The sequence below is a fragment of the Polypterus senegalus genome, chromosome 7 (genome assembly GCF_016835505.1).
Source record: "Polypterus senegalus isolate Bchr_013 chromosome 7, ASM1683550v1, whole genome shotgun sequence".
Lineage (NCBI taxonomy): Eukaryota > Metazoa > Chordata > Cladistia > Polypteriformes > Polypteridae > Polypterus > Polypterus senegalus.
The window spans coordinates 165,758,632-166,046,989 of NC_053160.1; the positions used below are offsets into that span (position 1 = coordinate 165,758,632).

The 288,358-nt window shown below is 37.6% G+C and overlaps 2 protein-coding genes across 14 annotated transcripts; both read left to right on the top strand.

Moving 5' to 3' along the window:
• The first annotated feature begins 31,915 nt into the window (after positions 1-31,915).
• On the top strand, positions 31,916-164,849 carry ptbp3 (polypyrimidine tract binding protein 3). 5 transcript variants are annotated; one of them, XM_039759514.1, is made up of 15 exons: positions 31,916-32,080; positions 65,616-65,649; positions 103,904-103,979; positions 123,143-123,312; positions 131,545-131,691; positions 131,858-132,025; positions 137,113-137,223; positions 140,724-140,898; positions 142,903-142,977; positions 146,040-146,179; positions 154,067-154,100; positions 154,794-154,886; positions 155,350-155,566; positions 160,671-160,748; positions 161,545-164,849. In XM_039759514.1, exons 1-15 carry the CDS (start codon positions 32,073-32,075, stop codon positions 161,675-161,677), a joined length of 1,659 nt encoding a protein of 552 aa, XP_039615448.1. In that variant the 5' UTR covers positions 31,916-32,072; the 3' UTR covers positions 161,678-164,849. The 5 variants fall into 5 exon arrangements, with proteins under 5 accessions (XP_039615448.1, XP_039615447.1, XP_039615450.1 ...); XM_039759513.1 differs by lacking the exon at positions 65,616-65,649 and adding an exon at positions 89,990-90,035; XM_039759516.1 differs by lacking the exon at positions 65,616-65,649.
• A 16,557-nt stretch (positions 164,850-181,406) lies between these two features.
• Positions 181,407-271,980, top strand: susd1 (sushi domain containing 1). 9 transcript variants are annotated; one of them, XM_039759505.1, is made up of 20 exons: positions 181,419-181,901; positions 193,397-193,531; positions 195,413-195,565; positions 205,261-205,413; positions 209,633-209,812; positions 214,367-214,888; positions 217,199-217,378; positions 217,544-217,720; positions 220,104-220,283; positions 221,092-221,271; positions 226,927-227,112; positions 229,297-229,476; positions 248,756-248,935; positions 252,004-252,107; positions 255,704-255,890; positions 263,517-263,610; positions 264,539-264,794; positions 265,999-266,038; positions 270,234-270,327; positions 271,239-271,980. In XM_039759505.1, the coding sequence occupies exons 1-20, from the start codon at positions 181,811-181,813 to the stop codon at positions 271,267-271,269; spliced, it is 3,303 nt and encodes a 1,100-aa protein (XP_039615439.1). In that variant the 5' UTR covers positions 181,419-181,810; the 3' UTR covers positions 271,270-271,980. The 9 variants fall into 9 exon arrangements, with proteins under 9 accessions (XP_039615442.1, XP_039615437.1, XP_039615439.1 ...); XM_039759506.1 differs by having other exon boundaries at positions 214,367-214,546; positions 214,712-214,888; positions 217,199-217,720; XM_039759503.1 differs by having other exon boundaries at positions 181,417-181,901; positions 217,199-217,720.
• The last annotated feature ends 16,378 nt before the right edge of the window (positions 271,981-288,358 follow it).

Consider the following 288,358-nt stretch of genomic DNA (forward strand, 5'->3'; position numbering starts at 1 on the left):
CTCACAAATCAATTAAAAAAGTCATTCAAAATGAACAAATTTTTCACAAATTGCCCATCACTAGTTTCCAGCTCTTAGCCTGGAATTGACCCAGAGAGTGAGTTGAAAGCCTGCTTCATTTCACAGACAAAATGTGACCAGAGTTAGGTTGTTTTAGGGCAAGGCTTACTGGCAAGAAAAAAATGGCACAGTTGTTACAGAGGGACAGATGGGAGGCAAGCGGGGAAGAGCTTTGGTATTACATGGTTGGTAATTGTAGCAAGAAGACATGAAGGTTGGTCCAGAGGGACCATGAACTGTCTTATTTGATTGTTTCCAATTTCTACTTTATATTTTTTGCCATCTACTGATGTTTAAAAGAGAAATAAAAACATCCCATTGTAGTCACTTCTTCCTTCTGTGACATTACTGTTGGAGTAGTGAGATGCCAGTGCATTGCTCTCTTTCTACACTGAAAAAGTAGAAGTTGCTTCAGTTCTTGAGAAATGAAGGCATGCATCACTTTGATATATTGTAAAACTTTTCATACACATACACACGCAATCATAGCAGGCTAGTTTAAAGTCATCAGATATACTAACATACACACTTAGACATATTGTGGAAACCGCGTATCCCATAGACATGATGAAAAATGCACACACACCCTAACCAGGCCAGGACTGGAGCTCAGGCCTCTGGAGCTCTGGCCAGTAGAGAGGTGAAGCAAGTAGTGCCTCCATTTTGTAGTACCTGGACCAGGTCTGATTCCCAGGTTTCTATATGTTTCCTACATTTATATTTACTTCTCCCCATCCAAAGACATTTTCTTAGGTTAACTGTTGATTTAAAGTGGGTCAAATGTTAATTCAGGTTTATTTGCACAAGTAAACAGTGCAATGAAATTCTTACTTGCATATGTGACCAACATACAATATGCTACCAGGTGAGCATGGGTATCAAATCCAGGTCTGCTGTTTGTTTTGTGCTTCTTGTCACTTGCAGACGTGATGCAGGAAAGGAGACTAAAGACATATGTCATATTATTCCAACATGACATGACTGCATCTCTCTGGGATATCTAAAATATCAGCACCAAATCTCTGCAACACTGACAAAAGTGAGACATTAAAGTCAACAGTTTATAGTCATGGTGCTACTCTGAAATCAGCCAAATAACCTGTAAATGAACATCCTGTACAACCATTTCCAGTTCACTCATCTAGTCCAGGGTTGCCAGGGCCAGAGCTTAACGTGGCAGTACTGGACACAAGGTGAGAGCCCACCCTGGATTAGTTACCAGTTGCATACAAACAGAACAAAGCTAAAAGAAGAATAGCAACCTAATCTAGGACAGGTTCACAAACCTTCACAAACTGATTTCCTGCCAGACTCTATGTATGCAAACATAGCATTTCAACACTGATCTGAAGATTGGCCATAAATGTTGGGACACTGTAGGCTTGGGGGATTGTAATAGCAATTGTGTTTATAAGAACTACTGTAAGATCAGTTCACTCCTGGCTCTCGGGTACGAGTAAACCTACACATATGACGCACTGTTCAATGTGTCTTTATGTGTTTAGTGTTCAGAAGCTGAAGTCTAACAGAATGTCAGGTTATATAGCACCCTGATGTGAAGAGTACTAGTCCAAAGAAGATATGGTCAAGCTTTATAACACACTGGTGAGGCCTCATCTGGAGTTCTGTGTGCAGTTTTGGTCTCCAGGCTACAAAAAAGAACACTGCAGTGCTGAAAAAACTCCAGAGAGGAGCGACAAGCTGATTCCAGGGCTACAGGGGATGAGTTATGACGAAAGAAAAAAGAGCTGAGCCTTTTCAGTTTAAGCAAAAGAAGATTAAGAGGAAGCACGACTGAAGTGTTTAAAATTATGTAGGGAGTTGGTATAGTGGATTGAGACTGTTATTTTAACATGAGTTCATCAAGAACCCGGGGAGACAGTTGGAAACATGTTAAGGGTAAATTTCACACAAAAATGAGGAAATTTTTGGTATAAAATGATAAAATTCTATTACAATCAAGAATATTTATACCTCAAGCATTCAAATTGAAGCAAACAATTGAATATTTTAAATATGAGGCATATGTGTTCTTGTTTATTATGTGCGTCTACCTTATGAAATAAATCATTACGTTTCTTATGAATGCCCTGAATTAATTCAAACTTTTTACCTTCAGATGGCAGTAGTTAGTGCAGCTGTAGATTTGTAACTCCTGTGGAGTGAGCTCCGATCCCAGGCTATATGGATTTCCCTGTGTTTATGCTGAATAATTATTTTTCTTCCTACACCCTGAAAATTGTGCAGGTTAGGTAAAGTGGCACCAATATGAGTTTATCTGTGCCCCGTAATGAAGTTGGGTTGGTTCTAACTTTGCACCTAGTGTTGCTGATTCTGGCCTCTGCAGTTACGAAACTGATTAAGCAGGTCAGATAAATGATTAATGTAATATGTCAAAGATGGGTACCTCTAAGCTGCTTGGTATATCACCTTAAAAACCATCAGTCTCAACTAAACAATACATCAGAACGACTAAGTGAACAGGAAAGGCTGAGCTACAACATAATGGGCTGAATGACACATTCTTGTCATAACTGTTCTTCTGTTCTTATAGAGCTCATTTTAAAAGTTAGTATATAATAGTTAAATAACTGATTGGCTCAAATCAATGCCACAGCTGTAGCAGCATGCCATTCTCAATGCCAGATTCATTAGAAAGTGATTTCCATATGTAATAATGAATCAGAGGCTTAGCTTTCGATCTCGACAGGAATAACTGATAGGCAGATTACGTTTCTTTGGCTTATGGAATGCTACCAAGTCTGTTGGAGAAAATTCAATGAGAAACCAAAGGAAGCCAACAGACTGTCATTCATGTGCACTCCGTCTTCTGTAGTGTCCTTGGCATTGTAGAAAGTTTCCATTTTTAAAGGAAAATATTATTTTCATTTTTGTCTAATCTTTTACAATGATATGGCTGTTATGTTTCTTTGAGAAATGAAAACTGTGAGTCTCTTCTTCAAAGGCTGGAGCCACAGCTTTGTAGTTCTGTGACACGCAGATGGCTGAATAACAGAGCCATGCGTCCTCAGCCATCAAACTGAATTGTAGACTCAGCAAAAACACTGATGTAAATGTCATGAACAAAAAGCATGTGTACCTTTCATTTTGTTAATAATATCTATTACTGTTCTGCAAGATAACACCTAAAATAAACACAAAATAAATAAACTGCATGAGTTGAGCATGGATCTATATAATCTATGGGATTTTCAAATTCATTTCCAATTCTTTTCTTGTGGCCTCTCCTTTGATGAGGAGATTGAGGTTAGTGAAGGTCAGCATTGATCCTGTTCACTTAGCTATGGATGCACAAAAAATAAAAATCCTCATTGAGCTTCCACTAGTTTACTCAAAATGGATCTGCTTAGAGTCACCAATTAGCTTAAAATTCACATCTTTGTCCAGTAGTGTGGGATCCATGTGGATGGAACAGAATAGACAGCGATGAAATTCGGATTAAATCTAAGTATTTGAAACTGGGGACCTCTTTGATTAAAAAGTATTTTTTGTGAATTAAATGAATTGTGTACTAATTAAAACAATATTTGCATAGATGATCCTTTTTAACTCTTTGAGGGCTGAATATTTTTTCCAAAAAAAATGATGGCTTCACACAGAAATCAACATAAAACGTCTGTTGCTGCATGCTGTGGCTGCCAGTTTGCCAAGAATGAGTGGCAGGCTTGCTGCCAGGCTGTCTTTGTGTGGCTGGGACAGCAGCAGCGGCAGTCACGGTTGCAGTGCAGTACAATCTGATTTTTAAGTGGCAGTCCTCCCTGGCAAACATTGTCAGTACCATGACTAGCTGAGGACCGATCATTCATTTTCAATCACATATCAAAATCTGTGATAAGTCATAGTCCAGTTCAGATATAAAAGGCAAGACGTCGTCCGCGGAGTATTTTGCTTTTTGTATTCGTTTTGATCTCTCTCCAAAGATGTCAGTACCATTTTTGCTTTTGTGTGCTTGCTACTCACGTGAGCGCATGGAATCTTTGTCAAACCAATGAATCTAACTTTCCTTCTAGCAATGAGAGTCCAACTAAAACGTAACAGTTGTCAAAGTTTACAGTTGATTACCATTGTCAACTCCTCCTTTTGACAAAAGTCAACATCAGCCCTGAAAGAGTTAAACTTTAACTATTCTGATGTCATTTGTATTTGACTGCAGAAATTGATGATTGCATTTTCAGTCCCTGACTATTTAAAACATCATCCTTCCACATTTTTTACACAGAGAACCATAGACAGATGGAATAAGCTACCAAGTAGTGTAGTAGACAGTAGGATTTTAGGGACTTTCAAAACTCAACTTGATGTTATCCCTCTATTATAAAAAAAATCTTGGCAGGAGACGAGACGTGATTTTCTCGAAGAGACACATACCTGTATGTCCCTCAAGTAGAACGTCGTAAAGAATTCAAAAATGTTGGCGCAGTACACATGCAGAGCAGGTTAGAGATAAGGGAAGTACGTAAATTCAAAGTCTCAGAAAAAGGAGAGGAAAGATCGCATTAGCGCAAACAAATGGAAATTATTACTTGATGAAATAACGGAACAGCGAAAAGAGATTGAATATATTGTTCGGATTTAAACTTTAAGTTGGAGGCTTGTAGATCGTCTAATTCGTGTTGCCAGTGAGAATTAAAAGATTCAAAAACGGCACGAAGTCCAGTGAAACAGGGACTTTTAACATGACATTCTTTCAAACTACACCCTACTTACAACTATTTTCAAACAAGACCACGGTCATCTAACCTCAGTTATGTGAATTCTTTTGTCAGACACAGTTCCTGTGCTCACAGCTCTTAGTCGTCTGAATGCTTTTGGCAGATACATGTCCTGCGCTCTCAGCTCTTATAAATTTTATCAGGACAATAATTTTATACAATTTAGACGACACGTCAATGACAAAGTGAATAAGAAAGAGCATGGACAAACATTCTAAAAAGTCGTTTTATTTATTAGAGAGAAAGAAACGATATTCACTTACATGCAGTTATACATTGCATTGTCATGATGTAAGTCGAAACACGGAATCAAAATTCAATGCGATCTTGAAGAAAAGTTAATTCCAAATATTGTTTTTACTAAAGTTTTAAAGTAAAACTGAAAATAATGCATATGTAACAATTCCTATGAAAATAACAATTTCTTTAAATTGTATATCCAGTAAACCAAACCTGGGGTTGGCCGAGCGAAGTGAGCAGGGGGCGGAGACCCCTAGTTTTAGAAGAATTAAATGCATAGGAATGCTGAGCTTTGTTTGCGCTTTGGTGACCTGTTCTCATCCAGATTGTTCTAAAGTTCTAATTCCCAAGGTGTACATTAACCATTGACTCCGGTGGCCCCGTATACATGACTGTGGTTGTGCACACTCTCCTGCCTTACACCCAATTTTCCTGAAATAGGCATCTGCTCCCGGTGATTCCAAACTGTATAAGACGGGTGAAAATGGAGAAATGGATGCTTTGTAAATCACTTTGGGTAAAATATTTTTTGTTGTGTTTGAACTTCAAATACTCAAACAGAGTGGGAATCATATAGGATAGTTGTGTACCATGCTTTTTTTATTCCTTCCTGATATCTTTGCATATGTTCCTAAATTCAGTAAAAAAGGTTACTAAAAAAAAAGCAGGAAAGTTGGAGAGTTCCGACTGTTTGTATGTCCATTTTGTTTTGTCAGAGATCTAATAATTAACAGAATTCACAACAAACACAAGAAAATGTACCAAGTTCAAGCACAGTCAAGGAGAACCACCAGGAACTGTGGGAAACCCTCCAGATTTATAGGGTGAAGGGCAATTCCTGGTGGTGATTGGAAAGTGGCTCCACTCACAGAACACATGGAACATAACACAAGCAGCTTGTGTATATAAATAAAATTAAAAAAAACAAAATACACATAAACAACATACGTAAATAAAACAAAATACACATAAACAACATACGTAAATAAAAAAAACAAAAATGAACAAAAGAGAAATCAAACATGAATCTGAACCCCAGCTGGGAGAGGAACCCTCTCTGAGCCGTGACACCTACAAAACATTAGCCATGTTTAGTAAACTGAGGACAACACTATTATGTTCCCTATGCATTTTGCAAAACTTTAAATTTATGCGTTCAGTCTGGGCTGATTCTTGCACACTTTATGGATAAGTTGTGTCCATGCATTCTGGTCCCTGGAAGCTTGTTTCATGCACATGTACTGTAAGTGTCACTTTTCATGTTCTTTGCTGTCCTCTTCTCCTGGTCCCACTTACCACTGTCTGGGGTCTCTCTGTCAGGAAGTCTAGGGTCCAGTCACTTAGGGAAATGTTGTAGCTTAGCAAACCCAACTTCCTTATGAGCTTCTGAGGGATGATGGTACTGAAAGCTGAACTGAAGTCAGTGGAAATCATTCTAGCATAAGAATCTATTTTGTCCAGATGGGACAGCACTTGATGAAGAGCAGATTATATGGCATCTTCAGGGGAACAGTTCAGGTGATAGGTTAACTGGATAGGGTCATGTAATGCGGCAAGTCCAGCTTTCAAGTGACCCAAAACTTGCCTTTCAAACCACTACATGATGGCCGGTGTAAACTGTGTAGTGCGATAGTCATTGAAGCAAGAGCTGGCTCTCATAACATAACTAAAGTATGTCAACCTTTGCCTGGCTGTCTTGTCTTTCAGGGATGCACCACTTTTAACTCTATCTAGGACTTCCCTATTTGTGATTTTTTTTCTCTTTGTGGTATTCATCAGAGCTTCCTTCAACCCCATAGTTCGAATGTGTCAATTTTTGTTCTATCTGCTCTTTTCAATAATCCTTTTTTGCATCATTAAGTTGTGCTGGGGAACTCAATTGCTTTGACCAATCTGCACTTGGTGGGTTTGCTGATGTCTTTGCTATTCCATATTTTAATTAAACCAAGAGTTCCCAAACTTTTTTCGGCCACAGACCCCTTTACCAAAAATTTTTAAAACCGTCAATCCCCTAGTCATTTACTTTACTTACTCAAATTAATACATTTGTACAGTACTCAATATTAAATATTTCACTAGATATCAAACTTTTCATTTTAATCACTTGTAATTAATGATTGAAAAAGATAAAAGGACTACGGAATATGGCATTATCTTGTGCAACATTTAATATCGAAACCTGCACTAACGAAAATTAAAGCAAAAAATTTGAGCAGAGCTTTTTTACATTTTTGACATTTATGAAATAAATATGTAAATTCAAAATAAGTACAAATATTGAACCCACTTTATTAAACATAAAAATGAAGAGAAAAAATCAACATATTCAGATAGAATTAAACATCAACAAAATTACAACAATGAAAGATTTTAATCAGAATTATAAAAATAAGAATACCAAATAAATTAGCTTGGAAAACTGAATTTAATGATGGGTGCACCTGGGGCCTCATGTATAACGCCATATGTAGAATTCGCACTATAGCATGACGTAAGCACAAAAGCCGAAATGTGCTTATGCACAGAAAAATCCAGATGCAGGAATCTGTGCGTACTCCAACTTCCATGTTCTTCAGCTACATAAATCCCGATCAGCGTGAAAAGTAACGCTCGTGCACGCGCTTTATGTAACGCCCCAACTCCTCCCAGAATTACGCCTCTTTGAATATGCAAATCAATATAAATCGCCCTTAAGCTTAGCCTTATGTCAAAAGACAATGGGAAAAGCCCGGGGAAAATATAAGAATTTCAGCGAATACCAAGTAAAGGCAAAGGAAAAACATACTATTTGTTTAATTAAATCGTGGTATAATCAACAAAAGGAAGTTGATCGAGTGACATAGCGTGCTGGAGAAACATGAAAGCTCACGTTCACAAAATCGCACAGTGCCGGAAATAAAAAAGAAGTCACGTATCAAAGTGTTGTAGCCCACTGTCTGAGTGTCATATGAAAGCTTATTAAGGTACAGAGAAAAAAAAGGCACACAGTGGGGAAAAAGCACGAAATGTCAACTTCAATCTCGAAATTTCCACTTTAATCACGTAGTTTATTTTTTCATTAAAATAGAACATCATAAACTTCATCTTAAAATCGTTTAATTAACCAGTTTCTCAAATCACATCGTAATTAAAGTATAGCACGTTAAATGCTTTGTTTTGTATGTGATCTTCTATGTGCTCTATGTGTGTGAATCACTACTTTTTATTTTTTATTATTATTACTTGCTTCTTAAACTGGCTCTTTTCCTCCAGCTGGACACAGAATCCATTACATCTGTGATATTACAGATCTCTGAATAACTAAAATACTGAGATGTATATGTGATATCATTTTCATGATGATAGGAGTTAAAGCACGTTATTAAACATGGGTTTCACGGCTCAGTGCTTGTGTGCGACCTTCGATGAAATAATTTATTGCAGCAGTACTCGGGGCGGCTCTAGGCTTGTGGCATCCCTGGGCAGAGGAAGAATCGGTGGCTCCTTTGCCCGCCGATGTCAATATGGTATCTTATGCACGGTGGATGGCCACGTCTGTTGCAGACACTACATAGCCACCTCGTGTTTATGACACAAGCATTTAACTTTTGTCGAAATTTGTCGCTGCGTTTTTAGCTGTGTTGTTATTTTCTCTGTTTTATATTCAATATATATTGGCATAGCCGCCCCTGCAGTCCTTGTTTTTCTTTCTCCAAGTAACCGATCGCCACACAATCAGCTCTGTAACAGACGTTAAGCCATCTGTAAGATTAAAGAGCCGATTCTTCAAAACGTTTAAGAAACATTAAAATATCTTCGTAGTACATGTTTAATTGTTCTATCCTTCACGGCAGTCCCAGTGAAGAATATAGATTATTTAAATGAAGTTAAAGTTTTATCTGTATAATTTAATAAACATATTTTGCTGCCTTTAATCTTAAAAATTATATCGTCATTATTGTGCAATATTATAACTGTAGTGCAAGTTTACAGTGAGGTAATTCTACTTATAAGTACAAACAGTTCTACAAGGAGCAATTGATTAAGTGCGTTTAAAGTTCTTGGGATGAAACTGTTTCTGAACCGCGAGGTCCGTACAGGAAAGGCTTTGAAATGTTTTCTCGTGGCTGAGGGAGCATGTGCTTGATACTGTATAGCTTCTGCTGTGATTCACACTCAGATACAGTGATATACAGTAAATACTCCGAGTGGTGCAGTGAAAGTAATATGGAAAAAGATGATCCGCTGTGGCAACTCCTAATGGGAGGAGCTGAAAGAAGAAGAAGAAGAAGAAGGTGCAGTGAGAGTAACAACGCTAAAGCAGTTATGGTATTTGGAATACTATGGCTATTCCCTGGACCATTATATTGTTACAAGTTAATTACGATCAAATGCGTTACACTAATAAACGATATGCGGTTAGTTTCAGTGTATTTATAAAGCCGCGTCAGGAAAATAAGGTGTAACCACACAGGAACAGTAGCACTGCTTTGATGCTGGGTGCCGCCAGTCTGCAAAACCGAGCGGAAAACTTGCGTACGACAAGGTATGAGGTACCGTGGAAAAGTGCTTGGCTTTACACCAAGTGTAAGTTTTATACATCGTGATTCGAACGTGGAAAAGTTCTTACGCAACATTTCTGTGCGTACGCACCGTTTATACATAAGGCCCCTGGTGAGTTGTCAACAATTTATCTATGTCCGGTTTTAAATTAGGGAGTTGCATTCTCAAATCTCCCCGTCCAGTGATATGCAATCGATGTCTGTTCTGAAGCAGGTTTAAAACTACACTGAAGGCTCTCTCTACCAGATACGACGATGGAAATGCCAGCAAATACTTTTGTACAACAGTCCATACAGCCGGGTATAGAAGTGGAATATCTTGTTGCAGCCAAAACATTTGATAACCCTGTTTGAATTGTACCTTGCGATCCTCATTCGTGCTGAAGGTTATCAGCTCATCTTGCAAAATTATATTTGGTTCTGCACTAGTAGTACATGGTTTTATTATCCAGTCCGGTATTTCCAATGATAGAATATCTTCGAACCTAATTTTGAAATCTAAGTGAAGAGCCTCCAAGTGGTTGATGTACAGCAAGATGTTTTCTTCTTGGATTATGCCTATCTTAAATAAGTTTGGGAACTGGGAAAGCTCAGATCTTGCAATATTTTGCTTAAAGGACATTAATCTGGCAACAAAAGCCAATATAACGGATTTTGCTTTGATGAGATTCAAATTGTCTCCTTGAAGTTATAAATTAACATCATTCAATTTGCTAAATAAGTCAGTTAAATAATCAATATCTGTTTTACTCTTAAGTAAATTTTCTTTCAAACTGGAATCCTTGTCTTCCAAAAACTCTAACACAGATTGAAAAAGTGCAAAAAATCTCACCAAACATAAACCTTTTGAAAGCCAGCGGAACCAATCGATAGAAATCTTCGTCGCTTTCCTCGCATAATCATGCGAACAGTCTAGTGTTCAAAGCGTTACTTCGAATTTTGCTTACAGCTGTTATAAAAAACTGAAGCAATTGATGCAATTTGTCGCTAAGGTTCTTGGCTACTAAATGTTGCCTAAGGATTACACAGTGAACTGCAAGCACTTCAGGTACGTGTTGTTTCAGGTAACTTATGAAACCGCGATAACGAACAACCATAGCTGGTGCTCCAGGTGCAACAGATATTATATTTGTCAATGGAATAGCTTTTTCCCTGAAAAATAGCTCCATTAAATTAAAAATCGATTCACCTCTGGTGTCAGTTTCTAAAGTTCTAGCAAAAAGCAGCTCTTCATGCACTTCCTGATCTTGAATAAAGCGAATGTACACCAGCAACAAAGCTTCATTACCGGGTAATGTTGACTCGTCCAATTGGAGTTTAAAAATGTTTTTTTGCAAATGATTACACAAACAGTTTTCCAAGTCGTGACTCATTTTGTCAATACGTCTTTGAACTGTGTTATTGCTCAAAGGACTCCTTTTTATAACATCTTGTGCAGGTTTGTGGAGTACAGTGTTCAATACCTCCGTGATGGCTGGTAGAATCAGTTTCTCCCCTATGGTGTGCGGCTCGCCAGACTTCGCGATGAGTAGGGATATGTTGTACGATGCCCTTAATCCATCATCATTTTGCTCGATAATGAAACAATCAAATTATCTATCGTAGTTCTATTCAGAATTTTATCTTTAAGTGATTGAAAGTATGACAAATCTTTTTCTTTTTTGTCAGGGTGAATTCTATTCAAGTGATCTGCTAGTTTTGATGGTTTCATAGCATCGTTGCTAAAGGCTTTTTCGCATATGAGGCACATTGGTAAATGTTTGTTTGATAATGACGGGACAAATCCTAGCTTCAAATAGTCCAAGCTGTACTGCCTGCATTTCTTTTTTGGTTCAGTCAAATTATTATCTGAAGAAATAAAAACTTTTATTAACAATTTTGACAGCCCCTGTGATGAAAAACCCCAATAAAGTATGTACTTACTTGAAACAGATTTTTGTTCGAACTCGAATAAATAAACTGTGTCCTCTGATTTTCTTTTTCGTAGTACTGCTCCTCAATAAATAATATTCAAAGTTCAAATCACAAATAAGTACATGTCACATCAGACAAACCAATTTATAGTGTTTTATGAAAGCATGACCGTACAAGACTGATAGATTCTGCTAATATCGAAAATCATCTCGTCCCACCGCGAGCAAATGTGGACATCCAATGGTTTTTCATGTCCGCACTTGCTTTGATACATTCGATAAGACAATGCATAGACATGTTTATGCTACATGTATTTTCATGCATTCTTACGTGAGATTCTTTTAATCACACGGTTTTACCTTTTCATTCGCAAGTTTGGTGTGTAATGTGTTTTTATCAAAAAAGTGTTTTTTTTTTAATTATTTTACTTCTTAATTTGGTACCTATTGTAATCATAGATATTTTGAAGTCACAAACAAATAGCAGTAGTAAGGGGGTTTATTTTTGCTGTTGTCGGCCCCCAAATTGTTTTTATTGAAACTATCGACCCCTAGAAAGTTCAAATCGACCCCAGGGGGTCGATATCAATCACTTTGGGAACTCTTGATTTACACTGAGTAATGTTTAGCAACTAAGTGTGAGCCATCTGTTGATCTTAGGCCCCAACTCTCTATTCCAATCAGTTTGGAAAATGAAATCTTTGACTTATTTGATCACTTCATTGTTGATTGTTATTTTAATGAACACATTCTCAGCTATTGTCATAATTTTCTTCTTCTTGATGTTCAGCTGCAAACTCATCTTTTTGCTTTTTGGTTTCACAATGATATACTGTCTTTGGTCTCAGCAAGCAGGGTTGTGTCATCTGTGTACCTGAGGTTGTTGATGCTCCTGCTACTGACCTTTACGCCAATCCCATACTCTTTCTCATGATTACTGCTGCATGAGTATTGAGCAGGAATGATGAGATGATGCAACCCTTTATGTAGTAGTGTAGTAGAGCCCTCTTCTATGCAGTGGTGTGCTGGGGAGGCAGCATAAAGAAGGATGCCTCACACCTGGACAAACTGGTGAGGAATGCAGGCTATATTATAGGCACGGAGCTGGACAGTTTGACATCAGTGGCAGAGCGATGGGCTCTGAGCAGACTCCTGTCAATCATGGAGAATCCACTGCATCCACTGAACAGGATCATCTCCAGGCAGAGGAGCAGCTTCAGCGACAGACTGATGTCACCGTCCTGCTGCACTGACAGACTGAGGAAATCGTTCCTCCCCCACACTATGCGACTCTTCAATTCCACCCGGGAGGGTAAACGTTAACATTATACAGAATTATTGTGTGTCTGTTATACTTTCATTGTTATCAATCTATAATTTAATATTGTTTTTATCAGTATGCTGCTGCTGGAGTATGTAAATTTCCCCTTGGGATTAATAAAGTATCTATCTATCTAATTGACTCCAGAGACATCCCATCCAAAATTGGCTCCTGATTTGTACACACTGCTGTTGAAATAAGCATTGATTTGGTGTGACTCTCTAATCAAAAAATAGTCTTGTAAAAGGAATGAAAGAATGAAGAGCTTTTCTTATTATATTGGTGTCATAAAATTAATTTTGTTTTCCCTATCTTACAAATTAAGCAGGCAGTTTTGCCTGAGCTCTTACATGAAGCTTGATATATTATAGTGTCTGGGCTCCACTCATGGAAATGTACAAATGGCTCTGCTTTGGTTTGAGAGGGCACTCAGTTTGAAAGATGCATTTGTTCATTCATTTTACAAAGCTGTAAAATCCATCTCAAGGTCATGATGCTGGAACCTATCCTGCAGCATCAGACATAAGGCAATAATCAAAGCTGGATAGGCTACCAGTCCAAATTCCGTGCACACTCACAAACACACACCCACATGGATCCAATTAAGAGAGAACAATTAACTTAACCTTTATGGCTTTACGATGTGGGAGGAATGCCCATGCAGGCACAGTTCTTCTCTTTCTCTTACAGTAGCTGACTTCCCTTTTCCTGAGTTTAATTTTGAATCATGTTGCTCTTACCACACAGACACCTTACATAAGACAGGTTTTACAGAAGTAATGGCCAGGGCTTGTGTTGCACTAAGATTAAGAAATGCATGGAACAAATTAACGTGCAACTCAGTGGAAAGTATCTCAGAAGAAGCTGTTAAATCTTGGCAAGATTTTGAACCACAAAGTGAGCAGGGGGAAAGTGGAGAGCAGCACAGGATGAAATTGTCCTTATTTGTTCCATTTTTAAAAAAAATTTCAGTTTTGTGTCTTTCAGTCAAGTCAAGTGTTACGTGGCTTTATTGTCATACCAATAATACACCGTATCGCAGCATACAGTGGCAGGAGATGATTTTGCGTGATGGTGCTGGAAATGGGGTTTCTGATGAGGACAGTCTGGGGTCTCTCTGTCAGAAAGTTCAGAATCCATTTACAAAGGGATGTGCTGTAGCTTAGCAGACACAAATTCCCAATGAGCTTCTGATGGTGTTGAAAGCTGAACTGAAGTCAATGAAAACCATTTTAGCATAAGTGTCTCTTTTGTTGAAATGGAGCAGGGCCACATGAAGAGTAGATGATATGGTATCTTCAGTGGAACTGTTTGGGCAATAGGCAAACTGGGGAGGGTCATGTGGGAAGTCTAGTTTTCAGGTGCCCTGACACTAGCCACTCGAAACACTTCACGATGAGTGGTGTGGGTGCTATAGGGCATTAGTCATTGAGACTAATAGTCACCTGTATACTAATAGGACTTCTTTGACTTAGATATGATGGTGATGATTTTGAAGCATGTGGTGACATCAGCCTGGCTTAGGTAAATGTTGAGGATGTCTGTTTGCACATTCCATGAACCCTTGGCTGGGTATGTTGTCTGGTCTAGCAGCTTTGCGTGGGCTTACATTCAACAAAGTTCTTCTCATGTCAGCAGTGGACAAGCACAATACCTGAGGAATGATGGACTTCCCTGCAGGTGTGTTGTTCAAGGCATCAAACCACAATAATGTTATTTAGAACATCAGGAATGGAGGCATCTCCACTGATGACTTAATAGTCTGTGTTGGCTTGGATTCCCTGCCACATGCACCATAAGTCTCTGGTGTTTTGAAAGTGGCTGTGAATTGTCTTGCCATGCTTTTTCTTAGCTGATTTGATGCCCTGAGATTGGTTCACCCTCACTGTCCTGAGAGCTAATCTGTCGCCTGATCTAAAGGCAGTATTATGGGCTTTTAACAGTGCACATACCTCCAATGTTACCCACAGTTTTTGATTTACTCATGTTCTGATGGTCTTAGAGGCAGCATCCCTTTTACGTAATTATATGATGTCTCATAAAATGTAGACACATGCATTCTTAACACAAAATTAGCATTCATATACAGCAATATGAAAATTGTGGTAAAATGGCTCTCTGATTAATCACTGCTTTTTCTCTAGGATCCCAGATCAAATTCTGGTTTCTGGCAGTAAAGCAACTTCAGAATGCATCTTCATATTTTGTTTTCTTCTCACTTCACAGCACAGGTTGGGTTAAATGGCGCCTCTAAGTTGTCCAAGTATGAGTGAACATGAGGGTGGCCTGCCATTTGCTGGTGCCTTGCTCAGGATTGGTTCCATCTTTGGCTCTTTCAAACCTGTAATGGAAGAACTCTGTTCAGAAAATGATTTTGAATTCTTGGTAAAGGGTGGCATAGAAGAACTGTGGCCAGTCCTGCTGCCACTAAGCTTGAGGGAGATGGTTTGAAATGTTGGTCTCCATCTGTGTGTGCTCTAATTTCTTCTTAATTCCAATGATGTACACAGCAGGCAGATATGTATCTCAGAACTGGCCTGGTGTGAGTGTGCCCTGACATAAGCTGCCATCCTGGCATAACTGTCCTGAGCCTGAAGCGTCTGGGGTACCTGTAGCACCATGTGACAATGAAATTGAATTAGTGGGTGTGTAAAATAGCTGGCTTTTGAAAACTACGTTTAAATGAATATTTATATTTTTTCAACTGTCCAGAGTATAAAACATTGTGAGATAAATCTAATGTGGCATTAAGAAAAGGTATTAATGTTTCTACAGCTATCAATTTTTCTACAGTTCAGACAAAAATGTTTATCAAACAGGGAAAAATATTGCGCAGCTTTGTCAATCACTTTAGTGGACTGGTGGTGTGTTAGAGGTGACGAAAAATCTGAGATAAACTGAATATTCTACATTTTTTTATGAGTGCATAACCTTCTGTTTTTGTGAAAGCCAACATTGTTGTCTACCTGCATACCATATAACCATTAAATTAATGATCAGCGTTAAGTGCTTTTTGAAGTTAAAAAAAGAGGGGAAAAAATTACTGGTACTTAACTAATGGAGTCAACGCCACAATTAAATGGAATGAAGTACGATTTTTGTCCTATGGCTGATGAGATGCTGTTTTTCAGAATGTGGTAAGATGAGAATAGTGCAGTGCTTTTGAGTGAGTACAAGTAATTAATAACTTTTTTTTTAGTAGACATTTATTTAAATACTCTGTATACTGAGGCAGTACTCGTTTAGGCTTTGACGCTAATGGAGAGCTGAGATTTTTTAACAGTTTTTAGTTTTGAATGAATCAACTTTAAATCACCTTTGTAACCTTACCGAATTCTGCTTTAATATGGCATTCTGCTGCAGTCTCTTTCACACCAACAGCAGCAAGGACTGTATTGTAGCATGTTCAACAGTAAGCAGATCAAAAGAACTAATAACAATAGCCCTTGTTAAAAAATACAAATGTTGTATACAGAAAAGTACTTAGCTAGTGCATAGTAGCTCTGATACAATCGATTAACCACCCAGCCAACTGACCGGGCAAAGCTGAGTAGCACAGCAGCTGCTTTATCATAAGACTCACAAATTATACAGCTCATTTGACCCACATTAGTAATTCACTCTATTGCTGTTGTTTTTATTAATATTGTTTATTCATTTCTTTTTATTTTATAAAAGAGTACTACTAAGCAGGAATGAGGTGACCTGTTAAAGCTTTCAAGACCCTGAAATGTAGATTTGAGAAGGTTATATTTTAAATCCAAAAGATACAAAGTGAGTTACAGGACTTACTGTATTTACTTGTTTGTCACAATCATACATAGTTTTTTCAAGTTGGTGCAGTCCTCCTGGTTAATTCTGAGTTATAATTCTGTCTGTGTGGAGTTTGCTTGTTCTCCCATTTATGGTATGGATAACCTTTGTGATTTTGGCTTCTTCTCATAATAAATTAGTGTTTGTGGACTGCTCAGCTCAATGGTGTGGTTTGAAAATATTCTACTTGGGTCTTACTACATTCATTTTGAGGCTTATCTATACTTTCTTATCACAACAGTTCTTGCAGTTTTCTAGGTATGGTATCCTGTTCATTAGGGCAGTATTAAAGGCCGCCTTCATACCCATTTGTTGTTCAGTTTTCATGTACTCAAGTTCCTATTTTTCCCAGACCTTTTTCGGCTTCCAGTGACTTTGACATTTTTGCATAGTCAGCGATGTGATTTTTGGGCGGCACGGTGGCGCAGTCGTAGCGCTGCTGCCTCGCAGTTAGGAGACCCGGGTTCGCTTCCTGGGTCCTCCCTGCATGGAGTTTGCATGTTCTCCCCGTGTCTGCGTGGGTTTCCCTCGGGTACTCTGGTTTCCTCCCACAGTCCAAAGGAATGCAGGTTAGGTGGTTTGGCGATTCTATATTGTCTCTAGTGTGTGCTTGGTGTGTGGGTGTGTGTGTCCTGTGGTGGGTTGGCACCCTGCCCAGGATTGGTTCCTGCCTTGTGCCCTGTGTTGCCTTGGATTGGCTCCAGCAGACCCCCGTGACCCTGTGTTTGGATTCAATGGGTTGGATAATGGATGGATGTTATTTTCTCTTATAAGGGAATGTTTGCAAGTCTGTACCAGAAGTTTAACATTCCACATGTTTTCATTTTGAGAGACGAAGCTACCACTTTCACAAAGTATTAAAGTATTTTTAAAACTGGCCCGTAACCACCTCACAGGATTCAACTATAAAAAAAAACTTACTAGAAAAACTGCAGTCATCAGGTGTAGGGGCATGTTTCCCATGGAAAGACTTGGCTGCTACTAAAACCCTGATTTCAGTATCTAACCTTCTAATTATTTTACACTTAGTTTAATGTACTGTATTTGATTACCCTGAGATCAATAACTTATCTATTGTCATGCATGTGCATCTGTCTTTTCCTGTTCCCTGCACAGCACTGAGAAGATGCCCAGTGAGGGCACCTGACTCCATCCCTTCCTGTCTCCTGCCTATAAGTCACAACGTCGATGGTAGGAGACGTTATTTGTTAAGCAGGGCATGACGCAGGATGAAGCTCCTGTCTAACTGACCTACTCAAAAAATACACAAAGCCTGATGGCCAAATTTGGCTACTTTTTGTTTTTAATTATTTCATTACCTCTGTGCCATTGAGCACTTGTATTTTCTTATTTATTTTTGTTTGTAGTAAATAGGGATGACCGAGTTGGTACCCCAACATTTACCGAATAAGACATGAATCCTCATTTGACCACACTATCTATCTATCTATCTATCTATCTATCTATCTATCTATCTATCTATCTATCTATCATATAGTGCCTATCTTCATATAGTGCCTATCTATCTATCTATCTATCTATCTATCTATCTATCTATCTATCTATCTATCTATCTATCTATCTATCTATCTATCTATCTGCAAGGGGTACTCAGCTCCAGTCCTGGAGGTCCTCAGTAGCTGCAGGTTTTTATTTTAATTCATTTACTTACTATTAAACGTATATGTTTTTGGGCTTATTTTCAGTTACCTTATTTGTTACGATTCAGAACCCTTACTTGCCTAATTGCTTTTAGGTTTTAATTGTTGCCTGTTTTCTTAACCAGCAATGAGTTAATAATGAAACGTAAATAACAAAGCAACCATCAGTGCTCCATCTAACCATTTAAACCTGAGTATATGCATCATGAAGTTATCTGTGCTAATACAACATTTTCCAATTAACTGAGAGTGAACGGCAAGGTCAAGATTTACAAATCTGTTCTGGACCACAAAACATATGGATAATGTTCTCAGAAAATACAAAAAATCTATAATGTGATAAATATATGACCTGGAAGAACAAAAGCACTAACAATCCATAGAATTAAATGCAAAATTTCATTATCTGCAAGGCCTGGCTTTGAATTATGAAATTGTTCAGACTGAAAACCTGCACCCACTGCAGATCTCCAGGACCAGAGTTGAGTACCCTTGACTTAAAATATGCAGCGTACCAAACTCCTGCTCAATTTGTTCACAGATCTTTGATCTGTTTGTCTGCATTATCAGGCTGATCACACTTAATGGCTCATTCAACTTTCACTTTTCAGAGTGTACAACTGATTTCTGGTAGTCACTCAGGGCCAGAGGCTCAACTGACAATATGCAGCATAAGAAACTCTGTGGGCAGAAAAACCTATTCCAAGAGATGAACAGCAGATTGTGTGACTGTAGGCATGACATCAAATCTAGGCCATGTGGATCCTAAGGAGACCGAATTAATTCAAACCCCTACTACAAACCAAGGTGTCCTTGTAAACTCTCTGCATATTGCCAAGGCTTTGTAGTAGATGTCCTAGACAGGTTAGGCCTCTGGCCAATGAACATTCAATGTGGAAGTTGACTGCTACAGCCTCTAAAATTATTTTTGATTCACTAATGAAAATCTGGTTCACTTCTCTGGAATTGGTACACAGACCTGAGAGGCTAGAACGCCTGCTTGTTCTTCTATATTGCGCCTGTTTTGTTCATTCACCCCAGACATATACAGTAGATTAGTCTGCTTCAAAGAATATGACAGTCATGTTATCAAATTAGTGTCATTAATGGCTACTAGGACAATCTCCCTAGTCTTTGGAGGGCATTCTAGGTGAAGCTAAGTGTTCTGAACCAACCTCCATTATCTTTTTTATTGTGATGGTCTCCTTGATTTTCACTGAACAATGCCACTTTTTATTGAACAGCACATTTTACTTGTTTAGCAGTGTCTCTAATTGAGCAATGCACCTGATCTCTGTTACTCTCCAGATTAGTATTTGGGCAAGCCATTTTTACATTGTCACTCAAAACCAATGCACCATACAATCAAGGTCTTATTGTCTTTTGTGTTCTCTCTTGACTTCTGAGTTATTAACTGTTGCATCTATTTGCCCAAGGATCATGATTTAGTCTTATGACAGAGAATCTAATAACTGCTACATTGACTTTTGTTCCAGACCCCTCAAGACATTCTGTTAATTATGCATCTGCTGCATTTGGTTCCATGTTAGGGTGCATCACAGTTTACTTCAGTTGCCTAGTTGGTACTCATTCAGAATCAGAGGTTCAACTGATAGTAACTGGTGGATGTGATGGTCAGAATCCCACACACCTGGATAAATACTCACTGAGTAAATTACAAGGACCAATTGTACAAATGTTTATCCATGCAATTATCTAATCAGCCAATCATGTGGCAGCAGGGCAATGCACAAAATCCTGCAGAGACAAGTCAGGAGCTTCGGTTCATGTTCACATCAAACATCAGAATTGAGAAAAAAATGTGATCTCAGTGATCTTGGCTGCAGCATGATTGTTGGTACCAGATGTAATGGTCTGAGGATTTCTGTAACTGTTCATTTCATTTCCACACACAACAGAATGGTGTGAAAAACAAAAAAAAAACAACATCCAGTTAGACTCATTTCTGTGGATGGAAATGCCATGTTAACGAGAAAGGTCAGAGAAGAATGGCCGGACTGGTTTGAGCTGACAGAAAGGCTCACATTTTACTCTGTACAACTGTTTTGAGAAGAAAAGTGTCACAGAAAGCACAACACGTCGAACCTTGAGGCAGATGGTATACAGCAGCACAAGACCAAATCAGGTTCCAGTCCTGTCAGCCAAGAACAGAGACCTGAGGCTGCATTGGGCACAAATTAACCAAAACTGGGCAGATGAAGACTGGAAAAATGCAGCCTGGTCTGATGAATCTAGGTTTCTGCTGGGCACATGAATAGTAGGATAATTTGGTGCCAACAGCAGTAATCCATACACCCAACCTGTGTTGTATCAATAGTCTAGGCTGGTGATGGCGGTGTAATGGCGTGGGGAATGATTCTTTGGCACACTTTGGGCTCGTTAATACCAATCATTTATCACTTGAATAACACAGACTGTGAGTATTGTTGCTGACCATGAGTCATCTTCTAATGGATACTTCCAGCATGATAATGCACCCTATCACAAAACACAAGTTGTCACAAACTGGTGTCATGAACATAACAATGACTTCATTGTTCCTCAGTGGCCTTCCCAGTCACCAGATCTGAATCAATTGAAACACCTTTGGGGTGTGGCAGAATGAAAGATCCGTAGTACGTGAAATGTGAAGATGGCAAATCTGCAGAAACTGTGTGATGCAATCATGTCGACATGGACCAAAATGTCAAGGGAATATCTCCAAGATCTTGTGGGTTCCATTTTATTTAGAGGAGAGCAAAAAGAGGCCTTACAAAATATTAGTATAGAGGTCGTAACAATTTACTCAATGAGTGTAGACAACACCTTTCCCAGGTTCTATTAGTACACAGTGCTGTTTAGTTCCTCTTTTGCCAATTGCTTGGTGCTGCTCTGCGATCATGACTCATTGATTGTGGGTCACACCGTCAATATCCACTGACTTAACTGAAAATAAGACAGCCTGTTATCCTTGCTGTCATTCTAATGCTTGTGTAAATGCCTTATTGTGTACTGCCTTGTATGCTCAAATATGACCACACCTATGTGCGGGTGTATCACTAAAAACCTTTGCTGGTGGCTGCTTGAATATCTGGGGTGGCACATTTTTGCTTCTCAGATGAAACAATCTCTTCCTAGGGAAATGCCAGTCATTAATGTAAAAAAGGTCTTATGTTTATTTGGCCTTGCTGTATATATCTCTCTTTTAGAATGCCGGCATTATTACTTTTTGGGATGCACTTCAAACTTAAGTTTGCATTACTACTGGTGTGTCTGCTGGCTATCACCCCAGTCTAATGTCTAGACAAAAATGGAAACAGACTGAATATTATGTTTATTAGCATGATTATATTTTCTGGAGTAACTGAAGTAAACTGCTACCACAGTCAGACCTTTTCAAGTCTTTATAAATATCTTAATAAATATCTCCATAGGCATGTCTTTATACTCTGACGGAAAATACAAAAATACAACAGGCCACAAGGGCAGTGAAAAAGGGGTCCAGGAGATAGAACATGGTCAAAAAGTCAAGCCAAACATCAAAATCAGAATATTAAACACCAAACCCAAACCACTAGACAGAAAATTAAAGTCAAAAGATGGAAGCCAAGGTGAGATGGTCGGGGTCGGCCCCAGCCCCCCTGATTGCTTCCGGGAGCCTCTTGAACCCACAACCACCGATAAATTACCAGAGGATTAGCTGGGCAAATAAGGACACACACACTCAGCAAAGGGTTGATGGAAAGTGTCTAGTGATTTTATTTAAAAGCCATACAGTAAATGTCCAAATGCAGTGCAGAAATCTTCAGATAATAAATAATCCATAAAATGATGTACAAAGTGGAAGGTTAAAATCAATATATAGAGCCAATAAAATTAGAGTTAAAATACATGCAGAATCTTTTTTTAAAACAGTCGCAAGCCTCAGTGCCTTTTCTAAAATCTGGCATTTCCTCTGCATATCCTATCATAGCCTTGCAGCAAGAGGAGATGCCTGCCAACAGATGCAGTCATCCATTAAAGCCAGGTTCGGTTTCTCACCAGTAGTCCCTCGGCATCTGTAGGACTCCACTCTGAACCCCACTCACATCTCCCTCAGCAACTCTTTCAGAGATGCTGTACAACGGGGCTGATCCTACTTCCCTGTATTGTTCAACAGGAGTGTCGCTTCTCCATCCTCGGCCTGCCACTTGCATCCCTGGGGCATACTCCCAACCACCTGCCTCCTTTCTTCCCAGCATGGGCTCTCCTGATCCTGAATCTTTCTCCCTTAACCTTCTTTCCTTCTTTTTCCTTTTTCTTTTTCCCTCTGCCATGCAGGATCCCATTACAGCCCCAACTGGGTGCAGGTGTTCTCCTCCACCTGCCGCCAGGTGTGAATGAAAGACTTGATTGACCTGCTTGCATTTGCATGTGAATGTGTGATCAACCAAACACCCCAATCAACCTTGGAGTGGTGCGTCCATTGCACCTGCTTGGAACCTGCACTCTCTGGGGATCCCAATTATTCATTAAAATTGCATTTCACCATATGCCTCTTATCACACAAGAATCTTTAAACCAGAGGATTATAATGAAAAGCACATGCAAAATATCCACAATTTTGGACAAGTTGGAAGTCAACCTTTATACTGCTGCCAAGATGATTCCATATGTCACACATTATGGTTGTCCTAGCATAGTAACACGGTAGCAAAAGAACAGAATATATCCACTAAACATCCATATGGTACAACTTTAAAAAATATTAACTGAATTATTTAGTTAGTTGTTCTACCTTTTTGTGTATATTTGCTTTAAAACAATGAAGTGAACTTTAAGAAAAGAATCAGATTGTACATAAAACAAAATCCCTAAATAATCCAAAAACATGAAAATAAAAAAAGGAGAACCACAAAATAAAATTTAAACAATGCACTAGTTTGTAACTCTTCCCTTCTTCAGCAAACAACAACAACATTTATTTATATAGCACATTTTCATACAAACAGTAGCTCAAAGTGCTTTACATAATAAAGAATAGAAAAATAAAATACAGTAAGAAAATAAGATAAGTCAACATTAATTAACATAGAATAAGAGTAAGGTCCAATGGTCAGGGTGAACAGAAAAAACAAAAAAAACTCCAGACGGCTGGAGAAAAAAATAAAATCTGTAGGGATTCCAGACCATGAGACCGCCCAGTCCCCTCTGGGCATTCTACCTAACATAAATGAAACAGTCCTCTTTGGATTTAGGGTTCTCATGGAAGGACTTGATGATGATGGTCACGTAGACTTCTGCCTTTTAATCCATCCATAATTGTTGGAACATCATGATGCTTTGAGTAGATGGTGGTGGCGCAGGCCACCACCACAAAGAAACCGGAAAAAGAAACAGAAGAGACAGTAGGGGTCAGTACGGATTTTAGAGCCACCATGAATAGTTATTAGGATGAACTGAACATACAGAGTATCAGGATTAAGTTAAAGTGAAGTTATAAAAAGGCCATGTTAAAGTAATGTGTTTTCAGCAGTGTTTTAAAATGCTCTACTGTACTAGCCTGGCGAATTCCTATTGGCAGGGTATTCCAGATTTTAGGTGCATAACAGCAGAAGGCCGCCTCACCACATCTTTTAAGTTTTGTTCTTGGAATTCTAAGCAGACACTCATTTGAGGATCTAAGGTTACGATTTGGAATATAACGTGTCAGACATTCCGATATTTAAGATGGGGTGAGATTATTTAAGGCTTTATAAACCATAAGCAGAATTTTAAAGTCAATCCTGAATGACACAGGTAACCAGTGTAGTGACATCAAAACTGGAGAGATGTGCTCGGATTTTCTTTTCCTAGTTAGGATTCTAACAGCTGCATTCTGCACTCGTTGCAAACGATTTATGTCCTTTTTGGGTAGTCCTGAGAGGAGTGCGTTACAGTAATCTAGTCGACTGAAAACAAACGCGTGAACTAATTTCTCAGCATCCTTCAGTGATATAAGAGGTCTAACTTTTGCTATGTTTCTTAAGTGAAAAAATGCTGTCCTAGTGGTCTGATGAATATGCGATTTAAAATTCAGGTTACAGTCAACAATTACCCCTAAGCTTTTTACCTCCGTCTTGACTTTTAATCCTAATGTATCTAGTTTGTTTCTAATAGCCTCATTGTATCCATTATTGCCAATTACCTTTATTGTCAGGTTCTTCAGGACCTGAGACTGGACTTGGCTGGTTTAAAACTCATCCTCACCTATGAGGTGAGCTGTTCCAGCACTTGCAGGAGCTAAATGCACCCAGGAACAAATGTTGCTGTCACTATTAGATCATCCATGAATGCTTTTGTGAGGGGCTGCTGATTACAAGATCTAGACACGGGCCCTCTGCACTTTACCTCCACTGACTTGAAAATCATATTCATGGCTAATTAGTAATGAGTGACACCAAGACTGTGCAGCCTTTGTTAAAATCCTTCTCCATTGGATGCCAGGTGGATGTTAGTGACCCTGAGGAGAATATCATAGCAAACCTGAATTTGCTATATTAGTCTAACACAAGGATGAGGTTTTGAATCATCTCTGGAACGCGATATCATGTCAGTGCTGTTTCAACATGTTTTTATGAGATGGAACCTTATGCATTGGTTAGACCAGTTCAGAATCCTTTTAAGTTTCCTCTGATTTCCCTTGCCTCCTGGATCAGCTGCATCACCACTCCTGTGTTCTCTAGGCATCCATGTACTACTGGGATTGCCCCATTCTGCATTGAGGTATCTATATATGCATTCTCTTACAGTAATGTGGTTAGATGTTGTGCCATGATCTTGAAGATCTTCCCTTCAACATTGTGCTGCAAGATGATACAAAACAGCCTGATGTTGCTTGAATCCTCTTTTTTCGGTATCCAAACACCCTCTGCTACTCTCCACTGACATGTGACCTTTCCTCTCTGCCAGATCACTTCAAGATGTTCCATTGTCACATGAGGACATTGCTTATATACCTTTTAAGATATTCCATATAGCCCTGAAGGGGCTTTGACTTCTTTAGAAATGTTTGAATTCAGTAGCAGGTTCTGGAGGTGTCACCAGTGCCTCACACGGGTCAAGATTGTGCTCTCTTAAAGTGTCACTGAAGGTGCTACTGAGATACCAGTTGATGTCCTCTTCAGAACAAGTAAGATTACCATTTTGGTTCTGTCCCTGTAGCATCTATATAACTTGCAGTCTATCATGTATTTTTTAACATATTTTGTTTCAGGTGAAGCACCTGGAAGTTGGCCGGTGGTGCTTGGCCCTGAAGAACATCCTTACATTCCAGAAGTTGAACTACACGTTAGTGTTACACTCTTGAATTCTAATGATCACTTCAATTAAAGGAGTAATTTTTTTAGGTTTTTTTCTGGCTCACGTTTTTACTTCGTAATGGTTTTGTGAATTGCCTTGCTGTCCGAGTAGCATTTAAAAGAGATTTTCCAACTCACTTCCACTTAGTCTTGGTGGTGTGTATACTCAACACCTCTGCATTCCTGGGCCCTTTTTACAATGTAATTTTGACATCTTCGCCTATTTAATACAAATAATTAGGTTTAGTCTTTAAAAGACTTTCTGTACGGTATGTATCAACTTCTTCAAAGTCCTGATTACATTCTAGTATTCTCAGTGCACTGGTGTACTGGACCAGGTATGCTTAGGGCACCAGTCAGCTTCCATTCTTTACTGGGTGAGTTAAGTGGTGACGAGCACTCAGTGACCGAGAGTCAACTGATGGTATACAGTACAGAGTTTTTTCAGTGGAAAACCACATAAAGAGATTCAGATTGTATACCTGCAGGCATTTCAGGTTCTCAGTCTGCTTCTATCACTGCTGAGAAATGTTCACAATTAAAATTAATTAAGTGCTCAAAGATGGATATATGGATGACCCAGGTTTCAAAAAAAAAAAAACAAAACATTTAAACATAGTGATATTAACAAACTTGCCATGCTAAAGTCAGCATTGCCCTTCTTCTTTAGCCTTCCCACTCTTTGAAACTGGAGTTGTTTGGAAGCATGAAAGGCTTGGCAATCCTTGAAGAGATGAGAGCAGCTGACATGTGATTCTGGCAACTGTAGAAAGAGGAACTGTGGTCAAAACAGGAAAAAAAAAACAACAAATCTGTAAAAGAAACAAGTTTAAAGTAGCAGGTGGCAACAAAGTCAAATATCAGGGAGAAGGTCAGTATGCAATGAGTCTTTTAGTACAAGCATAAAGGGAAAAATCTACTATTCCAGCAGTACAGAACAAATGCAGAAGCCAAATGCAAACAGGAAGTGAGGGTACCAGCAGACACGACTGGGCATACAGTACACTCAAGTCTGGGACAGTCCTTATTTACAGTAACTGTGAATTTCCATTTGGATTTGGAGAGGGAAACCGTGTAAATATGGAAAAATATCCATGGGAGTTCTGAGCCGACATGTTCTTTGGAGTGTTGTGAAGAGCACCAGGTGCAAGGCTAAGACCAACCATGGACAGGACACCAGCCGACTGCAGGGTGCCCTTGCATGTACTCAGAATCACCCAGCAAGTTAGTTGGACAATTTAATGCTACTAACTAACATACTATGCATTGAAGCAGACTAGGGGAGCTCAACAAATTTAGTTAGAAAATAAAATAGGACCCGAGGTCTACACTTAGGGCCCGTTAAAGCACATAATTACTAATTTCCTGAATCTGCTTATATCAATATTTGCTTTCAGGGTCCAGACCCTACGCTAGCAACAATTGATGGGATGCTACAGCTTCATGGGCCACCCAAACTCACACTCACAAATAGAGGATTAGTGTAGAGCTACCAGTGTTCCTGACAGATATATTTTTTGTACTATGGGAACAAACAGGAGTAAACTCCACACCCCACATATAAAATGATGGAATACTAAACATAAAACCTTGTAGACTCAAGTTCTTGTCCTTCTAGCCATGAAGTCTCATAGTTGCTGAGGATTCTGGCTTTGCTCCAGTTAGTCAATGTTTGCCTTTATGATGAACTGGGGGACCTCAGCATCTGTCTGAGAGAAGGCCGACCATCAGCTGTTCTGTTAGCAACATGGTATAATAAGATTAACATGTATACCCTTATCAGATATAATGGATTATTTTGTACTTTAAAAAGTTAAATACCTGACATGTTTCCTTTGATAGACTTCACAGAACATTGCCCAGGCACCAATTTAATTAGGATTACATGATGACTAAGAAGTCTAGGATGACTTAAGGTTGCGACATCATGTGCATAATGCATTACAATGGCATACTGGGAGGGGCATGTGAGTCAGCAACTTTTTTCTAAGGATGTTCGCTTTATATATGGGGTTGGCACCGTAATAATATATAGCTGCCAATTACAATGAAAACATGGTTTGGGACTAGTGTTATTTCTAGATTTTTTTTCTACGACTGTGAACTTTAGAATTTCTCATATTTAATTATCTTGTTTGTACCTTTCTAATGACCTATACCTGCATAATTATAACCTATTATGGAATATAATTAGGCTAAAGAATTGCTAAATTGACCCTAGTGAGTGTGTGTGGATGGGCGTGCTGGCACCCATTCCAGGTGTTATTCCTTCTTTGCACCCTATGATTGCTTGGGTAGGCTCCAGCTGCCCCACAACCCTGACCTGGACAAGAGGGTCAGGAAAATAGATGGAGTCTCGCTTCGTTTCAGTGATAACATTTTTCTTAATACTTGTATATAATATTTAACTATGTGGGTTTGTATTAATGGGTGGCAAAGTAGCAAAGTTGTTAGCACTGGCGATTCATTGATCCGGCTTCCTGAGTTTGAATGTCTTGTTGTGTTGTAACAAAGCAGGAGGGAAACAACATCATTAAGCTTGCAGACGACATCACTGTGGTTGGCTTCCTTAAGTAACAATGGTAAGGCTGCATACAGGAGGGAGGGAGGTAAAAGACCTGACTGTATGGTGCCATAACAATAGTCTCTCCCTGAACGTTGACTAAACGAAGGAGGTCATTGTTGACTTCAGAAAGAACAAAAGCAGTTCTGCCCCACTCAGCATCAACAGCTCCCCTGTCAGGACAATTAGTAGCTTTAGGCTCCTGGGTGTCCACATAAACGACTGCCTTTTGTGGTCAGTCAACACCACCAACTCAAAGTAGCCCAGCTCTTTTTCCTGAGGAGACTAAAGAGCTTTAGGGTGGGAAACAAAATATTAGTGAACTTTCACCCCTGCTCTACTGAAAGTATTCTGACAGTGACAGCTTCATCTCACAGGCCACAAGTTCACTGAACTCCCAAAATGTGATGTTACCTGCACTGCAGTCTTTATTGTACTCACCTACTGGTTTATGTGTAATTGTACAGTACACTACATTTTTAAAACTCTTATCCTCTTTGCTGTATTTATTTATTTCTTCATTTATGTATTTGTCTTCTTTTGCTTTTATTTACTGTATTTATTTATGCATTACCACAAATGTGGCACAAGAATTTCACTATGCTCTTACAGTGTATATGACAAAAAAGGTCTCTAGTCTCGCTAATCTGTAATCTGTTTTTGTTGTTTTCTGCGTGAAGTTTGCACATTTTCTCTAGACAGTGATGTGGATTTTTCTCCAGGTGCTTGGACTCTTGTGTCATATTCCTCTCTCTCTCTCTCTGAGTGCCATGTCTGATGCAGATATTGCTGATCGTGGTCTCCAACCTATCTCTTTCCCTCCTCACACTAAAAATCTGATATTGTTTCCACACCATCTCACAGCATTTCCAGTGATGGTGTTTCTCCCCTTGCTCTCTTCTAGTTTATTTCACCCAGCAATGCAACACTTTCAATACCTTCAGCTCTGATGATGTGTCCCAAATATTTTAATTGTGGGGTCTTTATCTCACTTAGTAAATGCCTTTTCACTTGTACCCTTTCTTTAATCCTCTTTCTTTTGTTACTTTATCTGTCATTTAAGTTTTTTGGGTGTATTCTTAAAAACTACACCTTGTAGCTCTCTAGTCTACCTTCCATTGTTTTGCTCAGTCCATGTTTCATAACCGTGCATTACAATGGACCAAATGTAACACCTCAGAATGTTTGTTTTATGTGAATAAAGGTTGTTTTGCCATAACAATCCTTCTCTTGATTTGCTGATCTCTTCTTCCATCTTGTGTAACATGACAGCTTGGTAACAAAAGTGGCCACATTGGGTGTGTGTGTGAGTGGACCCTGTGATGAATTGGCACCCTGACCCTGGTTTTCCTCGTTTGCACCCAGTAGTAACATACAGGACTGACTCGAGGAGTGGGTGGGGCCCAGCTCTTAATGTGAAGACAAGACAACCATTGATCTACAGGCCAACAGTACATACAAACTGAATATGCACTTACACTACTCATTTATTTATCATAAATAAATGAAAAACATTCAACTTACCGACTCTATAAATTTGTTTAGTCTTTCTTGTCTTCCTTGTGGTCCTCCCATTCCACCCATCACTCTCTCTCTCTTCCACAAGTCATCAGACAAAATTTCCCAATTTTTCCAGACTGATCCTTCAACAGGGGTCTTTCTTCATAACCCTCAAATGATCTCCGTCTGTCGACCACCTATCATACACAAACTTCTTTTCCACAGCTCACTTCACTGAGGAGAGCCACATTCTTGATCAGACACTTTGAGCTGAAACTCGAGCCGCTGTGTCACGTACAAGTATGTCACCAACAATACGCTTGTATCTGGTCCCTCTGGTAAATTCAGTGTTATACAACAGGCCCCATGCCAGTCTGTCCAGCCATCTACATATTTGAAACAGGGAGACAGCTAGCAGATTGTTTCAGGGAGCACATTCAAGCTATTAAATTCAAAGACCTTACAAAGTCTATTATAAAACACTTCATGTACATTGATCACAGCCACACTGATCTCTCTATTTGTTTTCTTTCACAGGGCTCTAAAGACACTTACCAAAAAACAGAAGAAGCTGAGCTTATTCTCAGCCTGTGATCACATACTGTATTTTTCCAGGTCTTAATGATTGACTTAACTTTTTATTCTCTTCCTTCATCCTTACCAAGGGCAGCTTTTTCTCACCTAGTCTCGCTTTTTCTCCTTTCACCTACCATGGCTTGGTTTCCTCCATCCCCTCCTATATATTTTAACAAACTGGGGGCGTTTGGGAGATTGATGAATGGAATTACCATCTTTACACCAATTGTTTGTGAGTGACCCTAAAAAGGACCATTGCTTTCTTCAGTACACCTTCTCTGCACAAACCTGAGGTTCGACACCGCCATGTTCTTCCAACTTGCTTGTCCCTTAATGCGGTGACACATGTTGCCAGGCTACACCTCACTCTGCTTACCTGGGGTCAGAGGTAACCCATATAACACACTATCCCCTGGTGGCTTGTTGGCAGCCATCAGCCGCAATCGAAGTGGTCACTAACTGTTGTGTCTGCGTCCCACCTCCTATGCTGCTCAAGCTTTACAGCCCATGGCCACATGAGGAGCTTGCTTCTCAGGTCCACACCCTGGTTTCATCACACTTCTTCCTTTTTTAAACTCATGTCCCAAAGGTTGTAGGAACTACATCCACTGGGACATCCAAGTGGTGCAAGACGGTCGGATCTATCCTGCCTGAAGCAAGCAGTCATGAGAGTGATTGAAGGGTCTACCAGTCCTCTATCTCAGGGTCATTAGTCAGTTCTTATCCCACTTCTAACACCAGTGTAGCGATACAGGGCATATGAGAGACAGATTCATGGAATTAGCCTCTTTACTCTGATTGCTGCTGAATGGTCCCAAAAAGGACCACTGATTGCTTCAGTGTGCCTCCACTGCACCACCATTATGCCCGACAGTGCCATGCAGTCCAAGCAGCTTTGTCCCTTTATCCACTTACAGACTCTGCCTGGCTCCACCTCACTCTGCTCACCCGAGGTCAAAGGCAGCCTGTATGACACACTATCCCCCAGTTCTATGAGCCATCCCAAAGACAGGGTCCCAAATCCGAGACTCCCTGGTGAATGAAAGTGCTCCCTTAAAGTGTGGCGTCTGCGATCTCCTGCAATGTTGCTCAGTAGGCTGCTTTGTAGCCGGCTTCTTCAGGTATTCCCGCCCCCTCGAGCACTCTGTGGCCATCTGAGGAGCGTGTCCTTCTCACATCCGGATCCTGGGGTCGCTAACGTTACCTGCTTCTTCCTCTGCAGTTGCACACCTGCTGAAGGCTTTGTATTGTTTTGCCTTCTTTACTTTTGAGCGTGGAAGTATTTTTTTCTAAATAAAAATACATATATTTTTATTATAATAAAAAAATTCATTTAATACGTAACTAAAATGTTGTATTTAACACCTGTCACTTGACTTTATCCGCACAACTTTGCTTCCCGACTGTCTGGCGCGATTCTTTTGCAAGCAACTGACAGCCCCTTACTTGTTCAAAGTTTCACATTCGAAGCAAGTGACAAAGTTCGCTAACGCGGCTTTCGCCTTCGTCGGCTAAGCCTCGCGACCTCTCCACGGCTCGCCTGAATGAAGGAAGCAACCAACCAAGGAAGGAAGGAAGGAAGGAAGAAAGAAGGGAGGGGGCCGCCATTTTGGGAGTGCTCTCGCTGCGCGTGCACGAGGATTCTGCGTTCACGTCAGCAGCAGGAAGCGTGCATTTAAGTACATTTGTGTGCGTGTGTGTGCGAGAGGCGAGCTGCACACGGTAACAACACCACCACCTCCACCCCTAATCCATCTTCTCGTCTTACTGAAACCTGTACTGCAGCTTCTCTCCAGCTTTTTTTTCCTTCTTTCCCCCGTCGGTTCTGTGCCATGGATGGGTAAGTGTAAACTCAACGCTACTTCTTTCTCACTTCCTTGCCTCTTCATTTTTTTTCGGATCAAAGCATGCTTGCGCGTTTAGAAAGCGAAGACGAAGCAAAGAGCTTTTTTAACAAACACGCAAAAGAAGGAAGCGCTGTGTCGGCGGCCGGCGAGGACCGCGGGGCTGTTTGCACTCCTGTGTGCGCGCGCGAACGAACGAACGATCGATCGATCGCAGCTCTGCTCCGTTCTTCGCGTGCCCCTTTTTTTTTCTTTCGCGTTTTTTTTGGAACCCCTTTTATACAAGTTTGAGAAGGGAAAAGGGGGCGAATGAGAACACACGGGCGAGTTACGGGAGTGGGTGTGTGGGCGCCCCCACCTATATTGTGTCTCCACGACATGTTTTGGTTTTGGACGAGGGAGGATCCAAAGTTAAGAGAAGAGGGGAAGGGAGGGCCGCTGCCGACACCAAGACTCGGCGGAGTTCAGTTTACTTTGCCCCATGTCGGTATCGACTTGGGCAGACTCGATCTCCAGTGGGAGGCGTGAAAAATAAAAAAGTAAGCGTACAGGTTTACTTCGATCAAAAGGGGCGGGGGTTCCGCACGGGTGGGGACAAATAGGGTGAGTTCAGCTGGGGATTTGGCACTTCCTTCTTAAATCAAAACGGCAATCTGATTGTTCTTTTTAGCTCTGCCTTCTTTTTTTCCCGTTTTTCTGAAAAAGAGAACAAATGTGTTGCGGTCATTGTAAACAAGACCTGAGCAGTAATGGGCGTTGCTCAGGTCTTCAGGCAGCCTGCCTGGAATCGATCGTCGCAGTTCTACTCCCCTCTTACATATTAATTTGTTTTTGCACTTCGTCACTTTCAAATTTTAGGCAGCTTTCGATAGTTGCTATTTTTCCTTTGTCCTTTGAACATGTTTTACGCGGAGAAAATTACACCTTAAGGAGATGGATGTAAACGATTGGACTTGTTGAATTTTTGTTGTTTTTTTAACTATGATTTGTCAATCAGTCCATCGATGAATCCCTTCGATCACTTTCCGCAATTTAAAAATGATTTCATGCTTTGTGTTTCTTGGTCGGGCTTGCATAAGGATCGTTTTCCTCGGTATTTATTGTTTTTTAAGTAAACAAAAAAAGAAATGGTTTACATAAAGTAACGCCCCTTAAGGTACAATGAGGCAATTTGCATGAAATGACGCGTGCTCCGATCTGCATGCGAGGGGGTGTCTCGGACAGTATTGGGGCGTGTCCTTTCATTTAGAGGCGGTTCTAATAAGTGGGCAAAATGCTGCCTTGTGAAACGGGTGTACTGAAGAGGGGTTATGCTTTTATTCTCATCTAGACAGGTCGTTAGTCCTGCGTATCTGTTGTAGAGTACGTTTGGTCAGTATGACCATATTGTAAAAGTAACTGTCTGTAAAATACATGTACATGTGATAGTAGTGACCCTGTGAGCCTGTATGAACTAGTCTATTAGATAATGTTTGCTCAGTGTAAGGTAATCTTCGTGTTGTATGACTTAGTGCAGTGATTAGCAGCGCAAACTCGCAGACCCAGAGGCCTTTATTGAAATTATGACCTAGTCACTGCCTGTACATGCATTCTGCAGACAGGTGTAAGTTTTTTCTCTGGACATTCAGTTTTTCTTTAACCTTGGTGCTGCTTGTCAGTTACAGTATTTATAAATATTACATATTATTTATTTATTTGACTGATGCTTTTATCCAAGGCGACTTTCAACATTTGATTATATTTCTTTAGTTTTTCTATTTGGAGTACAGGGAGGTGAAATGACTTGCTTACAGTCATGCAGTATCATTAGTGGGATTTGAACCCAAAGCCTTTACTACTACAGCATACTGCTAAGTTGAATTAATTACCGATTATTATTTAGCCTGAAGTGATATGTATGAAGTTAAGAACATATGATTGAGGAATAGCCAGTAGCCACACCACCTGCAACTTCAGAATTCGTAATCCACCTGAAGCTAAACATGTTTGGGCTTGGGCAGTACTTGGATGGGAGACCATCTAGGAAAAGCTTGTGTTAGAGACTTCAGGAGGTGCTTACACTATGGTCTGTTCATGGATACCAATGACTCAGTGCAGTATGCTGTAAAAACTGGAAGAGACAAACAAGTGAGACTGAAGGGCAGAGGTTATGAAAACAATGAGAATTATAATTGCAGAAGTGTGCAAAACAGTGTATGTGCAAGAATCAATAAATAGTTTCATAAATAGATCCAATGAAATAGTGCCATAAAACAAACTAGTGTCTTTTCGAATACAAATAAAAAAGTTAAAATCCCAAAGCAGAGAGGTAAAACCCTTTGCGTTCTTCCTTTGCACTCGCCTGCCACATCGTAGCCATCAGGTAGACCCAAAGTGCCACTGCCTATGGATGCCATAACTCCAAGGGATCCTATCCCTTCAACAGATGCCGCCATGTCTAATTCCATCTCGCGTTCTCCCAGTTTCTGTGGTCTCGCCCTATCCCATCAGTTCCGTTGTTCAGTGGACAGAATCACAGCCACAAGCTGGAACCTTAAGGCAGAGCCTCTGGCCTGCTCTTGCTTGGTCATCAACACGGCCAATGCTTCCCCTCCCAGTCTCTGTCCAGATACCTCTCCCACATGTGGTCACTCTGTTTTTTTAAAACAAAACTTTCTTTTTGTTACAAAGACTATTTTTCTTCCCTGTGCTATACTGCTTTCTTTTATTTCTTTTGACCCGCAGTTGGTGCCCGCTGATTACTGTGCTGCTTCACAGTAACTGTCCATTAAAAGATGAAATCGGTGCATGCTTAGATGTGCGCATATTAAAACATTTTGCACTAAAACAATTAAAATCATTTCAATGAATTAATCAATTAATTAAGCAATGGATTCCTCTTAACGCGCTGACTCTCTGTGATCACAAAAGATCCCCAGGCATCTTTTTTTGTTACCCGAAGTCCTGGCTGAATTTCCCACAACAGCGAGGTCATCCTGGCTCCCTAGTGACCAAACTTTCTCTCACTCCTTCACCTCCTAATGGCTAATGTGATGTGAGCATCCATGCAGTCAAGAATAGCTGCTGTCGTATCATGCAGGTGGATTCCACACATTGGTAGTGGTTGAATGACTCCCCTCTGTAAGTGTAAAGTACTTTGAGAAGGTTAGAAAATTGCAATACAAATGTAATTTAATTATTACTTATTATTAAATGTGAAGGAAACAATTCAGTCCATCAGCGTAATTTGTTTAATTGGGTAACCTTTGATAAAGTGTTGCGCTTTCTTTTTTGAACTCAGTGCTGCTGGGTAATGCTGAACATCTGCCCGTAGCACACGTAGACAGAGGGGGTTTTGAAATCCAGACAGGGATTTCATGTTCTTGTTAGGCTATCTAAAGTATCATCTTAAACTGACCATGGACCACTAACCCCAATGGTTTATATTCTCAGTGAATGCTTGTAATTGGAGTTTGTTTGCTATTCCCTTGTAGATAGCTGGCCATATGTGAAGTACAGTATAATGTTAACTGATTTGTTTATTAAAGAGTTTATGTTAATTAGATTGCAATTTGCTCAGTTTTACTATGTAATCATGTATGGAAATAATGCATGTTTATTATTCTTTTTTTGTCTGTGCATTATAGCAGGAAACTTGGGCAAACACTATAGGGCTGTACTCGGAGAAGGCAGTGCAATATAAAAAAAAATTAATTGGAGTAGGCTTTGATTCTTCATAACTCAGAATTGGATAAACAGGGCTTGAGAATGTCATGTATTTTTTTTTTTAATTATAAAAGTTTAGTAGTATGTATTGTATGTTCAGTTGATATGAAAATATTGGGAAAATATACATAATTGTGCCTAAAGTCCAAATTATTGTGACTGTAGATCAAAGTAGATACTATAACTACCCCTACATGTAATCAAAAATAGACAAAAAAATGTCATTATATCCACCTGTTTATCCAGTACAAGACTCTGGTGGAAACAAGAAGCTTTTGTGACTGCATTGTTTATCGTTTTATAATCTGGACTTTACCTCTTTAAGCAGTATATGTTCATACTTCCAACACTGCTACTTGGAGGATGTCTTTGAATGGTTCAATTCAGTGGGTGATAGTAAGTTTCAAATAAAGCAACACAGCTCAGAGATTCCAACAACAGATTATCACATCAACAACCATGGACAATATGATCCATGGCAATACCTTTTCTGTTTATTTTTTTCTGAAATATTTAAAGTAAACAAACTTTTCAATTATATTTTACTGATCACTGCATACTGTTTGAAAAGGATGCTGTTTTGTGTTGGATAATTACACATTAACACTACCATCCAACTCTTTTTTTTTTAAATTTTAGTTTATTTGTTAACCATCGATTACAAATGGTGCTGCTTTGATTGTGGAGCGCCAATGAAAATGCAAACTTACATTTTTACCTGCCTTCTCTGTTACGGTCACAAAGCAGGTAAAGTCTTATCTCTACGTGAAATGTGCTCCAGACTTGACAATGCAAAACAGTATGATGCCTTCAGCTGTAATTTCATAATTCTGTATAGCAAGGTCCCTTAGTGGTAGAAATCTCCCTTCTACTTTGCCCACAAAATGAGGATACTTCTTTTTTTTCTCTCAAAACTAAAATTGTACTGGTTGTTCCCAATAATCAACAGTTAAGGAATAAATAAAAATAGTTCAGCATTTTTTTTTGGTCATACAGACCTATCTCTTTAAAGCAGATAAAAGGAAATGTGGAAACAATTAGCATGACAGAGTTAGGGAGGCAGTAGATGATGGTTTAACCTGATTCTGCCGCCTTTAGAGTGTTGAGAGTTTTCTGTCTCCATTTTTAAGGTTTTAGGCTGTTTGAACATTTACGCAGCTCGCAGTGTTACCATGGACAAACCCCAAATCCTTCATAAATTTTCACAGAGAGCTCAGAACGTGCCTGTTTAAGAGATCTTCAGTGTACTTTGTGTTCATTGATATGATGTAGTGTTTGTCTTATAACTTTGCTTTCAAAAAGGATGCTGGATGAAACTGATTCAGAGGTATTTTAGTGTTATGCGTACTCTCATTCTGCTACCTACATGTTAGAGTTGAATATGGGCAGTGCAGTGTAACTGCCACCTTGTAGATCCAAGTTCCTGGGTTTAAAGCCCTAGTCTCATGGTTGTCTGTGTGGTGTTTGCACATTCTTCTGTGTCTGCTAGAGCTTTCCTCCATGTACTTCGATTTTTCCTCCCTCATCCCATCCACAAAGTCCTTTGGTTAAATTAATTGGCAATTGCACATTAGCTATTTGAGTGTGGGTGTCCGTGAGTGGGAGCTGTAATGGACTGGTGCCCTGTTCAGGAATGCTTCTTCTCTTGTGCCCATTGATGCTGGGTTTGACTCTGGCCCACTTGATGATGGAATAAGTGTTTGAAAATGTCATGTTACAGTATGTAGATCTGAATATACCTGTAAGTGCTGCTTTTCAGCAGTGTTACAAGGTAACACTTAACCTGCTTCACTCTGGTTCTTCTCGTCGATGAGCTGATTTTAAAGTAATAACTGGCTTTCTTATACCCAGCATGAATTTAATTGCTCATATCATGTTACATTTTAGTCTTCATTTGCTTAGGTCAAAAGTTCAAAACCTGCAGCATTTCTTTGTATCTCAAACCCTATCTTGTTGTTCTTGGTAATGAATTGATTTTGAAGTAATGGCTGCTATACCTGCACTCTTCATGTTTTTGAATGCCTGTGGCTTGTCTTTCCTTAATCTTTTAGATCAAAAATGCTGTTACCTCTTTTATTTTAGCGCAGTCCCTCAAGTTGTAGAATTCCTGTATTAGCTGCACTATGGACTTCATCTAGTTCTTTTGTGTCCTGATTGTAATCCAGAAAGAAAACAGTGCAAGTAAAAGTGAATCTTTTTTTATACAGTATTGTGTGTATATATATATATATATATATATATATATATATATATATATATATATATATATATATATATATACACACACACACACACGCACGCAGTGGTACCTCGGTATACGTCCTTAATCCGTTCCAGATCCTTTGACTTCTACCAAACGGGACATACACCAAACAAATTGTTTCCGTCAGAAATAAAGGGAATATGATTAATCTGTTCCCATGGAAAAAAAAATCCTATTGTTATTGGCATATTATACATTGATGGCGTTGTATAAAATAATGTAAACACTGCTTAATACTAAAATACATAAATACAAAAGCAATTAGATAAATAAATTAAAATTTAACCTCACTTTTTAATAATGTCTTTGTGTTTCACAATCGTAGAGACCGTTGTTCTCTGCATACGGTATGCAGCAGCCGTGTCCTGGATACGCATGCCACCTTCATACTTTTCAACAATCAATTCAAATTTACACGAAAAAACACAAAATCACGTGAAAATTCACGGAGAGTTATAGAGGTGGTGGCTCACTGAATGCTAGCAACTGCCGTACTGATGCTCGTGAGCAGTCGTGGCTTTGTCTCGAGTGAGGTAAACAAGGGTAGTGTAGTGTTCTCTAGATTGAAGTAGCGACACACTCAGAATAACTTTTCGAATGCTGTTTATTTTGAACCATGTTTAACCAACTCTCCATACCTGCCTTCTAAACCACACCCCTCCCTCCGGCAGTCATACATCTCAAAAGATGCAGACCATAGCAATCAACACTCGAACATAAATCAATGGACAAAAGCATCATTGAACAGTCATATACAGCAGGTAGCACACGGGTTGTTCAGTGAATGCTAGCAACTGCCATACTGACGCTTGTGGGCAGTCGTGGCTTTGTCTCGAGAGAGAGGTGAACAAGGGTAGCACGTGAGTCGTATTCCAAACAAAGGTCGTATACCAAGCAAAATTTTTCATGTCCAAACAGGACTTATTCCAAAGTGGATGTATACCAAGGTATCACTGTATGTGTGTGTGTGTGTATATATGTGTGTGTATATATATATATATATATATATATATATATATATCACACCTACCCTCATAGTAATGAAACAGGACAGACTTTAAAAATCAATAGATGTTGGCACTATATCTGGTCATGTTCAGATGGGATAGCGTTCCCCATGTGGGGAAAAAAGCACATGGCCGTGATATCTCTGGCAATCAACACCTACCCTCTAAAACACATGGAGCTCTGATCTCTCCCTCTCTAACAAAAATGTCAAACGTTACTCCTTAACAGTCTGTAGATGATGATGTCTGTTGAACAAACAGGTATCGCTAGCTAAGCGGAGTCAAGGTGCACTCCAACATGTGGCGAGATGTAGACTAACTCGAACAGAGGCTGGTGGGTGAAAGAGGAAGGCTCCGCCCTTTGCTCTCAGCCCACAGCCACTCTCTTGGATTTGCATAAATACATCGGCACTGCAAGCGAACTATGGTACTTAGCGCAATGAGAGAAGTCGCAAAATGAACCGGAAAGTTCAAGCAAATTGTAGAAAACAACCAGATCTAAATCTGTTAAGTAATTCTCTCGTGAAAAGCGGACAGACATACTGGCAGAACGTGCTTGGACCACAACCGTTAAAACCGTTTCTTAGTGAGTACCTATGGGCCAAGGGTAACCTACATTCTAAATTTCAAGTCTAAAGTCTTCATGGTTCGGGAGATTTTGTGATGAGTGATTAAGCATAACTTCTTTGCTTTGTGCTATGTACAGTGTGATGCACAGCCCAACATCCTATTAGCTTCTGTAGCTGCTTCTATATACCATATGCAACTATCTACCTATTGATGAGTGAAGACTCTAAAGTACTTCATACAAGGTGTACTTTCTATACCTATGCTAATGAATGGACATTTTGCTTTCATTAAATGTCATTTGTTCCATGGTTTCTGAAATCTGAACCTTGCTCTGGTCTGTCTGTCATATGTCATGACTTTAGGGTATCTGCTGATCCGTCTAGTCTAGAAGGAAAAGACATTTTACGAACAACCAGAAACAATTTCGTTTAAATAGTTTTTTTCCAAGAGCTAATAGCAGAATTGCCCATTACCTTATTTATCTAGGGTACATATGAACAGTTGTCAAGAATTCCACTTCAGCTACACAACTCAATGCAGGTCAGCAATCCCTTATCTGAAATCCTTGGTGACATATTTGTTTTGGAATTCTGAATATTATGAATTATGGGACACTCTGAAATAGTGGTGCAATGACAGGATTATTTGTATTTCATAAGTATGGGATCTTTGAGAAGGCACATCCCTTAAGTACATAGGGAGAATTTCTTTATCTTATCTGTCATTTTTTCTCACAAGCAATGTGTTAAAAGATTTACTTAAGCCAGCATGCGTGCACCATAGTAGACTCAAAATTGAAGTGTCTTGAGCACATTATCCAAATGCATATTTCAAACAAAACACCATCTCTAAACAGAAATGCACATGGGCAAACTGTGTCGCAACCTCCTTAGGCATGTGCACTTCATGTCCAGTGATGTATGTGGGAGCCCTTTAGAGTTGATGCACAGTAATGCTGATAGAATTACAGTACTGTTATTAATCATTAAAGAAATATAAAGAAACAACAATTTCCATATTTTACTAATGCACTCTTTTAAAAGTAAACCAAATTTTCACAGAGACCTTTGAGGGTTGCTTTAGCTGTCCAAAAAACTGTCCGGTAGATACTTGCGCCCTGAAATCTCCTCTTAAAAAATGATCAGTTTAAGGTTTTTGAATTTTAGGGTTATGCATAAAGATTTGTGTACTTCTAATTTGTTCTTGATTATTACTGTGGTTGGTGTGAGCTCCATCCTGCATGGCACATATATTTTAACTATTGAGTTTGACATTTTAATACCTCCTAAAAAGAATGGTGGCCTCTAGCACCGAGTGCCCGAGTACCCCAATTTTGACCTTGTACTATTTAACACGCGCACCCTAAATGTGCATCTGTATATTTTTCCTTGAATCTCTATAGCCAAAGATCAAGAATAAGCAATATTTGTTATGTTTTTAGTAATCTGTGAGCCTAACCGTACAATAATACATATTATTTTATTTTAAAAGACAGGCAGAAAAAGCTCAGTTAATAACTCAGTATAATAACTAGTATTAAAATATTAAACGCCAAATAAAAACATGAACCAAATTAAACGGGAATCTCTCTCAATATATTATGTGTATGTGTGTGTGTGTGTATATATATATATATATATATATATATATATATATATATATATATATATATATATATATATATATATATATATATATACTGTATATATAAAATTTAGTCAATGTGTGTGTATGTTCCAGCATCACTTCCGAATGGCTGGAGCAATGTTCATGATCATACTGTAGGGTGGAATCAACCCTAACCCACCCCCTTCTGGGTAGGGTGGGGGGTGATCATGCTCATCCAGTTGACCCTCAGAACAACCACCAGAGGGCGAACTGGAGGCGACGGCCAACATTCTTTGAGCCCCATCTCACCCCTGCTACTTTTGAAATTAAATAGAGTTGGCCAGTTCTGAGCGTCAACAGGATGATAACATACATAAAAGACCGCAAGACGAGCACATTACTGAGTCTTCATTGTTTGTTAATTTATTTTTATTGTTAAAGTTTTTTTTTTTAATTATATTTTTTCAAACAATTTAAAAAAAAAAAACAACACTTTATTTTCCTACCAGGCAGCGCCAGATATTTCAGCTAGTAAAATATAAAATGCTAGACGAGGAGTGTGTGATATGTATTGTCTATAATAATATATTAAGTGTTGTTTTAATGATGTTGGAGCTGAAATTACTTAGTATGTTACTCTTTGCAAAAAAACAATCACAAGCAAGCCTTGAGAGTCTGTGCTTTCACTCTCTCATGTAACCAAACAGGACAGACTACTGCACAAGTGCAAAATGAGCGCATTGGCGTGCACGGCCAGCGTGTAGCTACCTAAAATTGAATAAGTAAACAGTGCCAGGGAATAAGATAGCCTTGTAATCTATGTCATTAGATTTAATTGCAAGACGCAGATCATTATCATTTGCGTGGAGGTGGTTTGGCTTTGAAAAGACTGATGTTGCTCAAAAGACAGCAATTTGCAAACTATATCAGAAACCAGTTGCCGTTAAAGACAGCTTAACAACCAACTTGTTTGACCATCTGTGAACTAACCACCACACAGAGTATGAAGAATATAAAAAGCTTCAGGAGTCCTCTTTCCACAACAGGACTAAATCACCCAAGGTACAAGCATAAAACCACACTCTGGTTAGTGGAATCATTCTGCAAAAAATTTCCGTATGACAAGATAACCAAACATGTGGAATTACATGGCTGTGAGAAACCACATAGTTTGCATGACAATTGACCGCAGAGCTAAAGTTGTCAGTGCACTACGGATTAACAACTGGAAGTGGCTTCCTTGTTTTGGACATTTCATGTTGCCATTGAGGAGTAATTTGGATCCCTCTATAAAATAAAATTTTAAAATTTAACCAAATGTTGTTATACTATATACATTGATATTTTTTCCTGTCCCAATTTAATTAAAATGAAGTCACTTCAATTTTACTCGAAAAGAAGGTATATAATTCTTATATTTAATTATTTGTGTCTAATTGCACAGTAATACCTTTATATGATTTACTTTATAATAGCATAGGTATAAACAAAGCCATATACATTATTGCAAGAAGGCCAATATTCTGACTATGCTTAGGTAGTGTAGGAGTAGATGCTTTAACTACTTTAGTAGATTTCCCATAAAAAAAAAAACTTAAAAAGAGCATATTTGCACCTTTTTATGTATGTTTTGTAAACAAATAAACCTTGGTAAGCACAAGCATTCAAGCAGCCTCACACACAAAACACACGCGCATACACAAATCCCTTACTGATTGCTAGATGCAGCCGGTGACCAAAGCACTGTAATTTCTTCTCTTTGTTCAAATCAGTGGCTTTAATCACATTCGCAACATTGCCTCTGGTAATGCAGACTTGTTGTGCAGTGTGTAATTTCCACGCTTTAAGCACATATCTGATCCCCAGCGCTATCGTTTCTCCAGTATGGTCGTCTGGCAGATTGCCTGTCTGAAGACAGATTCTCTTCATCTCCCAGTTCTCAATGAAAGGACTGTTAGGCTCATGCGTGGTTGCATGGTACGACTAGTCCACAGAATGGACATGGTGGAAAAGTGGCTTACGTTCTAAAGCTGATTAAAAATTTTCTCCTTCACCTCATCATATAGGTTGGGTAGCGCTTCCTTTGGAAATGATTTCTGACAGGAAAGTACATATTCGAGATCAATCGTTCTCAGTAGTTTCTGAAATCCATGTTTTTTGATGGTAGCGATAGGAACCATAGCTTTTGCCATATGTTATGTTACACCAGCTGTTATTTCCTTCCATTTGGGGCTTGTCTTTTCATACGATATTCAGCGAGAGAATGTTGCTGTCAGTGTGGTTTGTTTTGTGTCTGTTCTTTGTTGCATTTTGAACAAAGGCCTCGCAAACACTTGGTGTTTTCAAATGGTTGAATAGGTTTGACGTGTTGCCGGTCTTCATTCCTAATTCTCTCTTCCAACGTTTGCATATTATGGTTTTTTGTTCTGTATTATTCTATCTGAAGCCAAACCATTTCCAAGAAATGGACATCACTTGACTACCTGCTTCTGCCTCTTCTTCAGCCATTGTTGCTATGCAGGAGACAGGCTTTACTTAGAGTATATCTCCGTATACAAAACAGTATTCTGTACTATAAGAAAATCAATAAGAACCGGAAATGAACTGGTAATTGTAATGATGGGATAGAAACTGGGTGCCCTTGAACATGCTTACTCAGAACTCACAAATCCAAATCATAATCTGTAAGAAAAGTCATAATCTAGACAGAAATTCAAAGCCAGTTCACCTGAGGACAGGTAGGGAGGGTAAACAATGGGGCAGAAATGCAGGAGTTTATCTGGAGAAACTAGAGAATTAAACCGCTCAAACTTTTTTACTCAAAAACTTGAGGATTAAACCACAGGGCAACTGCTTACATGAAAACTAGGGAATGAAACCACATTGCATAGGCAGCTAGTTATAAAGCTGTTATATTTGGTTATAAAGCCTGCTGTTTAAGCAGCAGCAGCTTGCGATGGCACTTCTAACTGTGATGCACTTCATGTTATGTATAGCGTTTTGTTTTTAAAGCTGCTTTGTGACAAAACTTGTTTGAAGTGCTACAGTATATAAAATGACCTGTTAGCACTATTTAAAGTGGTGCTTTCCACCAGGTTTCGCTGTCTGAAATTTTCACTAACTCGGCCCACCACTGCTGATGTCACGGGTTCATGTTGCCAGATTTAATTAATATTAAATGAGTATATCACGATAATTTTTAATGCATCCTTTGAAAATTCATATTGTGGCACTCCGTATATTGCTTAGGCCTATATTGGTCAGAACTTGAAATTATTAATTTGTTTAAAAATGCTATAGTTTTTTTTTGTATCCTTGTGCAATATATAGCAACTTGTTTACAAATGCTATGTTTTGTTTTTTCACTGTGCAGTATATGACAGAATCTTGATTTTTACACTATAGTAATATATGTTAGATTTTTGTTCTTGCTTGTATGCTGCACAGTTCACATGCAGAGCAGTTTGTGTTTATCTAGACTGTAATGTTCAAACCCTGTAGTTCAATTATGATTAGTATTTTATTCCCTTTGGATTCATGTATTGTTTACATTAATGCTAAGTGTCTGTTTTTTGTGTAAGTCCTGTAGGCCACTTTGGAATGGTTTACTCCTACTTGCACTGTTTGATCTCAGTAATACTTTTGTGATTTACATTTTTTTGTATTACTTTTTTATAACTTCTGTTTTAAGTAAATAAATAAGATCTGTTTTTTTTTTTTAAACGTTGTTTCCATTAATCTCATTATCAAGCTGCAATTAATGTCCTATTAACAAGATGAAGCTCGACCATTTGGGAGTTCACTTGGGAGAACCTTAATATAAAGTCCCAAAAACTGTAGCAAAAAGCCCCCACAAGAGGATGGATCCATCAGCCTTTGGCTTGTATACATAAAGGACAGACAAAGATTTTGTTATAAATAAAATATTTAATCAAAAATGCTTTTCTCACCGCAGAGCTCCACAGAGTTAAATAGGCCTAGCAGGAGTTGCCTGAAAGGTAATCAAAGCCCCCTACAAGACCCAAAAACACAAAACCAGCAACAATGATAGGCTTGTTGCTCCACCTCTTGGGGAACCACCCACAAGGCAGACCGAACATAGGAGAAAATTCGTAGACACATAGAAACTAAAGGATCAACAATATTAACATAATAACAATAATAATAGTATGCTTTATTTATGTAACAAAAGAACCAAAAATGAACAAAATAAGGCATGTAAAAAGAACCCGATGGGGGTAACCTGGCTGAAACTTAACATTTACCATATTTTTCGCTCCATAAGACACGCTTTATTCCCCCAAAAGGGTGGAAATGTCTCTGCATCTTATGGAGCGAATATTGCGTCACAGACCGTGATGTGTATTACCTGACAAAAGTTGACATCCAGAGGTGTCAATCAGCTGTTAATGGCAATAAAAGTCACCATTACGTTACAGGCATTCCTTCTCTGCTTAGAGGAATGTTAGATTCATTGACTCTGCATCTAATCCTTGCATTTGCATGAGTTACAAAATTTAAACAAAGGCAAGATGGCATCGACATCTCACTAGGGAGTGCAGGGAGTGCAGAAAACAAAATACAGTGATCCCTCGCTATATCGCGCTTTGACTTTCGCAGCTTCACTCCATCGCGGATTTTAAATGTAAGCATATCTAAATATATATCACGGATTTTTCGCTGGTTCGCGGATTTCTGCGGACAATGGGTCTTTTAATTTATGGTACATGCTTCCTCAGTTTGTTTGCCCAGTTGATTTCATACAAGGGATGCTATTGGCGGATGGCTTAGAAGCTACCCAATCAGAGCATGTATTACGCATTAAATAAAACTCCTCAATGATATACGATATGCTTCCCGCGAGGAGCTTGATTGTTAGCTTTTCTCTGTCTCTCTCACTCTCTCTGACATTCTCTGCGCCTGACGGAGGGGGTGTGAGCAGAGGGGCTGTTTGCCTAGAGGATACGGACACTCCTATAAAAAATGCCGCTTTATCGCGGTGCTTCGGCATACTTAAAAGCCCAAAAGCACGTATTGATTTTTTAATTGTTTGCTTTTCTCTCTCTCTGTCTGACATTCTCTGCTCCTGACGCGCACTCCTTTGAAGAGGAAGATATGTTTGCATTCTTTAAATTGTGAGAAAGAACTGTCATCTCTGTCTTGTCATGGAGCACAGTTTAAACTTTTGACTAAAGGGTGTTATTTCATGTCTAGAGGGCTCTAATAATGTTAACAGTGTGGGAGAGTTTATAAGGGATTAAAATATATAAAAATAACCTTACAAACATATGGTTTCTACTTCGTTGATTTTCATCTATCGCGGGGGGTTCTGGAGCACAACACCCGCGATCGAGGAAGGATTACTATACTCCACAGACAATGTTTCGCGCATTATCGCTGAGTCGGACTCTGATTTTTCAGAATCTGATTTTGTTGAACGTGATCAGGAGATCGAACAAGAGAGTGAGGAACTGGCATCCGCTGATCGGACACCAGCCGATGCCGCCCCAACTGAGCGCATTCGCGCAGCCGATGCACCTACGGCAAGATTAGTGTGGGAAGAATACTCAGACATTGGGAGCGAAACTGGATACCGAACTGTACAAGACAACACGGCTTGCTGTTGGACTTCACAGATTACCAGCCAGTGGACTACTTCAGGCTGTTCTTTCCTGACGCTGCCTTTCAGCTACTGTCAGACGAGACAAACAGGTTTGCAGAGCAATTTTTTGAATCACGGGCTGCGCTTGCACAGCATTCTTCTTTTTCAAAGTGGAAAACCACAACAAAAGACGAGATGAAGGGCTTTGTGGCATTTCAAATAGAGATGGGACTAGACTGGCGATATAACGCCACATGCTTTGGACAGGTTGTGCCATGTGATAAGGTACGTGCTCCTGCAAAGTGATTGTGAGTAACTGAGCTTCATAAATTCTGACAGTAGCGATGAGGAGTTCTTGGGGTTTCCAAAAATCTAGACGAGTGCTTGAACCTTAAAGTCTCTCCTCATTTGTTAATGACAGTGATGATGGTTCTTAATACCGATGTTGACTTTACATGGTGGAAATATTATTCTGCTATATTTTATTAAATATATTAGTACATCATTTGGTTCAGAATATTTTTTTTCCTGTTTTCCTTCTCTAAACTTAGGTGCATCAAATGGTCAGGTGAATCTAGGAAAGTCATTCTCTAGTCTGGATGCAGTAACCATTTTAACCATGTTAACCATTTAGCACAGTTTAGTTTAGGTGTGATGAAGCTGCCAGCATCAGTGACTGGAGTTTGTGGGTTAAAAAAGCTGTTGTTGTGATTTCTTATAATTTTTTTCTGCTCTTTAAATTTTTTTCTGTCAGGTTAAATATTTTCTTATTGAGGTGCAGATTAATAGAAATATGGTTAATAGAAGTTAGTGAAGGCAATGAGGTTAAAGACAAATTAAGGTTTCCGAAGGTAATTTGATGATTACCGTTAAACTGTATCACAGTTGTAAAGTAATTTGGCACATTTTAAATTTAAAAGACAATTGTCTTAAAGGTATACATTCTGCTCCCCTGAAGAGAACACAGTCTTTGGTGACTATGCAGTGACACTGTACCATTCCCTTCTGCTGTTTATGTCAGGGGGTATATGTTGACATTACAGTGCTTTATTTCCTGTAGTGCCATACTTTTCTTTTTCTAAATATATCTTTTGTGAGCAGAAGGGGAAGGATTTTAAGTTTCAATAGGACCTTGTTCTTAAAGACCACATACTGAATCTAGGGAGAAAGTTCTTTTGCTGGATAAACCTGTTTGTTATAATTTGATTGTTTCTAATTTAGTTTCATATTAAAGTTTTTTTTTTTTTTTTTTAAAGTTAGGGTTAATGCAAGAGAAAGTACAGTAATATGTCTCTCAAAATAAAATTCTTTTCATTTGTTTTTTGAAAATCCAGCACTGTTGGTGGGGAACATGCTCTTTACAGTCCATTGAAGTTTCTTTTTTTGGTATTTGGCATTTTGAATTTTTATATGAACAAAGAGGAGGTTAAATGCTGAAACTGACTGTGATGTAAGTAGGGCCCAGTATGTTCACTGGCTTCCAGATTATCTGGAACTATCAGTGTTATTAAGGTGCAGGCAACCCAGTGCCATTACCAGATACCCATTTTTGGTCTGCTGATAAGTTTATTTGTAGAGCGATATTCGGGATATGAGTGTAATTGTAAGCTTTAGTTCACATTGCTTAGTTGGAAAATATCTTTCATATAATATTTCCCTTGGTTAGACAGTATTTTTATTAACATTAATAAATGTGGCTTATTTAACCTACAGGGCAGTTTTTGTTTATCTGACAGATGTTGACATAGTTATGCAGTAATTCCCACCATTTTGCCCTTGTGGTCAATAATAAATGTCTTCCTATTTATCTATACATTTTTAGTAAAAATGTCTAGCAAAAATAGGAACATTTGAAAAGAAAAAGCCATTGCATGTTTAATAATCCAGATCTGTCTGTCCTGCAGGTTTATTGGTACTCACCTAAGGACATCTGTAGTTTAAGTGGCTCAGAAGGAAATGAACATGAATATGAAATTAACTGAATAAAAATGTGATTTTGACAGAAATACTGGCCAAAACTAAACAATAGTTGAGGTGCAAAGTGAGAACTATCCTGCTATAGTAAACACAAGTAAGTTAACAGAATGAGCTATGTCTAAATCACATGCTTACTATCTGTTATGTCACATGAAACACTGAATGCTATTTTGTTAATGGAGACTGTAAGCGTTTAGCACATTTCATCATGTACTCCCAACTCAGTAATGGAATAAGTGGGCTTAGTGGATGGATGTCGTTTAAGCAATTGGCCAAGTTTTAAGTGTTAAATTGTTTCACATTTACCTGCATTCATTTATCTATCTATCCAGCTAACCTGAGTTCTTTGTGAACTGTTATTTCATGCTTTCATTCTGTGGCCAGAAGGACACTTCTGCCTAAAGCAAATTTCACATTATGCAACTTCTGGTTGGAGGGGATGTCAGACTGAAATAACTGCAACTGCTGATCCATCTACAGAGCATGTCAATTAGCATAACTAGAAATTAAATTATGTGACTATGTAATGATTTCACATTTCCAAGGGCCCAAATGGAGTAGGATACCTTCTGACAGTAATCGGATTGGAACCAGCAACCTTCTAGTTACCAGTGCCAGCCCTTAGCCACAGAGCCACTACTCTGCCATGACTTGATTTAATAGTGAATTTTGTGTGGCAATTGTTCTGACAGACAAGAACAGGAACAGTAGTGACTGTAGTCTCAATGCCATTATAAAAAAAAAAAAAAGCAGATTTAGCTGGCCTGATATACTCATCACTGAAGTGAAAGCAGGCAAAAATCAAAAAGCCAATTCTACATATTTATTCTCTGCATATAAAAATAAAAACAAACATATTGCAAATTAGGATGGAGGTAGCAGAACCTCCAACTGTTATCTTCTTTATCTCACAATGGAAGATCACATTTGAGGTTGTACTGCTGACAACTTAAAAAAAGGCAAATCAAGTCAGTCCGCAAACCAGTTCTGTTACTCCTCCTGTGCAGGAGAATTAGATTTAGGAAGGTCCTTTTGAGCTAACATCAAGCTGAAGGTTTTTTTGACACATTTTTAATTAAGGGTTCCTTAATCGTAGCAAAAACATTGATATATTTTCAGTCTTCAACTGCAAAGGATCTGCTCAGAAGGCCACCTTGGAGATGTACACATTGACCAGTGAACACAATGTGCCATAAGGCATACTGAAATTGAATGGCTGCACATCTAGTCTAGTCTAGTCTAGGTGACTTTAAATACACTGGATGGTTTTACTGGGTTTGGTGTTTATACTAAGGGGGTAGACTTGCTTAACACTTTCACCCTGCTGTGGACCCTAACAAAAAGAAAATGCGATTTGAGTTATTTTAAAATTAGCTTAATTATTCAAATGGGGATTCCTTCATTTTGAAAATGCGGGCAGAGATTGGTTAACTGTGATGTGAATGGTAAAAATATTTGTATTATACATAAGCATAAAAGGTGATCTAGTATTTTAGTTTAAAGTAGCTGCTTAGGGAACCTTTACATCTCATCTTCCATGTTATTTTGAAAAAAACTTGTATGAGCCCTCTTGCTGAAGTGTATGATGGTCTTTAATTTAGGATGTTGTGCTACTCATTAATCTCCTAACCTTATCATGAAGTATGCCATTTCATATATATGGTAGTGATTTATACAGTATTGTGCATCTATAAAAAAGCAGAGTGGTGTGTGTGTATTTTTACTTAGTACAGTTTTTTGTTTGGTAATATCTTGAGAAGTGTAGTGGTAGTATGTGTTTGCTTACTTGAGCTTTTTACAAATGTTTTACTGCTATTCTTTGTGACGGCACATGAAACATTTGACAGTCACTTCTTACACAGATCATTTCCTGCTGTGATGAATGGCAGGATGCTGCTGATTGTTTGTGATCCTTCTTCACATTATTTTTGGGAAGGAATGGATTACTTTTGTGATTGTATTCAAGTACACATTCATTTTTGGTTTTTCCTTTTCCATTTTGACTAAAAATGCCACAGAACTCCGATATTTGGAAACTTGCACAGCATTTTGATTCTGCCTTATAGCTCATCTTTCATGCTTAGCTTAACACAGACGAAAAAAAACAAATTTTCAATGTTCCAGCGAAGAAGTGCATTTTTACTTTGATCAATTTTTAAGAACATCTTGAAATGTTAATTTAATTACACATTCATAAGGTGGAGCTTTTTCGCAATAATATCTATGGAAGTAATGTTCTTAACATGAAAGTGAACTTGTCCAATTTTCACTGAGCTTTCACATTAGTGGTTTTATTGGCTTTTGCTAAATGATTATTAGAGTAGAAACCAAATTATTTAGTGTCCTTTATCTGATCTAATTGTGATGTCTGTTCATGAAGTACCTTATTTTTCAATTAACTTATCATTGGTGTTCTGCTTAAAAGCAGAACTATCAATTACCTGATGTTCTGTCTATTTTAGTCATTTCCCTTGATGTCTGTTTACGGGTTTCTTTCTTCTTTTGCCTTAGAATATTTGTTGTTCTTTTTATTTCTGACCTTTTCATGAGGAATTTTGTGAATAACCCCTCTCCTCTTATGAAACATCTGAAATACATATTAAGGACTATAGTTGTGTTGAAAAGCTTTCTATCTTTTCATGCTGTTGTGAAAACTATTTTCTGTAATTCTCTCAATTTTCAGTGATGTTCATGTTTCACATACATCAAACTTGCTCACTTTTTGTTTTCAGAACATCCTTCTTAATATAATTAAGACACAATTTCTCATTATGAATTTTCTTGAGGTCTTTGTACTTTGCAAATATATTTCTTTTTCTCCCTACATTTTCTCTGTTATTGTTATTATTGTCATTTGTACACTGATTTAACTGTCATTCTTCTTTTCTTCAGTGGTAATATTTTAGTTTTTCTCACTATGTAACTCTTAAGTGCATATACAGCATTAGGCTACTACAGTTACTGTAATTTATTTAAAATAAACCTGACACCTAAGAAAATCTTGCGTATTAAATTCTCTGAAGCCTGAATCCCATTTGTGCATCTTCCTAACATGACAAATCTCAGAAATATTTAGTATAGCCTACAATCTTTTGGCTCATCAGCTAATAATTATAGTAATGTGCTAATTACTGCAATCATTTTTGTTTTAACCTTTTTTCAGTATAATGGTGCCTCACAGCTTTAGGAACCTGGGTTTAAACCCCAAGTTGCTTGCTTAAATAAAAGTCTCTAATGAAAAGAAAAAATCACTGGAAACATTTCCTGTCAAATGTTGACATTACTTTGAGCTATATGACGTCTGTTGTGGTTGTTCTAGTAGTATGATGCTCTCTTTGCCCATAAGGGTGCCAGTCATGGTGACAGGGCTATTAAAGATATATCGGACATAGTGACAATATTAGTTTCATTCCACCACAGCACTTGAAGGGTGTGTGTGCTAAGCATCTTCTGCAGGAAGCAGGTAAGAGGAGTTGATAGGCACCAATAAGGTTCAAGCATCCTGCATTGAATGTTTTCTGACAGGTAGGAGAAGTCACAATGCTGCATTTTTGTGTATTTAAGTGCAGCTCTGCAGAATGGCCTCAAGACTCATGAAGACATTAGAAAGCAATTTATAACTTGTCGATCGTGCGGAGAGCAGCATAGTGATGCATGTTAGACAGATATGCAAGTCAGAATTTACATAACCTATACACGAGTATTTATAGTTTATGCATGTTCATAAAAAAAGAACAAAACAGAAAATATATTAATCTGTTCTTAATATTCGGTAGGTTTGTGGCGAGGCTGGTACTACTTGTTTAGTTTTTACATATGATATTTAGATATTTGTATGATCCCTTTCTGTTAAATTTAACCTTTGCTTTTTTGACTCTCTTGCTGTGCAGTTGATGTTTTAGGAGAGACATATTTTATTAACTTTCAGCCTGACTTGTTACCTGAATTTCAGTTTCAGCATTAGAAAATCCGGCTTCTGATTTTGTAAAACAAGTTTAATCAGAACATGTGAGTGAATGTAAAGTGACTGTCTTTCCTTCTTTACTGTACCTCTGCTTGCACTTTAATTGAATTTCAATTTACAGAATTCAGGTCAATACAAAGAAATGGAAGTGATTAAATTCGCCCTATCTTCTTGTGATTATCAATTCTGTTACTGTCTGATAAATTATGTATGGTATGCTTATAACTTTCATGTTTACAAGTATGGTTCATTTAAGAAAAGATCATCAAATACACTATTCTTCTGTTGTATTTAGGGATTAGTGTTGACATAAAATTTGCAATTTACAGAGACAAGATTTTGAGTAACGTGTGATTGTACTTCAGTTACTAGGGATTGTATTGGCCATGTTTGAAAATGGGTCGAATGAATGGATGTAGATACTGCAAGAGGCTGTTGTGAACCATCTAAACCCTTTCATGCATACAGCTTATATTCAGCAATTTACAAGTTCCGGGATCAAGTGCATATCTGTACAAACCTGGGTTAAGAATCCCAGGATGGCTGAACTGTCTGTTTCACAAGTTGAGAACTTAGTATAATTCCCAGGAATTTCCTAAGTTGGCATTTGTGTGTACAAAGCCAGAAAGACATTTTGAGGGTAAAGGATGAAGAATATTGCTTAATCCGTATTGAATTAAGTAAACTGACATTTATGCTAGTGAACCATTCATAAAAAAACTTGCATTATTATAATTTGACTAGTGACTGAGAGCCCAATCGAATCCGGCTATAAATTCTACGTTTGTGAAATCCATACTTTCTCTGCAAAGAATTATTATTATTTTTTTAGTCCTTGAAATGATTTTGTTATCATGGCACTGATTTGTGCTTAAAATAGACCTTTTCGGCCAATGTAATGAAGAGCTTCCTATTTAAATGGGGCTGTAAGAAGTGAACTCAGCTCTTCGGCACACCTCATTTGATTTTTTCCGGCAAATTTTCAAAACAAACCGTATTTTATGACTCTAATCAGAGTCTGAGTAATAATTATGTTGGCTTGGTCATTTTAGATTTGAAATCGGGTAAAATTTAAACGATGACCGTTGTTAATATCTAGCCGTCATTACTGAGTTTGCCAATAGATGTCAGAAGGATGGAGGCCAAAACCGAACTGCCTAAAGATAGATTACGACACACAAAGAAAATGGCGATACATTCTAAATTACTTACGGTTCTGGAGCTGTCGAAGGGTTTAAGTCAGTCGACGATGTTAGTCCTGGAAAGTACGCCCCACCAAACCAACGTTCCAAAAACCAACCGAACTTACTGTTATCTGCTCGAACCAACACCGACTTACTATACTCGGCTGTCCAGCGGCATCACTGAAGCATTCGAACATTCTTAGCCAATCATGCAATACTGTGTCTGTGTTTGCCACGTTATGTTCTAACTACAGAGGCAGAGTCCCCATTGCATGGTTCTAACTTGTATTGAGTCGAGGTAATGACACAAACACCATACATATGGATAGTATCAAATTTTATATATAAGGATCATTTTGCAGAAGTCAATTAATTTTGTAAAATTAACAGTTTGCACAGTCTTGTTAAATTGGATGAATTTTACAACAAGGGAGCTATTCTCAGTCCAAGCAAAGAACGAAATTGTCAAGCCAAGTCATCATCAAATGCAGCCATGTGCAATTGGCACCAAAGCCACTATTTTCTATCATTGAAGGGAATGATGTCATCTGGCAGTGATGAAGCTATGAAGTAGGGCACATACAGTGTCTCATGGAAGTTCAGCTGTCTGCACCTTTTCTAAACAATAAAATGCAGTAGCATACATTTTTTTTTTCATTCCCATCCATGATGTTTTTTGCATATGTGTCTTTGTGATTCAAATACTCTTGGTAAAAAAAAAAATCAAAAATGCATAAAACGCTTTGACCATTGCTTGTCCTCAGCACATTTGAGACATAAAAAACCCTGTGCAATCAGTAATTATAGAACATTTGTGTGCCTTTAATGCTCTCTGTTTGCAAACACATTTGACCTGAGAAATTGCCATATTCTGTGGTATGCGTGAAGACTGAGTGCTATCAAATTCCCATGGTGGTTAATCTGGGAATTGTGCACTTAGTGTGTGTGAAACTGGTATACTGAAAATGCTTTATACTTAAGTAGCCAAAGTTTATCATGCAGATACGTGGAAAAGAAACCAAAAAAGTGTCAATGTTGAGAGGCAAAAATTAATTTAAATAACTTTAGCATAAGACTGAAACATAACAAAATCTGAAAATAGTGAAGCAGTCTGAATTCTTTTTGAATGCACTGCATGCACGTGTGTACTGTGGTAGACTAGGATTTCCTTTAAACAATTTTCTGTGTGGTACAAATTGCTACCTAGATAGACCCAGTCCTCTATAACCATATACGATAAAATGGATTGCCAAATAAAATTATTTTCTTCATTTTCTAATATTCTAAATGTTTTTTTGTATGACACAATGCTTAAATGGCTCATAGTTTCATTTAGCACAATATCACTGGTATTTTAAATTGTCAATTCAGATCCTTCCTGTTTTGCCCAGCCAGCGCTTAATTTATCATTTTTATTCTTTTCTTTTGTATTTATTCAGGAGAATCAATTAGCAGGCTATTGTGTGATACATCAATGAAGATTAGACAAAAAAGGGACTATCTAAGATGCTGTTTTATGTGAATTTGTGGTAAAAAATGGGAGTAGCTACACAGCTGTTATCAAGCTTGGTTGTCAGATTTAAAAGGAGTTAATTTTGCTAACTCAAAAAATCAGATATCCAAACTATTGACCCATACTTGTAAGTTGTGAGTATACAAATTAACTCCTTATTTTAAATGGTTATCTAGTATAGTTACTGCAGAAGGCAGTAAAATATTTAACAGTATCTATCTATCTATCTATCTATCTATCTATCTATCTATCTATCTATCTATCTATCTATCTATCTATCTATCTATCTATCTATCTATCTATCTATCTATCTATCTATCTATCTATCTATCTATCTATCTATCTATCTATCTATCTATCTATCTATCTATCTATCTATCTATCTATCTATCTATCAAATTGTTGGTACCCTTCAGTCAATGTAAGAAAAACTCAAAATGGTCACAGAAATAACTTTAATCTGACAAAAGTAATAATAAATAAAAATTCTATGACATTGATTTTCAACCATGCTTCAACAGAATTATTTAAAAAAATAAACTCATGAAACAGGCCTGGACAAAAATGATGGTACCCCTAACTTAATATTTTGTTGCACAACCTTTTGAGGCAATCACTGCAATCAAACGATTCCTGTAACTGTCAATGAGACTTCTGCACTTCTCAGCAGGTATTTTGGCCCACTCCTCATGAGCAAACTGCTCCAGTTGTCTCAGGTTTGAAGGGTGCCTTTTCCAGACGGCATGTTTCAGCTCTTTCCAAAGATGCTCAATAGGATTGAGGTCAGGGCTCATAGAAGGCCACTTTAGAATAGTCCAATGTTTTCCTCTTAGCCATTCTTGGGTGTTTTAGCTGTGTGTTTTGGGTCATTGTCCTGTTGCAAGACCCATGACCTGCGACTGAGACCAAGCTTTCTGACACTGGCCAGCACATTTCTCTCTAGAATCCCTTGATAGTCTTGAGATTTCATTGTACCCTGCACAGATTCAAGACACCCTGTGCCAGATGCAGCAAAGCAGCCCCAGAACATAACAGAGCCTCCTCCATGTTTCACAGAAGGGACAGTGTTCTTTTCTTGATATGCTTCATTTTTCCGTCTGTGAACATAGAGCTGATGTGCCTTGGCAAAAAGTTCAATTTTTGTCTCATCTGTCCATAGAACATTCTCCCAGAATCTTTGTGGCTTGTCCACATTTAGTTTGGCAAATTCCAGTCTGGCTTTTTTATGATTTGTTTTCAACAATGGTGTCCTCCTTGGTCGTCTCCCATGAAGTCCACTTTGGCTCAAACAACGACGGATGGTGCGATCTGACACTGATGTTCCTTGAGCTTGAAGTTCACCTTGGATCTCTTTAGAAGTTTTTCTGGGCTCTTTTGTTACCATTCGTATTATCCGTCTCTTTGATTTGTCATCAATTTTCCTCCTGCGGCCACGTCCAGGAGGTTGGCTACAGTCCCATGGATCTTAAATTTCTGAATAATATGTGCAACTGTAGTCACAGGAACATCAAGCTGCTTCGAGATGGTCTTATAGCCTTTACCTTTGACATGCTTGTCTATAATTTTCTTTCTAATCTCCTGAGACAACTCTTTCCTTCGCTTCCTCTGGTCCATGTTGAGTGTGGTACACACCATGTCACCAAACAACACAGTGACTACCTGGAGCCCTATATATAGGTCCACTGACTGATTACAAGATTGTAGACACCTGTGATGCTAATTAGTGGACACACCTTGGATTAACATGTCCCTTTGGTCACATTATTTTCAGTCTTTTCTAGGGGTACCATCATTTTTGTCCAGGCCTGTTTCATGAGTTTATTTTTTTAAATAATTCTGTTGAAGCATGGTTGAAAATCAATGTCTGACTTTTATTGGTTAAATTTCATAGAATTTTTATTTATTATTACTTTTGTCAGATTAAAGTTATTTCTGTGACCATTTTGAATTTTTCTTTCATTGACTGAAGGGTACCAACAATTTTGTCCATTTTGTTTCCTTTTGTGATCATTTAAAATTTTTATTGATAATTTAAGGACATTTTACCACATTTGGATTATATACTTGCATTAGTATCCTCATCATGGCAGAACCTGGAGTTCAAAATTCAGGAAAAGGCTTCCTTAATCATATTGTCAAAATGTTGTCTTTGACCAGTTTTCTTGTAATCCAAGAAGTTGCTTTCCACTCCTGTTGATCTGCCTTTTCCTTTTTCTATCCATAATGTTCATGTAGCCTCTGCCTTATTTATTTAGCTTAAACTAAACTACTTGGATGCAAGTTCTGGATTAACCTGTGCATATTTCATGAGTGAACCATAACAGTTTGAGATTTCTCTGTGCTTATATACAATACATCAGGGGTTTATAGGGCAGAAGAGGCATTGCATTGACCATAGGCACTGAACAAAAATAAGGGCTACTGTTACAGGAGGATACCTGTGGAGCCAGCAGGGGGAATAAAACAGAAATAAAAATGCTCCATTTTTAAAGTCTGTGTAATGATACTGGCATTGCTGCTGTTTTAGTAGTAAATAAAACATCATTACAACTTTAGTAAATCATTTACACAACCGTTAATTTTAAAAGTTACTAAGATTTGTCAAGGTGTTTTTTTATATACTCTCATGTGAAGTATGTTCTGAGATTTGTCAGTTAAAGAAGAGTGTAGTTTTGAGGTAAGAGAGTTCTACTCATTGATCATGACACCAGAGAGCAGCAGTATGCTGCATGCTGTTTAGCACATATATGTGTAGGACTGTACATATGGCAATAATGGTCTCATGAACCTATACTTGCATTGCATAGATATTTTGTTTAATGATTGATGTATTTATTCCTATATTAAACACATAAATTAAACATATTTAATGAATATGATGAAGATGTGCTCTGTTTAATGTGGGTTGCACACAGGGAGAATGGGTGGTGGGGCTGCCTCAGGAATGCTGTGTTCTGTGTCCAGTTCAATATCCATGTCCAGAGTAGTATACATGCCTTTAATACTTACATTTACATAAAAGTAAGGGGGTCTTTTTGCAGCATTTAATAGTGATGAGTGAACTCCACAGTGTTCTTTTTGCCTCGATTTTAGAGAAATCACAGAAGTGTTCACAAATATTGCCAAATTATATACATCAAAGCAAAATGCATTGAAGTCAAAGGGGATGGACTAGATTATAATGGTACAATCGTCTTTAAACTGTCCCTGAGGGAAATGTCTACCAACTATATTGGACTGAATATTGTGGCCAAAAAGGCAACCTGAGCTGTGTGGCACCAGTGCCAACCACTGTGCTTCTGTGAGATCAAAGAAGAAAGAACACAGAGATGCACAAATGTATATTTCATCAAAACAAAGCAGAAATGCCAAAATTGTAGTCAACAGTCAGAAAAAATATGTAGGTTGTTTTATGTTAATATATGTGAGAAATTATTGCATTGTGTATTTTTCCGACAAAGAGCCTGGCACCAGCTCGTCCCCCGCTGCCGTGGTAGTGCATAGGACAATGCACGCAGCAGCAGACATTTTATATTGATTTATGTGAGAAGCTATTGTTTTATGTACTTTTCAGAATACTGCGTTTTTTGGACACATTTCAGCTTTGGGAGGATCAAAAAATCGGCCCTAAAAGATTTAAAGGCAAAATATTCAAACTTGCGAGTGATGATGGAAGCCATGCACTCGTTCTAATTTTTGAAGTCGCACTGCAGGCTCTCCAAACTGTTTGTGCTGATGCTTTGCAGTTTTATTTTAATACATAGATAATACATCTTTCATTAATATTATTATTTCATAGAGTTTCCTGTGTTTTCTAGGTGATATGAAACACTTTCAAGGTTTGTTTATATTCTCCACGTGGCTAATTACACATGCATAGGGCACAAGCCTCCCTCTCTTATATTGATGTGGAGCTTGAAGGTCGACCTGTACATTTGGCGACAAGCAGAGATAACTCGTTATTTATGCTGTATATGCTTCATAAAAATAAAATTTCAGAACCTGCTTTATTTACTTATCTTGTTAAACTCCTTAAATTGAGTTCACTTACTATACACAGTATTAATGTACCTTTACGGCTTTACGTTTTATAGCATTTGTTTTTATGGAAAATGTAAAAAACTAGAATGAATACTGATGCTGTAGTAGTTCACCAGCTGCCTTAGCGCCTTTAGTTTCCTTGAAATCTGCATGTTCTGTTTTTATCTGCATGAGTTTTCTTTGTTAACCTTGAGTTTCTCCTGGTGTTCAAATCTACAGTGTGTCAGCCAGTAGACTAGCAATACTGACTGTGAAGGGCAATTATGTGCTCTTCATTATGTCAACCACTACTCGATCATGCCTCCGTCAGATCAGGGAAGAAAGAATGTAGTGAGAGATGCACAAGCTGCGTAACCAGTCTGTAATTCAAATGATCAGCATTATATACCCAGCGGGGCGTGTCCCATCCACTGTTGGCTGTTACAGCTCCAGGAGATGTCGCACTGGCATCGCAAAGAATTATGTGATCCTGAAAAAGAAAAGTTCCCCTAAACCGGCCAAATTAATTCGACAAACAAGGGCAAGCACAGCTAATTCATTGCAAATAGTGCTTTGGCGAAATTCACTGATCAACACTACTTGTTCTTGATTAATAAGCTGTACAAGCTCAGGTTGGGTCACTGTTTTTAAAATGGGAGGTGAGATTTGGTTTACAGGTGTGGCATTCTTGTTAGAGTTGGAAGGGTCGTGATCTTAAAAATGAAGCCCATGCAGAATTTTAACCAAGGCGTATATTAATGTGCTGCTTAGGCCAGTCGAACAATTTAAAATTGTGATCCCAAATATCTACATTAAATGAACAGCACTTGCTCAGTTTCTAAAAGGTATACTAAATATAAACAACATTTTTACTAGAAACATTTGATAAACTTATGTGGTGTTTATGACTGTTTGGTTAGAAATATTATTCTTTCAATTGCAAAGCAAGTTGTCTTGAGTCCTGTCTCCACCCGTATTTTAACCTTTAATTTCCTGTCATTTTTTCAGTGTCTTCAGTGTTTTTATTTTAATAAAACTGCTTTATGCTTAAATAAATGTCTTTCTTTTTTTATTTTGTCAACATAACATTTTTACTTGCTAGTGTTTCTTCTTACTAAAGCACTCAAAACCAAGGCTGCATTTTTCTCTAATTTTAAAGATTTTCTAAGAATTAGTAAATTGAACCTGTCAGTAGTCAGTCTTAAATGTACCCATTTACTTTCACTGGAAGTGACAGTATGAAGAAAAGAATAATGAATGGTGATCAGGGTCCTTAAATGTTCATGGTGCATGTATATCAGTGGCCAAAGAGCAATGTTTGTTCAAAACACAATTACAGAAAATGATTTTTTTTTTATTATTATTATAACAGTGGCAAGAATTCAGAAGTTGTGGGAGCCAATTTCTTGGAAAAATCTTCATTTATCTGCTCGGTATTGTAAAAACACTTTCACTGTTGGTCAGATTTCTCTTCTTTTCCTTAGTTTTTATTGATTTGGCTTTATCGTAAATGCCCCTCTGCAGTTATTCTAATTTGACAAATGCATAATGTACATAGAAATATAAATGCATTTATGCTGTATTCTAAGTGTGATTACCGACAAAAGTAAATCTGCATTGACTTTATCTCATGTGGACAGGCAGTCCAGGCATATATGGGTACCTTTGTTTGAATTACCTTGTTCTTGGTCAGGTTGACAAACTCTTATCATGAGAGGCAGCTCCATCTCTAGTTGTAAATCATGAGTCCACGCAAAGTCTAAAATGCCTTTGTTTAAATGTACAATAGGAAATAAATCCAACACCCAAAGTAATATCACCAAGCCACGGATGGTTTTGTTTTTTTTGGTTTTTTTTTTCTCCCCCAGAGTGTCACATTTTGTTTGTAGTATTGCTGAATGTGTTATTGTGAGGAAAATGTTAATTTAAACTACACATTTAATAATAACAAATTGAGAAGAAACAGGAATAAGAAATAAGCAAGATCTTTTTTTTAATTTACTGTTTTCTTAAAATGAAAAAGGTACAAATTAATTTTTTGGATTAATTTCTTTATTTCTTGCACTATTAAACTGTCAGAACTCGGCCAAAATATTTTTTTATGTGGAAAAATCAATAAATAAATAACAAGTAATCTCTAACCCTAAGCCCAACCCTCAGTTACACTTGACACCAGTAACTGACAGAAAAAAAACATTAGTACTTGGACAATGGACTCTGTTTTTGTTTGAATGCATAAAATATTAACATATCTTCTTGCATAACAAACGCTTATTTTAAGACATCCATTATATACAATTGCCCCTTGAGCTATTAACTTCAGGTAAGGCTATAATTGAATGCTGACCCTCATTTAAAAGCTGATTGAAATTATCCACTATAAGCATGAATGTTTATAAAAGTAGGAGCATTTTGTCATGAAGGGCCACTTAAGTTTGCTCACGACTGCTCCCACTCCAGTCTAGTCCATGAAAAACTAGTTCTCTTAGCTCAGTGATGTTGCAACTGGAACAAGATGTTTCTGAACATTTCAGCCGTTGCACTGTATTTATTTTCTGTACTACTTGATGTCTCCTCTGAACACTGCCTTTATTATTTATATATATATATATATAAAAATTCTACTTTTAATTTTAAAATTTAGGAAAACTCTGCCTTTTACTGAGCTTATAAAAAATCTTATTGAATCATAGTGTACAAACCCTTCAGGAAATAAGTAAAATTATAAAGGCTTAATTTTGTTTTTCACAGCGGGGGTTTTATCATGTAACTACAACCGGGGGATTTGTAGGTTGTTTTTTTTTTGTACACCAAGGTTTTTATACAGAATAATGTGATCATCATAGACTTGGTGATTTGTGTGACTATATGCATATACCAGGTTTATTTAATTGATGTGATATGCTTTGGTAGTCCAGAGGGGAAATTGTCTTTTCTATGACCTCTGGGGGTCGGAGCACTGAGTCAGCCATGTACAGCACCCATGCAGCAATTTTAAGGTTAAGGGCCGTGCTCAAGGGCCCAATGGAGTTGGATCATTTCTGGCAGTAACAGGATTTGAACTGGCAACCAAGGTTTTGGAGTCGGTAGATAAATCCTTCGACTCCAACTCCTTAGTTTACGGTACTTCTGACTCTTACTCCTCTGTATGTAATATGCTAATGTATTTTCCATGTTGATTGAAGGAATGTAACATACACGTCATTTACCCACAGAACTATTGGCTAGGACAGGGGTCCTCAATCCCAGTCCTGGAGAGCCGCAGTGGCTGCAGGTTTTTGTTCTGACCTGGTTGCTTAATTAGAAAGCAATTCTTGCCAATAAAGCACTAACAAGCTATGAAATTAAATTAACTCTGCTATGTCAGGTCATTCTCATATCCTAGATTTTCTTTCCCTTTCTATCATGCAAATGATTTGAAGGCTAAAATGGACGAGTAATTCTCAGTCCTTCACTTTTTTCTCTTCATTTTTCTTCCAGGTATTTAATTAAACCCAATAGTGCAGATAAATACACACAGGTGTAAATGTAAATAAGCTAAATGGAGAAATGCTGCTCTCTCTTGTCATTTGCATGTTATTGATAATAAGGAGCAATTAAAATAGCTGTTTAAGACAAAATTAAGCAATAAGGGCTCAAAATCACTAAAGTGAAGCAGAAGTGTTACTTTAGCAATAAGTGCTTTTTATTAAGCAACTGGGTTGGAGCAAAAACCTGCAGCCACTGCGGCTCTCCAGGACCGTGATTGAGGACCCCTGGGCTAGGAAGCTAACTCTTTACCATATTGACCAGTTTAAACAAAAGACAAGAACCCCTGAACACACATCAGGCCATAGCACACCTCCACCTACATCATTACACTTATTTACACTCAAATTAGCTTGTTAAACACATTATATCTGAAATAAAATGAAAACACTTTTTGTAATGTACCATAATCCAGATTACAACATGTGAACATCAGGTTGTATAATAGCTCAGCTGAACTTCACACTAGTAGTACCACAACCATGCACTGGGCTTTATTCTTACATCAGAGAAGTACTTAATTATGACTATTGTTTGTGAAATGGGACATTTGAACTTGCTGTATTTTTTTTTTCATGACAATTTAAATTATTAGGAGTCGGAGTCAGTACATTTTTGCCGACTCTGACTCCAGGTACCCAAAATTGTCTCTGACTCCTCGACTCCGACTCCACAGCCCTGCTGGCAACCTTCCAGATACCAGCACGGATTTTTATCCTCAGAGCCACCACTCCACTGTTTACTAGCACTTTCTGTTTCTGCTGATTAAAACCTAAAATTTACGGACATTTATTTATTCAGACTGTTTGGTACCAAGGTTGGTTTGCTTATTTAAATGGTGTGGAAAATCAAGCATGCATGAAAATACTGAGTTTAAACAATACAAAGTGAAATAAGATGTACAATTAAGTTACTGTAGGCAAGGTAATCAGTACTGTATCTATCTCAAACTTTAATCTATATATTTCAAATTATTTTACTTGTTTTCAACACAAAATCACACTTTTTGCATAAATAGAAAAATAAATAAGCAAAAGTAATTGTACACAGATCAGAGTATAATGAATCTTGAAAAATTATTATTTTTTTTTAATACTGTGTATAATGTTCATCCATCCATCCATTATCCAACCCGCTATATCCTAACTACAGGGTCACGGGGGTCTGCTGTAGCCAATCCCAGCCAACACAGAGTGCAAGGCAGGAAACAAACCCCGGGCAGGGGGCCAGCCCAGTGCAGTATATAATGTTCAATTTTTCTTAAACATATGTGGGTCTTTTTCCCACAACAAGGTCTCACATCCTTTTTAATAGCAGTATCTCTGTAGAACTGCCTTCAGACCATGCACGACGTTATGTCAGTGCAGTTTCTACCCATTTATCACATTTTTCCTGTGTTCAAAAGCATGGAGAAATTTATTCTGATACAGAGCATCAAAAGGGGAGTGCAGGTAGAGGGATTAACAAAATTTAAACATTATAGTACAATTTCCACATTAATTAGTATATATCATTATTCAGAATATTCAAAAACATCTCATTTATAAAAATTCTTTAAAACTATAATAGCATACTTTATTTGTTAATCATTTTGAGACTTTTAAGAAGTTTCAGCTGTTGTACAGTACTTTTCCATATCTACAGGACCAAAACATGGTTTTTCTGAATTAACTCATTTTTAACCCCGCTTAACACCACACCAGCAGTTTAGAAGGCTCAAGAAGGAGATCAGATGATAGACCAAAGTAAAACCTAAAAGTTGTAACTTTGGTTAGACATTTGTAAATTAAATCTAGGACGATGGGAACATTATACTTGTCTGATGGGAAAAATCATAATATGTATACTATATTTGTGATCTTACACGCGGGTTCATAAATGGTTTAAGGGATTTGAAAGAATCTGTTTCTTTCAGAGCAGCATCAAAATTCAGGCAGTTCATAAATGACCTAATAGATTTTGTCTGGTTCTGAAAATGGAGAAATTTAATGTTGAGCAATATGAATTTCTAAGGCTGGCAACTGACAACCTGTGGCCTTAGGCCCTTTGGTATTGTCTTGGATTTTGAAAATATATATTTTTTTGTCTTTAAAGACAGCGTATTGGAAGCTGAATGTATTGAGAGAGCTTTCAGAGATCACAGTACTGGTGATGAAAAATAGAAGTAGGGCAGTAGCGTGTATTCTTTGTATTAATTTTTTGTATTTATTTTCTTCTACCTTGTGTGGAAATGCAACATATAAATTGAAAAAATATCAGTATTCTTTTATCTTTGTATCCATTTTATTTAAATATATTCCTGTCACAGCTAATACTTGCTTCTGTAGCCTGTTCTGATTGTTTGTGGCTGCAAACATATACTTAACTGTACCATATTTAAGTTACTTTTATTTATTTTCTTGTCTGTTGCTTTTACTTTTACAGCTGTCAGCCTTCCATGTTCATCTAAGCTAGATTTCCATTTTGGACTTTTTTTGAGTTGACTGTTTCATTTGATTTCTTTGACCTTTCATTTACTTCTGGCTCAAAAACAATAACCAGCTTTCTAACTTTGCCTCTTCATTTTTCTCTTTTCCTTTATTCCATACAGTGTCGTTTCAGATCTTATAGCAGTCAGTTTAAAGGTAGGACTCTGGTTTCTGTCTTTCATATTCAATATTGTATGGGTCTTCTATTCCCCCTCCTCTTCTGCTTATGTGTGCGGTTGTGGTAACGCTGCTGGACAAAATGGGGAGCAGAAGATAGATGCATTGTGGTTTGTGGTAGTACGATTGTTTAATTACTGTACTTTTTTGCACTGTGTTTAGATTTTATTAGGAAAGTCTTGGGATATCTGTCTTATTTGTCACTAATGTAATCTTTTCTTTTGGTAACCAAAATGTGTTATGGATTATGTAAATATCAAATTGTATTCCTTTTGAGGCAAACAGAATATGTGTTTTTTGAGAAAGCCATAGTGTCAGAGTGTTTGGTGAGATTGGAAGTGGGTAGGGATTTCTTCCTGTTTACTCTGGGAGCAGACGTAGGCTGTTTGGAGGAGTTGAAGTAAAACAGTGCATTGTACCACTTGCCACTCCCAGTGGATTGACTAGCTCACTTCTTTGTTCACCTGGTGCAGCTGGACTTTCATTTGGTCATTTTTAAATTAGTATGTACAGTATATATGACACACCAGGACAGGATTTTATTAGCTTGTGTTTTTGTTCATACTTATGTTTAAAATTTTCTTCTTCATAATTATTTGTATTTGTAAACATATTTCTTCATCATGTCTTATGGACCTTCTGAGGTGGATGGTAGCATATGGACCAGTTGGACATATACCTTCATGTAAGATACATTATTAGTATCATTTTGCTGTATTGATTGCCCAGGTTAACACAGCCATTGTTCTTTCTTATAACTCACAAACCATCTAAAGGCACAGTGTTTATATAAAGAAACCTACATTAATAGTGTATTGCTCTATTAGTGAGAACTCTTATACACAGGTCACAACTATTTTGCGTGGTGCAGGTTAGCACTCTGATTGATGATTTTAGAATTTATTTCAACATTGTCAGCTTTTGTTAACTAATTAAGAAACATATGCATGGTTAAAACTGTTTTAGCACAACAAATGCACTTTGAATCATCATGGTAACAAAATACGCCATAAGTGAGAAAATAAATTATGCAAGAAACCTAAAGAAAGTTCTTAAATCTAGTTTGCACTAGTATGTTATTTGTTAAAAAGTTACTAACAGTAGTAAGGAACAATATTTAGTAGTGGACATATATTTCCTGAAACTTTAGTGGATTCGCTCTTCCTTTGAATGGGACAGTTGTAATTCTGATATGTAGCTTGATTCTGGTGGTCACCTAGATGTCATTTGTTACAGTGCAATATTAGTTGGTCTCTAGTTTACAAATTACAATTGTAATTTCTGATTATTGTGCTTGTTTCATGCAGATGGAAGAAATCCTGAATTCTTAGAAAATGTATTAGGTCATTTTCTAAGGATTTCTTCCATCTGTATGAAACAAGCACAATATTGTGCTAATATTGCACTCTGATCAAGCTGCTGCCTCCGCGACCTGACCTCGGATAAGCGGAAGAGGATGGATGGATGTATTAGGTCGTTCCGTTATAACTAGTACCCAGTCCAGTACATAGTATTCCCTTATTTTGTACCTAATGCTGCACCAGCCACGATCTGAATTTCCCCATAGGATTAATAAAGTTTATTTTATGTGAGACTGAATTTTTTGGGTTCAGTGATGGGTAGGTAGATCATTTGATTATGTTTTGCTGTATATATTTTTTCCACTACCAATAAAAACTGGTAGGTAGAGCATAATTAAGTTTGAGCATAATTTAAAATTAATTAAGCACCATGAGGCAAGAAAAAATCAGTTTGTGGAGTAATAGCCAGTAGCATGTTTACTCATCGACAGGTAGTTGCATGCTCATTTTATACTAAAGATATAAACTAAACTTGTTGGTTAAGAGAAGTTGTTTAAGGTAAATATTTTGTGCTTAAAAGCCAAGCTGAGCCAGTTTTAACTCAAAAATTATAAGCATGTTTGAGTTGAAGTTTACAGTCAAACATTAATCTCTGTTAATCTCAGCGTTTTGACCTCATGGCCACAGGACACTTGGTTTAAATCTCATTGTGACAGTCTCACTGTTTTTGAATCCCCTTTCTCTGTCTATGTGAAGTGTCAATGTTTTCTTCTTGTTCTTAAGTGGTATCTCTAAGATGTCTTTGTATGAGTGAGACTTGGTGTGTATACTTAAATGTGCCCTGAGATTGTCAATTCCTCAGTGGTATATGCTCCTGTATGAGCTTATGGTTACCGATGACACTGAAATGAATAAGTTTATTCAATTTATATATGGATAATTATATTTAATTATGGTTCAAACCAAAGAGCAATTAAAGTTTTCTGAATATTGTTCTATGTAACTCTTACTTTTAATAACAATGGAAATCCCCAGGACACACACACAAGAAAATTAAGATACGAGGTGAGACACAAAAATAACCGGACAGGGCTTGGGGCTTTCTTGGAAAACTGTCTGGAGGTTGGCCGGACGTGAATCCTAGAACTATATCCCCTCCTACACGCCCAGTTGGTATTTGCACAACAATCGCTACACGAGTTGCTGTGATAATATCCGGTGAAAAAATGGAACAATGGATCAACATCAAATTTCTCCCGAAATTGAGCAAAATGGCCAAAGAAACATATGAAATGATAAAAACAGTGTACGGTGATAACAGTTTGGCTTGCACACAAGTTTTTGAGTGGCACAAACGTTTCAAGGAAGGACAAGAAAATGTGGAACACGTTCAACGCCCAGGTCGCCCATGCTCGTCTGGGACGGTTGAAAACATCAAAATGGTGAATCAGATTGTTTGAAATGATTGTCGCCTAGGTGTTCCAGCTATCTCAGAGTTGGCTGGTATTGACAGGGAATCGGTGAGACACATTTTGCAAGAAGAACTTCACATGACAAAAATTCGTATAGAAGGTGACAATGTTTAGAATGCTGTAATTCATCAATAAATATGTTTTTTTTTTTTTTAACCAATCCGGTTATTTTTGTGCATATACTATGTTTATAACACTTCAGTCATCCTGTCCATTTGATGTCCCAAAGGGTGGCATGCATTCCCACAGTATTCCACTTGTGTAATGACTATACAGTAAAACCTTGCATTGCGAGTAACTTAGTCTGCGAGTGTTTATGCAAGACGATCTAAAAATTGTAATAAATTTTAACTTAATAAACGAGCGAGGTCTTGCATTATGAGTAGTACGTATATGCTTTGTTGGCTGAGTGTCATGTGATCACAGCTGAGCTGATAGTTCTTCTCTCTCCGCAGGATTGTGGGTAATCGTCTCCCATGCTCGGTCTCAGTCAGAGTGTCTCACTCGTATAGTCAACATCCATACAAGCGTATACTGTTTACTATAGCATTGCGACCACTTGTGTGTTGTAATGTGCAAGTCCCTTGTACCCCAAAACACAAAGCCGAGTCTCAGTACTTTAGCAAAACCAGCTTTTATTCAGCTTGAAACAGGAACTGCAAGGTAATTTATTGTAGCGGGATCTGTCACGCTCCTATAATAACAACAACAACAATGTTCATTTATATAGCACATTTTCATACAAATAATGTAGCTCAAAGTGCTTTATACACAGACACAGCAATTGGGCAGGGTCGGGGCCAGGTTAATGGCCAAGTAATCCTGTTCACTTGCATTTATAATGTTCCTTGCATCACCCATTGACTGCAGGGCGCTTACAGCATGACCGCAATCTTTTCTGATTTGCTTTTGCAGCGAACTGCTACAGTGCTGGGAGCCTGTGGTTGCTTCAAGATGCTTTTTTTTCTGCATGTTGTCCTGTTGGGGGGAATCCCAAAAGAGTTTAGAAACCTTACAATGCATAAAGCTTTTTTTTTTTTTTTTAGTTTGTGTCAAAGTGTAGTGACTCTACAGGCAAAAGCAACTGTCATTACATAGTTTCCTTGTTAAAGTCACAAAAAATGAAGAAGAATCCAATGAGATAACAGATAGCAGTGATTTAGTTAGTTAGAGTGAAAGTTGTCCTGCACAATAATTCCTCCTCCTCTCCTTTCTCTCAGATCCCTCACACCAGACACGATTCTTTTCAAAGGTAAAGTGCAAGTTAATTTGTTTTATGTATTTTTACTTTATATTTTGTATTAATCTTTTTTATATGAATATTTTTGGGTTGTAGAACGAATCAAACTGAGTTTACATTATTTCTTATGGGGAAATTCGCTTTGATATACGAGTCCTTTGGATTACAAGCACATTTCCGAAACGAATTACACTCACAAATCAAGGCACCACTGTACCATTAAAAAAAAAAAAAATCATCTTTTGGATATTAATACCATTTAAGTGTTTATCTTGGTCAATATGTGTGATGTTGTAAAAAAAAAATCCTATTCACCTTAAATTAGGTATATTTTTAACTAGCCTTGGAAATCCCCTAAGACAGTAGGCTTCAGTTATAATGAAGTCTGTTATTCAGATAAATAAGAAGTACTGTGTAACTAGCCTAGTATGGTACTCTTTTGTTATCGAGTATTTGTTTGCGTTTTGCCTTACCAGAGCCAATATTGTTAGGTCATTAGCTGTGCCAGCACTACCATTAAGGTAATTAGGCATTCGCCTAGGCTGCAGATCATAAGGTGGGGGAAACCCAGCCTCACGGGTTAGCTACCAAACAGGCTGTTAGCGATATAATACGCTTGTCCTAGGGTTCAAAATAACAACAACAACAACAACATTTATTTATATAGCACATTTTCATACAAACAGTAGCTCAAAGTGCTTTACATATTAAAGAATAGAAAAATGAAAGACACAATTATAAAACAAAATAAATCAACATTAATTAACATCGAGTAAGAGTAAGGTTCAATGGCCAGGGGGGACAGAAAAAACAAAAACTCCAGACGGCTGGAGAAAAAATAAAATCTGTAGGGATTCCAGACCATGAGACCGCCCAGTCCCCTCTGGGCATTCTACCTAACATGAATGAAACAGTCCTCTTTGGATTTAGGATTCTCACGGAAGGGCTTGATGATGATGATGGTCACGTAGACTTCTTCCTTTTAATCCGTCCATCATTGTTGGAGCATCATGAAGCTTTGAGTAGGTGGAGGTGGCGCAGGCCACCACCACAAAGAAACCGGAAAAAGAAACAGAAAAGAGAGTAGGGGTCAGTACCGATTTTAGAGCCACCATGAATAGTTATTTTGAGGAAATTGAACATACAGAGTATCAGGATTAAGTTAAATTAAGATTAAAATGAAGTTATAAAAAGGCCATGTTAAAGTAATGCGTTTTCAGCAGTGTTTTAAAGTGCTCTACTGTATCAGCCTGGCGAATTCCTATTGGCAGGCTATTCCAGATTTTAGGTGCATAGCAGCAGAAGGCCGCCTCACCACTTCTTTTAAGTTTTGTTCTTGGAATTCTAAGGAGACACTCATTTGAGGATCTGAGGTTACGATTTGGAATATAAGATGTCAGACATTCCGATATATAAGATGGAGCGAGATTATTTAAGGCTTTATAAACCATAAGCAGAATTGTAAAGTCAATCCTGAATGACACAGGTAACCAGTGTAGTGACATCAAGACTGGAGAAATGTGTTCGGATTTTCTTTTCCTAGTTAGGATTCTAGCAGCTGCATTCTGCACTCGTTGCAAACGATTTATGTCTTTCTTGGGTAGTCCTGAGAGGAGTGCGTTACAGTAATCTAGTCGACTGAAAACAAACGCGTGAACTAATTTCTCAGCATCTTTCAGTGATATAAGAGGTCTAACTTTAGCTATGTTTCTTAAGTGAAAAAATGCTGTCCTAATGACCTGATTAATATGCGATTTAAAATTCAGATTACAGTCAACAATTACCCCTAAGCTTTTTACCTCCGTCTTGACTTTTAATCCTAATGTATCCAGTTTATTTCTAATAGCCTCATTGTATCCATTATTGCTGATCACTAAGATTTCAGTTTTCTCTTTATTTAACTTGAGAAAATTACTATTCATTCAAAATAACCTAACACTGGCACTGGTTATTAGAGCTGCTTACTTTTGAACATGGTATGTACAATTGCCCATGAATAAAACATTTCAATTTTTCTTAATGACCAACCTTGATTTTTATTCATAGTCATGTGAAAAGAAAATCTGCCATCAATATGAATAATGGGAATTTTGGGTATGAATACGACAGGCATAGATGACAACTGTGAAGTGGTTTTGTAGTGGAATAGAATCTACAGTACAAGTTGCTTTAAAACATCTGACATAATTGTTAAAACTGTGTAACAATATTAGCAGTTTATTTGATGTTGGGCAGCTGACTTTAAAAGTAAGGCATTAAATGTCAACAGCTCTTTCATGATTACTGGCAAAATAAATCTGGAAAAAAATTGGTACTTTATTATTATTCCCATAAGGTGATTCACCTGTCCTTGTACTTTAAAATTTGTCATGAAATTGTGTTTGATTATTCTGTTTGTACCAAATGATATAATCTGAAACAAAATTTCAGATTTTCTTATACCACTGTGAAAATATTTTGATGTTAACCAAATAGTAATTTTTAAAGGCTTGGGTAAATCTCCAGAATGTGATATTTAGATTTTTTTCAACCTTTGCAACCCATTCAGGATGCTTCATCAGTCCAGTTAAATGCACAACAATATAGAATGTAACATTCATAGACCCTAGAAGTATTTCTTTATTAGATTAATATTCATTGTGTGAATTATGATCAAACTCGTTGCTGCCATTTTTTTACCCAAGGCAATTATCATTTTTGATTTGCATGTTGAACAGAACTTTCAATGTTCATATTAATATGTTTTGAGGTATATATAATGTTTTCACCTTGTTGGTTGGGAACTTATAATCTAATACCGACTGAACTTCGCTATGCAGGTAGGGTGAACAATAAAGAAAAGCTGTTTGACTTTGACATTATTTGATTGTGATATAGAAATGTATTCCCAATCATGCATCATATAATGTTCAGAAGAAAATTCTGAATGTAATCTTTGAAATATTTGATTATTTTTAACTTTACATGCTGACCTCTTGTAATATTGTGTTAGCTTTTGTTGAACTGTTGGTTCTAGCCTTGTACGATTAGCTGTATTTTTGAGAGAAAATGAATTTGCCCTAAGGACTGCACACCTGGCATGATTTGGTCCCAGCCTCCCATTAATTGTGTTGGGATTGAACTCCTCACCACCCAAATTGCAATTAAGGATTTGATGATGGATTGATACCACATTGTTTTGGTGTGTTCAGGTGTCGACCTAGTAGGTTTCATCCTGGATTGTGCCAAGATAAAATGGGAAACTACTGCCTGAAATGTTTGGAGTCTCCCTGCGTTGTTTGAGCAAAGCATTTTTTGAGAGATATTGGAATCAGAAGATTGCACAGGGGAGACAGAATACATGTAGTGGTCATAATAGGATAGACAAAAATTATATAACAGAGCATATAATGTGCAGCCAAAATCGTAATTGAAGAACAGTGTGGTAAGTTGCATGGGGCAGCAAATTGTTTTAACCAGTAAATTCAAAACCTACAATATAAAATGATACAAAGGAGGTTTCTTTTGTGAATGAAATCTTGGATGACCAGGAACATTTTGGTCCCTGCTTTTTAAACATTGAACATCATAAATAACCCAGGAATTCCTAATAAAATGTTGAACCTGTTGATCGAGGTCAAAGTATCACAAGGAAAGAGAGGTTCTTATTTTTCTGTTTTTATTTGCGTCACCCTGTGATTGAATCATGCAGTACTTCTGCGTCAGTTTTCTTGTTTTCTTTCAGGTTTGGTTTGCTTCTGCTGTTTATGTCTGTATACTTTTAATTTGTTTATCCATCCATCCATTATCCAACCCGCTATATCCTAACTTCAGGGTCACGGGGGTCTGCTGGGGCCAATCCTAGCCAACACAGGGCGCAAGGCAGGAAACAAACCTTGGGCAGGGCGCCAGCCCACCACAGGGCTAATTTGTTTATGCAGTCCTTATTTTGTTGGTGTACTGCTATTTTACTTTATTTTGTTGTTCGCAGTTTGTTTTTGCGGTTTTCAGTTTTGATGTTTTCTGGTTTATTTACGTGTTTTCCCAATTGTTTTTGCTCTTTTGTTTGTCTTCATGTTTGTTCATTTCTTCTTGCATTTTCAGATGTTTTTATTTTGTATGTTTACACTTTTTGTTTGTTTTTTTTATTTGGTTTTTAAGATTTTTCAGTTTGTTTTACTGTTCTGAACTTCAGGGCCGCTGTAGTTCCCACTTTGTGCTCTGTACTTCAGAAGTAGGCCCAGCTTGCGTGATCCTGAATCAGACTAAGGAGGTTGGAGTGTGTTTAAGTTTTATGTTGACTTGTCAGCTTGTAATGGTTTCACATTTTTCTTTACTTTCAGTAACTTAAGAGGTTGTGCTTTTAGATTCCATAATCTCAACAAAACAGGGCTGTACAGTATATTTTCCTCTGAGGCCAATGGTCCTTTTAGGTCATCCTTACTTGTTTATTTTCACAGGCATTTTATCAATTTTATTTAATGTGTTGAAAATATAGTGCTGAAAAACCTATGAGACTGTTTGGAGTGCTTTTTAAATGGCAGCCTATTGTAAATAATCTCTCTGTTTACTGTAGTCTCTGTGTAATTTACCTTTATTCCTACTTCTGTTCTAATTGGCACTGTTTTGCATAGATACTAAAATGCATTTGACTCTATACATGAGATAATATATCACTTATGATCACTTTAATATAAATTGGCAACATTTTTCCTTCTGGTAAAGTAGGAATCGTTTGATATTGGCAAGGGTGGAACCTTACAATTGGGTCTATTAATGTTTATTTTTTGTTGCGCAAACCTGTATTACAGATGGCTAATTTACCTATTAGGTAGATTTGCTTTATTTCCATCATCATCTCTGAACTGAGTTAAGCCTTTAAAGAATGCATTAATTGGAAGAAAGCTTTTTAAGGATTAAAAGGACTTTCTGAATGTAAAGTCAAGTTTCAAAAGTGAAAAGAAAAAAATATATCATTTAACAAAGATTACACCTTTTTTCTTTGACGTTTTATATAGCCATCTTGAAGATTTGGTATAAAAGGTGGTTCTTTGTTTTTGGCAGAAGGGACTAAATATTTGAAATGTAATTTTATACTGGAGGGGTGAATTATAATATGCATCCTTATTGGTGAAATATCAGCAGAATCTATTGCGGCATTGAAGCAGAACTGATATCTGCAATCGGTGGCCTACCTGTAACTATAGACACCTGTTTCCTGTGGAAAAAAGCAGGCCATCCCTTCATTGCCTTGAGGACTGCTATAAAAAAAAAAAGTCAAAGCAGTAAAACGTCTCAAATAGAAACATGAAACCCTTTAAATTAGGTATGTACACAAGGCTTAAGTTTCATGAGTTCATTACTCTCTATTCATGTTAGTTGTTTTGTTTTTGTCTGTAGTGGTGTACTTAAAGGTATGGCCAGTATACCAATATGAGTGAATGTATAATTTAAGGAAGCAACTGAAGACAAAACTATATCTGTGGAGTGGTTTAGAAAAATGTTTAAGATCTTTTTCAGAAAAATTAGGTAGACCAGTTTGTGTTAATTGCCAAAATCATTTTCCCTTGGGGACAAATAAAATACAGTATAAGCTTACCTAAACACCGGATTTTTTTTGTTGACATGATTGCAGCTTCTCATAGTAGCTTCACATGCTTACCTTCCACCCAGAGACCATTTCATTTAGTTCTCAGTAAGTTAAATATTTTTTCATTAGAATTGTTTACATTTTAAATTATGGCACACATTCAATTAAGAATATTTAGTCCTTCAACAGTAAGGTATTAGAAATGCGCATGATGCACTAGCCTTATTTATCTTTGCCATTGATTGATGATGATGATGTAAAAATGTAGTGCCAGACACAGGCTGATTTTTATTTTAAGACAAACAACCAAGATGTTTTTAATTCAGTAACTGGACATTTTTGACATGTATGAATAAGCTACAGTTTGTCTGCAATAGTGATTTTTTTCCTTTGCGGATGCGTGTTAATCACCTGCTAATTTAAATTTGGTCGTTTGGAAGGCAAATGTTAAGGCACATTAGAACAATCTAGATAAGAACAGGCCATTCAGCCCAACAAATCTTGCCAGTCCAATCCAGTTAATTCTTCTAAAATAACATTAAGTCTAGTTTTGAAAGTCCTACTTTCTACTACACTACTTGGTAACTTATTGCAAGTGTCTGTTGTTTTCTGTGTCTAGAGAAACTTATAACATTTGCGTGAAATCTACCCATAACAAGGTTCCAACTGTGTCCCTGTGTTCTTGAAGTGACAGTCTCGATCCAGAAGACTAATTCCCTTCATAATTTAAACACTTCAGTCTTGTCTTCTTTTAATCCTCTTTAGCTTAAACTGAAAAGGCTCCGCTTTTTAAATCTTCCCTCATAATTCATCCCCTGTAGCAGTTGAATCAGCCTAGTCAATCTTCTCTGGAGGATAGAAGGAGAATTTCCATTTTGCTGCTTCCGAATGTCTGCTGCCACTAATCTTTTTGAATCATGTGGAAATGTACTAATATGTAACCTTTGTGTTTATTTTTTAATTTGTATTTAGTCAGTTGCAAAAAATATTTCAGAGAGCAAGTCCACTAAATCTTTCACTTAAGTTTGTAAGTAAGATTTAGATGTTTGATTTAGAAAAATATAAATTTATTTGTGTATATTCGAATATGGGTTACAGATTCTGCAATCTATATTTACATGCAAATATGAAGTGCATACAACTTGCCAGTAGACTGCTAACATATCATTTTTGCAGTGCATTGTTAAATGAACGTATTTATTTATTCTTCACATTTTGTTTCTCATTATGGACAAATTTTCATGTTAACTAACAATCTGAAAATGAACTTTGGGGATTCTAGATCTCTGTTCCTTTTTTATAGGCTTTGTTTTTATTCTTTTTTTGTCTTTATATCTGAATGTTTTTGGCAACTCAGACTGGATTTAATTTTTATGTGGGATGAACTCAGCATATTCTAATAATAAATGCTTTTAGTTTGCACGCTTTGGCTTTAAGGATGTGTTTGAAGTGATGAACATTGTAGGTATGGGTTGATTGCAATTGGTGCCTCTCAAAAAACTGGCCCTTCACAAATCGTTTTTTGAATTCTCACCACTGTAGTACTAAATTTCTTCAGCTGTACTGTAAAATCAATTTCACATTTGTATGTTAATTGTGTGTGTTCTTAATTGCTCAGCTTTCCAGTATTTTGACTTTTTTAGCCACTTTGGACGAGTGTGTCAGCTACGTAAATAATAATACTACCTACCTGCTACCTGATCATTGTAATGTGACAATTTAGTACATGGACTTGTTTAACTTGTGAAAACCCCAAAGACTCACAGTGCCCCTGTTTATAAGAGCCACTAAGATTAATATTATGTGTTGTAGGCTCCAGCAGCACCCAGAAAAGACCTGATACAGACAACAAAAACAAACCGTTGGAGTTTAACCAACAATTTGACCAACCGTGAATAATTCCACTAGTGTTCTTAGTCCTGTGGTGCACGACAGGTCCACTTTCCCCACTTAATTTTTGACTTGTTTTTTTTTTTTTTTTTTAGTTAATATTTATAATGGCACCCGGGTTTGCTTCCAGAGTCCTCCCTGTTTACATGTTCTCCCCGTGTCTGAGTCGGTTTCCTCCCACAGTCCAAAGACATGCAGGTTATGTGCATTACATTGGCGATCCTAAATTGTCGCTAGTGTGTGCTTGGTGCGCGCACCCTATGATTGGCTGGTGCCCTGCCCAGGGTTTGTTTCCTGCCTTGCGCCCTGTGTTGGCTGGGATTGGCTCCAGCAGACCCCCCGTGGCCCTGTAGTTAGGATATAGTGGGTTGGGTAATGGTTGAATGGATTTATAATGGCATAAAATGCATAAGTCATCCTTAAGCACCCACAATTTTAGAATTATTCATGCTGGCCTGCTCCTGTGTTTGAAGAAAAGAATGGACCTTAACACTAACAGTGATCTGCAGAGCAGCTCACATTGGAAAAGGAAAAGTTTGGTCCTTCTAACTGAAGAGAAGGTTGTCAGTTTCATTAATGGAGACTAGGGATGTTGACAATAAACCATTATTTCACTTACTTTCAGATTATTATGAATTTTGATTGAACTGCACTGTGTTAAGAATGATATGATTAATGTATCTTTTTGTTAGGGGAATATAATTTCTTTTCTGCATTGCAGTGCCTGATACAGATCTACATTTGAAACATGTTATCTTTTAAACAACAAGTCTCAAACACATGCTGGTCATGTTTGTTACATGAAAGTGTAATGTGCTGAAAGTACCTTAGATTACAAAAAATTTCAGTGAAAGAGTAGTAAGGTTGACTGCAAACTGTGTAATACTCTCTTTTGAAATATAAAAATGGCACATGTACTGTATTAAACCAAAAACAAGTACAGGCAGTTTATGAAAGTAATAATGATCAGAATAGTTTTGCAGTTTTTCATAGTTGGGCAGCATTGATTAGAGTTTAAGATTTCAGTTGCAATTTTGGATATTCATATTGAAGTATACATTCAAATGTGTTCAAAATATAGAGATCGTTGTGACAGACCCCATGCAGACTGAACATTTCCTAAGACAACCTCTCATGTGCTGAGCTAGAAAAAGAAATGACTTACAAACTGTAAAGCTGATATGCCTCTGATGGTTAAAAGTAACTGTTTTCTTAGGCAGTTAAATATTAACTATTCCATGGACACAGTTAAACTCCTCAGATATTTTAGGTTGCAATTTGCTGCTTAAGTGTTTTGAATATATCTTATGACAAATGAGAAGTAGTTTAATTTGTTAATGTCATCATTTACAACATTTATTATAATAACTAGGCTGACCCGCCTTTAAAGGCGACCGACTTTTAAGTTGACCACTTCTTAAGGCAATTCAATATGTAGATCAATTTCATATTTTATACAAACTCATTAATTTGGTTATATTGCATTTGAGCGGTATTACTTTAATACTCGTAGTTTCTGTCATTTTGTGATGAAATGTAAACTTTTTTTCTATATTGAGGTCGCCCTTTTGAACCCCCCTGATATTTACTACGTGGTGAGGCATTTGTACTCCATCAACATTAATTATTTCCAGAGACATAATTTTGTCTATTTTTCCAGCGCATCGCGCACAAAAGCAAGGGAACAATAGGAGCACCAGAACTCTGCTCACATCATGTCGCTTCATACCGCAAGCTGCAAGTAGTAAGTCTGTGATAAGCGGAATACCGCTACGCTTTCCACTCACGGGACGGAAGGACAATCCCGACCGCTTTTATATAGTAAGAAAGAAGAAGAAGATATCGCACAGTCTGGAGTAGAAAATCATCTTTTACCTGGAAAAACAAAACTACAAATCCCATCGTGCATTGCAAAATGGACAGGGCGTGTGTGAAACTCCGTGCCTGCGTAGCACTCACGGGACGGAAGGACAATCCCAACCGCTTTTATATAGAAGGATTTGACTTAGTGACATGTTAATTTTTTCATGTTATTCATAATTAAGAATTAAATGTTTCTTACTGGGTTGGTGCTTTTTCAAAGAGTTAAATATATTTGTCATTGCACGTAGTACAGTTTTTGGAAAGTGTTGAATAAATGTTGGATTTATTTTGGATAAAATTACTTGTATACAGTATAGGGGTGAGGATCGACTTGTAAAAACTTGATTGATTTGTATGGAATGCAATAAAATTCATAAAAAGAAAAACAAAATTGTATATAATTAAGATACTGCTTTTACATTGGTGTATATTATGTAGTTATCAAATGTATAAATTAATTTTTACTTTAAAATCAGCATCAGCCATGTTGTCTGATAATGTAAGAAAACAATTTGCAGTTAGTATCATGGTAACCTGCATCAGTGCATATTTATAATAAGAGCAGCCCTTCACAAATGACCTGCAAGTTGCTGCTGTGATTTCAGGTGTGGATGCTTTCTTACTCAAAACACAATCCCATGTCCTAGCAATCTGACAGTGGTGGAGAGAATACAAAGGAACAGTGTGATAATATATGCTTATTGTATATTCGATAACTGTAATGCATAGCTGTTCAATTTACAGTGTAAATGCATGAAAGAAATGGCATTACTTTGTCATTTCATATATTTATATGCAGTATATGTAAGGTATAAAATAAACAAACTCCCACTAGATACAGATTAAAAAACACAAATTAGAGGAACCTAGTGTGCTGCAGAGCAGGTGTGACAACACAAATGACCATGGGGTATAGGTAAATGCAAATTGTTCATTAAACAGTAATTTAGTGTATCTTGCATAAATATAAAACAATTTAAAAGACTAGTGACTGTGTCTGCCAGCAGATGGCACAGTTGCTTGAAAGACACAGGTTCTTCGTTTTAAATATTTGTCTCAGTTGTGTTTCTTTCCATTACTTATGGTTTTTCTTGCATCCTATTAGCATGGTAAAAAATATTGTTTTTACACACACACACACACACACACACACACACATATATATATATATATATATATATATATATATATATATATATATATATAAATTAAAGAAAAATACACAGCTGTGGTAGTTTGCAGGGCATGCTTGTGCAAAATCTGTGATATTTAACTCCTATTTCAGATGTTAAGAATGATCCAGACACAGAATTTGATTCCTGTTAGTCTATGGATTTGCAGTGGTCTTGCTTTTTCTCTATTTTCTCTAAGGAGAAATTGTAGGAAAAGCTCCTGAGCCCTTGAAATGGTTGTATAACTTGTTTTCTCATAGACTTTCCATTTTCAGAGAAATCCTTAGAAATTTCACAGGAATCTGTACATATTTAGTTCTGCAAAATTCCTCATACATTAAATTCTGTAGTGCTAAAAACATTTTTTGTTGTTTTTTTTTAGGCAGAAATGTTCTTCTTGAACTTTTGGTATTCCATGATAAATAAGAGAGTATAACAATACACAGGGTACCCATACAAATATACCAGTTAAGAAAAAAAAGTTGTTGTGAATCATTTATGGTAAAATTAGTCATTTGTCGATTTATCAGGAATGTATGGAAATTTATACAGTATGAAGTTGCATTTTGGGGTTGTTTAATTAGATGCATCATTAGTTCTTTAAAGTGAGTGTATATATATATATATATACTGTATATATATATATATATATATATATATATAATGTGTGTGTGTGTGTGTGTGTGTCTCTCTCTCTCTCTCTCTATCTCTCTTTTGTGGGCAATCGTCTCCTATTCTCCGTCTGAGTCGGTGTGCCTCACTCATATAGTCAACATCCGTACAAGCATATACTGTTTACTACATGCGCGTGCATGTCTGCTGTGACGTGTGAGTCCTCGTCTTGCGCCCCAAAACACGAAGCTGAGTCTCAGTACTTTAACAACATCAGCTTTATTCAGCTTGAAACAGCAACAGCGCAGTTGTTTATTGTAGCTGGATCTGCCATTCTCCTATACACAGACGCAGCAGTCAGGCAGGGACGTGGCCAAGCAGTACTATGCCCTCTGCATTTATAATGTTCCTTGTTCCTTGTATCACCCATCAATGGCAGGCGCTTATAGCATGTCAGCGATCTTTTCAGATTCGCTTTTATGACGAACAGCTACAGCGCTGGGAGACTGCGATTGCTTTGGGACGCTCTTCCGCGTGTTGTCCAGTTGGATGGAATCCCACAAGAGTTTAGAAACTCACTCACACCAGCCATGATTCTTTTCAAAGGTAAAGCGCAGGTTAATTTGTTTTATATATTTTTACTTTATATTTTGTATTAATCATTTTTATATGAATAGTTTTGGGTTGTGGATATACGAGTGCTTTGGACTGCGAGCATGTTTCCGGAACGAATTATGCTCACAAACCAAGGTTCCACTGTGTGTGTGTGTGTGTGTGTATATGTGTGTATATATATATATATATATATATATATATATATACTATATATATATTAGTGCTGGGCGGTATGACCAGAATTCTATATCATGGTATTTTTCAAAATTATACTGGTTTCACTGTATTGGATGGTATTTTTTTTCCCCATGCATGAGTGGATGTTAACCAAATTTCCACTGCAATTTCTGGCTAAGAATAACCTATTCCGCTGTCATGAGAATTGTACATTGTATAAAAAAACATTTTAATGTGCACACAAGTATTAATACAGGTTTGCATGGCCCCATAAAGTGAAAGTTTTCAAGGGGGTGGCACTAATTAAGAGAAGGAATCGCATTGCATGACAGTTGCAGTCAAAATATAGAACCTTTTTATTGAACAAATTTTGCGAATAAGATAAAATTTTGACAACATATTTTCAACCATCCAAAGAGGCATTTAGATTTAGGAAAATATCCAGAGGTGCTTGTCAAAAGTTGTATTGCACTGAACAATGTCTTAGAAAATGAATAAATAGTAAATATTTTTTGTAAACCATCTACCCTTTCTGTTAATGTAAGCAATCTCTGTCCACTGACATGTTAAAGTGACTTTTTAAACAACTTTACCATCATTTAACTGCATAATATTTAAACTAATTAATAATAATAATATAAATAATAGTGCAAATTCCAGGAATAATACTATTACTTCCAAGACTTCAAGCCCAGGTGCATTACACAGTATTCACCAAATAAAAATAAAATAAAACAAGTGCAACTTGGTGATAACATCTTTACCAATTGAACCATCATTTAGGCAAACTGCATTAATATGGACCTTGCTTCAAGCTAAGCTATATACAAAATAATAAAACTGCAACTTGCATTTATAATGCTATTTGTGGTATAGCCTTATGGAATCGTATTAGGGCCACAGTGGAAAAAAAAAATACTATATGTCGAGATTAAAGTTGAAATTTCCACTTTATTCTTGTAGTTTATTTTGTCATTAAAGTAGAATGTTGTAAACTAAACTGAACTTGGGACTTTCATTAGTTGTGAGTTATAATCATCAAAATTAAAAGACATAAACATTTGTTTTGGTATACACATGTTTATTTCCTTTATGTGCATTGGAACAACACAATCAAAACAGAGAAAAAAAGCCAAATCTGACATCATTTCACGCAAAACTCAAAAACCGGGCTGGACAAAATTATTGGCACCCTCCACTTAATATTTGGTTGCACGCCCTTTAGAAAAAATAACTGAAATCAAGCACTTCCTATAACCATCACCAAGCTTGTTACACCCCTCAACTGGAATTTCCAACCACTCTTCTTTTGCAAACTGCTCAAGGTCTCTCAGATTTGAAGGGCGCCTTCTCCCAACAGCAATTTTGAGATCTCTCCATAAGTGTTCAATCGGATTTAGATCTGGACTCATTGCTGGCCACTTCAGGACTCTCCAGCGCTTTGCCTTCAACCATTTCTGGGTGCTTTTAGAGGTATGTTTGGGGTCATTGTCCTGCTGGAACACCCATGACCTCTGACGCAGACCCAGCTTTCTGACACTGGGCACTACATTGCACCCCAATATCTTTTGGTAGTCTTCAGATTTCATGATGCCTTGCACACAGTCAAGGCATCCAGTGCCAGAGGCAGCAAAACATCTTAGAACCTCCACCATGTTAGACTGTAGGTACTGTGTTTTTCTTTTCTTCGTAGGCCTCATTCCGTTTTCTGTAAACAGTAGAATGATGAGCTTTACCAAAAAGCTCTACCTTGGTCTCATCTGTCCACAAGACGTTCGCCCAGAAGGATTTTGGCTTCCTCAAGTACATTTTGGCAAACTCCAGTCTGGCTTTTTTATGTTTCTGTGTCAGCAGTGGGGTCCTCCTGGCTCTCCTGCCATAGCGTTTAATTTTGTTCAGTTGTCGACGGATAGTTCGAGCTGACACTGTTGCACCCTGAGTCTGCAGAACAGCTTGAATATGTTTTGAAGTTGATTGGGGCTGTTTATTCACCATTCAGACTATCCTTCATTGCAGTCTTTTATCAATTTTTCTCTTCAGTCCACGTCCAGGGAGATTAGCTACAGTGCCATGTGTTGTGAACTTCTTGATTATGTTGCGCACAGTGGACAAAGGAACATGAAGATCTCTGGAGATGGACTTGTAGCCTTGAGATTGTTGATATTGTTCCACAATTTTTGTTCTCAAATCCTCAGACAATTCTCTGCTCTTCTTTCTGTTCTCCGTGCTTAGTGTGAACAAAAGAACAAAAATCGTACAATGCGACTGAGGAGGTTTAGAAAATACCTAGATGGATGGATATCAGACTTGAGCTAGAAGTGCATTGGGGATTTGATATAGTTGGGATGGCTAGAAGGAAGTATGAGGGGCATGCATTTTAAGAGCAAAATTTATTATTGTTACCATCAGTGGACAGTTTGCCAAATCATATTGTAGATAGGTGATTTACGTGATTCATGATAATGAAGATGATTACTTTAAAAAAGCAAGATGAGCAAGTTCACTTATATTATATTATATATTAATTGAATCAAAAAACATTTTTATATTTATCAGTCCGCAAACAGACCTAAAAATGAAATAATGTCATTGCTTTTACTTCATAGTGCATTAGCTAATGTTGGTTTCTTACAGCATCTGGGGCCAGGTTTTGGTTATTGTTTTTTAGGAGTTTCCACATCATTCCATTACCTAAGATTTCACCCTATCACATTCAGAGATTACGTTTGTTGGGTGAATTACATTTCTGAATTTTTAAAGTTTTTTTGAATGTGTGTGTACAAATGAGTGTACCTTATGAAGAACAGAAATCCTAGTCTGGGTTGTTTCTTGATTTGTAGCCACTGCTTCCTTGATAAGACTTCACATCCAACAGCCATCTACTGGACATTTAGTTCTGGGCACCACACTATAAAAAGGACATATCAGCATTAGAAACTGTAAAGAGAGAGGCACAGAAAATAGCATCTGTTGACTAAATGGTATGTCTTACAAGTTAAGGGACTAATCTGTTTTATCAGAGGAGATTGCTTGAACACAATCTAGATATTCAAAATCCTTATAGACTTAAAGTTCTTTCACTGTTTAATCAAAGGAATTCTGCTATATGACATACTTGGACACCAATAGAAATAAGGGACAATGTTGTGATGGCAAAATCCAAGAAGCCCTTCTTCAAGCAAAGTGTTGTGTGACAGTGGAACAAACTACAAGGTATGTAGATGAAACAGAAATCTTGACAGCTTTACATAATTACATACTTTCCAAGTTTTAAGTTAAATTTTATTTACTAGTTACAAACAGTTTAGGTATTAAACTCAGATCCTTATTGGTCTAAGCTTCAGCTGTATTCAGTACATTGGCAGTCCGGATCTGTAATTATTTTACTGTTAATTTGATTTAAATCTTTTAAAGATACCACTGAATGTTGAGTTTGCAATGTCTTATTTTTAGTGAATTTTTAAAAAGAACTCCAACTTATTAAGCAGCCTTAATAGGTCACCACTGGGTGGCTCATGCTTTAAAAGTGCAAAGGCAGCAAATTTTTCAGGCATGGCCAGTTTTGGTCCACAAAACAATATGGCAAAATAGCCAACCACGTAGTTTAATATTGTGCTCCATGCCTTTGTATTCTGGCTAATGTATTTGTAAACTGGAAAAGAACAGTAACCGTCATGCCGATGTCACAGAGAAAATGTGCTCCCATCCACCTTTCAGAATAGTTTAAAGCCCTGTGAAACTCAAAACTTTTATCAAAATATTAATACTTTTATATAGTGCTGTTAACAGCATGAACCATCACAAGACATTTATAAAACAAGCAATATGAATAAAAACATCGGAAATAAGACAGAATGCAGTGTAATTTGGACATTTCTATATTGGAAAAATAATTATTATATTTTCTTGCTGTGCTAAAAGTGAGTACAGCTTCTTGAATGCATGGCAAAGGGTATTTAGCTTGTATTTACCATTCAGAACATTAGGACCCCACCAAGTAATGGTGATCTGAAACATTTACCATCTTGTGTTTGAAAAGGTGTTTTTCCTACTGCAGTGACTTTATTATTAGTTTATGTCATTGGGTTTTTCTACTGCTGCCTGTTTGACATGGATCAGTGAAAAAGAGGAATGATAGAATCTCAGAGAACAGGAGCGTGCCTCCTCAGAATTGATCTTAATGTGTTCCTAACACTTACTATGTGTATGTTTTGTGCTATATTCCAGATGTACTAAAAATTCCTCTGAAGCTAGCAGTAACTCTTTTGATTTAATACTATTACGATATACCAGCTTTTGATTTATCTGGTCTTTGCACATCCTGTAGTACTGTTTGTACAGAGTTTAGCAAATAACCAATGACAAACACTCACAGACAGCTTCTCGGGAGTTAAGGAAACATTCCTGCTGTTCTGCTTTCACAGACGCTTTCATTTAGTGCTGGATAAAACTTTTTTAGACCATAAAAAGTTCTGGCTAGTCAAGTCACTCCCCTGGTGTGACCTGTCAGTTTGATATCTCTCACTCTCCCTCAAAAACTTAAAGTATAGATGGGGTGTGCAACAGTGCGATGGTGTATGCTGTGAATAGTTCAGTTTTTACTCCACATTATTAAGGACACTTTTGTAAATACATTTTTGATACCTCTTTACAGGTATGTTGCTGGGAATTTTGTTTGATTCTAAGGATGGGAGACCACTTGATAAGACACTTAAATTAATTTCTGCCTGTATGTGTTCAGAGAGTTGCCATTTTATTTTTCAAATAGATTGATTTCAGATTTAATTAACCCTGTCCAAGCTAGTTACTTTAACAATATCTAGAGCTTCAACCTGGGATTAAGTGGCAGTATAAAAGACGTTTAAGAGACTTCTTAATTAAGGCAATGGTGCATCAGTCATTGTGTCCTGAATGAACAACTGCAATTTTTTTATACTGTAGTTCTCCTCCAGTAATGTATTTGCTTGGCAGACACTTTAGTCCAAAGCGATTTACAGAAGAGGTAAACATAATCCAGTAACATTAAGCTAGGGCCTGTTTGTTCAGCAAGTGTATTAGGACAGGTAACAAACGTTTATTGCCACAAGTGAAAAGATGAAATAACTAATACATTTATAATCCTAGATTAACAATTGATAAAGCAGTTAAACTTAATGTAACAACAAATCAGTGAACAGTATGAAAGATCACAGGTGGGTTTTCAATTGCTTTTTAAATACATTGTGGGAGTCAGCAGTTTGACTGGAGGTGGGCAGCTTGTTTCACCAACTTGGAACTACACAGGAAAACAGTTTAAATTGAGACTTAATACCATCAAGGATTTGAAGTTAATGCGTGCCGCTAAAGAGAGCCTGTGTATCAACCTGGTTAAATACAAAATGAGACACTGCATTCCGGACCATCCACAGCGCCTTGATAGCACATGCCGGTATTCCTGCAAGAAGTGAGTTGTTGTAGTCCAAAATGTCAGTTAGTTGTAGGTAGGGATGCAGATGGTGATCTTATTTCATAACTTGTTGATCCCAAGTTGTCCATTAATAACTGTTAATGGTTAATAAAAGACAAACTGTCTAATATCACAGAGAGTAGTTCAAGGATAAATTTTAATTGATTATTTTTGAATGAATTTCAAAATGTTTTATGAGCGACTTCTTTACAGTTTTGCTTAAGTTCAAATTTAATTTCATAATTTCAGTGATACTGTTATAATGCAGACAGACAATGAGAACAACACCATATACTAAATAAGACATTAGACAGCTTGTATACTGAAGGCTTTACCAATTGCCTTAAGTGTCATGGCTGCTGTCTTCTCTACTACATGTTCAGAATTGAGTTTATTATGCTTTAGATTATCCTCATTGTATTTTTTCTTGCCACATTTTTAATTTCTCTGCTACTCTAGGGTTTGCTTTTATACACAAAAACTGATTTATGGTAAATTTCATACTCTCAGGAGTACTATCAATATAAGAAGTAGGCATGGTATAAAAATTTACAAGACTGTGTTTTGAGCTTTAGATGGCCATGCATATGTACAGGACTGATTCCTACCTTGCACCCAGTGCTCCTGGTAGAGGCTGCAGTCCTGCAGGATCCTGGGCTGACTTAAGTGGGTGAGAGAATGTTAATTTTAGATTCTGCAAATCAGCGTTATGTTAGTAACCGAAACACATCCTGAACAATAGCTTGTATAATGTGAAAGTATGGTCCTTATTACACCCACCACACAGGTTTAGACATTCAAACACTGTGACAGTTTAACAGACACCATTACTCTGTGGAATGCTTTGAAAGTATGTTTAGTAGATGCTGAAAATGACAAATGTATGCCATTGTAAACAAGTAGCTTTCTGGTCCAGTGAACCACACATGCACTCACCTGGGTTCACCTATAAGGACGGGGTTTATACTTCACGCGACACATACTGCAGCGGATACTCCTGCTACGCACGTGTTTTACTGTTTATACTTGCGTGTGTACTTTGCGTAAATCTGGAGGAATCCAGCAGGTGGCATTGTGAGATATTATCACGGTGAGAACATGTTCGGCTTCTCTGTGTTGTGAATTGCCTGGAACACCAATTAAATTCCGATGACACCTTACCACAATATCTCTGAAAAGGATGTTTAATGATTAAATCCATCAGTCCAGGGATGTGTCCATTCCAGCAAGCATTGGGCACGAGGCAGAAACAATCCCTGGACGGGACCTCAGCTCATTGCAAGGTGAATACAAGCACTTCAATACACTGAAGTCATTTTAGCGGCACCAAATCTGCATATCTTTGGAAGGAAACCGGAGCACAGTGTGGAAACTCAGCAGGAATACATGTAAACTTCAAGCAGGGAATAGCAGCGACGTGACACCCCCATGTGTGTAATTATTAACAGTATTCATTATTTAAACGAAATTAATGATTTATCTGTAAAATGTAACATACATACTTTAATGCATTTCATCATGAAAGTGATTTCAAGTATAAATCTAAAAATTCTAAATTTGCAGAGAGCTGGAATATCATTCATTTAATTTGTTCTGTGTGGTGAGATATTGCGACTTGCCCTGCTATCAGGTCCAAGAAGCTCGTAGCAATTAAAAACTGGGATGACGTTTACGACGGTCTGCTTTAATGATAAAGTAAACTATGAAGTTAAAGTGGACATTTCGAGATTAAAGCCAAAATTTCCACTTTAATCACAAAATACACGTTTTCACCATGTCCTTATTTTTTCCCCCGTGGCTCAAATACAGCGCTGTACATTATGTTGCTGTTGTGAAGTTGCAAAAGAAAAAAGACGGCACAAAAGATGGTATGTGAGACGTTTAAAATGTATCGTGTCATTACGATTGGGAATATGCGACGCTTGAATATAAAAGCACCACGAATGCATTTGTATGTCAGCATTTTGCTTCACCACATCAAACCATTCATCAAACATTGAAGCGCGCAGACCGATCTCGTAGGATCCGCAAAGAGGCTTTCTATCACATGTAGATAGTAACCAGAGACCCTGACTTGACATTCCAACTTTTACCACACTGCGGCCCCCGGCTTTTTGCTGGTACTGCAATTCGTGCACACGTCATGTTAATTTCTGAGGACCTGCTCAGAGGACGCGTCAAATGAACGATGGGAATACGTGTCAGCCATGATGCAAGTGTGTACGCATTCTGAGCGTGAAGTATAAACGAGCCCCAAGACCTTCTTGAGCAAAAGGTGTAATAAATATAGTGAGCAGCAAGTACATGTAAAAGTACACTGAGAATTTGACCTTACCTTGAAAATGAAAACTCCTCGGGTAGAGAGTGTCGGGGTATGCAAGTTATGATGGAAGGTTCACCCAAGCTGAGAACATTTCTTTATGGGTTGATTTTAAGTTTTTAATTAAACTGGTGCTCAAGTAGGCACATTATTTGGACCTAAAAAAGTCCCTCTGTTAAATTTTAAACTTTATTTTCAAAATCTTTTGTCAACATGATAGTGGAAAGAAAAGGGATAGAGTGATTCAACTATGTCATCTTGAAAGGTGATGTTGTACTCTTATTGCTATTAAGTAGTTACTGAAAGAAATGCATTTTTACCAGCTACAGTGAGTGATAAAGTGTTCGCCTGTTGCAAAATTTCCCTTTCAATTTACAGACAAGTCTAAAGTTCTGTGTATTGGATTGCAGCACCTCAACTTGGGGGTGCAGACAGTGTCAGTTTTCAGGTCTTCAGGTTTTATTGCCATCATTTAATATTAAAGGGAACATATACCTGACTGCTATAGACTTACCCCAACCATTTGTGTTTATTTTTTTTTCTCGAAAAAATTCATTCTTTTTAATTTGATGCTCTCTTAAAGCATTTGAGTAAGTTCTTCTTCCGTGCCCCTTAAACTGTTATTTATTTATTTTTCCTCAGAGCAAAAAAGACTACAACCTTCGAGCTCAAGTGGTCGGCAGACCTGGTTAGTAGGAATACACTACATGCTGAGTGATGAATGAGTGATGGGTGTAGATGGCAGTGAATGGATGAAAAGTTTTTGTTTATTTATTTATTTTTTTGGAACTTCCATGGGTATGGGGAGTTTCTGACAAATGATCCGTTTTGGTCCTGAAATTAACATAAAGCTCTATATTCGAGCATGACCAACCTGTTGAAGCATATCAGATCTCAGCCTCACTGATTATCACATTTCATGTACATAGGTTGTGTATGACACCAGTGAAGACAGAGGAAAATAAACATTGGTCTGGTTATTTGACCGTTTAAGAACTTAAAAATAGGAAAGTGATTGTCTGCCACATGAATGATAGATAACATAGATAGCAGTTTACCTTTCATTTAAAACTTGTATTTTTGGTGCTGATAATTGAGTTATGTCATTTTTTTATACAAATAGACAAGAAATTAATATACAAACTGTTTTCCTATTATGTTGTTGTACTTTTTACCTTTTTACAAGTTAAGAAGATGTTGAAGGTAATATAAGTTAGTTACGTTTAGGCAGGTTGTAAGTAAATTTCTTGCATACTCCCCCAAAGTTGTCAAAATATATCCATGAATCTAATCTACTCTAATGTCATTTTTTACAGATAAAGTACTGCTATGTTCACTGAAACTTCAAAACTGTACAAATTAATTGCTTAGTAAAGGTTCTCCCCAAACATATTTATCATTTGTCAGTGATTCATTTTGCTGCTTGCCTTCTAATTTCTGTTATTATAATGACTAAGAGCAAAGCTTGTCTAATTTTTTTTTTTTCATTTAACAGTTTACGGTTCTTACTGTGACTTTTAATTTTAATTATTTCTTTCTATGTGCATTGCTCAATATCACTATTACAAATAAAATGCAAAATTACATATGATAAAAACCACAATATTGAGCACAAAACAACATTCACATTTAGAGGGGAATATAAGCAGTTAGTGTACCCTTAACAGTATTCCCTGCATTTTTTTTATTTTTTTTATTATATAAATAAAACATATTTTTGATTGACTTGTAAAAATCAAAATGCACTCTGTGTGGAATATCAGATTTGGAATAGTAAAGAAATCAAAGGGTGAACTGGTTTCTTTAAATATGGAGTAACAGTATTGCTGTCATGCAACCTCTCCACTCCCAAGTAATGATAGGAAAATGGTGCAGTTGTTGTAACAAATTAAGACCCATCCATCCATTATCCAACCCACTATATCCTAACTACAGGGTCACGGGGGTCTGCTGGAGCCAATCCCAGCCAACACAGGGCGCAAGGCAGGGAGCCAGCCCACCGCAGCAAATTAACTCCCATCTCCCCCTCTCAAATTGCTCTGATTACTTTTTTTCTTGCCTGTAACCCTTCATGAACTTGCTTCACCTATCTGTAGAGTTGATATATCTCTGACAGCTTTGAATTCACTCATGGAGATCACTCCTAGCAAAGCCTGATAGTCTATCTTGTGGCCACAGCTAGAACTCTGCCTGAACATACTGCTGTAACTTCTAAAGAGCAGAGTATCCAAAGCGGGTCTGCACCTCACCAGTCTTTTAAAGTGGCATCAGTATGCAACCTTCTACCCTCAAGCATTGGGGTGGAAGAGTACAGGCATTGACTGACTTGAAATTTTCAACTTGGCCACAGCTAGGTTTCTTTAGTTTCATCTTGTTGGAGAGTCAAAGTAAAGTATCTTCTGAATTGTTTACTCAGTGTACAGAGAGTAATAGTATCCATTTACACAGAGGACATCGCATCTCTTTCCTGCTTTGGTGTCTGTGAATATTCTAGTTCTAGGATACTGTGCCAGTGTGGGCCTTTTTCTCTGAGATTTTATTGGGAAGTTTTATTTTTCCTTTACCCAAAGTCTAAGTGCTGCTCTTCTCCCTAGCGTTCACTTACCAGCAAGACACATCTTCACAAAGCATCTCATTAAACACAAAATTGGTCTTTTGTTGTGAAATTGGCAAATCTGAAATCCTGCAGGATTACTGTGCCCTAATGGTCAAGATGAGGGGATGCTGCTAATAGAAAATAGTGCAAACAAGGGGTGTTGTTTAGCATTTAATTATGTCATTAATTGTAGTATTTCTGTAATGCAGCCTCCATGGTAAGACGAAATTACTTATAATTGTACTTGGTACATCATTTGATCAGTGTTTAAGTACATGGGCTAAGTAAAGGAACTGTCAAGTAATAAAAAGTAAAAAATAACATAATATTGCAATGATTTCTGTGGTGATAAATTGGTAATACTCTTTTTTTATATATAGTCTGTTGCAATTATCAGAATTTCACAGGAATGCATTTAGTTTTGCTTTAATTACAGATTGCATTTATTTAGATAATGTGTTGCTATAAAAATGCATTTGTTCTTTATTCTCAAAGGTGGCGATCAATGTGTTTTGATAAAAGGTGTGTGGTACTATAAAGATTCTGATACAAAATGATCTATGCACATCGCATCTACCCATCATGGGTTTCAGTTTATTTATGTTTTTATAGGGATAGGGAAGATGTAGCTTGATTCGAAACATAAATTTTGCAGACATTGTCAAATGAAAATTAAATGCTGCAATGCTAAATAACTGAGGACTGTCTTCACCACTGGCAGGGGTACTTGAAGTCTGCAGTTCTCTACTTTGCACTATTTGTGTCTTTCTTTATGTTGTCTACAATGAAATTGGAGAATTTTTTTTCCCAGTTGGTTTTGGTGTTCACGTGTGTCCTGATAGACCAAAGTTGGTCTGTGAAATATTTAAATTTGTTCTGAATTAATATAACTCCACAAACAAAAGTACAAAAGAGTTAAAGTTTCTTATGAAAAAAGAAAGTGGATGGTGACCTGATGTGTGTCCAAACATCCTCCCCCACCCGTAAAGTCCTGTTTATTATGTCTCCTTTATGCCTGAATCTTATCATAATTTAGTGTGAAAACATCCCCTTAATATCAACATCCATCATTGCAATCCAGAGATTTTTAAAGACATTCATATATATGCCAAATATACTTGACATCTCTCAAAGGGAGCCTCCCATTTTACTAGCCAGTGGAGACTGTTGCAATACTTGAAATGCATTTTCACGGTTAAAAAAGATTAGTATTAGTCAAGTCAAGGATTTTGCTTATTAGGTGTAGTATGTTGACACTGTTGAAGAATCACAATACTGTATAAACATTTTGTAAGCTAAATATCATGATTATATCCTATCACTGGGTTCATAGAAATTGCAATGCCTACCTATAGGACCTTCATATTCATAAGAAATAGCAAATGTGTCCTAAACTTCCACTTTTACCCATTATATCATTATCAGTTTTAATTTCCTTAAGGGTGGAATAATTAATATTATTTTATTACCCAGCCTCATGTTTACGTGTAGCAGAACAACACAGTATAATACTTTAGAAAGTTACTGTTTTATTTATTTGTTTGTAATTGTTATGTAATATTTAAATTATACAAAGTTCCTTTATTGTTCCTTCCTTTATTGTCACTGTATGGTACAATGAGCTTCAATATACAAATCCTCCATAAACTTTTTTCCCCTATAAAATGATGATGATATAATAATACGATTAAAAAAAAAACTATAAAAAAATATACAATATGAAAGCATAAGCACTATATACATCTACATATAGTGTAGATAGTGCAAATGGTTCATAAAGTGGCTCAGGTTGCGCAGTAGTACAGTTGTAGTACAAGTTTGCAGTGAGTAATTGTAATTATAAGTACAAACAGTTCTATTGGGAACACGTGATCGACTGATTGAGTGCATTTATATGGAAGGAGACTCTTTCTGATCCTTGAGGATCATGCAAGAAAGGCTCTGAAGCATCTATGAGATAAAATTACAGGTTAAAATAATCTCTTTGGTGCACTTTGAGTAACAACGAAAAGTAGCTGTGGTATTTGGAATAGTTTGGCCATTTCGTGTACTATTATATTATTACAGAATAATTTCAATCAAGTGACTTAAATTTGTAAACAATATGCATTTAATATCAGTATATTTGATAAAGCCTGTGTCATGGATGCGAGTCTAAAAAAGAAAGGGAAACGACGCAGACATTAATTATTTTTGTAACACAACAGTTTTGAGAAATCATTTATCTAGACGTCACCCATAAATATAATCTTGTTGACATCCAAACAAGTACAGCCTAAACAATCTACACTGGGGAGAGCCTTTAGCACCAAGCATCCATTTACTTCACCTCATGCCCAAAAAATAACATAGTCTATAGTAGTTTTTATCTGTAAGGACAAGAGACCCTACACTGTTGTTGAAAACGAGGGCTTTCGACAAATGATACAGGTTTTTGAAGTGCATTATGCTATACCAATCAGAAAGCAACTGAGTGAAGTTATTGTGCCACTGCCTAGGCTTTATGAAGATCTTAAGCAAAGCATCACCATGTGTTTCAGGCCAGTGGAGTGAATAGCTACATCCATGGCAGCAGGTTCGTACGTGACAATCACACATTAAAAACGACTGGGCACCTGTGGAGCCTGGAGCAACCACACTGTCTATTTACAGAGCAACTGAGATGACTCGCTGTTGTTCCAAAAATATTTCTCATTTCAAATGCGCTGTTCCATTACGTGGCCATATAAATCACAGGTTTGTCTTTTGCCAAGTCCAATGAACATTGCTTCTCTGTAAGAATTTGGTTAGCTGTGAAATACGGTGGAAAAAGTTTGCAATACACCTCACTTGGCTAAGCAAGCAGGCAATTGTTGGAATTTTCATAACAGCCTGGAACACAAAAATGAGCGTGTGCTTAAAGCAGCGACTTTAGGTAGCTCCATAATAGTGATGTTAACAGTCACGACAGCCAGTTCTTTTTGTTTTATGTTCAATTCATTCAGTGCTACTGTCAACAAGCATCAGCTGTGAATCATCGTTTTAAAATGCTTCCTTTTTGTCTGAGGACTGCCAGGACGTATTTTTAAAATATGTATAACTTGTAGAATTTTAGAAATTCACAAGTCTTCTTGCTGTATGTTTAATTTTGACTAATTCAAGATTATTTTAAATGTCCGATAGGGAAATAAATTTGACTAACAGATTAGAAGGCTATCTACATGGAGATTCATAACACACAAATACTGTAAGGTATTGAATAACATTTATTATTTAAGAAGCAATATTTAATTATTTTATAATACTATTCACAAGATGATATAGATGTTTTATAAAGTTGATGCCAATACATTGTATTAAAACAAGGAGCTCCCCCATAATATCAGTGGACTCTGAGGTGGCGATATATGAAGTCACTGTGTTGACCCCCTTCAAATAAAGTGTTATTGAAATCTGTCACATTATATTCATGTTCTGTATGCATGGTTAATTTATTTCTAAAAAAAGTCCACCACTTCAAATATATCAGTGCATGCTAATTCAATCAAGACAAAATCAATACTGAATTGAATCTGGGCATTGTCAGTTGGAATTGAATCGAATCAGGATATCACTCCTGATACACAACTCTAATTAAGATACAATTTAAACAATACTTCATCATAAAATGACATTTGTTTATTTGTTACTTATTCTGTGTAATTTATAGTGATGGCTGAGAAAAAAAATTAATCTCATGTTTTCATTCAGAGCGGAGATATCAAAGTTTATGCTAGAATAGTGGTCAAATGCTTGTTAGTGTCAGAGCACATTCTATTTACGTTCACAAGAGCGTTTGCCGGAAGTGACTTGTTTAACATTTTTAGTAAAAATACAGTACCTGTGTTTGGAACACTGCTAATGTACAACTGGATGACTTGACATGTGGATTATGAAACATGAGTAACACAAGATTTTTTCCTTTCTGCATAAAACTATGAGATCCCATTTTTTTTTTCTCAGCCATCACTAAAAATTAAATACACTAAATAGCATATACAAAATATATCATTATTGGGTAGAAAATTCTTACAGGGAGCAAACACCATGAGGAAAATGGTTTAATCTATTAGGAAAATAACAAAAAAAGTGGTAAAGGGTAAAAAAAAATTGTTGCTTTATAGATGTAACACAACTGCACTTTTCTCAGTACAGAATAAGAGAATGAAAAAAGAACCTAATTACACAGTGAGCTCACCTATAGATAAAATAACTTTCTTATTGTGAAGTTGGTTGGAAGCCTCAGCGGTTCCTTTAGGACTGAAAAATACTGGTAGTGGGTAACACTGTAAACTGTGCAGTAAGCTTTGCTGTTATAAGGTAAATGTAAAATGTAATCCCAACATACAAAAAAACTACATAGTCCAGGTACTGATACTTTTAAATCAGAAAACTCTGTCAACTGGATGAATTAACTGTATGTACAGTGCATCCGGGAAGTATTCACAGCGCATCACTTTTTCCACATTTTGTTATGTTACAGCCTTATTCCAAAATGGATTAAATTTATTTTTTTCCTCAGAATTCTACACACAACACCCCATAATGACAACATGAAAAAAGTTTACTTGAGATTTTTGCAAATTTATTAAAAATAAAAAAAACTGACAAATCACATGTACAGAAGTATTCACGGCCTTTGCTCAATACATTGTCGATGCACCTTTGGCAGCAATTACAGCCTCAAGTCTTTTTGAATATGATGCCACAAGCTTGGCACACCTATCCTTGGCCAGTTTTGCCCATTCCTCTTTGCAACACCTCTCAAGCTCCATCAGGCTTGATGGGAAGCGTTGGTGCACAGCCATTTTAAGATCTCTCCAGAGATGTTCAATCAGATTCAAGTCTGGTCTCTGGCTGGGCCACTCAAGGACATTCGCAGAGTTGTCCTGAAGGCACTCCTTTGATATCTTGGCTGTGTGCTTAGGGTCGTTGTCCTGCTGAAAGATGAACCGTCACCCCAGTCTGAGGTCAAGAGCGCTATGGAGCAGGTTTTCATCCAGGATGTCTCTGTACATTGCTGCAGTCATCTTTCCCTTTATCCTGACTAGTCTCCCAGTTCCTGCCACTGAAAAATATCCCCACAGCATGATGCTGCCACCACCATGCTTCACTGTAGGGATGGTATTGGCCTGGTGATGAGCGGTGCCTGGTTTCCTCGAAACGTGACGCCTGGCATTCACACCAAATAGTTCAATCTTTGTCTCATCAGACCAGAGAATTTTGTTTCTCATGGTCTGAGAGTCCTTCAGGTGCCTTTTGGCAAACTCCAGGCCGGCTGCCATGTGCCTATTACTAAGGAGTGGTTTCCATCTGGCCACTCCTACCATACAGGCCTGATTGGTGGATTGCTGCAGAGATGGTTGTCCTTCTGGAAGGTTCTCCTCTCTCCACAGAGGACCTCTGAAGCTCTGACAGAGTGACCATAAGGTTCTTGATCACCTCCCTGACTAAGGCCCTTCTCCCCTGATCGCTTAGTTTAGATGGCCGGCCAGCTCTAGGAAGAGTCCTGGTGGTTTCGAACTTCTTCCACTTACGGATGATGGAGGCCACTGTGCTCATTGGGACCTTCAAAGCAGCAGAAATTTTTCTGTAACCTTCCTCAGATTTGTGCCTCGAGACAATCCTGTCTTGGAGGTCTACAAACAATTCCTTTGACTTCATGCTTGGTTTGTCCTCTGACATGAACTGTCAACTGTGGGACCTTCTATAGACAGGTGTGTGCCTTTCCAAATCATGTCCAATCAACTGAATTTACCACAGGTGGACTCCAATTAAACATCTCAAGGATGATCAGGGGAAACAGGATGCACCTGAGCTCAATTTTGAGCTTCATGGCAAAGGCTGTGAATACTTATGTACATGTGATTTCTCAATTTTTTTATTTTTAATAAATTTGCAAAAATCTCAAGTAAACTTTTTTCACGTTGTCATTATGGGGTGTTGTGTGTAGAATTCTGAGGAAAAAAATGAATTTAATCCATTTTGGAATAAGGCTGTAACATAACAAAATGTGGAAAAGTGATGCGTTGTGAATACTTTCCGGATGCACTGTATGTCTAAAGGAAGCAAGTTGATAGATTTTAGGTAGACTTTTACTAGGAAAAGACATTTTTCAACCACTAAATACAGGGTAAATCAAAATTGTTAACATTAATGGTACTGCTATGTATATACGTATATACAACTTTTATGGACAGTTTATGTGCCACATATGGTATTCATGTATTGAACGTGATGGAGAAGAGGTTGAGACATTCCTGTAAATCATCTTGCACATATGAAGTATGTTTTGTGAATAAATTGTTTCTGCCATTCAAATGTTAACATAATTTTGACTCATCCTGTATTATAATGCTGAGTCAAGTATACTTTAGAACAAAAAGATTACCCGTTATTTGACTAAATCTACTGTGCAAACATTCTTTGGAAGTCTTAAGTAGCATCATCTTTGCAGGAACTATATTTGAACCCTTGGTTTTGTGGGTACATGTGTTTCCCACTTTTTAAAATAATTGTTTCATTCTTATACTATTTATAATACTATATTTGTTTAAAAGATGCTGTTTTTAGACACAGAGTGTGCATGTTTGTACATTAGGGAGTTTTTCAGTTTAACTGAGAGCAATGTCTAGTAAAGTGTCTTTCTCTTTTTAAGCATGCCCCCTGCTAGCCCTCCCTTTACAGGCCCTCTAATTAGAGTGTAGTGTCTCTTTTGTTTTGTCGGCGCTATCTGGTTACCAGTGGAGGGGTGAGCTTCAATAATTGATACAGTAGACAAAGGAGCAGGCAAATGCAATCCTAGCGAGTAAGCCTGCATGCATACAGGACAGCTGTTCCCAACATAACCAAAGAACAGGCGTTTCTAGGGTGATTGCTAATCAACTTGCGAAAGCAGCAGCTCATTTTATTTATTTATTTTTATCATCTTAACTGTGATGCTGGTGGTATAGCTTGGGCTCTATCAGGCAGGGTATTGGGTTTCATGCTCCAGTGACAGCTTTGCTGGCTAAGGTTAATTTGTTTATCCACAACAGAAAAGGGTTTTTATAGCTTCCTCTGCAGTTGCCAAGCTCTGCCCCCCTTCTCTCTCTCTGCTGAAATCTTCCTCTTGCTGCCTTGTCTGTCTTCACTGTCACATCCACCCTTTCCTCGAGTTCCTTTCTTTTACTTCATCTTGGCCCTACATGGCCTCTATCTTATTTTCCTTACCTTATAATCTGGATTATTGTATTGCTGTGCTCCTCTCTGATAGTCTTCAAGTCTGAAAAAGGCAACTCTAGCTTGATATGCTATTCAAGAGCAAAAGGTATTTGATGTCTGCTAATTTTGTAGAGGCAGAGTTTATGAGTAAGTGTGCGTGTATGCATGTATGTGTGTGTGTGTGTGTGTGTGTGTATATATATATATATATATATATATATATATATATATATATATATATATATATATATATATCTCCCTATTTATTTATTTTTTTTGTTTAAAGTTTCTGAAAACTGCACCTGGAATTATTTATTTAGTTATTAATGATATACAATTTTGATTTCATATTACTTTGTGAAGTGAAGTAAAAGGTTTTTGGCCACCTTGCCTCCCTATAATCTGTGATGTAGTTTCAGCCATTAGTTACACTTGGTTCATTGATTGGCATTATATATATATATATATATATATATATATATATATATATATATATATATATATATATATATATATATATAAAAATGTATATAAATCTATAAATATATATAGACATTTTTAGAGAAGACAGTGTCAAGTTCTGGTAACATTAATGCTACTGTTCTGATGATAGTTAACTTGTTGAATGTTGTGTGTTTCAGCCAGAGGGACTGTGGACCACAACTGTTTCAAACCAATTTTGATTGCTCCCTTAGGATAAATGTGGGATAAAAAATTTACTGCGTAATAATTTAAATTGCAACCTGCAGCCCAATTAAGTTTATGGAAGTGAAGCAAAATACATTTTAGCATATGTTGATTGTCATTGTGCTAGTGTCATTTTTCTTCTTTAAGAATAAGAGCAGATGTACTCTGGTTTTCCTTCTAGAATAGTGTTAGTTGGTTGATGAGTCTAAATTGGCTCACTATGTGTGTGAGTGATATACTAACACTTTATTCAGGGTCTGTTCATGACTTGGGTCTATTGCTGTATAGTGCTCTTAGTTTATTAGATGATGTATTCCTGAAGATGTGACCATTTCATCATAGCTTTTATACCTGAGAGACCTAAAGAACAGAATTAGGTTGTCTTATTAAAATGTGGCATATGTGTAAATTGTGTGTCCAGCATTTGAAATCTTACTTAGCTATAGCTGCAACTGTTGGGTTAGCAGCTTATGCATTTTACAAATGTATTTTATATACTGTTTAAGATGCAGATTTTTGTCTTCAAGGCTTAAAAGACTCAGAAGGTACATCTAATAAAGTTTCTCCCAAAAGTTTTATTTGCACTTTAAACTCACAGCTGTAGCTGAGCTAATTGTATATTTTTCTATAATGCATAATCTCTTCCTGGTCAGTCATGCAATTTAAAACTAAAATGGAAACCGGTGACATTTTTATTTAATAGCTGTTTTTACTCAAGGTAACTTTACATTATCGTGGTATATTAACATTTGTTACACTTTTTATGTAACTGCTTCACAGGTAGTTTGTTTAAGGGATTAGCATTTCAGCTCCTTTAAGTCTTTATCCACTTATTTAGTATTTTAATCTTTTTATCAAATGTTCCTTCTGTATGTGGTAATGAAAATGGTTATTTGTTTCTTTTGCAAAATTTTGATTAACCTGAAGTGTATAGATAGTTAGGAAAATGATTTTTTTATATATATATTTATTTGGCATTTTTAACTAATTTTATTTTGACTTGAGATCTTTGCTGTCATTGTTCTGTTTTGGAATAATTGAATCTTGAATTGCCTACAGCAACATAACAGACTGCACTTTAAGTACCTACTGCATGGAGAAACCTTTGTACCTACTTTGTTTGTGGACAACTGTGTCTGTCATTTGCACAGAGATCCTGGCAACCATATTTCAAAGGTCACAAAGTGGCACATCCCCATCAATGAATATGTGTGTTTGTGTGTAGGTGTGGTTCACAGTTAAAACTACTGAGAATGAACATGAATTCGTAATGTGTTTAATCTGTGTGTAAGTTAGACAAGTCCACTCCTCTCAGTTTAGGATATGTCTATGTTTACCATCAAGTTATTCACTGGTACACACTAATGGTGTTTAATAGATAATTCATTTGAGTTTTTTTTTTTTTTTTAATTTCAGAAATGTTATTTTTAGTGTTCAGACCATACACTGTTTGTGTGAACAGAGCAACTAATTCCATCCAAATATAGTCTAATTGAGAAAATATTTTCAGAGTGCGATCATGTTCTTGCCCCTTGAATATGAAACATGATAAAACCCTGGCTTTGAACTGCTCTTCATTTAGCATTTTTCTAATTATGCAGCTGCTTCCCTTTTTTATATTAACTTTGGCCTGTCTTTCTTTGAATTATGGAGTAGTTTGTGCATAATACAACTCTATTTTAAAATATTAATTTCAATGTTCCCCAGTATTCATGCACAAAAGAATAATTTCATTGCTAATTCATATAGGTTGACATAGAAACAAAAGTACACAGATGTTTCACATTTCCTCCAGTTCTGCAGGTTTTTAACGAATACAGAGATTGTGCCACTGAAGATATGAAATTCTTATTATAAATAAAGCACAGGAATTGATAATACATTTTAATACAATATTTTTTCATAATGACCAGCAAGAAGAAGCATATTTATACAGATTTGGGGTACCCAGCAGCTACTGACTGTTACTGTAAGATGATGTGATTTTTCTAGAACTACTGCCAAACAGGACATATTTTCTAATTCTGGTTGGACATGCAAGTATGTATTTCACTATACAGTACTCTGCATGTGGAACTACAGTTATTACTATACTTGCAGTATTAGTGTGCACATCTATGTCTTTTACTTCAATATCTATGTTAACAATCCTCACCCATATGTTAACTTCATGTAACCAGAAAAATTCCTGCAGAGCTACTTCAGTATCATCTTACCTGTCATTCATGTCTCTGGTGACTGTACTGAATTCAGTAGACTGATTGGGAGAGCATGGGCGGTCATGAGGTCGCTGGAAAGGGGTGTGTGGCACTCCCAATATCTATGCAAAACAACGAGTCCTAGCACTTCCTGTCTTGCTATATGGCTGCGAGACATGGACGCTGCCCACTGACCTGAGACAAAGACTGGACCTCTTTGGTACTGTGTCTCTTTGGAGAATCCTTGGGTACTGCTGGTTTGATTTTGTGTTGAATGAGCAGTTCCTCATGAAGCACTGAATGAGGCACATTACCTGCATTGTGAGGGAGCGTCCGTTACGGCACTATGGCCATGTGTTTTGCGATTCCCAGAGGGTGATCTGGCTTGCAGGATCCTCATTGTTGAGGACCCAAGTGGCTGGAACAGGCCAAGGGGATGCCCATGCATTCACTTTTTTGTTAATATACCCAATGCCATGTTTTGTAATGATGTGCTTAAGTTACCCGGGATGTGTATGTTAAGCAGATTTTTGTACGTGACCTGGAGTATCTTTTCTATAGGTAAAAATACTGTCAAATGTCCTGTAAGAAAAAATAATCAACACTTTGAATCAGGAAAGTTTATAAACAGATATCCAAAGATTTGACAATATTATTAGTCACTATTTAATTGCTGATTTAAAAAAAAAAAAGGAAAATAGTTGTTCTTTGAATACCAAACCATGATGGAGTTAACTAATAAGAATTTAAAAGGTAACCTCCAGGAAAAATGGTACAAGATACAAAAAAATACTTGTACTCAAATACAAAGAATGTTGAGTGGCAGCCCATATAATAAGGAAATACATAAAAAAGAAATGGGTGGTTTGGTAGAGCAATAAAAGGCCTCATTTTCATCGGCAGCACAGAGTAGCCCATTTGGAATATATCAAATGCCAGCCACAGAAATGTTAGTACTTCTGGGATAAAATATGAAAAAATGAACTTCTCCAGTGGCAACCATAAACTATACATTTGAATAGGAATCAAAAAAGTTTTATAAAGAGAAACACACCATCCTTATTGTGGAGCTTGGGAAGTTGATCTCTGCTCTTACCATGGTGACCTACAGCAGAACAGGAAGTTTGGTCTAAATTGACAGCATGATGAATGCATGCATCAGCCTGAAAGCTATGCACAGAGATGAAGTTGTGCTTTGGATTCTTACCATGTTTGAAAGTCTAAGTCCAAATTCACCCTTCATTGGCTGCAGTGGAAGAAATTGAAAGTCCTGAAATGGCCCTCACAGCTCCTGGACCTCCGCATTATTAAGCCACTGTAGACAGCTGTGCAGTATGTGCAGGAATTAACGTGACATGGAGGCTTTTTGTCAAGAAGAGGTGGCAGTTTTACTACCTGAGAAGGTAAAGGGCCTCATTGACAACTATATAAAAGGCAGCAAGCAGCCATTGTGGCTCAAGGAGGCAACCTATGATAATAAGGACCATGGGTGTGTAAACTTTTGTGAAGGGTCATCTGTGCTATTTTAGTTAGAAATGTATAATAAATGCAAAATTCTTTGATGACAAATAAATTCATTTGAGTACACTGGCTGAATTTTCAAATGTTACTTGCAGATGTTAACACTTCCTTATCTGTGCCCTGATGCTTGAATCTCGTTGTTGCTTATTGTCAACATCAGTTCTCTGAAGAAAGTTTAAGAATAATACATTTGCAACACAACACCTAAATAAGTGATGTTACAGGTAAACTGTAAGGATACCAGAAATATTTTATTAACCAAGAGTAACTAATTTTCATGTATTCTATTTGTAATCGCAGGTATCAGTAAAATAGTCTCTCTTTGTTTTACAGCGCGGATCTGACGAGCTTCTTTCTTCTGGATTTGCTAACGGTCCTTCTACCATGAACAGTTCTACTCCTTCTGCAGGTACTATATTTGTTTTTGAACTAGTGAGAATGTACAATTCTGTTTGCAATATGTTTTATAGTGAATAACAAATTATTTGTTTGGTACAGAGGTTAATCTGGTGTACATGAAAGAAACAAAAAAGTGTTGTCCTAGGGTTAGGTATTTAGTGCTTTACACGATGTTTTAATCTGGCATTGATTTTTGTGACTTTCTGTCATTTATAGTTGTTGTCTTATTCCATCATCAGGTAAAGTTAAGTTATTTTGCTGAAATGTATACATGAATGAAAAAAGGAAATGGCTACGTGCATTTTCTAAATATAGTATGCTATTAATACAACAAAACAAGAATAGATGAAAAACTAGTGAAAACCATTTGAAATTTTAGAATTCAAACTAAATCTGTGTATACTGTAGTTAAAAGTCTCCCTTGGGAAAAAATTCTGTGCTTCCACTATGCATAAACAGAGACATTTCAGCTGATTTCCAGGAGGATTCGGTGTCACACAATTTATTAGGCCTTAAGCTTCATTTTGAAGAAGATTCCAAAATCGAGAAGATTCTTGTGTTACTTATTTTTCCTTGATAATATGTGGTTATTGTATCTAACTACATTATAGTAATTTTAAAAATACTAGCAGAAATGTTTTGTAACAGTTGCATTATTAGGTTCATTCAGTTTTGTTCCATTTTTGGTGTAAGAATGTGTAACTTTAATATATAGATTTTCAGATTTTTAACTACACTGTCAAAACAGTTCTGAGCACAGTCAAAATCTGATTTTACATGCCCCCTTTTTTGTGTACTGAAAGTGAGTCTTGGTATTGAAGTAAAGTGTGTGTTAGTACATCAAATGTCTACTGATAATCTCTTAAAGTGAACTCAGCATAGATATAGCAGAATCTTGGACTAAATTCTTTTTCATTGATACTTTTAATTTTTTAGCAAAAATAGAAAAAAGTGAAATTCCCATCATCATCACAACAAACAGAATGATTTGACTTAACAGCAAGGCCACAACATATCTACATGTACTTTCCTGTCCGTTGAAAGAAATAAAAAGAAACCTTGGGATGAATATCCAGTCGGATTGTGCTTCTAAGACATGTGCTGCCAAACAGTACTTACAATTGTCTGCCTTTCAGACGATTGCGCTATGAGTTCTTGCTTAGCATATTTAGCTGTATTTCCTGGTACATAATTGCCATTACGCTGGGCCAGAAATGCAAACTGATTGAAAGTGGTTGGGCCTGAAACAAGCTGAAAAAAAAAAAATGAATTGGAGAGAGAATGTGTTGTTCAGTGCATTGCCACTATTTCCTATTTATTTTAAATCACATCTACAAGTTTGTAGTATGTTGAACCATTCACAGTTTGTCTATAATATTAGGTGTACAGGATACCATTTAGAAAACAGCAGTTATATTAAAAAAAATTAAGGCTATTCATATCTATATATATTGGAAATACAGTAATCCTTGGCAGCTACCATTTACCCTCTCTGCTATTAGATGAAGCCAGAAAGCCAGCATTAACCCTCTTACGTTACTGGTCATTGCAGAGAATAAATGAAAACTCATATTTGCCAAATTTGGACAGTACCCATGAGAATCTGGCAGCTGGAAGGAACATGAGAAATTCTTTAATAAGTAATTAAAATTACAGAACCAGATACTTTATTTTTTAAAGCTGAAGATAAATTAAGCAGAATGCAGGGGTATTCAAACAGGCAGCAGAGCAGTAATGTATGGCCTTTCTACGAGGGGCATTTAATAATTTATTTACCTCAGTAGGAAAGAAGAGATTTCAAAACTGTTTTATTTTTCAATATAGTCCCCTGATAGCTCCTTACATTTCATACACTGTTCCTGCAATGACTTTAACCCTTTTAAAAAACAAAAAATCTTCTGCTTGATCTTAAAACCAGGACGTCATAGCTTCCTCAATGTCTTTACTTCAAAACTCGGTACATGAAATAATCTGAGGGAGCCAGGTCAGAACTGTAGGGTGGATGGTTCAGCTGCTGGAACCCACATTCTCAGATGTGATTGACATGACATGTGAACTAGCACATTGTCATAAAGAAACAGCATGCCTGCTGTCAGTTTTCCTCGTCTTTTCTCCTTGATTGACTCCTACTCATTGTGTTGGTGTAACTCTCCCCGGTTATGGTTGACTTGTGTGGCGTGAACAGCAGAAGCAAAAGTCATTCAATTTACCAGAAGACTGTTGCCATGACTTGGGCTGCAGATGTTTCTGTCTTTTTTTTTTTTTTTTGGGAGTGGGGAATGACTTGTGCTTCCACTGCATTGACTCCATTTTCGATTCAGGATCTCTGTGAAATACCCAAGTCTCATCTCCAATCACCAAATGACGAACAAATTCACAGAACGTCTCCAAGTTCTTCTGACTGCCTTATGGCTGCCTGACATGGCATCAGCATTCTTGGGACATATCTTGCACTGACCTTTGACATGCCAAACTTTTTATTAATTATCTTCCAGACTTTACCTGCCAAGATGCCCATTTCTTCAGCTGTTCGGGAAACCTTAATTCGTCTGTCTGACAAAATGAAATCCTCAGATTTCTTGTACATTTCTGTGGAAGTTGCCTCCACAGGCCGTTCAGTGTGAGGGTCATCTTCAATGGACTCTCTACCCCACTTAAACTGCTTGCTCCAAACTTTTACTTTGTTGGATGATGGGGCAGACTCACCATAAACTGTAATCATGCATTCATGGAACTCCTTGGCTTTTACCCTCACTGAGTGTTGCTCCAAATCTAGCATTTTCTTACTTGATTTGCATGAGGACCCTCCTAAAACCTGTCTCTTGGAGTGTTCGTCTCACACTGAGCCACAACTGTGCATGAGTAACCTGGAGACGAGTCACAACATACCCAGACCTGTTTCAACAGGCCAGCTACTTCCATTCTTACTGGGGTAGATAAATTATTGAACACCCCTCGTATGATGTTAGTGTATGACCAATTTCACTCCATTCTATCCTTTTTTGTTTTTTAGTCTTCCTGTGTGAATTGTGAGACTGGCATACTCGATATTTGCATTGTAAAGATGTAAACTGTTTAGTTTTTTGCAGTATGTCTGTTGGTTTGGTTCAAATTACTAGTGGCACAAGAATCAGTTCAAAAACAAAAGGCAGCTTGAAAGATGAAATCATGCTGATTGTATGCGCTTTGCGACACTACACACTCCATAGGTGCAAGTGAAAGCACCCTAAATTTGAACTGGTAGGCCCGGAAAGGCGCATAAGACACACATTTTAGAGAAAGTGTGGAATAGCCAACTTAAATTAAAAAAAACAAAAAAAAAAAACACACAGAATTTGCGGTACAAAGTTCACATGTCATATAATATGTTCAGCACAAATTCAAATAACACTAATCAACATATTTATCTTCAGCTTGATCAATTTTTTTTTCAAAATTACACAGCTCTTGTTGTCAATGTCAGTCCTTGGAACCTGATGAGTCTGCATCAATATCATTGTAATATATAATTTTCATAAGAGCATGAAGCCCCTACTGTACATGACATGTTTGATTACTTCAAAACAAATGAACTATGCTCTAATGTACATGACATTTCAATATGTTTGCAAGTATGTGTTCTGTGAACAGCATTGCCCTCCCTTAAAACAAGATCAGTTATCATGTCTATGAATGGAACTGCTTGTGTGACTTGCCACCCTGCAAACACAGCTGTAACTGATTAATGTGACAAGGCATGGTCTTTGTCCAAGTCGTCCAGTTTGAAAACTGCATAATATTTGACAAGGTGCACACTGGAAAATCAGTAATCCAAGGTTTCTGTCAGCATTTTTGTTGCTTGTACACAATAAAATATCACAAAGTTATTAATTAAAATGCAAAACAATTTCAATCAATTGTGCTGAACTTCACCCTCCCCAGAGAGTAAACTGAATTACATACTGCAATTTCAAAATACTTTATATTTTTCTTTTCAGCTCAAACTCGGCTACAATAATACTAAACCAGTAAGTGGTTCAGGATTATAAGCAGCTTGTAAATTCTTCTAAAAATGCACAACAATAGTTTTAAATCCAGGCAGTCCCCGGGTTACGTACGAGATAGGGACTGTTGGTTTTGTACTTAAGTTGAATCTGTATGTAAGTCAGAACAGGTACATTAGTTTAATAAATGATATTATTGACCGACTGTAACCAAGTGCTCTGCCAATGAATGATGGAGTTTCACCTCTCTCTGGCCTTTTTATTATTTCTTCTTTATTTTTCAATGGTGATGGTTTTCCTCTTCTTTACTGTATCACCAGCATTTGCATCAGATTTGTGTTTCAGAGACATTCTTGAAGGGTGAAGACAAAACGTTAAGATGAGCTCTTCTGCACAGCACTGTACACGCTATCACAGCCGGAAGGCACCTTACATCAATACGTCTGATGTATAGTGTGGTCCAGATCTAATCATGCAATTTTCATTACGCTATAACTTGTTCAGTTTATTACATAGAAAATCACCCGAAAAATCCTGGACCATCGAGAAGTAATCGAACTGATGACATGAAGAATCGTCTTCGTGCCGAACTGGAATCGTCCCCTGCATAAATCAAAGTCATCCAGACAATCTGGATCTGCATAATTAGATCTGGGCCACCCTGTACTGACAAGAGGCAACTTCCTACTATGTGTGTAACAGTACAAGCAGGCTTGCCATTGAGAATGAATGGGGGCAGCGAGGGGCGGTTCATCACCAGCCGACCTCACAGTCACCTCCACTACAGCATGCTGCCTGCAGTGTCCGCCGCACCACCGCCCCCATTCAACACGCAGCCATCCGAGGCACACTACAATGCTACCCCCCGCCCCCCCGTTCAGCCACAACTGGGTCACCGCTTGCAGCATTGCCAGCCCACCACCGAGAATGAGCGGGCAGCCGTGTCTGGTGGACGGACAGTGAAACTGCTTGCCGCTGGGATCTGCCCGAGGGACGCTACACTGCGCGAGCAGCGAAATCACCCTCCAGCCTCCGTCCAGCCACCGCTTGCAGCGTCCCCAGGCTGAAGATGATGGAGCAGCAGTTACTGAGGTGCATGCGTCACAGCTGCGGCCCCGTTCGTATGTCGTAGGTCAGACGTACATAACCTGGGGACAACCTCTATTTGTAGGAAATTGTATTTAAAACACAAAAAACACACTGGGCAGTTGTGAAACTATGCTAGCCATAGGTCAGATAATCCATTCACAATGTTAACTGTATAGCTAAAACCTTTTTATTGTTGCTTATTTTTTCAAGGAAATAGGCAATGGGCAGAGTCAAAGGTCTTTATTTGCTGAATGTGTAGAAGGGTGGGTTTGTTCTCACATCAGTGAATTACATCTGAGCTCAGGTAATAGTCTTGTGCCACTCTAGTACAAAGCTTTGAAATATTTATTGTAGAGCACACAAACTATATAAATAGAAGGTGCATTTTACATAAACAGATGCATGTATTGTAAAAAAAGTTTGACTATATATCGAGGTATGCTTTGTGAGAACACCTTTGGAGTATTGTGTGCAGTTTTGGTCTCTACACGACAAGAAGGACAAAGCAGCACTTGAAGCTGTGCAGAAGACAGCAACAAAGTGCATCCCAGGTCTTGAGGACATGTCCCAAAGATGCAAAGAATGGTGTGTATCAGAAGAAAAATACCAAGACCTGTTGTTGAAGTAGAAACATTGACAACCTTTAAGAAGTTTTAGAATGAGACATTGTGACAACTTAGCTCTTTTTTACGTCAAGTGTGTTATTCCTTGACTGGCTGCTTATGCCAGCAGTACTTACCTGTTGTCCACCAGCTGCTGTTTTCATTTATTTTAAGGCAAACAATAACCAATGCTTCATGTACATTTTTTAATATTTTATTCTGTATTATTTAACATAGTAGTTTCCAGATTACTACACACTCATTTTGCAGATTTATCCTAAATTACCTTAAAAAAAGGTGTCTGCTAAATATTTACAATGAGGGTGAAATACTTGAAGACCATCACAATGCAGTATTTAATGCATTAGGTTGCTTCATTTCAAAAATATTTAAAGCCTCACCAGTGCCTCTATTTTTATATTGTTAAAGAGAGAACATTACGTCTTTTTGCCTCTAGAAGCTAAAAGAAGCATAGCGGTTGAGAAAAATTGATTGAGTGCATTTATAATGTCTGTGGGACCACAAGTGATTTTTTTTCTGGGTTTACTATGTGCATTACAGAATAAAGGTGCAGTGCAAAGTGTGTCTTGTTCCATTTTCTCATTGATTACATTCTTTTGCTTACATTTAATGACGTTTCTGTGGAGTGGCGAGTGTTACTGTCATTTCACACCTACAGTTTTCACTTTGCACACTGCATTCACAAAAGTAACATTAATTACAAACTTATTTAGTATAAAAATAGCACAGCTGAAACATAAATGTAGTCCTCAGAATTTTTAACTCATGTTCGAATGTATTCTGATACGTGGTATATTTATTTTTAATACAAATATTCCAGTCTGACTTTTTGGCTGACTAGACAGATGTAGTGTTTTCATTGCCATTTTAAAATAATTAATCTACTCCCTAGTGATGAAGCACTCAGAATGTGTGTCTTGATATTAGTTAAGTACTTGGGTCATTTCCAGATTATACACATATGTCAGTATTTTAGCTCACTTTGTTTTCCAAGTTGTCACAAGTGGCTGTTTTGTTTTGTTCTGTTGTTGAGAAGACCTGCCTGTTTTGGTTGCTCCCAGTGCTAGCTGGCATGGTCTCCAGTTTCACCGCTGCCTTGGGTGGGATGATTTAGGTTTGGATTGTGAATGGATGGGTAGTTACAATAGCTTGCTTTTTTGCTCTTATTTGAAAACTATAGCTCTATCAAATTGGAGCCAGGATATCTTTATTGTGCTCAAGAAGTATTTTTTCTGTGTAATTGCTTAGGCATTCTAGTATGATTCTTTAAACTATGCCAGTAGATTATAGAAAAAGTGTGCTTTGTCAATAAACAGTCTGGTGCATACAGCTTTTGTAACCCTATTTGCACAGGTTTGTTTGTGCAGCTTAACTTTGACTGAATATGGTCAGCCCTTTCTGAATGAGTTCAAGAGATGACACAGTAATTCATATTTACATCACTGTACAATTCTAAAAGGAACTGTTTACTTAAAACTTTTTTTTTTTACTTTCTTCTCTTGCCATCACTTTAGCATTCTACAGTACACTGTTTTAGTATTATACCCATATTAGTATTGCAAAATGGGTAACGCACACATTTTTGTTGCCATATTGAGAGTAGAAAATTAAAGCCAAGAGGAGATGTATGTAGCTGAGCTTATCTGTATTTCGAGTACTGTATAATAATGATTAGATACATATAGTGTGTTGAATTTATGAGGTGTCCCCGCCAGGATTTTATATTCAGTGATTATAACTACACTGAAGGCTACTTCAGCTCAACAATATTTGGATCATTTTCTAAGACAAACGTTTTTTCTTGCAGTGCCTCAACACTTTTAGTTACTTTGTTTACTTGACCATTCCAGAACTTCTTCAACTGTTGATGTAGACATATGACTTGTGATCGTTGTCTGTCTCTTTGACCCAATTACATTTCAGCTTCAGGTAATAAACAGATGGTCTGATATTCTTCAGTAGAAAAGCCTAGTAGAAACATAATTTATGTTCAGTGATCACAAGATGTCTAAGACTTGAAGGAACAAAATATCTTCAAAACAAAAACGCAGCCAATACTAGGTGTTGTGTTTGGTTTTCACCAAGTACAGCAGGAGGGATACAGTCTAAAATGCATCAGAACTTTTGTCCCTTTATGATGATAGTTTTCTGCATTATTACATTTGTACATATTTTTGAATTTTGGAGTCACAGACTCTTAAATTACAGTCAGTGAGAGAGGCTTGCAGATAAACATGTCATAATCTTGAAGAATGAGTTTCTCACTTGTTGGATTCTGTGTTTATTGAAGGCCATTTTTATTCATATTTTAGAAGTATGTTAAGTTTGATATGACTTTGTTAGGATTTTTTTGTATTAGGCAGAGCTGTTGGCCAAGCTATTTTTTTGCTATTGTTACTTATTCTTCTGCCAAGGGGATGCCCTACAATAAGCCATGCTATGGATGTTAATACTTTTTGTGTACCAGTGGGTCTGAACTTTTATGGCCTTAGTACCCACCTTTACCTATTAACGTTCATTGATGACTTCATCAGGCTTCCCACATGCAAATAGAAGAGTGGATGGAGGTTTTTTGTTGTTCCTCTTGGGAGAAGAAATATGATCACAATCATAATGAAATAAATTATAAAATGAAACAAGCATGATTAAGTAAGAGAAATTACATCAAAGAATGCTGTCGATTTGAGCTTGTCAGTTTTTTGCTTGTGACCCAACACTGGTGACCTATGACGCACCTTTTCTTTAAGAAACACTAGTGTAATGAATGTAGGGTGTATGCAGATGCACAAAGTCACTGGTTAGTATCCTTCATCAAGATCACATTTTTATTAAGTATGCTCGCCCTGTAGAAATTCAGTCTTTTGATCAAACAGTCAGAATGTACGGTGGAATTTTCCATATTTCTGCAAAAATATGACTTAAAACGTCACCCGATTTTCTAATGAGATAAAAATATCATACTCGATAATTTATTTATTGAGGAAATTCACTCAGTATTTCATATCTGGGAGTGGCAAAATTATGTGATCCTAGCAGGTAGTTTAACGGTAAGATTAGAGTCGGGTGTTGTCAATCAGTGTGATGACAATCACGTGTGAATGGGCACCCTGTTTATACTAAAGAATAGGGTTCTGTCTAGGGTTTCATCTTCAGACACGTTTGTGCAGTATCAGTGTATCATGCCACAGACAAAGGACATTTAACTGGACCTCAGAAAAAGAATTGTTGATGTTCATTGTGCTTTGAAAGGCTACAAAACCAAAGTTTGGACTGCACCAATCCACAGTTACAGATTGTGTACAAATGGAGGAAGCTTAAGACTATCGTTACTCTCCCCAGGAGTGGTCGAGCAACAAAGATCGCTCCAAGGGCAAGGTGTGTGATTGTCCGCAAGGTCACAAAAAAAACATGGGTAACTTCTAAGCAACTAAAAGCCTCTTTCTCATTGGTTAATGTTCATGAGTTCACCATCAGGAGAACACTGAAAAACAGTGATGGGTTGGAAGGAGAAAACCACTTCTTTCCAGAAAAGAAAAAAACATTGCTTCCGGTCTACAGTTTGTTAAAGAGCATGTGAACAAGCCTGAAATATTTTGGAGTAATGTTTTATGGACAGATGAGACCAAAATAGAACTTTTTGGTTCAAATAAGAAGAGTTATGTTTGGAGGAAGAAAAACGTTGCATTCCAGCATGAGAACCTCATTCCCTCTGTGAAACATGGTGGCGGTACTATCATGCTTTGGGCCTGTTTTGCTGCATCTGGGCCAGGGCAGCTTGCCATTGTAAATGGGAAAATGAATTGTGAATTATACCAGCAAATTCTAAAAGAAAATGTCAGGACCTCTGTCTGTAGACTACATCTCAAGAGAAACTGGATCATGCAAAGACAGTGACCCTAAACACAAAAGTCATTCAATGAAAGAGTGACTGAAGGAAATTAAAATAAAGGTTTTGAAATGGTCAAGTCAAAGTCCTGAACTTAACCCAATGCAAATGTTGCGGGTGGACCTGAAGCATGCAGTTTATTTGAAATAACCCAGCAACATCCCTAAGTTGAGGCAATTCTATATGGAGGAATGGGCTATAATTCCTCCAAGCCGATGTACAGGACTGATCAAGACCTACTGGAAATGTTTAGTTGCAGTTGTTGCTGCAAAAGGGAATCACACCATGTACTAAAAGCAAAGGTTCAACATACATTTGCCACTCACAGATTTGTGACATTGGATCATTTTCCTCAGTAAATAAATGGTTAAGTATGATATTTTTGTCTCATTTATTCAATTGTGTTCTCTTCACCTACTTTTAGGACAAGTGTGTAAATCTGACAACATTCTAAGTCTCATTTATGAAGGAATATGGATCACCACTGTATTTGTTTGGCTATGGAGTCGGAAAGGAGCATGACATTGTCGGGCAGTGTTTACATTAGTGTATTCAAAAGTTCTTGCACAGTAGCTGGTGTCAGATCATCAACTTATAACAGCTTTTTACCATTCACAAAGATGTTTGATATGATTTGTTTTTTTCAGGAGAGGCCACTGTTTTGGGGTGAATTTACTATTACAAACATGATTGATCATATACAGTAGCTTGTTGTTATGTTTGTGTTGTTCGTCTGCTCCTTGAACACTTCAGGACCTTCTAGCATTCTGTCATGGTTCATTGTATGATAAAGGTCCATTTGCAGACACACTGTCCACGAAGTTTACATATCTCATTGCATTCAGATTACCTCTAGTCATACCAAAGACTCAACAAACGCTATTAAGCATGCCCGGCACCTCTGCATCTGCACCATCAGTCTACATTTTTATTCTCCAAACTCTTCAGAGCTTCCTTATATTATGATTCACTCATCAGTGTCATTTAGCAGGAAGTATAATTTATTAGACCAGGCATCAATTTTTCCACTGTCAGAAGTGTTAACGATTGTTGTTCCTTTCCATACTCTACTGCCTGATCTTATTTTTTGCTGGCAGGAGCTGAACTTGTTTGGGTGATTACCTGCTGCATGCCAGCGCTGATACGATGTAGTGTTGTATGCATTCAGTTATGCCTCTGTTAACACTATTTTACATGACTCTGTACAAGTTTTTGAGCCTTCTTAACGATGTTCTATTTTCAACCACATAATGTTCATCAATTGGATATTTTTTGGCTTGTTCCCCACTCTCAGTATACACGTTAGCATTATGCATGAAAACCCCACCAGGACTGCTGTTCCTGATACACTCATGCAAATGCGTTTAATATCTACAATGTTCGTTTTAGATAGTAATGGTACTGTCACTGACTGAGCAGTAAATTGCATGGGAACGACACCTAACATTGTGGCGACTCTGTTTAACAGTGTACAAAAAATTAATTTGTGCTAACTTGCCCAAAGGCAATTTTAGCCTGACCAGCCATTTACAGTTAAGTGAAATTGTTGGAGAATTTGGTCCTAGAGCAGTGTTTGTCAACCTTTTTGCCCACTTTTTCCCCATGAAAGTATCGTCGCCAAACAGAGCAGTTAGAGCTCAAGGGGTTATGGATTGACCACGATGGTTGGACACACTAATTTTTTAAAGAATACCAACTCTGCGACCCAAAAGTGGCTGCCTGAGACCCAAAAGTTGGTCATGACCCAGTGCTTTAGAAACACTGTCAGAGGATTTAGGCTAGTGGTAACAAAAGTGTCCTGGTTGGTAATCATTAGTGAGGCAGAGGCAGTACAGAAAACTCATAATTTCTAGATTGGGTTATTTATATTTTTGAGTGGTCAGCTTGTACCATATCTTCATTAGTGACGAATAGCAACTGTTGTAAATATTTTATTTTTTACCCCTGAAGTCAATTGTGTTGTTATTTTCTGATGTTTGTCTCTTTATAATTAGAATTTATTGCATTATTTTATGACATTAAACCACCATTTTGTGTTTATGCAATCTTGCAGGACTTTGTTACCGAGAATGTCCGCACAAATTGTCTTCATTACCAGGACTATCTAAGGGGGGGGCACATGTACCAGTATCTGAGTATCTGGATATAATTCTAAAATCAAAGTAGTGATTCATGGTAGAAAATTAGGAAAAGTTTCTAAAGGCTTTGCTTTAGTAATCTCTGATTTTTGGTGAATGTTTCATGCTTTAACAAAAGTGCCTGATTTTTTTTCACAACCCTTTGTTTTCCCATTTTCTCCATTTCCTGCTCCAAATTCATTTTCTCCTGAGCTAGTTAATCTTGTTCATAACAATGATAAGGAGGAAATCCTTAAAGACTATCACAGTGGAACCTCTAGTACATTCAGTTATTTCATTTGTAAAACATGTAAAGGCTCAGGGAGCCTCAGTTTATATATAAGAGCCTACTTAGTGAAGCATACACAGGGTAAATCGGTGTAAATCTCAGTTTTTGACAGCAAGATAAAATGTCAGAGAGTGTTTTCTTTTAAATGATACATTTTGTTTGTACAGAAATTCCCATATTTGTGAAGGCCTACATTTTCAAATGTCATCTTCATTAAATTGTCTCATTAAGCAGCAGTTTATAAGTCATATGTTTTTCATGCTTTACAGATGCACTGTTAGCAAAAAGTAAGCTTAATGCAGAAAAAAGGACATACATGACAAATGTATTTATGTGTCTTTTATTGTTATTACTATCTGTTACTGTTATTACTGTCACTATTCTCAGGAGACAAGCAGGTAAAAAGTTCCTTCTACTGTGTACCTGTTGAATTTGAAGTGCAGACATACTTATTGTATATGAACCTGATACACTTACTAAGATTAGATATGTCTCGGTCAGCACTCTGTGGTACCCGAAGGGCTTTTTAGTGCAGCTTCGAGAGTTCGAGCTGTCAGAAGAAATGGAGTGATCTGTGGCAGAGCCAAGATATTATTGTTTAAAAAAAAAAAAAAATACTTGCTTCTTACATTTCAAAAGCTTATTTAGCTGATTTTTTCAGTTGCCAAGAATAAGTGACACTTTTTTTAAATTACAATTTGTTAAATGAGTTTGTATCTGTTATTCAGTTAATATTCTAAACATTGACAGTAATTATTAATTTAATACATTTATTTATTTCCCCAATGACATACAACATTTGAGATACAACTGGTTACATTTTTTTTTCTTTTTCTAATTGGAGTATAGGCAGGTTAAGTTACTTGCTCAGGGTCACACAGTGTCAGTGGAAAGCTTTAACCACTGTGCCACACTGCATAAATACAAGAAAAATAGTATTTTTTTTTTTTCAAAAACGCTGTATACTTTATTCACTATGGTGTTATTAAATAAACTTGTATTGTTCTTTTGTATTTGCCGTAGAAAACAGCATCATTCTTCTCATCCTAAAACAAGTCCTCGCATCAGTACTCGATATTGGCAGGCAGTATTCATTAAGTACTTTTTACCAATGCACCCTGAGTGGGTAGGTTAATTCTCACCTATAAACTAGCCCATTATGAGCTAGTGGTGGTATGTACGTGAGTGTGCCCAAATGAGCCGATGTCCTGCAGAGAGAGAACTAGTTGTTGCAAAAATAGATGGCAGTTATCTGTATTATTGAACTACATAAGCAGATTAGAACATGGATGGATAAATGGTCTTTACTTGGTGTAATAATATACTGTACAGTGGAACCTTGAGATACGAGTTTAATTCATTCCAGCAATGAGCTTGTATAGCGAATTTCTCGTATCTAGAACAAACTTCCCCATTGAAAATAATGGAAATCCAGTTATTCCGTTCCGCACCCCCAAAAATATCAACATAAAAATCAATTTTCCTAACAAATAACACTGATAAATAATATATACAAGTGGAACCTCGGTTTGCAACTAACTTGGTTTACAAGTGTTTTGCAAGATGAGCTAAATTTTTTAATTAATTTTGACTTGATAAAACGAGCGATGTCTTGCAATACAAGTAGTATGGATACTCTTTGTTTACTCAGCGTCATGTGAACATAACTGATACTCTCTCGCTCGCGCACGCGTCTCTCTCTCTCTCTCCTTATCTCTCTCGCTTGCTCGCGGGCGCCTCTCTCTCCTTATCTCTCTTGCTCGCTCGCGCACGTCTCTCTCTCTCTCTGCTTATCTCTCGCATGTGCACGCATCTCTCTCTCTCTCCCTCCTTCTCTCTCTCTCTCTCTCTCTCTCCTTGAGGGCAATCGTCTCCTATTCTCCGTCTGCATGTCCACGATATTTTTGGATACGCTTATACAGCGAACTGCTACAGCGAAACAATGAAATCACAAGCGCACAAATGCGTAGATCCTCACGCTACGGGAGAACAAGGAACACTAAGTGAGCTGACGGGCTGGCAGTGTCAGCTTGGGTGAATCCCCGAGTCGAGGCGGATCGGGAAACGCATCACGCATAACCACAGCCTGGCTCGTGGCTCGTTACGCGAGCCAATGCTCGTATTTAGATCCAAATTTTTCGCTCATACTTTCCTCTTATCTTGAATTTCTCGTATACAGAGGTGATCGTATCTAGAGGTTCCACTGTACTATATAAGATGGATGGGCATTGTTTTATTCATAAAGTAGGAAAAAGGAGCATTGATTTCCCTCTCTGGAAGTGTTCATAGGCTGATGAAGTTTATTCACGGTTGACCAGCCTGCAGGATTTGACTGACTATAGAACATTACTGGGGGTTAAAGGTAATAACCGTTTTACAGCTGGAATATGGACCTTGCCTTTTAGTAGTAACAAGGTTAATAAAGTGAATGCAGCAAACTGTAATGAGATTGTGCAATGCATTCTTGGCACATAACCTGTAATGTATGTAATTATTTGATACACCTCTTTATTATTACTTATTCAGTGTATTTTTTCCTCATATCTTACAAATACTGGCTGCCTTACTAAAACTTCAAAACATTCCTGATTTGAAAATAGTAGGAACCACACATTTTACATTCAGATTTTAAACTGGAGGTAATGAGGGTTGTTTGGAAAACACTGTGGGTTGAATCACACTTTAAAATGCTTGTAAGTTGTTTTTAAAATGGCTTTTGTAGTTGAATGTTATTATTTGGAAGTGTCAGTGAGGAGCTGCCATTTACTTAAACTGAAATGGTTTAATAGAAAGGAATTGGATAAACCGCCGGCACTATCAGAATTATTAGATGCTATAAAGTCACTTCAGAGTGGGAAAGCAGCAGGCCCCGGTGGTTACTCTGCCAAATTTTATAAGAAGTTCTCCACTCACCCAGCTCCCCTCCTATTAGCAACATTCAAAGAAGCTAGAGACAATACAATTCTACCTCAGACTTTTCCCCTAGCACAGTCTTTCCTAAACAAAATAAGGATGCATTACAATGTGCATCATATAGACCAATTTTACTTCTAAATAATGATGTTAATATACTCTCCAAAGTCCTAGCTAGAAGGATGGAGAAAGTGCTGCCTTCGGTAATATAACAAGATCAAACTAGATTTATGAAAGGCCGACACTTAGCGTCCAATCTTCGATGCCTGTTTTAATGTAATATATTCACCCGCAAAGTCAAACATCCCAGAGATTTTATTATCCTTGGATGCAGAAAAAACATTTGATATGATTGAATGGAACTACCTTTTCACTACATTGGAGAAATTTGGGTTTGGCCCGAACATTTGTACATGGATCAAACTACTGTATACCAATACAGAAGCTTCAGTCTGTATTAACAACATTAATTCAGACTACTTAAGGATGCCCCTTGTCACCACTACGTTTTGCAATCGAGCATTGAGCCGCTGGCAGTTCACTGTAGAAATGCTAATCTGATAAAGGGGATTATCAGAGAAGGACTTGAAGAGAAAATTTCTCTATATACAGATGATATAGTACTGTATATATCAGACCCTCAAAATACTGTGCCTGCAGTCCTAACAGCACTAACAAAATTTAAAAAGATTTCTGGTCTCAGAATTAATTTGACTAAAAGTGTGCTCTTTCCAGTGAATTCTCTAGCACACAGTATTAGAATGGCCGCCTTCCTTTTTATCATTGCAGTTCAGTTTAAATACCATGGGGTAAGCATCACAAGTAAACATAAAGCTCTTTATCAACAAAATTTCACTGTCTGTATGGAAAAAATTAAGCAAGACTTGCATAGATGGTCAACCCTTCACCTCACTTTAGCTGGAAGAATTAACATTATTAAGATGAATATCCTCCCTAAGCTTCTCTTTTTATTTCAAAACATCCCAAGATACAGCAGTAAATTGTTTTTTAAGAAATTAGATTCAACCATAACCACATTTATTTGGAATTCAAAACATTCACGTATCCAAAGAGCGACCCTACAAAGGCCAACGGCAGAAGGTGGCATGGCTCTACCTAACTTTTAATTTTACTACTGTGCAGGAAACATACAAACTATAAAAACCTGGACACAAACAGATGAACATATACAGGTTTGGTCTGCAATAGAAATAAAATCCTGCAGTACTTCTTTATATTCCTTGCTTTGCGCCCCATTAAATGCAAGTTATCGCCAATATACTAACAACCCAATTGTGCTTCACTCACTCAGAATATGGAACCAATGTAGGAAGCATCTTTTAGATAGAGAATCTTTTGTCGGTGGCACCTCTGCATGAGAACCACCTTTTTCAGCCCTCGCAAACATATGCAGTTTTTAGTGTCTGGAAAACATTTGGGATTAATTCACTTAGTGATCTGTACATAGACAGCGTCTTTGCATTGTATGAAAAATTACATTCTAAATTTAACTTTCCAGCAACACATTTCTTTCACTATCTTCAAGTTAGAAACGTTGTTAAACAGAACCTACCCAATTCTCCTCACCTCCCACCTCCCTCTATTCTGGAAAAAATATTGATCAGTTTCAAGGACTTAGACAGCATCTCTGCAGTTTATTAAACCATTTTACAGTCCCTCCCTTTCAAAGATCCAAGAGGACAGTGGGAAAAGGATCTCTCACTCAACATCTCAGAAAAGGAGTGGAAGGTAACCATGCAGAGAATTCACTCAAGCTCCATATGCGCAAAGCATACAATTATTCATCCATCCATCCATCCATTTTCTAACCCGCTGAATCCGAATACAGGGTCACGGGGGTCTGCTGGAGCCAATCCCAGCCAACACAGGGCACAAGGCAGGAACCAATCCTGGGCAGGGTGCCAACCCACCGCAGGACACACACAAACACACCCACACACCAAGCACACACTAGGGCCAATTTAGAATCGCCAATCCACCTAACCTGCATGTCTTTGGATTGTGGGAGGAAACCGGAGCACCCGGAGGAAACCCACGAGACACGGGAGAACATGCAAACTCCACGCAGGGAGGACCCGGGAAGCGAACCCGGGTCTCCTAACTGCGAGGCAGCAGCACTACCACTGCGCCACCGTGCCGCCCATTACAATTATTCAACTCACCATTATATATCAAGCGCATCTGTCTTGCTTAAAATTGTCCAATATGTTTCCAGGGCAAGATCCAACCTGTGAACGCTGCAGTCAAGTTCCAGCCTCACTGGGTCACATGTTTTAGGCCTGAACCAAATTAACATCATTCTGGACCAAAATTTTTAAATGCCTTTCAGACAGCCTTGGTGTCACAATCCCTCCTAACCCACTAACAGCTGTGTTTGGTGGTCTCCCAGATGGGCTTAAAGTGGAGAAGGACAAACAAACTGTGATCACCTTTACTACACTATTGGGACATAGACTTATCTTGCTAAACTAGAAGAATCCTAACTCTCCTCTTTTAAGTCAGTGGGTAACTGATGTTATATATTATTTGAAATTGGAAAAAATAAAGTTCTCACTTAGAGGATCTGTGCAGAAATTTTTGAAAACCTGGCAGGATCTAATCAATAACATTCTAGAATAAGCTTTTAAAGCCCCGAGGAAGCAGATTCTCTCGCCATTTTCTTTTTCTTCTCCATTTATCTATATTAACTTATTAATTTATCTATTTACTTATTTTTACTAGGTTTAAGTTTTATTCTGCTACCCATGCTCTCATTCTCAGGGGTTGGGGCTGATTTGTTTTCAATCCTATTCTTGTAAAATTGATCTATTTGTATGGAATGTTGTGTGATTTCAATAAAATTATTATTAAAAAAAAGGAAATTAAAAACGCCAAGATATCCCTACCCTTCTGGTATGCAATTAAATGTATTTGTTTGGAATAATTTTAAGTCAATTATCTTATACATCCAAGTTAAATTATCTAGAGGATCCTCAAACCTGAACCCAAGATGCAACTATACTACCCCGTTTGAAGGGTATCTTTGTAGGATGTAACACAGAATATGTGTATGTGTAGTGCAGAATGGCAAGCAGGCAATACCCGGACATGAAATGGGAGAAAAAAGTCAAGAACAGGCTGCTGCACATGGATCATAGAGGATTTTTATTATTTCATTAACAATTGCAAAATTTCCTGTCTAATTATGTAATTTTCCATTATTTTTTGTTTTTAAGAACTTAACATAGAGAAGAATAAAAAATCATGTTTGCAATTAAAGTTGAAAGGAGGATAATTTCTTGAAAATAATGAGGAAGAATGCTAGTTTTTGAGGTACTTCTCAAATTCCACTTGTTCAAGGATGCTTTGTAAAATAATTTATTATCTTGAAACCATCTAATTTTGAATTGAAAACTGCTAAGTGGAACTAACTAATTTAAACCCAAAGTCCATGCAGTAGAGGATATGCGTTCACCTCATAATGCCACCATATCAAAGTGCCAACCTTGTTATGGTGGACTTGCAAAGCTTTACTTCAATCAGAGCAAAAAACAAAATTGAAGTAAATTGCCAAAATCACACAATCTTTTTGTTTTCATTATCATCTACAAAGAAATGTCACTGGAAAAAGTGACAGTTAAAGTTTGGAAGCATCTGCATTGTATGATTTAGTAAGGAGCTTAAAGTGTTTTCAGGAATAATAGTTCAACTTGTCATCCATGAATAGACACAAATGAGAAACTTTTGAAGAACAAACAGTTAACCAAAAGGTAGAAAGACAGTTGTTCTTATAGAATGAAAATTCAGCAACAAAGAACTCTTACAAATATTATTTATGTATTTTTTTAAAAGCACTAGAAGTGCAGTAGAGAATTATTCTTTGATTTTTGTTTTTGCTTCAGTAGAAAAATAAAGTGACTTTAGTTCTGTGTAATGTCATCTTGTATTTTCCCCTGCCCATTTTCCCAATTAGCTTTCTGAGTTTCTTAGGCATTTTGCATCCTCTGTCTGCACTTGGGCCAGGCCTTTTCAGGTTCTGATGCAAATCCTGGACAAGAAGCTATGCTTTTGTCACTTGTAGCTGCTGATCTGTCTTGCTGTAGAGATGACACTCTGTCTGACGCATGCTACCTTGTAGTCTGTTAGTTTGAAGACTGGTTACAATTATATATCTCTTATCTTTCTTACTGTCTCTCTCTCTCTCTTTCTCTCATGCTTTCTCTCTCTCTCTCTCTCTCTCTCTCTCTCTCTTTCTTTCTCGCTCCTTCCCCAGCTAATGGCAATGACAGCAAGAAATTTAAAGGAGACCGATCTCCCTGCATTCCCTCTCGCGTTCTTCACATCCGCAAGATTCCTATTGAAGTCTCAGAAGCAGAAGTCATTTCACTAGGCCTCCCTTTTGGAAAAGTCACCAACCTCTTGATGCTAAAAGGGAAAAATCAAGTACGTAACCATTTGTGGCTCCTTTTCATTCATTATCCAGTTTACCCTTACAGTAATGAAACATTTCATTATTTTTTCTTATTGATTTAATCATTGCTTTTTGTACAATTGGCTTCATGAATGATGATGTTCAAATTATTAATGGTTCAAATGGCTAACTAAACAAAGCCAGAAAGATGATTATGCTGTAAAGAGGGCTGTTACTTGATGGCAATTTACAAGCAAGGGCTGAGTACATTAATTTTTTAATTATTTGTTAGGTACTTATTGTCATAGATTGATAGCTGATTTAAATTGGAGGACTTGTCCTTTTTATCATGTAGAAGGGCCTTTCTATATGACAGAGGTGGAATTTTTTTATTATCTGTTATGTAACCTTAAGTTCCAGAGCAGAATTGACAGATAGACTTAGGCTAGTGTAGTTCAGGAGTGAAAGGCAGAAGTGACAGTGCACACTAATCATAATTCTTTCAGCATTTTAAAGAAAAGCAAAACTTCACCCTGCTTTGCTGGTGGTAATAAACTGTAAGTCAGATAACATCTTAACTTGGATTTAGATGCCTGCCAGAAATTTTGAAGTTTACGACCGTGAACAAGACACCACCTCAGAAAAGAGGGAAGAATTGAAAAAGGAAAGCATTAAGGATCAACATCAGTAGAGCAATGCAAATCCCCATCCAGCCATCTCCCAATTAAATGCTCAGCAGTTTGTCATTTCTCAGATGATCCATTTGATCCATGCTTTTGAAAGCTCGTGTAAAATAAAATTAAAGAAAGATGATTTCCAGACATTTACGGAAAGCAGGTCAGGAGATTTGAAGAGAGAGGATAAGATTAGTTTTGCAGACGTGGTACCCACACAGAATAACCTCTGCTGGATAGAAGTTGGAGCAAGAGAAGAGAGCTCCAGCAAAAAACTAATGAGGAAAATAAATAGAGAGAGAGAAGAAGAACAGGAAGCTCAGGATGGAAAATAATGAGGGTAACAATTATATACAGTATAATCTTGTGATTATTATTATTGTAATAAAATTAGTTAATATCCATTTGAACATTATTTTTATCCAGGTGTTGCTCCTATCTTGTGCTCTATGATTGCTGGGATAACTGCCCAGCGACCCTGCTTTGGATAAGCCAGTTAGGAAGATGGACAGATGGATTATTATTCTAATTATTTTGCCTATAGAGGAAAAAAGTATACAAATAAATTCATGGAAGAATGATATTGAGAACATTATTATTATTAGGTGGCACAGTGGTAGCGCTGATGTCTCACTGTGAAGGAAAATTAGAGTCATGTCCTGTGCGTTTCTTGCCTGTAGTTTTCATGTGCTTCCTGGTTTCCTCCTGCAGTTTGAAAACCTGCAGATTAGTTGGATTGACGTTGCTAATGTGGTCCACGTGTGTCCGCTTGTGTTTGCCCTGTGACTGACTGGTGCCCTCTCAGAGGATTGTTTCTGCCTTGCATCTGATGCTTACTGGGATAGGCTTTAGCATTACCACGGCCCTGCTGTAGATAAGCACATTAGGAAGATGGATGGATGGAGGAATGCAATGCATATGACATCTGTTCGGTTCTTGTCACATGATTACATGCTACCTGCAATGCTTGAACTGGAAAAATAACTCCCTTTGGAGTTTGCACGCTAATATAAATATATTATTTTGAGGATTGGGGTGGGGATTTTGATCACCCGTGGGGGTGAGGTGGTGAAAAGGAACCATTTACAGTACCAGCTCACTTAATTCCTGCTCAATTTTTCCCTCTCACTGAAGCACACATGCAAATTATCAATCCAGCAGCAGCTGCCAGTATCTTTGTGAAGAAATCACTTGTGATTGCTTTTTTCAGTTATTCTTGTCTAGTTATCTACAGGATTGAAACAGCAATTCACGTCTGGGCATCATCATTCAATGTCAATAATGAAGCTAGCTAGTGACTTTTTGTGGCCACTTCCTGCCCCTGGATCTGAAAGACTTGCTGAGGAAGAAGATGAACTTTGTGAAGGGAGGCACATAGCAAGTCCTACTCTTACAGCTGTTTGCTTTTTTTCCTTCCTAAAATGGCATGGACATGCTGATTTGCCAAATGTGTATAATCTCAAAACACAGATCAGTGCTTGATAACATATTTGGCTTGAAAGTTTTAAGGCTTTTCTATATAATAGGACACCGGTACCATTCACCACATTTATAAAAACACAGAAGTGGGCTACTTATTATTGTTATTATTTTTTTTCATTTGTAAAAGATGTTTGACTTTTGAAAGCAACTTCATGTGATAAATTAATATATACCTTAATCATGAAGAATAGCTTTGTCTTGAAAAATACCAAATTTATTCTTATAAAATAAAGACTAAATAGAAAAAGCAAAATACAGATGTAGTTTATATTATAACATTTTAAGATATGAACAAGGTTTAATGAATTGTTTGCATATATGTTGGTACCCTTTTAATTAATTGATAAAAAATTATCTTGCTTTCCTTGTAAATGTTTTTCAGCCTGTCATGTAAAATCATCATATTTTTTTTTATCAAATCTTAAATATCTAGTTAAACAATGAGAACATCCATCCAACCCGCTGAATCCGAATAGGGTCACGGGGGTCTGCTGGAGCCAATCCCAGCCAACACAGGGCACAAGGCAGGAACCAATCCTGGGCAGGGTGCCAACCCACCGAAGGACACACACAAACACACCAAGCACACACTAGGGTCAATTCAGAATCACCAATCCACCTAACCTGCATGTCTTTGGATTGTGGGAGGAAACCGGAGCGCCCGGAGGAAACCCACGCAGACACAGGAGAACATGCAAACTCCACGCAGGGAGGACCCGGGAAGCGAACCCGGGTCTCCTAACTGCGAGGCAGCAGCACTACCACTGCGCCACCGTGCCGCCCGACAATGAGAACATGGTAAATAATTTACTTCCTAAAGACTTACTTTGAACTTTTACGCAAATGTGTTCATGTTACAGAATTAAAGTGGCAAGCTTTAATTGCCGCTTTAAATATGAAAGTAAAAAACAAGGGTTCAGTACTTGGTAATTATCTAAAAGAGCCCGAATGGTAGGAGAGAGGAAGTCACACTGCACTAATCAATAGAAACAACATCTAAGAAATCTGTCGACTTTTGTTTCCCACACCAGACAATATCTGGCCTGTGTATGTCTGCTGGAGTGCAATATAACATGTCCACATAGAAGCTATCAACCGTTAAAATTGAAATAGGCCTCATAAATGTTGACATAAACTGTGGTGTGCATACATCTCCTTGACAGTCTAAATGTTTGTTGTGACATCTGCTTGACAGTCTAAGTCTTCAAGTCCTCTAGAGCTATGTTGTCTGTAATCAGAAATGAAACTTTTTGGCTGACATGTGCTGTTATGTCTGAGGATAAGTTAACAGGGCGTGCCACATAACAGCTGCGTACTGCCAGCAAAACGTAGTGCTGTTAATATCAAGGGCTACGTCAGAACCTGAATGGCTTCTCATCACCAAAGAACTGTCCGTCTATCCAGGACCAGGTCTGAACACACAAACAAGTCAACATCAGAGCAGTTGACATTTGGAGTGGCCCAGTTAAAATCCTAATGTAAGCTTACATTGTAGTGTTTTGGCAGAAGTTGAAATGAGCAGTTCTTACCCAAAAAACACATTTTCATAAATGGAACAATAACAGTAAGAATGAGTGGATAGTAGTAATTACTGTTGAAGGAGGAGTCGCCAAACACTAAATCAAGATCCCTGAGTGTTTTATAACTTTCTTTAGTAAATTTCCTTTTTTGTTTTGTATACTTACACTAGTTCACTCAGGGCATCTTTTATGCAATTATAAGTTTTGCATGAGAGTATGCTAACATTCACTGTGAAAAATGAATAAAAAATATCCAGAAACCTAATTTGGAGTGTACTTTTCCAAAGCATTTTACACCTGTGTGATTCTGTGTAACATTCACTCATTCATTCATTCATTCATTTTCCAGATGCACTTGTTCCAGTACAGGGAAATGGAACCTTTTTAACAGCAATGGCTGCAAGGCAAAAAGCAACTCTGCACTGGGAACATGTCCATGTCAACACTGTTCCTTACTTTGGGTCATTTTACTGTCAGCAGTCAAGCTAACTGATCACGTGCAAGAGAAAACGAAGTGCTCAAAACATTCACTGGCATATTTGAGAGTATGGCACTCCACAATGCCCTATTCAGAATTTGAACCCTAAATTATCCACTGTGCCGCAAATTCAAATTACAAAAATCTTTCTTATATTTCACATATAATTCCATCTGTTTCCACCAGTATTGGACTTTAGTCGCTGTGCTTTTTTGTTATATATTCAGTATCATATCAAAGCCTGCAAGACACACTACAAAAAAGGTGTCAGTGCAGTGAACATGCTTTATATTGCACACTATTTTCTGATCATTCAAAGGAGTACTCCATTATGTAATTTGGGTAAATGCCAGCCTGTCATGAGGTTGGGTTTCTTTTCCCAAATAAGCCTTTACCTGTTCTCCATGTAGAAGCCTTTCATGATGGTGTTTGAGCAAAAGGATGGATAGGTGGCTGTCCATCTGCAGCTTTGGAGGTTTCTGTCCAGACTGATCATTTGAAATGTAAAAAGAAATTATGAAACGCATTTTCCCTGATAATATTTATTATAGCTGTAGGTTTCACATTTCTATTTACTTGTTGTTTTTAATCCTTGTTTCCAGAACACATGAATGGTGTCTTGATTAATGGTTGTCCCGTGCACAAGTAACTGTTTTATAGCTTGGGATATATCGCAGCACAACAGGTCCTCTTTTTCATAGCTAACGTCTTCTTCAACTGAGAGCTGTGAACGGAGTATTACCTGTGCTTACTTCATTGTGAGTGTCAACACTGATGAGTTGTAAGCAAGTTCACTGTGGATGCAGTTGCAGCTGGTGGGTGGTCTGCTCTACCCAGGCATGATGTTCTGTCATCTGAAACCACTTTTTCTGTCACACCTTGAGCCGATTGATGTTTCAGTAATTCTTAACCTGTTGTTTTATTTTTGTACATTATGTCTGGGGGAAAAAAAGTTTTGTTCACAGTTTTATACCATTTAGAAAAATCAAACGACTGCCCCTTGAATGAGGTTTTTGTCCTTATTATTTACTTGCAGCTAAAATAAAAACATAGTGCAATGGCAACTTCATTTCTGTCTCTCCACAGTCACTGAAACCAAGATTAATGGCCATCAGAGAGAGATGTTACTATAGATGATTGAGTTGTTTAGTCCTTAAGCCCAAGATCTTGAGGTAGTGGGGATGGGAGTTTCCATTTTTGTAGATGTTGTTAATAAGTTTAGTTTCTCCTCCCTCTACTTTGGTAAAGATGTTTTGATGGCGTCTTCACAGAGTCAGTCAGTCATGAAATGGTGTATTGAATTTTGTTACTTCATAATAGATATTCGATCTAGTGAAGATGACCCCGTTTTTTCAAGATAGGCTTTCCAGTTGTCTTTTGAGTTGTTTTTTTTAAATCCCCAACCAGCCCAGGTATTCTGACCTCTGCTCAGCTGCAAACAGAGGACTTGTCCATTTGTCTAGAAAAATGAGAGAGACCTGTGTTTAGATGCAGTGCTGTAGTCCAGCAAAGTTAGTTTAGTCGTCAATGAGGACACTGAAATTGGCACAGAGATCCTCTCAGTACAGATGATCTTTTGGATACAGTGCTTTTGGAATTTCTCCAGTGTTTTTAAGTGACAATGTAAAATAACCCAGAACAGGAAAATAGTGACACAGACTGCCTCTTAGGCCACAAACGTTTTGTTTCTAATTGATCAGCACAGTTTAAAGAGATGCTGGTCCAGCTGATGCTGTCCTGAACCTCAACCTTGGTGGTTGCCTTTTGAGGGAGTTTTCTGCCAAATTATGGTATATGGTTTGCAAGTTCTCAGATTTTCTCCAAAGTTGACAATGGCACCTTAACATGGAATTTAGATGATAAAAACAGGTCTTTGTGGTGACACACTCTTTTTTTGATCATGTTCTTGAGTGCAAGTCCTCCACCATCAGCATTGAATTTGTCTACAGGGATGCCATTCAGGTCTTAATATTCTTTATGTATTTAATGAGTTTCTTCTCAGGTTGGAGGATCGCCCTGAAATTTGTTTTCTGGATGCTGAGGATTCACTTGGATGGTGTAGGTTTATGTAGCATGTGATCACTTAAGACACATTTTCAGTTTTTGAAAAGAATGTGACTGATCTGGTTTGATTTTTGTCTGTGGACACCTTTAAACACCAAAGAAGTACGTAGACAAATGTTTTCTGCAGACATTTATTAGCTTTTATCTTGCCTTTGGTTTATAATAAACAATATAAATTTACTTGAATTACTTTTAAAGTTTGCTTTTTGTACCTTCAAAATCAAAATGTGAAACACATTAGGGGCTTTATATGAATAAAGATGACATAGTGGGTGAATAATCATTTATCTCTAAAGGGCCTTTTCCGTTAAACGCTTTTCCCGTGTCTGACAGTGAGAATTCCTCAACTTTTCAATCACACTTGAAGCTTTGCCTGGAATTTTAGACGGCCTTCCTCTCTGCTTATTTGACTCCACAAGAGAAGTTTTTTTGCTGTTCCCATAACAGCACTGTGATCGTCCTGTGTTGTCAGTGTATTCCTGTTGTCTCTCATTCTCTGTGCATGCCATGTGTTTACTGAACCTTTTGTAATGTTATTCCCCGTGTGACATAACAACTTTAGCAATAACAGTATGTTCCTTATTCTGTTGCTTTGAATTTTATTCTTGTGTGCAATATAAAGAACTGATAAGCTTGTACGCTATTAATCATCCATGGACAAAATTCCACTTGATTGCAGGGAATTCCCAAACACTCATCTACTTTAGTGTATTGGCATCTTATTTGTGCAAATGCACTCTAATATTCTTTACCTGGCTCCAGGTCCATGCTGGATGCCCTGCACCCTGTTTCGGAGTCTGTTCCTACTTTTGGTTTTTTAACTACATTTGTCACCCATAACTTTCATGAGGTCTTCCTGTCATTACTGCTTTTCTTTTTAAATTGAGCAAGTGTGAGGATGCCGAGGGGCCTAGACAGCTTATCATATAAGCTTAATTTACACTTCTGTTTTTGTTTCTTTTTTTATTTAAAGTGACTGGTTAAACAAGTGGAGTAAGTAAAGAATATATTTATTGGCTTATTAAGTTAGTTCCTTGCTAGGAGCTTTGATGGGTCAAATGACCTTGTACTTTAAAAATGATATTTAGGGTAAGCTGATAAACTGCTGCTATATAATTGAAATTTTTGATGGTATATTGGGATTGGTGGAGGTTGAGTCTTATTTTGCTTTTTTGTTTTTTTTATATTTTTTGTTTGCTTGTTTTATTTATTCAAAGTAAATGATTGTGTCTTTGTTTGATTAGTAGAAAGCTATTGTATTGTTGTACATTTTAGCGATGTATATAGTAAGTATTTGGGCTAGTTTGACTCTCTTGCTGAAGCAGCAGTTACAGAATAACAGTTCAGCTTTTGAGCACTTGAATGAGTTCATATTGCAACAAACAGCTGCCATGTCACACTAATGGTCCCCAAATGTAGACTTGTTCAGGGCAAGTACATAAAATTGTTCTTTTGTTCTTATTTTAGGACTTTTTTTTTATATGCTTGACCGTTACATCTGGATGCCACTGTTGAAATCTTATAGGATTAATACAGGCAGTTTAAGAGATCAATAAAAGACAAGTTAAATAACTAAGTGATTCGTTTTTGGCAGTTATGGGTCTGAAATCTGAAGAATCGTAAGAAAATAGTCTAATTGTCAATATTTCTGTTTCAAGTCACATTCCTTAGCTTTATTTTATATCAAATAAGAAATTCAGTGACTAACAAGCTGATGAGGCATTATCTCATAAGCTAATGAATTTAATTTCTTAAACGAGACTAATGGCAGAGCACTGGGCTATGCATGGTTGAACTACCCATAAGCCACTGCGAACATGTTGTATTGCATCAGCTTCTTCCCATTACAGTTACTGTGTAATTCTGCCTTTACTTTTGGATTTACCATTGTACATTTAAGGAAATGTGGATTAGAAACCTTTGCACAAAATATTTGGTACCTCTAGAGTAACTTTATTTTACATATGCCATTTCATCCTTTGTATTTTTGAATAGAAGTGTGTGTATGCTTTAAGTTATTAAAATGATTTATTCTCTTTTGTTAAGGCTTTTATTGAAATGGCATCCGAAGAAGCTGCAATTACCATGGTAAATTACTACACCACTGCAGCTCCTCACCTTCGTAATCAGCCTGTCTTCATCCAGTACTCAAACCATAGAGAGCTCAAGACGGACAACCTTCCTAATCAGGCTGTAAGTCCAACTAAATGGGCATTTCAGAGCCAAAGTAGCATTCACTGCACTGTAATGTCTTAAAAAAGTCAGCAAAACTCTGTTTACTTCTGTTCTGAAACACACACAAGCAGTGCCTGGCAGAAAAGCTGCGTGTATTGCTCACTTACTTTTTATTTGTTTTCAGCGAGCCCAAGCTGCCCTTCATGCAGTGAATGCTATGCATTCAGGAAACATGAGCTTAACTGGGTCTGCCTCTGGCAGCGAATCCTCCTTGTTACAAGGGCAGAGCCCTGTCTTGCGGATCATTGTGGAGAACCTTTTCTATCCTGTCTCTCTTGAAGTTCTTCATCAGGTAAGATGTTTTAAAAACTGACTCCATATTGTTCAAATTCAAACTTGGAATAAGTTAAATGTCAGTGTAAAGTTGTACAGTAGTTTGATTTGGAAACTTTCCCTAATTAAAATTAGAATGCATACTTCAGCACTTCTTTAGGAGTCCAGGATAAACGTGGCTGACTTTTGTATCAGCATTCTGAGTAAGAAGAGCACACAATGGACAACTTGTTTTGGACATGTATGATGTTGCTATTACAACAAGATGAGTGCAAATAAAATAAGTTAGCCAAACATTTTCTAGTAATTCATAGTGTGGGTATTGTTTATGAGTTTCAATTATAATCTCCCTTGTTTGTTTTTAACACGTAATAAATATATCTTTATATCCGTAGCTCACTTGTGTAATTCGAAATCCTCAGAGATGCCTGGGAGGTGCTGTCTTGTTGCGCCATGATTTTATCCACTGCCTGATTCTGTGGGGTTGTGAAGTTACAAATTATGTTAATCTGCACTGTGGACGTCCCCAAACCTACATGAGAGCTAAACCTTGAAATTATGTACTGCATATTTATTATACCTTTTATATGATTCAGTTTTTATGGTTACGAATTCGAGGCAATAAACAAACTTAACAACCAGTAAAGTTTTAAAAAAAATAGCTGTTACAATAGCAGTTGTTATTGTTTTGAGAATTACTTGATATTACGCAACTAAAATCATTTCTAGTGCAACCCTAGCACTTCGCTTATTTAAAAGTGTGTTGTATGCAATTTTTCATTCAGTGGAAATGATATTACTTTGCAACATCTTTTCTAATTAGTTGTACCAGTGCTCGGAGAGCTAAGAGCAGCTTCTGCCTGCTGTCTTCTTTGGACATAAATAGGAAAAACAAATAATAGTTTCTGTTGATGGTAAAAGACTGCCTGAAAGGTATGGTACCATAAGCTGCATTTGTCTGATTATTAGTTTTTAAGAAGTCAAACAATTTTGTGTTTTCTGCCACCAGAGGATTCCTTCTTCATGAACCTGTATATTGTTTTGCAGCTTGTAGCAGTTGATGGGGTTGCTTTAAACAGAGCGTAATGTGTCGCACATCTGCTGTTTGTTTTCACTATTGCAGAATAATATTAGTGTTAGGCTAAATGACATTGTTTGAGCCATAAATGCAACAATCGCTAGTATTCATTATGTGATTTACAAAACCTTGTCAGCAAAGGATTGATCGCAGATTGCACATTAAATGATCGGATACCCAAAACTATAAGATTCTCTGTGCTCACTGTCAATTAATGTTGGCTTTGCCTTTTCATTTCAGTTAATTGTGAAATATTCATCGAGTTTGCTACAGTCTTGTGAATATTTATGAACCTGCTGCTGAATGTAGTGAAGTATTTCTGTTTTGCTCTTGGCTCTTTTTATTTATCTGTGTGATACACACGTTCCTAATAAAGAATGCTGCACTAATGCATCAGCACCAGAAAAGTAAAGGCATGGTGTAAAAGATAGAATTTGTTAAAATAGTAAAACAGATGGAAGCACCCCTGATGGAAACGTGCAAATTAGGTAGAAATAACCCTGTTATTCATATTCTGTGATAGAGAGCTGTAAGTGAAATAAAGGGGGGTGACTTCAAGAGAATTGGATTGGCTAGCTGATCATAATAAAATAAGGAGTCTGTCTCAGTAGCGTAAGTCGAGTGTACTGATCAGTCCCTGCCCACCACTACTAATGATTGGATAGTTTAATCAGGTTCTCGGATTGGCCTAGAACTGCACAATCACACTTTACTGTGGAGGAAGTAAAAGCTGTACCCAGGTTTCCATAGGCAAACCTGTGGGTGCCTCTATCATAGTTCTGTCCAGGAAAACAGTAGTGTTTTCTCTTCATGTAAGGAGTGAGAAGCTTCTCCAGATGGAGGAGTTCAAATACCCCCGAGTCTTGGTCATGATTGACAGAAAAGACATTCTTAGGGTTTGACCAATGAATCTGTGTGGCAGCATTAGTCTTGCAGGTATTGTACTAGGCTATCTATGTCCAAAATTTTTCAGTTCACCTGTAAGTCTGAATTCGCAGACTTGCTTGTATTTGCATGCTCAATGGAGTCACTGAAAGAATTAGATCACAGGTATAAGTGGCCACAATCCACTTCCTATGCATGTTTAATGGCCTCACGCTCACTGATAGGGTGAGACACCTGGTAGTACTGTCAAGTCATCAGAGTAGAAACATAGCTTATCTGGATCAAGAGGAGGCTCTGGCTGAGCATGTAAGTTGGAAGGCATTCTTAACATCTAACACTGAAGGCGTACAAGGCACACTCCACTAAGAGAAGTCACTGGAATAGACCAGGGATATCCAGAAGAGATCAAATTTGTCAAGAAAATGGGGTGAAAATGATGGTAATGATAATTAAGTTAAGAGAATTTAAAGTTTTTTGAACAAAATGTATTTATTTCTTCTTTTACCAAATAACGTACTGTAGACAACCACACTCTTCTTTTGGAAAAAGCTATAAAAGGTAAACTGTAATCAAACACTTAGACATTTATGCAATCTCTACGAAGTGTGCAATATTTTGGCCCAAACAAACAAAAACATTAATATTCACCTGAAAGAAAGGGTCTCTTTCATAAATCATTATGTGCAAATGCCCCATTAAGTGGTTTCGAACCTCAATTTAATGACTTGCAGGGTCTTGCGCTGTGTGCTCTGTGTACCCAGATAAAAGCTGGCTGTTTTTTTTTTTTCCTTTTTAATTTAAGCCTTGTGGATATTTTTTTTCACATTTCCAAAGAATAATGAAACATGGGAATTCATCATAAAAATCCTAAATTAAAATTGCCCTCCATAGTTCATGAAATTGACTTGGGGAATTTGTTTAGTGCAGTGAGAAAAATCAGTTTGAATCGGGGGAAAAAAAAAAACTGACTGACTGAAAAAATATACCATGTAGACATACAGTGCATCTGGAAAGTATTCACATTGTTATGTTACAGCCTTATTCCAAAATGGATTAAATTAATTTTTTTCCTCAGAATTCTGCACACAACACCCCATAATGACAACGTGAAAAATGTTTACTTGAGATTTTTGCAAATTTATAAAAAATAATAAAATTGAGAAATCACATGTACATAAGTTGACAGCCTTTGCCATGAAGCTCAAAATTGAGCTCAGGTGCATCCTGTTTCCCCTGATCATCCTTGAGATGTTTAATTGGAGTCCACCTGTGGTAAATTCAGTTGATTGGACATAATTTGGAAAGGCACACACCTGTCTATAGAAGGTCCCACAGTTGACAGTTCATGTCAGAGCACAAACCAAGCATGAAGTCAAAGGAATTGTCTGTAGACCTCTGAGACAGGATTGTCTCGAGGCACAAATCTGGGGACGGTTACAGAAAAACTGCTGCTGCTTTGAAGGTCTAAATGAGCACAGTGGCCTCCATCATCCATAAGTGGAAGAAGTTCAAAACCACCAGGACTCTTCCTAGAGCTGGCCAACCATCTAAACTGAGCGATCGGGGAAGAAGGGCCTTAGTCAGGGAGGTGACCAAGAACCCGATGGTCACTCTGTCAGAGCTCCAGAGGTCCTCTGTGGAGAGAGGAGAACCTTCCAGAAGGACAACCATCTCTGCAGAAATCCACCAATCAGGCCTGTATGGTCAAGTGGCCAGACTGAAGCCACTCCTTAGTAAAAGGCATATGGCAGCCCATCTGGAGTTTTCCAAAAGGCACCTGAAGGACTCTCAGACCATGAGAAACAAAATTCTCTGGTCTGATGAGACAAAGATTGAACTCTTTGGTGTGAATGTCAGGCGTCACCTTTGGAGGAAACCAGGCACCGCTCATCACCAGGCCAATACCATCCCTACAGTGAAGCATGGTGGTGGCAGCATCATGCTGTGGGGATGTTTTTCAGCGGCAGGAACTGGGAGACTAGTCAGGATAAAGGGAAAGATAACTGCAGCAATGTACAGAGACATCCTGGATAAAAACCTGCTCCAGCGCGATCTTGACCTCAGACTGGGGCGACGGTTCATCTTTCAGCAGGACAACGACCCTAAGCACACAGCCAAGATATCAAAGGAGTGGCTTCAGGACAACTCTGTGAATGTCCTTGAGTGGCCCAGCCAGAGCCCAGACTTGAATTTGATTGAACATCTCTGGAGAGACCTTAAAATGGCTGTGCACTGACGCTTCCCATCCAACCTGATGGAGCTTGAGAGGTTCTGCAAAGAGGAATGGGCGAAACTGGCCAAGGATAGGTGTGCCAAGCTTGTGGCATCATATTCAAAAAGACTTGAGGCTGTAATTGCTGCCAAAGATGCATCGACAAAGTATTGAGCAAAGGCTGTGAATACTTATGTACATGTGATTTGTCAGTTTTTTTAAATTTTTTAATAAATTTGCAAAAACCTCAAGTAAAATTTTTTCATGTTGTCATTATGGGGTGTTGTGTGTAGAATTCTGAGGAAAAAAATGAATTTAATCCATTTTGGAATAAGGCTGTAACATAACAAAATGTGGAAAAAGTGATGCGCTGTGAATACTTCCCGGATGCACTGTACATGTGTCATTTTCAGTCTATTGAGTGTTGCCGAGTACATAAATGCACACTTTTGTGATTTTATACCTTAACTGCAGTGCATTCAGACAACAAAGAAGAATTTAAAAGATCTTTAATAAAGTCAAGGCTGAATGTCTTGTACCCTTTCCCTCATACTCCTACCAGCTCACAAAGAAAACTTAACATTTTGGGAATTGCACCTTCTGGAATCAAGAATGTGATCAGTTTTTCTGTGTTTTCTCCAAAGAATATGAACAATTTTATTTTTTTAAGAAATGTTTTATCCATTTTTGCATTTTGGATATGGACTGGCAAATTAAACTCTTCCCAGTTATCTCTGCATGTTTTTTAATAGACTACACATTAGTAACCTTGTGCAGCCCTCCTTATAAGTGTAGACAAAGGCGAATGGAGTGTGCACATAACATGAGCAGTCACATTTTGTACTAAGTTACATTAGCAAGATGAAGTATTAACAAGGGAAAGCATTTTACATGTGCTAATTGAATGTTTCTCTATGGTTTGGCCTGTTAGATCTTCTCTAAGTTTGGCACCGTGCTGAAAATCATTACATTCACAAAGAATAACCAGTTTCAGGCTCTCCTGCAATATGCTGATCCTGTGAATGCACATCATGCCAAGATGGTGAGTACTATCCACAGAAATGGTCAAATCCTGAAATTAATATAGCATATTATGGAATGTTGTCTAATGATATTAATTAGTTCAAATGATGATTGTTAATTTACGGAAGCCCACAAGACGTGTGAATATCATTCTTTTTAATTGTTTTCTTGAGATAACGAAGTAATTTTTTCAGAGATCTCAAGAAAACAAGTTAACCCTTAAACTGCCACATGCTTTAGGGTTAATGCACCACTGGGCGCCAAATATTTTTTTGCTGCACTTTTTAAGTAAACGTCACAATTCACAAAGAAAATGTGAAATTTTAATGAGCGCATTTTTTTACATGCAAAGAGCATCACACTGCAACACATTTTACACACTGCAATGAACTGTAAAAACTATAAAAAGAAACTACTGCAACAATCAATTATTATATGTGCAAGGTACAACTGACGCCATCGATGAAGTTTAGTAAATCACAGAGCCAACTGCGCTTGAACTGGCTGCACGCAAGCACACAGAGGCCAACGCAGGCTCGTCTAGTGCAGCGGCTGAATCCCAGGGACAGTGAGGCAGCAGGGCTGCAGTGGTCATGAGCTGGCTGCCCAATGAATATACAGCACTGACTGATCAGCCCCGGCATACTGGCAAATTGCTCTGGGAAGAAACTATAGCCGGTTGCGGAGTTCAGTGAATGTACGTCGCCGAATATACTCGGCTCTGGCATGCTGGCAAATTGCACTGAGACATGTCTATAGCCAGTTGCAGCATTCAATGAATTTTTGTCGCCAAATGTATGTCGCCGAATATACTCGGCTCCGGCGTGCTTCCAGATTGCATTGGGAACCGACTATAGCAGTTTCTGGCGGTTTAAGGGTTAACATTTCCTTCTTGCAGTCTTGCTAACACATGACAACACCTGATAACAACAATGCTAGCAACTGATAAAACCTTTTACATTACAAATACTCTAAAAAGATTTTGCCCTTCAATATCATTTAACAACATATAAACACCTCTCCTTAGTCTTTTCATGGTTTTTTATTGCTGTTATCACACTTATTTTTACATTTTTTTTGTTAGAATGTTTTATGATCATTAATTGGGAAATACACTTTTTTCCTTTTGAGTTGAAAATATTCATATTAGCCTTCTGTCTTAGTCATGCTATATGTTAAGGTGCTACTATTTTTGGGGGAGATAAAGCCACCGAAATACTTTACTTTTTTTCCAGTTGAACTATGCCAGCAATTTTATAAAAATACATTGCCTTTTAATCTTAGAAAAGGTCATTGAACTCGGATTTCCAGCTAATGAGTGAAAGTGGATGATCTATAAATTCATGAGCAGTTTATAAGAGGAGTCTACTTGGCCAAATGCTCTCCTCTATGCTGAAACCTTTTTTTTACAACAGTTGGACAGTTTTACCATATTTTCTAGCACTCGTTTTAAAATTAAAGTAATCCACATCGTCCGCCATGTATCCTTATGTTAGTAACAAATGTCAGTTATTATTTTGAACATGCCTGGCTTATAAAAGAAATGCAAACAATATGAAAATATTCGCAGTTAATGTTATTGTAGGGTTGTTGAATTTTGTTTCTAAGAAGTGGATAAATGAATAATCCGTAAACAGAAGGTATGCTGGATTTCTCTAGAATTTATCTGTCAGGATTTATAAAAGTTTCTTTGCTTCATAACCATCAAAGTGATGAGATAATGAGCGGTGAATAAAAGATGTGTCTTAGTCCTGGCTCAATAACCAGTATGTCTAAAAATTTTTATCAGTAAAGAGCCACCTATTAATGGAGAAGACGTGAAACACCTACAGAAGAAAGGCTCTGCAAAGTTGACATGATTACCCACCATTCAATCTTTGGCGGCTGTGACATTGTTTGACCACCAGGAAACAGCAGAGAGAGGCGCCCTGATTTTTCTATTTGACTCTGTTAATGCACATCTTATAGCTAATATTCTCCAGATTCACAAGAAAAAATTAACAAGTTTAAAATTGCCTTTTTTTTTCTTTCAAACGTGCCGACATTTATGTGTCCGATATTGTGAGCCTTACCTATAAAGCAACTTTTGATTTAACGCATATCTGAATATTCTCAAACATGCCTACTTTGATTGAGGCTGTTTGGGGGACTACGTTCTACACAAGAAATAAAGGGGCAAGGTAGCAACAAGCCCTGGAAGCCATGCCAGTGCGTCACAGGAGCCACTGACCTGCACGCTCCCATTTAGAAGGGAACCATGTCTTTGAGATGTGGGAGAAAATGAGAATAGCCTCTGAGAAACAGTATGTGCAGGTGGCCATACGCCAAATTCAAACCTAAAACTCATAACGACTACGTGACTGAAATTGACTCAGTTTATTATATTGTGCAGTTTCATTTATTGTTCATATTACAAAAATGAAACACAAAATAATACACAACAAACAAAATGTTGAGCAGAAATCACCGTGAAATATGTCCTGATTGATGGATATCATACTGACTTTAGTAACATGTGAGGAGCAGGTTCATTTTTACTTGCTAAATCTTTCCATTAATTTAGGGTTGGTTTGAGTTTTTTGTGTTTTGTGTGTGTTTTTTTTTTTGCTTACCATATATACTCACGGCTTTAAACCCAAAAAATCGATCATAAAATCAGACCCCAACTTAAACGCCTGTTCAAAAATGCTTAATTATTTTTTTTTTAATCTTCTTGCTTCCTTGCTTCTTTCAATTTCGCAACAGTTTCTCAGACACATTGAATTTTGTTGCAGCAGCGCAGTTACCAATTTCTTTCGCCATTTCCACCACTTTTAATTTCAAACCAGCTTCATATTTTCTTCTTATCAAACGCTCCATTGTAGATAAGGGAAGCTCTTACGATAAAGGTGTATGACAGTGTAAGATACGAAAAACACTAAACCGTGCAAACTTCACTTCGGAATAGTTTGGGTATTACCGGTCACGTAGGCACAATACATGGAAGAAAAGGCTGTGTGCTCCGCAGTTACTCTCTCTGGTGGGCGGTAGCATATTGTAATCTCTTGGACCAATAGCGTGAGTTTTCCGCATTCGGCTTATATAACAGACATTATAAAATCCCAGAAATTATACGGTCCTGACTTATCCCCGGGAGAACTTAAATGCGAGTATATACGGTAATTATATTTTGTGTATAGTATGAGGAATAACAAATGAAAACAAAATGTGATGGGACATTTAAATTAATTAATCTTATCCCAAATCACTTCCTATCAGACACATTTTTGATCGTTTATTTAAACTTTCTTCCTACTCTGTGAATTGAATCTTTGTTTCTTTTATTTAGCTAAATATATTTCCTAGACTTAATGTATCTATCTATCTATCTATCTATCTATCTATCTATCTATCTATCTATCTATCTATCTATCTATCTATCTATCTATCTATCTATAATGTTTTATATTAAAAATCCACCTTTCATGTTTAACTAACAATATGGCAGGAGCTGATTTATGTTCTGTTGCTGTTTTTTAGACACTGGATGGGCAGAACATTTATAATGCCTGCTGTACTCTACGTGTGGAATTCTCAAAACTTACCAGCCTTAATGTAAAATATAACAATGATAAAAGCAGAGATTTCACTCGACTAGATCTTCCATCTGGTGATGGCCAGCCCAGCCTCGACCCTTCGATGGCTGCTGCTTTTGGTAAGAAAAAATAATCAATTTGAATACAATTAGCCGATATCTAACGGAGAGCCGTTCTAAGATACATAATGTATGGTATTTATATGGACTCCTGAAAGTTGCTTAAGACCGAGTTTTGAGTTTTACTGCTCTGTTATGATTATGTACAAATAAACTATAATTTAGAGGATAGTGATAGTTTGATAGTAATTTTAGCTAATTAATGTTTTTTAGGATTTATATTTTTGTCAATAATATAAACATTTTGTAAAGTAGAAGTGTTAATGGTTTCAAGGCATTGGAACATTCCAGTCAAATTCTTTACAAAATATTTGCAGTTGTGTAGATCTCAGGACCAGCATTCTGCAGGCTAACTGTGTCAGGTGATGCAGTTTTCCAGTGATGTTAAAATTGCGCTTCTGTGGAGAATTCCGTAACGTGCATGCACTAGGCCATGACTCACACCAAAGGCCAGATAATGCCTTACGCACAGTACCTTTTCAAAGTGACACTCGCTGTACTCCCTTTTCTCTTGACTGCTTAACACATTTCAACATGCTTGTTTGCAGTAAGTTGCTGACATACAACACTGACTCCTTATCCAGTCCATAATCAAAAGAAACAGGTACTCGGTAAACATTTGTGTTTGCTGTTCCATATAATTTGTCATTTATAAATTGCTAGCCCAATTACTCCACAGTGTTCCTTTAAATTTGATTGTTGACTTTGACTAAATTTGAATAAATTCACATTATTAATGAAATTCATTCCATCAGACCTCATTGTGCTCTCACTGCTATTTTACAGAATTTAAAATCTGTAATTTTATTTTATCTATGTTTGCATTTTTTTTTTTAATTGTTACATTTTAACTGGGATGTTGCAATGGTTAGTGCTGGGGCCCAACAGATCCAGTGCCTTAGGTTTGACTCCCACATCAATTTATCATTCTGTTTCCAGTTAATCTTAAATTGACACTTAGCTGCTTAGCAGATGCTTTTATCCAAAGCAACTTACAAAAGTGGTCAACATAATCGAGCGTTACAGAACAAAGTTGCAAGATTGATCGTCACAAGTGTAGAGCTCAGGACCAAACGGAATGCACAACCAGTTAATCTTTACTGTGTTATAAGATCCTGTGAAAGCCATTACCATTTAGACAGATAACACACAGGAAAAAGAGTCATCTTCAATGATTTTGTAAAAACAGTGATGAAGTTGACAATTTGGAGGTGTGCAGTTCGTTCCATCATCTCAAAGTGCCACATTAAAATGGTATCACCTGGTGCCATTCACTTGCCTGAGGGGTGAGAGGGTCCTTATGAGCGCCTCCATGTATATACTGTATAGATGCTGCCCCATTGACTACTGTGTTGGCCACCCTTAAGGATTTAAACTCCATGTGTGCTGCTGTAGGGAGCCAGCGGAGTGACCAGTAAAAGAGTGACATGCTCTCTTGGCTTGTTGAGCACAAGATGTGCCCTCGCATTATGAATCATCTGTGGTGGCTTTAGTCTAACAGCATGTCTTTGAATTATCAAAGAAAGCTTGACTTGAATGAGCACATTGAAACAAGATGGCTGCAAGGCTGCACCACTACAACTGTAAGTGCACTAACGTAACGTACGGCCCATTAATGTGTCAATCCAGCAGCACCCTGTTGATTTCTTATAGATGACTGTTTGGATTTGCAGTTGTTTATGTGAAGTTGAAAAACATCTTTATTAGATTTGGGAAATGCATCAGAATTTTGGGATTATAATGTATTCCTGTGTGTCTTATTTTAATAGTTCTTATAATATATTTAATATGTAAGATATTTAATAAGAATAATACATAAATTGCCATCAATTGGATAAGCAGGTTTAAATAATCAGATTATTCAAAATGTTACAAATTAGCTTTACAGTGAAGAAAGTGTATCACAGGTATTAAAAAGTTACAATCCTTGACACGTTTGACATGGTATGTTACATTTTTTTAGTTCAATTATTTTGTAAGTACTGTGTTTTTAACTGCCAACAGGTGCTCCAGGAATTATATCTTCACCCTTTGCAGGGGCAGCTGGGTTTGCTCCAACTATCAGCTTTCCACAAGCAGGTATGGAACCAGTTATGGTAGAACTCCAGGGTGGTGTTTGTGAACTTGCATTATACCGTAAATCATCATTGCATCTGAGGAATCATTGGGTGCTCACAAGAAGCATTTTGGCTGACTGTCGACTTAAGGAGAATTAGAGAGGGACATTTTCCTACTGATATTAATAAGACTGCTGTGGTAAAAGTGAGAAGTTTTAGGTTCATATGGGTCCATGTCACTAATAGCCCCCCAACATGTTAAATTTTTAGGTGACTGGGGAGTTGAATTTGCTTACTTGATAACCCCACTGATGTACAGTTGAACACTGGAGAGCAGAGCACTTGCATCACAGTCCAACATGGCAACTGCTCTTCAGCAGACTACAGGGCCATGCATCAGGTTGTTCAAGTGGCGTGGGGCATTGCTGGGACTACTCTCCTATTGCCACAGGTCATTTTTGAGCAGAGACCCTAAAGTAAGCACTTTCCACCATGTCAGACCCTGCGGTCCATGCCAAAAAAATATATATATATTTCCATGACTTCAGCAGGAGATATTGTAGAATTCAATTCCATACCGCCAGCTGTGAGAAAAATCCTGCATCATCAATCTATTTGTTCTACCTATGAGATAGCAGTGGGAATTTTATATTATTATACTTGAAATTTATTATTATATTATTTATTTATTATACTGTTTGTTGTTTGTCAATGTTACATTTATTGACCTGTACCTGTTACATTAAGTTGTTGTAATTTCTGCAACAAATGCATCAAAAAGTATGCTGAGAACAGGTAATATCAAGGAACAAAACAATCATTTAAATGCAAAAATACTCTATACTCTACTATTCTTAGTTATAGGAAAATATTATTTGTAAAAAGTATTCACAGTGGCTAGAAAAAGTATATAATCACTTGGTTTTTGAGTTAATTGGTCATAAAATGTGATCTGATCTTCATTAAGTTACAAGTACAGACAAGCACATTATCCATCCATCCATCATCCAACCTGCTACATCCTAACTACAGGGTCACGGGGGGTCTGCTGGAGCCAATCCCAGCCAACATAGGGAGCAAGGCAGGAAACAAATCCCAGGCAGGGCGCCAGCCGACCGCAGGGCACACACACACACACACACACCAAGCACACACTAGGGACAATTTAGATTTGCCAATGCATCTAACCTGCATGTCTTTGGACTGTGGGAGGAAACCGGAGCACCCAGAGGAGAACATGCAAACTCCACACAGGGAGGACCCGGGAAGTGAACCCGGGTCTCCTAACTGCGAGGCAGCAGTGCTACCCACTGCGCCACCGTGCTGCCCCAAGCACAATGTGCTTACGCTAATAACACACAAACCTTTATAAGCTGTCATGTCTTTATTGAACACACCCAATCAATAGTCACATTGTGTTGTGAAAAAGTAAGAGAACCCTTGAATTTAATAACTGGTCCAACCTCCTTTTGTAGCAGTAATCTCAAACAAGGTCTTCAGTACTTGTGGGTCAGACCTGCACAACGTTCAAGAGGACTTTTGGACCATAGTTCATTACAGACCTGTTTCTGCTCAGCCATATTCTTAGGAAATCTGCCATGAATGGGTCTCTTGAAGTCACACTCTCGGTTGAGTTAAGGTTTGGGATCTGACTGGGCCATTCCAAAATGCATCTTTTGTCTTTTTAAAATAATTGTTTAGTAGATTTGCTTCTTTGTTTAGAAATAGTGTGCTGCAGCATCACCCAATTTGTACTGAGCTTCATTTGGTGGGATGCCACTCTGACATTATTACCCTGTGGGATACTTCGATAAACTTACAAATGTATTTAACTTGGGGATGGCAAGCTTTGCAGGCCCCATGGCAGCAAACCAGCACCAAATCATGATGTTTCATCCACTGGGATGATGTTATTTTATGTTGGTTTGCAGTGCCCTTTATATGCCATAAGTACAGCTTCTTATGTTTCCTGAACAACTGAACCTTTGTTTCCTCAATCCATCATATTTTTCCAGTTGTATTGTAAACTTTCAAGACGATGTTAGGCAAACTTCAAGCATGCAGAAGTGTTTTTTGTAGAGCAGCTGCTTCCTTCTTGTTTTTATGTCATGGACGCCGTGTCTGTTCAGTATTTTTTGTATGGTAGACTCATGAACAGAAATGTTAACCTGTTCCATTGATTCCTTCAGGTCTTTAGCTGTTACTGTAGGTTTATTTTTTTACTTCATTGACCATTCTGTGTTGTGTCTTTCAAGTCATCTTGACTGTATGTCCACTTCTGGTGAGTGCAGCCACACAAATAAATTGTCTCCATTTATGCACGATTTCTCTAACTGCGGTAACACTGTAGCAGTGCATGCTCCTCATCCTGACCTGTCAACCTGCAGACTGACAGATATCTGTACACCCTTTACACCATTATGCAGATGAGCAGTTCTTGATCATAGATCTTCTGACATCTCTATTTTGTATTTTTATAGGTCAAAGTGTCTCTAAGCCACACCTCTGATCTCATATCATTGGCAGGACTCCAGTTTTGCCAACTCCTGCCTCCAATTAGCTTTTATCAAAGTCATCAGCCTAGGGGTTCATTTACTTTTTCCAACCTACACTGTGAATTTCTGAATAGTATACACAATATGTACAATAACAATGCAATTTTTATGTTACTAGTTAAACCAGACTGCTTTTTCATTATTGTAGCATAGATGAAGATCAGAATATATTTTAAGACAAATTTATATATAAATGTGGTTATTTCCAAAGGGTTCACAGTAAAGGAGGTGTTTTGATGCAGGTTAACATTTTATGTTGCAAACATAAGTAGAAAATATTGAAAACAAATTTGTTGTTATCCATCTTTATAAAACAAAATAACTGATTATCAAATTAGCTTTGAGTTTTTTTTTTTGTTCAAAGAATCTCTAAGTTTTATAATCTATTATCTTTTATTTTAAAATCCAGTTTTTGCAAGTAGCAGATCTCATACACATTTATTTTATGGCACATTATTCAAGTGTTTCATTAAAGTGTGGATGGATAACCTATGCAGATTTGATTTGATTTATTGATTTATTTCTTCAGGTCTTTCAATGCCGACTGTTCCTGGACACTTAAGCCATTTGGCTATTCCAACCTCTGCAGTTGCTGGGCGTGTAGCAATTCATGGCATTGCCCCTTCTGCAGTGCATTCAGTGCTGCTAGTCTCCAACCTCAATCCAGATGTAAGAAATCATGTTATTTACAGCCTTCTTTTTCAGTTCCTGCAACATTTGTGTTCTGTCTGTAACTGGGATTCCACCCTTTAACAAGAGATAAAGCAGCCAGGAATATTTGTAATCAGCAGTTTGATATGGATGACAAATATATTCATCCCTCCATTCATTATGAAACCCTCCTGATTACAGATTCAGCATTAAAGAGGTTAGTTAGAGCACATCTTGATATTATCAGGTGCAACGAAGGGCAGAATGGCAGTACTTTACAAAGTAATACTTACACACACACCCACAGTCATTCACACAGGCGAATGTACTTTTACCAACAAACTTTAAAGTGCGAGGGATTTGTAATGGATTGTTTCTTTTAATACATATCTGTTTCAAAAACAACCTTTGTGGTGTAATCCTGGGCAACAAATTACTGTGTAACCCTGACCAGACTGCACTGCCTGTGCTTCAAGTCATTAAAAAGGCAATTTTGCCCTGGTCTTAAACTTGGCTTGGGCAAAGATGTTTAATGTATGAAATAACTAGGGATGTTCCAATCAGATGTTTTTAGGACCAAAACCAAGTACAGTGACCTCTCCTTGGTCGCGGGGGTTGCGTTCCAGAACCCTCCCACGAAAGGTGAAAATCTGTGAAGTAAAAACCATATGTTCATATGGTTATTTTTATATATTTTAAGCCCTTATAAATTCTCCCACACTCTTGTAAACATTTCCCGCACAGTTATACGGCATAAACCCTTTGTATTGTCTTAGATATTAGGTAAGATTTGTTGAAATTATGTATGTAAACACACTGTTTATATACAGTAAAACCTAACTATTATTTTAAAGATATCAAGCGTCTCCGATATCATATATGTTACAGCCATTATGATAGACAGGCCACCAGCAATAAATACATACAATGCAAGAAAAATTGTATACAGTAAAATGTGTGTACAAAGTACTGTATGTAGAAAATTAATTATGGTTACTCACCAACAATGACACTACGACTTGTCTGATAACAATGAGTTTAATATTACTGCACAACAAAGGAGAGCGTTACAGCTTTTCTAAAGGAGCCTCTTCAGGCGACTGTGTAGCACCGCCGTTGTTCTTCTTCCGGCAGTCTTCAATCCAAATCCCTAAAGCAGATTTCATTCAGACTACCACCTTATTACGTCCACTTACAACTTGTTTTACGCCCTGGTTAAAGGACACTGCGGCCGTCGATCTTGTATTCTTTTCCTCCCTTATAAATAAAAAGAATCGTGGACTCATTGATGCAGTAATGGCGTCCTACAGCAGTGTAGCTGTTCCCTTTCTTCAACATATCCAAAACTTTTACCTTTTCGGCAATCGTTAGCATCTTCCATTGGCGCTTGGGCACGGCCCCTGAAGCAGTAGCAGGAGCAGATCGTTTTGGAGCCACAATGAAGGGCTTGACTACACACAAAGATAAACAGAAAAGAGCACAAAAGTTAACTCTTTACACAGCGAAACACATTGATGCTGAATGAGCGAGACGAGACTTCGTGGTTAACGCAGTGGAATCAAATTCGGCGCTCTGTCGCTGAGCCAGTCAGCACACAGGAACTTGACTGCGTGCTCTGATTGGGTAGCTTCTCAGCCATCCGCCAGTAGCATCCAAGTAGAAACCTGCGAAGCAGCGAAAAATCTGTGTTTATATATTTAGATATGCTTACATATAAAATCCGCAATAGAGTGAAGCCGCGAAAGTCAAAGCGCGATTACTGTAATCAAGTTCATGTTACTAGAATTGACTAATTCTGGTTTGATTTCTTTATCTATCTTTATCTATCTATCTATTTATTTATTTATTTATTTTTTTATACACTAAGCTCTTGTATAACTGGACATATAGAATACTTTATGCTCTTTATTACAGTGGTATTTTTATAATTGCACTGCAGATAACCGGTGTTACCTGTTCATTTTTTCTTAACAAAATGAAATTCTGTATGCTTATTGTTTAATGACCATAATAAATATTACAAAAATATATAATCTCCTTAAAACACTTTTTTAAACTAATAAAACATGTACAAAAGTATTTATTTATAATATTCATGCCATAAAACAAAAGAAAATTTCTTTTCATAATTACAATCCATAATTCTAATAAAATGAAAATACAAAGGCCAAAATGCTTAACAAGTTTACATGTAAAAAAAGCTAACAGAGTCTGTGTGTGTGTGTATGTTTGTTTGTCCACCATACAAATCTGCACTGGGCGTCTGATCGGCGCCAAACTGGGCATGGGGCTCCTATGTGACCAGGAGAAGGTCATGGGGTATGTTTGGTTCGGAAAGATGTTCATAGTGAACCGAGGGCACCTTTTCACCGACACATCCTTCGGCACACGTCCCTGTACTTAAGATGGCCGCACGTTGCAACAGAACTTCACCGCAGCGCCATCTAGCGGCAGCTTTAGTCCCCGTGCGTCTGCCGTATCGATGTAAAACGTGAACAACCCAGTGTGCGTGACTCGCTGTAGTGCTGTATTTCATTTGCCAACATCCATTATGTGGCAGCAGATTTGAACAGAGACTTGCCTGAAAAAGACAACATCCTTCCCCCACCATTTTCCCCAAACGCAACAGTGGTTGTATGTCACTTCTCTCTGTAGTTAGCATCACCAGAGTCCTTTACATAGCAGCATGGTTCAACATAGACACTCCTTACTGTGTAAAGCCACTCACCTTTGGGTCAAGACTCTCTATCCAGATATTATTGAAGCAACTATCATGACATGTTGCGCAAGACATACAGATGTTTTCATACTTCTCACCACAAAGGAAAACAAAAAATATAGTGTATCCAAAGGCTCTGGAATGAGCACTTATATTACCTATTACAATAAAATGTGCATCAGAAAACTGTTTGTTCTATTTCTGTATTCTGTTTCTTTTGTTTCGGAAAGTCACCGGTTAAAGATTCCCGGGCAATGCAGGGTACTCCTGCTAGTAGTTAAATAATGTCTAGGCACAAATGAATAAGAAATGCAGTTTCTAAATAATCAAAAGAAATATTTTTGTACTTTTAAATAATACAATAATAAAGTGATTTATGCATCTTATTAAGTACTAGCTTCGCAGCGATGTCGTGTGTTAAAGAAGTTATGAAAAAGAAAAGGAAACATTTTAAAAATAACGTAACATGATTGTCAAAGTAATTGTTTAGTGTATTTGGCGGCAGCGTCACGAAGTTGTTTTCATCTAGCTGCCTCAGAAAATGTACCACGACGTCTGACACGCCTCCTTTTTACTGTTTTCTCACAGCTTGGATTGCTGCTGTCATAATGGGTTTGAGTCTATATATATATATATATTTTTATATATATATATATATATATATATATATATATATTCATATCTATATACATATACATATCTACATATACACATATATATGCATACCTATCTACATCATATATACACATACATACATACACACACACAAATTATATGTGTATGTGTGTATAAATACAATTTAGATAGGTGTGTGTATGTATATATATGTATATATATATATTTATGTATATATATTTATGTATATGTATATATGTATGTATATGTACATATATATGTGTATATATATATATATATATAAATATATATATACAAACATACACACAGATATATGTATGTGTATATATATGTATGTGTCTATATGTGTGTGTATAGCTTTGGTCACTGAGTACAAGGGAAAAAAAGTTATTAAACAGTAAAACATTAACGTTTTAAGAAGTACAGGTACATTGAGCACTACTGGAGTGGTTGCGGGTAAACTACATTTTAAAGACGGTGTAACAGAACAGGTAAGTAACTAACAGCAGCTAAAATGTATATGGATCATCTCGGTAGTTGATCCCTTTTGAAAGGCGCTACACGACGGCTGTGGTATAGAAATTACATTTTCTATGTGAACGTCCAAATTTCTGCGCATTTAAAGAAAATTAGTTTTGTGTCCTCTGCAGTGTTAAGAGAGAAAGGCTTTGGTTTGGGATAAAAGGAAAAAAGGTGTAAAGAAAGAAAACTTGCCTTTTTCTTTTATATAGTATAGAGAGATGAGTTCGCTGACGATATGAGCGCCTTTTGGGGACAGTCGCAATGGGTCTTCTGTAGACTGGTGAGACATCCCTGCCATTAATCGGCTGTGATGGCACTGTCAGTCCTCCACTCCTGTGCGTGTCTTCATAATCCGAGCTGACGACCTCATAATCGTATACGTGCAAAAGAAAGTGCGAATCGCCTTAATATTAATTTGCCGCAGTGTAGAAAAGGGGTCCCGTGTTTGCACTTCTCTGGGCTATAGCTCAGGGGGAGGATGAAAAAGATTAAATATAGAGATTATATATAGCAAAATACCCGCGCCTCGCAGCGGAGAAGTAGTGTGTTAAAGAAGTAATGAAAGGAAACATTTTAATAATAACGTAACATGATTGACATTGTCATGAGTGTTGCTGTCATAATATGCCTGCCTGAATAAGTCACCCACCTTACTTTTTTACCGTTCATTTAATCATGGCTAGTGGCAGAAAATTATAAAATGGAAGGAGGATTACACTGAGTATGGCTTTACCAAAACAATTATTGATGGCGAATCGATTATTCATAAAGCTTGAATTGGTGATCTGTTTTTCTGTGTTAACCTCATATTTTTTCATACTTCTTCTCAAACCAAGGGGGTGCGAGGGTAAAATGAATCGAGAAGAAAAGGAAACATTTTAAAAATAACGTAACACGATTGTCAGTGTAACCTTTTGTAAGTAATGCCTGGAGGATTCAGTGTGGAAAAACTCTAGAGACAGCGTGTGTATTAACTTGTGGATTTTTCTGTGAGTATTTGGTGGCAGTGTGACGAAGTTGCTTCGGAAGACGGCGTTAGCCGTGGAGCTCAGCTCAGAGCGAAATGAGGTGAATGGGAGGGGAGATGATGATGTGACTCCCCCACCCGCCTTAACTGTCAATCCCCCACAAACACAGTCTCTCAGAATTTGTATAAGCACAGCCTTTGACCTGCAATTTGAACTTAGTTAGAAAGTGATCAAAACTGTCGTTTATACCCTGCGTCCTCTCATTAAACTTGTATCCCGCATTAGCCGTGGGTATGACAAACGCCAGCGGCAGCCTGTCTGTGAACTTAATTTAAACTTTAGTTTTACACTGTGCTTTGTTTCTGAAGTAGCTGCAGGCATGAATATGCTTGTACAGTATGTGTCACTCGCTCGCTTCTTATTGTTTCGCTGCCTTCTCAATTGTATAATGCATGTTTTCTTCAGCGCTTTTTGGAGCTCTTCCTGGTGTTCTTCGTAATGCGTTGACAGTCCGTTCACGTGATTACGTGGGAGGCGTGATGATGTCACACGAAACTCCTCCCCCCACAGCCATCAAGCTCAACTCCATTACATCATATGGAGAAAAATAGCTTCCATTTATGACCATTACGCGTAGAATTTCGAAATGAAACCTGCTTAACTTTTGTAAGTAAGCTGTAAGGAATGAGCCTGCCAAATTTCAGCCTTCTACCTACACGGGAAGTTGGAGAATTAGTGATTAGGGAGTCAGTCAGTGAGGGCTTTGCCTTTTATTAGTATAGATAAAAAAAACTACAAGTATTTGTCATTGCCAAAATTGAGATCCAAAGGACATATATATTAAAAAAGTACAAAAATTATGTGGTTGCATTTACAGTATGATTGCACAGTGGGTAGCTGGCTTTCAACATTAAATGAGATTCTGGGGACTGTAACTGCATTTGTTAAGGTAATTACAATGACGTGCATATTATTAAAAAAATAAAACACACAGTTTGCATTGAACCACTAACTAATGTAAAAGCACAATCAGAATGCATAATAAGTATTAAGTCTGTCCACCCCCTCAGAACAGGGTCCTGAAATGTACTGTTAGTGTCAGTGATGTAGTTGTATAATGTCCAAATATAAATTACATGCAGTGAGGAGTCTGCTTATTTGAATTTTAGAATTTGTAGATTGCTTGGGATAAAAGCATCTTCCAGGCAAATAAATATAAATGTAAAATTTGTATTGCACTCTATTTACTCAAAAGCTGTGTCATTGCATGGGAAAGTTTAATGCTCGTCTCTTTGTTTATTTTGGATATAAACTGTAAATGATGGATCTCATACAGTTGATTTATATAACAGCAAGTGTTCATTTTTTAAAATACAGGTAAAATTCTGTTACAACGAACTCCCAGAGACCTAAAAAATATTTTGTTGTAACGAACTTGTTGTTACTGTACGGCTTTCTTTAACTTGTGTCCAGGCATTTGTAATCATTTCAATAGCTTATTTTGCGTTAATTTTAATCTCCTCCTGCCTACAAGTTATGCTGAGGAGAATTTTTCTTAGCATTTCCTTGCAATAATACATTTTCAGGGTGCGAATGATGCCCAAATCCAGTGGCTGAAGCGCTGCCGTGCAGTTGGGTGGGAGGAATTCAACACGAACATTATCTAAAAGTGGAAGCATGTTGTGGGCAGCACAGTTATCAATCAGGAGCTGAATCATTATTTCTTCTTCATATTGTGAGGTTTCTAAACTCTTTTGAGACCCCAAATTGGGAATGACACGCTGAAGCGCGATTGTAGCATCTGTGGAAGATTGTTTGTCTGTTTCTGGGGCAGGGCAATAGGAGGCTCACAGCGGTGCAGTGAAGCGCCACAGAAGCAAATCATAAACGAGGGAAGTCCCTGTCTTGCACCTCAAAACACAAGGCTTAGACACAGCAGTCAGGCAGGGTCATGGCCAGGTCAGTGACCAAGTAATCTTGTTATATGCACTTACAATTTACGTGCTCCTAATCTTGCATCACCCATCGAGATCTTTTCTGTTTACTTTGGTGGAGAGACGCAGCATATCTGTGAGCCTGCTATTAACCCGTACAGACGCAGCGATCGCACTTCGGGACACTCTTCAGCATGTAGTCCAGTTGGGTGAGGTCCCAAGAGAGTTTACAAACCTCACATTTTCCTGAATGAGTACCATATTAATAGGAATGTTTCTTGAATGAGCATCACTGAACCACATCGAAACTGCTTTTTCAATGTCTTCAAATGCAGCAGTTCACATACGTTTGCAACCCGAGATTTTTTTTACTTTTTTTGCTCGGTCTTTCAAGAAAGTTGACAGTGTCGATGGCGAAATTCCGAATTCATTGGCAACGTCTTTTTTCTTTTTGCCGCAATCGAGAGCTGCAAAAAATTACAGTTTTTTTCTTTTCTAATGTGAAATGTTATTGTTTTTTCGTATCTGCCATTTCTGTAGGAGGGTGACAATGAGTTAAATTCTAATGGATGTTTTTCAAATCTTGACGAGCAATAAGCAAAAGGTATCTCTGTAAACCACCAAAAACAAAAAAGGCAAAAAAAAAAAACAGTACAAGGAAAGTTCGAAGAATGAAAAAAAAAAAAATGACTGTGTTTCTGTTTGGGGATCGTTGTGCACAACTGAACTGCGGCCACCGGACTAACTGCTCTGTGGATGATTCATTCAGGCATTTCAAGGTCTTTTGGGCACTTCGTTGGAATAAAAGTATCTGTTGAATGTACTTCGTAGTAATGAGATTTCCATAGACTCGTGTCACATGGGGAAGCTGTCGGGACCATAAAAATACTTCGTTGTGATGAAAATTACGTTGTAAAGATGTTCGCTGTAATGGAATTTTACCTGTATTCAGTTCTTTACAGTGTGATGCTTTTGTTCAGGTAACCGTTTACTATCCAAAGCAACAATAGTTTCCGGAAATGCCACTGTATCTGTAGATGATGTACAGTATATTGTACTTGTTGGAAAATAGTATTTGTGAATTTATATCTAGCTTTTTATTATTAATTTATTTTTTGTTTTTCAGAGTATATCACCTCATGGACTATTCATCTTATTTGGTACGATTCGTTTTATTTACTGTTTTTTTGCTGTAAATATTTGCTTGTTGAATCATTTTAAACAAATCGTATGACCTATCTATATATAGATGTACATAGTATGTGTATGCACGTACAGTAGGTACATAAACATTGTATATGTGTGGGTGTGTAATTGCAGTTTTATACATTTTTTACTTTTTTTTCCCAATTTAGAAATTTCTTTCCTGTTTCTTTTACAAAAGTGTTTCAATGTGTTCACCAGCTTGTTCTTCTCAATCAGGTGTATCCTGTTGGTGGTGTTGTCATGTAGGCCCAGCCAGCATGCAGACTGTTCAGTTACTCATGGACTCCTTCATTAGAGTGAACTGCTTAAATGCTGGAATAAAGGAAGCATTCAGTCAGTACAGCATACATGCTGATAACAAAATAATAAACTGGGAGTGTGTATGAAAAGAAGGGAAACCACTAATGTTCTTTGCAATCAGCAAGGACCAGAGGGTCTAATTACTGAGCAGCACCAAAGATAAAGAGGGCCTTTAGAATGTCATGAAAAAGTATATAAATAAGGCAGTAGAGTTTTACAAGAAAGTGCTATGGTTTATTGCAGAATGAACATGCATAACAATTCACTTACAGTACATTAATAATAATCTTATTTCTTCTAATTCAGCTTTGGCTGTAACACATATCTGCATATTTTTCTGCCTACAGGTGTTTATGGCGATGTGCACAGAGTGAAAATCCTTTTTAATAAAAAGGAAAATGCCTTAATACAAATGGCCGATGCAACTCAAGCTCAGCTGGGTGGGTTGTTTTTTTGAGTATAACAATGATAACATTACTGAACTATTAAAAATATTATCTCTCTAACATGCATGTGTTTTTTATTGTTGCATGAGTGGTATGCAGCCATTGTTCCCCATGCTCAGTACAATATTAACATTTGGTTTTAGCCAAAAAAATGAAATTGTAACTGTAGTGTCCATTACCCTAAAATTTTATGACCCCATAGCATCCATTTTATTGAGAGACTGAAGTCAAAAACGTGCTAATGTACTGTGGGACTAGTGATTAAAGTAAATACGTATGTAAGCAAATCCATTGTGTCCTTAATAAATGTTTTTCTTTTAATTAGCAGTTAATTATTTGCTGAAATGCCATGTTAAGAGAACTGGACAGTTCAAAAGTGAAATTTCAAATATTTTATATTAGTCATTTTAAAACATGCAGATGTTCTTTAAATTAATATTGTCTATTGTCTTTGCAGCAATGAGCCATCTAAATGGGCAGCGTCTACATGGCAAAGTAATTCGTGTGACTCTTTCCAAACACCAGACTGTTCAGCTTCCACGTGAAGGACAGGAGGACCAAGGGCTAACTAAGGATTTCAGCAACAGCCCTCTGCATCGCTTCAAGAAGCCAGGCTCAAAGAACTTCCAGAACATTTTTCCTCCTTCGGCAACTCTGCATCTCTCCAACATTCCGTGAGTTGCAAACAGTAATTTAGGTTGTTTTTTTTAAGAAAATATAGTACTTAGAATCTTGTGAAAAAGTAAGTACACCCCATTAAATATATTTTTTAATATTTGTGGACATATCAAGATTTGATCTTCATTTACAGGAAGGAAAAAAAACACACAATCTGCAAGGGTTCCATGGCCAAAAGACCACCTAACCCCAACTGGGCATTTAACCTAACGTAAATGTGGTTAAGTTATGTCTCATTGTATGCAGGCTTTGTCCCAGAGGACTTGATACAGTGGGTCTCATGGACACAATGGCTGCATAGTGCCTTGATCAGGTAGTGTTGGCGTTTTAGAAAGTGGAATACAATAATACTATTCATGTATGGTCTTGTTTTTTGTAGCTACTAAAAAGTCAAAATTAAAAAGTGTTTTTTTAGCAGTTTTTTAATATGATCCACAGTGTTAGCCAGGTGTATCTCTATTAGTAAAGTTTTAGTACATAACTGCAGAAGGCAGCCTCGCCACTTTTATGCTTAGGTCATAGAATAATAAGCAGACCACCATTAGAAGATCTAAGGGTATGACTTGGATTGTTGGGGGGCATGTATTGTAAATCTAGGTAGGTGCAAGATTATTAAAGGTTTTATACACCATTGGTAGTTTTAAAGTCTATTCTGAAGGTCACAGGTAAGCAGTTTCATGAAGCTAAAACTGGTGAGATGTGCTCAGATTTGCTCTCTCTCTCTCATTAAGACTGTTGCTCCTGCATTCTGGACTTACTGCAGCATATTAATGTGCTTTTGACCAGTTAAGAATGTATTTCAGTAATCTAGTCGACTAAAATAAAAGTGTGAATTAATTTTTCAGCGTCTTATAATGTTATAAAAGGTCTGACTTTTGCAAAGTTCCTTAAGTGAAAAAATACAGTCATAACAATTTGGTCAATGTGTGATTTTAAAGTTTTGGTCAGAGTCCATGAATACACCTGAATTTTTTAACTTGGTCTTGACTTTTAATGTTAAGGGATCAAGTTTACTTCTACTACCCTCACTATTTCCATGTTTGCCCACCACTAAGATTTCTGAGTTTTCCTTATTTAGGTTGAGAAAGTTACTACTCATCCATTCAGAAATACTAAGACATTGGATCAGAGTGTCAGGGTCATCAGGCGCTATGGATAAATAAAGATGTGTATCATATACATAACTGTGTAGTTCAGTACAATACAATTTATTTTTGTATAGCCCAAAATCACACCTGTTTTTTGACAGCCCACTCAGCCTTGACTCTCTAAGAGACTCCCCCATAAAAAAAAGTTGTAAGGTAAAAAAATGAAAGAAATCTCGGGAAATGCAATTCAGAGAGAGACCCTTTTCCAGGTAGGTTGGGCATATTGTGGGTGCCAAAAATGGGGTAAATACAGTACAGTACACAGAACAGAATGCAAATAATCCCCAGTACAGTGCATTAGCACAATAGCAATAGTACAAGAACAGAGCAAAATGCAAGAGTAGATGATAGCACATAATAGGATTCAGGTTTGTTCAGAGTCCTGGACACCTCAGCCATCAAGCTGCCTCTCTCCTACTGGCCATTCCACAGCTGAGTCAGTGCTGGACCGGCCAATCTGATGACAGGACCCTTCTACCCACTAATTCCAATGAATCTCTCTCAGAGATGACTTTTCCATAGGGAGGCAAATAACTTGGCATTAGGGCAGTGGCACCAAATGCCACATGTGTACCGAGAAGTGAATAGAAAAGGTGAGGGTTAGTAACACCTTAAAACTATTGCATTACTTGTGTTTTAGTGTTAATGACTAACAACAGAGATGCAGTATGCACAGCTAATCAGCAGCTCTAGTCAGGGTATACTAATCTGAACTAGAGAGTCTTCAGCTGGGCTTTGAAAGCTGAGACTGAAAGGGCATCTCTTATAGTAGTAGGCAGACCATTGCACAGCTTTGGGGGCCTGTAACTAAAAGCTCTACTTCCCATTGTTAATTTTATTAATCCTTGGAATCATACGCAGACTGGCATCTTGAGATTTTAATGTATGCTCTGTTTTGTAGGTAATAACTAGTTCAGTTAAGTAAGCCGGACATTAGCTTTATATTTTAAGAGTAGGATTTTGAAAATTGCTCTAAACTTTACCAGGAGCCAGTGTAAGGATTTAGGAACCGGTGCTGTGTGTTCGTATTTTCTTGTTCTTGTAACGATTCTTGCAGCAGCATGTTGGATTAGCTGGAAACTGTATAAAGTACAATTTGAACATCCCGTGAACACCGCAATGCAGTAGTCGGTCCTACTAGAAATAATTGCATGCATTAATTTCACAGTATCCAGCATATTTATAAAACAATTTAATTTCCCAACATTTTTAAGATGGAAGAAACCTGATTTAGACAATTTTATCATATGTGCTTTAAATGACATGCTAGTATCAAAGATAACACCTAGATTGTTGGCTGATTCAGTAAAACTAATGGCTAAATGATGACAAAATATTGTTGTGATCAGCAACATTCCCTCCAATAATTAACATCTCCGTCTTATCTGTGTGTAAAGACAAGTAGTTCTCATCCATCCACTCCTTTAATTCACTAATGCACCTACTCAGGTTTTTTTATTTTTAATAAATTTGCAAAAATCTCAAGTAAACTTTTTTCACGTTGTCATTATGGGGTGTTGTGTGTAGAATTCTGAGGAAAAAAATGAATTTAATCCATTCTGGAATAAGGCTGCAACATAACAAAATATGGAAAAAGTGATTCGCTGTGAATACTTTCCGGATGCACCTAATTAAAGACAACATCCGAGAAACTTCATTTGGTCTAACAGAAAGGTATAACTGGGTGTCCTCTGTGTACGAGTGAAAATGAACATTTTGTTTTCTAATGATAGATCCCAGTGGAAATTTGTAAAGCTTAAACAATAAAGGTCCCAGTACTGTGCCTTGCAGGACACCAAATCTCACTTCTGTGTATAATGGTGGAGCACTATCGGCACATTTCTGTACGTACTGGAATCAATTTGATGAATAAGAACTAAACCAGGCAAGGACATTGCCTCTGAGCTCAATTTAATTTTCCATCCTGTGTAGTAAAATAGAAGGTCAGTGGTGTCAAACGCTGCACTTAAGCCTAACAGTATAAATACAGTGGCGTTTCCTTCATCGGAGGATATCAGAACGTGTTAGTGCCGTTTCTGTACTATGACCAGTGCAGGAACGAAGTTGGAATTTCTCAAATAGATTGTGATGTGTAAGGTGTGACTGAAGTGAATTGTACTTTGATCACTTTTGATTTAAGGGGAGCCACTGCGTCCAGAGCATCTCTCAAGGTCATATTATAATTTGATACTAGCTGATCTATACTGTTTTCCACGGTTACATTTCATACTAACTGATCTGAAAGGTTTTCCACAATTACAAAGTATCTATAAATTTTGAAGCAGAATTGCAATCTAGATGATGTACTGTCTTGGTAAGGGCAGAACCAAATCAAATGTAATTAAGTAGTTGTTGGAAATAACTTCATTTTTATACTTTATATTTCAGCTCTGTAAGTTATGATTAAATCTAATGTGTGGTTATGAGTTGGACCTTTGACAATCTGATAAAATCCTACTGAATTTAACAAATACGTAAAACATTTGCTGAAAGTGTCATTTTTCACATCATTGTGTACATTAAAATCCCCAAACAACACTATATGATCATAATTTATAGCCAAACCAGATAAAGGTTGCCAAATTAAGTCATGAACAATGAATATGAACCTAGTGGTCTCTAGACTAGCACTACAGTTGTGCTGGAATCTGTTTTAATTTTTAAAATGCGTGCCTCAAAGGATGTCAACTCGACTGAATTTTTAGAAGCAGTTTGAGTTTTGTTACAATTAATTATTCTAAGGCCTCCTTCCTTGTGTTTTGATATGATCTGACCAAATGAAATCATGTAGATTTAAAAAAAGCAGCAGAACCAGAAAAGATCATTGTGGTACAGTGTATATAATGTCATGGACCTCCAAATAACAAACACCACAACTAACAAAGAATTTTTCAACCTTTTAAATAGGATTGAAACCAGTTAAAGACACTGCTGGAGAGGCCCACCCATTATCTAAGGCGATTTATAAGAATGCTGTGGTCTATGGTGTCTATTGCAGCACTTAAGTGTAAGACACAAGAACAGATGTGTGGCCTCTGTCTGCATTAACCCTCAAGTCATTTACTGGTTTAAACTTTACAGTTTCTGTATTGTGATTTGAAGTAAAACCTGACTGAAGCCCAAGGCTTGAATATTTGTTCAATTAAAACAGCTTTTTTTCTAGAATTTTATTTAAGAAAGGCGGTTAGAAATAAGCCTAAATATGATATGTGTTAATTCCACACATATTAAAAAAGAAAAAACACATTTAATGGGGTGTACTTTGTTTTTCACATGACTGATCTGGTGTGATATGAAATGTGATATGAAATGTGATAAAAATGCAACAGTGAAGAAATCATTTTCTTTGCCCTTTAGAATAATGCTTAATATTTGGCTCAGCATAAATGACAATCTTTTCAAGAAAATGGAACTTTAACACAGCCATTCCTGTCACTAGGTCAACTTTTCTACTTACGAGATTTATATTCATTTATACATCTTGTATTTCTATTAACTAAATTAAATAGGTAAAAATAATACAAATAACAACAAATATGGGTTGCTTTAACAATAAACATCCAACAGAGATATCCATACAGTATATCCATCCACTTTGCTAACCTGCTTATCCAAGACAGAATTTTTTACTTTGGCTGTAAAAATAAATCATTAGAACACGTAGTCTACTAATAAAAGTACTTGTCGGAAGAAAATCTGTGAATCTTTTCAAATCTAGATAATAGTGATAATTTACAGCAGGGCTGAATACTTTTGTAAGGCACTATATGTCTGTGGAATGTGGGTGGAAACTGAAGAGCTCCAGGAAAAGCCACACAGGCAGAGTGAAACCTTGTAAACGCTACACTGGCAGTGACTTGGCACCACTCATGGCCAAACTGTTTTGTATTATTTTTGTCATTTTTTTTTCATTGTTTATAAATTGCTTGTTTACTTTTGCAATTGTAAACAGACCCTCTATAACCGATGATGACCTCAAAAACCTCTTTGCAAGGACTGGATGTACAGTGAAAGCCTTTAAATTTTTCCAGTAAGTATCCTTAAATGATTACATTCTCATATTTCTACATAAGGTATCTTGTATCAGAAATGCATATTGTTCGTTTGTATAGTATGTCCTGAATTGTTTGTCATGCGGTTTTTCCATCAATTAATACAACTAATGAGATACACCCCAATTTTTTTTATGTTACTTACCCCATGTACAATGTAGTGGTGACCAAGAAAAAATTTGAATCTCATGTTTTCATGCAAAATGGAAAGAGAAAATTTTGACAAGTCAATGCTGACCAATACTGTACAACAGCAAACAGCATGAAAAAGGAAAACAAAATCGGACTTTACTCAAGTCACATAATCCATGAGTCAGTTATCCAGCAAAAAAGAGAGACTGAGATGTGGATAATGTGACACAAGTAACATGAGGTTTGGTTTGTTTTCCTTTGGGTGTTTTGTTCACATGTTGTTTGCTATTGTGCAGCACTAGTCACGACTGGCTTCTGTTAGATCATACATTTTGTCTCTCCATTTTGGATAAACACATGAGCTTAAAAATTTCTTGGCCACCACCACGAAGTCCACAAGGTAAATAACATGTAAAAATCAAATTTTTTGGGTGGGGTATTCCTTTAATTAAATTAAATTCAGTCTTATTTCATTCCTTAAATTATAAATGAGATTACAGCACAGTACATAAATCCAAAGCAAGCTTTTCATGTCCATTAGAGTTTATTTTAGTTAATATATTTTTAGTAGCTCTAGAAGCATGCTGGTAATGGTGAAACACACTCAAAAATGATTGATATTTATTGTCCGTACTTTTTCAGGAAAGATCGGAAGATGGCTTTAATCCAGCTGGGTTCAGTTGAAGAAGCCATCCAGGCCTTAATTGACCTTCACAATCATGACCTTGGAGAGAACCATCACCTAAGAGTCTCTTTTTCAAAATCTACCATCTGATCATTTTTGTGTCTTTCACATCAAGACTTGACTCTTTTCTGATAAGAATGTAAAAAAGTTTTACAGGCCTTCAAACTCCCCTGAAGCATTGATTAAGCGGCTCTGCCTCTTCAGTGACATTTGGACATGTGATTTTTATCAAGGTGGCCAGAGTGCAGGCCCTTGGGATGTTTTTTTGCCAGTATGCAGTCAAAGAAATTGTAACCCAGTTTGTCCTTACCATCTACCACCTTGATACTGTTCAGGGTATGGGTCAGCCCTTATAGCCCATACATCTTTGTACTGTGTAGAGAGACAGCATCCTTTTTGAATCTTGAATCTTGTCAGTTACTTTACTTAAATAATGGGGATGATTTGGGTCTACATGGCAGTTAGCAGATACAAGTTTAATGAATCAAATCTGCACAGCATGCATTACAACATTTAATGATTCTTTTTTAATATTTAGTTACCCATTAATGGCAAGAATTTAGAAATGACATAGCTTTTATTATTATTAATATTGAATACTAGAAGATAAAACACTAGTGATCTGAGTGTGACCACCACAAGAAGTCTACACAAAATTGGTCTGTTTAATGTAGGCATTATTTTTACTGGAATATGCAGAAAGATTGCTTGGAGTTTATAATCATTTGCTGTGATATTTTAAAATGACAGATCTTACTAGGAAGATAAAAACAAGTGGTATTGTGGTATTTTTGGAGTTGCCGTAACATTACAGTTTGTGTCATTCACTTATAGTTTTGAAACAAATGTCCATTATAAATTAGTTAAGGAATTGGTAAGTACAAGATTGTTGTGTGATCACTTGTCCTAGATAAAGACGCATAATTATTCTGATTATTAAAATTACCAAAGATGTGTCGGCCCCTTCAGTTACCCCAGCTTGAGGCTTAACGTTTTAAGTTTGTCACCCTTTTACTCTTTTGTTCATAGTTTGATTTTTGTAGCACATTCTATGCAGTGCTGTGCTGATTTGGTTTCATAAACAAAGCTTAAACCCATGAAAGTGACCAGCAGGCAATGGACGCTGTCTCGTAACAAATGAAATATTTCTCAAGCAGAAAAACATTTATTTAAAAGAAAGTTAAAATGAAAGAAGCGCAAATAAACCAAGTTTACAGTTTTAAGTCAAAAAGTCTATTCAGGTCTATATATCTTACAGATTATCAGATTTTTAAGAAAAGTTACTTATTTTTGGTAATTTTGTTTCTTATTTTTAAAAAAAAAAAGTAAAAAAATAACAAACCTGAAACCTGAAGGGTTTTTTTTACCACTATAATCACTTAAGAAACCATAAACTTCATTTACTGTGTATTTAGCTTATTTCTTATTATGTGCCTTATAATGTGCTTATAATCAAACGTTAGGTTTAGAAATTTTACCTAAGATATTTTAAGTACTATATTGTGGGTTTGGTGAGAGGTTTGTCATACTTTACCTCTGTTTGTCTTTTAGATTCTTTTAGAGGTGTTTCTAGGGGGGGAGTTGAAATTAATTGTCTTAAGTAAAAATGTATTTCTTATTATTTTTGGTGCTTCAAGTGCACAGATAAGAAAGCTACGGATGTAAAAATGTATCGTGTATGCTACAAGCTTCATCTAAAAATACTCTTAAGCAGAACAAAATGCAGCTCTCTTTATTTTAAAGTCATAAAACAATTGCAAATCAAAGAAAAATCAAAATGTAGCATTTAATCTACTGTTTGTCTTCACATCTTGACAGTCTTCATTTGTGTTATTAGTTATATTGAACAGCCTATGTGGCATACAATCGATTTGCAAAGAAGGGCAAGTGAATATAAAAACATTGAATACACGTGTTCTTTGTTAAAATGTTCAGGTATTACTGTAATACTTATTGTAATATAACATGGATCTTAATCAGTAGTGATCTCATTGGAAGTTGTAATATTTTATTTTAGGTGTCAATCAATAATATCACTGAATGACTGAGAATAAAATCAATTATGAGCACTTCATAGGATAGTCGAGCCTGAAATGCGCTATTTGAGATCGTCAAAAGCTGAGCAGGTCATGTGGTGTTCTCAGAAGTAAGAAACCTCATGGCGCTTTGCTGTGGGCTTAGATAGAAAAAGTCTGGTTTGTGTTTCTGTTACCTTCCAAATCCAGCCTTTAGCTCACCCATTAATTTATGATGGAGCATCTTAATCAAGTGTCTTCATAGACTTCACCTGAGATGCCCTGTTTTCAGTACAGTCATGGCTACCGGCAGTTACGTTACAGCCGCATTGACATGTATACTGTGTATACCCACTTGCCATTGCAAGTATGACCAACAAAAGAAATTATAATCATTTTAACTACTGACAAGTCACACCAGTCTTATATGTAGAAAGAACCTGTAGTGCTTTTGAGGTCAAATTACTCTGATAAAATAAAAGTGTGAAGGTTGGACTTTTTTGTTATTTATTAACAGAAACATAATTTTACATTCCCTGTCAAAGATTTGTTGAACTGCATAAGAAAAGCTACAAAAATGTCTTGGAGTAGAATTGAGACTGGCAATGCTATTTGCTACATGACACAGTCTGCATTTCACTTGTCAAGCCTTTTACGATGCTCTGACACAGAACACTTCGAGCACATTTTTGAGTGTGTACTTGTGGAATTTATACAGGGAAGCCGTGCTGTGAATCTCTTTGTTTTCTTATTGGCTGTTATTTATTGTGCCCTTCCATTTACAGGTAGTCTTAGAGTTTTGCAAATCTTTCTGACTTTGTAACTTCTAACCTATAATGAGGAGTTTTTGCTCTAAAACTGTTGTTCGTCAAACAGCTGATGCAATTTTCTTTTTAACAATTTCAAGCACTGTTCTGCTTTATACTGTTTGAAGAAGCTTAAGATGTATACACTTTTCAGAAGCCATGTCACGTGGTCTTATGATTGACTTTTGTTGGCTGCAGTTTCCCATCTGTGTGCTTTGAGTTTGTAATGTCATTTACTGTATTTTGTATGTTAATTCCTTAAGGGTTTTGCCTGTTTGTAGTGTGAAGAATTTCCTATGTTATTATTTTGAAGGGGTTGTGTTATTTGTTTTAGCATTGCTGATTTAATTGTTAAAGTGCAGGTTTTTAATACACATTTGCCTTCAAGGTTATCTAACATCAGATTCCTTAGTTTTATCACAGCTGTTACTTATACTGTATGGGAATCCTGTGTGTGTTCATTTGTGCACACGCACAGAGTATATGTTTGTGTGTCTGTATATATATACATATATATATATATATATATATATATATATATATATATATATAAATATATGTAAACCTGATAAAATCAATTATTGAGGTTCTGTTTGTAATTTTACTTTAACATTACAATTCATACAAACATGATCTCTTACCTTGAGGGTACTGTGGCTTAATCTCCTACATTTTACTTTAAGATAATTGAAATCTGTTTGCCTTTGTCTTGTTCTGACTTTTACCAACTTAAACTGCCAGACTTCAAACAAAAAGAGAGCTAACTAACATCAAACCAAGAGAATGCCATGTATGTTTTTGCAGTCTTATTACACTGAATGTCTTTCAATTTAGAAATCATTTGTACCAACGTTATTCTGTTCAGTCTTTTACTGAGTTGTCCCCATCCCCTATGTAATCATCAACATGTTTTAAACGAAGCCCTGGTCAATGCTGACTTTTTTTTTTTTTTATTTATTTAGTGTAAACAAATGATGTCATAAGAATGAATGTTTTTTTCAGGGTTTTATAAAGAAAACTAAATTGTTAAATGGGACCAAAGTCTATGTGCCTTTCAGCTATCTTATTTGTGTCTTATATCTTACTTTATTTTGGATCAACTATAAGGAAAAAAAATCTGTTTTAACCTTTTACAGATATAAAGTTTATGCTATTTTTGTTTTCTGAAGTAAATTTTATTTCATTGTGGTTAAGTGGTTCAAACACCCTCTGCCTCTGTCATAAATAATGGTGATGGTTTCTTAAGTAGCATTTACTCATTTTGCTTTGGTTTTTTTAAAAAAAAAAAAGTTTACGACCCCCATTTGTGTGTGTGTGTGTGTGTGTGTAATTATATACACACACATATATACACACTTGGGTTTTCTTTCCACATCCCAAAGTGAAGCATGCTAAGTGAATTTGTCTGATGCAAGTGAAAAATTGGCAAATTCAGGGTTGTTTCCTGCCCTGTGCCCGATACACCCGATTGACTCCACAGCGTCTTCATGATCTTAAACTTGCATTAAGACGCTTTCTTAAATGGATGTATGTCTCAGTAACACCTACAGATATTAGCAGGACTTTTGACATATCGTAGAACAGATTTGTTACCTGTGCAACAAGTGCCTTTGTTTGATTCATTGAGGTCATTTGTGAAAATTTTGCAGTTGTGTTTTATAATTTTGAAACTAAGTATAAGAGCAAAACTACCTCCTTTGGCAGCATTAGTTACACTGGGTGGTGTCTTGAGTTTGGAAAAGAATCTTCTTGGAGATCAAGAGAGAGTCCTGTTGAGTCAGGCTTTTGTTTCACTGCCAGGTGCAGAGGACTAACCTAATTTTGTATTTTAAATAAAATCAGTTTGTTCTTTTGTCACATCTCTTTTCATTTGCTACTCTTTTTGGAAATGTTAGAGACACTTTAAGTAAGGACAGTTCAGGGCTTATTTGATCAATCTATAATGTATTAACAATCACATGTCCATTTCTGACAATACTTTATTAGTTTATTTTTTGAAGTAATGAAAACCTTGTAAAATCCTTTCCATATAAGCACTTTGTGTTGTGCACAACAATGATGTCTTCGCTGATGGCCCGGTCAGAGACACTGTTTAAGTGTGGTGCATTATGAGCCTTTAGTTGGTTTAGCTGCAGAAACCTCCTTGATCAGCCAATTAAATATTTGTTGTTCTTTGTATATTTTTCTAAAGTTATTTTAATTTTGCATAATTTTCATAATATACATTTTAGCAGCTTTCTATGTTTTTAAATATTATGTGTGAGATTTCCATTTTATGGTAAAGCATAAATGTTAAGGCATTCAAAGGCATACTCTCAGTTTATAGTTGAAAGAGGTCTGTGGCATCTCAGTTTTATCTCGTAACCAAGAATGTTTTAAAGTGTAGTATCTGATTCTAGCAGGCATTAATCTGAGAGAAGATCTAGCAGGCGTGAATGGGTGGTGATGGTCTTGTGCTTGGAGGACTGTGTGTCGACTAGCATGAGAGACAGTAAAGAAGAGACCACTGTCACCGTGTCTTTAGAGTTGGACCGTGCGTGTCAGTGGATTGGTCTGTTGGTGGAGCACATCACCCCACCCGTCTTCATCGTCGCCTCTGTCTTTTTATATATGTAATCTACATTGTAACACCTTTTAGGTTGGGGATTTGGAGGAGAAAAGTGGGGTCTCAAAGTCTGGTGACCACTCCTTTAGCGAGTATTTAAGGCACTCTCATTTTTATGATAAAGGCAAAAGGTGAGTAAGAAAGGCATTCATGACAAAGTAAAGTTAAGTTTGCTTACTTGGTCTTATTCCCGGAATTCCTTTTTTTTTTCTATTCAGTTTGTAAGCATCCTCTGCTAATAAGAGAAAAAATGTTGTAAATATTTGTACCTTTTTTCTTTACCACCTGGCGTTAAAGGTTTTTTGGGAACAAGATTAGAAAAAAAAAAATGTTAACTATGTAAACTGGTTTTTATACTTTAAAAATGAGGAAAAATACATCAATTATCTTGTATATTTTGATAAAGCAAGAGTACCAGCTTTCATTTGTAAAGTATTTTATGTGACATGCAGAGGGAATGGATTCCATTTCTGTTGAGTTATGTTATTAAGTAATGCAAATAGAAGAAATATTAAAGAAACATATTTTTTAATTGCGCAGTGCATGGTTGCGTGACATTTCTGTATTTTGTAAGGTCCATTTCTTTCAGTTTTTGTATTGCTTACAGTTGCTTCTTCATAAGTAAACCTTCTATTCCTTTTTTCCTTTTTATTTCCTTAACCAACTTTACTTGTAGCATGCTTTAAATAAATGTCATAACATCTTTAATCTCTTATGTTTTCCTGTGTCTTCGTCTTTTGCCTTGGGTCTCCTGTCTCTTATTTGTGAGCCCTCTGTCTGCTGCTGTTTCTTAGCTGTTGCTCTTTTCTGTACTTCATTTTAAATTCTTATCCTTCTCAAATTGCTTTTTCTGCTGCTTGAATTCTAATGAAGTTCATCTGGGATTGTTGAATTCCAACTCTTTTGTATGTCTGCATTCTTAGGAGCAGGTGTCGTTTTCCAGCAGCTGTTCTGATTCTCCTAAGTATTTAGTGCTTCTATTCACAATAAAGAAATATAAAATGTTGTTGTATTCCAGTTAAGGGATTAATCACATAAGTAAAGCTTTTCAATTAAGTAATAATTTCCTTAAACAGAACACCAACTTTGAATTATTTTAGCAGTTGGCTCCCCTCCTTTAAGGCCCTTGACACATCACACAACTATTCCAGCTATTTTCAGTCTCACACAATATCAAGCCCTGATTTTGTTTTAAGTGTTGGAGGGGTAGACTTGTGTGTGTGTATGTGAGCTGACATATACAATGCATATAATGCAGCTATGGACTGCAAAATAAGGGACATGGGTATTTTGGCCCTTGCAAACAGAAGAGTGGCTTGTCCGTCTTCTGTTCATTTTTTTTAAGTATGAAGTCATGAAGGATCTCTTTGCATGGGCACTGGCTCCATCAGGCAGCCTGTGATATTTTACAAATGTGAAACTGATGGATAGTTGTCTAATTTAAAGTATCTTGCGACCGCTAGTTGTGTAAATTGACATCTTCAGGCAATGAGATCAACAACTGCAATCGTCAAGTTTAACATCCAGCTGGAAGTCATGTGATGTGTCCCCTGCTTTAATCCGCTGTATAACAGCTTGTGGCATCGGCAGTGCAGAAGCTCACTCAGCTGACTTTTTGTAAATGAGCAAATTTGTTTGAGTTGACATGGATTTCTTAAAAGCTGCAACAGTTATTACTTCGTTTTTTTCAATTCTTCTAATGATACAGAAGACGAGATGGTGTGGCCTTGTTTTCATTCACTCGGAAGAAAAAAAAAAATGATGTCAAATGATTTTTTTCAAGGGTGAAGGTAAAGCTCCCCTGTAGGAGCTGTTGAACCTACAAGGGCCATCGATTGTGAGTATCACGAGAAACTGACTGTATGAAATCGGTAAGTACACCCTTTCTGGTTCTACAGAAATTAAGTGGGTAATTTGAGCAAGTGCAGTTAGTCAAGCTGAAGCTCTACTACCTTGATAAAAAAGTAGAACAAGTTTAGTATTGAGCACTAAATGTTGTGGTAATGCTATGCAAGGAAGTAAGGCTTTAAAGCCATTTCCTAACAATTTCAAATACATCACTCTAGAGTCGCTAAGATTTATTAGAAATGGGGAACATTTTTGACAGGTCTTGGTTTTTCCATTGGTGTGTGTCCCAACAAATCCATTCAAAGAGCAGACTGCAGAATGTGCTGAGAAATTACAAAGTGCCAAAAAGCTAGTGTTGGTGGTGTCCATACCTCTGTCATCATAGTAAATATCACATGTCACCAGAGACTGAATGAGAGTGGATTTCATAGAAAGGTAGCCAGGAATTGCATCTCTGAGGTTTCTAGCACAATTCCTTCTGGATAGAAGAAGCCAAGTACAGTTGGTGATCATTATAATAATAATAATGAGCACAAGACCCACAAGACCCTAATAACAACTGCCCAGACAACAATGAAGAGATGATGATGATATGGGTTTGGTTTGCAGTCACAGGGCCTAGACAGGCTCTGATCTTTGAATCCATGTTGAACATCTCTTTATATCCTGCAGGAAAAGGTGAGGCCAACAGTCATGACAATTAAAGCTTGGCCAAAACTTGATTGAGCAACATGACAATGATTTGGTGCCCATTGTAGTAAGGCTGGCACAATAACTGAATTGTTAAATTATTTTCTAATACTGATATTTAATATCAACCAAATATACAGTTTCCCTCTATTAAGATTTTTTATTAAAAGCATGCCATACAATCAAGTCAAGCTTAACAAAAATAAAATAAAATCAACCCCCACTAATGAGAAAGAGAAGGCCAACAACCAGAGCAAAATTGTTGAGTATCAACCCCCTATAAATGCTTATTCTTTTTTTTTTTTTTTTATTGTAATTAATTTATTGTATTGATAGGCATTTAAAAAAATTTTCGTCCAAAATGATGTTAATTTGGTGCAGGCCCAAAGCATGCAGTCCAGTGAAGCTGGGGCTCAATTGCATTGTTCGCAGGTTGGATCTTGCCCTGGAAACAACTTGGACAGTTTGAAATGAGATAAATGAGCTCGATAAAAGATTTTAAGTTGAATAATTGAATGTTTTGCACATATGGAGCTCGAGTGAATTCTGTGTGTGGCTGCCTTCCACTGCGTTTCTGAAATGTTGAGCAACAGATCCTTTTCCCACTGAACTCTCTGTACAGATCTCTTCCTCGAAAAGGATCTTTTTCTTAAGATTTTGATTGGTTCCTATGAGCATTACTTAATTTTGTGATTTACAGAAAATATTGCCCCTGCAAAATATTCTGCAGATGCTCATGGGTATAGGGCTTATAAAGAATGATATCATGGACTACCTGATTTTTCTTATCATATGCTCATTCTAATTTTATTCTCAGCATTTTCTAACCTGTAACCGAAAAAAAATACTAAAATCAATACTGAAAATGCAAAATGAAACATTTTTGTGTCTGTAATACTGAATTTGTGACTTGCAGAATATATACATACAATTTTTATTCACACCTACTCTTTAAGGTTATTTTTGTAACAACATACTTTTGAAATCTGGTCTGTTAGGAAATCCCTCTATTAGGTTTCTAGTATTTGCTATAAGATTTCTATTTGCATCATTAGCTGGTTTAAAATTTACTAAAGAACTATATTTATGAGTCAAATTGATTCAGATTGCAAATGTCTCAAGTTCCTGCTGCATTAATGGACAAATCTCTTCCTTTTTTTACATTTGTCCTAGCTTCCTTTGTAAAATTAGACTTGCCTGTTTTACATTAATCAAAATCAAATGATTTTAGTATTGCTTAGCCTGTATACAAATCCAGAATTAGAAAATTAATTTGACTGGCATTACTTGTAGTCAACCGTAACTGAGAGACTGAATCACATTCACCAATGTTATTCAGTCATTTTCTAACTCGCTTAATCCTGAACAGGGTTGTTGGGGGGTGTTGGAGCCCATCCCACACAGCACAGGGTGCAAGGCAGGAGCAAATCCGGGACATCTGTCCATTGAAGGGTGAAGACACTAGGGCCAGTTTAGGATTGTCAAGTCACCTAACCTGCATGTCTTTGGACTGTGGGAGGAAACCCAGGCAGACACAGAGAGAACATGCAAACTCCACGCAGGAAGAACTGGCACATGAACCCCAGTCTTCTTACTGTGTGCCACCCACACTCACCAATCTACCATTCACATACACAGTGCATCCGGAAAGTATTCACAGCGCATCACTTTTTCCACATTTTGTTATGTTACAGCCTTATTTCAAAATGGCTTAAATAAATTTTTTTCCTCAGAATTCTACACAGAACACCCCATAATGATGTGACAAAAGTTTACTTGAGGTTTTTGCAAATTTATTAAAAATAAAAAAACTGAGAAATCACATGTACAGAAGTATTCACAGCCTTTGCCATGAAGCTCAAAACTGAGCTCAGGTGCATCCTGTTTCCCCTGATCATCCTTGAGATGTTTAATTGGAGTCCACCTGTGGTAAATTCAGTTGATTGGACATGATTTGGAAAGGCACACACCTGTCTATTTAAGGTCCCACAATTGACAGTTCATGTCAGAGGACAAACCAAGCATGACGTCAAAGGAATTGTCTGTAGACCTCCGAGACAGGATTGTCTCGAGGCACAAATCTGGGGAAGGTTACAGAAAAATTTCTGCTGCTTTGAAGGTCCCAATGAGCACAGTGGCCTCCATCATCCGTAAGTGGAAGAAGTTCAAACCACCAGGACTCTTCCTAGAGCTGGCCGCCATCTAAACTGAGCGATCGGGGAGAAGGGCCTTAGTCAGGGAGGTGACCAAGAACCCGATGGTCACTCTGTCAGAGCTTCAGAGGTCCTCTGTGGAGAGAGGAGAACCTTCCAGAAGGACAACCATCTCTGCAGCAATCCACCAATCAGGCCTGTATGGTAGAGTGGCCAGACGGAAGCCACTCCTTAGTAAAAGGCACATGGCAGCCCGCCTGGAGTTTGCCAAAAGGCACCTGAAGGACTCTCAGACCATGAGAAACAAAATTCTCTGGTCTGATGAGACAAAGATTGAACTCTTTGGTGTGAATGCCAGGCGTCACGTTTGGAGGAAACCAGGCACCGCTCATCACCAGGCCAATACCATCCCTACAGTGAAGCATGGTGGTGGCAGCATCATGCTGTGGGGATGTTTTTCAGTGGAAGGAACTGGGAGACTAGTCAGGATAAAGGGAAAGATGACTGCAGCAATGTACAGAGACATCCTGGATGAAAACCTGCTCCAGAGCGCTCTTGACCTCAGACTGGGGCGACGGTTCATCTTTCAGCAGGACAACGACCCTAAGCACACAGCCAAGATATCAAAGGAGTGGCTTCAGGACAACTCTGTGAATGTCCTTGAGTGGCCCAGCCAGAGCCCAGACTTGAATCCGATTGAACATCTCTGGAGAGATCTTAAAATGGCTGTGCACCGACGCTTCCCATCCAACCTGATGGAGCTTGAGAGGTGCTGCAAAGAGGAATGGGCGAAACTGGCCAAGGATAGGTGTGCCAAGCTTGTGGCATCATATTCAAAAAGACTTGAGGCTGTAACTGCTGCCAAAGGTGCATCGACAAAGTATTGAGCAAAGGCTGTGAATACTTATGTACATGTGGTTTCTCAGTTTTTTTATTTTTAATAAATTTGCAAAAACCTCAAGTAAACTTTTTTCATGTTGTCATTATGGGGTGTTGTGTGTAGAATTCTGAGGAAAAAATTAATCCATTTTGGAATAAGGCTGCAACATAACAAAATGTGGAAAAAGTGATGCGCTGTGAATACTTTCCAGATACACTGTATGATAGTGTATACTGTATGAGCTTTCACTGTGTTTGACACATGCTAGGAGTTGATCTCATGAACTAATATTACTTTGTCTTCAAAAACCAAACGACTTGATACAAATTTAGTGTTTATAGATTTGTTTTCTGTTTTGCTATAACTGCATGTCTCTGCATTGTTTTTGTTAATACACTACATGTCATACTACTAGACAGGTGTGCTCTGTGACTTTGAAACACAAAATAAATTTCATTTTGGTATTAACAATTGGCACAGCTCATTTCATTGCTGGCACAGGAAAGCCAAATAGCTGCTTTATTTAAAACGTGCTTCAATTTTTACTTACTGCGACTGTTGTTGGCACTGCTACTGTGCAGCTTCTTCCCACATTCCCACATGTGTGATTCTGGATGCACACAAGATTTTCCTCCACAACCGTGACACCAACTTAAAAAAAAAAATGGATGGATATTCAGAGAGATATCTGTAGACAAACGCTCAGAATAAATGCAAGCCTCTGTTCCTTTATCAGAACAGTTTATGATGTGGTATTATAAGGTTACTATTAATCATGCCATCTGCTAGTTAGACAATTGCAACTCACACCTAACTGGTGACATCATGAGCTCTCAAAGCACACATTAATCTATGTCTGAGATAGCTTTAAAAAAAAATGATAATGATTCCAGCAATCACACACTAAAAGTTTTCAAACATGACTTATGCTGTTTTTCTTTGCGAGGTGCGGTGCTGTAGCACTGTGAGCTATTTTTATATGTCGTTTTTTTACTGACTCACACTTTAATCATGTATTCTCGTGCATTCCAAAGTAATCTGTTTACTTGCAATTACACATGAGTGCAGTGCAGTACAGACCTTCACTTGGTACTAATAAGACTATAAAAAAGCTGGAACGCTTTTAGCATTTTGGTATTGACGTGATATCGAAGTATCAGTTCTTGCAACATCCCTACATTGTAGGACTTCCTCCTCCTTTTAGCAAAATGCATTCCTGCCTCTGGCAAAACTGCATCCTTTCTCCTAACATCTGCCAAAACTACATCTATCTGCAGTAATGGAGGAATCTATTTGACTTTTACTCATTTGACATTCTCTTGTACAAATTTTTAATTATTGCACATGCTACATAAAACAGATCTTCTTACAGTATTTATTTATTTATTTATTTATTTGAAAACTTGAACAGAATGCACTTTCGTATTTGAAATATGGACGGAGTTTTCTAAATTACTAAAATAGAACTATGTGCTGTTATCCTGAAATGTGTAACGTACTACACAGATTTTAAATGATAAAACAATGCTTTGAACATCAAGTAAGTCATTACTGTAATTTCAATCATTTATGATTTGCAAAAAGCACATTATGAAAATGCAGATTTTTTTAATAACATATTAGCAAAATGCCAATAAATATAATGACGCTGAAGTGTGTAGGAGTTTAAGAGGAGTCTACAATGTATTCCACCCGTGTAAATGCAAAGAGAAGTAGGTTGAAATAAAAGTTGTTGGATGTGCGTCTCCTTTCTAATGAGTGGCCAGTATTTAAAAAGTCAGGCAAGCTAACTGGCATCATTGTGAAAATGATTGATGGCTACCACACCTTCTTCCAAAGCATTCAGTTTGACCTTCCTCATGTTTCTGTCTGAAGGAGGAGAGACATTTTGCCAGAGGTTGGAAGATAAATGGAGTTTTGCCAGAGGAAGTGATTTTGTCATAGAGAAGAGAATGTCAAAAAATGAATATCATATAATGATCATAAGAAAAACAGCAAAGCTACAAAATAAAGGCAAAAACGGAAGAAAAAAAAAATCAAGATTTCAGAACAGCCAAGTCCAAGCCCCTGCCTTAACGTCCCACTGAGAGGCTGATGTAAGGACATTTAAAGAGCTGTGTGTAACCAAATAGCCTCAAACATCAATGAGCTCAAGTGGTGAGGAATGGAGGAAAATGACTAATTCTCCCACAGTGATATTAGAGAGTGGTAAACAGTTACTTCAGGGTGGTTCTACAATCTTGTGAATCTTATGTTTTCAGAGGATGGTTGCCTGGCCTCAGTAGTCATTGGCCTACGGCCCAAAAAGTAGATGAACATGGCCGTCAAGGATCTTTAGTTCATGTTATAGAAATGGATGGATTGACAGGATTTAAAGCAAAGGTGCTACTCAGTTTAGTTTAATGAATTCTTGTTATGTGTTATGCAAGTTTAGGAACAAATGTTTAAAACTGTGGCTCATATATTAAAGCATAAATCTCTGCTTAAATTTAACAGCAGCATCGCTGTACTCTTTAGTCTGTACATCATGCCAACTGAAATTCTCCCCACCATGTGCTAGCAGCTGCCCTTCTGTCAAGGAGCCAGTGGCAGTGGAACTCGTCTTGCTTGTGACAAGTCTATCAGTGTCCCTCATCTGTACTGCTGTCACTTTCATTCATTGCTCTCTGCACGTTTCTTGCTTTAGGACAAAGCCAGCATTGTCTCTGCCAAATGATGCCCATTGCTGTGGCCTGGCACAAGCCTGCTTCACTATCACATCTGCTGGATTTATAGCGGCAATTTCCCATTTTGACAGCATGTCTGTTAATCTCTTTTTTGCAGCCCTCTCTTTTATATTTAAAATTAAAGCCTGTATCTTTGAAATCATGTGATGTGTAAGGGTGTGGCATCCAGAGGCATACAGACATTAAGATAAACACTCACTGTTAACTATCTCTTCCTTACACATGGAACTAAAAAAATCCAGAGTGCAGAGGCTCCTGTGATGAATTTCAAGCTGTCACTGTGCTGTGATGACCTTTATTCATATACCCAATCACCCCTTTAGAAAAGAAAATAAGAACCACATCCACTAATTTGTTACTTTGTGCATTTGGGTCAGTTTTTTTTAAACAAAAGGTGCGCACCACTTTAGATCAATGATCAAAAACAAAAGCAAGCATGTCAAGTTAAACAGAAACACCTTGAAGGTGTTAGTTGCACAGTAGGTACCCTTACCTCCCCTCATTACTTAGTTGCACAGTAGGTATCCCCCTTCCCCTCCAAAGCATTTCAGTCTTGAAACATATTCGTACATGTCCATGTCCTGTCTGGAGACTTGGGTTTCTTCCCACTGTCCAAAAAACATCCCTGCCATCTTAAAACGGATAAGTAGGGCAAAAAACATTACGGTCAAAGAAATGCAAAATGGACTACAGAATGTACCTGTACACAGTTTGGCTTTCCCAAGGATCTTCTCAGTTCAAGTGAACTTGTCACTGTAATTTTTCTAATTGCTTGTGGAGAAGGAAAGAGCCAAATGATCTTATTTCCCGGTTTTTGTTATCATAGAGTTTTGCTGTATTTGTGTTTTATTATTGACTGTAAAGAATGTATAGGCTATTATGTTTTACCACAATTGCCAGCTATTCATGTAAACAACATGTAGAGTTTTATAAATGATGTAGTACAGTATGTACTGTCTGCTCAGCTAGTATCATGAAGTTATGATTGCAGATGATGGCCTATAAATACAAATACACATTGCCATTTGGTTGAATAACATGTCTGTTGGCTGGTTCCAGCTAGACACAGGGGTTGAGAGGGAGCCCAGCTACATAGATGTCTTGTCAGGTCCAGGTGCACATGAACTTTGGATCCATCCCTGAGCAGGATGCAGCAGCTAATAGTGCCGTGTCACCATGAAAATGGCAGTTCGGCTCCATAATTTGGCTGTCTAAAATGTTACTCTCTTGTTGTTTTTCTTTTGACCCAGCAAATTATTAACGGGGTTCACTGCAAGGCACCCCAAACTTTCATACTGTTTTAGTTTCATATTTTGTACAGTGAGCTGGGAGTCGACAAGGCTTTTTTTTGAGCTAGAAGAGTTCTCCAAAACATGTGATTCAATCAATCATACAATTACCGCACATTAAAGTTGACAGTTGAACTACAGTATGTGTCTGTCTGTGTGTGTGTGTTAAAACTGGTGGGACTCGGGACCTGGGGCTGTGAGAGGAATCGACTTAGCACACGCTTGGCATATTTGGTGGTAGCTATCCCTTAAAAAGGCCATTGGAGCTTTCGTAGTCACAGGTGCCGTTTCCCTCTTCGGCCAGTCTGCAATGCCACTCTGATGTGGTGCGGCTCTGTATGCTCCTGGCTGCCTTATTCCGAGTTTGCACAGATAACACCACTGGCCCTACCCACGCCACTCACCTGGAAGCAGTGGCAACTCTATCTGCCACACTTTCCACAGCTCCATGAGCCAATCCAAAGCCAGGGTCCTACCTGTGGTTTGGCAACAGCCACCCAACCAAGGTGATGGACATTAGCAACTTAAAATAAGTATTCTACCTGCCCATCATTCTCCCTTAATATTGTCACAGGAGGTGCTTTTATGGACGTCTACTAATGGTTGTGGCACCTTTTCTGACAGTTCTTGGCCACCTAAGAAATGTACCCTTAGATCTGGACCAGGGATGTTTCAATACACCTACTGAATATGGCATTTTCGTTGTTCATTTTTGTTTTCTTTTTGCTCCATCTATTGTGGTCAAAAGAGAAAATACGTCATTTATTGGACTGGTTTTAAAGCCCATTGGGCAAGTTTTGGGACGTCTTCAGGCTGGAAATTTTTTAAAGGACTTGGCAAACCCTGTCGAGCGGTTTGAGGCAAGAGTGTACATAAGACATACTGATTTATTGGTTATTTCATGGTTGATAAATAAAGTTCTCTGTTGTTTTCATCACATTATGCGACAAGTTACACCTACAAAAAAGGACAACAGAAAAAAAACCAAAATAAAACAAACACAATATTGCCATGAAACAGAACCAAATTTAAGCAGTGGGAACTGCTTTATACATACAGACATACATACAAAGTATCGCCTCCACTCCATCTAATAATAATACCTGACATTACTGAAGTTCCAAAAAAAGTAAACATTATGCACAGGGAAGAATCCAAATTCAGTGGATCTAACATTGTCATAAGTGGTCATATCATGATGGTTTGAATGTACTATTTCCTAATAAGAGCAGATTAATAGCAAAACAACCGCTAGCATCAGTTAAGATCACCAAGAATCAAACCAAAATCACATCAAGCCAAGGGAAGTGTATTATCGTGTATACAGTACACTGAGGAGCTACAGTATGCAAGTAAGGGCAGAATAGACCGTGCTCATTTAATGTGAATTTCCCCTTGGGATTAATAAAGTATCTATCTATCTATCTATCTATCTAATGCAAAAAGTAAAATACTTCACGTGTTCTGTAACTCTTTGATGGCCAGTGTTTTGGGCTCAGATTGGTAACATCTCTTCAAGAGAGGCCCATTGAGTCAACAAGCTGATTACGAAGGCAGGCTCAGTTATGGATATACTCCTGTCCCCCTGGAGGTAGTGAAGGAGAATGAAAAGAAAACTAATGGCCATTAAGAACAATGCTGCACATCCTCTCTCTGGCACATTAGCACTGAAAACTTTCAGTCAACTAATCATTTTGTTTTGTTTTGTTACTGGGACTCCTTCACACACCACCAGCACTACACCTTTCCAGTGCCTCACTGTGACTGCTCTCTGATCTTTAGCTAAGTCATAAGTTTTTTCTTTTTTTTTGTAATTCTTTTGTATGTTTGAGGGACATTGTTGTGGTTCTTCATTATAATATTTCTTGAATGACTGGCTCTTTCATAAACATCACTGCAAAAACTAATTGCAACGCCTTAATGATTTTGGTTAACCTACTAAAACACTACGGTCTGACTGAACTCTGTTGCTGTGTGTGTACGCGAGGGCTTTGAGAATTGAGAACAGACGGCAGGAAGCCAAGGCAAGGAGAACAGGTGTGGTGAAAAGAAGGAGGCCGGGGTGCTGGTTTTGGTTTTAGTTCTTGTGTTTTATCCCTCACTATTGTCTTTTGAGCTTTTTTTTTTAAATAAGAAGCCCCCATTTTGCTAATTTGGCAGAATTGCAGGACCTTATTCTGAATCCACTGTGTTTTTCCAAGATGGTGTCAGAGTCTCGCCCAGAAGCACTTACCATCCCTGGACAGAATACCAGTTTAATACTGGGCACATTCACTCATTCCAACCAAATTCTGAGTTGGCAAATACAGTATTTTTTGTATGTTTGTGTGTGTGTGTGTTTTTTTGTCATCGGCTGTTTTTATGAGACTTGCAAGTAAGAATTTCATTATACTGATTATGCAAAACGATAAACTTGAACGATTAAGCACTGACTTTGTTCAAACTCTAAATATCCAGCTCTGTGCTGGCACTGAAGTGTGTTTCAATAACTATGCAGTGCTACAGCCAAGGAGGTCAGATCCTAACTGAACCAACTAATACAGGCCAATACCTTAAAGAAAGCAGTAAACGTGACTAGGGAGGACTACATGTGTAGAATAATAATGAATCAGTCAAATATCCTACTGTACAGAGGAAAGCCCCATATGGTACAGGATGCCCAGGGTGCACAAGGATCCTAAGAGACTCCTGGGATGCCAAATGCTACACAAAGACTAGCCTTTGGAGGAGGACAAAATCCTTACCACTGCACCTGGATTCTTTTTTCTCAGTCTCCGTTGGTTTAGGTTTCATAGGACACAGTGACTTTTGGACCCATGCCCCTGGCTCTGACAGGCCTGTCTGGACATTCATGTATAATCCTGCTCACCTACTTAAGTCACTTTTGAAAACAGAAATTCATTGAAACTTGCATGTGAACATTATACATCCATCCATGCGTCCACCTTTGACACCTGCTTCTTTAGAGTGGGGGGGAGCCTTTCACCTATCCCAGCAAGCATTGGGCACAAGGCAGGAACAATCTCTGGGTGGGCCAGCAGTCCATTGCTGGGTGAAACACACTCAAGGGCTAATTTTGCATCACAAATCCACCTAAACTGCATGTCTTTGGACTGTGGGAGGAAACCTATGTGAACACACCGGGAACATGTAAACTGTCACGCAGGGAGCACCCAGGACGTGAACCCTGCTATTATGGTATACTTGTTAGGGAATTCTGGGTATTCTGTCAGCAGGTGGAATGGAAGTTGGATGCCTGAAAGCGTATAGTATCTCATTCCTTATTGAGGTACTTGATAACTGTTCTGAAGGTGATTGAGGATATGATAACTCAAAAATGACCATATGCAATGTGGGTAGGCCGCTCTCCACTACAACCTGTCTTAAGATTACAGTGCTTACGGTTTGCCTAAAGCATTTATCACTTTCTGCGTGTTAAACATGAACTATGTAAATTGCTTGTTTATGATGAGATCATCTCAATATTCAACGGCAAGCCATGTCATCTCAATTTAAACTGTGGGTCACCATTCAATGGTAAAGCTAGACATTTTCTAATCTTCAGCTGTTGTTGCTGCCAGTGTATTACAGGACTAATTCTGAGTTTTCTGATACAGTAGACCTGGCTCTGGGTTTATCTTGGACTATTGATAAGTTTTACAAATGTTGTTTGTGTGTATGTGTTCTCTGTTTTGATGAAAGAAGCTTGGCTTTAAAGATGACATCAAGTCAGTGATTGCCACAGTTCTACAAAACACATGTCTGCTTCTGTTCTGAAAATGAATGATGCACACTCAAGTTTTTAGAAGCTGTTTCAATTCAATTCCATTCCATTTCTATTATCCCAAGGGAGAAATTTGAATTGTCATTAAATTTTACAGAAGAGACCACAACATAACAATAGAAACATATCACAAAGAACACAGCCATTAAATATACACTTAGTACAAATAAATATAATAAGGCAGTGAGCAAAATACGTATGGTGAAAAATTAGATCAAGCATATTAGACATAACAACCCACCCTGCACCCAGCCCGGGATTTGTTCCTGCCTTGCATCCTGTGCTGGCTGAAATTGGCTCCAGCAGACCCCCGCGACCCTGTGTTAGGATATAGCCGGTTGGAAAATGATTGACTGACCCACCATATACTCTTGACTGATGATGACTGATGCAAATGATAACTTTTCATCCTATGATTTAAGCCTAGAAGGTTTATGCAGGTGATGGGTGTAACAGAACAAGGTGCAGAGGACAGAAAAATATGGAAGAAGATGATCTGCTGTGGCGACCCCTAACGGGAGCAGCCGAGAGAAGAAGAAGATGTTTATTCAAATTAAACTTACTGTATATAGAACGGTAATAGCAGTTGGAATGAAAGGCTATTTGAACTTGTCGCTTTTTACCCTTTGACCTTTTACCTGATGATAGCTGAGTTACTTCATCCAAGTTGCTTTAGCTGGATGGTTGTGGCTACGCCTCTCTTTAATATCTGCATATCGTCCTACTATCTGTTTTAAATCCACTTTGTCATGAGTAAGTTGGGAGCCACACTTAATATAAAAATCTTGCTGCTCTCAATTTGCCTAGTTATAAAATGGTATCGAAGAATTCTTAAAGCTAATCTAAATCATTCTGTCTTAAAAGTTTTTGTCATTATAACTAATGAGCAACAATTCATCATATTTAGTATGTGTTTGTAATATTACTTCTAACTTCTCTTCAGTCTAGAATTGTGGCTTGCCCACCCTGATATTTCCAGCGCCAGCGCCCACTTTGCAAGTCCTAGCTTCACCTCTGACCTAAACTGTTTTTGTACTGGAGTTGTGGTCGCTTCGTAACAGTGGGCACTGCAAAGGCGCTATATAACAAAACAGAAAACCACCCAAGTCGTTTCCGCTACACCCGCCTGCTTTATTATTGGGACGACGCGCCGGACAGAGCGCAGGGTGGGCACCCGCGTACCCAAAAATAGCGCAGTTGGCGTCGACTCGCGTGACTCGGCACTTTCCGAGCTGCAGGCGCCGCGCAGCACTTTTATCTGACCGCAGAGCTAACGGCCGTTCATAAAAGTGAGCCGCTGGCATCGTCCGCACAGACCCCTCTGACCCACTGGCACCTTGAGCAAAGCTGATGAAGAAGCGAGGACACTTGGCAGCCGACAGTGGGGTGAGGATACAGCGGGAAGGAGATGCGCACGGAAAGCTGACATGAACGGCGTGCCGGAGCTGCCGCGGAGTGCTGGAGCGGCGACTGCCGTACTGCTGCTTCTGGCGTCGCTGCAAGTGCAGAAAGTTCAAAGTGAGTAGCTGTCGCCAGGGTGACGAATTAATCGAATTATTATTATTATTATTATTATTGCTCAGTAGACTCTGAAAATATATTTTGCATTGACTGCATTTCAGTTCACTTTACTTACAAGTGTAAAGAACAGACTTGATGTCATGTGTAGAAATTCTTTGTCCGGGTGATAAAACGCCTTTGCCTTTGTCTTGTCATTCACTAGTCGAGGAGCAGACAGACAGCAGGTTGTGGACAAATGGACAGGACAAGTCACAGATGGAAATGCGGAGTCGACTCATGGCGGTCACGGGGTCAGCCGGCCATTGCGATGCCGCCAGCAGCGTTCCCGCCAATTAAAAGCAATGCGGCCGCGCGCCTGTAGGGAAGCCCCTCGGACCACTAATTTAGGAAACTCCGCAGGTCCAAGAGTCGTAGGAAGTCTGGCCCATAAGAGATGTTTGGAGGCAATCATGTTTTCCTGATTTGATTTTTAAGAGTTAAAAGTGCTCTGTTTGTATTACACGCAAATAACCTTTGTGTTGATTAGACGGTGACGATGACGGGGTCTAGAGTGGGCTCTACATTAATGGCGTGTGTCATTTTACTCCGGTGTTTTGAATATTCTCTTTAACGTTTAGTTCAATTGCTTGTTTTGTGTGTTGTACACAATGCACCTTTACCTGCACAGCTGTTGTGGCTGCCAGGGTTCCTATGTAATATGGTCAAAATCCCAATATCTGTAAAGACACCCCCAATTTTGAAAAACTAAATCTAATAATTACTGAAAGCTAATGTATATGCTTAATAAACTCTATTTTAAATAAAAGGATGGAACACTGATCCAATGTAAAGAAAGGTCTTGTCACAAATACAAGTAAATGATGTAGCCCACTATACTGGAATATTTAAACTTATTCTGATGAAAATCCTTTTGTTGTCCAAAACAGGTTAAGATATTTAACTTTTTTGAAAATCATGCTAATTAAAGAATTAAGTAAGTGTTTTCTTTACTGATTTAAAGAACACTCTCCAACCTCCAGGCCGCCACTACCTGCTACCCTCTGTGCGGTTCTGCCACTCGCATATGGGATGTACAATTTAAACTAATTGTTATTTTCATGGGAATTGTTACATATGCATAACAGAACTAACTATGTTACATTACAGCGAGTAATTAATCATATTAAAAAAAAAAAGTATAACATAATAATTTGAATATGGTTGAGAGGAGGGCGTGACTTCAGAAAAATCTCATGGCCAAAATCTCGTCTCGCGGGACTTGAAATGACCTCTTTGAAAAAGTCTTGTCTCAGGATTTCCTTTTATAATAGAGAAATATAAATCCATCATAAGAAACAAATTGGTTAACATGTCGATGCAACATCTTGTGCTCAGATATGAACAGTTTTATTTAAGTCAAAACAGAATGGAGTAGAACAGCCCAGCTCGATGGACTGCATGGTCTCCTCTCGTTTTGTCAGATTTCTTATGTTTCTATGAATATGTAGTCACAGGTTCATCACGAGCCAAAACATGAGTAAAGCAAAATGAATTATTTAAATAATAATGACACTACCTTTAAATCCTCGCTTCTGCACTCCATTCACTGTTGAATTTCTGTCTGTGGTTTGATGCTTTGGGAGTTGATGTTACAGTTGGTGATTGCTATGCTGTACTCAAAGGACTCAATTGTGATTTTTTGAAGTTGAGTAGACTACTTCACAGAACTCTTCAAACTAATACCCGCCCTGGATTTTCTTTTGTGTTTAGCTGGAACTGTACATCTTGATAATAAAGTAAAAATATATACTATATTCTAGTATATGCAGGAGCAATTCGGCAAACCCAAATTTTGTCATAATAATATTGTAATTAAGTAGCACATTAATTACTTCAGAACTATAGTTATCAGTGGTCTTCGGATTTTGTGTATCAGTTTCACTGTGACGCTCGCAGTACGGAGGTGAAAAGATTGGAAATAAAGAGACTTAAAAACAGTCGAAGTGAGAAGTATTCTGTCGATCAAAGTGGCTACAGTTATTATGAAGGACTTGAAGAATTGTGGGAAATTGATCTGCGCTCTTTAAAATATATTTGCATGTTAAGAACTTGAAAATGAAAATTCAATGAGTAGCAGGTGGCATTTTACTTTTCATTTTTTTGCAGCTTCATTGCTGTTTAGGCTAAAAGTAAACTTGCGAATGGTGTTATTTCATTTTAATCATAATTACTGTAGCTTTCTTGCATGTAGAATTTGACAAATAAATGGCAAAAGAGAGATTGCATTTTCATTTTATAATTAAAATTTTCATTTCCTTTTTTTGCAGAAAATGCCTCCCTTAATGTATAAAGGCAAGAGAATGTGACATTAAATCACTTACTCACCTTTCACCTCAATGAAACACAACTAAAATGAGTTCTTTCATCTCACAGTGTGTCCTCTGTATTGTAAGAAGGGGTAGATGTGAATTTTGCATGTGTACTCAAGAGAGCCTGATTTGAGGCGAAGGTGTTAATGAGGCAACAGTGTAAACTGGCACTTTATTTGTGGGCGCTTTGTGATTTTTTGCAACCTTTTTGTGGTGGCATCACTTCATAAATGAAGTGGCTTTCACGGAATGTGGAAACGTTTACTTGGATGTAAGAATTTTTTCTGGTTCCCCCCACCTGTATAATACAGTGTATATGCCTATATAGTTCGGTTTTAGACTATGTACATTTGGGCATTCCTCTCATTTATTGGAAGTGCTCATTTATACATCAATATATTGTCTTATTGCTTGTATTTACATTCCTGCCGCCCCAACATAAACAATGGCACACGAATGTCACTATGCATGCACTATGTATGTGACAATTAAGATCTCTAATCTAATCTAAGAGCTACCTGAACATTTATGAGTTTATTTAGGATGTTTCCGAACGTAACATATTTGCATTATTCCTTATTGTTGACTTTGATATGCGGAATCTGAGGTGGGTTTCCTGATATTAATATAAAACAAGGGGCTCCGCCCCCTGCTCGCTTCGCTCGCCCACCCCGGGTTTGGTTTACTGGATATTCAATATAAAGAGATTGTTATTTTCATGGGAATTGTTACATATGCATTATTTTCAATTTTACTTTAAAACTTTTATGAAAACGATACTTGTCCTTTATTTTCGGCCCCGAGTGTGGTTAAATCTTTCTCGCAGGATGCATAACGCTGCTCACGTTGTGAAGGGGGGCGGCTGAACACACTCTAAGGAGATGCCGTCAGATTATCTGCTATCTTTCTGTTGCTGCTGCATGCGAGCTGCATCTTCTGTTTGTCGCACAGCACATCGATCATTTAAAAGCCTGTACAGCAGCTGTCTTTTTGCCACTTTGCGTCTCCGCCGTTCACGTTGTGCGGGTGGGGCAGGGGGGCTTAACGCACACTAAGGAGAAGCGGCTCATCTGCTGGTGCTGGCGAGATACTTGTTCTGCTTGTTGCGCTGCAAGTCGATCATTTAAAAGCCTGTACAGCAGCTGTCCTTTTGCCACTTCGTGTCTCTGCCTCTCGCGTTGTGAAGGAGGAGGGGGACTTAACACACACTAAGGAGAAGCAGTTGGATCATCTGCTAGCTTGCTGCTGCTGGCGATCTGTGTCTTCTGCTTGTCGCTTGTCGTTGTTTTAAGAGCTGGGAGCACATGAAGTGAGTCTGCCAAAAGCATTTCCAACAACTGCTAGGTTAGATGTCCGTGAACTTGTTTTAAATGTTGTCTCACTGCCTTGTCTTGCATGACGTTAAAGTGTCTCCCACGGGAAATCAAATTGTCTTCAGAGAAGATCACGGATCATTTTCCTAGTCTCCCTCCCAAGTTTTGTTTTATAATAGAGAGAAAAGATCAAAGTGGGGAGGCACTGAACACATAAAATGAAATTCTTTCCATTCACACTAGAAGTAAGGAGTTTGTTTCCGGTCCAGAAGCCTTTACATTCATTATCTCCACATGCATCTGTCTGCTATTTAGCATTCAAGACAAGGTCTCCAGTGGAAAAAGAAAACCAGCATACCCCGTGCTCTCACTAGCAGACATTTTGTCAAGCCATCAGACACGTTGTGGTTCTTCTGGTGGGATGATGCACACTTTGTCAAATAAAGACAATCTTGGCAACTACAATTCTAAGGGTGCACCGGAGACAGAAATGAAACTTGAAACAGGATCTTCAAGTTAAGCTCTTGGGGAGACATGTGCAGTTATTAAAACGCATGACAATACAGCTGGAAGATATCAGCGTTTGGGGAGCGGCTTTCAGTGGTGTGAAAATACAATAATATGCACACAGCTCCACAGTGATGTGAATGTAAGGCAAAAATACAATTGGATTTATTGGTCTGCTATGGATTACATCCATTATACATGGCAAAAAGAATTCAGGTAAAGAGTGAACGAGGCTTTAGGAACAACAACATTTATTTATTTATTTATTTATATAGCACATTTTCATACAGATAATGAAGCTCAAAGTGCTTTACATAATGAAGAAAAGAGAAATAAAAGACAAAGTAAGAATTAGAATAAGACAACACTATTTGTTTGTTAAGAATAAGAGTAAGGTCCGATGGCCTGGCAGGACAGAAAAAACAAAAAAAACTCCAGTTGGCTGGGGAGAAAAAATAAAATCTGCAGGGGTTCCAGGCCACGAGACCACCCAGCCCCCTCTGGGCATTCTACCTAACATAAATGAAACAGTCCTCTTTGTGTTTAGGGTCCTCATGGGACTGCGGTGGGTTGGCACCCTGCCCAGGGTTGGTTCCTGCCTTGTGCCCTGTGTTGGCTGGGATTGGCTCCAGCAGACCCCCGTGACCCTGTGTTTGGATTCAGCGGGTTAGAAAATGGATGGATGGATGGTCCTCATGGGAAGGACTGGATGTTGATGGTCATGTAGACTTCTGGCTTTTAATCCATCAATGAAGGAACATCACGGTGGTTTGATTAGGTGGTAGTGGTACAGATCGCCACCACATAAAACTGGGAAAAAAATACAGAAGAGAGAGTAGGGGTTGGTACAGATTTTAGAGCCACCATGAATAGTTATTGTAATGAATTAAATATACAGAGTTTCAGGATTAAATTAAGGTAAAGTTATAAGAAAGCCACGTTAAAGTAAAGTGTTTTCAGCAGTTTTTTAAAGTGCTCCTCTGTATTAGCTTGGTGAATTTCTATCAGTAAGCTATTCCAGATTTTAGGTGCATAACAGCAGAAGGCCGTCTCACCACTTCTTTTAAGTTTTGTTCTTGGAATTCTAAGCAGACACTCATTTGAGGATCTGAGGTTACGATTTGGAATATAAGGTGTCAGACATTCCGATATATAAGATGGGGCGAGATTATTTAAGGCTTTATAAACCATAAGCAGAATTTTAAAGTAAGTTCTGAATGACACAGGTAACCAGTGTAGTGACATTAAAACTGGAGAAATGTGTTCGGATTTTCTTCTCCTAGTTAGGATTCTAGCAGCTGCATTCTGCACCCGTTGCAAATGATTTATGTCTTTTTTGGGTAGTTCTGAGAGGAGTGCGTTACAGTAATCTAGTCAACTGAAAACAAAAGTGTGAACTAATTTCTCAGCATCTTTCAGTGATATAAGAGGTCTAACTTTTGCTATGTTTCTTTAGTGAAAAAATGCTATCCTGGTGGTCTGATGAATATGCGATTTAAAATTCAGGTTACAGTCAACAGTTACCACTAAGTTCTTTACCTCCATCTTGACTTTTAATCCTAATGCATCAAGTTTATTTCTAATAATCTCATTGTCTCCATTATTGCCAATCACTAAAATTTCTGTTTTCTCTTTATTTAGCTTGAGGAAATTACTATTCATCCAATTAGAAACACAAGTAAGACATTGTGTAAGTGAAACAACAGAGTCGGGGACATCAGGTGCTATTGATAAATACAGCTGTGTGTCATCACATTGTACCCCAAGATAATCTGACCTAACGGAAGCATGTAGATTGAGAAGAGCCGCGGACCCAGGATAGAGCCATGTGGAACATCATATAGAATATTATGTGTCTTTGAGGTATAATTACCACAACTGACAAAGAATTGTCTACCTGCCAGGTAGGATTCAAAGCAATTTAAGACACTGGAAGCAATATTCCTTGCGTTTAACAATTGTTAGCTACTTTTGTTTTGCAATTGTGAAGTTGCCTGCAAGCTGAATTTTAGGATTAGTTTCACAAAACTATAGGTGAATTAAACTTGCCTGTTTCATTGTTACCACATGAACCTTATTTAAGATGGACATGCGCAGGATTCTGTATCCAAGCATTGGATCAATTTCCCTCTCTCTGCATAATTTTATTTTTAGTGTAGTGGTGGATCTGGTGGCTACACCACCAATTTCTGCACCCTCTGTTTCCAGTTACTCAGCCACTGTCTGAGACCCATTTCAGCTTAATTTGTCTCAGTATTTAAACAGATCTGTATCACTTTATAGCTTTCTTTGACATTGCTTCTTTTATCATAGCTAACACAATATTAGAATCAAACTTTTAGACACTGGCTTGCATGGTGATTCTTGTTGATATCAAAAGACAGACTCTGTACATGACATTCACCAATCTCAACAGCTCTTACCTCACAGACAGCAGGTATTTGGTTGTTCAGCCAGTTTCCCTGTGTTGCTCATCTTTCTTTTGTTGGTTGACTTAGACATTCCATTCTTAAAGACACAAGAGAAGTGCAGAATTTCTGTATCAGTGCTACTGGATTGTCAGACCTTTGACTTTATTATTTATGTTGTATCTTTAATTAAAACCTCATCCTTTAAATAGTTAAGTGATTGTGTCTTATATAACGATGCCGGTCCCCTGCAGACTTCCTCTTCCAACATGGCAGTCTGTGGAACCAACACTGTCGATAGTTATGAGCCGACATGAGGGTACTTCACTGATGATGTCAGAGGACGGTGGAAAAAGTGTTCAAGTGCCTTTATTAAAAGCAAAGTCAAAACACAAGTAAAACCAACAAAGTGCCAATGGTGCAGTGTTCAAAAACAAAGTACATATATAAATCCATAAAATCCATTGAAAAGTGAGAATAAAAAATAATCAATCAATAATCAATAAATAAATCCATTAATATCCAAGGTTAAAATGCAGTCTAACTTGTTCCGATCTCAGTCCACCTCCTTCTCATGCTCCCCGGCTCACCTGTTGCTCAAGTAGCCGGTGGAGACTCGGCAGCCACAAGCTCGAGTTCTGTTCTCCTCCCTTCTTCCTTCGTGTTCACGTAGTCGCACCTCGGAAGCCTAGGGAGTGCTCCTGCCTTGCTCTCCACACTCCACCTGGATGTTCAGTATGGCGAACTAGCCACTAGAGCGCCACAGCTAACGCTCCTTCACGGGGCCCCAGCTTGTGCTGTCTCCTCCTTCCAGGTGGCCAGACCCTCCTGCTAAGACTGCCCTTTTCCATCTTTTAACCTATTTCCTTCTTTTTTTTTTATTTTTCTGCCCCATCTTTCATTGTCCTCCCTTTACTTGTGCCTACCCATATATATATATATATATATATATATATATATATATATTTATTTATATACACCTGCATCTCCATGGGCGCAGCGCCTTAATCACATGCCGCAGGAAGCCAATGAAGCAATTCAGAATGACTGCACCCGCAGGTGCGACTCACTCCAACTACCTTATTAACTCCTGTGGTCGTGCAATCGCGCCCACGGAGTGCAACACGGCTGTATGGATTTAAAATTTTAAAGCTGCGGACCCGCTATACCACATCTGATATTACTTTTATTTCATTTTCATTTTTTTTTATTTTGCTTTGTGCTTTAATAAATAAGATAAAATATTAATTTGCACTATAATTTGAACATTTTCTATTCCTGGAGGTTCAGTTTTCAGTGAAGGATTTAGCAGGGTTAAAGATGTGAATGGTAGGACAACATGGCCATCAGGCCTACAAGAGGTACAGTAACTAAACTTATTAAATCTCCTTCATCAGATGGAGATTTGGAACTAGAGGTCTGGAACTAAAGGGGAATCTTAAAGGCCCCAAGGTCACTCTCTCCAAATCTCTCACTCCTATTCCTGGAGAAGGGAGACAGATGAGGTGGGTGTCCTCCAGGCACACCACTAGACAGTGGACTTTTATTTTGCATAGATAAATCAATTATAGTTCCTAAAACTGTCTCTTAAAGCCCACCTATAATGTTTGTGGCGAGCGGCTGGGGGCGGTACCCAGCCGGAAGGACCAGAAGAGGGATTACACCTCCTCCGGACCACGAGGGGGCAGCCACCCTGGTTGGTATGGGGACCATGGGAATACAGCATGGAAGCTCAACCCTATAGGGGCCTGTAGTCACCACCAGGGGGTGCCCGGATGCCTGAGAAGCCCTAGACATCAGTACTTCTGCCACACCCGGAGATGCTGGGGAAAGGAATACCAGGGACACCCGGAGTGCATCCGGGTGCTCATCCGGCAGTTCCGCCACACCAGGAAGTGCCGGTGGAAGTTCATCAGGAGGCACCTGGAGCACATCCGGGTGAACATAAAAGGGGCCGCCTCCTTCCATTTGATCGCTGGAGTCGAGTGTAAGAGGACGAAGCCTGGAGGAGAGGAATGGAGGCGGTGAAGGAAAGGCATTGAGGAAGGCCTAGACTTGAGGGTGATTGGTGCTGGGGCACTGGGTTGTGTTTGTCATTGTCTATAGTGTATATAATTATGAATATATGTGTGTTGGTTGGTGAACCATCAGTGTCTGCCTGTCTGTGTCCGGCCAGCTTCCACATGTTTTAGTTAAATATGCATTTTGTTAAATAGCCATGAAAAATAATTAAAATAACTTACAAATACAAACATGTCTGTGAATTTATTTTTTGCTCTTAGAAATTCAGTTACCTTTGTGTTCTCTGTAGCCCGATGCTTGCCATGTCTGGTGCTGTTTATGCATCTTTTTGCAGTCTGGACTCTTCAGAACAGGAACAATAGACTGGGCTTACTAGATGAACCCTTAAGATCGAGACACCCTTTAAGACTGCTGTCAACATGCCAAAGCATCCTATGTAGGGTGGGCGGTAGTGAATTGAGAGACACTCTTTATAATACAAAGGAACGTGATGTGCAAGAGTGATGAAGACATCAAGTGTCTGAAAATACAGATGGACCAGGATAGAATACAGACGTAGGTAGATCTGTGGCAGATGAAACTTATATTTAAATAAATTTGAAGCATTACATTTCAAAACAAATTTCCGACAAGTCTACAGCCGGTCATCATGAAAGTAATCCATGTGAGAAGGACGTGGGACTTGAAGTGGACTCTTTAGAACATTAGAAGAATTTTGACAATTGTTCAATCCAACCAGCTTATCCATTCTTTCACATAGACTCCTCAAACATTTTCAACCAGACAGTGCACAGAAGTGATTAGGATGGCTAATAGGATGTTAAGTTACATAGCACCCCATGTATGGATTACAAGTCAAGGGAGGTTATGCTTATGTTATACTAGCAAAATACCCACGCTTCGCAGTGGAGAAGTAGTGTGTTAAAGAAGAAAAGGAAACATTTTAAAAATAACGTAACATGATTGTCATTGTAATTGTTTTGTCACTGTTATGAGTGTTGCTGTCATCAAGGATTTGATTTATCATTTTTTCTTTCAATCAGATTCATATTTGGGGGATGTGTTGTGTTCAAGTTACATTCCGTGTTTGTAAACCGTTGTAAAGAGAACAAGTTTCATTCATCGAAGTGTTCACTACCGAAATCGCTACTCGTGAATCTAAGATGTTTAACAGGTATTCCCGGTATTAACTTGTGGATTTGCCTGCGAATATTTAGCGGCGGCGTCTCTATGAACTTGTGGAATTGCCTGCGAGTATTTAGCGACAGAGTGTCTATTAACTTGTGGATTTTTCTGCGAGTATTTAGCGAAAGCGTCACTATGAACTTGTGGATTTGCCTGCGAGTATTTAGCAACAGCGTCTGTATGAACTTGTGGATTTGCCTGCGAGTATTTAGCGGCAGCATCACAAAGTTGTTTCCATCTAGCTGCATCAGAAAATGTACCACGACGTCTGACACACCTCCTTTTTACTGTTTTTTTCACAACTTGGATTGCTGCTCTCATAATCGGTTTGAGTTTCATGGTTTGTTTCAATTACGTTAGTATTTTCAGGACTTGTGTTGAAGTGACATTCGGCATCTGTCAAGCGTTGTAAGCATACAACCGCCTTCATCGCTAACTAGGCATCCAGCTTTTGAGAGTTGAAACATTCATAAACATCAAAGTGTCCACTACTCAAATTGTCACCTGTGAATCTAAGATGTTTAAGAGGCATTGGCGGTTGTCCAAAGGTGTAAAATATTTGGCCATTTCGGTACACTTGAAAGCAACAACCGAACAATTCAGAGGCAGCCATCAACTCACATGCAGAACCATAGGTGAAGGGCTTAAGCATTTCACTCTTATAGTGCTCCTGTGTAGTATAATTATCTCCTGCACCGTCATCAGTCCACACCTTGAACCTGTCCCAGTCATTCAATACATAAGACACAATGTTCCTCTGGATATCAAGAGTGAACCTGATATGGCCATGCAATATGTAACACAGAGAATGAAAAAGGCAGGCACCATCTCCGGGCATGGTAACCACTTGGTAAGTGACAGTTCTTTGATCGATGGTGATCACCTCGATAGACATGTCAATGGGGGTACAGTTGGAACGATAAAGGAAATGGGTACCTGAACAATGTAAAGTAAGTCTAAAATACCTACACAATAACTATAAGCGTAATAAACGAACAATAAAACATCGGAGAAGCCGTGGATTAAAAAAAAAGGCTGCATTTATCAGCACAATAAAACAGGGGAGAATCCGTGGGTTAAATAAAAAGGCTGCAGTTATCAGCAGGGAGACATGAATACCGTGGCGAAGCAAGGAAGGGAATGAAGAGACCGGAGCAACGGACAGCCTTATATGGGCAGGCAGCCAATTTTTAGGAGGTTTGGGGATGGGGGACGCAACGCCGCCTCACACAGCGACCGAGCTGCAGGCTATGGACGTATATATGTACGTAAGTAGGATTCAGTTATGACCGTTATGCATAGAATTTCGAAATGAAACCTGCTTCACTTTTGTAAGTAAGCTATAAGGAATGAGCCTGCCAAATTTCAGCCTTCTACCTACACGGGAAGTTGGAGAATTAGTGATGAGTGAGTCAGTGAGGGCTTTGCCTTTTATTAGTATAGATAACACACTTGTGAGGTGTAATCTGCACTTCTATGTGTATTTTTGGTCTTTGTTTTTATAAACTGCTGCCACATTTAGTCTAAGTATGTCTAAGACTCCTCTTATGGTGCCTGTCTTGGATAACTCTACTTAAGTACTGTATGTCTGCACTGAACACCATAGAGCACAAATAGCATCTTCACAAGCACTGCTACCTAATGAGGTACTGTATTTCCTGTTTTTACTTTGTAGGTTTGACCATATCTGTCATTGTCTTCTTTTTCAGTGATGATAACCACCCCACCAGATATCTGTGCCACCTGCCATGAAAATGCCACATGCAGTGAGAAAGAAGATGGCAGCGGCAAGATCTGCATTTGTATGTATGGGCTGATAGGGAATGGCCGAACTTATTGCCAAGGTAACTGTGTTTTGGTTGTCATTCCTAAATATCAGAATTCTGGTATTTTATAGAACAGTTAGGCCAGTATTCTCACTGGAGTATCCAGCCAGATGTTGCATATTAATGATTTTGTTTGAAGCACATTATAAATAACTATGGCATGTTTTTTTCTGTGTTAACACAATGTGCGAGCTAGCAAGAGAAGCTTACTCCCTAACTTAGTGCTAGTAATTAAACCATGGGCTTTAACTATCCATCCATCCATTATCCAACCCGCTATATCCTAACTACAGGGTCACAGGGGTCTGCTGGAGCCAATCCCAGCCAACACAGGGTGCAAGGGAGGAAACAAACCCCAGGCAGGACGCCAGCCCACCACAGGGCACACAAACACGGGACAGTTTAGGATTGCCATTGCACCTAACCTGCATGTCTTTGGACTGTGGGAGGAAATCCATGCAGACACGGGGAGAACATGCAAACTTGACGCAGGGAGGACCCGGGGAGCAAACCCAGGTCGCCTAATTGCGAGGCAGCAGAGCTATGCACTGCGCCACTGTGCCGCCTTTGGCTTTTTTTTACTGTGACCTTTTAGAGCCCTGTTCACATCGGTGTAGCCAGTTTCTTTCGGATCATCTTAAGATGAACTCCCTGAGGGGAGAAAGACTAATTCATTCAGAAGCTTCTGAAGTTCTAAATCCTGGTGTTTTCAGAGGTTCTGGCAGGAAAATGTGAAGTGAGCTGTGACAATATACAGTGTCTTTCTTAAAGGCGAACCATCACAGACAGGAAGGTGGCTGGTTATGCATGTCTTTGTCCACACTACAGCCAACATTGAGATCAGCAGAATCTCCTGAACTGTTCAAATGTCACCTTAAGATGCATCTGTTCAGACAGGCATTTAGGTAGTGCTGTCATCTGTGCGTGTTTTTTTTTATATTGCCATTGTTCTGTATTTTGTTGAATTATTTCATTTTTTTCTATGTATTATTGTTCAGCGCTTTTTGACTTTTGTCTGTGATAGGCGCTTTATAAATACATTTTTACTTACTTACTTATTCCCATTATACAATAAATCGGTTCCTTTACAAGCTCATGCTTATTTATATCATTTTCACAGATTAACTAATATTAATAGTTAGATAAGGAAGTTATTTCAATACATTTTTCTCCTTTTATGGGTTAATATTGATACTGATTTTATTCGTCATTTTGTAATGTTAGATATTTTACAATTGCTAATTATTGTATACTCCTCTATTGGATATACTTTCAAAAATGTTTTGTTTAAGAAAATCGAAAATTTGTCACGGACCCTCCACCATTAACACACATCAATCAATGCCATTTTCACTTGAATTGCAGTCTTCTGTTTATGAAAGTCATTGAGCAACCACAAGCCTCTTTGTGCTCCATTTTTAACTCCAATATAAAGTGCTATTAGAAAGTATGATGTATTTAATGGAGTCTACTAACGCATGTAATTGCATTCTATTATTGCTATTACTTTTGAATATGACTCATTGTTACAAAACTATTTAATAAACAAAAATTTAAGAACTGACTCTTGGATGAAGTAAATAAAATATGAGAAATGCTTTAAATTTTCATATCACTTGAACTTTTATGTCGCGCCCTGCATACATTTTCTAGCATGTTTATTTTAGATGGTTGCTTATTACACAAGAACTGGGCTGTTTTCTTTATGTTAATCAAAACTGAATCAAAGAGTCAGAAGCACCCTGCCACACACTGGTTACCCCAGCAGACGTGTCATTGTGGCAATGTGCCACAGTGTCTTCCTAAAAATGTTATCCATACTCATGACTCTTATAAATGTTTTACTGTGTACTGCTGATTCCATGGTGTAGCCCTCTTGTTCCTTTCTGTCCTTTTTAGACAAAGACGAGTGCAAGATTTCATCTCTAATCTGTGGTGAACACACTGTTTGCCATAACACCTATGGCAGCTTCTACTGCACCTGTCTCGATGGATACAGACCCTCAAGCAACACAGAGCTATTTATACCAAATGACGGCACACACTGTGAGGGTGAGTAACCCCTTCAGATCTTCTGGCATGAGTTGTAGTGACACATCATTCTATGTTTGGGACTACTGAAGTGCGGCAGGGGAAGCAAGCAGTTGCAGACAATTAGACAAACATTACCTTCTTTTCCAAAAGTTGTATGCCATCTACTAATCTAATTTTATTTGTTAAGTTTAACACTCTGCTTCTCTTCAGGCACTGGACATTCATTCATTTTCAAAGAGCATATCATTCTTTGAGACTACATTTATACTGAAACTCAACTTGTTTATGACACAGAACTGATTTTTTAGAAAAGTGTGAACAGAAAAAAGCATGCAGAATCAGAACTTTCAAAATCATATTTAAAGCACTTTCATATGAATTACTACTCTAATCGGACACAGACATATGTGACTTGAATGAGGACTGTGTTTGAACACTAAAATGTCAGTAAATTTATACTCACTGTTAATTTATCATCAATATTTATGAATTACAGTACTGACTCAGTGTGCCAATTGACAGAAAGTGAGCAGACAGACTTAATAAGCATTAAGAGCAACAGTTGCCATCGATAAAAGCCCAAATGCTATGTGCCATCTGATTGGAAATGCTGCACCTCATGCATATTTTTGAGGAAGAGTCTTGCAGACAAATATTTATAGAAATAATTGAATGTCCCCTCAACATCCAAAAATTGTAAAACAACAATTCTTCATCAAATTCCCCCTCATTTCTACAATTCCTGACTCATTTCTCATTTTCACACATTTGTGCATACAGATACAACAGTGATACCTGCGCCAAAGCAACAGCTACAATCTTTTTCTATTTCTTTTTCTTGCTGCCATGGTACAACAAATCTGCAGATGACCACACTAAAAAACACCATGAAGTAATGCAGTAGCCAACAGGCTGTTGGCATTCATTGTGGTCTATTAGGTTGCATCTGTGTGACCAATTTGTTTTTATTGATTTTGTGTACATGAGGCACATTCAGGATTGATATCAGTAAACACTTATATCAGATTTGGATTACGTACTAAATTAGCTTGAACAGTAGGTGGAGTGCTGGCTCTCTTGCTAAAGATCCTGTGTAGGTAACTGGATAGTTGCCAATTCGAATCTTGGCAGTGCCAAATGGAGTGCTACTGCAATGGGCCCTTGAGCAAGGTCCTTAACTTGTAGTTGCTCCAGAGGTGCAGTACAATTAGTGGACTCTTCACTCTGACCCCAAGTCTCTCTCTCCCTCTCTGGAAGGTAAGTTGGTGTACATGAAAAAGTAAATATTCCTAATGTGAGAAATTGAATATGGCAAATAAAGTGAATTATTAACAAAAAAAATGGGATATGACACATACATCATAATTGAGTCATTAAGACTGCTGGCAACAGTTTATGTCATAGATTTCCTTGTTTAGTTACCAGCAGTCTGCATATAGACAGGGTATGCAGTTGTTATGCTCCCAAGGGTAGCATCCACTAAAACATTTCAGTGTGAAGGACGATGAGACACTCCAAAAAAATGACACTGCTATTTATTTTATCTTCTTCTATCCACCAATACTGACTCATTCCTAACTCATGAAAAAAGTGGTATTATAGGAGTATCATATTAAAATAATGGTTTTTAAACTTGGAATTCTCAATAAGGATGTTGCAGTCATTGTTGTTTAAATTCATAATTTGGCGGTTTAGAGGCTTGTGTCTGAGAATCTCTTGTTCAAAACTGAACCATTCTCTTTTTGTTAATTTTCTAGCCTTAGCTTCATTTTAATGCTTTGATTTTCATATAATCCTTACTAAATCTTGATATTCTCTTCTCAAAGTAGTCGCAAGCTCTGCCTAAAATTCCTTAATACTGTTGAATATATCTGTGTAATAGCTTGTAATAATTTACCTCTGTGCTGCAGTCTTCATCAAAGGTGCAATTTATTGTTACCATCAGACACATCTAGAGATAACTGGATCAATTATTCTTCAAAAGCATAGCATAAGTCTTTTTTATTTAGTTTTAAAATATATACATTACAAAAAATAATAGTATTCATTAAGTCAGACATACAATGCTATAAGAATAACATTACAATATATAAAAATACAATCAACGCAATATTTCAAAGACAGTGTTGCAGTACATTTGATCATGATCAATGTTTAAAACAACCTCTTACTCAGTTTCCAAGAGCTATCGTAAAAAGACCCATTATTAAATAGTTCCTCATTTAAATTGAGACACCAGAAGTTAAACATAAACAATTCAGGAACCCATCCATCCATTATCCAACCCGCTGAATCTGAACACAACCCACCGCAGATTCAGGAACCTGTCAGACTTTTTTTAGAGTAACATTAACAAATTCTTGATAAATTCTAAAAAATACTTTAGACTCATTTAAGCAAAGAAAATGTGATTTTTTTTTTAAATATAGGTTATATGCTGTAAAATGCTGTTTTCCTATTGAGCTTTTTTCCATCCAATGTTACTCTAAACAATTCTGTTAGAGGATTAGGAATATTCAAAATCTGACACCATCTGATAGCTGATAGATAAACACATATCTCCCTTTAATATAGTATTAATTTAGTAAAGGCCTAAAACATATGACCTGGTGAGGCTCGTGCCAGATGGTCCGGTGCCAGATATATTTTGTGTAATAATGCATAGAAATCATAATTCTATAATAAAGTACAGCGTGTTATGCACAGATTGATTAAGGATAGATTATATATCATGAATAACTGAGTTATATTCCCTCCCTGAAATATTAATAGAGAGGTCACTTTCCCAGTGTTGTGTAGGATCACCTAGTGGCACACCATGACATTAAATCAAGAAATGCTATTCTTTCCATTATTAGCTAAATATATATCCATGTATGGGTAGTGATGAAAGATTTAGTAAGTTTGGTGGGTTTCTTTTTTTTTTTTTTTTAATTTTATTACAATCCATACATAGTAATCAAGTTTTTACAAAAAAAAGAATTATGTTAAGAACAGATCGATCCCCACCCCTGAGAGAGAGCAAGCCAAACGGCGTTAAATTTAAGGCTTGTAAACATACCTAAATTAATAAATTCTCTGTGCTTTATGAACTTATTTTAAAATATTACTGATTAGATCCTGCCATGTTTTGAAAAAAGTCTGTATGGATCCTCTAACTGAGTATTTGATTTTTTCCAATTTCAAATAATATAACACATCGGTTTCCCACTGACTTAAAAGAGGAGAGTTTGGGTTCTTCCAGTTTATCAGAATGAGTCTACGTGCCAAGAGTGTAGTGAATGCAATCACAATTTGTTTGTCCTTCTCCACTGTGGGTTTCTTTTAACAAAATTTAAGACTTGTTAATTGAAACAAGTAATGTGTTGGAGGAATTCCCTATTAAAGAGCTATGCAGACTGTGTAAATATCATGTCAATAGAGGCAAGAGACAAAGATCTCGGAAGGCTCATTTATTTCTCTATTTCACTGATCACTCCTACGACTTTCTTTCATGTGGGCTCGTTCCCTAGACACTTTTTACTATCACTCTTTAATTTAATATTGTATTTTTTATCAGTTTGCTGCTGCTGGAGTATGTGAATTTCCCCTTTGGATTAATAAATTATCTATCTATCTATCTATCTATCTATCTATCTATCTATCTATCTATCTATCTATCTATCTATCTATCTATCTATCTATCTATCTATCTATCTAATGACATCCATGAATTAAATACTCTATAAGTTAAGGAGGGCATAGATATATGATTATCATGTAATTAAACTGCAGACAACAGAATTTCTGCATTCAGTTTTTGTTACATTGGTCCCATATTTTTAGTGAGTTATGCACATGCAGATTGCTAATGACATAAGTCAAAGGCGTTAAAGAAGCAACCCTCAGAAACTGAAGGATTACAAACAGGAAAGGTAAGCGCCATTATCATCTTATTAATTTTAGATGTTGTAAGCTTCAGTTTATGATCAGCCTTCTAGTGTTATGTTCAAATTGGACCCAGTCAATTGTAGTCAGATGTTTTTAGAAAGTGAGAGATAAGAAAACATTACCTTTTCATGATTTATCAAAGGAATTGTCAGAATTAACATCTGTCCCACAAAAACCACATCACAAATCAAAGTCATTGTTACAGGCAAGTAACAAGTGGGAAGAGCCTTGAGATATTGACTAGAAGATGAAATTCATGTTAAAGGGCCTAGAAAAAGTTTCAATATCACATATAGTTTAAAATGAGAAAAATCCAAGGAGAAAAGTATTCATCAAAAATATCAAATGGGCAAAACAACATATGTGGCTAGAAGGCAAAAGAAGAGTCCAAAAACAAAACAAGCTGGCACTGACTAAGAAACTGCTTTTTATGTGAAACTGAAGTCACTTTTCCACATATTTTTTTCTGTTCAATGAGAAATAGGTCAACAGCTGTGAGTTAAAACAAAAGAGAAATACAAACCAATGCATTTTTATTAGTGCATTAGTTTGCTTGGGCACTTTTGTTTAACAGGTCTTCTCAATAAGGATTACAGTATTTAAAATTGGGATGCTTGCATAATAAGTTATATTTCATGGCACATGCATCATGTGCCTGGCAAATGGTCAGTATCATTGCCACCATACACTTATAATGGTAGCGCCCATAAAAAAATACACAAAATGTTAACATGATGAAGTCACCAAAACATTAGTAAAAAGTAAACTAAAATTCAAAGATCAAAATCAATAAAAGTATATCAAAATAAAAAAATAATAATGTATGGAAAAAAAGTAATAAACAAGCTAATGACACATCCCTGACAGCTAGACTATCAGATGAAAGCTCTCTGTGACACAAACCACTGCTGTTGCTTTAACCCAGAAATCTGTCATAAATGGTCTTCACACAGTCATTTTGAAATTCAGTGTTCTGTTATTTTTAAATAAATACTGCTTTTTTGAACACTACCTCATTAAACAAAATTAATTTTTGCCTAATTTTAAATGAAATAAGATATCATTTAACCATCATGGCATGACAGGTTATTAATTAAGCAGTAACACTTCAACTGACTATTACTTCAAATTAAACAAATGTGATGTTCCAGATCTATCTTGAATAGTATGACTTGAAGGAAATGTGTACAATACATTTTGAGTTGACGGAGGCCAATAAAATTTATTTTTGTTAATACTCCAAAACTTTGTAAAACACTGTTTTCACATTGTCATGTTGAGGCATTAAGTGTTGCCTGATGTGGCAAAAATGAATTTAAATGATTTTGCATGAGGCTGAAATATAGAAAAATGTGAAAAAAGTGACAAACTCTGAATATTTTCTGAATCCACTGCAGTTCATTATGACATTTCCTTTTACTCCCTCATTTAAAAAAGAACCTAAAAGGTTATTTGGTACCTGTTGTTCTTAAGAGAAAGACATAGGTGATGTGGATAACGCAAAAAAAATGGAGTTTTCTTTAAGGTTGCTACCCATTGATATCATGGAACTTCCAGAAGTCTGAAACATTTCATGCCATTGTGACCATATTACAAAAATCAGTGCCATGCACATCCAGTCTTTTCAGGAGTGTGAATAAAAAGCACTATTATGTTGTTTATATTACAATAGTTTTCTAGATAAGAGCACTGCATTTTTCCAATGTTCTTTCTTGATAATGATTTGGTTTAGCAATTTTGATTTCTGCACTTTGTAGATTTGATCTCAAGGCTTTTTATTTAGCTTCAAACTTTGACTACAAATAAATGTACAAAGATTGGGAATTTGGTGCATAATCAATACAGTGATCCCTCTCTATATCACGCTTCGACTTTCGCGGCTTCACTCCATCGCGGATTTTAAATGTAAGCATATCTAAATATATATCTCGAATTTTTCGCTGGTTCGCGGATTTCTGCAGACAATGGATCTTTTAATTTATGGTACATGCTTCCTCAGTTTGTTTGCCCAGTTGATTTCATACAAGGGACGCTATTGGCGGATGGCTTAGAAGCTACCCAATCAGAGCATGTATTACATATTGAATAAAACTCCTCAATGATATACGATGTGTTTCCCGCGCGGTGCTTGATTGTTTGCTTTTCTCTGTCTCTCTCACTCTCTCTGCCTGACGGAGGAGGTGTGAGCAGAGGGACTGTTTGCACAGAGGCTGTTTGCTTAGGGGATACGGACGCTCCTCTACAAAATGCCGCTTTATCGCGGTGCTTCTGCATACTTAAAAGCACTTATTGATTTTTTGATTGTTTGCTTCTCTCTCTCTCTCTCTCTCTCTCTGACATTCTCTGCTCCTGACACACATTCTTTGAAGAGGAATATATGTTTGCATTCTTTTAATTGTGAAAAAGAACTGTCATCTCTGTCTTGTCATGGAGCACAGTTTAAACTTTTGATTGAAGGGTGTTATTTCATGTCTAGAGGGCTCTAATAATGTTAACAGTGTAGTGAGTTTATAAGGGCTTAAAATATATAAAAATAACCATACAAACATATGGTTTCTACTTTGCGGATTTTCATCTATCACGGGGGTTCTGGAACGCAACCCCCGCGATCGAGGAGGGATTACTGTAGTTGATTTTAGTTTGGGCTCCATGTATGTCTTTTGACAAAAATTTCAGCTTGTGGTCCAAAAAAATCTAGCTTTTTGATACAGTGATCCCTCGCTATATCGCGCTTCGACTTTCGCGGCTTCACTCCAGCGCGGATTTTAAATGTAAGCATATCTAAATATATATCTCGAATTTTTCGCTGGTTCGCGGATTTCTGCAGACAATGGGTCTTTTAATTTATGGTATATGCTTCCTCAGTTTGTTTGCCCAGTTGATTTCATACAAGGGACGCTATTGGCGGATGGTTTAGAAGCTACCCAATCAGAGCATGTATTACATATTGAATAAAACTCCTCAATGATATACGATGTGCTTACCAAGCGGTGCTTGATTGTTTGCTTTTCTCGTTCTCTCTCACTCACTCTGACTTTCTCTGCGCCTGACGGAGGTGGTGTGAGCAAAGGGGCTGTTTGCACAGAGGCTGTTTTCCTAGGATACGGACGCTACTCTAAAAAATGCTGAAAGACTACCTTCACATTGCTCCCTTCTTTGCAGCTGCTTTATCGCGGTGCACATACTTAAAAGCTCAACAGCACGTATTGATTTTTTGATTGTTTGCTTTTCTGTCACTCTCTCTCTCTCTGACATTCTCTGCTCCTGATGGCACTCCTTTGAAGAGAAGATATGTTTGCATTCTTTTAATTGTGAGAAAGAACTGTCATCTCTGTCTTGTCATGGAGCACAGTTTAAACTTTTGACTAAAGGGTGTTATTTCATGTCCAGAGGGCTCTAATAATGTTAACAGTGTGGGAGAGTTTATAAGGGCTTAAAATATATAAAAATAACCATACTACCAATCTAACCAATCTACTTCACGGATTTTCACCTATCGCGGGGGGTTCTGGAACGCAACCCCTGTAATCGAGGAGGGATTACTGTACGTTCTCTCTGTCTATTCCTTATTAGACAAAAAACTTTGAAAGTCTAACTGTATCTGTGTTGTAAGTAAAATTTCTACAGTAGATAGTAAAGGAAAATTAGAAAGGCTAATCAAACATCTTTTGATGATGAGTATGATTTGCATGTAATATAAGAAAGGTTTAACATTAGGGTTGTGAAAAATTACATTTGAGGCAGAGTTGTTCAGAAATGTCAGTATTTTTGTCCATATACTGTTCAGCAAATGTCATAACTGAATATTCCATATATTAAATATTTTATACTTTAGGAATAGTGGAAATCTATTATAGACAAAAAGATAGTCAAGCTGAAAGGTAATGAGAAACTTAACAGGGTTAGGTAAATTAAATCCAAACCCTCATACACACATCTAAGCTGCTTCTTAATTAAATCAAAAAGTTAACCTTATTTTAAAAATTATAACTCTTTAAATTAGCAATTATAAGAGATAATTAAAAAAAAAATAACAAATTCTATCCATGAGAAAATTACAAGCTAAATACAATTCCAGGAATACTTGAATCAATAATTAACAAAATAATAACAGTAATACCAAAGCTAGAAACAGAATTAAATCAGTAACAACAATAAGAAGAAACACAAATACAGGAATTGAGACTAACTAGATCAGAGAGGTATTTTAACAATACTTGGCAGATCCTTATAAACTAAATCTCTCAGTACAAAAAAAAACAATGTACTGTATCCTAAGCTAAAGCCGTAGCACCACTACCAAAGCACTAACCCTAGGAAAATGTCAATATTGTATGTAAACATGGGGTCACAAGACTAAAAGCTTGAGAACAGTTCCCTTAGTAAATAAAATTAATTGTTGTTTAACTCGGCTGAGAAGGAACCAGGAAAGGTGACCTAAGCACTCTTAAAAGGTCTGAGCTTTAATTTCGTCAGAAAGACAATCTTTCTCAAACTACAATGAGTAGGGCCACATCCCAACTTTAAATCCGAGTAGGTGGGTCTTACTGTAAATGCCCAAAAAGAAAGATGAATTAGTTGGAATTAGATATAATAGCCAAACAGAAGTAGTAATTATAGATATCAAACATGAACATTCCTATTGTTTCTTTAATTTAATTACATTAAATTGTAAGTTCAAGTAGTGACATGTTATGAGGAGCTATTATCATCTTTCTTTAACATGAAGCAGTGATCAGTATTCACTAAATTAGTCTTGTGTAGTGGCTTATTGTGGAAATTAAATTTGTGTAAAATTGTGCTTAATGTGCCAATGGTCAAGAAAGATGCCTAGTATTCCCCTATAAATCATTTGGCAATATTTCAGGCCTTCTCAGATTACAATTTATTGTAAAGTTAGTCCATGTGGATTATATGTATTTTATGGAGGAAATGAGAAAGATTAATTTTGAATGTTCAAGGAGTTCTAACATGATAAATAAAACAGTGATAATTCCATGTGACCTCAGTTAATTTTCTTGGTTCAAAATCTCACAATTGGCAACGACTATGGAGAAATGTCTGGCATAGTAATACACAGTCCTATAGCCTCTTCTCCAAAGCATGTTTATCCTTTGCTGATTTCATTAAATATTGCACTGTCTCACATTTCACACAACTTAGTAAGAAATCAACTGACCCTTTTCAGTTCTCAGAGTTTATATCTATTCCTTAGATAAGTCACCAAAACTACTGTCTTTTTTTTTTTGCTTCTTCAGATATAAAAATGGGTTGTCTCTGTGATCTTTACAAGCACAAAAATTATACCTTTGTCAGTCTTTTTGTGCATTCATGTTTTGATATATTCCTGTTGTTCGTAACACCGTAGAGTGGTAGCATGTTGCATGTTGGTTGGACATGCAAGCGTGGATGTAACTGTACAAGGTACATGTAGCAATACTACAGCTATCACTAATAGCAAGTATGTTGCACTTTAACCATATCAACTTTAGTTTAGAATTTAGCTGCTCTGAAAAAAATGTTTTGATGATGGCTGTTAATGTTCAACATAAATTCATTACAAAAGAAAAATCTAGTAGTTTGGACACACAAAGCAAACCACTTACCTAATGTGCCACTGTACCACCTGCAGTTTGTTATTAAATAAGACTAGCATGTGCTCTTTGTTATCTTGCAGAGCCGAATACTAAAAATGTAATGAGAACATGTGATATACCAGATACTATTGGTATTTTTAATGGAATGTGATATGCTGCTCACAAACTTTTTTAATTGCATTTAAGACATCAATGAGTGTGACAATCAAGAGATTTGCGGAGATGGTGGATTTTGCCACAATTTCAATGGATCCTATAACTGCACATGCCAAGAAGGGTACAGTGTACAAAATGGAAGCGAGCCATTCATCCGGCATGTTGGTGGACCTTATTGTAGAGGTAAGTTCAGTGTAATAATAAACACAGTATGATTAGGTTCAGATCACTCTCTTATTTAGGGTGATTTTGATTTACTGACGTTCCTCAGTATTAAGTGCCACCTATGTGCTGAAACATTATTTGTGAAAGTAAATGTATTTGCTGAAAACTTACTAAAAGAAATGCCATCAATAATAAGCTGAAACAAAAGAGTCTTTCTTATATCCAGCAGCCATCACTAGTACCATGTGAATTTAGTCCTTTTAGATAATGATAAATTAAAAATCATTTTTAAAAATCAATGTAAAACACACAATAAAAACATATGTATTAATTGTTGATTGTCAATATGTGCAACTGAAGGAGGCCCATTAAGAAAATTTGCCTTGGAGCAACAAAATATGCCTTGGCTTTATGTATTTTTTAGTCCATCTGTAGGTGTTTACTTTCTTTATCAATTTCCTCTGTTAATATAATACCTTTAGTAGTGTCCTATATATATATATATATATACACACACACAGTATATACAGTAATACCTTTTTCTAGTGTCAGGTAAAGATCCACACCTGGATTGTTCTCTATTGATAAGAGTTTTCATTTTCTCTTCACATGTAACTAAAGCATCTCCAGCCAGTAAGAATTCATCAGGAGTTGCTGGAAGCATTTGCCCTACACCAGCCTTTTTAGAATTTAATTGCATGTATGTAGTAACATCAGCAGAAAAAATGAAGTGCATTTATACAAGTTTTTGTGTTTACAATCGTAAAACTCTAAACTGATACTGCTGTAAGACTCTTTAGCCAATTTGTATCACTTGCCTCATTACACACTGTATTAGATGAATATTACATTTTAGTAATAATAAGAATAATAACAATAAGAATTTAAAAATATGTAATTATTAAATACAGGAACAACAATAATACACTTATATATAACACTGCTCTACCTCTATGAATGATTGATAATGTATACAGAAAAACTAAGTAGAAGTTAACATGATCAATAAATATAAAAGACAGAGTAACCTAGTGATGTGATGGTTAGCTTTGTTGCTTCATAGCTCTAAAGATTTGGGTTTAGATTTGGGACTGGAAAATATTTCTGTGTTACTTGTTTGTTGTCTGTATGTTAATGTGGGTTTTTTCCAGTGTCACAGGCAAGGTGGTGCCAGCCTTAAAAGGAACTGGATACAGTAAAACAGCAGAAGACAGATCCAACACCATGCATATTTAAGAAAGCAAAGGTTTCTGTATTATAGATGTTGCAGATAAGCAACTACTAGGTTAATGGTACGGTGTTTACCAGATGGACCCACAGATTTGGTAAAACAGGTCAATGGCTACTAAAATTCTGTTCTTCTCCTGAGAGAGTAATTAGAGACAGTTGAGCCTCATCAGTTATTCATATTCCAGGTCTAGTGATATATCAAGGTGCATTTATGGGACTGGCAGGACACCAGGAGAGTCCCCCAAAATGTTGGATAGCTGCAGGTTTTAGAAGTCAGGCATTATTTGTAGCACCAAGGCAAGGATCTCACCATTATAAAAATAATCTGGGAGGACCGTGGAGAGTGGCATAGGCACTGTTGCAAAAATGGCTGACAGATGGAATATTAGGCCACCTCATCTGCACTGGCCCTGCAATTTTAGTGTGAGGATGTAAGTGGGAGGGTTGTGTAGTCAGTATACTTGTGAAGACAAATGGAGATCCAAAGATAAAGCAAATACACAAGTAACCCGACTGGATTTTTTTACTTTCTCATATAATAAGTGTAGAGAAAGTATAGGAATCGTGAAAAAATTTAACCTCAAGATTTTGTTGAATCTTGACATTTTAGACCTTCCTCAGTCCGAAAATACCATTTTTGTAATTATGTCTGTCTGTGTGTAAACATGATAACTCAAAGAAATCGCTTTAACCTAGGTCAATGAGATTTTGCACTCCTGCTTTATACCAAAAATAAGAAATCCTATCAATTGTTGGGCTGCTTCCAGCAACCAGAAGTGATATTTTAACTGAATACTTTCACAAATTTTCAAGTAAACTATGGCTATAATTACAGATAGATGATTCTAATTTGTATAGATATTTATAATAATAAACAGCAAACAGATAGGAAATTTGAGAAAAATTTGTAAGTTTGGAGACTGGCTCAGTATCAAAATCCTAAACTGTCTGATGAAATGACCAAAGACTGGAGTCAGTATCATGAGTCTACAGAAGCAGATATAGTCTAATTTGACAACGATCAATAAATATTCAGTAAATATTAATATATTGAAGGCCAGGGTCTTCATGTATGAACAGTGCGTGTACACACAAATGTTGCATATGCCCGTTTCCACGTATACTTTAAGTTGTATAAAAACTAAACTTGGTGTAAAGCTATGCACATTTTCACAGCAACCTCACACCATGCGTATGCAAGTTTCTCCTCAGTTTTGCAAACGGGCAGCACCCAGTGTCAAAGCAGTGCTGCTGTTTCTGTGTGGTCTCCCTTTCTTTTTTATACTAATATCCATGACACAGGCTTTATCAAATGCACTAAAATCAATTGCATATCATTTACAAATTTAATTCACTTGATTGTAATAATTCTGTAACAATATATTGGTGCACAGAATGGCCAAAATTGTTCCACCTACCATAGCTGCTTTAGCGTTGTTAGAAGACATTACAAATAGAAGAATTAGAAGAGAGCATGCATTTATTGATGCTGATGATTGGCTTCTAAGTCGATTTCAATTTCCAAGAGGTATCCTCTTGGAGTATGTGCTAATCCAGCATCAGTTTTACAAATGAAAATTTTGAGGAATTGTGCTCTACCTGCTCCTTTGCAGGTTCTGTCCACCTTTGGGTTTTTAGCCAAAGGTGCTTTTCAATGTGAACTTTCTGACTGATCAGGTATATCACAATCAAGCAATTGTGCAAGCATGTAGCGTGGTGCATAATGTTGCACACTATCGTGGCTTGCCCATACCTGAAGAGGTGCGGTATGATGAACCTAACCCTGACCCACCAAATGATCAACCAAACTGGGCCGCATTACAACTTAATTAGCAGAATGTAATAACAGGTAATCAGATGCAGCATTTATTTCTTAACCAAATCATTTAATTTGTGGTCAATATCATAAAGCACAGCCCCAGCATTCCTTAGTTCATTGGCCACATCTCTTACAGCATCCACTATTGCATTTTGTCACACTAGAACAACGGCCATCAGCACATAGCCAAATGGTCGCCCAGCAATTTCCAAGGCAGAGGTGTGTGCACAGCCAGCATCTGAAGATGGGCTTGGCATAGCAGCACAATCACTACCTGTAGTTGCGTCCTTGGCATAGGGGTTAGCTTTTGTAATATCACCTGAAACAGAATAAACAGATGGCAGGCTGTGACTCGCTTTTCATTTCGACTTTGATATCTGACCACTTTCTGTTTTATTTTGGTCACGGTGCAACTTTCTGAACTTGAACTTTTGATTGTCTCAGCCACACTGTATTACTCCATCAATTTCCTTTTGTTGCTGATGCCACTGCTTAAGCCAACAAAAAGCTCAGTTTCCTTGCTTCCACTTCGCATTTGGTGAAATTCTTCTCTTTTCCATGAGCTTTTTCCATTGTCTTTTAACAAAATGCTGAACAGAAGGGGCTATTTATATTAATTTGCTTATTCAAATATGTGAAATTTGGGAAGGAGTTGTAGTGGGGCTGTAGGCGCTGCATGTGCATTAAAATTCATATTGATTGGAAAACATAAAGGGGAAGTGCGTGGAACTTTGTTTACACAGTTTTATGCATCTGTGCTAACATTTCCAGTTTTGTCCATACACCATGTTTTAGTGTGAATTGTACCCACGGCATTATACATGAGGCTGGTTAGGATTAGGATATAATCAAAAGTACAAGTATTTGAGTTAGTTAAATGCATCATTCATAACTTGGGTAAAAAAGTATTTAAGCAACATACCAAAGATAAAATGGAAATACAGAAACTGAAGAGGCCCTGCATACTAAGGTCACAGTTGACAGTGTTACTAAATGCTGATCGCTGATTAACAAGAATTTTAAATAATACAGCAGACCAGCATAGAAGTGCAATCAAGAGTAGACAGAAACAATCAATACTTAGAAGATGTTGTCAAGATCTTGAAAATTAACTTGTCAGAGGTCAGTGTCAGAGTGAAAACCTAAATGATGAATTTTAAATGGCAAAGCATATTTATTGTTTTATAGCTGTTGACTGTGGGATGCTGCCTATTGTTAAGGATGCTGTTGCTCCAGTTGCCTCCACCACAACCTACAAAAGTGCTGTGCGGTACACTTGCCAGAAGGGAACTGTGTGGAAAAGTGGAAACGACACTGCCATATGCATGGCCACAGGGATGTGGGATGGCCCTACTTTGGTGTGTAAAGGTAATTTTTTTTTTCAACAAATGCAAACAGTTTGTCACAGGAGAATCACTTTTTAATGCACTGAGTGCTAACTGCTGCTCCACATTTGGATAATTAAGGCATGACCAGCAACAGAGAGATGACCATAAACAATGTGACTGCAGCCATGCAAAGGAAGGTATAAGATGGCCGCAATAAAAACATAAAATAGTGTCACCATACTAAGAAAATATTAATTAATATAACAAATAACAGTCACATTGGAAAAGTCCTGAATTATTGTGAGGAAACCAGAAAGTGAAAAAGGAATGGTTAAATGGCCAGAAAAGGTCTGTTCTAATGGCAGGCACAAGTTAAAACAGGAAAAATCAAAAGTGAAAATTGATTGCCAAAAAGCAAAGCAAACATCAATGACAAAAGGCAAAAAAATAAAGTCAAATGCCAAAAGGAACTATTACTAACTTAGGATTTTACTCCAAAGTACTAAGGTGGTGTTCTGGCATTTTGTCAATCCACTGAGTGATACTGAAGAACCCAGGTGCCACTATTTTAAAGTAAAACCCAATGATGTCACAATGGAACTTGAATGCTTAAATGATATGGTGTCCTCTAGGAACCAAAAGAAATGCAAAAAGGCCTGCAAAACTTAATGAGAAAACACTTTAATACAAAATTAATATTAATTGCAAAAATTCCCTAAAATAATAGAAAAATTTTGCAAACTGAAAAAATATGCAATAGTTCAGAATTTAAATTAAATGCTACTAAGGGCACCAAAATTCATTGATCACACTGACAGATATTAAATGCAAATTTGCACTAAGAAAGGAGCTTGGCTGTTTGTTTAAGGTCCTAAACATATGAAATACTGTACCAGCAAGTTGAACTGCTCTCAATTCCATGAAGCTCCAGGCAAGAACACCACACAACCCACCCCTTTTACAGTGTCATAGATATCACACATCCACACAACTGAAGCCTTAACTATAAATGACAAGACCATTTTCATTAAAAAGCTGCAGCATTTTAGGATAATTCATTAGCTCAGGAACCACACCTGTTCATTTTATGTTCCTTTTTCATCAGGGTGCTGACGGCATTTTTGATGTCCCCTTCAGATTAATAATTTACATAAAAAGTGTACATAGGGTTTATGTGTACACACACAGCTGTTAACAGGGTTCTTATTCATTTTATTATTCTTCTGTTTCAAAGTTATAAGAAGTACTCCTGTTTCTTTAGATTAGATTAGATAAACTTTATTAATCCCAAGAGGAAATTTGCACGCATAAACCTAAAAACAAGGATATGGACTCACAGGACAAATAATACAGCCAATCAATCAATGGATATGTAAATAAAATAAATAAATGAATAAAATATAAATAAATAAATGTACAGTGTTCAGATGTTTCAAAATGGTATTTCAAAATATACTTAACAAGTGTCCCGGGAGGAAGCATTGAAATGCCTGACAACAGTGGGCAGAAAAGACCCCAAGAGGTGCTTCTTAGCACACCGTGGTTAAACCTGTGGCTAAAATTTGTTCCTAGCGAGGACCTCCTGAAGGGGATGGAGGGGATTTTTCATGATAGCATCCCATTATGCCACTATCCTCTTTTCTACAACAGCTTCTGGTGTGTCCAGGATTCACCCTGTGATGGCACAGGCTTTCCTGATAAGTTTGTTCAGGCATTGTGCTTCTTTTGAGCTCAAGTTGCTTCCCACAGTGTAGAACACCACACTGGCAACTATGGACTGATAGAACATTTCCAGTAGCTGCTGCACACATCAAAAGGCCCTCAATTTCCTTAGAAATAGAAATGCTAATTATTATTATTAATTATATTATTATTAATTTTCATTATTATTATTAATTCTAATTTTAATTGAGAACACATCTGTTCCAGCTGCATTTCAGATTGCTTTTCCTTTGCTACTGAGTTGGTCAGCTTCCTTGTGCTTCCAGAGTCAGTAGTGTTGCTTTCTTCTGACAGTACAAAAAAAAGTCCACTGATTTCTTTCTTGAAGTTTATTCATTTAATATCTGTTGTTTCTTCACATGACAGTGTTCAGCCCATTCTTTAAATAGATGATAAAATGTATCCATCAGTTCTCATGATGCAAAGAGCCTCTGGGAGATTGTGAGTCCATTTTTTGTATAAAATACAGTGGTACCCTGGTATACATCCTTAATTAATTCCAGATCCTTTGACTTATACCAAAAAGGACATATACCAAACGATTTTTTTCCATAAGAAATAAAGGGAAAATGATTAATCTGTTCACATGAAAAAAATCCTATTGTTATTGGCATATTATACATTGATGGGGTTGTATAAAATAATTTAAACACTGCTTAATACTAAAATAACTGAATACAAAAGCAATTAGATGAAATAAACGAAAATTTAACCTCACTTTACTTTTTAATAACATCTTTGTGTTTCACAATCATAGAGACGTCGTTCTCGGCATACAGTATGCAGCAGCCATGTCCTGTATACGCATGCCACCTTCATACTTTTCAACATTCAATTCAAATTTACGAGAAAAAACACAAAATCACGTGAAAATTCACAGAGAGTTATAGCGCTGGTTGTTCACTGAATGCTAGCAACTGACGTACTGACGCTCGCAGGCAGTCGTGGCTTTGTCTCAAGAGAGGTAAACAAGGGTAGCGTGCGGGTTGTTCACTGAATGCTAGCAACTGCTGTACTGATGCTTGTGGGCAGTCGTGGCTTTGTCTCGAGTGAGGTAAACAAGGGTAGTGTAGTGTTCTCTAGATTGAAGTAGCGGCACACTCAGAATAACGTTTCGAATGCTGTTTATTTTGAACCATGTTTAACCAACTCTTCATACCTGCCTTCTAAACCACACCCCTCCCTCCGGCAGTCATACATCTCAAAAGACACAGACCATAGCAATCAACACCCGAACATAAAGCAATGGACAAAAGCATCATTGAACAATCATATATAACAGGTAACACGCGGGTTGTTCAGTGAATGCTAGCAACTGCCGTACTGACGCTTGTGGGCAGTTGTGGCTTTGTCTCGAGAGAGAGAGAGGTGAACAAGGGTAGCACATGAGTCGTATTCCAAACAAAGGTCGTATACTAAGCAAAATTCTGTCCAAACAGGATGTATACCAAGTTGGACTTATTCCAAAGTTATACCAAGGTATCACTGTAGTTTCAGAGGCCAGTAATTCTGTGCTTGAGAGGTCAGAGGTCACCACCTGCTTAAGAACCAGACTTAATTAGAAGCCATACACTTGTGATGCCCAGTGAAACTCTTGTGACTCAATGGTCGTCTAACACAACGTGCAAAGTGTTTATATTCTCACTGAAAGCTGATTTTGATAGAAGGTAAGGATAATAGCGATGACCAGGTTACTGTAAATTGTATGAAAGGATACAAGTATTTCAAGAAATATCCAAGAGCATAAATGCCAGAATGCTTCAGAATAGCTGAAGTACTGTAGGAAACATCCAGAAGAAAGAGAGAAAACGTCACCAACAGTAGATGATGTCTTGTACATGACTGTGTAGGAAAGCAGGGGCCAGTAAAATGTGTTAAGCACCTGGTGTGCTGGGTAGCCCGAGGGCCAGCAGACTAGAGCAGTGTTCTCCATGACACTGGAATGGATACTGAGGATGCTTGACCACATGCTCAGAGAGTGACTCCAGGGATAGCAGATCAAAGACCAGAGCTCCCTGATTGACAGGTGACAGCACATGGCCACTGGTATAGGGACCTGTGGACAGGTTTCCAAATATAGGAGTGGTTCGCCCACACATCTGCCACTGGCAGTATATGGTTTCCTTTTTAGAGAACAAACAGATTATAGACTGCCTTGAAAGCTTGGACAACTGTAAGCACAGTATTACAAGGACATCAGAGACAAGTATAATAATGTAGCCTTGTTCCTCTGAAGCCAATGTGGGACAATCCTTGGCCCCAGAAGTAATTTTGGGGTTTGACTGGAGGTAGGAGCTTCAGCAGGTGTTTAAAACCACTTAACAGTTGAGAGGCCCTTCAGTCATGAAGGCTGGAGAAGTTGGGAGCAGAGTTTGGCGTAAAGACTCTACAGGGCTGAGAGAAAAAGAGGAGAAGAAAGAAAACTAGTGCTTGGTTGTACTTTATAGGTGGACAAGTGAGTGAACCTCCTACCGGGCACCTGATTAGGCAGACCCAGAAAGACTATAGGTTCTCTTTCTGTATTGTTTACTTTATACTTCTGCGTTCATTATTTGTTCATTGCTCCCTTGTGTGTTTACTTCAATTAATGTAATGTTCTTGTATTCTTTTGCCCTATTTGACATCATTTAACATGCAGAGCTTTGACAGGAGGGTCACTTTTTTTTACAGTGCATTTTAAGTTGTACAGTGCAGAGCAGGAAGAGAGCACATACAGTAATGTGTAATATTATACCATGGGTAGTGCCAGTGTGGTCAAGTGGCAGGTTGTTTTTGTGGATGAAAGTGTGCCTCCTGTGCAGAGGACAAGACTCTCTGTCAGTGAATATAAACAAGACTTTACCAATTCTGGTGTGTTCTGTTGCTTTTATAGAAATAGACTGTGGTCGTCCTCCAGCAGTGGCACATGCCACAATAGCTTGGACCAATGGGAGTAGGCTGGGCAGTGTGGCGCATTACCAGTGCAACTCTGGATATCACAGCGTTGGAGGAAGGAACTATTCCATGTGTGGGTTACACGGCTTATGGGATGAGGCTTCTTTATCTTGTAATGGTGAGAGTAACATTTCTTTAACCAAGTGGCAATATCAGTATGGGTACCTCCCAGTTTGGTCTCTGGCCTTAACCTGTCTGAACCCCAGAAGACCACCCAAACAGGAACCAGAAATCACCTGTGTTAAAGCCTCTCTTTTTACCCAGACTGCAACTTGCTTTGTAGAAATGGACTGCGGGCCTCCAGCTGTACATCCAGGAGTCACTGCTTGGTGGAACAGCACAAGGCCTGGCAGCTTGGCCATCTATCAATGCATGAGAGGCCATTATGAAGCTGGAGGAAAGAATTTCTCTACATGCTTGACAAACGGTTCCTGGGACAATGCATCTTTACTGTGTAAAGGTAAAAACATTTTACTTTGTAATGGTATTCAGCCATTTGAGTACAACAAAACGGAAATTCAATGGGAGCATTCTGAACATTGTGACTAGCAGAGAAGGAGTCATGCAATGACTGGTGGCATGTGACAGAGGAAGATTACTTATCAGCCATTGTTGGAGGCTGAGCAGTCTAGTGAGCAAAGGATTGCCACCCACAGGGGCTGTTATTATGAAGATATATAGAAGACCTGAATTTAAGGCTGGGCTGTCTCGTCAGTTCATTGCACCACATTGATTTGTGCTGGTAAAAGCACTACTTGAAGTAGTACTTAAAGTTAATCAAGTCTGAAAGTGGTACACTTCAGTTCATGCTAACAGTCTGCAGTTAATTATTTGGATGAGTTGCACTTGAATGTCAATGTAAACATCAAACATATAAAGTGGATTCCAGCTGTTTAAGTCGACTATTGCTGATTCCAGTGTTCATTGAAGGCTTTGCCATGATCTGAGTAAGGACTCTCAATTCTTTTACTTTGTAAATTACTCTCTGAGGTGTTCATTCAGGGTTGCTCAGACATTGCACTACTGATTTCCATAGCAGCATCTCCGCTTGAAAATGTGCTTATTACTTAATTTTGCATCTTCATCACCTGTAATCTTTATTATTTATTGTAACATCCCTCCTTTTACAAAGTCATATATGTCTCATCTTCTGAGAATTTCGGTCATAGCTGTAAATGACAACGCCATCCCAGCATTTTTATACATAACCTATAGCATTTTAGGATAGAATTTGCTTTATTAGCACAGGAAGTATATGTTTCATTTTCGTAGGGTGCTACTAGCTTTTTGGCAGTGTCCTGTGGATTAATAATCTGAATATAAAGTTCGCATAGGGATGACATGCATATACAGCTGTAGTTCTTATTCATATTTTTTATTCTTCTCGTTAATGTTCTGTTTCACAATTCACAGTTTTTCAGATTTTGATTGGCTTGCAAAATATGGGGCTGCTATTTCCATTGTCCATGCTGGATGCTTTTTATGTTTATTGAATTTTTGAAAGTGTTTCTGTCTCTTTCAATGTGTGCACGTCCATTCCTTCTGCTCTTCCGGGGGTTTTCCTTTGCTACTGACTTGGTCAAAAGCTAAACTTCCATGTGCTTCCAGAGTCAGTAGAGCTCCTTTCTAATGTCAGTCCAACAAGGGTGTCCATGGATTTTTTTCTTTAAGCTTTATTTTTTAATGATTGTTGTTTCCTCACATTACAGTTTAAGGCAATTCCTTATACTAATGATAAAATATATCTGCCAGGTCACAGGATGCAAAGGGCATCTTGGAGATCGTGAATTCAGGACCTCTGAAGGCACAAGATTGCAGAGACACCAGGAACAGCTGGAACTGATGTCCCTATACAATATGTAGGGTTGCCCTTGACTTTAGAAGTAGTTTAGGGGCCTAGCTGACAGAAGTGACCATTTAAATATACTTTTCACCTGCTTCAGGAATGTGTTGGGGTTCCTCCCTTAGTAATTCTTTCTGTATATCATCTTCTCCTGGCCCTCCTATTGCCATATAATACTTATTGTTTGGCAGTCACTTGATGAAGGCACAGGGGACATAAATTGGGGAGTTCAAATGGTGTTTTTGTGAAGCAGTGTGTGTGTCACATGTTTATGAAAGCCCTTATTGAGACTTTTTGGTCTGTAGTTTCTTCTTTTAGTCTGTTGTTTGTTGTTTGACCTCCTGCTGCACTGTTGTATTTTGATTTTTATCTAGTGTTTTGGACCTTCTTTATTTCTTGTTAGAACCTCCTGCCTGTTTTTGACCACTGTTTTTTGTTTCCTCCTTCTTGTTTGTTTTTCTGTGTTTTGACTACCTGTCAGTTTCTTGAATTGTTCCTCTGGGATTGGTGACTTTTTTAGGGAAACTTTGATATTTTTCCCAATATGTGTGCTTTTTTTTGGCTCTCCCTGGGCTATATTATTATGGTGTTAGTGGTCAGCTGTGTTTTACTGAGTGACAAAGGCTTGTTCTTCTTTACCAGTGAGATCTTGTTGTGCATTTTGTTAACTCTGCTAGTCCAGTGTGTCATGAGTTCACTATAAAGCCACCCTGCTAACAGAGTACATATTAGGATGTAATATGCAGGGCGGGTGAGGCGTACATAATGTGTAGTATTTCACCATGGGTGGCAGCAGTGTGTGGTCAAGGTTCCTTTTTTGCGGTGCATGTTCCTTTTGTTAGTGAAAGAGTGCATTCTATGGAGACGACATGACTGTCTGTTGATGTTTAGAAACAAGACTCCCAGTTTTTTCTTTTGCTTTTATAGAAATAGACTGCGGTCCTCCCCCATCAGTGCTGCATGCTTCAGTAGTGTGGACCAATGGGAGTAGGCTGGACAGTGTGGCACATTACCAGTGCAGCTTTGGATATCACAACATTGGAGGAAGGACCTACTCCAAGTGTGGGATGCGCGGCATCTGGGATGAGGTTTCTTTATCTTGTAATGGTGAGAGTAACATTTCTTTAACTGAATGGAAATATCAATATGAGTTCCCTTCCTGTGTGGTTTCTGACCTTACCTGTCTGAACCTCAGAAGACCACCCAAATACGAACCAGAGATCACGTCTGTTAAAGTCCCTGTTTTCACCCAGACTTCAACTTGCTTTGTAGAAACTAATTGCGGTCCCCCAGCTGTGCATCCAGGAGCCACCACTTGGTGGAACAATACAAGGCCTGGCAGCGTGGCAATCTATCAATGCATCAAAGGCCATTCTGTAGTGGGAGGAAAGAATTTTTCTACATGCTTGACAAATGGTTCCTGGGACAATGCATCTTTACTGTGTAAAGGTAAACACGTTTTTAATTAACGTTAAACCATTTCAGTAGTTAACAAGTTGTTCCTGGGACAGTGTGTGTTTACTGTGCAAAGATTTCATTTGTGTTCGATAATCTTAGTGTAACAAAACAGAAAGGAAATGGCATGCAGTCTGAACATTATGTCTTTGTAGACAGAGACATTGACTGAATGAGCTGCTGGGTAAAGCACATTGAAGTTTGACTCCTGAGATAAATTAATAATCAGTGGTCTGCTCTCCTTGCGTTATGATGGGCCCCAAAATTAGTATATAAAGGTAGCTCAGCAGGTCTGACTGACGTCAAATGACAGTGATGGTTAGGTGTTGATGTGTAGCATTGGTCTAAATGTGAGGCACGCAACAACTGGAGGCATATTGTTTGACAACAGATGGAAAGGAACTAAAAGAGAGATTATTTTGCAGCTATTTGGGGATGAATAGTCTAGATAGCAAAGAATTGCCATCCTATTAGAGATCACTAATTTAACTGAGGAGGTTAGTACATAGCCATGTAGGAGCCTTGAATTTAAAGCCGGACTGCTGCCTTGGCTCAGTGCACGTTGTGCCATTAAAACCATTTCTTTGATTGGAGATAACACATACTGACAGTCTGCCTCTTCCTCATGAGTACAGTCAATTATCTGGCCATGAAGGAGCTGAATATCAATAAAAATACCACATTTGGTTCTTCACAGTTGGTTATTACTGACTCCAACATTCATGGAAGGTTTTGAAATCTTTTTCTTTGAAAAGCTCTCTGGGAGCGTGTTCACTGTTGTCATCTTATATTAACCCAAACCACAAAAAGAAAGAAAGAAAGAAAGAAAGAAAGAAAGAAAGATACAGCCGATAGACAAATTAGGTAAGGTATATACATGGACAGTGCTAATGGCAGCTGTCAACTGAATAGTGACTTAAGGAGGAGAGGGGATAGTGAGTGAGTCATTTTCTAAAGATGCAAAATGGCATCTCCCTCCACATCCCAGACAATGAGCTAGGGCACAGCACCACATTTGCTCTTGTCCAGTACAGGGGCAGTTACCGCTTAGTACACAGAGACTGGTTATAGTCTCCTTATCCCATGCTCTTTTCTTTATAATGACGTTGTTAATTTAAACTTAATGGAAAATCCAAACCAGCTTAACCAAAAGTCTATTAACAGGCTACTAATGTAATTAAATACAATAAGTAACCCTAAGATAAAATAATGAAATAAGTCATAAGAACAAGCATGTACTTTGTATTTAAAAAATAGTCTTTTTGATGTGGTATTAATTTGAAGGAATTAGTAGAAAAGACATTAGAATTCAAAAGGTAGTGACACAATTTATTATTGAGCAAGGTTTTATGTTAAAAAAGAACAAAATTGTACATTATAGGATGACGTTACGTAAGGTTTTTCATATTACAATGTTGGTACACACCACTCACTCTGTCATTATCTTACTGACTTTTGTGTAAATTAGGTATTTCACCATTCACTTCCAGTGTAAGTCAAGTGTAGAACACACAATCAGGTATGAAATACAGTGAGTACAATGTGTACTCACCTCTCTAGTCACATTTGTTACACAGCAAGTACCTGGTAAAAACAATTGGTATCACTGTAGAAGATATTGTGCATTAAAATAAAATACACATAAAGTGTCACCATTACAGAAATTATTGTGATAGCTGATATTTTATTAAAGTTTCCTGGGCTTTGCAATTTGTTTTCTGTAACATCTCATAATTTTTTACTCAGATTTTTAAGTGCAAAGTTTTTAGTTTTTTCTAATTATGTTTTTGTTTAAGCCTTGTTAATTTTATATATCATTATGTTTTCAGTTCTGTCTCAAACCCAGCTTATTTTTAGCTGGCACTACCATTTTGAGGCGCTATTGCTGTAATGCAGTGACCCATTGCTAAGGGGAAATGGACCCAGCGGTTGCATCATGTGTCATCATAGTGATGATTTTGAAGCCAAGTACCACATGTTACTCATTCCAAGTTTGTGAATATTCTCAAAAAATTTTGACAGTGTGTGGTTTAAATCCTTGTTTTTGAACTTCAGGTTTATAACTTTTAAACTCTGATTTTTTTTTTTTTGACTCAGCTGGTTTTACACCCATGTGGTGAGTTGTCATTTGTTCTTGATAAGTGATCACTTTAGCTTTTGTCCACCAAACACTATTTATTAAATTTATTTGAACTTGTGCATTTAAATGATAGGAATCTGCCTGACCATATACCAACGTGAATACAGTAGATCACAATAAATTTCATAGCCTCTTTCATCCTTAGTGAGTTGTCTGTCAACACAAGTGCGCCATATGGACAGAGCTGTTATCTTCTTCTTTAAATTAAAAAACTCATTTTTTTTTTTTTTGTTTTAGAAATGGACTGCGGTCCTCCTCCAGTCGTGTCACATGCCTCCGCCATTTGGGATGGCAGTACAAGGCTTGGCAGTGTGGTTCTTTATGAGTGCAAAGAAGGATTTCGTCATGTGGGAGAGCACAATTTCACTGTGTGCACTATGGATGGTGACTGGGAAAATATCTCCTTAGTATGTGAAGGTAATCTGCCATTTTATTTCTGCAGTGTGGGCAGTTCTTTTAATTAATGTCAGAAGCAAGTCTTTTTTGTTTTTTTCAATCGAGTTATCATAATTAGAGTGTATCAGTCCTCCATGTGTTTTTTGTCCTGGCTTTGTAAGGCTACTTGGCTGGAGTTACCAAAGTTAAGGTATTTCACTCAAGTTATGTTTTAGGTGTACATAGTGAATTTCTTACTTGCATGTGTCTTTAGAACAGTGACAATAATGCATACTCACTGTACCCATCTAGAGCCAGTGCTCAAGTAGCGAGAAGGCACATTTATGACAGCTTCAGAGCATCCCGGCATAAAGCGCATATCTCTTTTTTATATAAGAGTGGTCCTTCTATCAAGTCAGCTACTGTAGGGAATTAGATAGACAGTAATGCAGACAGCCAATCGATGTTTTGAGTATCTCTTCTAGGAAAGACTATCTGACCATTAGCGATATGTGAAGACTGATTTAGTACAGGAAAATTAGCAAATTGACAAAAATCAAGGAAATGACACGGTGGTTTGTGTGAGGATGCTAATCGTATTGGGCTCACAATGACGGCACTATACAAACAATGAATGGTTGATTAATACACAGTGAAAGTCTGGCACAAGCAATTTTGCCTCTTAATACAAATCTGCTTTCTAAATCCAAGCTTGCAAAGTGTGCAAGAAATTTGAAGTGACCCAGAAAGACCTCACTCTGGGATTTAAGCTACAGGACCGAATTTGTTTCTTGTTATTTATTCATTTATTTATTTATTTTTGTTTTACTTTTTCATCTTTGATTCTTAGAAATTTATTGCAAAGTGCCACAACTCATCCAGAATGCTAATCTGTTGTGGGATGGCAGCAGACATCCTGGAAGTCTGGCCACATACCAGTGCAAAGAAGGCTTCTATTTCAAAGGCAGCAAAAATTCCTCAATCTGCAGTCTAAGAGGAATCTGGGATAGCATTTCTGGGGAATGTAAAGGTATAGTGCATCTTTTTATGTTTTTGTTTTTTTATGAATGTAAATTATAGTTTGAATTTGGCAGAACAGATGGCTCCTTAAACTGTATGAGGCGAAGAGTTTGTGAAGCTGTCATCTAATTTGTCACTAACCTCCAATCTATACTAATAAAAGGCAAAGCCCTCACTGACTGACTGACTCACTGACTGACTCACTGACTCATCACTAATTCTCCAACTTCCCATGAAGGTAGAAGGCTGAAATTTGGCAGGCTTATTCCTTACAGCTTACTTACAAAAGAGGCAGGTTTCATTTCGAAATTCTACGCATAACGGTCATAACTGGAACATACTTATGTACATATATACAACCATAGCCTGCAGCTCGGTCACCGTGTGAGGCGGAGTTGCGTCCCTCATCGTCACGCCTCCCACGTAATTGAGTGCCTGCCCATGTAAGGCCGTCTGTTAGCAGCAATCCAATAGACACGCTGCCGCTAAATATTTGCGGGTGAAGGACTGTGCTTATGCAAACGAAGATGAGATGGTCAGGGATAGATTAGTGTTTGGCACAAACTCAGCGAAAGTGCAAGAGAAACTTTTAAGTGTCGGGTCTTAGCTAACATTAAATAAAGCCATGGACATGGCAAGATCGTACGAGATAGCACAAGCACAGCTGAGAACCTTCGATGTACGTACTCTGAGTGGCTCACGTGAACTGACTGTGAACGCAGTACGCAGAGAACAAGCAAGAACTCCAAAGAGCGCTGAACAAAAAACGCATTACACAATTGAGAAGGCAGCAAACGAATATGAAGCAAGTGACACATATACAAGCATATTCATAAGTGCAGCTACTGCGGAAACAAAGCACGGTGTAAACCTTAAGTTTAAAATAAGTTCATAGACAGGCTGCCACTGGCGTTTGTCATGCCTACGACGAATACGATATTCGTGAGATACAAGTTTAATGAGAGGACGCAGGATATAAACGAGACTTTTGATCACTTTGTAACGGAGTTAAAATTGCTGGTGAAGGACTGTGCTTATGCAAACGAAGATAAGATGGTCAGGGATAGAATAGTGTTTGGCACAAACTCAGCAAAAGTGCGAGAGAAACTTTTAAGTGCCGGGTCTGAGCTATCATTAAATAATTGCTGGTGAAAGACTGTGCTTACGCAAACGAATAGAAAAGCAAGGTGAAAAGCTTAACTTTAATTTAAGTTCATAGACACGCTGCTGCTGGCATTTGTCATCCCTAAGACGAATACGATATTCGCAAGATACAAGTTTAATGAGAGGACGCAGGGTATAAATGAGACCATTGATCACTTTGTAACGGAGTTAAAATTTCTGGTGAAGGACTGTGCTTATGCAAACGAAGATGAGATGGTCAGGGATAGAATAGTGTTTGGCACAAACTCAGCAAAAGTGCGAGAGAAACTTTTTTACGTTCATAGACACGCTGCCAGTAAATATTCGCAGGCAGATCTACAACTTAATACCGGGAATGCCTGTTAAACATCTTAGATTCATGAGTACCGATTTGGGTAGTGATCACTTCGATGAATGATACCTGTTATCTTTACAACGGTTGACAACGAAGATGAGATGGTCAGGGATAGACTAGACAAACACGGAATGTAACTTGAACACAACACATCCTCCAAATACGAACCTGATTGAAAGAAATAATGATAATCAAATCCTTGATGACAGCAACACTCATAACACAAAACAATTACATTGACAATCATGTTACGTTATTTTTAAAATGTTTCCTTTTCTTTTTCATAACTTCTTTAACACACTACTTCTCCGCTGCAAAGCGTGGGTATTTTGCTAGGTACAAATATAACACTAGGTCATGTCACTTGCAGACAGAGTATAGGAGTCAAGTGGAAAAGTAAAAAAAAAGTTAGACATTAAACTGCATATTTCAGGAACCTCTGCTGCATTCTTTAAGATTAAGACTGATATACTTTGGTAGTAGTATAATGCTGCAGGACCCTGTCACCCTCCCAACTGTGACATGGACAAAGAAAGAGATTTATCCATCCATCCATTATCCAACCCGCTATATACTAACCACAGGGTCACGGGGGTCTGCTGGAGCCAAACCCAGCCAAAACAGGGCACAAGGGTGGAAACAAACCCCATGTGACATATTATATCAATGGATACCTCCTATTTAAGATGGCAGCTTACATGAGCTTGTATTTGAGTATTTTCTACTTTCTTAAAACAAACTTTATGGTAGTGATATTTAGGGGAAGGAAAACAGAGTAAGGACTTCAAGCATGAATATTCTTTCTTGTTTGTCTTTCATTCTGGCTTATTTGATATTAATTGTTTTGTTTGTTTTTTTAACTGCTGGCTTATATACCTTATGGATTTTTTCCTTGTTCTTTACAATGCCTTCTAACTTTTGCCTTTTTATGTCTGTCAATAGTAAATCTTAGAATAATAGTTTCTCCCTAGCATTGACTACACTATTAGAAAGGGTAGCAGGTGTTCCGAACTCTCTGTTCTCCCACCAAACATCCTGCCTTCTCTCTCATGTTTCTAAAATGGCCCCATTACCATTTTTTACTGATTTCCAAAGTTCATCCCTAATTAGAGGTTGAGAGTGGGTGCTTAAAAACCTAGTGTGAGGAGCACTGTTTGGATTAGAAGTCAAACAGAACATATTGTGGTCTTTGGACATAAATGTAATGTTGTGTTTGCAAGACTTTCCAGCCATGATACCCAAGGATTAGCCATTTAGACCTGCTCAGAGACTCTTTTCCTGGGCACCATTGCTACCACTGTGTGGCCAGGGTGTAGAAAAGTTGAGCTAACCTTTAAATCAATGGATGACCTCTACTTTTCCCCTAGTCAGAGTACTTTGGAGGCTGCCTGTTCCGCACCTGATTTAAGTATAACTCATTTTCAGTCTTTCTTTAATTATGTTGTCCTTGTCCCATGACAGATACAGTTGTTATATTTGTATTTTTTAGTTTAATTATTTGTGTTTTTTAATTTTTTAAGCACTGCCTGGGACCCTAGGGCTAATAGATTTGTATCAGGAATGCATGACTATGAGATGGAGAAGCTAGCATTCTGAATGAAAAGGGAGCACAGTAAGAATGACACACACATAAACATACAGAGGTGAGAAAATTCTACAAGTGACAGTAAATTCTATACACACATTCTCCCGTACACTTTATTTAACTTGCCTCCCAAGGTATGACACCCAAAAAATAAAACATTAAGATCAAAGAAATTTGGTAAATGTTTTGTAGAAAGAATTGGGAATGTGTAAACATGTAAATGAAAATATGAAGTCAATGTACAATTACAGTGGGCCTAAATTGACAGATTTGATTATTGTCTTATTTTAGGGTATTTGGCTGAGGACTGGAAATTGATATGGGTCACACTGTGCCTCTAGAAACCTGCTAACATGACAAAAACGCTTTGCTAGTTATTCCATGTTTTATTTTTATGAAGTTACTTGATACCAAAATGTTAGGAGATGAACAGTACGATTTCCCTCTTTTACTGTACTTTGTTGCATTTTTGTTTTTCCCATTTTTGCCACCTTTCTGTGGTCTACCTCTCTCTCTCTCTCTCTCACTGTCTCTGTCTCTCTCATCTTTGTGTCTTTCTCCCTAGTCTACTTGTTCCATACTGAAAAAAACAAAGTGAGTTATAAAGCAGTTTGTCATATGCCTGCTTCTGTCTTTTTTTATGCCTTCAATCTCATTTCAACATGTGTAAAAAGAAATATATTAAAAAGGAATTTGAATGGTGGAGAGGAGAACTTTATTCAACCTATTAGTTAAGGTCAGACAGTTTTTAGTTTAGGTGTATGGGCACTAACCTCCTATTACAGCAAACACCCAGAAGGATGCAATCCATACTAAGAGTGGCTACAATTACAAATATGTATAATTTCAGTGCTAATCCACAAGGAGAAAAAAGTCACTGTCCGAAAATGTGAGGATTGTTTATTTATGATGAGAATGAAAACATCCAGTCTCATAAAAAGTAAATACACAAGCGTTAAGTTACACATAAAAGTAAACCATATTCTAAATACTCTGAAATGGACACTTCAGCATGTCACGTATATAATATGACAGTGAGCTGGAAAAGAATGTACATTATGTGCCTAACATAGGAAAAGGCAGATTCAAATTACTTTATTAAAAAAGCTAAAGTACAAAAAGAACACGACAAGCATTCATGTGCTCTTGCATACTTAGTGTCAGAAACGACATAACACTCTGCATACCACCAGCCTACAAACACACCAGTAAGCTGAAAAAGCAACACCATCAATATTTACAATAGTTAAATCAACAAGAGCTAACTGATATCAACAGCTATTACATATGATAGCAAATATTACACACTCCAGTATCTCTGTCTCACAGTTTTAGTTATTTCCTAATTTTTTTTAATTTCAAATTGTGTAAACATTTAAATAGTTTTTATATAGATCCCTAACCTTAACACAATCTCCCTATTCTAAAGCTAGCTATATATTATTGGAGGTCATGTGGGGTGGGAATTTATTACTAAGCAAGGTATAAAGGGCAAACAGGTAAAAACGAATGACTTTCAGGAATCAGAGGGCAGTGGAGGTGTTGGAAATACTACGAGGGGTAGTAAATCTGTATTATTGTGTTGTTACATATTCTCATTTTAGATTCTCTTTGCTGTTCATTTGGTTTGAGGAGATGTCTCACAAGCATCTTTTTTTCATCCACATTGAGCAATCGTGCCTAAGAGGATCTCAATGTCTACAGGATTCCATGTACATACATGTGCTGGGACACTTTAGCATCTTAGGTTAACATTTTATACATAACTAGGCACTAGTTTATTAACTGTGAGAATTGAGGCCACAAAGATCATGCCTTAGGAGAACCCATACTGGTCATAGAACATTTTTTCTGAGTTCTGTGTCCTTCTGTTGATTTAAGAAAATAAACAATATATTTTGAAGAGCCACTGGTAGGTCTTTTTTGCTCTGCCACGTGTGAATGTTACTTTAGGTCTTGTAGAGACAATTGACACCAAAACCATAGAATTATGTCAACCTCCTCTGCCATCTGAAAGTCTTAAATAGGACCAGTAGGGAAGAGGATAAACCCTGTCTTCTCTTAAGTTCAAATCCTGGATCAGATACTGATTGCTGTAAAGTAGGGGGTTGATTTTCAAGCGTCTCGCTTGGTATTTTTCATGCGGCTGGTGGATTTAGTTGTTGTGTCTGGAAAAAATATGACAACACTGTCTGCATTGTCAGTTGTTGTCAGGTGACAGTAAGTAGTCTAAACCATTTCCCTGGTGCTTTTTAAGCCATCCCATGTCAGTCAGTCCGGTTCAGAGCAAAGCACCCATACAACATAAAGAGTCTTTGAGTTATTATTCATCTTATACACAATGTTCATTATTGTTGAGATGCTCCTACTTCCTGTAAATATCTTCTTCTATCTGAGATCCTCAGAAAAGATACAGCGTACTCTCAAATCTGTAGTCTGCACTGGCTTTAGCTTGCATACTACAACTTCAGGATTTGAAACTCTAGCAGATTTAACAGCCAGACTGTAATTTGTTTTGTGCCATTATGTTCATAAAACTTATTTTCACATAATCCACCTGACAATCCCAATTGTTTTTGCAGAGATTGATTGTGGTCCTCCTCCATCCCTGCCAAACATAACTCCACTGTGGAATAACACCTTGAATTCGAGATATGGGGCTGTGGTTTATTATCGCTGCACAGAGGGCTTCTACCGTGCAGGTGGGGACAATTTCTCTATGTGTGCAGGAAATGGCTTATGGCAGATGACTTCCTTGCTCTGCAAAGGTAAGGCTTTGTGCTACACACCACTACCCCCGGTACAGCAGAAAATGAAAGGAGACACTTGTGAGCGCAATTTCTTAGCATTGTTTTAACCACCTAATCCAGTTAAGGCTTGTTGGGGCTGAAGTCTGTCTTTAATCTGGAAACAGTCCTCGAATATGGTGCCAGTTCATTGCAAGGCCCACTCTTACACACACCCACTCATGGCCAATTTAGAATAACCAATTGACCTAAGTGGAAAATTAGAGTACCCAGAGGAAAACCAACATTGACACTCTGAGAACATGCAAACCCCACATGTACAATGATGAGGCACCAAATTTGAACCCAACATTATGGATCCGTGAGGTATCAGGGTTAACCACAACACTTCTGTAATGCCCATTTTATCAACATAACTAGGGGAATTTATTTTATTAGTTTGGTTTTGACATCCAAAATTCATGTGGTCTTTATTTCATGAGCGTGGATGCAGAGATTAGGACCAGAAAGTAGGAAAAGATTGTAGATGATGGAGGATAAGGAAGAGGAAAGAAACAATTATAAATTTGGAAGTGGTAATGTCTAAAAGTGAGCATAATGCCCACTCAAAAATCTGTTCTGCCCAGTCAATGAAAAATCTATAAAAATAAAGTTTTAACTTCTTTTTGTAATCATTTGCCTTCCCAACTTATCCAAATGCCCACCCCTAGTAACACTTCTGTCATTTGGGAAAAACTTATGAATTGCTCATATCAAAGCTCATACTTCTTATATATTCAGATTGAACTTCCTCTAATAATTATACACTTATTGATATCTAGATGGATGCACAAAGAAAAGGATCAGTGTAATCCCTTTAAGTGTAAGTGTGACACCAGTTTAGTTCTTAGTTTTATTATTTTAATTATTAATTTATCATTAATATGACCAGTGACAAAACCATAGCTGCTTTGTTTTCAGCTATCTTTAGAGCAAATGCTTAAAGGTGGCAAAATTGTATTAATGTTATGTTGCAGTTTTTTTTGAAGTTCTCTGTAAAGCTCATTGTGATGTGCCTCCCTATGAAAAGCACACATTTTTTAATCCTTACATTACAATGGAAATGAAGAAGAAATTAGCGTTTTTTTGCTGGTATCTGTGTTCATGGGTATTTCTTCTATTGCCAAAAACAATGAGCAGTCTGCTTTATCAGGATATGCTAGAACTTGTTTTTCTAGTGTCAACACATCTGGAACAAAGATAAAGAAGACCAGCCAAGTCTTTGTTTATTTTCTTTATCATGCACATAAACCAAGTGTGCATATTGCCAGGCTGAGATCCTTGTTGTCAGACTAGTGTTGAATAATGTCTGGCGGGCAGACATGTAAGTGGAGCAATGGAGGAGATTAGGGATCCAGGTCTCATATCAGAGTCATTTTCTTTTCTCCAGGAGAGATAACACACTGACTGGTTAGAGGTTTTGAAAGACACTTAAAGTTGCTATTAATTTGCTGCTCAATTTGCACAAAAGGTATTTTAAAATTTATTCAGTATTTTTTGCAACTAGAAATAAAAAGCAACAAAAATGCATTAAGCTGATACCACATTACTGCAAATATGATGGAACTGTCAAATTACATTTCTTTTGGCTGCTTGTGCTGATTATTATTGATTATTAATTATTATTGTTATTATTATTACTTTGTAATGTTGATATGAGTCGAGGGATCAGTGTTGCCTTATATCGCACCAAATTTGGGTAATAAAGTTATCTCTGAATTGCCTTATGGGTTTCTACTATGTTAAAAGGCTTCCACATAAAATTTCCCACAGGGGAACTCATATTTTCCACAACATGTGAATGCATCGTATGTGTGATTCCCTCAGTAAGTCACTTTAACCATGAATGTGTAATTAATTTCACGGTATTTCTAAATTATTTTGGAAAGGCACTATATAGAGTAAAGTTTGTTTTCTTTCTGCGCCTCCTATATATTGTTGACACTGGAGGCATTGCAGCACTGACAATACACTCTTAATAAGTTAAGTGATAGACTAGCATGGGTAGGCAGCAGGCCAGTCTGGAGTGAGGAGTTTGGTGCATTTCTGTATGACTACATTTATATTAGGCCAGACTCTTGACACCTGCTTGACTGATACACCTCAGTTTCAACTACCATTAATCTTTCATTGCATTCATTACTTCTTGTTCTTTCATATGAACAGAAATCAACTGTGGAAAGCCTGCCTCCATTCCTCATGCCACTGTGTTGTGGAATCAAGCATCTCAACTGGGCAGCAAGGTTTATTACAAATGCCAAGATGGATTCTTTACACATAACAAAAATAATTACTCAATGTGTGCAGCTGATGGAAAGTGGGGAAAATTAAACTTTACATGCATAGGTGAGTATATATTTTAAAAGAATTCTCTATGTTTATTAAACATATAACACAAATTACCACAGACACAGCTTATGTAAACCTTTAATGCTTTTCCTAACAATGTTTAAGCTTTCTTGGAAAGAATGTGATCATTCAGCATATCACCCATTCCAAAAAATGGTGGGTGAAAAGGTCTTTCTAATTTTTCAAATTTTTTGTGAATGATATAGCTTGGGCTGTTGTTATTTATACTTGTGATGTCAACAAAATTTCATGCAATCAAAGATTGTTTTAGGAGAGAAATACAAGTAAAAATCCTCTGGCTGTTGAAGTCCCAATCAACCTTTTCTTTGTCCCTTTCCAGAACACATTTACTCCAGTGATAGATAATCAGAAACTGGAGCATATTCTAGCAGCAGTGAGTATTAGACAAAAGTTGACCCAAAATTAATTACCAAAGGATTCAGGATACAGATCACATCATTTTGGATACCCAAATGTGATCAGCAAACTAACGGAGAGCAATGTATTTGGTTGATGTGATGAAACCAGAGTCCACAGTGGAAAGCCACATAGACAAGAAGAAAAGAGGCAGTCTAAACAAAAAGATCGCCTTGGCTGAAATCTCACAGAGGCCCATAGACCATGAGGTGACATTAGCTGCTCTGCTGACATTGCAACAAAAATCATCTTGCTGTGCAAGAGCATTGCTACTTAATAAGCAATTTGTACAGATATGTTGATTTTCTAATATTAGGTGCATTTGCAGCTTGAGTTACTATAGGACTGACACATCAGACAGGTCTATCTAAAAAATTGCTTCTTATGTACCAACTGTCATTCTACTGAAGCTGCCAACAGACCCTATGGTTATATGAGTGACAGGAAAGTCAGGGACAGGATCCATGCTGCTGGCTCTAGATCTAGGCAGCTGGTCACAGGCCTTCTGCTCAGGCCTTCTTGACATCTGACCCTACAGGAAAGCAATGCCAGGCCACACACACTAATATAGTCCACAGATGTCTTAAGGGATGCTAGTATGCAGATGCTACTTTGGTCTGCCTTCTCTCCTGATTTTAAACTTAGAGAAAGGACCCTCTGTCTGCCAGTGAACAGTGAATGACATCACACAAGTTCACATTATTGATGCGTTTCAAGCATCAGGTAGTCACTGAAGATACTGAAGGCCTGCAAGGTGACTATTGTTAATGTTTGTAGTTATTTTTTTCCAGTTATTTTTTTTTTTTTGGTTTGTTGTAATGTTTTGTTCTCCTATTGTTCTCATTTATTTATTTTTAAAGTTTGCAATGAAGGTTGAAATTTCACTCTTAACAATGGGTGTTGTGTTTTTTTCCCATTAGTACACTATGTGTCATAAAGCCAGACTTGGCTGTCAAACCTAGATTAATGTGCTCATCTTTAACAGCTACATATGTTGCACTGGTAGAAGATAAAAAGAGTAAATAATTCATGTTTATATGTCTGGTTTTGGTCTCTAATTCAGTCATCAATTGAGATTTGGTTGTGCCTTTGTAAACTAAATAAGGTGCTTCACTTTGAAATGGAAACAAGCCCTTTGCTTTCATGATTGCTTCTGATTGTCTATTTCCCTATAAATTGATCTATGGCTAGTAAAATACATGTATGAGGTTTTCCAGGGGATACAGGATAAATATTAATAGTCATTATGGGTGCTGCTCTTAATCTGTCAGAGATGAGCTCAGAAAAAATAAGGATTTTTTCTTGATTATTCAAAGCTCTCATTTTGAATAATATCAGTCTTTCTCTTGTATCTCTTTTCAAGAGTTCAAATATTTTTATAAATAAAGTTTTATGAATCCTGTCGTCTTTCCAAATTCATATTCACATCTTCGTCGCCTCTCATTAAATACGCTAACATTCTAGCTTTGAAATTGTCATAATAAAAATTATAATAATAAAAATAAAGAGCAGCAAGCACAGTGATACAAATATCCCAAATCTGGTGTAGCATCTCATTGAATTGTGCATTTTTATACCAGGTTATTCAGCTGCTTGACCAAAATGTCAATTTTAGGATGAGACATTTCCATCTCAGAAGACATTACATTATAGTTCTGTACATGAAGAAAGCCATCCCAAAGCATACTAAATTTTCAGTTAGTCTGTTTTTATAGTACATTGTTTCAAAATACTCTTAAGTGTCATCCCTAAGATTTTTACATATGTAGTATAATGTTTGTATATGTTTTAAGTTGTAAGCACAGGTTAAGACACTGCAGGATATTATTGTCATAAGGGTAGTCATTTAAACATTTAATTTAAATTTGATGTTGACTTGTAAAATCGCAAATTCTTACAGTTGTCCTCGGTTTTGCTTTTAGGTTTGCATATTCCACTTAGTAGTTGAAATATTTTGACTTTGGTTAAAAACTTTGGTAGAACTCACAACTCTGATTTTTGTCTCATCCATCTCCTGATCGAGTTTACTATTCTTCCTGCCAAATTTCCAGCTAGGCAGAACAGTGTCATAGTAGAAGAACAGAGTGCTTTGTGACCATATCTGGTGTAAGCAAAGCACAAAAAGTTGTGAGTACAGTTTGAAGTTCAAGACTGACATGCCCCATTGATGCAATTTAGACAATGTTAATAATTATAAAAGTATAAGTAAAATTAATGAGGCCATTCTTTAGCTAAACTTCAGCTCAGTCACTCACTGGTCAGTAGTGATGTTATGTTGGCAGTTCTTGTAACACTGAAGAATTCAATGTTGGAAGAGTTGACTTGGAGAGGCAAAGTTAATGGGTACATGAGGAGGGTTCAAGGTAATTCTTCTGGGTCATCACAGATTGGAGGAGGGTAAAGAGAGACAGCTAGTAACTGGTGTTCCCCTTTTGTCTTTTCCTGATATTCCTGCAAAATTGATCCTTGAAGGCTATCAACATGCTCCTGGCAACTGACACTGAAAAAGACTCCAGTAGTAAACAAATTGGTGGACTGCTTGGCAAACCATTATTTAATATACTTTCAGTGCATTTTGTGGTGAATGGCATTATGAATGCTTTGCAGGTAGATCTCCCCTAATCTGAATTTCCAAAATCTGAATCTGGAAATGCTCATGTTCAGTTATGACAATACTGTGGAAGTCAACATACAATTGAAAGAACTGGTAGATATGTTTGTGAAAACATTAATTGCAAAATATGCATTCAAAGTAAATTATGTGACACAACCCCTTTAAAGGACTGACATTAAGAGATTTGATAATTAACAGCAACAGGAGATGCAGATTTCAATAATCAAAACATTTGAGTTAGTAAATGTGATTAATGACACCAGTCAATGCATGAGACTACACACAATCCACCTTCTGACTTCACATCTAAACCAACAAAATGAAGTTAATATTTATATATAAACTGTTCAAAAAAATTAAAGGAACACTTTGAAAACACATCAGATCTCAAAGGGAAAAAAATCCCACTGGATATCTATACTGACATGGACTTGGTAATGTGTTAGGATGCCACATCGTTTGATGGAAATGAAAATTATCAAACTACAGAGGGCTGAATTCAAAAACACCCCGAAAATCAAAGTGATTGTTCTAATTTTCTAATATACGGTAGCTACATCTTTAACACACAGTATATACAAAGACCACAATGCTTATCTAAACTCTGTTTGCTGTTGTGTCATGTAGTGATGCAATACACAATATGACAGAAAGATATCGTAGCAGACATAAGCACTTCTCAAACGCATTTGTGTCTGTCTCTTTTGCTGCCGACCTCATTACAATGTACAGACTGATCATTAAGCGTCAGTTATCTTGTGCTCCTAAGATTCTCAAAGGATACAAGCTATTTAAACTTTTTATTTTCTCACAGGATCAAGTCTTTTGCTCAGTTTCTTTTCTTCTCTCCCTGAAACCTTGCTGGTTTAATGTGCAAGGACTGAAGAAATGGTGGTGGGTGTTTTAGGAACATGTACATATGCAAATACTCCAAAATCCGAAAATATTTGAAATCTGAAATTCTTCTGGTCCCAGGCATTTCAGCTTAAGGATGTTCAATCTTTAAAGCTAATGCTATTTTTGTAGGTCAAATTCAAATTACTATATGTAAGTGTTTTAGGACTTTTTGGATTTAGTTTGTTTAACACATGCAATGTTTTTCAAGTCATGTTTGCTGTGTTACTTAATGGGTTCAAATCCCATGCCTGGTGAGTGGGTGTAGATGGCACACTATCTTTGTGTCTGTGTGGATTTTCCTCTAAATACTCTACAGATTTCCAGAGTTTGCAGTTAATTTGTGCAGGTACGGTTTATTGGTGAGTCTTAATTGTCTCTGTGTGTCCTGTGATGAAATGGTGCTATTTCCAAGGTTGACTCTTCCATGTCTTGCACCTAGTGCTACCAGTATAGGCTCTGGACATCAATTGACATTAACATCAAATCTCATTACTAAAAAAGGAATTCAGCCTTATTACAATTTTATGATGTCACAAGTTTTAATCTTATTCTCATCAGGTGTACTTTTGGTTGGAGTATTGGGAGAATACCCAATATGTATGGTCACTCTTGATTTGCTACTTCATTCATAAGAAATTTAAAGATTTGCTCAAAATTGTAATGTAAATATCAATGGTAAAGGACTTTACATTAAGGAAGTATTTCACTGCTAAAAATATAATGTGCCCAAAAATGACAATTTTTTTTTTTACTTTGTATGATGTAATGAGGTGAGAACTCCAAATCTTCTATTGATAATCATCATTTGGAAGAATGTTCATGTGACATTTCCTCTTGGGAAGTTAGTTTACTTTCAGGACAAAAACTGCAGAAACTCTCCAGCACTATTCAGCTCACCAAAGAGTTGAACATAAAACTGCTGCTATCTGCAGGGGCAGAATCCACCATTTTCTTACTATTTGACAAGTAAATAATTTCAGCCAGAACTCAGCTCAGCTCATAAGAATAGTCACATTTGGGTGGTACATTGAACTGGCAATAAACACAGGGCAAAGAAGTAGAAGCCTTTTGGTGTGAGAAGGTCGATCGATGTTTAATTTATGCAGTGACCTTCACTGAGCACATCATCACAAGACACTTTGCAATGCAAGGATTGTGTCAGACTTTTAAATCTTTTATAATGAAGTAAACTGGTATCAGAAGTGTTTTTAAGCAATAGCCAGAAGGAGTTAACACTGTTGGGTTGGTCTGTGGATGTCTGGAGTCAATTCTGACCCAGGCACAGTGACCGGAAGGATGAAGTATAAATGGCTGCCTCCTTCCAGGGGCAGCGGACAACAGGTTTATGATGCAAATAACAATGTCAATGAAAGAAGGAGGTTGTAGACAAGAGAAAGAAAGAGAGGTAGCTGAAATATTTGAAGTGAGAAAAAGCTGTCCTTATGATAGCTGGGTAATCCTGCATGTATTCCTGTCAGCCTTGTAAGCACTGACCAGTATTTTATTGGATAAGCTGTGTTACTCCTGCTGTCTCACCTCTTTTTTTTATGTTAGACAAAATAGTTCTCATTTTTGTAATGATTGTTGGGTTTTGGAGTGCATTTATCATATTTTAGGATTTGTGATAAGTACTTGGAAATAATTTTCCACCACAAAAGGTACTGCATATTATACATATTGGTCACCTCAGTTTTGTTTTTAATTTTAAACCTTAATTTATTTTGTTTTTGACTCTTTCATTGTATTAGAACAAGAATTTCCCATGATAAAGGTACATACATTAAAAGGCCAACAGCAGATGGCAGTCTTACTCAAGTGAATATTTTCTATCTATAGATGTCGAACTGTAAGGTAACATTGGCCAGTGTATTTGCTTATTCATTTTGCCTTATAGGAAGTGCGTAGTCCTAAGGAGCAAAGTCTAACAAACAAACAAATGCATTTCTCAGCATGCACGCAGACTTGTACATTTTCCACCTGTTTGCATTGTAATTGTAGGTGCATGATAAATTGTGAGCATTTGTTGATTTTAAAAATGCTTTGAAAATTTTCTTTTTTTATTGTTAGTTCATTTTAAGAAAAACAGATCCCTGTTAGCCAATATCCTCCAGATACAAATGTGTGCGCGATTGATTGAGCTAACAAACAAGCAAACCAAAAGACAAGCTAAGACAAACCAACAGAGTATAGTAATTAAAAAAAAGAATAAGAAATCTGAAAAAGGTACACAGAAGGAAAATATATATACTATACTGTATAATAAAACACTATTGTCTGTGTATGCATGTGTGTGTATGTGTATCTGATCCCTCTGAGCAATCTGAGTTTGGCTTTGGACCGATTGGTCAGTTTTGCTTTGGTGGCTTAGTGGTAGGGATGCTGATCCAATACGCTAGGGTGAATTTTATTTCCTGATTGTGATTTTTTTTTTATTTTTACAAAAAATAAGTTAAAATAGAGCAGTTCAATGATAGCAAAGTGAATAACATACAGAGCAACGTTAGGTCACTAAATACTAAGGAAGCACAACCCAAGTAACTTTCAAGATGGGAAGTATTTGCAAGAATATGCATGATGTTTTCACAGTAGGACCCCATCTACCATTAATGGATAATCAAAAAGTGGACAGGAGCTAAGCAAGGTGCCTTGAAATGACAGTCTGAGATTCACATTTTACAGTAATGGGATCAAGAGAGGAAGCGCCGGTTAAAACAGATTGAGATGCACAAAGATACCGAGGAATGGCATAGGACGAAAGCTGATGGTACATGTATTATTCTGTTACTTACCTTCAACAGGTAATGTAGCTACTATATACATAATTGCACATAACATAAACATAATAGAACAACAACAACAGCATATATGTACATAAGAAATGACTTCAAGGAAGTAGGGATAATATTCAGAATTTAGAGAACAGAGAGTGAGTGAGAGAAGGTTGGGAGCATACACTGAAACAGTACATAAGATAGAGTAGAATAAAAATTAAAATAGTCAAAAATAAATATAAAGGAAAAGATTGTACAGCACATAATATTTAGAGAAGGGATATGGTGACAACTGATGAGTGTTTACAATCTCTTTCATTGATAGCTACAAAAAATATAATAATAAGTGGATTCCAATTTTTTTGAATTGTGTAGTTTTGGTTCAGTATAAATTAGAACAAGATTTATCAATTGTCTGATACTAATGCTATTTTTGGATTTTCAGTTTAAAAATATAACCTACTTGGTGACAGTTCAGGTGATGATAATTGTTTGAGTAGTTTGAATTGGTGGATTAAATTCTGAAATATTCCCTAGTAAACAAACACAAGATAAAAGAATGCTATGATTAATAAGGAGAGACAATTTGTGAATGACTGTCTGCCAGACTATACTGTTACTATGCAGCTGTATTTACCATGCATATGGACAGATATATGAGGTTGTTCCGCTAATTTATACTGAATGATCTGGATGCTTACATGTTGAGTTATTGAGAATTTTTTTTTATTTCCAGAATTCAAGGCTACGGCTAATTGATAAATCCTTTTCCCACTTTCTCACTGAATCCATAGTGGAATGCATTATAGTATACACAATTTTCAGAGAGTTTTCTCTGTTTTTAATACTTTATTTACTTGATCATTTAATAAGAGAGTTTTCTGATTATTTTGTTTGATTACTAATTTTAATTGAAGATATTCTAAGTAGTGTACTTCTGGGCCAGATTTTCAAGAATTATCACCCTGTTGTTTTGAACGATTTGATCAAGATATATAACTCCTTTTTGTTTTCAAGTTCTAACAATAATTACTTTTTTGTTAACCTGGGAACGAATTATTTCAAATTGAGGTGTGTCAGTGATTTTGCAATTTTTCCTCCAACCTCTCAATGTTTCTGCAATAGTAACAGTATTCTTAAAGCAACTATGTTGTTTAATAATAGTAATAAGGAAAGGCAGGTCCAAAAGCGTTATTTCATTGTTCTGTTTCCACCCATTGTTATTTTCTGGTTTAGCCGTTGAGTCACATCTAATAGTTGATTTCCCAGGTGATAATTGCAAACATTAGGTGCCCCCAATCCTTCCTTTATTACTATAACATGGTTAACTTGATTTTTTTCATGTAAAAACTATTTATTGTTGAATTAAATTATACCTGCTAGTAAAAGTATGTGTAGAAGTCATCCTGAAAAGCATGTAAATTTGAGGTAGAATGATCATTGTAACACTCACTAATCTACGAAACAGGGAAAGGTGAAGGTTAATACAACAGTATGAAACAACTTTTATTGTTTGGAGCAATAGATAAAAATTTAACTGATAGAAAGTCAGACTGCTTGGAAGAAATATTAATACCTAGATATTTAGTATTGACAGTTCATGAAGTGAGTTGTGGGAAATGGCATTTCAGTTATCACCACTTAATGATTATATTGTGGATTTGGATTAATTATTGCAGATGATAGGAACTCATAAGCTTGAGGACTTTCTGCAGGGATTTAGATGGGTTTTGTAATTATAACATTATTAGCTAAGTTACCCTGCATTCCCTGGGTGAGAAAGTACAATGGTGGAAAGACAAAAAGTAAAACAAATTGTATATTTTTATCCTTAAAGTTGATGTATTTAGTATATAACTTATAACTTTATAATATATTTGCTTGTTCCCCCTAGTGGAAAAAAATCACACATTACAATAAATAGCTCACATGACAATATGGAGAGAAAATTGGCAGCTTGGGGCCATGATAAAAAGTGTGGTAAATGCTTGATTAAATAGCAGAAGTTAAATTGAACCATCACACCACCATAACAACATACATTGCCCTTCTTATGACCCCAATCTACCCCCAGAGAGCAAGGCAGAACGCTAAATCTTAATTTCAATAGACAAATTTCAAGTCTATTGCTTGAAAAACAAAGCAGTGCATAAAGAACAAAACTTTGCGGCTACAGAGTTATCATCTTCACACATGCTGATTTTGTGCTTTGGATTGGCACTCTGGATTCCCTTTATAATATATATACAGTATATATATATATATATATATATATATATATATATATATATATACTGCTCAAAAGAATTAAAGGAACACTTTTTATTCAGAGTATAGCATAAAGTCAATGAAACTTATGGGATATTAATCTGGTCAGTTAAGTAGCAGAGGGGGTTGTTAATCAGTTTCAGCTGCTGTGGTGTTAATGAAATTAACAACAGATGCACTAGAGGGCAACAATGAGATGACCCCCAAAACAGGAATGGTTTAACAGGTGGAGGCCACTGACATTTTTCCCTCCTCATCTTTTCTGACTGTTTCTTCACTAGTTTTGCATTTGGCTACAGTCAGTGTCACTACTGGTAGCATGAGGCGATACCTGGACCCTACAGAGTTTGCACAGGTAGTCCAACTTCTCCAGGATGGCACATCAATACGTGTCATTGCCAGAAGGTTTGCTGTGTCTCCCTGCACAGTCTCAAGGGCATGGAGGAGATTTTAGGAGACAAGCAGTTACTCTAGGAGAGCTGGAGAGGGCCATAGAAGGTCCATAACCCATCAGCAGGACCAGTATCTGCTCCTTTGGGCAAGGAGGAACAGGATGAGCACTGCCAGAGCCCTACAAAATGACCTCCAGCAGGCCACTGGTGTGAATGTCTCTGACCAAACAACCAGAAAGACTTCATGAGGGTGACCCAAGGGCCCCATGTCCTCTAATGGGCCCTGAGCTCACTGCCCAGCAGCATGCAGGTCGATTGGCATTCGCCATAGAATACCAGAATTGGCAGATGCACCACTGGTGCCCTGTGCTTTTTACAGATGAGAGCAGGTTCACCCTGAGCACGTGACAGAAGTGAAAGGGTCTGGAGAAGCCATGGAGAACATTATGCTGCCTGTAACATCATTCAGCATGAGCAGTTTGGTGGTGGGTTAATGATTGTCTGGGGAGGCATATCCATGGAGGGTCACACAGACCGCTACAGGTTTGACAAAGGCACCTTGGCTGCCATTAGGTATCAGGATGAAATCCTTGGACCCATTGTCACACCCTATGCTGGTACAGTGGCTCCTGGTGCACGACAATTCCTGGCCTCATGTGATGAGAGTATGCAGGCAGTTCCTGGAGGATGAAGGAATTGATACCATTGACCGGCCACCACACTTTCCTGAACTAAATCCAATAGAACACCTCTGGGACATTATGTTTTGGTCCATCCAACGCTACCAGGTTGCACCTCATACTGTCCAGGAGCTCAGTGATGCCCTGGTCCAGATCTGGGAGGAGATCCCCCACAACAGCATATGTCATCTTATTAGAAGCATGCACCGATGTTGTCAGGCATGTATACAAGAACACAGGGGCCATACAAAGTGCTGCGTACAATTTTGAGTTGCTGCAATAAAATTTTGGCAAAATGGACTAGCCTGCCACATAATTTTTTCACTCTGATTTTTGGGGCGTCTTTGAATTCAGGGCTCTGTAGGCTGATCATTTTCATTTCCATCAAGCAATGTGGCATCCTTTCGTTCCTAACACATTACCCAGTCTATATCAGTATAGATATCCAGGAGGATTTCTTTTTCCCATTGAGATCTGATGTGTTTTCAAAGTGTTCCTTTAATTTTTTTGAGCAGTTTATATATATATACATATATACATATATATATTCAGTATCTATACTAATAAAAGGCAAAGCCCTCACTCACTCACTCACTCACTCACTCACTCACTGACTCACTCACTCACTGACTCATCACTAATTCTCCAACTTCCCGTGTAGGTAGAAGGCTGAAATTTGGCAGGCTTATTCCTTACAGCTTACTTACAAAAGTTGGGCAGGTTTCATTTCGAAATTCTACGCGTAAGGGTCATAACTGGAACCTATTTTTCTACATATAATGTAATGGAGTTGAGTTGGAGATGGCCGTGGGGGGGCGGAGTTTCGTATGACATCATCACGCCTCCTACGTAAGTACGTAGAGAACAAGGAAGAACTCCAAACAGCGATGAGCACAAAACGCCATTTCACAATTGAGAAGGCAGAAAAACATTATGAAGCAAATGATGCATACAAGCATATTCATAAGTACAGCTACTGCGGAAACAAAGCACGGCGTGAACCGTAAGTTTATATTAAATTAAGTTCATAGACAGGCTGCCACTAGCGTTTGTAATTTAGTGCCTGCCCATATAAGGCCGCCCATCAGCGGCAATCCAATACAAACACTGCCGGTAAATATTCACGTGTGAAGGACTGTGCTTATGCAGAGGAAGATGAGATGGTCAGGGTGGTGTTTGGCACAAACTCATTGAAACTGCGAGAGAAACTTTTAAGTGCCGGGTCTTAGCTGACATTACACGAGATGGCACCAGCACATGCACCTTCGATGCAAGAACACCAAGCGGCTCACGTGAACTGACGCAGTGCACAGACAAAAAGCAACAGTTCCAAAGAGTGCTGAACAAAAACCGAATTACACAATTGAGAAGGCAGCAAAAAATATGAAGCGCCTGATACATAGAATCATATTCATAAGTGCAGCTACTGCGAAACAAAGCACACGGTGGAAAAAGTGAATGTCCCGCTAAAGGAAGACAGTGTAAAAAAACCCGTGCATGCAGTTTGTCACATCTCAGATAAAGAGGAAGACGAGCTGTTTATTGATGCAGTAAGAAACTAATCGATGAATGAAACCTCTTATCTTTACAACGATTGACAAACACGGAATGTAACTTGAACACAACACATCCTACAAATACGAACCTGATTGAAACAAATAATGATAATCAAATCCTTGATGACAGCAACATTCAATAACACTCACAAAACAATTACTGTATATTGACAATCATGTTACGTTATTTTTAAAATGTTCCCTTTTCTTTTCATAACTTCTACTTCTCCACTGCGATACGGGTATATATATATAAATGTATATATATACCCCGATCTACAATACATACTTTAGCATAGATAGTCTTCGCCTCTAACGCCGACATTCGAGGTTCGATTCGAGAGGGATGCATTGAGTATGTACGCGCTACCGATTCATTTTACCTTCGCATCTCCTTGGTTTGGGACGTATGAAAAATATTAGGTTAACGAGAATCATGTTACGCTATTTTTAAAATGTTTCCCTTTATTAGCACAAGCACAGCTGAGAAGCTTCGATGCATGTACTCCATAACGCGTTAAAAATAACGCATTTAATCACACTTTCAATTCCAAGCAAACGGGAACTTTTGTCAATGCATGATTTCCTGGTACATCCATTACACTGATGCACACATCACAGCTACAAAAATGTTAGAGTCGGAATAAAGCGCGTTCTACGACTGATCATTTCGACTTCCCGAAGCCTTGATAAAAGCATGGTTTTGTGCACACTGAAAAGCAAGCAAAATTAGATGCATTACAGAAAGCGGACTTTGTGGCTCTTACTGGGGATCATTGGACTTCCGTGACCGTTAGTAATTCTAATTACATCTAATTACAAAATGTTCAATGATCACACTGTTTTAGCCTAATGTACAAAATAATTTTGGCTAATGTTACTCAGAGTTTAAAGATTAAGTTGGTCAAATTACCTTTTATGTTTCTGACTTATTTTTTTAAGAAGAAAAACTGCACTTTATGTTGAAATTTTGGTTATTATTATTTAAAGACAATACTATTCTGAAAATGTACTTAAAGTACTTAAACTACCACTTTATTTTTAAGTCTGCCCAATTTTAACCAGGGATGATATTTTTGTTTCTGTTTTGAATTCAAATGCAGTTTAAAGGCTTTTTTTCAGAAATTAAAACAGCTTCAGTTTACAATATTCATGTCCATGTCTATTATTTGATTCTGTCACCCACTAAAACCCTTTTAAATTAAAAAAAAACATTTGCGATTTGGGGCAAATTTACGTGCGATTACATACGATTAATCAAGATTAATTCTTACACAGCCTCTAATTAATTGGATTAATTTTTTTAATCGAGTCCCACCCCTAATATATATATATATGTGAGATATATATGTAGATTTGTATATATATATATATATATGTGTATATACAGTATATATGTAGATATGTATATGTGTATATACAGTATGTATATATATATGTGTGTGTGTATACAGTATGTGTATATATGTATATATGTATGTGTGTATATGTATATATATATATATAACTGTATATATATATGTGTATAGATGTGTCTGTGTGTGTATATATATATACATATATATATATATATATATGTATATATATATATATATGCCAGCAACACTCATGACAATGACAAAACAATTACATTGTCAATCATGTTACGTTATTATTAAAATGTTTCCTTTTCTTTTTACTTCTCTGCCAATCGCAGGTATTTTGCTATATATATATATATATATATATATATATATATATATATATATGACAACAACACTCATATCAATAACAAAACAATTACATTAACAATCATCTTACGTTATTTTTAAAATGTTTGCTTTTCTTTTTACTTCTCCGCTGCGAAGCGTGGGTATTCTGCTAGTATATATATATATATAATGTCTTTTAGAGCTAAATCAGGAGGCTTAATGTAAAGTTCTTAACAGAAAATGATAATGAGCATTCTTGGCTGCTCCTTTTGTGTAGTATGAAACTTCAACAACAACAACAACAACATTTATTTATATAGCACATTTTCATACAAACAGTAGCTCAAAGTGCTTTACATATTAAAGAATAGAAAAATGAAAGACACAATTATAAAACAAAATAAATCAACATTAATTAACATCGAATAAGAGTAAGGTTCAATGGCCAGGGGACAGAAAAAAAAAAACTCCAGACGGCTGGAGAAAAATAAAATCTGTAGGGATTCCAGACCATGAGACCGCCCAGTCCCCTCTGGGCATTCTACCTAACATAAATGAAACAGTCCTCTTTGGATTTAGGGTTCTCACGGAAGAGCTTGATGATGATGGTCATGTAGACTTCTGCCTTTTAATCCATCCATCATTGTTGGAGCATCATGAAGCTTTGAGTAGGTGGAGGTGGCAGGCCACCACCACAAAGAAACCGGAAAAGAAACAGAAAAAGAGTAGGGGTCAGTACGGATTTTAGAGCCACCATGAATAGTTATTATGAGGAAATTGAACATATAGAGTATCAGGATTAAGTTAAATTAAGTTAAATTGAAGTTATAGAAAGGCCATGTTAAAGTAATATGTTTTCAGCAGTGTTTTAAAGTGCTCTACTGTATCAGCCTGGCAAATTCCTATTGGCAGGCTATTCCAGATTTTAGGTGCATAGCAGCAGAAGGCCGCCTCACCACTTCTTTTAAGTTTTGTTCTTGGAATTCTAAGGAGACACTCATTTGAGGATCTGAGGTTACGATTTGGAATATAAGGTGTCAGACATTCCGATATATAAGATGGGGCAAGATTATTTAAGGCTTTATAAACCATAAGCAGAATTTTAAAGTCAATCCTGAATGACACAGGTAACCAGTGTAGTGACATTAAAACTGGAGAAATGTGTTCGGATTTTCTTTTCCTAGTTAGGATTCTAGCAGCTGCATTCTGCACTCGTTGCAAACGATTTATGTCTTTTTTGGGTAGTCCTGAGAGGAGTGCGTTACAGTAATCTAGTTAACTGAAAACAAACGCGTGAACTAATTTCTCAGCATCTTTCAGTGATATAAGAGGTCTAACTTTACTTATGTTTCTTAAGTGAAAAAATGCTGTCCTAATGATCTGATTAATATGCGATTTAAAATTCAGATTACAGTCAACAATTACCCCTAAGCTTTTTACCTCCGTCTTGACTTTTAATCCTAATGTATCCAGTTTATTTCTAATAGCCTCATTGTATCCATTATTGCTAATCACTAAGATTTCAGTTTTCTCTTTATTTAACTTGAGAAAGTTACTATTCATCCATTCTGAGATACAAGTCAGACATTGTGTTAGTGAATCAAGAGAATCGGGGTCATCAGGTGCTATTGATAAGTACAGCTGTGTGTCATCAGCATAGCTGTGGTAGCTCACGTTGTGCCCTGAGATAATCTGACCTAACGGAAGCATGTAGATTGAGAATAACAGCGGACCCAGGATAGAGCCTTGTGGAACACCATATAGGATATCATGTGTCTTCGAGTTGTAATTCCCACAACTAACAAAAATTTTTCTCCCTGTCAGGTAGGATTCAAACCAATTTAAGACCTGCCAGAGAGGCCCACCCATTGACTAAGGCGATTTCTAAGAATATTATGATCAATGGTGTCAAATGCAGCACTCAGATCTAAGAGGATGAGAACAGATAAATGGCCTCTGTCTGCATTCACCCGCAAATCATTTACTACTTTAACGAGTGCAGTTTCTGTGCTGTGATTTGTTCTAAAACCTGACTGAAATTTATCAAGAATAGCATGTTTATTTAGGTGGTCATTTAACTGCATAATGACTGCCTTCTCCAGAACTTTACTTAAGAAAGGCAGGTTAGAGATGGGTCTAAAATTTTCAAGAGCCGAGGGTCAAGATTATGTTTCTTAAGAAGGGGTTTAACTACAGCAGTCTTAAGACAGTCTGGGAAGACCCCCGTATCTAATGACGAATTTACTATGTCCAGAACATTATCAATTAGCACGCCTGATACTTCTTTGAAAAACCTTGTTGGTATTGGGTCAAGGACGCAGGTGGAGGATTTTAATTGAGATATTATTTTTTGTAAATCAGGTAAATCTATCCTAGTGAAAGAGTTTAATTTGTTTATAACAGGATGCTGGGGTTTAGGAGGATCCTTAGTGTTGGAGGGATATACTATGTTATTTCTAATATCATTAATTTTTTGATTGAAAAATACAGCGATAGCCTCACAGGTTTTACTGGAAGAACTTTGGAGGCATTCCTTTGAGTTACCTGGTTTAGTAGGCGATCAATTGTAGAAACTTGTCATGTAATTCCTTTGGGTGAGTTGTAGAACAATTTTTCACCAAAATCAAATTTCCCAAAAGCTGTGAATAAGAATTTTCAGTTCTTTATAAAAACCTTTTCTGCTTCTATTGAGAAAATAATAGTACTGTATATTGTTTGATTTTGAAGATAATTAAACAGCCTGTTTGTATTATTTGTGGCATATGGCATATCTACCTTTGATTAATTATGTCTGTTAAGGAGGAATTATTTATGAATTAATATTTTCTTTCTGATGGCTAATGATTTACTAATAATTTTGTCATCCTTGTCTTTGCTAGGCTTCAGCAGTACGAAGATTGTGGTTGTGTTCATGTTAATATTTCTAAATTATTGTTTGTCTCATATACTGTATCAATGGTGGCAATATATGTTTGAAATGTTTGAGGCCATTGGGTCCAAGAGTGTTACTATTTGACAAAAGAGTGAGTGCTTCATAGGTTATGATATTTGCCAGATATGAAGGTTATTTCTAAAGAGAGGTTCTCATGTTTGTCTCTGGAGGGCCTCAGTAGCTTTTTTGTATTTCATTTTAGTTAATTTACGTGTTAAGATTCCCAACTGTTATTTGCTTCTTGTTTTCTTAAATAATTTTCATTCAAGAATGAGACTTAAATGACAGATAAATCAGCAGCTTGTCATCTAACCTGGCCTAATTTACACCAGTATTGATCATGAAGTATCTGTTTTAATAAAGAAATAGAAGAGAAAATGGTGAATGATGGACAGTCACTAATGTGCTTCAAGCCACAAATCTTTTTGGATAATATGGTAGAATGAAAACACTAACAAACCGTAAAAATAAATTAGTATATAAATATAGGCAAATTTTAGCTTTTAGCTATTTAGTTGGAATGTATGCCCCCTGAGTCTAAAGCAGCTGCTTGTTTTTTGGTCACTCTGGTTTTAATAACTCCATAGCGTGACAGCTGTTTATATTATCAGAGGCTCTGATTCATTCAGGTTTTGTTGATGCCAATGTTAAAGTCGTACTACATTATAAATGTTAAATTTGCAATAGCTATTGTTCAAGAAAAAAGTACAGAACGAAAAAAGAAAGTCATTATTTAACTAATAAATGTTTACAATGGCTGCGGTGGGCTGGCGTCTTGCCCGGGGTTTGTTTCCTGCCTTGCGCCCTGTGTTGGCTGGGAATGGCTCCAGCAGACCCCTGTGACCCTGTAGTTAGAATATAGTGGATTGGATAATTGTTGGTTGGTTGGGTTGTTTACAATGGTATTGCTTTAATTATTATCATAATTAAAATACCTCATTGTTTAGAATTATAGTATGACCGAAATATTTGATGAAATTGTGATATTTTTAATTTCTAATCTTCAAATTGTGCTAAATTTGATTCTTGAAGTAAATATATATTTGCCTTTGGTTTAGTATAATGACTTAGGATTTTTAATTAACAGTATCTTTGAGGCAGCACCATAAATATTCCACATTATAAACATTAGGGATGTCATTGTTGTAGATTCACTTGTTTATCTGAGAACACTGTACAAGGAAGAGATTTCTGCTACTAGAAATAAGAGTGCCTTTGTGGGTTTTGGGACTTCTCTCCAAGTCAGTTTGGAATATTCTTCCAGTGCTCTGCTTTTTCTTCATTTGGATTAAGTCAGTTTGATGATGGGATGGGTGACAAAATATGTGAGCTCTATTTGGTGTATTTGTACACTAAGAAAATCCTGAACTTTTTAGAGGCTTTTAGAGGCCCACACACCATGTTTATCTCTCAGACATGCCTTGCCATGTCTTGATTCCAATGAACATGAGCTGTAATGAATGGGATAAGTGGTGCATAACCTGAGATTGTGAAATTCAACAAGAACTAAACAAGTCCATTGATGTTACAAGAGCTTTACTGGAAATGTGTGGGTATCCAAGCTACTGGCAAAAATATTGCATCCATAATCTGATTGTGTCAGGTACTTGTACATAACATGAATATTTGAATTTGGATTTATTATGAAACACATAAAAATATTTTTTTCAGTTAATTGTAAAGTTTCTAAAAAACTTGCGTATTTTCTTTATTTTTTCTAATTTCACTGTTATCCATACACAATTTTGAAGGGTCATAGTGGGTACAAGTTCTCAATGAAATTTATTTTCTTATTTTAGCAAATTCATTCATGTCTAACATGCTGTTTATGTTTACCTTAGAATTGTATTAAGAAACCTTTTATTTTTTGCTGTTATTACTACTTAATAATGGATGGCATGGTATTGTAATCACCCAGTGGAGGGTGTGGGAGATGGTGAAATACAGTAAATTATCACTTGGACTAAGTTGAAAGTTGGTATTGTTTATATATAGTATAATCTCAGTGTCTACAGTACATTATTTTTGTTTTGGGCAGTCTAGTTTTTTTCCTATATATCAAAAGTGTTGACTCTTCATTAGTGCATCTTCATGGTGCCCTACAATAGACCTCCACCCTGTTGTGACAGGATTGGTGCTGTCCTCCATAATCCTAAATTGAAATCAGTAGGTTCTGATAATGGATGGATGAATGGACAAACTAATGGCCTGTCGCATGACTGGGATCAAAATTAGGGAAGGAAAAAGAGTTGATACATTGTATATATTTATTCACAATATTAACTTCTTCTGCTAGTTAACTTCTTTTAAATAAATTTTAATTGACTTGGTTTTTAAGAAATGTTTCCCTGAATTTCTTCGTTATTCCTCTGAATTGCTTCATTTCTTTCCTTAAATGGCACTCAAACAGAAGTGAAATGTGAAGTGAGTGAGCCAACAGAAGACCAAATAAGTCCGGGCCTCAAACTCCAATCAATTTCACTCCAACCAATTGTTTAATTAGGCACCAAGTCTTGTTGTTAATTAAACCCATTCTTTAATTCCATGGCTTGTTGCTGCCCTGATTGTGCAATAGCAGACATTTTCGAAATTGTGGATTTTCTCTTTTCTAAGAGCAGATCAGCATTCCTGAGACCTTCACCTTTCTTTATTTTCAGATATTGTATGATAGACACAGTTTCCTGGTCCTGTTTTGGCTCATTTTATATCTCATTATCGTTTGGCTACTAATTAAGGAAATAGAAACAATTGAGAGGGCTGAGTCTTCAAGAGCAAGTCAAATAAAATGAATTTAAAAAAGTTAATTAGCAGCAAAAACAGGTCACTAATTAAGAAAAGGGTTAGAATGAAAACCTGCAGCCACTGTGGCCCTCCAGGACTGGAGTTGGACACCCCTGCCTTACGGGGTTTGAACCTCGGACGTCAGCACTTGAAGCGAAGCTTCTGACATTGCACCACTTTACCTGGTTGCTTATGTGACAGGTAGAAGATAGATATAGATATATATAATTTAGTGTTTTTAATTGCCAGTATTAATACATAATATTAATTCCTCCAGAAATGGACTGTGGAATTGCACCCTCCCTGGCTAATGCAGCTATGACAGCATCCAATGGCACAGTGTTGGGAAGTGTGGCCCACTACCAATGCAATGAAGGCTTTATAAATATGGGAGGAACCAATGTTTCCATTTGCACAGGCCAAGGAAAATGGCTATTGGCGACATTAATTTGTGAAGGTGAGTTGTACTTCTGTCTTTTCAGATGCTTCTGGATCTGTAGCCAGTCCCACATTTCAGTGAAGCAACCTTGATAATCCAAAGGTTTACCAGTGTATCTTCTTTGGGATCTCTCTACTCTTTCCCTCACCATCTCATAGAGATTGTTTTATTTGTGCACAATAGCCATATAAGTCATATTGTCATCACTCGAATATCTGATTTCTCTTTTACTTTCTGGCAAATTTTCTTTACTTGAATGTTCAGAGTTGAGGATCAATGAATCATTGGGTGCTAACACGGAGAAATGGTACCTCATGGTACAGATGGTCTGGAGCCATCATTTTAATTCTTAAGGTCCATTCTTTTCTTTTGCTTACCCCACTGATTTCTAATTCTTCTCTAACAAGGCCTGCCGTGTGTCTGCATGTGTCCCTGTGGGAATTTTTAACAGCATACTCACACTGTCAGCTTTTACAGGACTGGGTTTGGTTTTGGCAGAATGGGTCAGGCATGGCAATGGTGTTTTGTTGTTTTTCTTATTATTTTGTTATACAGTTGTTTATGTTTATTTCTATTTATTCTTAGTGATTGATTTTAATAAAAAATGTATCACAAAACAAAGTTGAGATATTTCTTTGCACTTCTCGTACATCAATACCTGGAATTATCTTTTCTGGGTATCCATTCTGACACTAGTTTACAGTGCTACAGCTCGAGTCCATGGACCTGATCCACTCATCTGACTGCCTGTCCACCTCACAACCCTTTTCTACCTAAAATAGATTAATGTACCTCATAAATAAACTAAAATCTGAATTATTTTTGTTACACGTCTCTTATTTAGCTCTGCTGTACCCTCATCTTATTTGACACTAGCATTATTTCCACATTGTCACTACAGAGTCTAATCTCCTCTGTGGTTGCCACTTTAAAATGATCCTGCAATCTTCACAGCCAGCGTTCATTAACTAACATTTTTATGATTAACACTGGAGCTACAATTTATCCCCATGGATCTCCTCCATATTCTTTAGGCAGGCAGCATAATGTGCAAGACTCGCTGTTGCTAGTGAGAAAATTTTTGCCTTAAAAAGTGAATCTCCCATGAGAACGATTTGTCTCTTTTTAGGAATGAGTACAGAGAAATCATACAAGGTCCTTGCTGACTTTTTTACTTTATGGTAGTTATCCTTGTTACCACCCTGCTACACAAATAGCTTTCAGTGGTTTGGCCCCCCGTCTATGGATTTGTTCACCTTTTGCCTTTTTATTGCTCAGTATTTACTCAGTTGTCCATTTCTGTCTGGGCTAGAGACTTCTGTTGTTTTACTCTTAGGACACAGTACTTTTAGTAAATTTAAATCAAGCAAATTCCTTGAAGTTTAGCAATTTTGATCGTCTGCTGGAGATGTTGGCACCACCTTCAGTTTGTATTTCCTTAGATGTAATTTTCCATTAATCTAGTTTTCAGGCAAGCTTCTTTAGTGACTAGATCACTAAAAGTTTACTTGAAGGATTTATTAAAAAAACATGTTTATTGATCCGTCCTTATACCCCTTACTTACCCTTAAGCACTGTAAATCAGATGACTGGCTGACACAGAGCACTACTCTTGTCTTAAAAGGTCCAAATGACTCCCTACTGCTCGCCACCTAATGCTGTCTGCTAATTGTGCTTTTTTTTACATAAATGCCAAGGTATCTCAAATAGTTGCATATATGACAGAGTTATGGTTTACTTCTGATGTTTTCATAACTGCTGAAAAAATTCATGAGGTTGCCGGCAGCCCACTGTGATGCTTGTTATTTTTTTCACTTGTTAATACTTTTTTAATCAATTTTGTACATTAATGTTTTATATTTGTATTTGTTTCTGTTTTATTGTTATTTTGACAATGGCATATTGTGATGTTTTTGCATGGCTGCAGACGTATCATTTATATTTGCAGTGCTGGTCTCATGACATAGAGATCATGTGACGAAATGTATCATCACTCCTTGCCTATATAATATGGCAGTGTACTGAGCTCTGTATCCAAATCTTTGAATATTCTAAAATCTTCAGAAAGTGTCTGGGTTAGGGATTTTCCTTTGTTAGTTATGGCTTTTTGAATTTTGCTCCAACAGTTTGACTTAAGATTTTTGTCATTTGTTTTGGTTTTGATTCTAAAAGTTAGTTTGATTTCCCCATTAATAACCTTGCCTGTTGTAGACCACAATTTCATCTTCTGCAGTCTTTTTTTTTCTCTGTTAATAAAATGTATACATGCTTTAAATATATCCAGGATGTGAATTACAGAAGACTTTCATCAGATTGAGCAGCTCCAGATTAGCTAAGCAAACATTCAGAAACAGGTAAATGTGCAGTCAACTTTTATCCAGCAATGTTTTGGAGAAATCAGTCAGTCAGTCATTTTGCAGCTTGCTATATCCTAACACAGGATCATGGGGTCTGCTGGAGAGAAATCACTTGACTAAATTAGTTCAAGATAGGAAATAGGACATTGTCTCTATGGAAGGGAACAAAGAGCAGGTCAGGAATTTAGCAAAGGAGCAGGGTAAGTCATAAGCAACAACAGGCATAATTTGTAATTGGGGAAATCAAACTAACTACTAACATCTAACCCAAAACAATTGACAAAAATCGAAAAGCAGAAGCAGAAGCCAAAACCAAAACTAACAAAACAAAATCCTTGACCTCAACGTCTTCTGTTTTCTTAGAATATCTAAAGACTTTGATACAAAGCATAGTGGACCACCAGCTTTTATAGGCAGGCAACAGTAATATAATTGCCACATGCAACAAGCATAACAACTGTAAACGATATGGTTGTTACTGTGCAAAAATAACACAAAATGGCAGCGATGAATAAAACATAAAAATCGTGTCACCAGACCAGGGATATTAAATAAAATAAACAGTAGAAAAATAAAATATCAATACACCAAATAGATGCACTAACAAATGGAAAAAATAAGCAAGGATCAGAACAAAGCATCATTAAGTTTTTCTTTTGTTCATGCTGTAAAATCTGACTGCCTTATTACTTGAATTTGAGACTGCCTTTTTTGTTTTTTCATTGTCAGGAATCAAAGACGCTTCCCCTGTCATCAGTGACCTTGTTATTTTTGATGAAAAATGCGTAAAATGGAATGCACGGCGAGAGAGAAGAGCAAATGAGACATACAAAGTATGAGAAGTCTGCCTTTTACCTTCTGCCCACAAACAAAGAAAGGGGCCTATGCTGGTTACTGTCAAGCCAGTCTCTCTTCCTGCCCACAACCCAACCATTTGCTTATCTGGTGTCCTGCCCAAATGACTGCCTTGGTTTAAATACACTTTTTTATCTTTGCTTATCTTCTTTCTTCCCAGCTTGAATGTCCCTTTCAATTTGTTATATAGGAATTAAATTTGTTATATCAAGATGTTGCAGTGGTTAGAACTCTTGCCTCATATTGCTTCTCCGAAACCCTGTGAATTCCAGCTTAGTCGCTCTTTGAATTGTGTACATTCTCCCCATTTTCTTTACCTGCTTAGGTTTAATCCCACTCTTTAAAGCTATGTGTTTATTTTGTATGACAAACTGCACTTGCTCTGGTTTGGGTGCACGTGTATGTGAGTGTGGGCTGGTATGCTATACAGAGCTATTTCCTGACTTGGCATCCACTGTTTGCTAGGAAAGACTTCAGCCTCTGTGACTCTGTATTGAAATAATTGGAATAGCCACATAACCTCTGACCCAGATCAAAAGTTGCTTGAGTATAACACTCATTTGTAGGAGGTTGGGTGACCTGATGGGATGCACCCTATGCTACCAGGCTGCCAAATCTTGCTATCCACATCTTGGCATACATTTAATACATTAGACTATGAGCATCTGCAGGGTGTTTTACCTTTTAGTTTAGGGACAAGGAGGGTAACGTTTTAAGTTCATTGCCTGGCCACCTTTTTGCTCTTTTTATACTGTACTGAGCTGTAAGCAGAAAAGGCTGTCTGCAGGTGGTTTTTGCTTTCCTTTTGATATGTTCTGATACCACAGATGCTTCTAGCTAAGAGTCAGATACAATCAGTCCTGGTTGGCATCTGTTGCAATAGAAAATAAAGAAACAGGAAAGCTTTTCTTTTGTAATATGTGACTCTATAATTATATTTAGGTAATAAAAATTGCACTAGATTAAGGCTTCCCAGAAAAAGGAACAGTTAAATGATGTGTCACTGCCAGTTATTGTGTAATTCAGAGAAGAGACACTGTGGTCATATTCAGGAAATCAGGAAAGGCTGGAATGTATGAGTGAGTTGAAACTGAACTTTTAATACATAAAGTATCATTTTCTTTAAATTATTTTTTTATTATCAACTGTTTAATAAAATAAAAAAACACATGAATACCTCAGGCTTAATAAAACTTTCATGTAACTTTCCGTGACTCTGGAGATTCTGAAAAGTTTGGGGAAGGATACTGAATATCAGTAAATGTTTGCTTAAAAATAGGCAGGAGTACTCCAACCAGCAGCCCTCCTCTCTAACTACTGTGCCACCATAAGTACAAAATATAATATTGTAGAACTGATATAAAGTAATGAGAAAGAAGGAGGGAAGCAAGTAAGATGCATCTTAGGACTCCACAAATCCCTTGTCCCAGCATTGAAAAAATATTCAGGGATCATTAAAGGCAGTGGCAACAAAAAAATATTTTAGTACGTATGATTGTGTAGCTCAGTAGTGTGGGCTTGGTCATGAGTTGATTTGACTTCCATTTTGACATCCATTTTCCAAATGCAATATATTGTGCTTTTTTGCATACTGATTATGGAGAAAGGCACTATATAAAATAAAAATAAAGAGATTTCTTTAATTTCCTTGAATACAATTTGTAAATGATGGTATACAGTGTAATTAGAGTACTTAAAAATACTGACAAACCAAATATAATTTTTACATAAAAAAGGTAGAAAAGGAGGTTGCCCATGGCTTTTCATGACATATTTTGTTTGAATTTTTTCCATGTTTCTCTGTGTTTCTTTTTGTGTGCTTTGTGACAGTGCTTGATGTAAAAAGTGCTGTGTAATTAATTAAACAGTTGGTTAATTAAATGAATAAGAAAATTTGTTAGTTGCTTGATTATATTATTAATAAAAACAATCATGAAAGTCATAAAATGCAAACATGGCTTACATAGCACTTTCTGCTTTGTGGTTTTAGCCTATCTTAACTAAATATAAGGTCCAAGGCAAAAATGTCAGAAAAGAGTAGAAAATTAATAGTTTTCCAGTTTAGTAAATATGTTACACCTAGCTAGTATATGAAATAGTTGGGTGCTTTTTATATAGTGACCCTCATCCAAAGCAATCACATGCATCACTGTGTAACAAAGGGATAAAGCAATACAGTAAAATAAATGACCCCCAATCAGATTAAAACAAGGCAGAGGTTGCTAAATTACCTAAAAGAAGTTGTAGTTACAAGCAGAAACCATGTTGCAGATTAATAATAAGGAACTGGGTTCATGAATGCTAGGTTGGAGTGATTGACATCAAAGTTCGTCTCTTAAAGGATTTTTTTCCAAGGGCTGCTTCTATGTAAGTTGTCACAGAATGGCCTTCTCATGGCAGATCAAAAATATGTGCACATTTATTTTGCCATTGCCTTAAATTATTATTTACACACTTGCACATTTGGAGCACTTTATTCACACATTTGAAGAACTTAAATTTATTTGCTATGGGTCATCTTGTCAGTATTTGACTGTACAGGAAAGTTTAATCTAATTCTCAAATTTGCTTAATCTTGTTTAGAGTACTGGAACCTATACCAAGAACACTCGGTGCAAAGTTGCAAACAGCCCTGGGTAGGGTGACAGTTTATTACAGGGCCCACTACCACACATAACCCTAATCTGTACGTATATAGGGATGTGAAAAGAAAACCAAACTACCTGGGGGAACACAGACATGAGAAAAGCATGCAGACTCCAAATAGAAAATGTCTAGGCACAAGGTTCAAACCGAGGGCACTGGATTGGTGAAGTGGAAGCACTACCCAGTGTACCACCATGTTGTCCAAACAGAAAAACTCTTTAATTTGTAATTTTGTCCTTTAAGCATTAGGGGTTGTATGGTCTTCTTATTTAATGAATTTAGAGGTCATGCTGGATGCAATGGTGAACATCTAATCTGGCTAGATTCAGTGCAAAAAAATATGGATATAAATGTTGCTTGTGTGTTGGGGTAAATTCTAGTTCTAAACTAGAAAGTAAATTTGGAGAGCATAACAACTCAATGACAGTTCATTCTGAAAATGTATTCATTAATTCATTTATTTTCTAAACTTATTGTCTGGGAGCATCAGACTGGTCATTTGTTTGTTGCAGTAGACTCCAATATACCTACCTCTGCTTACACAGAACTCATTTGGAGTTACTAGTCAATCTAATATTGTGTGCTCGTGGGGACACAGGATGTGGGAGAAAGCCCATGGGGACAAAGAAGGAACGTGCAAATTGCTCTGCCACCATGTCACCCACTTTTCATTCATATAATATTTCTTAGAAGAAACGTTTAGAGTAAAAAATTATTTTCTGTTGTCTTAGTTTAAATGTGTTTTGCTAGGTGTGAAGTTGTTATACTGAAATAAATGTTTTCACAATCACAATACTGTAAGAAAAGTAGAGTAACATTATTCTCACTCACCCTGTAGCCCATGGGACTGGTGTTTTCTCTAAAGCTATTATACAAACTGAAAATCTTAAATTCCACTTGAAATTCTAATTCATGTGTTTCGTTTCAGCTCCATTTGAAAGGACACCGTGTTTACCAAGAGGGATTCTTGGAAGAAATAGTGACTAATTTCACTTCATCTGAAGACTCACCAGAGCTCTGCTTGAACCTTCATCCAGGAACCAACTATTCCCTTCATGTCACCGCCTTGTCCACAGGGTTTTCCACACAGGCATTCCTAAGTACAGAGATAGGAGGTACTTTGTTGCTTATTGTTAGGATGCCCCTCTTTTACTTAGCTGTTGTCCAGCTCTTAGATACTTGGAGTTGTTTTGAGGACCCAGAAAATAAATATTGTCTTAGGTGAATTTTTAAGAGTGCGAGCAGGCCTGCTAAATGGAAGACACAAAAAGGACTGGCAAACTCATAGTCAAATATAGGCCCAAGAGCCAAAAAGGCTAACCAAACTGATTGTCAAAAGCAACACTTTAAACAAAAATCAAAGTAAAAAAAATAACCTATCATAAAAGTGCTAACACTAGCTGGTTTTCTTTGTCCCAAATTAGTCTACTTCTTCAATGAGTTTCTTTTTTCTTTTTCAGAATTTGATCTGACACTAGGATAACAAGTTTCTCTGTGCCTCCATCTTATATAGGCAGTGTTGCAACAAGGTGTGTCATTTGGCTTCTGTGGCATGTTAACTGGCAGGCATAGCAACTATAAACAAGATAGCTGCAGTTATCAAATACTCCACAAAATGATGGCGTCATGGAAAACAAAATGGCTTTGAGGTGACGTCATTGTCAGAAATAAAAATATTAAAAAAGGTCAAGAATCTTAACAATGAGATGTACTCTTCTGAGGTGTTATAATGAGGTTTTATCACATGAACAATGTAGAAGTTTGCCAGCTTAGCTTGAAAAACTGACAATTAGATTTTATTTATTTGTAATAACTGTTCTTTACTTGTTGTTATTGCAGTTCTTTGAGGTAATTGATCATTGAAGAGACCTATGACAATGCCCACAGAAAAATGAATTCCATCAAGACAGTTTGAGTCATTGTCTGCTAACTCTACAATTAATTTGAATCAGTGGCTAGCTAAAAAAAAGTAGCAAAATCTCCAGTCTCCCATTTGCTTCCTGTAGCCCTTAGAGGTTTTTTACTACATTTGCTGTACAAGCAGTTGGCCTGAATTTCAGTGTCACACCAGTATGATGTTGGTAGATCTGTTGAATACTTGTAATAGGTTGTTGTAAAACAACATGTAAAAATTCTAGATCCATGAGAAAGAATTATAGCTGTCCCTGGATGTTGAAGAATGGCCACTGGTCTGAAAAACAAAATTGAAATTAGCACCAGGAAATAAAAGGGACAAGTAAAAAGGATACTGAAATGGCAGGCAGAAGATTGTAACAGTAGTACCAAAACTGAAATGCAAAACAAACTTCTGAGTCTGAAAACCAATAAAAGTGACATGGAATAAAGGGCCAACTAATAAGAAGTCCTTTTGAAATAAAATTAAAAACTTGGACACTGTCACTGGGGTGCAGCCATTTTAAATCAGACAACTGTAAACAATATGGCCGGACCCATTAAAATTAAAATAACATTGTGATAAATAACATATAATATCTCAAAATAATAAAGATGGCCGAGAGTATCACAACACTAATATTTTTTTATAAGTATTGTTTTCATGTACAGTGGGATGCAAAAGTTTGGGCAACCTTGTTAATAGTCATTATTTTCCTGTATAAATCGTTGGTTGTTACGATAAAAAATGTCAGTTAACATATAGGAGACACACACAGTGGTATTTGAGAAGTGAAATGAAGTTTATTGGATTTACAGAAAGTGTGCAATAATTGTTCAAACAAAATCAGGCAGGTGCATACATTTAGGCACCACAAAAAAGAAATTACAGAAAATTACAGCCTCTAAACGCTTCCTGTAGGTTCCAATGAGATTCTGGATTGTGGTTGAAGGTATTTTGGACCATTCCTCTTTACAAAACATCTCTAGTTCATTCAGGTTTGATGGCTTCTGAGTATGGACAGCTCTCTTTAACTCACACCACAGATTTTCAATTATATTCAGGTCTGGGGACTGAGATGGCCATTCCAGAACGTTGTACTTGTTCCTCTGCATGAATGCCTTAGTGGATTTTGAGCAGTGTTTCGGGTTGTTGTCTTGTTGACAGATCTAGCCCCGGCGCAGCTTCAGCTTTGTCACTGATTCCTGGACATTATTCTCCAGAATCTACTGATAATGAGTGGAATCCATGCGTCCCTCAACTTTGACAAGATTCCCAGTCCCTGCACTGGCCACACAGCCCCACAGCATGATGGAACCACCACCATATTTTACTGTAGGTAGCAGGTGTTTTTCTTGGAATGCTGTGTTCTTTTCCTCCATGCATAACGCCCCTTGTTATGTCCAAATAACTCAATTTTAGTTTCATCAGTCCACAGCACCTTATTCCAAAATGAAGCTGGCTTGTCCAAATGTGCTTGAGCATACCTCAAGCGGCTCTGTTTGTGCTGTGGGTGGAGAAAAGGCTTCCTCTGCATCACTCTCGTATACAGCATCTCCTTGTGTAAAGTGCGCCGAATGGTTGAACGATGCACAGTGACTCCATCTGCTGCAAGATGATGTTGTAGGTCTTTGGTGCTGGTCTGTGGGTTGACTCTGACCGTTCTCACCATTCGTCGCTTCTGTCTATCCGAAATCTTTCTTGGTCTGCCACTTCGAGCCTTAACTTGAACTGAGCCTGTGGTCTTCCATTTCCTCAATATGTTCCTAACTGTGGAAACAGACAGCTTAAATCTCTGGGACAGCTTTCTGTATCCTTCCACCAAACCATGATGGTGAACAATCTTTGTCTTCAGGTCATTTGAGAGTTGTTTTGTGATCCCCATGTTGCTACTCTTCAGAGAAAATTAAAGGAGGAGGGAAACTTACAATTGACCCCCTTAAATAATCTTTCTTATTATAGGATTCACCTGTGTATGTAGGTCAGGGGTCACTGAGCTTACCAAGCCAATTTGAGTTCCAATAATTAGTTCTAAAAGTTTTAGAATTAATAAAATGACAACGGTGCCCAAATTTATGCACCTGCCTGATTTTGTTTGAACAATTATTGCACACTTTCTGTAAATCCAATAAACTTCATTTCACTTCTCAAATACCACTGTGTGTGTCTCCTATATGATATATTTAACTGACATTTTTTATCGTAACAACCAACGATTTATACAGGAAAATAATGACTATTAACAAGGTTGCCCAAACTTTTGCATCCCACTGTAGCTTAATTCATGACACTTTTTTATATATTAATAATCCTTGTTATCTACACAGCACATGGGTTATTTTTATGATCTTTAGGCTGTAAGTACTGACAGAGTATGGAATATTTTACTGAATTTCTAATTTCCTGCACATACAATAAAATTGTGGAGATGACATAAAGCGTTAGTTACTCTGGCAGTTTAATATGTTAATAAGATTCACTTTTTCTTTTTGGAAGAGTCAAACTTCTGTGGATGAAACATTGTAATGAGCCCTTCTAATTTAATCTAGTAGGCCTGTTTATAGCTTCATCATCTTACTGAAAGTACTTGGTTGCCATTTCTGCCTTGAAATGGCTGCTTAGGGACCCCTCATTGGCATAATTGCCTGCCCTATCCAAGAGTTGTGCTCAGCACAGTAATTTTCCGATAATCCCAGGTTTGTAATAACACGTTTTGTTTAAAAGCCTTGCATGAGCCAGCCTGCCAGATTTCAATTGCCACATATCCACAAACATGTTGTTTTTTTCCTATTTTGCAAGCCAGCATCTCTTGTGCTCATTGTATTGTCACGGTGGGGCAATTTCAGTGAGCTGGAATTTAATGTTTCAAAAGAGATCAGTTTCCAGGGCCACTGGTGCTTTCTATTATTTATTCATTTTATTGAGGTCCAGACTACATATTAAATTCTTTGTCATACAGTTAGGAAATGATAAAGATATAGTGGTCCAGTGGGTAGCACTGCTGTTTCACTGCTTCAGGGCCCTGTGTTTAAATTACATTAAATGCTACCTCCAAGCTGATGTGGTGTGAGTGATTATAGTTTTGTATATATGAAATTGCCAAGCAGTAGAACGGCATCTTGTTCTAGGTTTTTCCTGCACTTTGCGCAGTGCTGTTAGAATGGGCCCCAGCTTGTGGCAATACTGCTATTGGATCTAAGGTTCAGAAAAGATTGAATAGATTTTCTGGTCAGTCTTTCAAGTTCTGTGAAGAAACAGCCTTGTTTACTGTACAATTGGCTTTAAAATTCCAAAGAAATATAACAGAAACTGCTGCCCTAAATTTTAGTACATACCTAGGGACCAATATGAGACAGAACTGATGTCACAATGGCAGGATGTCAATGCATTTAATTTGGATTTTTCCATTGATTCACCTGAAAAAACTTAATACAAAAATAAAAACACATTTTACCAGCTCTTATAAATTAATTACAAGTCAAAACACTAAACATAACTGATTGTATAAAGATCTATCTGTTTGCTACCCGTTCATGTCTTTTTTAAACCTGACTCTTGTATTACACATTTGGGTGTATGGCAGAAACCAACCCTGGATGTAGCACCGGTCCATTGTAGGGCACACGTCCAGGCGGACAAGGGGAGAATATACAAGCTTGACAGTCTACATAGTAAATGGATCCAGTAGGTAAGTTTATTAAAAAACACCAATTAGTGGGAAAGTGTTATAAAATAACAAGTAGCCAAAGAGTATTAAGACTGGGTTAGGGAAAGGTAAAAATCATGATGAAGAAATAATATACTGTATAGAATTAATTGCTGATGGCTGTTGAGAGCGGTTTTTGTAGAGCTTTGGGTGATTACTTTTTTTTGTAGTTACAAACTTGTTGTTTAGAGTCTGAGGTTAAAATCCATGAAACCAGCAGTTAAGGAGACAATCATCTGAGGGACAGTTGACAATCAAGTGCCAGTGCATCTGCAAATGCTTGCAGGAAGAACTATGTAATGTTTGAAGATAATGCATGATAGAATCAGCAACCATTTTAACTGACAGAGAATAAGAGTGATAGTGTAATTTTGTGTAAGTCAAACCTTGGTTAGTTGAATTTTAAAAATTTGCTTAACATTTTGGCAGGGATATAAAAGTTATGAAAAGTTGGTTACAGTAGTTGAAGCAGGTTATGAAACAGAGGACCAGAATTGCAGCAAGTATGATTGTTAGATATTTACAGAGTTGTGCAACATTGTGGAGATCCGAAAATTAGTTTGTAATGAGTGAGCTTACATGGTGCTCACACCCATGTGCAAAAATCAAACTTGATATAGACATTAGGAATGTTTTGGAAGATTTGACCAGGAAAATATGTCAAAAGAGATATTTCATATCATGGGAGTAGTAGTGCTTTGTTAAACTTACTAGTGCTGTAGATGTACATCACAATGAAAATTCAGACTAAGAAGGAGAGCATATTATGGTTGAATTAGATAGATAGATAGATAGATAGATAGATAGATAGATAGATAGATAGATAGATAGATAGATAGATAGATAGATAGATTTAGATGTGTATGAATGTGCCCTATGATAAACTGGTGCCACATCCAGGGCGGGTTCATGCCTTGCACCTCATGGTACTAGGAATAAGAAAAGAAAACATTTGTGGACTCTCTGTGGCAACAACATGAAGGCAAGCATGCACAATGTGTAAATATGATGTCACCAATTATTGCTGGTGGCTATCACTGGAATCTTAGATATAAAATGATCTTTTTACTGAAAAAATGCAAATGAAAGTTTCAAAAATCATGTAGTGTTTCTGGTTATGAATTTTTTTTTCTTTTGTGTCACCTCTTGGTTTTTGTTTTAAACTGTGACTATCTTAAGCACCCAGCACGCTTTGTGACTTTTCCAGCAAAATTTAGCCATAACCATCAATTACATAATCTTAGAAGGTTGTGGCCAGTAGCAATATGCACCTGTGATTGCAGTCGTGTATAGCAACATCCACATTAACTCAGCTATAGCATTCTATGACTAACCACGACAATATCATAAGTCATAGGGATGAGCTCTATGTATGAAAGCTGACAACCAATGAGGTCTCAGCTGAAAGTACAATGCATACAGTGTCTACAGACAGAGAGAAGCCCAATCAAATCTACAAGAAGAAGAGGAACACCGAAGAACAATGACAGACTCAACCAGTGAAGGCAAATTGGTGTTGTGGACTGCAGAAACAGATGAAGCTCATAGAATGTAGGGGCCACAACAAATGTTTGTCTGACATCTTCTCTTTGTTGTACCAATGTGGAGAAAGAAAAAGATGCTCCATGTTCATTATGTGCAAAATGTGTTGATACTATCATGGAAGAACATGAATTTTTAAACTTTCCTAAGAACTCATTCTCTGTGATTCATAATCATGTATTCTGGCATCCTTAAGCTACTGCAGTCATCAAGTTAGACATGCTGTTAGAAGTCATGGAATTGAAGGTGGCCTTTGGACTATCATACAAATGCTCCACACTCTGCTTCCCAAAAACAAAAATAATAATATATTAAGAATGGACCTCATTATTTTGTAATGGAACACCTTTCGCAACGCCACAGATACAAAAGGTTTTCAGATCAAGTAAAATTTTTATTTGTTACATACAAATTATACAACTACATGACTGTTTCTTGCAAGTGGAATATAAAAGACAATAACACTAATACATGATGTTATAAATATGAATACAAACATGTGGAATAGCATGCATTATCATAGAATTATAAAATATGTGATAAATAACAAATAAATAATTTAACAGAGTTAACCATAGGCTATCATGTAGTTGTAGATACTTTCCACATTCAAGATAATATTAACATGCAGACCGACTGAGAGAAATCGTTCCTCCTCAGCCTCCATTTTCCTGGCCACAGCACTGAGAAGAGGCCATTGTTTGGATGGCCAGTATTACTGACACTTTTTTTGCCCTGATCTGACATCAGTTAGTGTAGTTGTCCTGGACGTTAGTGAATTCGCAACCAGTGATATGTATAGCTGACTGCACCACTCTCTGCATAGCCCTGTGGTCCTACTGCATAACTTGAAATTAATGCATTTGCAGAACTGGTGCAGCATTTATCCCAGAATCATCCAAGAAACAAATGATTACACATACTGGAGTGTGTCCTTTATTTTTCAGTATCATTAGTGTTGTCATCCCAAAGGTGATTTTGGGGGTTTCCATGAAGTGAACTGGATGTGATAGCAAGTCTTGTATGAGTTGGGCCTTCTGCTTGCATAGTGTACATTCCCCAGTTAGTCTATCTCTGTGTTCCTAAGTATAGTGTCTGTGTGTATATATAGTAGAGTTTGTGTGTGTGTGTGTATTTACTGTATATACTGAATATTTTATGTAAAACCTCTCTGCCAGTGATTTTTTGTGCAAACGCTAATGTTAATTGGCATAATGAAATGCTTAATTAGTCATAAAGGCAATTTAAAAAAATCAGTAAACACACTCATATGTTTTGTTCTTTTCTCATGGATCTGCCTCTGGCTTTTGCTCCGTCAGTATGCTGATCCCTTTTTTTATGTTACTATTTGTCGGAAGGCCGTAGGCAGGAGAATGTCACTACTGTATATCCCTGATGTACCTCAAAGGAAGGACTATTGCTATTCCTCTGCCAGTCATCCATGTAGATTTCAACAAGGCCACTGCCCTCTTGTTGCACATTGTCTGTTCTCCTTTAAACAATTGTGGCTACTTCCTTATTAGTTGGCCCAGAAACTGCCTTACTCCTTATCATATGGTCTTTTGCCACCATTTTATAATTTCTCTCTTTCACTTCCAGATCCTGGAGTCCCAGAAATTGTTTTCCCAGTAGCAGAAGATCCATTGCCTAGCTTCTCTTTCCGAAAAATGGCTGATGTAAATGGACCTATAAGGTGTTCTTTTAATCTTATTAGAATATGTACACTTAACAGTTACAGTAACATGTCAAAAAGAGCCTACAGAGTGGCATGCTACCTGCAGTACCTGGTGCTATTACCTTCCAACCCTCCTATAAAATCTCCACTCTGTCTCCACCTTTAGCTTTTACTTCCTCGTGCCAGTATAGTCCTAGTCCAGCTCTACCTCCCAACTCTACAAGTTCATTGTCCATATGGCCAGAAGAGGTTTTTAAGCCATGGCCTTTCACCTCTTCTATAGACACCTCTGCAACTGCTTGGAGTTGTATGAGGCGAGCTCCCTCTGATGGCCCCGGGTATTCATGCAGTCATCCAGTACAATAAAGTTGTAAGGATGGGAGCCACATGAGCCGTCTTCCTCAGTTCACCTGACAAACAATGGTGTAATAAGTCAAGGCTACATACTAATCTGTAGCATACTTGGGCAACTCCACACAAACTAAAAAGGAGATCCCATACTTGAACTGAGATCCTAAATTCTCCAATTAAAATTCAACAGGTTCCCGTGTTGGTCACTCAAGGTATTGCTGCATGTGTTCCTTAATAAATCTTCATTTTTTAACAATGATTTGTATTGCAAGCAGACAATGTGTTTTATATAGATTCATATGTATATATGTTCATTTAATATTGTCCTTCAATTGCCATTTCCCACTTATCTATTGGAGAGTTGTGATAACCTAGAGAACAATCCATTTGTAATAGTTACCTGACTGAGTCTTCATGTGTTGAATGACATTAGACAAAAGCATTAGTAATAAAATGTGCACTTTTAGAACTCTGTTGTTTAAACTGTGTTTTTGCTGGCTGATGGTCTATTAAAATTATAGGATAAATATTTAAGAGTGTTTTTCTGTGAGGAGTTAGTTGCGTTTCCCTTGCAAACATAATGTTTTTGTTTCAGTCTATACCAGGTAATTGTTACATCTCAGGACAGATCTTTGGACTTTGACTGTGGCTCCCATAATATACCAAATTTCTACAGCCAAAATGAGAATGAACAGATCTATTTGGCAGCAGAATTCCATGCTGAGGATTTATCTGAAGAAGTGGTATTTCTGATTGGCGATAGACGCTTCTATGGGGAATACTACAATGCTCCTTTAGATAAGAGCAGAGCGTATGTCATTATCCTGCGGGTCGTTAGCAAATGGAAGCAGGTAGGCAGCAAATCATTCTTCATTTCGTTTAAGGTGACAACAAACCTGAATGAGTTTTAGAGTAAAGGATTTAACAGTGAAACCAATCAACCACTTTATTAATGTGTTATTAATTCGTAATCCACAAAGATATAGGCATTCATTAAAGTTACAACTCCTTGTATGTTAAACGCCTTCAATAGTCATGGACACTATTCAGTTAATTTAGGAGATGCTATCTTTTAGCATATGTATATAACCTTATAATCTGAAAGTATTTCTGATTTCCTAACAAAGGTGTGTGTCTTAGGTTGATTGTTTATTCTAAATTTGTACCATATGAGTGAGTTTACATGTAACATGCAAGGTTGCTACCGAACTTTCACCCTACCCTGCCTCTTAACTGGAATAAGTGTTTTAAAAGTGTTGGAAAACGTGATGTCATGGACACCAAGCATGGGTGGGTGTCTTGGCCGGGATGGTTCAAGGTTCCTTACCAGGTCAGGAGGCCATTATAATTGAGGGACAAAGAGAAGCAACCTCCATGAGCTATTTTCTCCCCTGACATAATAGATGGCAGCCTCCCTGGGCTACAATACCCACATGAATACCCACAGGGCAGACATGGCATTGAAGTCCCATGGGACAGCCCTGTCGGGAACAGGGAGAACTACAGGGGAAGGCTGCCCCTACTTCAAGGGGTTTATTCTGACCTGAAAATACTTCCATCAGCCAGTTCTGTGGTACATGAATTACTCCTGGGATCAACATAAAAGGAGATGCCTCACCTATCTCTAGGAGTCAGTGTCAGGAGTAAGGGAACAATGCTCAACAAGGCGGAGTGAAAGAAGATGGCTAAAAACATAGAACAGGTTCTATTATTGTGTGCTGGACTGGCTTAAAGTTCACAGAAATATTTCTGTGGTACTTGTGTTTGGGGCTCAGTGGCACCCCCTAGTGACCACAGTGGTTGGCATTGTTAAACTGGATAGATGTGAGTAAGTGTGCCCTGTGATAGTTTCTGCCTTCTGTCTGTTGTGCCAGTTCAGAAAATGAATAAAATGATTAAAATAAAATAATGTATTTTTTTTTACTTTGAGCATTTAAAAATAAAGGGATGATAAAAGACTTCATCTGTTTGGTCAGAAATGAAATATCAAACATTAAATGTAAATCATTCAAAATAAGAAGGGCCAGTATATTAACAGTTCTTATTTATTTGTAGGTGCAAAAACAGTCCTGTGTCTTTTGGGTGCGGACTAAAGGTAAGGCCTGTTGAAACACAGCAGTCTGTGCAATAACAAGCAAGTAACACAAAGGGGATCTTGTGTATCTTTCTTTTTTAATGAAAGCAGATAGTATAGTAAATGACACAGACCTCTTACTGGTCAGCACCCATGAACCTTCAAAGAGTTTAACAAAATTATCTTAAAGTAAACAGACAAAACCTGGTCAGTCTTTTTGTTTTCCCAGTACTGTATCTGTGGGTACGTCAGCCTCTGGATTGTTTAGCAAAATAAACACTAAGAAAACAGACTCAGCAGAACATCCAGCGTCCTCATCACACCTAGCAAGAGAGCCATTTAGATCTTGAACAGAGTGTCTGAGTCATTGGGTTAGGAATATGTTAGGCTCATATACAAACACATACACACTCTGAAACTTCAAAGCTTCTGCAAATTTTTCTCACCAGGAGATGGAAGACAAAACAGATGAGGTTGAAAAAGCCTTAACTTCTTGTAAGTAACTTATTGGAATCCCAGACTACTTCCACTAATTGAATATGTTAGGGAGAGACAAAAATCAAAGTCAAGGTCAGGCATAAACATCTGAATACCAGGGGCCTCATGTATAATGCCGTGCGTAGAATTCGCACTATAACATGACATAAGCACAAAAGCCGAAATGTGCTTATGCACAGAAAATTCCAGATGCAGGAATCTGTGCATACTCCAACTTCTGCGTTCTTCCGCTCCATAAATCCTGATCAGCGTGAAAACTAACGCACGTGCATGCGCCTTCTGTCCCGCCCCGTCTCCTCCTAGAATTATGCCTGTTTGAATATGCAAATCAATATAAATAGACCTTAAGCTCAGCGTTCTGTGAAATGGCAATGGCAAAAGCAAGAGGGAAAATATAAGAATTTCAGTGAATACCAAATGGAGGGAAAGAAAAACGTACTATTTGTTGGTTTATACAGTTGTATAATCAACAAAAGGAAGTTGATCGAGTGACATAGCGTGTTGGAGAAACAAGCTCAAGTTCACAAAGTCGCACAGTGCCCGACATAAAAAAGAAGTTGTCACATATCAAACTTACTGTGAAAAGGCGAGGCGTAGCCCACCGTCTGAGTGTCATATGGAAGCTTATTAGGGTACAGAAAAAAAAAGGCACAGAGTAGGAAAAAAGCACAAAATGTTAACGTCAATCTCGAAATATCCACTTTAATCACATAGTTTATTTTGTCATTAAAGTATAACCTAAACTTCATCCTAAAATCATTTAATTTACTAGTTTCTCAAATCCCATCGTAACTAAAGTAGCACGTTAAATGCTTTGTTTTGTATTTGATCTTCAATGTGCTGTATGTGTGTGAATCACTAGGTGCTTCCGTTCTTTCTCTTTCTCTGACAGGACACAGAATCCATTACATTCGTGATATTACAGCTCTCTGAATAATTAAAATACTGAGATGTATATGTGATATCATTTTCATGATGATTGGAATGAAAGCATGTTATTAAGAACACGATGGCACAGTGATTGTTCATGTCTCATACAAGATGCTGCTGTGCCATGCGCGACCTTCGATTAAATAATTTATTGTAGCAGTACTGTCTCTTTCAAATTTACTAACCTTCAATTCTTCAATCGCCACACAATCAGCTCTGTAGTAGACGTTAATCCATCTGTAAGCTTACAACAACGATTCTTCAAAACTTTTAAGGAACATTGAAATATCTTCATAGTGCATGTTTAATTATTCTATCCATCTGTCCTTCCAGTGTCGCGCCAGCCTCAGCAAATATACAGCGCGAGGCAGGAACAATACTTGAACATGCAAGCGCTGCAGCACCGTGTCCTCACATGTTTAATTATTAACAATACAGATTATTTAAATGAAGTTAAAGTTTTATCTGTATAATATAATCAACATATTTTGCTGCATTTCAACTTACAAATGATATCGTCATCATATGTAAATACACGCTTTATAAAGTGGCTCAGGTTGTGCAATATTATAACTGTAGTGCAAGTTTACAGTGGGGTAATTGTACATATAAGTACAAATAGTTCTACAAGGAGCAATTGATTGAGTGCGTTTATAGTTCTTGGGATGAAACTCTGAACCATGCTGTCCTTACAGGAAAGGCTTTGAAACGTTTTGCTGTGGCTGAGGCAGCTTGGGCTTGATGCTGTATACCGATAATTCTCTTTTCGATCAGCTGTTGCTGTGATTCCCCACTCAGATACAGTGATATAAATACAGTACTCTGAGTGGTGCAGTGAGAGTAATATGGAAAAAGATGATCTGCTGTGGCAACCCTTAAAGGGAGCAGCTGAACGAAGAAAAAGAAGAAGAAGAAGGTGCAGTGAGAGTAACAACGCTAAAGCAGTTATAGTATTTGGAATACTATGGCTATTCCCTGGACCATTATATTGTTACAAGTTAATTACAATCAGATGCATTACACTAATAAACAATACGCTGTTAGTTTCAGCGTATTTATAAAGGAAAATAAAGAGTAACCACACAGGAACAGTAGCACTGCTTTGACACTGGGTGCCACCAATCTGCAAAACCGAGCTGAGAAGTTGCGTACGACAAGGTATGAGGTACCGTGGAAAAGTGCGTAGCTTTACACCAAGTGTAGGTTTTATACATCGCGATTTGAACGTGGAAAAGTTCTTACGCAACATTTCTGTGCATACACACCATTCATACATGAGGCCCCAGGAGAGTAAAGGCACTATTTATAGTTAATGTGAAAAATTACTAGTCAAATAATTGTGGTCAAAAACAAAAATGTAAGTTCCAAGATATACAGAGAGAAAACTAACTCACTATGAAGTGGTGTGTATCTTTAAAGAAGTAATCCCAAAACTAAGACACCACACATCTTGTAATTCCATTTTAAATAACTCCACCACAGTGGCATCACAAGTAACAAACTGGTTGAGCCCTTTTAAGTGACAAATTGGTTAATTTTATGCAATGCACTTTACAGAGTGTGTGCACTTGCCCATCTTAATATTTTGGATAAATCTTCCTCATTATAACGAATCACATCGATTAATTACCCACAATTTGATTTAGGAAGTTTCCCATTTCATAAAATTCAAAAGGGCAGCATGGTGGCACAGTGGTAGCGCTTCTGCCTTGCAGTTAGAAGACCTGATTTCGCTTCCTGGGTCCTCCCTGCGTGGAGTTTGCATGTTCTCCCCGTGTCTGTATGGGTTTCCTCCGGGTGCTCTGGTTTCTTCCCACAGTCCAAACACATGCAGGTTAGGTGCATTGGCGATCCTAAAATTGTCCTGTGTGTGTGTGTGCCCTGTGGTGGGCTGGCACCAGCAGACCCCTGTGACCCTGTAGTTAGGATATAGCAGGTTGGATAATGGATGGATAAAATTCAAAATTAATGAATATTCATTTGCATTTCTGCTTTGGTGTTAAGCGTTGGGTATTGATGTTTGTGATTGCTTTTGATGGCGGTACTAAATGACACTCTGTGGAAAGACATTCATCTTGTGTGATTTCTCATGGTATTATTTATTTGACATTTAATCATCATTAGTGCTGATTGCCTAATATACTGTATTGTGAATGCTGTTTCTCTCCCCATGCTCTCTCACACAAGGTTTACTGGAGGCCTGGTGTTCAGGGTTGATTCCTACTGTATGGTTGGTGCTGCTGGTTTATGCTTGGGCTTGCTTTATGTTAAACTGGATTGAAATGGTTTAGTAATATGCACTGAGCATGTGTTGGAGAGATATGCATTTTATCTTTAGCTTTAGCTTTCTGGACAGGTAAACACTGTGAGTGAGTAGGTTTATTCCTCTTTGATTGAGAACTTCTTCAAAAAAATTAAAGGTCATCAGATTGCCCAATACCTTAACGATGTTTGGGGCTTTGCTGTTAGTCCACTCTCAGATCAATTTGTCAGGAGATTATTGCCCAGCACAGGCACACATATTCATGTCTAGTTTCTTCCCTTAGTGGAAACAATAAAAACTACTAAACAGAAACTCACATACAATTTCATTGTGTACAACTCATTTACTGGCAGGAAAAAAGAGCTCCTGTGTGGCTTCCAGCAATTACCAAGAGTTTATTTTTAATCTGCAACCTTTTCCAGTCTCATTTCTGCATGCCCCTAGGTCTTAGCCTATGCCATGTAATGATTTTCTGTGCCGCCAGTAATCATCTTCACTATTCCATTTTCCTTCTCTCCCTCTCAGGTCCGTCACACACCACACAGCACATCACCATCTTGGCTGTCGGTTCTGGGGCGCTTGTTGCATTCTTTGTGTTCCTTGGATATTCCTTTGTGTGGTATGTATTGTCTGTTTTTTATTTTAATCCCAGCATATAACTTTAACCATTTATGTTCAGAATATGGAAACTAGTTCCTTGCAAAGTGAGTCACACAAAAAACAAGCAATTTTCTTAATGATTTTAATGAAGTATATATGGAGTACAGTATTAAGGACTAGAGATTGGTTTGTGAGATACAATTAAAAGTGATAGATCAAATGCATGGATTGCACAGAGAGTGCATTCAGATATGAAGAGACTCAATGTTCAGTTCATTCGGGGTTAGCTTTAGGTATTTACTGTATCTGTTCCTCATATTAATATTCACCTGTTTTATTGGTAGAGGGGGCTTTTAAAGTGCAGCACATATCTTTTCTGACCTCTGACACTCGTATAGTAGCTTACTGAATGCCAAGGATGTTTCTCAGTCCTTGCAGTCCAAGAATCTGGTGTAGAAGTATAGATGTAAATGGCTGAGGGGTGATGGGCCTGAGACCCACTCAGTGGCTCTAATTAGCTACACAGAGCAGCATGGAGGACCACTCTTCCACAAACCTGATTTTAGCCCAGAACCCATCACTTGTTACCTGTAGTTTGGACATTTCTTTCTGTGAATTTAACTTGAATACCTCTTGTTTCCTTCCACATCGTAAATGCATGCAGGTCAGGCTGACTTGTGACACTACATTTGCCTGTAGTGGGTGTGTGCCTTTGAAATTTGCTGACTGCTTGTCCAGGGTTCATTCTTGTCCCTCATTCTTGTAGAGATAGGCTTCAGCTATGTCATGACTCTGTGACTTCAAAAATGCACGGAGGCATACATCAATTAAAGTCTCTCATTTATAGTGCTGTCCTGTTCAGGAGGTCTAGTGGTACAAATGGGTAAGTGAGCCAGAAGGTGATAATGAATTTTTGACTCTTGATTACAGGTATTGTGGTAAGAAGTATCCTTGCGGCTGACGGAAATCATCAGTGACAGTCTCTCATGCTGCTGCCTTGGGGTTACAGTGTGACTTGAAGTGGAATCAGATCTATGCACAAAATGTGCTTTCATTTTTCACCCTATGACTAACATTCCTCAGAGAAGTGTGACAAATGATTGACAGCCACCAGTAATCTTCATGTTTTCCACTAATTCCAGCTGCAGGTCTGCTACCATGGGTGGTATTAATGGACATGTACAGTAAGATGATCACCCACTCTCATCTTGTGTGTCCCATCACAGCTTTAATTTGACTCACTGTGGCTCCCCTCAATGTGCACAAAATCAGACATGCAGATAACACTCAGGTATAGCACAAGTCTGTGTGATTACCCCCACGTTGTGTGAAACCACCTGATCACCTTATGAGAGGCCTGATGATTAGTGCTAAATTAGTATTAGTAAGGAACAATGGGTTCCATTGCCACTGTAATTATTATTATTAAATATAATTTATTCATTTCCTTTTATTATTACTTCTGCAAAATTATATGTTAAAATCTGCACAGAAATCACAATTACTGTCTGGGAGCGTAGTGTCAGTGGGTTATCATAGCCTCTTTATGCTACATTTTTGTAAGGTATCATTTACTATATCTTTTAAACTGAATTCATTATCTTGCACTGTAACTTGTATATTTAACATTGGTTCTTGGTATCTTACATATTAATAAATTTTACAGATAATATTACCGTGTATAGTCAATCCTGTGGATCTTGAGGAACCAAGAGGAGTGCAATGGGTATGAAAGCTGTAAGGCCTTTCTATCTAGCAACAATGCTGAAGTCTGACTTTGATAATTGGGTCTTAAAAAGCCCAATAAGTTCATCCCTTAGGGTCGGTCCCCATGACAAATTTCCACTACCATTAGGTGATAATGAATTGTTTTACTCTGATTGCAGGCATTGTGGCAAGAAGTATCTTTGTGGCTGATGGAGATCATCACCAACAATCTCTCATGCTGCTTGCTCAATTATTTTTTCACCAAATCTAAAGTCAGGTAGTAAGCTGCTGTCAAAAAAATAAGACAGCATTGTGGGAACAGGAGTGGGTAATCAGTGCGTGACAAAATCAAATACAAAGGGCCTGGAAACATCTCAACCCATAACAATGACGAGGTTAGAAAACACTGGGATAAAATAGTGGATAAAAAAGAAGTCAATAAATGAGTCATTAGAAACCTTTAGTAATTGCTTATTACTTACTGCAGTGCCAGCAGTAACAGGTAACAGAGTATGACTTACTAGAAAAGAGCCCAGATAGGAAGTGTGGCATCGCTGTACCACCTGCAGACACGCCTGTGAAGAAAAGAAGAATTTGAAAAACCACAAGTATGAGAGGCTGTTACCCACAGCAAGTCCTTTCTTATTCCATGTTCACTTTGTAAGGTGTTCACAAAACCATAACTAAAGCTAACAACAATGCTCATTTTGTTTATCCCGTACACAGCAAAGGAAGACTTATTCAAGTGAACACCAACATTGGGGCCTGGCACTGTTATGGTAGCCTGTTTTTCATTGTTTTTTCCTTGGCTTAATAAATGCTTTTGCTATTTTTTATTTTGGTTTTTGAACACAGTGAATTCACCTTCACAACTTACATTGTGTCAAGTCATGTTTATTATAATTTTTTTTTATAACTATGTCTTAACAATTCTGTGATGCCATGTTGTTTTCAAATGGTTGCTGCCACTTTTTGACTTTGTTGTCATGCTGTGACAGACCCAGACATCACATCAATGACATCATTGAAATACCTAAAAAGTAAACAAAAAAACAAACTTAATAACATTCAAAAATTAAAGTACAGAACCAAAGCCCAGATTATGACACAGTGGAGTACCTAAACAGAGGCATATCTGAGTTGTACCAGTTATATCTTTCCGAACAAAACACATGAAATCTGCAATAATTTCTTGCAGAAATCTCCAATAATGTTGAGCTAACTTGATTATCACCGAGATAGCACTTCAAAAATGAGAGATTGAGGGTGTTATTTCCTCCAAATGTTCTCAGCATCAATATTTTAATTTGTGTTTGAGAGCTCAGACATACCATTAACCCAGTTACTAGTGCATAATGTTACAACATTATCTGCATCGCACAATTTCAGCATTGGACTGGTGCAGTAGTGGCAGGACTGTGAATTTGTAGCAGACAGTGGTGGTAAAGTTGAAGGTAATAACAACTTCCCACGTACAGAATAGCCATGAATTTTGAAGAGTTAAAAAATGAAATTATAGATACATTCATATTAAGTGAGTTTTGTCTGGAATTTACAGTAAAGGGAGGTGCACAACAATCCAGAAGAATCTCAAAGTAGAGTTACTTCTGCTCCAGGTCAGAAAGAAGTAGCAGAGATAAGTTTAGAAATCTAGTGAGGGACTTCCCTCATTAGCTTTCATTTAGTTTGTGCTGGATGAGGGCCACTTGAAGGAGATTTGGGGAAATTAACACAACCACTCACAATCCAGAGAATTCTGGAAGGACTACTAGGCTTGGCTGGCATTGGATCACCTGAGATTCCTTGAGTGGAGCTGAAGATTCTACATGAAGTAGGGAAGGTGTGTCCACTCCACTCCACTCCACTCCACACAGAATGTGACCCCTATGGCAAAGTGATCCATACACAAGCAAACATCTAACTGTACATTTCATTCTTTTCTGAGATGTGTTTTGCTGCTTTGGAATGTAGGGAGCTGATCTTGACACACATTACATTATTCTGTATTATTTTAACATACTTTCTACTTTCTTACTTATTATTTCTGTTCTTTTCTTTTTTATTATGGCAGCCAGGTTCTTTTTGTTATGGCATAGCCAAGGTTGTTACCCTGGTTATTTAAATGTTATTTTAATATCATTTTTCTATTCTGTTCAAAGAGCTTTGTTCATTTTTGCTTAACCAGAGGGTTTTATAGTCCCCACCTTTGATATCTGCGAACATTCTGAAATTCTTTCAACTTTAAAAGCCCAGTTTTGGACCCAAGTACACTTGAAGCCTACCTATTGAGTTTGGGGCCAGGCTGTCTGGGGTGAGATTTGTTTCTGAGGCTTAGACTAGTGATATCCTGGTGTGGTCACTGTGTTATTTTAAGGCCTGTTCACCCTTTTTGCCATTTTGGGCTACAGGATCGTTACATTGTAGTGACTACAGAAGTCTTCAAGGTTGACACTTCAAGTCTCAACACTGAGTTTATTCTCCTATCCCATTAACCTCTAGTTCAGATATACTGTATTAATCCATGTACAATTGTAGTGCATATGTGTTGTGACATCATCCATAGTGGTTTTCCCCATTCTTAAAATGTTTACATTTGTTATGCTCATCATTATTTACAATTTTTCTGACAGTGGCAACTGAAGCATCATCAGTCACTTCTCAGGTGCCTTATTGATGCTTTTTGTCATGACATGGACTTTATTTAAAAAAAGCATATAGCATTCAGAATCAAAGCAGTGGACACTTTTTCTCAAAAATAATAAAAATTACTACAGTTAGCGTCAAATAAAACAAGCCAGTATAAGGACATTTTGATTTATTTTGTTTTTGATTTTGATTTTGTGATTTAGTTTTGCCATTTTGGTTCAGAAAGATTTCTCATTACTGACTTGTGCTTAGAGTATACTCCTGTTAATCCCGTTTTATGCCTTCGATCTCCAAGTCTTTTCTTCCTTTATTCAAGTTCTTTTTGAACCCCTGTTCCTTGGCTGTCATCCTTCCCTGAAGTGATGCTGCAACCGGTGTTCCAGGTCTGGATTTCAGCTTTGAGACTTTCCTCCCTCAGCTGCTCTGTAATGCCTCTGTGATCTCCCATGCCTTTTCCCTGTTCATCCTGGCTGTCAACCCTGCCTCATAGCGCTGACCTGGGGTCAGTGGTAACTCGATCTCCCACACTTTTTTTGGGCCCGGAGCACTACCCGCAGGACATACACCCAGGCCAGTGGATCTAGGCAGATGGAGAAGCAACTGCTAGCAATGTAACCATCTCCCAAATGCCTTCCTATCTTTACCTATTCTGCCAGTGCCATTCCAGACCTGGATCTCAGCCATGAAAATCTCCAGCTTCTCCTCAGAAGAGTCCAGTAAAGCCATTTTTGAGTCTCTGTGGCACTCAACACTTTGTTTTGTTGGATCAGAGGACTTCTCCTCATCCCACTTCTGAAACCAATGTAACACTGCGCCAACACCGACCTAGTGGATTCTTTGCTGTTTAACGCTGCTCTTTTAGGTAGCACATTGTTCTTAGAAGGGCAGCTTGCTGTTGCCAATCTAGGTTAAATTCGTATGTGACTTTTGCTGTCTTGCCATTAACTCAAGTTAGACTGGGCATAATCAAACATTGACATGTATTTACTCTGCAGTTCCTCTTACCCAGCTCACAGATCACAGTTATTAAGTGCAAGAGCATCCATATGTTATGCTATAGCCAAGGATTAATCCTTGGCAAAAGTTTCTTTTCATGTATTTTTAAGCTAAATATTAAATATGGTTTTGTTTTAATTATTTTATATATTTGTATGTGAGTCTATAGGTTATATGCTTTGTTTACCCCCAGCCTCTGATGTTGCAGTTGTGTAGTATGTTGTGATTAGCAGCACACAAGATGGTGTAAGTGGGTGCAGACCATAAAATACACAAAAATAGCATGAAACAAACCTCACTTGTCTACTCGAAAATAGGCCTCACCACAGGCAGCCAGGCTCGAACCTTAAGAGGCAGGCTTTCAGGTCTGCACAGGACAAAAATGGAACAAATATACTTTAAAATATTCCAACCACACAAACATTAACTTCAAATAAAAGTATGGACATAAACATTCTGGCTTAAAGGAGAAGTGCAGTATAAAACAATGCTATTAAATTCAAGTAATTTGTTTAAATAAACAAAGAGAGAACAAAAAATGGAGGAAAAGGCAAAATGATTTGCCTAAACCCAAAAACAAAATCCAGAAACCCAGTAGACTGATACTCCACCAACTCTCAGAGGTGCTCTGCTGGAGTCATCACTGCTACCTGAATATAAGAGCAGAGGGCAGACCTTCAGTAGTAGCACAAGGACTGTAGCTTACATGCAGCAATGCATTATAATTAAATAATACAAACTTAATGTATGCAAACACTACATTAAAGCAAAAACACATAAAAAACAATTATTCAAAAATAACAGAAAACAAAAGAAAAGGAAGAATAATCATAAACAAGGGAACAAACCTCGACCGAAGCATAACAGTGTAGTCCCGCGCATGGCAACTTTACTGAATACTAGCCGATGCCCACCGTAGCATATGGCGGTGTAAGAATAGGAATGGAAAACAGTGAGAAAGGAATTCAGAAATCAAGAAGAAAGAAATAGTTCTTGAAAGACGCAGTTGTGAATAGGTGTTTTGCTGTAAATGACATGTAATGAGTCGAAAGATCTAATATTGGAAAGAGCTTGAATTTGAGCTTCACCACCATAAACTCCAGAGTTGCCATGTATTGATAGTACTCCTGACTTGTTGGGATAACTCGACTTGCGTTGGAAAGAACAACAGGAAGAACGTCTCCAAATCTGTCCCAATGTGATGCAACAAAATTACTGCCCTATGTTGTAGTGAGAGTGCATTACCTTCGTCAACTGTTTGTGTCAAGAAATAACCCACTGATAGGAACAGGCAGTTGCCAGATCCGGGAATAAAGATGACGTTGTACAAAAACCCGTCGACAGAGACAATACTGTTGTTCATTTTATAACAAAGGCTTAGGGAACAACTGTCGCAGCATAACAAAAATAGCAAGGAGCGAAACCAATGCCAATGGTTGAGAGAGTACCTTCCTGTAGCAGACTACAGAAAAGACTCCCAGGCGCACACATAGCTGAAGTGAAAGGTCATGCGGTCAGGCTAGATATAGGGCGGTGATGTGACACCAATGGGGTCATGAGAGAGAAGCGGGGAACGCGGTAGTCCGAAGGAGGAATAGGAATCGAGAAAAGCGGCGTGGTTGTGTAGGGGAGGCCGGAGGCAGCGTGGGGAAAGGGTTTTGAAGAGGAGGAATAGGAATCAAGAAATGCCGTGTGGGCTGCGTGTGGGGGGACCGGGTTTGAAGAGGAAGCAGAATGAACCAGAAGAGAAATATATATAAGAGATTCATGTCCTTCAGCACTCTCTGCCTCGCCAGCTTGGACTCATGGATTTCATTTTGTGGGAACTTTTTGCGGATAATTTTTGGCACACTGAACTTTGGCTTTGTTTAAGAGTTGAGGTTTTTGGATAATGGACTGCAGTTGATTTGCATTTTGAGCGATACCTCTTTGTTCCCTTTTCCCTTTAGGTTTTGATTTTATTTTTCTTGATTTTTTTTGTAAAATTATTTTTTTTTTTTACTGTAAAGTATGACTATTTTTCATCTTCTGGGCTAGAAGCTTTTTTGGCTCCCCTCTCCCGTTGAAGTTTTGTGATTTTTTTTCTTTTAGCCTACAGAGGGTGCTCCCGCTGCCCAAACCTGACACAGACCGATGCAGGACACAAGTACAACACACTCGCTTTTATTTTTTTCTTTCACCCATTTCCCGCCTGCACAGTCACAGGCACAAGCACAGTCCAGCACTAAACTCTCTTCCTTCTCTCTTTTTCTTCTCTCTCTTCACTTCCACTCCTCCTAGCAAGCTTTGTCTTCTCCCACCCAACTCTGGCTCCCGGAGTAGTGGCTCCTTTTATATGGCACCCCTAAGTGCTCCAGGTGCTTGATGTCCTTCTTTCCCACAGGGCTATTCCAAACTCCAATTGTCAAGGAGCCCTGTGGGAGTCCAAGGGAGGCTGCCATCTAGCGTCCAAATGAAGTTCTCTCCCTCAGTCCTTCCACTGTTGAGATGTCCCGGCCGTCTGACACAGATGTAAGCCTGCTTTTTCAGTTTGGGGTAAGGCTGATTTCAGTTTCTAGGATATTTGAAAAATCATTAACACCATCATTGACCAGTGTGGGACCACAAAGAGTCACATTGTCTTTAATTACCTGAAAACTTTTATTTTTTATTTCTTTTACATTCCAAAACCTGATCTGGTAGGCCATACCAATGTGACATAATTCTGGTAGTGTAGCTATCAGCTCATATTGATTTTATAGTGCCTGTTGTAATCACAGCAGCAATCATAAAATCTCCGAAAATGTGCTTAATAATGTCACTGAATAAACCTGACGTTATGCGGATTCAAAATGACTTTTCTTTGAAGTTTCAGGCTTTCGCCTACTCAGCTGGAACTTATTCTCCCTTTCGTCTTTTTCATGGGAATTAAAATGAGATCAAAGGAAGTATAAAGTCCTTGTAATTAGGATTTAGACTCTCAAGAAATTTGACCCTTTTATGCTTTACTTCTTCCCACATGAATAAAGAAAAAGGTCCTACTTTGTCACATTCCATGAATGACTGAAGCCAACAAACATTTCAGTTGTGAATGAAATGAGAAAATGTAAAAATAAAAAAATCCCCATCCATCTGTACAAAGTGTCAAGCATAAATAGCGAAGGGGCACATCTTATTGTCAGGTTCCTAGCAGTTCATGTCATGTTGTGGCAGAAATTCAAAATGTGTGGGTGTCTGCTGTTATGAAAGTCGTACTATACGATATTTTATTAGATTTGACTGAGGCATTTAACGAAGCTTAATAATAATAATAATCAAAGCTGAATTTCAAGACTTAGAATGTGACCAGAGTGCTGTCTAAATCATCTTCTGTTTGTTTCGGGAGACACAGCCTGTCCCAGCAACACTGGGCCCAACTAGCTTTGAGTAGCATGGCAGTCCACAGAAATATATCACAATAAAATGTAGGAAAAAAAATGGATGAAACCTTGGGAAAGGCAGTTCAAAAAGAAAGACCCCTTTCCAGGTAGGTCAGGTGTGCAGTGGGTGTCAAAGAGAAGGGGTCAATACAATACAATACTCAGAACAGAACAAAACACAAGTAATCCTCAGTCTATATATATAATTCACTAAGGGCATGCAAGACAGTGAGCGCAAGCAAGACAGGGCCTCGCCCGCCAACTCTAACTCTCCTACCACGTCATGGGATACGCACGACAGAGCCACGCATGCCAACTGTAACTGTCCTCCCGAGTCCAGCGTCGCTCTCAAGGCACACAACAACTCACCAAACACAGCCTCAGTCGCTTTCGTCTGTGCAAAAGTCCACATACACATCTGAGCCACGTTGACTTTACACCGCATGCAAGACAGAGTCCCGCCCGCCAACTCTAAGACCATGGGATACGCACGTATTTAGTGTATAAATGGATATAAATAATTGCATGTAAACAATTCACTAAAATCTGCTGTATGTAAACGACACTGTTTAAAACGTTATTGTTTTTTCATCAGAAAACCCGGGTTCCACGTCTACCTGTATTAGTTTAAATGGCACTTTTACCACTCGCAATAGTGCGGACACACTGACTTATCGTGTCGACTGGGCAACACAGTGAATGCGTCGTCTATCTATATATGTCTGTCTTTTCCATAGCCTGTTACAGGATGGTACTCTCTCGACCATTGGCATTGGTTTCGCTCCTTGCTATTTTCGTTATACTGCCACGGTGGTTTCCTAAGCCTTTGTTATACTGAATTCCTTTCTCACCGTTTTCCGTTCCTATTTTTACACCGCCGTATACTACGGCGGGCTTCAGCTAGTACAATATAATAGTAAAATAAAAATATTACAGAATTTAACAGTAGATGATATCACATAAGAGGATTTGGAGTTGTTTATAGTCCTGGAGACCTCGGCCATCAAGCTGCCTCCCCCATTTGGCCATTCCACAGCTGAGTCAGTGCTGGGCCAGCCAATCCGATGATAGGACCCCTCTACCCCATGATTCCTGCAATCCTCTAATAGGGATGACTTTACCTTAGGCAGGCAAAACAACTTGGCAGGTGGGCCGTGGCACTAAGTGTCACATTTGAGTACCAAGAACAGAAACAGAATAGGTGAGGGTTAGTATCAAATTATAACTGTCATGTTACTTATGTTTTAGTGTTAATGACTAACAACAGAGATGCAGTCTGTACAGTTAATCAGCAGCTCTAGTCAGGGTGTGCTAAACTGATAAAGAGAGTCTTCAGCCGGGATTTAAAAGCTGAGACCGAAGGGGCATCTCTTATTGTAGCTGGCAGACCATTCCACAGTTTAGGGGCCCTGTAACTAAAAGCTCGACCTCCCACTGTTATTTTATTAATCCTTGGAATCCTAAGCAGGCCTGCATCTTGAGATCTTAATGTGCGCTCAGATTTGTAAGTCATGATAAGTTCAGATAAGTAAACCAGACCTCGGCCATTTAAGGCTTTAAATCTTAAAAGGAGAATTTTGGAATCTGTCCTAAACTTAAACAAGGAGCCAGTGTAAGGATTTAAGAACTGGAGTTATGTTTTCATATTTTCTTATTCTTGTAACGATTCTTGCAGCCGCATTTTGGATAACTGGAGGCTGTATAAAGAACAGTTTGAACAGCCAGTCAACACCGCATTGCAGTAATCAATCCTACTAGAAACAAGTGCCAGAATTAATTTCTCAGAATCCTTTTTATTTAGAAAGCACCTTAATTTCCGAACATTTGTAAAACAGACGAAACATGATTTGAACATCTTCGTAATATGCTCTTTAAATGACATCCTAGAGTCAAAGATAACTCCTAGATTGTGGGCTGATTCAGTAAAACTAATGATGATTCCAACTTAGTTAAATGATGATAAAATATTGTTGCAACATTCCCTCCAACAATTAAAATCTCTGGTTTATCGGTGTTTAAAGACCAGTAGTTCTCATCCATCCACTCCTTTAATTCACTAGCACAACTAATTAAAGACAACATCGTACATCGTTTCTACAGTACTTGTTCAAGTCCTTTACTCAGTGCTGCCCCTGCAGACACGTGAAAAAGTTTCAGCCTGTTATACACACAGAGCCTCCTTTGAATAGCCAAAACAGATTTTATATTTTTGACTTATCCTTCAATCAAATGCATTTAAAAGGCCCTCTTCAGAAATAAATGGCTACACTGATATGTTGTGATTAGGAGTCTCATAGAAAAAAGAGTGTGAGGCCTCTTAAAAGGAGCATAAAGACAGGGCCAGTCTGTCCAAGGAGACTCTCCCCAAATCTATCTGGCCTCAACACTGCAGATCCCAAACAAGATGAGCTGGAAAAATAACATGAAAAGCCCCAAAATAAAGCAAATCCCCAGAAAAAGAGGGGAGACTGTACACCCTCGGCTTGCATACAAAAAGGCAAACAAAGAATCTTTTAAAAGTAAGGGATATATTAACAGAAAAATGCAAAGTATAAAGAAAACATCAACACAACAAAAATAAAAAAGGGTTACCAAAAGCAAGTCCTTTAGCAAATAAGACCCAGTATGTAATCCACCAACAGAATCCTCAAAAGAGAGCAGAACAATTATTGAGCAGCTAGAAAATCCAAAGAAGATGGCAGTACTCACCAGACTCAAGCTGAATGTTGTGCTCTGATTAAATAGGCAAAGGAAGGGCTCAGGAGTGGTGATGTCACGGTGACCCCGCCTCCTGGTACACCGCCCACAAACCAGCAAGACAATCAGGACCTTTAAAGAATCAATACATTGTTACAGACATCTTTGAAAATACACAAAAAAAAAAATTAAAAATATAATTTCAAAAAGAACAATAAAACGTGTAAGCACACGTTAATCGATAACACTGGCGGTAATGCTTCTGTAGTACTCATTAATGTGGAGTTTAACTACAGGTATATTTGTGCTTAAAAACGTAAAAAAATATATATTTACATACAGTTCATACGGTCTGGAATGGATTAATTGTATTTACATACAATCCTATGGGGGAAATTACTTCGGTTCACGACCAAATCGCTTTAGTTTTGGAACGAATTATGGTCGTGAGCCGAGGTTCCACTGTATTACTGTCATACAAAATTACAGGCATTTTATGGAAATACAAACCAGTATTACTGAGAGAGAAAATTAAAGGCACACAATACAGTGACACATATTACAGCCACATACAAGGTCCCTTGCCATTTAATATAGACTGTTCCTACTAATGTCTATGCACTACTGTTCTAGCACCCGTTATTGTAACAGGCTTAATGTCTAGTATATATATATATTGTCACACAAGTGCGCATGGGAGGCAGCTAAAGGGCTTGAGTGAAGGCAGTGCTGAGGCATGCCGGGATGTGGCAGAGTGCACTGACTCTTTTTCTCCCTTTCCTGTAGACCATTCACGGGAGATCCCACCTGGCTCTCTTGATGTCACTTCCGGGACCGAGCCAATGGAAGAAGACCTTACCAGCTCCGGCCCCTCTGATATCATGTCTGGGTGTGATCCAATGATCGAAGAGCACGTGCCCGATCCTTATGACCTCCCTTCCTGTCTTCCCCTTTAAAAGCCTGCCCCTTTTCCCTCAGTCTTGTTTTGGACTCATTTGTATGCACTTCAGTGCTGTGTATTTCTATAAAAGAACGACTTTGCAGCCAGGATACCAGATTATACGGGTGGCTGCCCCAAATCTTTATCTTTTATTTATTCTTGTGACAATATATACACGTTTTCCTTTTATGTACTTTTCACTTTTTTCTTCCTTCAAGAAGATAGAATTCCTTGTAAACAGTAATATATCTTTTGTTATTATTATTTCACAGGGTCTCGTGTTTTCTGACCAGAGGAGGGCTCCTTTTGGCTCTTAACTGCAGCACATGGCTACTTATGCACAGCAGCGAGTGTCTAAATGAGCATATGTTATAGTTCTGGTGGTTGTGTTTATATTTTCATTACTGTACTTTACAACTTTACTTTAAATATGAAATATATGTATAATGTGTATAAACCTCAAATTAGACAAAATCCCACATATAAAGGTTTTTCAATACTAGAACAGTTTGCAAGTTAATCTTGAAATGAACTTTATTCCTTTTATTTTACACTAAAGATACTTCCTTCTGAATGTCTGTGAAGATTCTCAGTCATGCAGGTGAAATTATCTGGAAGCTGAGTTATGGCAACTGGACTTCCTTCTTGTCAGGTAGATACGTTTCATGGCTCATCCAAGCAGCGTCTTCAGTCTGAGGAATGTTGTTAGAGACCACAAATGTATCCCCCAGGTTAGTTTCACTTCACACGTGCCCTTATTAGGCTCGTTGAGTACAACAAAGGAAGGGGGAGGTGTGGGTAGATGTAACCTTCACACTTTTAACAGCCCCTCCTACCCCATAGAGTGGGTCGTTAAGAGTGGTCCACCTGGTGGAGGTGACTTTCCTGGGCATGGATGAAAGGGCAGCATGATAAACTAAAGACAGGCTATGCCTAAGGCCTCCACCGCTGTTGAGTGAGGGCTTGTTGATTTGCACAATTAAAGCTTCCCTCACCCCTCTCTCAAACCACTTGTCTTCTCTATCCAATATCTGGACGTTAATGTCCTCAAATGAGTGTCCTTTGTCCTTCTAATGGAGGTGCACTGAGGTGTTGCTCCTTCTGTGCTGGGCCATCCTCCTGTGTAGCGGCTGTTTGGTCTCTCAAATGTACAGTTCAGGACACTCGTTGCTGCACTGGATGGCATATATTACATTGTTCTTCTGTTTCGGGTGGACGAGTCTGTGTCTCAGTGTGTTAGTGGGTTTGAAGTGAACAGGTATGTGGTATTTTTCAAAAATCCTTTTTAGCTTTTCGGACACACCAGCCATGTATGGAATAACCAGGTTCTTCCGTTGGCCCTGGGACTTTGACTGTTCCATTGTCCTTTTTCTGGAACAGGAACCTGCTTCGTGGTTTAGAAATTTACAGGTTTATGAAGTTTTAATGGGCAGCACAGTGGCGCAGTGGGTAGCGCTGCTGCCTCGCAGTTAGGAGACCCAGGTTCGCTTCCCGGATCCTCCCTGTGTGGAGTTTTTATGTTCTCCCCGTGTCTGCGTGGGTTTCCTCCCACAGTCCAAAGACATGCAGGTTAGGTGCATCGGCGATTCTAAATTGTCCCTAATGTGTGTGTTCGGTGTGTGTGTGTGCACGCCCTACATTGGGCTGGTGCCCTGCCCGGGGTTTGTTTCCTGCCTTGTGCCCTGTGTTGGCTGGGATTGGCTCCAGCAGACCCCTGTGACCCTGTAGTATGCTGGCAAAGAACAAAATGTAAGGAGACATTTGTATTCTGTAAATCTACAAAATTGACCTCTAATGATTAGTTTTCACACAGTCTGACCATTTGTGAATCAGCCATAATTTAAAAGCTGTAATTAGGGGTATAGAAGAGCAGAACAAAGCAATGAGTCACTTCTAAAACACATGACACTGTAAGTAAATGATATTGGCTCTTGTTCATTTGTTTTGCGATTAGACTTTATTTATTTATCAATGTGATTAGACAGAAGTGAAACTCACAAGTGTGTTAAGGTGCAGCCTAAGCTCTTAAAGTATAAAATACGCCTCACTGTCATTGTATCGGTACTGAGCTTATCAAGGGAGGCTGTCCATCCACAATGATGTGCTGCTTTAAAAGAAGTCTACCGACCTGCTCAATAACGATAATATTTACACGAGGAGAACTGATCTGAAACTGGGGCTTCAGAGCACACGCCATGGACTACAGAGGCTGGGCTTCTGCTCGAGGTCAGCACCCCTGTTACTGCCCTTGTGGTTGGACATCGAGTGACCTTGAACCTGAACTTGTGCTGACGGCTTGAGATAAGGGTCAGGATTGTGTCCCCAGAAACCTTCTTAGCCGAATGGTAGATGAGGTAAATAGGAATCAACAGGATGCTGGGCTGAATGTTCCTGTTTTCATCAAAGCTCTTCTTCTGATACAAGGAGCTAACAACTGGTGCAAAGCAACTCATCTCAGGGCTGACTCCCACTGGGCCCATACTCACCAGTTTATGGCCCATACTTTTGTTTGAGAAGCAACCAGAATAGTCACAGATCATCGCGAATAAACATGCAGACTTTACATTGACTAAGCCAGGATTTGTACCCAAGACACTGGAGCTCTGAAGTAAAAGCCCCAACCACTGCCCCCTGTGTGTGGATTGTGTTGCATTGTTGTATCTTAACTCCATTGTATTTTTAAAGATGTGCGGTGCACTGGGCAATACATGAAAGTGAATCAAATAGAATTAAATTACCAGACTGATGTAATACAAATGGATTTCACTTTTGCTGCTCTGGCCTCACAATTTGATTTTTTTCCATTTTTTTAAATGAATTAACTTGCATGCAGTACATTTTTTTACTAAATAGATTTGTTTCCCCACTGTTGATCTACCCCATGGCCCCCGTGTGCGTCACAAAGGCTTGTTTTATCTTATATATAAACGTCTATGTGAGGGAGTGTGTGTGTGTCTGTCCGGCCCGGAAGTGAGAGGTGGAGTTGGGGTAACGGTGCCGCCTCTGAGGAAACAGAAAACTCGCTTAGCCGCTAATAGCACTAGCAGGGCCAGCAGGTCAGCCAAACGAAACCTCTGAAGAAAGACAACGTCGCTTAGCTGCTAACATCGGCAAAACGATATCCCTTTTACTTTTCCTCCCACCGTTAATACACAAGTGTTGTGAGCACTTCGGCAAATCGAATCCTCCTAGGACTATTTTGTAATAAAGACAAATGGAGAAAGTTAGAAGTTGGGGTCTACAGTACCAGTGCTGTACAGAAAAGATAGAAGCTGATGTCACCAGGAAGCCCTCCGCTCACTGTGTTCAGGGGTGGTTGACTAAAAGAGTTCTCCCGTTAGCTCATGCTGTAAGGAAGCTCTTTGGAGTCGGCAATTGTGGGTTCATGGCTGACCACTGGCTGGTCACCATAGTGCAAATCTTTGAACCGAGATCCTTCAGGGTGTGAGTCCACAGAGATTCACTTGGCGACGAGGATGGGATTGTACTGTGGGTGGATGAAGTGCAGTGGTGATATTGTACAGAAAAATGAGGGAGCTGAGAGAAGGAGAGGTCAGCTGACGTCACCAGGACATGTTCAGAAGTGGTCTCTGTGCAACTGACTATCTACAAAGTGTTTTAGTTTTGGTCCTCCTACTGTCCTTATTAAAATACTAGCGACTGGGAGCCTGATGAAATCGGGCTACAAATTCAACGTTTGTGAAATCCATACTTTCTCTGCAAAGAATTATTTGTTTTTTTAAGTTCTTGAAATGATTTTGTTATCATGGCACTGATCTGTGGTTAAAATAGACCTTTTCGGCCCCCGCAAGGCATGGGCTGCTCGATTTCTTTTAACCCGTGCTGCATTCGCAGCTGCTCGAGCTTCTTCAGTCGCTTGTGCACGGCCGGCACGATTTTTGTCAGCATTAGTAAACATTCTGTAGTGCATGCTCTTCATCTGTCCTTTGTTGTCCGATTTGCACGATTTCTTTCAGCATTAGTAGCATTTGTAGCCGTACGCTGCTCATCCGTTTGTTGTGCTCGTTGTGTACGTGTGGTTGCATTAGCAAGTCTACGTTCCGCGTCAGTCATGTGACTTTGTTTCCTACGCATCCTTCCCGTGGCCGCTGCTCTTGTGGCTGCTCGAGGTATTGCTGCGAACACCATACATACGGATAGTATCAAATTATATATTAAAATATAGCATTTATCTTAGTGGTATAAAGGTCAATTCCTACCATCATTCTGCTGGTGACAAGGTCTTCAAGTGTTCACCTGAGCCATTCATTTAATTCATGCAGAAAAGGCATGCTGAAGATCTCCAGCTGTGTGAAAATCAAGGGTGGCTTCTTCAGGAGTGGATTTTTGGTTTCTGCCAAACTTGATTGAGGCAAGGGTTCAATATGCAGGATTGCTGTAGCAACTTCTTTGCAGATGAGATGAAAGAAATTTCCAGTCTCTAAGACAATTTATGTATATAATAACTAGGGGGCTTCGCCCCCTGCTGACTTCGCGCACCCACCCCCGTGTTTGGTGTACCGGATAAACAATTTAAAGAGATTGTTATTTTCATGGGAATTGTTACATATGCAGTATTTTCACTTTTACTTTAAAAACTTGTGTAGAAACAATACTTGTTCTTTATTTCTGTCCCCCGGGAGTGGTTACATCTCTTTCTCGCAGGACGTATAATGCTGCTTGCGTTGTGAAGGGGGGGAGGGGGAGGCTGAATACACGCTAAGGAGATGCCGTTGGATCATCTGCTGTCTTTCTGCTGCTGGCACGCTGCCTGTTCTGCCTGTCGCATGTTGTTGTTTAAGAGCTGGGAGCACATGATGCATGTCTGCCAAAAGCAATCCAGTAACTGTTAGGTGGACTTGTTTTAAATGGTGGCTCACTGCCTTGTCTCGCGAGACGTTGTAAAAACAATAATGTTCCTTTATTTCCGGCCCCAGGCGTGGTTAAATCTCTTTCTTGCAGGACATATAACGCTGCTCGCATTGTGGGGTGGGGCTGCTGTCGTGCTGCCCATCGATCATTTTAAAGTCTGTACAGCCGCTGTCCTTTTTGCCACTTTGTGTCTTTGCTGCTTGCGTTGTGATCGCTTCTCCGTGATCATAAATATACAACTGACAGAATTGTGTTTTCTTTGAAATTAAACTTGTCATTACTTTAACTGTTGCAGGACCACAGATTCTCATCGTGTATGGTCCATTATTGTGTAAATCTATGTTTTGTGCATTGAATGATGCGAATGCGAAAATAAATAGATAAATACTTTGTTTTCTACTCTTTGCCTTTTATTTCTGACCTCGCTTTGTCCTGCTTTTTTTCCAATTACACCTGGTCCTGATGATTAATTTCCTTTTGTTTGCACCAATGCGATCTTTTAGTCGTTGATGTTTCATTTATAACGTATTGTCTTTTATGCGCTTTATATGCACTGAGACCACTGTATCTGTGTGTGCTGCATGCCTTTATTTGATTTTTTTTGCTGGCTGTGTTCTGATATTGTTGATAGATAGATAGATAGATAGATAGATAGATAGATAGATAGATAGATAGATAGATAGATAGATACTTTATTCATCCCAAGGGGAACTTCACATACTCCACCAGCAGCATACTGACAAATAAAGACAATATTAATTAAAGAGTGATAAAAATGCAGGTATAACAGACAA

Bases quoted from the DNA above. Each gene is read 5' to 3' on its own strand.
- ptbp3 (XM_039759513.1), top strand. The intron at 103,980-123,142 runs GTACTATATTTG...CTCCTTCCCCAG, and splicing joins CAGTTCTACTCCTTCTGCAG to CTAATGGCAATGACAGCAAG. The intron at 131,692-131,857 runs GTAAGTCCAACT...ATTTGTTTTCAG, and splicing joins ACAACCTTCCTAATCAGGCT to CGAGCCCAAGCTGCCCTTCA.
- susd1 (XM_039759503.1), top strand. From the start codon at position 181,811: ATGAACGGCGTGCCGGAGCTGCCGCGGAGTGCTGGAGCGGCGACTGCC. The intron at 214,889-217,198 runs GTAAAAACATTT...TTGCTTTTATAG, and splicing joins TGCATCTTTACTGTGTAAAG to AAATAGACTGCGGTCCTCCC. The intron at 248,936-252,003 runs GTGAGTTGTACT...TTTCATTGTCAG, and splicing joins GGCGACATTAATTTGTGAAG to GAATCAAAGACGCTTCCCCT.